We start from the raw sequence: 245,895 nt of genomic DNA, 5'->3' as shown, positions 1-245,895 counted from the left end.
AGCATGCGACTCGAGCTCCGCGAAGTGAGTTCAAGCCCCAGGCTGTGTGTAGAGATTACGCACATACATGACTAACTAACTAAATAGAATAAATAAATAACTTATTTAAAAAGTGTAAGGAGGGGCGCCTGGGTGGCTCAGTGGGTTAAAGCCTCTGCCTTTGGCTCAGGTCATGATCCCAGGATCCTAGGATCAAGCCCCACATCGGATTCTCTGCTCAGCGGGGTGCCTGCTTCCCTTCCTCTCTGCCTGCCTGTCTGCCTACTTGTGGTCTCTGTCAAATAAATATTTAAAAATAAATAAATAAATAATAAAAAATTAAAAAGTATAAGGAAAGTTTTGACGCTGCCGTCACATGAATCCTGACTGTATGGGACCTGTGACCCTGCGGCTTGGTGCTGGGAAGCTTGTGGAGGACAGGCTGAGTCGCAACCCTGCCCCCGCCGCGTGCCTGCGGCTGAGCACCCCGCTGGAGCCTCATTCGCTCCTCCCTTCTTCATAGCCCCGCCCCTCGGCCGAAGGAGCCAGGCCTCAGCGGAAGGAGACACTCTGCCCCAAAGGGCCTGAATCCTGCACTGTGAAAATGTCATGCACTAGTTAGGGGAACCCTGACCACGCAGCATTCTTGGAGAAATCAAGGGCAAGCGATCTCTGAAAGAGCCCAGCCAGTGCCGGCTCCAAGGAGTGAACTAAATTCTCAACCCACTTTCCTCCTCCCTCGACTGTGCAGGGAATGATGCTCAGCCTCTGCCCCCAGGAGCCAAAGGAAGCCAGACCTGGACTGAGCGGAGAAGAGCAGATGCCCTAGAATGCCTTCTAATTGAGAAGTAATTTATCACCATCTGCGCAGGAATGATATTTAATCAGTGTGTCCTCCTGGTTATTATTTTTTTAAGATTGTATTTATTTATTCGTCAGAGATCACAAGTAGGTAGAGAGGCAGGCAGAGGTGGGGGGGGGGAGCAGACTCCCTGCTGAGCAGAGAGCCGGATCGGGCTCCATCCCAAGACCCTGGGATCATGACCCGAGCCCAAGGCAGAGGGTTTAATCCACTGAGCCACCCACCCAGACGCCCCCCCTCGTGGGTTTTTTAAGCACAAAATCCAGCACTGTCTAAACCATTTGACGGTTGTTAGAGCTATTAAAAGCAGAAACACGCTGACCACCCAGCCAGGTTCCTCACTTGCCTGTAGAGCTGCGTCATCCCTCACAGTGAACCTGGTGCTTTTTCTAAATTTCAAAGTTAGTTTTAAGTGAGATATGCTTGACAATGAAAATAAGTATATTCATCTCTCTTCAGGCAAATGGACTCCAGAATAAAAATATGGGAGAAAAAAACATAGTATCTACTGAAAAAAAAAAAAATGGAGTGGATCCTGAGCTGGGGAGTGGGATATGTCTACTTGGGACGAATTGAGTGACTTGGCTGTCTGGGAGTCTCAGCATTCAAGCCCCAGTCTGAATAGCAGACCCTGTAGAGACCAGGAGGAAGGGGAGTGGAGGGGAAGGAGCCAGGGGTTCCGACTGACTGACTCAGCTTTGCTGGGGTCCTCCTCAGCCCTTCCTCTTCCCACCCCAAAACCTTCAGTCCCAGGGATATCTAGTGCTCCCAGCTGTGTCTTTCGGGGATTCTTCAGTGTAGATACAAGTTTGCCTCAGCTTTTCCCATTGCGTTTTTAGGATTGGGCTTTCTCTGGTCAGCAACATCAGTTACTAGCTCCCAAACAGGGCATCTCATCTCGTCTTCTCTTTCCCTGTGGGTCATGTATTAATTTTTTTTTCTTTTCCATAGATTTAGTGGGTTTTGAAGAAGGAGAGATGGCATATGTTCAACATGCCGTGTTTACTCTAGAATGTTAAACTGTATTATAAATGACATCTTTCTCCAAGTAGCTTCGGGCTTGATACATTTATGTGCTTTAACTAATCCTATCTCATATCTTTCTAAGTGGTAAAAAGGAGGCAGGATTGTAACCAGCATTTCATGACCCTTCAATCCTTTTTCATATTCATTAACAAATCTCATGTATGATAATAATAATTTTTAAATGTTTGTAGCAGCATTTTTAGCAATAGCCAAAAACTGGATACAACCCCAAATCCATGCACAGATGAACAAATAAACAAAGTGTGATCTATTCATACAATGGAATAGTGTTCAGCTATAAAAATGAATAAACTATAGATACATATAATATACACAAATACCAAAGTAATTTTGCTGAGTGAAATAAGCCAGAAAACCAGAGAATATACAGTATGAGTCCATTTATATAAATCTGGAAAATGCAAACTAATCCCTAATGACAGAAAGCAGATCAGTGGTTGCAGGGAGATGGGAAAATGGAGAGGAAAGCAGGGATGGACAGGGACGCTTCTGGGGAGTGAACAGATACGTTCACTATCTGTGCTGATGGTTTCATGGGAATATACATATGGAAAAACTGTTCAGTTAAAATATGTGCACTTTTTTCTTTGTCCTATGTCAGTTATACCTCAATAATGCTGTTTTTTTAAAAAAAAAAATGTTGTATAAAACATAAAATCTGATCTCCCGAGACTAATATTCAAAAGCCTTCACCTGACATGCGGGTCCTCTGCATTTTTTTTTCTTCAAAGAGAGAAAGCGAACACAAGTAAGGGGAAGAACAGAGGGAGCGTAGGCTCCCCACTGAGCAGGGAGCCAAATGCACGACTCAATGCCAGGGGATCCTGACCCCAGCAGAAGACAGATGCTCAACAGACTGAGCCACCCAGGCGCCCTCCTCTGCACTTTTGAAGCACTATGACTCCCAGAACAGAGTCCCACAACCACCGCTAACCCTCAAGAGAGATAGCTGGGCCTCTGTCCTGCAGCAAATAAATTAACATGGATTGACAGTATAAGGTAAAGCCAGTATGGTCTTAAACACGGTTAAATGGATATCTCATTTAACTCTTACATAACTCTTTTCTTTCTTTTTTTTTTTTTTAGATTTTTATTTATTTGAGATAAAGAGAGCATATGCATGGGGAAGCAGAGGCAGAGGAGAAACAGACTCACCGCTAAGGAGGGAGCCCAACACAGGGCTCAATCCCAGGATTCTAGGATCATGACCTGAGCCAAAGGCAGAAGCCTAACTGACCGAGCCATCCAGGCGCCCCTACAATAACTCTTTTTTTTTTTTTTTTTTTTTTTTTTTTTTGACAGACAGAGATCACAAGTAGGCAGAGAGGCAGGTGGTGGGGGGGAGGGGGAGGAAGCAGGCTTCCCACTGAGCAGAGAGCCCTATGCAGCACTGGATCCCAGGACCCTGAGACCACAACGTGAGCCAAAGGCAGAGGCTCAACCCACTGAGCCACCCAGGAAACCCCTACAATAACTCTTTAAGGCAAATATTATTAAGCCAATTTTCAAATAAGGAAACTGAGAGGTATGTACCTTGCCTAAGATTATACTAGGATCTCAATCTAGCCTGACCCTTATGGCTCCATGCTCTGTACATCTGGTGAATAAAGATGATGAGAAGTATGTGACTGGTATGCAGGTCCGAGTAAGCAGGTAAATCAGTGAAATAACTTCCCCAGCGAACACACTGGAAACAACCCCAGAGCCAAGGTCAGTACAGATGCTGAAAATCCCCAACAGCAAAGACTCTAGAAGCAGAGGAAAGAAAGAATGTATGTGGTTGAGGTAGGACTTTGATAGGAATGTAAGTCAAGTGGAACAGAACAGGACAGCAACCAGATCCTGCAAATGTTTCCTTCTTCGAAAACTGTCCTGGTAAGTGGGGACTGAAGCCAGGCAGCCCTGTGGTGTCCCCCTAGGCTTTACTTTGCCTTTGGGGCTCCTAGATGTAATTCTAACCACAGCATGCTTCCCCTGAAGGGTGTTGTTTGTCCCACAAAGCAAAATAAGGCCCTATCCCTCGATAGGTCTTCAATCAGGTGAAAAAACTCTAAGGCTTTCAACAAGACTTTACTGCATGCAGGACACATACAAAGGAGACATAAATGTAGATACAGAAACAATGTCTCTGACTCACACAACCTGGACTCGATCCAACCAGCCCTACTTAGAGAGGGCCATCCCTCCCTCGATTCTAGAACTCTTCTGGATGCTTAGAATCACAGAAGGGGGCCTCATGGCTTGGGTAGGGAGCTCTACAGGGACCCATAAATCACAAACACCAAATTAATCAAAGAATACATGAGGGTTCCTCTCATTCAAGATCCAAGGACATAGGGTGACCTTGAACAGCTGCCCTCTTGATTTAGGCTATTCGGACTCTAGAGAAAGGGCATCTCTACATATTACTTGTTAAATTTCCCTCTTGGCATGACTACAACAGATTCTTTCATATTTAAGTGACTTTTCTCAGTAGTGATGCTCATTCATTTACTATTTGTGTTCTATTTTTGGCTCTGGAGGTACTCCTGAAATAAATTTTATTTACCACTTATATGGACAGTGGCTGGAAAGCATTTCACAATTTTAAACAACTCAGACGTAACATTCAAATGAGAGTCTTCACATCAGCCATTAGATAACATCAAATGCTACAACGGTTGAATTTTGTTTGTATAAAAGATTGGATTAAATATTTTGGATATTTTTAAAGTTTAGCTTTCTTTATTTTTTGGAATAGATTTTATTTATTTGCCAGAGAGAGATTGAGAGAACAAGCTCAAGAGCAGGGAGAGCAGCAGGCAGAGGGAGAAGGAAAACCAGGCTCCATGGTGAGCAGGGAGCCTGACACGGGGCTTGATCCCAGGACCCTGAGATCATGACCTGAGCTTAAGGCAAATGCTTACCCAACTAAGTCACCTAGGTGTCCCAGGTCTAACTTTCTTTAACCAGCACTGATTTTAAGTTCTGATAGTCATTGATTATAGTTTGTATTTTGCTTTTAATTTTAGTAAGTTTAGATGTTTTAGAAGAAAAATAGAAAACTTGATACTTAACATTTACCTAAATTTACATCTTTGAAGAAAATACATTCAAACTTTATATACTTGGAATAAAATTTATATACTTGGAATAAAATTACATTATATATCTTTAATTCTTTAGTTTATTGATGTTAATAGAACCAGGAAAAAGAAGAGGCAAAGAATGGATTCTTTCTCCCCTTGACTTCACTCATTCATGTGAGTGAATACATTTCTGTTGTTTTAAGCCCCCCTGTTGGTGATAATTTGTTACCACAGCCCTAGGAACTAAGCACTAAAACATCATTAAGATTATGTAAAAATAAAGTCAACAATCCATGGAATAAATATATAATCTAATTATGTATCTTTATTTCATTACTTATGCAAACAATACTTGCCAATCAATAGACTACCTCAATATCCCCAATAATTTAATTATTTTAATTATTTTGATGACTAGCTCTTATTATAAGAAACATGGTTTAACACATTTTTGTGAAGGGAGGCACCAGGGTGGCTCGGTTGGTTGAGGATCCAATTCTTGATTTTGGTTCCGGTCATGATCTCAGAGTTGTGAGACGGAGCCCCACCACAGGTTCCACATTCACTGTAGAATCTGCTTAAGATGCTCTCTCCCAGGGTGCCTGGGTGGCTCAGTGGGTTGGGCCTCTGCCTTTGGCCTAAGTCATGATCTCAGGGTCTTGGGATCGAGCCCCACATCGGGCTCTCTGCTTGGCAGGGAGCCTGCTTCTCTCTCTCTCTCTCTCTCTCTCTCTGCCTACTTGTGATCTCTCTGTCAAATAAATAAATAAAATATTTTTTTAAAAAATTTTTTAAAAATTAAAAAAGATGCTCTCTCCTTCACCCTCTGCTCCTCCCCCAACTCTCACACTCACGCAGGCACTCTCCCTAAAATAAATAAATAAATCTTAAACAAACAAACAAACAAACAAAAAAGACCCTCATAAGCAACATCCCAGGGAACCTGCAGATTAACACTGGCACCTTGAGCTGAGACTCCCATTTGTCCTTCAGCTCTGCTGTCAGGTGAGTTAGTGTCAACAATAGTTACGTCGTGTTCCACCCTGAACTTATTCTTTTCTCCTACAGTTGAGTTTGTAATGAAGTAAGTTTTCATCTAATGTCATTAGGCCTAGTACTTTAAGAAATCAGACCTTTTGGTAAAGAGGTGTAGCCGATTTGGCAATCAGACCTATATCTTTCATAAGACCATTCTACTTTTTTTTTTTTATTTCTTTTTGGGAAGTAATTTTTTTTTAAGATTTTATTTATTTATTTGAGAGAGAGAGAGAGAGAGAGAGAGCATGAGAGGGAAGAAGGTCAAAGGGAAAAGCAGACTCCCCATGGAGCTGGGAGCCTGATACAGGACCCCATCCCAGGACTCCAGGATTATGACCCAAGCCGAAGGCAGTTGCTTAACCAACTGAGCCACCCAGGTGCCCAATCATTCCACTTTTTGATTGCAAGGTACATCATTTGACAAATACTTGTGCCATCCCTTGCTCGTATCAGTTGTCTATTGCTGTGTAAAAAAAAATCACTCCAGAACTCAGCAGTTTCAAACAACAAGCATTTATTATTTCACAACTTCTGAGCTTGGCTGTGCACCCCAGGCTCAGGGTCTCTAACAAAAAGGCTATCATAAACAAGGTTCAACTAGGAGGGGATCCTCTCCAAAGCTTATTGTGCAGCATGCCTTCCTTTCTCACTGGCTGTTGGCCAAAGACATCGGTTCCTTTCCACATGGCCTCCCTGTAGGGAAGTCCCCAATGTGGCAGGAGGCTTCTCTCAAAGGGAGATCCAGTTCAGGGCTACAGTCTTTTTGCAACCTCATCTCAGAAGTATCCCTTCACGAATCCGTCCAGCCCACATGCAAGGGGAAGGAGGCAGGGACCACGGGGGGCACCTTGGACGTGGCCTACCATGCTCCTTACCGTGCAGCTTGCTCCACTTTGGCTGATGTTGGTCTATAGGTACAAAGTCTTGCTGCGTGTGTTTTTCCTTTGTCCCAAATTGTCCTTCTCTGCGGGATGTCTAAGGGAGTATTCCATAGGGAATGTGTAGATACACATATCCAGTAAGTCTCCACTCCAATCCAAGCTGGCCATGAGGTTGTTGGCCTGATATTGTTGGCCAATGGATGACAGATCTGCAAAAAAACCGTGGATCAAACTTTGAGTGGATACCCTGTACAATATTCACAGAAGCACTCACTCCCTGCCTTATCAGTTTGTGAAAGAAGGTCATTTTGTTTAAGCTAAAGTCTAAGATCAATGATTATTGGGTCATCAGTCATACAGCCTAGAACTAGCAGGCTTCCACCCCACTCAAACTGGAAAATTTGAAATATGGTTACCAACCATACACTGTTAATCTCACTGACCCACTTCTTGGTGTGTTAAAGTTTGTATATCTCAAAGTCTAAACTGTTTCCTGGAAGAACTTCTGTCTCCTATATAAAACCATGCCACAATCTTAATTCTTGAATTTTCCCTGGACATTGGAAAAATTAAACAAACAAAAAATGAAAAAAAAAAAAGGAAAGAAAAGGGAAAAAAAACCTGCTTTACTTAGTTAGACTAACAATGATCACCGTGGGAAGCTTCTGACAGAAAAAAAATAGTGTATCTAAAAGGCATTCTAAAAAATAGGAGACAAAGCACCAAACAGTTTCTTTACTTGGAAAAATAAGCCTCACCCCCAAAAAATCTAACTCCAAGATAGTCTCAAAATCCCTGTACCTTTTGAATCCTGCTTCTCCATCTCCCACTCCCCCTGACCATGTTCCCTCCCTCGCTCTCTGTCAAATAAATAAATTTTTAATAAAGATATATTAAAGTAAGATATTTTCAAGTCAGTTAAGTCTATCCTGCCTTCCACTCAGACACACTTCTCCAGTCACATGGCATTAGAGGGCTGTGGTAACAGCAACTTAGGGGTAACATAGGGGGTCTGGGGAGTTGAGAATGTGTTCAGTTTTGGTTTGGTGAGATAGGTTTATGTAGTTTGCTATCGATTCTACAGATAATTAAGGGGCTCTAACCACTGCAGTGTAGACACAGCTTCTGATGATACACCTACAGCCAGCTCCCTGTGCTCACCAAATATGGATCAAAAATACAGGCTGAGGGTCCCTGGGTGAAGTAAAGAAGTCCTGTAGTGCTCTGCACCAGAGGGAGGTGGCAATGGATGAGACACAAGTCTTGAAATGTAAAGAGTCAGAAGATGCCTATGGAAAATTCTTCCAGTCATAAGATATCTGGAATTGTGAGATTCAATGCTCATTTTGGCCTCCTTTACCTGGCCGAAATGCCAATCTACTCCTGTCAGGGATCTATTTGACTTCCACGCACTGTTTCTGATGTGCCGCCCACAAAGGCAGGCTATGTCTTATTTTGGGTGAGAAACAGCTTCTCAGCGCAGTATTCGGTTTTTTGGTTTTTTTTTTTAAAGATTTTATTGATTTATTTGACAGAGATCACAAGTAGGCAGAGAAGCAGGCAGAGAGAGAGGAGGAAGCAGGCTCCCCTCTGAGCAGAGAGCCCGATGTGGGGCTCGATCCCAGGACCCTGGGATCATGACCTGATTCAAAGGCAGAGGCTTTATCCCACTGAGCCACCTAGGCGCCCTGCCAACACCATTTTTTAATGCAACCCCTTTAAAATGCAATATACACACTTAACGTATCAAATTCTTAAATTAAAACCTCTGTCAAGGCCCTCTGAATATTTTAATTATATTTACCCCTTTCCACATATAGCTTACTATGGTCAGGAATTTTATTTTCTTAATAAACCCCATTTTGGAATAATTGCAGATTTACAGAAAAGTTGCAGAGGGAGCCCAGTGAGTTCCCGTACACCCTTCACCCAGTTTCACCCAATGGTAACATCTTATAGAACTTTGGTACACGTGTCAAATCTATGGGACTAACACTGGCACGTTTACTTTTAACTGAGTGCCAAACTTCATTCCGATTTCACCAGGTTTTCCACGAAAGTCCTTTTCCTGTCCAGCATCCAACCTAGGGCCCACACTGGATGTAGTTGTCATGCTTCTTTAGTCACTTCTGGTTTGTGACAATTTCTCTGACCTTGACAGTTTATAGGAGTACTGGCAGGCAGGTTCTTACATTTGGGTTTCTCTGTTTTCTGGAGACTTAGACTGAGGTTATGTATTTTGGGGAAAATACCACAGAGGCGACATGACTTTCTCATTACATCATCTCAGGTAGTACCTGATAGCAGCTGGTGTTTTGAATCTTCATTACTTGGCCAAGGTAGTGAGTGCCTGCCAGGTTTCTCCCCAGTGAAGCTATCATTTTTCTCTTTCCATACTCTGTTCTTTGGAAGCGAGCCCCTATAGCCTACGTTGGAAGGAGAAAGGGGTTGTTAAGCTCCATCTCTTGCAGTGGGGTATATCTACCTATATTATTTGGAATTCTTGTGTAGGGAAGATTTGTTTCTTCCTCTAATTTATTTATTCAATTATTTTGTTATATCAGTATGAACTTATGCATACTTATTTTGAACTCTGTGTTATAGTCCAGTCCAATATTATTTCGTTTGTTGCTCAAATTGTTCCAACGTTGGCCACTGGGAGCTCCCTCAGGTGGATTCCTATGTCCTTTGATATGACCTGATTCTTTTGTTTTTATGGGCGCTTCTTTACTTTCTGGCATTACAAGGTGCTCCTGGCTCCCCTTTCTGTCTCTTCCTCCCATGACAGAGCACACCAGCTCCTAGTTTATAGGAAAACCCAAATCTTCTCTCCTCCAGGATGGAAGCATTTCACACCTCCTAGATTCAGTGCCTGGGATTTGACCCCCTCCCTGTCCAAACCATAGCTGAATTTGGATTGGATCTTAGACACTTTCCTGTGCTTTAGGGCCCATCACTGAAGTCATATCGAGGCCCCATGATCACCTACCTGGTCCCAGTGTCTTCTTTCAGCCTTACTGTTCCATGGGCCTGGCCCTAGCCTAATATTCAAGACCACCCACGTTATGAAAAGAATGACTGATTGAGAAGAGAGATCCTGGGCTCCAGTTTTTAATATATGAAGTTTGAAGCATATGCAATATCTAAATATCTCCCACCCTTCACCCCTTACTTTTGATTGAGCAAATGAATAGAGCAGGAAATTGTTTCCTTCATTTTCCACAATCCAGCCCAGTCTTCTGGGATAGAGCCTTTCACCGCTCCAGCAGAATTGCTGCCTTGTGTTGATAATAGATTACAGCTTTTTTAACCTCAGAAGTTTGCTTTATTCAAAGTAATAGTAAATCTTGTCACCCTACCATTTGTCTCTGCATAATTCTAAAAAAGTCTTTGAGCCTCTTTAGCTCTGCCTAGATGTCAGGTTCCATTGACGATGACCTGACTCTCTGATATTGGAACCACACATCAGTGCAAGTGTCCAAACATTCCCAGGTTTCCTCTGGATGTTCCCTCACCTCCTTTCTTTCTTTCTTTTTTCTTTTTAAGATTTTATTTATTTATTTGAGAGAGAAAATGAGAGAGAGCATGTGAGGGAATAGAGTCAGGGGGAGAAGCAGACTCCCCACTGAGCAAAGAGCTCAATGTGGGACTCAATCCTGGGACTCCAGGACCAAGTCCTGAGCTGAAGGCAGTCGCTTAACCAACTGAGCCACCCAGGCACTCTCCAACCTCCTCTCTCCCAAAATTTTCCTTGAATCTTGGCCTACCCCGTAATCTCTCCAAATAAACCTGCTTTTAAAAATCCATTTCAAATCTCTCTGTCTTGTATTGGAATTGTTCTTTTGTGCTTGTGAATTCCTGTTGGGGGGGATCAGACCTTAGCCATCTTTGTCTCCTCCAGCTGCTACTCCATCAAGTTCATTATACCTGAACATCACACACAACTGAACCAGACTTGAATTGACTTGATACTACTGCACCATCCAAGTACTTGGCAACAGAACACAACAAAACACCCTCTGGACTTCTAGAGTCCTCCTGCATTCAGCACTGGGGAAATCGGACCCTGAACCATATCCATCCCACATCTGGAAGCGAGGCTATGGCAGGCCGGCATCATCAACAGCATCAACGGGGTACTCTGCCCTTTCCCGTGCTAGAGAGCTGGGTACCTCTTCTGACGACCCTGCTCACGATGCCAAGAAGAAAGAGGAATCGACCCAATGAAAACAAGCAGGAGAGTTCTAGGTAAAGAGAAGCAGAAATCTTTTGCAGGACCCTTTACCCATCTTGAGCTATGGAGTTAGGAAGATGCAACTCCATCTGTGGAGGATGAAAACCAAAGGAATGAAACTGAAAAGTCAGGGGAGGGATGGTTGAAGAAAGTGACCCTGGTTAAGGATCTCAGGTCCAACATCAATACATCCGGACGTAAATGCTGCACCCCACTACTCCAATGTCTTCCACAGAGCCTCAGGTGCTCCCCCCCCTCACCTGGTAGGCCCCCCAGCTGCTGGTGACCTCACCCCTTGGACATTTTTCCAATAAACGTTCTTGGACAAACTGGAGATGACTGTATGGGATACTGTACGGTACGCTGAAGACACCTCCCCACTGTCTCTCCCCTGAACACAAGGGCCTCTCACACCACCACCAACTCGACAGGAGCACTCTCATTGTTTTAAGGTGTTTGTTTTGATTCTATAGCCTGGAATGGGGGGAGAGAGGACAGAAATGGGTGTAGAAAACTAGAGCCCTAGTTCCTTTTGTTTTGTTCAGTGAGAAGGGGGGAGAAGGAAAAGAAGGGGGGGTATATAAATTCTCCTGCATCCGTGGAAACGAACGTTATACTACATGAGAGGGGCTAGTAACCTTTTTAAATTCACTGCCCACATTGACACCCAAGCTTTTCACCATTGATTCCTCTGACTCCTCCATCAATCCCGTGTTAATTTCCAGAAAAGGACTTAATGGTGTTTTGGGACAAATGAAAGAGCAGCTCCACTAATGGATCCTTCAGTGCCACGTGCTCCTATCCTGTGCACTCCTGTACTTCTAGTCTTCCCCGCACTCACTTTTCCTTTTGTTTCATCTGCCTCTGTCTCTGTTGATTCGGTGAAAGTCAATAATAACTGTAAACTGTAAATGCGTTTATTATATTCACTCTCTGCCATTATATCCAGAGGAGGATTATGGAAATAAAACTGAGGGGTTGGAACTCCCCTGTCAAAAGACTTATACTTTGGGCTCTGGGGCTACTTCCTTCCTGTGAAAGTAGAGGCTTTCCTCTACTGTTTCCTAAATTCCAAGAGTGGGGGGATGGTGCCAGTGAGAGAAAAACTACTGTGGGGGGAAAGCTGCAGAACCCAGAATCTGGACATCATATGCTATACTCTCCGGAGAATTACAGGTCTTCTCAACTGCGGATCTTTCCAGAGGAGGTGTATGAACGCTCCTTTTCTGCATCTCAGTCTCTCTGGCATGTTCCAAGAATTTAGACCAGTAATTCTGAAAGGGACCCCAATCCAAACAGATCAAGAAGTCATTATCCTTTCTACTTCACCAAGCTCCAACCCCAGGTATCACAAGACTTAACTTCATCCATTCAGATCAGCACAGTTCTCATTTGCCCTCCGCCTTGAACCGCAAAAGCATCCAGATCTGGGCAGCAGTCTTTGATCCACTGCTACCCAGTTCTGCAGTAGTACCTCTCACTGGCCACTGGCACGGAAACACTCACATCTCGGACTCTGGACACCTCATCTCTTGGGATGGAAGTGGCACGGGGTATAGAAGCATGGCATAGATATAGGGAGCTAGAAGTTCAGAATATAAAGGCTGTTTTAATGCATCAGCTCTGGGTTGAATCCCAGTTACATCATTTACTGTTCGTTTGTCAAGGGACCCCTCTAATCCCGAGTCTCCTGGCATGTGAGATGGAACTAATAATGCCATCCCCTTCAAAAGCTGTCTTTGAGATTAAATGAGATAATGCATCTACAACCTTTGGCACAGTGCCTGGCAGACGCATCCTGAGTATTCAGTTAGCTATCATTATTAGCCTTGTGATACCCCGTGCAAATCATAGAGCTTATTTGGGTTCAATCCGGGCCGCTGCAAAACGTATGACGGCAACCGCTCTGCCTTACTCCAGGGTTGTAAGGATTAAAAGAAGTATTCAGCCACACTTTATTCACAATCCCAGCGGGAAGAAAACCTCCATTACGTAGGACCTCGAGTTTGCGGCGGGCTTGTGGGCGTGGCCTGAGCTTGAGTTTGCAACCAAAGGATTGGTTGAAGAGAGGATTCGAGTCCTCTCGGTCCCGCCCTAGACCTCACTGCACCTGCGCACGTTCTCTTTGCTTCACAGCGAAGTTACGTGGTGGCCTTGCGAAGTGTGTCGCGCTGTATTCGCGTCAGCGGCAGTCGCTGCGGCATCGTGGCGGGTTGTCCAGGTAACCACGGGAGTTGTCGCTGATTGGTGGCATCCGAGAGACAGGTGTTCGTCATGCAGTTGAAGCACCTGAGGACCCTGCTGAGCCCTGCTGAGTTGCGTGGCTCTTCCCTCCCCCGCCAGCCTTAACGTTCCCAGAGAAGTGGGGGGAACTGAAATCTCACGATGGTGAGCGCCTACTGTATGCGGAATCTCTGCTCGGTGGGTAGTGTGCAGTGCAGTAGCAGGACGGACCGCTAGCCGCGGTAGCTTTCGTCCGTTTCCTTTGACATCAGTTGTGTACGAGGCCCCGTGCTGGGCGCACATGGAAACAGCGAACCTATGTCTGCGCCCGGATAAACGAGCGCTTTAGGTAAAAGCCCCAGAGACGGAGTGCGGAAGACCTCACGTTCGTTCTGATGATGCAGATCTCAGATTCGGAAAAGGCTGGGCACCGGGAGAGGAACCATGCTGAAGAGAGGCTGGGTTTTGGAGCTAGGAGACCAGCACTCAAGCCCTAGTGCCAGCTGCACTTTCAATAAATGGTCCAATCCCGCTGACCTGAAGCCCTCGGCACACAGTCTCTGAGCGCCCACCCAGCGGCTTCATTTGGAAAATGGAGTAACAATAATAGCAACCTGAGGGAGTTTGGAGGAAGAGTTAAAGTCATGTGCGCAAAAGCCTTCGCGAACTAAAAAGCCCTGTAGAAACTGATAGACGAGAGAGAACATTCAAAATAAAAAGGATAGACTCATACAAAGCTAATGATAGTATCTGCCATAAGTGAATGTTTGCTATGTAGCAAGACAGCATAATTTCAGGAGTTAGGATGGTGGTTTGTGGAGTCAGACATACGGGGATTTAAATCTTGGTTCCACCCCCTTATAAACTGTGTATGTAAATTTGAGCAAATTACTTAACTTTTCTGAACCTCAGGTTCCCCATCTGTAAAATATGCATAATCATCTCTGTCTCAGCGTTATGAAGTAAAAGGACAATGCATATAGAGCATTTATCAAACTGCCTAGTTTATGGTAAGATTTAGTTAAAGGTTAGTTTTTATTATTCTACTCCCTGCCCCCATTGAATCCTCACGACGGTGCTGTGAGGAATGAGGAAGGCTTCACAGCGAATGTGGTATTAGGAGAATAGAGAGAAATTAGAACCAAAGAGAGAAGTGCTCATTGCTCAGGAAACTGCCCCCAAAATTGTAATTTAAAAATTCCTTTACCCTAATGGAATAATTGGAAGTGAAAAAAAATCCCCTTCAGTCTTTCAAAATAAGATGTCATGATGCAGGGTAGGGCAAAGGCCCAGGATTGGCAAAATGATGAAGGAAGATGATGAGCAAGGAAAACGAGGAACCCTCAGTTCTTCAAACCTAATTTAATCAAGTGGTGGAAGGGGGTAAAGGTGGAGGTGTGGTTATTTTCTGATCTGAGGATTTTGATGGAGGGGAGAAAAAAAAAAGGCATTTTAAACCTGGGACTTTGGAGGTAGGTGGGTTAGGAGTGACAAGTAACAAAGTTTCAAACCAGAGCTCTGGAGCCCAAGCAATTAATCACACAATTGGAACAGAAGCTAAATGTTTTATTTCAAGGAGGGAAGTCCTTAGTGCAGAACCATTGAGGACCAGGTGGTGGACAGATGTGGAAGAGAATAATCGACTGGGAGATGAACACTTCAAAGTTGGACCTCTGAGCAGTGCATAGTTTTTTTTGGGGGGGGGGGGTAAAAAAACAACAACAACAAAACAAAACACTAGCTGGTGGCATTTTCATCCTAAATCTCCACTCTGATTGTTTTACTCCCCATTTCAGAACGTTCACTGTCTTTTTCCTACCAAAGAAGCCCAAACTCCTTGGCCAAATTTTTGTTTTGTTTTGTTTTGTGCTGGCCTCACTGTTGCTCCTGCCTTACTTCGTCTGTTCTATTTTCAAGATAGTTTCAGCTAAATTAAATTACTGTCTTAATGAGATTTGCCTTTGCTCTTATCATTCCCTGTACTTCAGATAAAACTTGCCCCATTTAACTACATCCAATTCAAGTTGGTCATTTAAACATAAAACTATTTCAGGCTTCTCCAAACTGTCATGGTGCTTTCTACATGCCTCTCTAATGGGATTTTACCTGCTTTGCACCATGTTATTAGCCTGGGGGCAAGGACCGTATTTTGCTCTTTGTCTTCCTCTCAGCCCCTGGTTACATGCCTTTCTCAGTAAGGTATTCAAAAAATAGTGAATGAGGAGTGCCTGGGTGGCTAAGTCATGAAGTGTCTTCAGCGAGGTCATGGTCCAGGGTCATGGGATTGAGCCCCACATTGGGCTCCCTGCTCACTGGGAAGCCTGCTTCTCCCTCTCCCGCTCCCCCTGCTTGTGTTCCCTCTCTCGCTGTCTCTCTGTCAAATAAATAAAACCTTTAAAAAATAATATTGAATGAAAAAAATGTATATATTGAATGGCTGAAGACCAGAACCTGTTAAAAAAAAAAAAACAAAAAACAACTTATCAGACCAATTTATTTCAGTTGAGCTATGAAGGAGGAAGGCCATTGCAGGGGCACATTGGTAGAGTTGATTCTGCATGTCACCTCGAAGTGTATTTGCATTATGGGTTTCTAAAGCACCTTGTTGTCCTGGGCCAGGGTTTTATAGCCTTGGAGACCAGGATGCATCTTTGGTTTTAAGGACTGTGATGTGGAGAATTGACCATAGTCACACTAGAGCTAAAGGAACTAGAAATGCTTGTCACTCTAGACGAACAGCTGGACTTATTTTTGCCCCCTCTGCCTCTGCACGATGGAGCTGCAAAGGTGACCTGCATGGCTTGGTCCCAGAACAATGCCAAGTTTGCTGTCTGCACAGGGGACTGAGTGGTGTTGCTATACGATGAACATGGGGAGTGGAGAGATAAATTCTCCACCAAACCAGCTGTCATGAAGGTGAAGAGAGTACTCTGTGTGTCCTTAACCTGTTCATGGGGTCTTAGGAATCTGGAAAACTTCCTAACTAACTTCCCCAGCCATATGCCTAGGAAATGGCCTGCCCCATCTTTTCTCAGGGTAAATCCCTGACGCTCAATATAGTCACACAAACACCTTTTCTTCTCTTTTCTCTACCATGTGTACTCATGACTTTTTTTTTCTTTTCCTTTTTTAACTCTTAGTATGGCAGGAAGAGCTATATGGTGAAGGGCATGGCTTTTTCTCCTGATTCCACTAAAATTGCCATAGGACAGACCATCATCATCATCTGTGTGTACAAGATTGCGAAGATTGGTGAGGATAGAGACTGGTAAATCTTCTACCCCCTCTGACATGGCTGCTTGTCTCCCACTGTTGAGGCCTCAGTCCCGTGCTGAGCCTCCCGTGTCCTCTTCTGGGAGCAGGTTCGTCCATAACCAGGACTGGGAGGCAGCTCAGCGTGTGGCCGAGGCCCGCGATCCTGACAGTGTCGCCAAGGTGCTTGTGGGGCAGGCCCGGGAGCCCTTGGAGGAGAAGGACTTTCAGAAAGCAGAAGGGCTGCTGCTTCGGGCCCAGAGAAGGGCCTGGCCCTCAATTATTATAAGGTAGGGCACCGGATTCAGGGCCATGAGGAGGAGGGGGAGAGAGTGTAAGAACCCACAGAGCACTACACTAACCAATACTACTGGGAAAGATCCAGAGAGTTAGCACTGGAGAGGGGGAAGGAGACAAGGAGGAGAAGAGAGGTGCAAGGACCTAGGGATCCGTGGCCCATAGTATAGAGCACCTGTGTGGCAGTGGGAAGGTGTCATGCCGGCCTCTGCCTTCCTGATACCTGGAGATCTGAGCAGGAGGCTGGATTATGGAGCAACGCCCTGCAGATCTGCAAGGACTATGTGCCAGGCCAGCTGGAGGTTCTGCGGGAAGAGTATGAGCGGGAGGCTACCAAGGAAGGGGCCAGGTATGACGCCAGGAGGCAGCAAGTGTCGGCAGGGCTGGAGGGTGGGTCACAAGGTGTGCACGGGATAGGCCACGCTGCCCAGCCTGTCCTGGTCACGTGTACTCTCATCTCAGGGGCATGGAGGGGCTCGTGGACCAAGCTCGCCAGTGGGAGCAGGCTGGAGAGTATAGCCGTGCCGTCGACTGCTACCTCAAGGTGCGGGGCTCAGGCAGCAGCAGCCTGGAGGAAAAGTGCTGGATGAAGGTGAGGCGGGCTCCACCCTTCCTGGCCGCCCACTTCCCGGACCGCCCTCACAGCCAGCATTCTTCCTCAGACATTGCTTTTTCCTCCTGGGCCTCTCATTTTCGCTCAGGTGGCAGGTACCTGCTGAGTGCTTGCTAGATGCGATGCCAGAACTATGAAAACTATAAAAGGGGATCTGAGGTGGAACCCCTAACAGCCTGAAATTGGGGGAAGTTGGACACCACTGTCGCTCAACTAATTGAGTACCTCGGTGAAGACTAAAGGCTGTGATTTGAAGTGGAGTTCAGAGGCGGGTGAGGTCTCGACTGAGAGGGAGGGAGGCTTTGTGAGGGAGGGGGCAGACCTGGGGCCAGAGCTGGAAGGGCAAATCCAGAGGCCGGAGCTGGGGCCAGATGGATGCCCTCCTCTATGTAGAAGCTCCTAAAAAGAAGAATTTAGCCGGTTAAGCCAAGTCAGGAGGTTTCATCAATTCCTAAATATATATATATATAATCACATTTTATTATCTTAGAAATTGGGTTGCATGTGAAGTTTTTTTTTTTTTAAGATTTATTTATTTGACACAGAGAGAGAGATCAAAAGTAGGCAGAGAGGCAGGCAGAGAGGGAGGGGGAAGCAGGCTCCCCGCTGAGCAGAGAGCGCCATTCGGGACTTGATCCCAGGACCCTGAGATCATGACCCAAGCTGAAGGCAGAGGGTTAACCCGCTGAGCCATTCAGGCGCTCCTGCATGTGAAGTTTTAAAGGATGTATCTGGGGTACCTGGGTGACTTGGTGGGTAAAGCATCTGACTCTTAATTTTTGGCTCAGCACATCTTCTCAGGGTTGTGAAATCAAGTTCTGCATTGGACTCTGCACTGGGTGCGGAATCTGCCTTAGATTCGCTCTTCTTCTCCCTCTGCCCCTCCCCACTCATGCTGTCTAAAACAAAAAATAACAAAAAATAAATGATACATCTTTGATTCAGAGAAATATGGTATTAGGAGTTTGAGGGGGATGTGGAGTCAGTGCCTCAGATCCCAGGTCTGAACTTCTACTTCTGCCTGGCAGCTTCCGAGGGGGCTGGTGCCGGAGTGAGTCACATGACAGGACTCCCTCCTCTGAGACCCCGCCCCAGGAAGCTGTAGGTGGGGTTTGGAGCCCCAAACGTGGCTTCAGGGCCCTTTCCTCCTGTTCCGTTTGCGCAACATCCAATGTCCCTTCACCCTGCGTTCCCCCCTCCAGCACGACCAGTGGTCTTTCTAGGTGGAGATCAATTATCGCCCCTTTATTTATCTTAGAGAAATTACAGACCCATTCCCACCCTTCCTCCCCCCAGGTAGAGAGGCACAGAGGCTCTTGGATTGCTGAGGGTGCCGGTATCAAAGGCAGTGGCCAAGCAGGAAAGAAGCCACACAAGGGGCAGGTCGGTGAAGGCTTGAGCCAGTCAGTGAATAATGGGGACGAATCTCTTCTCATCTGTCAGCTTCAGGCCTCTAAACTTGGCCTGTTTTGGAGTATTTTGTGTGTGGTCCCTAGGAGACGTGTTTGAGTAGCCCTTGCAATCTTCAGACAGACCATGTCTGAGCCTCTCCCTAGGGCAGCTGTGTTTGAGTCTCTCCTTAGCGGGACTGTGATGGGTTCTTGCAGAGGGACTGAGATGGGTTTTCCCACACCATCTGTACTGGCCCCTTTCAAAGTGGCTCTGTTGGCTCTGCTCAGAATGACTGTGTCTGTTCCTCTCACACAGACTGTGTCCACTTCTTTCAGAGGGACTACAGTGAGTTCTCTCTGAAGAACTGCAACCACTCTTCTCAGAGGTCCTGTGCTGTCTTCTCTCAGAAGGGCTGTATCCTCTCACCTCTAAGGGACTGTGATGAGTTTTCTGAAAGAAACTGCGACATCTCCTCTCACAAGGACTGCGACATCTCCTCTCACAAGGACTCCGATGGCTCCTTTCAGAGGAACTGTGATGTCTTCTCCGAGGACGACTTCGATGGCGCCTCTCGGAGGGACTGCGATGGCTCCTTTCAGAGGAATTACTTGGGGTTCTCTCCCTTACAAAGCTATGGTGGTTTCGCTTCTTGGGTGTGAGTTTCTCTTTAAGGTGACTGTGTGAGGTTCTCTTAAGTGAACCATGTAGATCCCTCCCTCTGGCTTGAACTCTGGTTCCTATTTTGGAGCTTTTGGACTCCTGGCTAGAGATTTCACATCTGTAGGAGTTTTTCTTACCTTTGCTGCTCTTGTCGTTTTGAACAATGACCACAGCCTGTCCGACTGAAGTGGTTTTGAAAATAGCACTTCTTTGGGAAACTATGGGCTTGGGTCGTTGGGTATGTCTACGTTGGAAAGAGCTACTTCTTTTTGGTTGATGAGCTGATCTGAATTGCTGTATTTCTTCCCCTAACATGTCCTGCTTAGTGGTTATGTCTGTTGGCTTTAGCTTAATAACTGACCTCCTATCTCTTTTGATATCTCTTGAGGAGGAATCATCTCTGGCTTTTTGTTTTGGATGGTGGTTTTTGCTTGAACGCAAATGGTCTGGCCTTGACCTGTCCTCAGGCTTCTGTCCAGCAAAAGCCATTATTCTTCGTGCTCTCTGGAATGCTTGCTTTAGGCCTTGAAAAAGCTGTTGAATGAATTTTGGTTGGGATGATTTCTTAGATTCTCTTTTTGAAGAGGCAGTAGTTGTCTGAGATGCTCCATTCCTCTTCCTTCTTAAGTGGGCTGGTAAATCCCGAGAAGAACTCCGTATTGTGGTTCTACCATTTGTGTAGAACTTTGTGTTTTGTCTTCTGCTTCCCGTAGTGATCCTTTTCTTTGGGTATTTTGAACTACGGGTCTTTTTGGTTCTCCTTTTAGCCCATTTTTCATCCTGATTGCTTTCAGAGTCACTCTCTGGTAGAGAGTGACCTTGAGTAAACTCATAGTGCCCTAGCCCTCCAATTGTTGTCTTTCCTGCTAGGGCAGGGCTCCTATACTGTCTTTGTGTGATGTGGACTCGTACAGGAGCAGGAGACTGGGAAGATACAGACTGGAAATCGATTGTAGAAGTAGGACTCTTGGAAGCTCGAGAATAGACTTTAGCTTTCCTTAGTGATGGTGATATAGAACTCCTTGGTGTGATGGATCTGTCTCTTCTGTGGTACTTTGGGACTTCGGATCTTTTCTTAGTTCTCAACCTAAAGCCAAAACTCACCTTAATCTCTCCGTGGTTTTCTGGAGTGCTTACAAGGTGGAGCTGTGGGTATATAAAAAGGTAAGTTCCCTGTAATTTATGATGGCAATTAAGTCCTGCACATAGGCCACACTGTAGGCAGATAGGGTATTTTAAAACCAGACCTGAAGTTAGAGGTGGAGGTACATTGGGGGGTATTTGACTCCTTAACAGTTTTGCTGCCATTTTTAGCCGCAGATCTTGTAGCAACTGGAACTGTTCTGACAAGTCAGTCTTGGCCTGGGGAAGATAACTTGGCTTGAAACAGTGCTGGGACTCAAAAATCCTTGTCTGTGAACTCTGTGAGTTCTCACTCTCTTCCATTGGAACAGAATCTTTCCTAGTGAAAACTGTATTGAAGGAAGACTCTAAATTTACTGGGGCAGGAGGCTTGCCCTCTGTACATGAAACAGGCATGTGCTGAATGACTTCCTGGGATATATCACTAAGCTTCGAACTTTTCCTTATTTTTGCGCTAGCCCCAGAGTGTTGCTGTATTATGGAGGACATGGAGCTACGTGTCCACATCCTTAAGGCTATTCTTTGTTTGTGACCATGATAGGAAGTGTGTCTCTGAATGTAGTTTTTGGACACTGAAGTCTGAGAAATAATACTTCTACTCTTCTCTAGCAGACTCTTGGAAAGTTCCATCAGTTCTGCAGGAACCCCAAATAAATTCTGAATAGACTGACAAGTATCTGCAGTGGCTCTTTCCATTAAAGATGTTTGAGAACAAAGGTTCCTTTCCATAGTGGTTGCCAAGACATTCCCTAACACTAGCATCTTGGAGAGATATTTTCTGGGTAGTCGCTGTCTCCAGGAATGATTCTCCCAGACATTCTGTTGTCTGCTCAAGACAGACCAGTTCAGGCCTCTTTGAGTTCCTGATCCTGACTGGAAGGTCCTAGATGGTGATCTCCAGCTTTGCAGTGGATGTTGGGATAGGCGCTGGAGTGAATTCTCTAGCTTCTCCGCCTGCTTTTTATCAGTCCTCTTAGATATGACACCCACTCCTGGGATCTCAAAATGTGGGATTTCTACAATGTTAGCTATCTTATCCGAGGATTGATTGTGAAGGGACAAGGGAAGCGTTGAAGTTTGTATCATAGTAGGGTCTATAAAGTATTCTTCAGACTGCAAAATATCTGTCCCAAAGTCTTTTATATCCAAGGTCCTTGACACTTCTGGCATCTCCAGATCACAAAGGCTTCCTAATTCAGATGCTTCGACAGAGCTTGAGATGAGAGAGTTTGAAGAGTTCTGTAGAAATCTAGAGAAAGAATTCCCTATTTGTAACTCCTCTCTTGACATAAAATCCTCAGATTCCCTATTCTGATATATCTGTACTAGATTCAAATCCTCACATTCCATGATTTGAGGAGGCCCTGTTTTTATCCCCATTCCTTTCACAGCCTGAAGCCCTTGTTCATGAGTGAACACTGTCGATTCCTCCAAAGAAAATGGTGGCTGTGAGAGTGATTCTGAAGATTTCTCTTTGGTATTTGGCCTCAGAGTTAGTTCTACAGGTTCTACCATTTCTTGAAGATGTGGCCTTGGGAAGAAATCCAAACAATCCATTACTTCAGTAGCTGATTCTAAGGAGACTCCTATTCGTTCTACAATCTGAGGAATGGGTAGTGGTGCTAATTCCTCAGATTTTACAATTTGAAGTGGTGGCCCTGGGATTAACACAGTCTTTACAATTTGAAAGCCTGTCGACTTCCTTATATCCAAAATCTGGTGTGTTGGCTCTGTGGTTAATTCCTTTGATTTTATACTTTGCAACAATAGCCCTGAGGTAAACTCAGAAGGTCTCACATCTTTTGGAGTCAGTTCAACATAGTCTACCATTTGAGAGGTCCCCCCTGGTGTTAATGCTACAGACTTTACAACCTGAAGTGGTGGCCCAGGTGTCACTTTCACATATTCAACAACTTTTGGGGGGCCTGTTGAGGTTATTCCTATTGGTTGAGCAGCTTGAAGCTGTGTCTTTGTAGATCCTGTGACTTGATCTAGTGGCTTTGGACTAATCCTCATAAGCTCTGTAATTTGACCCGGTAGTCCTGGAGCTATCTGTGAATATTTCATACTTTGATTCTGTGACTGTGTCAGCCCCATAGGTCCATACCCTTGATGCTGTGTCTCAGATGTGAGCTCTTCTGCATGTCCTGTAGCTTGACCTGTTTGCCTTGGGGACAAATCTAAAGATTTCTCCCTTTGAAGCCATTGCTTAGAGGTTGAACCCACAGATTCAGGAACTGGATATCTTAGCCTTGGTGTCATCTCTGAAGATTTTGGGACATGATGTAATGACTCTGTAGTCAGTGCTTCTGATTCTCCCCTTTGCAGTCTTTTCTTGGAGATCGCCTCCGCAAATTCTAGTGCTTGAGGATAGGGCCTTGGAGCGCGCTCTGTATATCCAGTGGTTTTACTTATTGGCTTTGGGGTCATGCCAAGGAATTCCTTCTCTGTTGGCCTTGCTTTGGGGGTCAGCCCCATAGTTTCTGTAGTGTGATGCTTGGGCTCTGGTGTCATCTCTTCAGATCCTGTAACTTCCTGCACTGGCCTTGTATAGGATTCCCCCGAGTCCTTAACTTGAGGCCATGACTGAGGGAGCAACTCGAGAGTTTCTGGGATTTTCTTTAAGGTTAATTTTAAGGATTCAGAGCCTTGATCCCTTAGCACATGAGTCAGATCAACAGATTCTGGGACTTGAAGATCTAGCCTTAGAGGCACTCCTGAAGATTCCATGATTTTACTTGTTGACTTTGGGGTCAACCCCACAGATTTTTCTATAGTTTCATTGCCTTGATATGCCAACCTTTCTGTGGTATGATAAATTGGTACTGAAATCAAATTTACAGATTTGGAGCCTTGATGCTTTGGTGTTGGGATCACCAAATTCACAGATTTAGGGACTTGAGGCTTTGGTGTTGGGTTCATCTCTGCACCTTCTACAAATTGATGCCCTGGCCTAGGGATTATCTCAGAGGAGTCTGTGATTTGATAGCTCCTCGTTGGCATTAGTTTCTCAGATTTTGTTCTTGGAAGCAGTGACCCCGGTAGTAACTCTACAGATTTCATATCTTGTTGCAGAGATGCTGAAGACAATGTCACATGTTTTATACTTTGCAACTTTGCTTCTGGAGTAAACTCCAAAGGTTTCTCACCTTGTCGCTGTGATTCTGGAGACAAATTTGAAAATTTAACACTACGCAACATGGGTTCTGATATGAACTTCTTATTTGGCTCTGGTGCCAACACTGTTGATTTCATACCTTGCCATCCTGAAGTCAACTCTTGGCAATTCATACCTTGCTGTGGGGACCCTGGTGTCAACTCCACAGGTTTCACATCTTGAAAACATAGTTCCGGTGCAAAGACCTCAGAATTAACACTTGGTGACCTTAGGCATGATGGAAACCCTGAAGAATTAGCACTTGGAGGCTGTAGCTGTAGGTTTGACTTCAAAGATGTCACATCTTGAGAACATGGCTCTGATTCAAACACCATAGATTTCTGCCTGAGGCAAGAAATCAAATCCTTAGAATTCACATCTTGAGGTTGTGACCCTAGTTTCAAGGCCAGAGATTTCACATCTTGAAAACACAACTTTGATGCAAACACCACAGATCTCTCACTGTGCTGCCTGAGGTGTGAGGGCAACTCCCCAGAATTCATACCTTGAGGATGTGGCCCTGGATTTAACTCCACAGATTTCACTTTTGTAAAACATGGCTCTAGTGCAAACATCTCATATTTCAAGTCCTGCAGCTCAGAGCCTGAAGCCAGTTTCACAGAATTTCCACCACAAGACACTGGCTCTTTGTTAGTCTTCACAGACTTTACAACTTCAAGCAGTGGCTTTGGTAAAAATAACACAGATTTCATACCATTCAGCGAAGAGCCTAAAGTGAACACTGAGTGCACAGCTTGTTGCTGTGACCCACAGTGATTGTCCAAAAACTGGATTTCTGGAAACTTTGTTCCTGGAATTAACTCAGAAGATTTTACACCTTGCAAATGTGGTCCAGGGTTGAACAGAATAGATTTTGTACCTTGATATTGTGATGTAGGATTCAAGTCAGAGGGTTTAATGCCTTGCATCTGTGGGTCTGGATTAAACTTTATAGCATTTATGCATTGAAGTTCTGACCCAAAATTCAAATCAGAAGAATTCACACCTTGCAGCTGTGGGCCACAGTTTAATTCTTGTGATGTTATACCTTGAAATTTTGTCCCTGGACTCAATTCACGTTTCACATTTTGTAAATGTTGCACAGGGTCGAACATAAGAGATTTTATACCTAGAACTTCTGACCCCAGATTCAAATCAAAAAATCCCATACCTTGACATTTAATCCCTGAAGTCAACTCAAAAGATTGTATACCTTGTAAAGGTGGCCCAAGTTCATACCTCATAGAATTAGCACATTGTACTTTTGGGTCTGGATCCAACTCCAAAGAATTTACACACTTCGTCTGTGGCCCAGGGTTGCACTCCATAGGTGGTACAGCAAGAAACTTTGACCCTGGAATCAATTCGGATTTTAAATCTTGTAAATGTGCTTCAGCGCTGAACACCATATATGTCTCACTTTGATTCTTGAACCCCGGATTCACCTGAGATCCTGGATCTTGACATTTTGTCCCTGAAGTCAATTCAAAGGACTGTACACCTTGCAAAGGTGGCCCAGGTTTGCACCCCATAGAATTTGCACATTGTAATTTTGGCTCTGGATTCAACTTAGAAGAATTTACACACTTCATCTGTGGCTCAGGGCTGCATTCCATAGGTGCTACAGCAAGAAACTTTGACCCTGGAATCAATTCAGATTTCAAATCTTGAAGATGTGGATCAAGGTTGAACACCATAGTTGTCTCCCTGGGGATCTCTGAACTCAACTCAGAAGACTTTGTACCTTGAAGTTTTGAAACTGAAGTTAATTCAGAAGGGTTTATACCTTGCAAGGGTGGCTCAGATTTGCATCCAACAGAATTTATACACTGCAGTTTTGGTTTTGAAATAAATGCAGAAGAATTCACATCTTGCAAAGGTGGCCCAGGGCAGAACACCTGGGATTTTATACCTCGAGGCTCTAATCCAGAATTCAACTCAGATTTTACACCTTCCAGTTGTGGTCCAGTACTGAATGCCCTAACATTTATACACTGAAGATGTGGGGCTAGATTAAATTCAGAGGATTTCCCACCTTGTAATTTAGGCTGATGCTTTGTTTCCAGAAATGGCTCATATGGAAGCTTCCTGTCTGTGCACAACTCAGGTTTTATCTCTTGTGACTGTGGCCCAAGATTGAACTTGAAGGATGGCATATCTTGAAGCCTTGATCCATGGCATAACTCAGAGGATTTAACATCTTGCCACTGTTGCTCAGGATTGGATTCCTTAGATTTCACATCTTGGAGCTTTGTCTCTTTGCACAATTCTGAAGATTTTATATGTTGCAAATGTGGTCCAGGGTTGTATACCACAAATTTCACCCTTTGAAGCTCTGGCCATGGTTTCAACTTAAAAGACTTCTCTTCTTGCCACTGCTTCCCAGAATTGAACTCGGGAGATATCACATTGCAAATCTTTGATTCCAAGGCTAACTCAGAGGGTTTTGCGACCTGGAACTCTAGGTCCTGGTTGACGTCTGTAGTTTTCATTATTTGAAGCTTTACAGACTCAGGAGATTTTGCACCTTGCAATGTTGCCCCAGGGCTGAATTTCAGAGATTTCATGCCGTGAAGGTGTGATCCTGGTGTCAACATAGGCAATTTCCTATTTTGTAACTGTGGGACTGACTCAAACCCCAAAGATTTCACATCTTGGGTATTTGCAGCTAGAGTCAACTCAAGAGGTTTCATGTCTTGCCACGTGGGTCTGATAAGGAACTCCACAGATTCTCTACTTTGAAGCTTTGGTTTTGGTGTTAACTCAGAAGATGGTACATCTTGTAATTGCAGCACTGGTTTTAACTGAACAGATTTCAGATCTTGGAGCCCGTACTCTAGCTTCAAATCAGATCTCCCACCTTGTCTCTGTGGTCCGGGGTTGAACTCCACAGATTTCACACCTTGAAGCTTCCTCATCTGAATTAAATCAGATTTCCCACCTTGTAGCTTTGGACCATGGTTGAACTCAGAAGGTTTCACTTGTTGAAGTTTTGACCCTGGGATCACTTCAGAAGATCTCATACCTTGCAAGTGTGATCTAGAACCAAACCCTGCCGATTTTTTAGTTTGAAGTTTAATACCCATGATCAACTCAGAACATTTCACGTCTTGTAACTGTGGGCCTGCTTTCATATCTGAAAACTTCCTCTCCCGGGTCAGATCAGAAGATTTTTCACCTTGTAACTTTGGATTAGCTTTCAATTCTGCAGATTTCACACCTCGAAGCTTTTCCCTTGGGATCACTTGTGAAGATTTCCCATCCTTCAAGTGTGGTCCAGACTTGAAATTCATAGATTTTACATCTCGAAGCTTTATACCCATGATCAACCTAGAAGATGTCATATCTTCCAACTGGGGGCCTGACTTGAAATCCACGGACTTCACTTTTTGAAGCTTTGTCCCCTGTATCAATTCAGAAGATTTCACACCTCTCAGCTGTGGCCCAGATTTGACATTCACAGATTCCACATCTTGAAACTTTGTTTCTGAGATTAATTTAGAACATTTCACTCCTTGAAACTGTGGATCAGGGTTGGACACCAACTGCACATTTTGAAGCTTTGATCCAAGGGTCAGGTCAGAAGATTTCACAACTTGCACCTGGGGACTGGGAGAGCTTTCTTTATGTTTTACATTTTGAAGCTTTGTCTTTGAGGTCCTTTCAGCAGAATTCACATGTTGTAACAATGGCCCAAGGTTGAAATTTGTACATTTGGTACCTTGAATTTTTGTTCCAGTGATCAGTGTAGAAAATGTTATACCTTTCAACTGTGAACTTGGATTTAACTCAGTAAATGTCTTATCTTGGGACTTTATCTCAGGTGACAACTTAGAAGGTTTTAGATCATGCCACTGTGACCCAGAGTTGAAATTCTCAGATTTCACACCTTGAGGCTTTGTCTGAAGAGTCAATTCAGATGACTTCGTGCTTGTCAAGTGTAGTGGGGAGTTCACTTCTCTAGTTGTATTGCTTTGTAATTGTGACCCTTGGCTTAATACCTCAGATTTCACACCAAGAAGCTGTGGATCTTCCATAAGTACCAGAGACTTCACACCCTGAAGCTGTGCTCCTGGGGATGACTGTAAGGGTTTTACTTCTTGAAGCTTTGGTTTTGCAGTCAATTTAGTAGGTTTCCTATCATGCATGCAAAGCCTAGATTTCAATGGCATAAATTTTATATCACAGAGCTTTGACCTTGAAGTCAGCTCACATGATTTCACACTTCTAACCAGTAGACAAGGTTTCAAATCACAGTCTTGAAGCTTATGTTCCTGGAGTGATGCCGAAGATTGTGTATCTTGGAGCTTTGGCCTTGGAGTTAATGCAGATGACTTTCTATGTTTCAACCCTAGAGGCTTGACACCTTGAGACTGTATCCCTATAGACTTCACACCTTGGAAATCAGGTCCTGGTATCCACTGGATACACCTCATTCTTTCCAGCTGTGGCTCTTTTTTGAACTCAGTAGTTTTTACATCTTGAAGCTGTGGCTCTGTGGTTGATGCCAAAACCTTCCCTTTTAGCAGCTGTGTTCCTGGGAGCACCCCAGGGGTTTTCATGTTCTGCAACTGTGGCCCAAGGTCTGTATATATCGCACCTTGAGTTTTGGACCCAAGAGTCAATTCAAATGACTTCACATCTCTTAACTCTGTCGAAGATTTCAACCCTATAGATTTAATACCTTGAGACTGTGACCTGATATTGAACTCTACAGATTTCACAGCTTGGAACTTAGGTCCTGGTATCCACTCTATGTGTCTCATACTTTCAAGCAGTGGCTCTTGTTTCAACTCAACGGTTTTTACACAAAGCAGTGGCTCTGAAGCTAACTCTGAGCCTTTAATCTGGTGCAGTGGTGCCCCTGGGGTCAACTTAGGAGACTTTATGCTTTGCAACTGTGGTTCAAGTGGTTCAAGTTTGAATTCTTTAGGTTTTAAACCTTGAATATTTGATTCTGGAGTCAAGTCTGATTTCATACTTTCAAACTGTAACTCAAAATTGAGGTCTGCTAATTTTTTACCTTTCAATTTTAGCTCTGGAGTTAACTCCAAAGACAGCCCATCGTCCGACTTAGCCCCTCTCTTCAACTGCTCTGAATTTACACATTGCTGCTTTGGTGAGATTACAGATAGCTTGCCATCCTGTTCTGGCCCAAATGTTAAATTCATGAGTGCCGTCTCTTGAAACTGTTGCCTTGGGGCTAAATCCACAGTTTTTACTTCTTGAAACTTTGATCTTCTGGTCACTTTCACAGAATTTACTTCCTGCTTGTTTAGCCTTGGGGTCAACTTTACAGATTTTACACATTGCGGCTTTGGATCTGGAGTTTCCTCTATAGATTGTAAACTTTGATGCTTTAAACATGGGGTACTGTCGACAAATTTACTATCTTGGGTTTGTGGCTCTAAAGTCAGTTCCTTGGGTTTCACACCTTGCAGTTCAGACCCTTGGAGCAATGGCCCTGGTGCAAAAGGCACAGCTTTCTCACCTTCCATCTTGGGCTCAAATTTCAATTCCACAGTTTGCACATCTTGTTGTTGGGTTCTTTGGACCAACTCCACAGCTTTGGAGTCTTGAGTTCTTGCATGTAGAATCAAGTCAGAAGTTGTACCTTGAAGCTTGGTATCTTGGGTGCTTTTCACAGGTTTGACATTTTCTATCCGTGGCACTGTGGTTATCTCCATAGATTTCTCACCTTCCAGCTGTGGACTAGGGGTTAGCAAAGTAGATTCCGTACCTTTTAGACCCTGTCCTGTAGTTAAGACCACAGATTTCACATCTTTCAGCTCCGAGGTCAACAACTCAGATTTTACCCCTTGAAGTTTTGAGTCTGGGGTCAGCTTTATTGGTTTCATACCCCCCACACTTGGCCCTTGGATCAATTCAGAAGATTTTATACCTTGTAACTGTGTTCTTCTAGCCAACTCAGAATAGTTTACACTTGGCAACTGTGACTCAGGAGTCAACCCCATAGATTTTTCATCTGGTTTCTCTGGCTGGGAGACAATTCTATAAGAAATGTTACCTTCCAAGTTGGACATTTGATCCATCCCCAAATTTTTTACACCTTGAAACAGTGTCTCTGGTACTAGCCTATCAGGCTTGACCACGTGCTTTTGAGGTCCTGGGGACAGCCCCACAGATCTTACTCCCTGCATCTTTGGGTTTGGGGTCAACTCAAAAAATTTCACATATTGTAGTTGTGGCCCTGAGTTTAACTCTGAAGATTTCACACCTTGAGGTTGAGTTCCTGATGTCAGATCACCAAATTTGACATATTGTAACTGTGGCCCTGGCCCTGGGGTAAGCCCCACCTGTTTTATATCTTGAAGCCCTGAAAATGTCTTTGCTAATTTAGAATCTTGAAATGCTAATTCTGGAGTCATCTCTACAGAATTTCCACCATTAAACACTGATCCTGGAGTCTGCTCCCCAAATCTGACACCTTGAAGTTTTGGCCCTGAGGTCAATTCAGAAAATTTGACATCTTGCTGCCTTGGCCCTAGGTTCAGTTCCTGAGACTTCACACCTTGAAACTGTGGTTCTGAGGTCAATTTCATAGACTGCATGCTGTGAAACTGGGATCCTTCAATAGACGGAAGAGTTTTCATATTTTCACTCAAGAACCCTTGGATTGTACATCCTAAGGATTGTACATCTTGAACCTGTGTTCCCGGTATACATTGCACATGTTTCAAACCTTGATGCTTTGGTTCTAAGGTCAAATCAGAAAATCTGACATCTTGCAAGCGTGGTCCTGAGTTTTGTTCCACAGATTTCATGCATTGAGTTTCTGGTTCTGGAGACAGTTGTACGGACGTAACACTTTGATGCTTTGGCCCTGGGGTAAAATCTGACAATCTGATTTCTTGCACTGGGGAACCTGGGGTCAGTGCATCAGATTTCACACTATGACATGGGGACCCTGAGATGAAATCTACAGGTTTTTCTCCTTGAAGAAGTGGTCCTGGAGGTAAATTTGAAAATCGGACGCTTCGCAAATGTGGCCCTGGGATCAATTTCACACCCTGATGCTGTGCCCCCTTAGTCAATTCCTCTGATATATACATTGTAGTATTGGCTCTTTTACCAGCTTCTCAGATTCTATCATTCCAGTAGTAGCTGGCTGTTGGATTAAGTTAACATATTCCACATCTTGTAATCGTGGCTCTGGATGCAGTGGTATAGACTTTACTCCCTGGAACTGTGGCTCTGGGGTCAACTCCGGAACATGTCGTTTTGGTCCTGTGATAAATTGTTTAGGTCCCACCACTACTGGGGATGACTCAGGGGTTAACTTCACAGATTTCAAATTTTGCATTAGTGGCTCTGATTTCTCATATTGCATTCGTGGTCCTAAAGTCAATTCCAGGGATCCTTTTACTGAATATGGTGGTACTGGCATCATCTCCTGGATATGTTCAATTTGAGACAATGCCAACCCAAAAGGTTCTGTGTTTTCGTATTCTGACCTTAGGGGTATTTCTGAAGGCTCAGTAACTTGAAGGTGTGGCTTTAGAGTCATTTCTGTAGATTCTGTAACTCGACCTGTTGGTTTTGGTGTTAATGCCACTTGGAGCAAATCCCCAGAAAAGAGCCGTGCAGTTTCTGTGTCTTGATGGCCTGGCCCCGGAGTCATCTCTGAAAAATTCTGAAAATACGGCCTGGGGATCATCCCAGTAGTTCCCGACCCCATAGTTTCCATCATTTGATGGCTTTGCCTTGGACTCATCTCTGAAGATTCTAAGATCTGATGCCATGGGGTCAAACTTGGAGATTCCATGACTTGATGAGGTAGCCGTGGGGTTAATGCTCTAGTTTTTGTGCCTTGAACATATGGTTGTGGAGTCAACTCCACAGAGTCTTGCACTTGAATCCATGACCCAGGAGTCAACTCCAGAGGTTTCCTAACTTGAGATACTGGCCTTGAGGTCAAATCCCGAGTTTCCGCAACTTGTGATTGTGGTGTTATGATCATTCCCATGGATGACCCCATTGCTACTGGAGTTACCTTTAAAGAATGTATGGATTGATGTGATGGCATTGGAATCATCCCTACTGATTCTGTGACTTTAAGTGGTGGCTTTGGAGGTAAACCCACAGATCCTACAAATCCAGGTGGACCAATAGTAGGAGGAGAGCTAGAAGATGTCCAACCAACTCGTTGAGCTGCTCCTGGGGCAGACTGTGAATCCCCAGATTCTATAACATGTGGCAGTGCTGGTGGAATTATCCCTACGAAATCCCTAGCTTGTAATAATGCCACTGGAGTAACTTTCGTGTAATCAGGATCTTGATGCAATGGACTGGAGATCATTTCCAGTGATCTTGTATTTTGACATATTGTCCCTGGAGGAATCTTCAGTGGTCCTGTGATTTGACTTTGTGGCTTTGAGGTTATATTCACTGATTCAGTAACTTCAGGATGTGGCCCCAAAGTCGTTGCCACAGTTTCCACAACTGTGTATTGTGCCTTTGGATGCATCTTTCCTGATGGTATGACTTTATGGTCCAACGATGGTCCAACGATGGTCCCTGATTTCATGGCTTGAGATGGTGTTCTTGGGATTATTCCCACTGGTTTTACAATATGTAGATGTGACTCATTAATCATCCCCATAGAATCCATGACTTGAAGCAATGCTGTAGGAGTTACCATCACATTATCTGTGACTTGATTCAGGGGTCTGGAGGTCATGTTGGATTCCATAACTTGATGCTGAGCACTTGGTGTTACCTCCACTGGTTTAGTAACTTGATATGATGGTTTAGTGCTTACACTCACTTTTTTTGTGGTTTCCATTGGTTTCCCAACTTTGTCTTGTGGCTGTGGGAACAAACCCACAGATTCGATCACTTCTGAATGTGATTCTGGGATCATCCCCATTGAAGCCATGACTTGAAGTAATGCTAAAGGAGTTACCTTTATGCTCTCTGTAACTTGACATGGTAGCCTTGAGGTCAATTCCACATGAGTCATGTGGGACTTAGGCTGCTGAATCCTTTTTTCCAGAAGACCCATGACCCTCTGTTCTATATTAAGTTCTAGAACATGTTTTGGCTCCTTCTGCAGTCCAGTGGTTTTCTCTGGAATTATGTTAGCTCCTAAACTTTTGCGAAGCGGAGTGCCCAATGATGTAACTAAGGGCCTGGATTCAAGGATTTGCGGGCCATCCCCACGTTGTGACTGCTTACCTGGGATAAGTGACTGTGAAATTTCTGTTTCTGTTCGATTTAATCCAGATTCCACTCCAATATTCACATGGAGCTGGAATGATGGACAGTTTGGGAATTTATTGTAGAGACCTTGTTCAGTGCTTTGATGAATGGGCATAGATAGCTGGATTTGAGGTTTCTGTGGTTCAGGAACTCCTCCTTGCACCTCAATTAAATAATTAAGGATTGCCCATGACTCCCTTACAGGCAGAGGCACTGTTTGTTCCCTCAAAGTATAAACCTTCCAAGCCATATGTCCCTCTAACTCCCACCTAACCAAAGGAGAGAGCTGGATTGGAGCCCACCCTGAGAATCGTGGTCTTGCCTTGGTGAAAATAAAATCTGGCCCATGATCCATTGTCAAATGACTTTTGCTCTTTCCCCCACTCTTTGTTTTTTCTTGTTGGCAGAGACCTGGGGATTCAAACACAGAGCTGATAAAAGAGTTTTGGGATCTTAAGGGTGAATGAGCTGCCAAATTCTGTAAAAGTTTTGATTTCCCAAACTCTGAGAGCTGAAAAGGAGGCAGGGCTGTGCCTTGGTTCCTGAACATGGAAAACTGGTTTTTGGGTAAAATAGGTAAACTATGGCTCTGGAGTTGCCGGGTTGTTCCTTTAGAAAAGACGGGAAGATGGGACAGGCGGGAGTTGCTGCATAATGATCCAGAGGAGCTGCTGTCCTTAGTAGAATGTTTTGCCTTCTTACAGCCACAACGGGGTAGAACAGGCTCCTGAGCCACAAGCACAGAGGAGGTGGAAGAAGAAATCGAATCCTGTGATTCAGGCAAACAGAATTCTGTAAGAGTTGATCTAGGAAATAAAGAAAAGTTTCCATTTGCTTTGGGGCAGGAAAAAGTAGGAAAAGGGAAAGGTAATGGCTATTTCAAATGTGAAATATTTTGTCCTGAGGGAGAACAATAACAACAAAAGAGGTTGTATTCCCCAATCTCAATTACTTATGTAAAGAATTCCTCTACGAGGAGGAGAGGAAGGTATGGGTCTCCACTCCAATCAGAAATGATCCATGGACTAAACCTTTGGACCCAGAATTTATCCCCACCGCCCAAACTAAGTAAATAAGCAACCAACTAACAATCTCTCTTCTCACTCTCTTTTTCCCTCCCTCTTTCCCTCTTTCCCACCTCCCTTCTTTGGTCTCTTCTACCCTCCCTCTTAAAAGTTCTACCACCTTTGGGGCATCTGGCTAGCTTGGTTGGTAGAGCATGCAATTCTTGATCTCAAGAATTCAATTCAATTCAAGTAGAGTTTACTTAAGACAAAAACAAAAACTTCCACCACCCAACCTCCTCCCAGAAATGACCTTCCCTGACCTTGCACATTCCAGATGTTGGAATATCTGTTGAAGACTTCTGTCCATTGACCAGAGTACATACTCCTGGGCCCATCCCATAGGGAGACTTGAAAAGCTGGACACCAGAGTAGGTCAATGTCACTGAAGTGATATTAAAGTACTAGTAAGGAAACCAGTAAGAATAGTGACTTGACTTAGAAAAGGAAGAGCTATCATTGTGGGGGAAGTAAAACAGTACTAGGTACCTTTCTCCTAACTCCTACAGAGTTTATCAGTAGAGTAAGCTGAAGAGAGGAGGAATAGATAGTGAAGGTCAACATTACTCACTGTGTCTCATTAGCTTCGGAGCAGCTCATCCTAAGATTTTCTTCCCACTGGGAAGCTGGGAGCAGAGGTAAAGAAGCTTTTAGCACCCTAATTGTTGATACCACCTCTACCTTGTTCCACCCCCTTGTTTTACAGATAAGAAAACAAAGGTGAAATCATGCCTAGGATCATTAAGTTAATGAGTGGTAGAGCTCAGACTTAACCCAGGGCTCAAGTTTTTATATTTTGAACTCTACTATGCTGCCTTCACCATGGAGTAGATGAAGCTGTTGGAAAGAGCAGGAACAATCATGCGAGTAGGGAGTTGGGAGTAGGGGAACCAAAGTGCATAACACATATTTTTCCCCCCCAAAGGATTCTATCCAGTGCCTGTGACAGGGGAAAAAGTTATCGGAACTTCCTGCACCAAACATTAATCTCACCAAATTTCTTTCCTGATACTTTGGAGTTCTACACAAAAGGAAAATTAGGCAAGAAAGCATGGGGGAAAGGAAGCATAGGAAGAATTATCAATCTGTTTACAGCTCTTTGGAAGTTGCTCAAAAGAATCTAGCATCTTTGGAGATGCTAGAAAGAGTAAGCACATTTCTTTCATTTACATAATCTTTTTCAAATTCCCTCCCTCAACCTGTTATTAAAGTCTGGAGTTTTAAAGCAGACCCACAGTTGGTTTGTCATTAGCCTTGAGCTGAAGAATAAAGCATAGGATCTTTCTGACCTGTGAATTTCTGGATCTTTTTCAATGTATGCTGCTTTGAAGTCTAGAGAGGCACAAAGAGAAAAAAATAAAATCAGAAAATGTTCTAGGTTAGAGAATCAAGAGCACATTTCCTCTTTCAGACACAAATATTGATCCAGTTGGTGTCCATAACCACAGCACAACTGGCACCCCATTCATGTATTCATAAATCATTTAATGAGTGCTTACTAAGTTCTAGGCATTAGCTTGGGTGCTAGGACTACAAAGATAAATATGACCCCTGTATTCTGGGAATTCACATTAATGGGAACAACAGATGTCTAAACTGCTAAGTTATAATACAGTGTGGTAAATATAGAACACATAAATCCTATGTAAATATATATAGAACAGAAACATCTAAATATATTAATAAATAAATTAAAATTTATAGCTATATTAATAAATATATAACAGAAATATAAGTGTTAGAGAATAAAAGGACAGGGATTCACTGCCTAGGAGAGATGGGAAAAGTTACTCAAGAAGCGGCCATTTGTACTGGAGTCTGAAGAATCAGCAGAAAGTTTTTAGGTGAAAAAAGAGCATTTCAGGCAAGTCAAAAACAACATCACCAAGAAGATTGTAAAGTCATGAGTGTCAGGTGCACATTTGCTAAGAAAAAAGCTGAAAATAGAAGTGGAAGCCAGATTTTGCCAAATGATGGAATTTTTATTTTATCCTTTAGGTCAGAATTTCCCGATCAGTAACGTAAACTCCTGAGTTTTTTGCAAGCATGTTCCAGGTCACTTTAAAGGCAGAATTACCTTTGTTACCATTTCAAATAAAACAATTTTTATTTCTCCCCTTTGAATCATGACATCAGTCTCGGAGAGTGTATTATAAGAGCCTACATAATATTATTCATAGTATTGCCAAATGTTTTAGCTAAACAATGTTGAATTAAAGTGTTAAAAGCAAAAATTCTCCCAAGAATTGTGGTTCAACATAAGAAAGTCAATCAATGTGATACACCACATTAATAACACAAAGGGGAAAAAAGCTGGACAATTATCTCAACTGGTGGAGAAAAAGGATTGCCAAAATCCAACACCTATTTATGATTTAATAAAAAAATAAAAACACTCAACAAACTAGGGATATAAGGGAATTTCTTCAATATAGTAAGGGGTATTAATGAAAAACCAATAGCTAATATCATTCTAAATAGTGAAAGCCTGAGAGCTTTTCTTTTAGGGTAGTAAACAGACAAGGATGCTCAATTTCACTACTTTTCTTTAACATTGTGCTAGAAACTCCAACCAGAGGAATTAGGTAAGAAAAATAAAAGCCATCCTTTCCTTTGGAAAGGAGAAGTTAAACAATCTCTATCTCTATTCATAGACGCATAATCTTATTTACAGAAAATCATAAATAATACACACACACACACAAAACCCAATTAGAACTAATACATGAATTTAGCAAAGTTACAGAATGCAGTATCAACACACAAAAATCAGTTGTATTTTTTTTTAAGTTGGTTCCATACTGGGCCCAATGGAGAGCTTGACCTCATGACTCTAAGATCAAGATAAAGATCAATATCAAGACCTAAGCTGAGATCAAGAGTTGGATGCTTAGGGGTACCTAGGTGGTTCAGTCTTCAAGCATCTGCCTTCTGCCCAGGGTCCTGGGATCAAGCCCCACATCTGGCTCCCTGCTCAGCTGGAAGCCTGCTTCTCCCTCTCCCACTCCCCCTGCTTGTGCTCCCTCTTTCACTGTCTCTCTCTCTCTCTGTCAAATAAATAAATAAAATACTTTTAAAAATAAATAATAATTTAATTTAATTTTTTAAAAAATGATTGAAAATAGAAACCCTGCCTAAGTTTCCAGCCTGCCTCAAGAAGTTGGGATTTATCAGCCTCCACAAATATATTAATATCAGCCAATTTTTCAATCTCTCCCCCCCAACCCCATATGTGTGTGTGTGTGTGTGTGTGTGTGTGTGTGTCTGTGTGGAGTTATAATAAAGAACACATCTGGTGTTTGTCCCAGACTCCTGACTCAGAGCTTCAAAAACACTGGGAATTTCCTGAGTGATAGGAATGCCTTGGTTATGCTGATGAGGTAGAAAAGAAACATTATTTCTCCCTTTACTTTAGGAGGCTGAATTAACCTTGATTCTAGAATCTGATCAAGACATTATTAGAAAGGAAAACTCACAGGTCAGTCTCTTTCATGGAAACAGATGCAAAATTCCTAAACTTAATATCAGCAAACTTGATCCAACAATATATAAAAAGGATCATGGGTTTCACTTATTTGTGGAACATAACAAATAGCATGGAGGACAAGGGGAGTTAGAGAGGAGAAGGGAGTTGAGGGAAATTGGAAGGGGAGGTGAACCATGAGAGACTATGGACTCTGAAAAACAATCTGAGGGTTTTGAAGGGGTGGGGGGTGGGAGTTTGGGGGAACCAGGTGATGGGTATTGGAGAGGGCATGGATTGCATGGAGCCCTGGGTGTGGTGCAAAAACAATGAATGGTGAAAATAAATTTAAAAAATGAAAAAAAATAAATTAAAAAAAAGGATCATAAACAGTATCACAAACATGTTATATTTGTTTCAGGAATTCACAGTTGGTTTAATATTTTAAAAATTCATTGTAATTTAGCACTTTAATAGAATAAACAAGAAAAATCATATGAACATCTAAATAGAGGCAGAAAAAGTGCTTGATAAAATTCAACACCCATTCATGCTAAAATTCTTAGCAAAACAGAAGTAAAGGAGCTTTCTTCATCTGCTAAACAGTATTTACAAAACCCACATAGCACACATTACGCATAAATGGTGAATTAAAGAAAACCTTCCTCTACGTAAAAAAAGAAGATAAAAATCCCCACTATCTACTGAACACAGTACTGGGAATCCTATAAAGGATGCAATAAAGCAAGGAAAAGAAAGAGAAGTCATAGGATTAGAAAGGAAGAAATAAAGTTATCATATGCAGAGAATGTGACCGTGTAGGGAATCACAAAATGCTTTTGGAAAAGCATCTACTGATCCATTTTCAGGATTGAAAATTTCAGCAAGATTTTTAGATAAAAGGTCAATATAGAAAACCCATTTTTTGGAAAAGTCAATTTTATTTTGAGGTATTTATTATTAATTTTTAAAGATTTTATTATGAGTGCCTGGGTGGCTCAGTGGGTTAAGCCTCTGCCTTCAGCTCAGGTCATGATCTCAGGATCCTGGGATCGAGGCCCATATCGGGCTTTCTGCTTAGTGGGGAGCCTGTTTCTCCTCTTTCTCTCCCTCTACCTGCCTCTCTGCCTACTTGTAATCTCTGTCTGTCAAATAAATGAATTAAAAAAAATCTTTAAGGATTTTATTTATTTGAGATAGAGACAGTGAGAGAGAGCATGAGAGGGGAGAAGATCAGAGGGAGAAGCAGACTCCCTGTGGAGCTGGGAGCCTGATGTGGGACTCGATCCTGGAACTCCAGGATCATGACCTGAGCCAAACGCAATTGCTTAACCAACTGAGCCACCCAGGCACCCTATTTTGAAGTGTTGACATAATTTAGAAAATGACATTTTTTAAAAAGATTTTATTTTTAAATAATCTCTACACCCAGTATGGGGCTCAAACTTACTATCCCAAGATTAAGAGTCACATGCTCTACTGACTGAGCCAGGCAGGTGCCCCTAGAAAATGGCACTTAAAAGACCAGACATTGGGGCACCTGGGTGGCTCAGTGTGTTAAAGCCTCTGCACCTGGGTGGCTCAGTGGGTTAAAGCCTCTGCCTTCGGCTCAGGTCATGATCCTAGGGTCCTGGGATCGAGCCCCACATTGGGCTCTCTGCTCAGTGGGGAGCCTGCTTCCCCCTCTCTCTCCGTCTGCCTCTCTGCCTACTTGTGATCTCTGTCTGCCAAATAAATAAATAAAATCTTTAAAAATAATAATAATAAAAATAAAATAAAATACCAGACATTGTGTCCCTCCTAATAATCATCATGACCTTTGAAGTTGTCTCCCATCCCTCCAAAGAAGTAATTCTGATAAGTCTTAGATCCAACTTCCCCATTTAAGGAAATAGAGAAGAAAAATGGAACATATTAAATAACAACATGGGTATTTAATCAGTAAAATCTTGCCTGCAAAACTCTAGAGGACAAATGATCCATTTCTTTAACATATAAATGGAAAGAAAGAAAGATATGGAGGTAGGGAATCTACAAATTATAAGGAATTAAACACACCAATCAATCTCAATATGTGAACCTTATTTAGATCTTGAGTCAGACTGTAAAAAATTATTTTTATCATTTATGATACATTTGGTTTTTGAATACTAATGGCTATTTGATGGTACTCAAAGATTATTGTTAAATTTTTAGGCATATAATGATACTGTGATTAAGTATTTTCTCTTAAAAGAGTCTTGACCTTTTAGAAACACATATTTAATTATGAATGAAATTATGTTACCCAACATTTGCCTTGTCAAAACAATGTCAGAGTTGAAGCTGGGTTAGGGAATCATGAAGATTCATTATGCACTTTTAAGAAAAAGATTTATTTATTTATTTATTTGACAGACAGAGATCACAAGTAGGCAGAGAGACAGGCAGAGAGGGAGGAAGGGAAGCAGGCTCCCCGCTGAGCAGAGAGCCCAACTCAGGGCTGAGATCATGACCTGAGCAAAGGCAGAGGCTTTAACCCACTGAGCCACCCAAGTGCCCCTTATTATGCACTTCTATGTGCTTTTGATTTGTTTAAAATTTTCCTTAAAATGACAAAAAATTATTTACTATAGCTCCAAAAATCCCTCTTTATTGAAAGCTAAATATTATTAAAAGAAATTAAAAAGGCCTAAATAAATGGAAAGACAAACACATTCATGGATCAGAAGACTCATTATTTTTACTATATTATCTTTAAACTTTAAAATTTAGTGCAATTCCAATGAAAATCTTGAATATTTTTGTGTGACAACAGGAAAATTAAAAAATACAGAAATGCCAATGACCTGGGATGCCTGGGTGGCTCTGTCAGTTGAGTGTCCAACTCTTGGTTTTGGCTTGGGTTGTGATCCTGCATTGGGCATTGCACTTAGTAGGAAGTTGCTTGAGATTCTCTCTCTCCCTCCCCCTCTGCCCCTTCCCCAGCTCGCATGTGGGCACATGCTCTCTCTCTAAAATAAATAAAATAAATCTTTAAAAAAAAAAAGAGATGCCAATGACGTAGAATAACTAGGCAATTTTGAAGAAGATCAAAGTTGTAAGACACAACCAAACTTCAAGACTTACTACAAAGTCACATTAATAAAGACAGTGAAGTACAAGGACAGACAGACCAACGTAACAAAATAAAGAGCCCTGAAATTGACCCACACATGTGTACATTTATATGATTTATGACAGGGTCATCAATGCAATTGAAAGAGAAAAAGTGATGCTCTTTTCAATAAATGGTGCTGGGAGAAACGACTGGAGTTTAGAGTGTGATGGTGAGGTAGTCATCTAAGTGCAGGGTCAGATTTAAAATTTTGGTATTTTGGGCGCCTGGGTGGCTCAGTGGGTTAAGCCACTGCCTTCGGCTCAAGTCATGATCTCGGAGTCCTGGGATCGAGTCCCACATCGGGCTCTCTGCTCAGTGGGGAGCCTGCTTCCCCACCCCCCCACGCCTGCCTCTCCGTCTACTTGTGATGTCTCTCTGTCAAATAAATAAATGAAAGATTTAAAAAAAAATAAAATAAAATTTTGGTATTTTGTTCATCATAAATTTTCCACATTAATTTTTATTTTTAAATAATATTGTATTAAATATTGCCTTGTTTACTAAGCTTTTTGATGCCCCATAAATTTTGTGCCCAAGGAGAATGGCTCTCTAATTTCACCCAGTCCCTGCCTTCCTGGAGGGATTGGATAATTCTACGGGAGGAAAAAAGAACTTTGATCCCTACCTTATACCATACACAAAAAAGGAATTTGAGATGGATCATCAGCCTTAATGTAAATTAAAAAAAAGATGGGGGGAGGCTTCTAGAAGAAACATAGAAGACTATTATCACACTCTGGGGGCAGGCAAAAATTTCTTACATTGGAAACAACAAAAAAGCCCTGAGCATAAAAGCAAAAACCGATACATTGGATTTCATTAAAATTAAGAACTTCTGTTCATTAGCACACCACTGTGAGTGAAAAGATAAGCCACAGTGGGAAGATTTATTTTTAGTACCTATATCTGACACACAATTCATGTCTATAATATTTAGAGTTCCTACAAATTAGTAAGTAAAAGATTGACAATCCAATCATTAAAAATGGGCCCAAAAATTGAACAGGAAGGTCACAAAAGAGGATTTTCAAATGACCAACAAACATATGAAGTTTCTCAATATCATTAGTAAACATGGAAATGCACATCAAAAACCACAACGTAATGCCAAACACACTGCCTAGAGTAGCTAAACTTAAAAAGATTGTCAAGGTCAAGTGTTAACAAGAATGTGGAGAAACTAGAATTCTCATACTCTACTAATGGAAGTATGAATTAGTATAATTACTTTAGAGAACTGTTTGGTATCATCTACTAAAATTAAACATACATAGCACATGGCCAGGCATATTTCCAACAGAAACAGGGTTCCACATCAACAATGTATCATTTACAATTAACATCTTGAAACTTTATATTACATTTTATAGACACTTTATATACATTTTAAGTATAAAAAATAACTGACTTTTTGAAATGCAATATGCAAGAAGGAAATTATTGTTTTTATTTCTTAAGTTTTAACTCCTGCATAGTTTACAGTGTTATGTTCAGTTTCAGGTATATAATACAGTGACTCAACAGTTCTATACATTACTTGGAGCTCATCAAGATACTCTTATGGTGCCTGGCTGGTTCAGTCAGTAGAGTGTGCCACTCTTGATCTTGGGATTGTAGGTTTGACCCCCCGTGTTGGGTATAAAGATTACCTAAAAAAATAATCTTCAAAAGAATAAAGATAGTATACTCTTAATCTCCTTCACCTATTTCATTCTTCCTCCCACCCACCTTCCCTCTGGTAACCATCTGTTTTCTATAGCTAAGAGTCTGTATTTTGGTTTGTCTTTCTCATTTTTTTCTTTTGTTCCTTTGTTTTGTTTCTTAAATGGCACATATGAGTGAAATCGTATGGAATTTGTCGTTCTCTGACTGGCTTATTTTGCTTAGCATTATACTCTCCTGATCCACCTGTGCTGTTGCAAATGGCAAGATTTCAATCTTTTTTATGGCCGAATAATATTCCATTGGAGATGTATATCACATCATTTTTTTCCCCAATTCATCTCCCAATGGATGTATAATTCTATTTTTATAAGGTTCAAACGAGACAAAATTATTCCATGACTGTAGACATCAGAATAGAGATTGCCTCTGGGCGGGAGGAGAACAGACTGGAAAGGATCATGAAGGAACTCTCTAGGACTATGGCAGTATTATAAGCTTGACTGGGGGTGCTAGTTAATAGGTGTATAAATTTATCAAAACTCATCAAACTGTACATTTAAGATCTATGCATTTTGCTGTTTACAATTATGCCTGATGAAAAGTGTATTTGACAAAAAAAGGTTTTTTTACATATCTATGTACTAAGAAATTTTATTAATTATGTATCAAGGTGGCACTGAGGAATTTACACTATATATCCTTCCGGGAAAGCAACGAACGTTTGCCCTCCCCAAAGAAAGTAGCCAGGTCTTTGTTCTTAAGGACTTAGTTTTCCTAATCCACAGCAAGGAGTTAAGTTTCACCTGCTGAAAAAATTGGCAAGAGCCTAAAAGACACCCCTCGTATAAGACTAAACCTGTGGAGGATTTTAAGCTGAATGGTGCCAGAGGCTTAGTATTTGGTGTTTCCAGGGTTGAGAAGAATAGGAAACTGGTTTCCTGACATGGAAACAATGCTGCAGCTACAGTTACACTGGAATAATGAGGCCCTGAGCCTGGTGGGATTTAGGTCCTCCTGGTCCTAGGACCTCAGAGATAGTAGACTAGGAGTCTTGACAAAGGTCTCTGTGACCAAGCTTGGCACATTTTTAAGATCTTATTTATTCATTTAGATAGTAGACTGGGAGTCTTGACAAAGGTCTCTATGACCAAGCTTGGCACATTTTTAAGATCTTATTTATTTATTTCACAGACAGAGATCACAAATAGGCAGAGAGGCAGGCAGAGGTGGGGGGGAAGCAGGCTCCCTGCTGAACAGACAGCCCGGTGCGAGGCTCGATCCCAGGACCCTGAGATCATGACCTGAGCCGAAGGCAGAGGCTTTAACCCACTGAGCCACAGTTTTTTGCCTTTAGATGGCAAAGATGAAAAGCAACAGTTACTCCCATGGTTTAAGGACCTAACCCTCTGGGCACTTGGGTGGGTCAGTTGGTTGAGTGTCTCTTGATTTGGGCTCATGTCCTCATCTGAGAGTCATAGGATCAACCCCACATTGGGCTCCATGCTCAGTGGGAAACCGACTTGAGGTTTCTCTCTCTCCCCCTCACTGCCCCTCCCCCATGCTTGTGCACATGCTCTCTCTAAATAAATAAAAATAAAATCTGTTTTTTAAAAAAAGGACCTGAGCTTCCGCCATTTGGGATAAACTTCAAAAGCTCCAGAATTCCCATACAATACAAAGGTTGGGAGAGGAAAAACTGACCCTGGGCTTTTTAGACAACCTAAAGCAGATTATACCCGATGTAGACAAGAAACTATATTTGCCCTTTTAATACCTAAGTGTTCTGGAACAATTCACACCTGTTAAAGTCAATTAACTTTCATGCCTCACCTGTTACATGGGGAAAAGTGGACATTTGTCTTTTCCTCTTAAAGATGTTAAAATGAACTTTGCAACTTTAAAAAACATGCTGCTTTAAAATGAAAATATTATATACCTAATGTCACTTATCATGTATTATGAAAAAGAGATAAAGCGATGTATAAATTCCCAAAGGGTTGACAAATTTTGACAATGAAAGTTTTGAGGGTCCAAACAGGCTGGGAAAAAATGCTGCAGGTGGTGGGGTGCTGAGAGATTTTGTTTGTTGGTTCAGTCAGTTTTGGCAAGTGACACAGTCAGCCGTGGGAAGCTCTGTGTGTGTGGTTTCTCTTCCATAAAGCCAGGGCTATGTTCTATGCTCTAGGCTGGAAAAAGTTTGTAGGAGACCAGCCAGCATACCATAAATAGATGAAGTCCTAGTGAGGACAGTAATACTCAAGTGGGATTGCTGTGTTTGAGAGATGTTTCTGAGAAGAAAAAAAAAAAATTGAAAGGAACTTTGTGGCCAAATATATTGATAACTAGATCTACCTCCAAGATCTAGAATATAGGCTAAAGCTGTCCAATAGAATATTCTATGATGATGGAAATATCCAAGATCTGCTCTGTCCAAAGTGATAGTCTCTAGCCACATGTGATACTTGAAATGTCCACAATGTGAGTAAGGAACTGAATTTTAAATTTTATGTAATTTTGGTTAATTTAAATTTGAATGGCCCCACATAGCCAGTGGATACCGGACTGGGTAGCACAGGTCTAGACAATTAATTTGAGTGGCAAAGTGAACATGTCCACATAGATTTTACAAGCACTTCAAATGGCATAGTTAATATTCAGCCTCCTACCACACAACTTCTGCCTAATGTTTCCTATGTTGTTCAAAATGCCATCATCTTGTCAGTCGACCAGGGTTAAAATTGAAAAGTCATTTATTCATTTCACAAACACCCAGGGAGCACTTACTAAATGTCAGGCAGGATACTAGGCGTAGGGAATACAAAGATGAATATAGTCCTTGTAGGAAAACAGTGATAATATTTATAATTAACTCTTGTATAATATATATTTATAATTCTATAAATTTTATATTATTTATTATATAAATTATATAATTTAATAATATAATATATAAATATATATAAACATATAAATAATATATAATATATAATATATAAATAATATATAAATAATTTAATATATAAATCATATATTTATAACTAACTCTTGTCATCTCTCTTTCTGCTTTGCTTTTCACATCCAAACTTTTGTCTCAATAGCCCCCTGAGAGCAAAGACTTTCGTCCCTTCCATTTACCGCTGTATCCATAGAGCCTAAAGGAGTGCCTTGTACAGGGTGGTGGTGGCGGCTGGTCAACATCTGAGGACCGAATCCGTGCCTCTCCTACCATCCGGCTTTAATTCCCTTTCCCTCCTTCCCACTACCTCGTTAACAGTCTCCAACTGGCTTAGCTACCCTGACAACTGCCACAGACACTTACTGGCATTATTTTAAAGTTTCACTTTCAAACCATGGTCCTGGGTCAGTAAGGTAACAGTATATAAAATCAATATACAGAAATTTATTGCATTTCTATATACTAAAAATGAAGCCATAGAAAGAGAAATTAAGAAAACAATTCCATCTACAACTTCACCAAAAATAATAAAAGACCTAGAAATAAACTTAACCTAGAAGTAAACAAGGAGGTAGAAGGCCTGTACTCAGAAAACTAAAAAAGATTGATGAAAAAAACTGAAGATGGCACAAATGGAAAGAGAGCCCTTGCTCCTAGCTTGGAACAACAAATATTGTTAAAATACCCATGTTACCCAAAGCAATCTACAGATTTAATGTGATCCCTTTCAAAGAAAATCATCAGCATTTTTCACAGAAGTAGAACAATCATAAAATTTGTACAGAACCACAAAAGATCCCAAACTGCCAAAACAATCTTGGGGGAGGAAAAAAACACATCTGGAGGTGTCACAATCCCAGATTTCAAGGTATACTACTACAAAGCTATAACATTCAAAATAGTATGGTACTGGCCCCAAAACAGACACACAGATCAATGGAACAGAATAGGAAGTTCAGAGATAAACCCATGATGATATGGTCAATTAATCTTTGACAAAGGAGGAAAGAATATGTGATGGGAAAAAGTCTCTTCAACAAATGGTGTTGAGAAAACTGAATAGCTACATGCAAAAGGATGAGATTGGACCATTTTCTTACAACATACACAAAAATAAACTCAAAATGGGTAAAGGACCTCTATGTGAGACCTGAACCCATAAAAATCCTGGAAGAGAGCACAGGGAGTAAGATCTCTGACATTGGCCACAGCAACATTTTTCTAGGTATGTCTCCTGAGGCAAGGGAAAGCAAAGCAGAAATAAACTGTTAGGACTACACCAAAACAAAAAGCTTCTGCATAGCACAGGAAGCAACCAACAAAACTAAACAGCAACTTACTGAATGGGAGAAGATATTTGCAAATGACATATCCGATAAAGGGTTAGTATCCAAAATATAGAGAGAAATTACACAATTCAACACCCCAAAAACCAAATAATCCAATTAAAATGGGCCGAAGAGAGGTGCCTGGGTGGCTCAGTCAGCTAAGTGTCCAACATTTTATTTCAGCTCAGGTCGAGATCTCAGAGTCATGAGATCAAACCCCACATTGGGCTCTACACTCAGGGCTGAGTCTGCTTGAGATTCTCTCCCTCTCCTTCTGCCTCTCCCCCACACTCATGTTCTCTCTCTCTCTAAAATAAATAAGTAAAATCTTTTTAAAAATTTAAAATAGAATTATATTATTCAGTAATTGCATTATTGGGTATTTACCCAGAAACTTTGAAAACACTAATTCAAAAGGATATATGTACCACTATGTATATAGCATTATTTTTTTAAAAGATTTTATTTATTCATTTGAGAGAGAGAGCATGCATGGGTGAGGCAGAGGGACAGAGGGAGAGAGAGAAGCAGGCTCCCCCTAAGCAGGGAGCCTGCCATGGGGCTTGATCCAGGACCCCAGATTCATAACCTGAGCCGAAGGCGGACACTTAACCAACTAAGCCACCCAGGTGTCCCCAGAGTAGCATTATTTACAATAGCCAAATTATGGAAGCACTCCATTGATAGATGAATAAATAAAGGATATGTGATACACACACACACATACACACACACAATGGAATATTATTCAGTCATAAAAATGAATGAACTCTTGAAAAAAATGAATGAAACCTTGTCATTTGCAACAACGTGCATGGATCTAGAGAGTATAACGCAAGGTGAAATAAGCTGGTCAGAGAAAGACAGATTCCTCGTGATTTCACTCACATGTGGGACTTAAAAAACAAAACAAATGAACAAAAGAAAAATAGAGAAACCAAAAGACAGACTCTTAACTACAGAGAACAAACATGGTTACCAGAGGTGGGTGCTGGGGGATGGGTGAACTACGGGATTAAGAGTACACTTATCTTGATAAGCACTGAGTGATGTATAGAATTGTTGAATTACTATATTGTACACCTGCAACTAATATAACACTGTAAGTTAACTATACTACAATTAAAATTTTAAAATAATAAAATAATATAAAAATTTCCTTTCTTAAAAAAAATGTGACGGGGCACCTGGGTGGCTCAGTGGGTTAAAAGCCTCTGCCTTCAGCTCGGGTCATGATCCCAGGGTCCTGGGATCAAGCCCCGTATCAGGCTCTCTGCTCAGCAGGGAACCTGCCTCCCCCCGCCTCTCTTTGCCTGCCTCTTTGCCTGCTTGTGATCTCTGTCTGTCAAATAAATAAATAAAATCTTAAAAAGAAAAAAAAGACCTTGGACTTTTTTTTTTTTTTTTTAAGATTTACTTATTTATTTGAGAGAGAGAGAGAGAGAGTCGAGCAGGGGGAGGGGAGGGAGAAAGGAGGAAGGGAGAGAGCCAGACTCCCTGCTGAGCGCAAGGCATGATGCAGGGCTTGATCTCACAATCCTGAGATTATGACCTGAGCCTAAATGAAGTCACAGACCAGCTGAGGCACCCAGGCGCCCCTTGACATCTTTCCATTGCATATAGAATGGATATATATATATATATATATTCTTCAGCCTGGCATTGAAAGCCCTCTACAATGTCACCTCTGTCAATTTTCCAGATTTTTCTCTGACCTCCCTATACTTCCACATGCCAACCACATAGGTGTCCTCTCTTCAAATATATCCAACCCTCTTCAGTTTCCCCTACTTTTCCCCAATCCATTCCTTCCAACTGGAAAGTCTTCCCTACTTTCTTTCATCCACCCTATCCATCTTCAAAGCCCTTCCCTTCTTCTGAAGCACAGTTCAAACCTGAGCTCCCCCAGAGGCATTTTCTAGATCCCCCTGCTTCAAAAGACAGCCTCCAACCTCTTCAGCATTGTTTGTACTTCTATTAACTCTTATCATTTTCTCTTTCATTATGTATATATCCATCTGTCTCTCCATGTTCGCCTAGAGCTCCTAGAGGGTGGGGTTGGGGTTTTATTTTTCCTCAATGTCTAGTACACCACCATATATAATAGGAGCTCAAGGTTTGCTGAAATAAACTGAAAGGAACAGGACTTAGCATGATTGACACTTCTAGGAAGACATCCATAGGCACTGTCTCAACTCCCCTCTTCCCCCACCCAGTTCCTCCCCTGGCCCAAGAGGTAGGAGTTTCCAGAGCTTCAGAGGCAGGGACGGGGAGCAGTGGAATCCGGGGAAGGTTGCATCACATACCTCTGAGGCTCTCTTGGCTGCCACCTGCTCCCTGCTCTGTCTCGCAGAGAAGAGCAGCCAAAGCCCCCAAACAAGGAAACCAAATAGTAGTAGAAGGCTGACACATGACGGAGGCGGTATGGCCAGCTCCCAAGTCAGTGCCATTTCTCAACCCCTGCCCATCTCAGCCAAACAATATTACCCCTCAAGGCTGTGACTCCATATGACAGCACAATGGTCATTGCAATGTCAACCTGACAGGGCCCAGCCAATGTGCGAGCTGCTTGGGTCTCTTCTCTGAGATCTGTCCATCAGAGGCCCCTTCCTGCAGCTGCCCATGGGCTCTGCCTTGGCAGCCAATGCTCAGGGAAGACCTCCTTTAGCATTCTACTAGGATTGGGTTGGACAAGTTGGCATAGAGAGTATGGAGGCAAGATTTCAAAGGAGCAGCCCCTCCGAAGGGCTTGTCTTGTCCTATAAGCATCTTCTCTGGAACCATTCACTCCCTAGAGGTCCAGGTCTGCTGTCACATGTTACCAATCACGAATTAGAATACTGAGGCAAGTACATTTAGGAAAACTAGGCTATCTTAAGCACAGATACTCTCAGGAAATGTGATTATATATGGTTTCCTAACTCCAAAATTTGACACATTTCTTAGTTACTATAGCATTGAAACAGAGATGTCACTTAGGGAAATTAAATGTTCTTAGAGGATCACTCAACTTCAAAATCCATAGTTTCATTTTCTAGAAGATTTATTATGTCATTATACCCAGAGTTAACTGGATTCTCTATGGTTAACTCACTGTAAACAAAATTTACCAAGAATCAACTTATGCTATACTAAAGATGAAGAAAACTGGCCAGGGTATTTTTTTTTTCTTGTAGGAATGTTAATTTGGAAGATCAAATTCAATTAAATAACTATTGAATAGCAGGCATTGTTTTTGAAAAAGACAATGATGGTATCTCACCTTACAGAATTTTCAACCCACTGGGGCAGCCAAAGTAATATTCTCAGTAAGCCCATCATCAAGGAAGTGGTTAAAAAACACATGATATATCCATATTACGAAAGACTTTGCAGTCACTATAGAGATGATAAAGAATGATACTTGATAGGCTGAGCACACCTTCCGTGGCAGGTTACTAGTATATGCCAGCCTGGAGTTCTAAGGTTAGGGGTGGAGGTACAGTTTTGGTTCTAAGAACACGCGTGTGCAATTTGACAAACACGTTTAAAAAAGGATTTTATTTATTTATTTGAGAGAGAGTGAGAGAGAGAGGAGTCTCTAAGCAGGGGAAGGGGCAAAGGGAGAGGGAGAAGCAGGCTTCCCACTGAGCAGAGAGCCAGACACAGGGCTTAATCCCAGGATCCTAGGATGGTGACCTGAGCCAAAGTCAGACGCTTAAGCAACTGAGCCACCCAGGCGCCCCACTGTTTTCTCTATGTGTTTAAAAATGTATTCTTTGGGGGTATCTGGGTGGCTCAGTGGATTAAGCCTCTGCCTTCAGCTCAGCTCATGATCCCAGGGTCCTGGGATGGAGCCCCACATCTCTCTGCTCAGCAGGGAGCCTGCTTCCCCCCCTCTCTCTGCCTGCCTCTCTGCCTACTTGTGCTCTTTCTCTCTGTCAAATAAATAAATAAAAATCTTGAAAAACAAACAAACAAACAAACAAACAAAAACCTAACCTCTCTCAAACCTGTGGGAGGACTCGCTCAAAGGATTGGAGGCAGCCTCCATTAGAGGCTGACCAATGTATGATGCAAGACCCCCTCCACCCCCCACCCAACCACACACACACACACACACACACACACACACACACACACACACACACACACACACTCCTGCAGCCCCAGGGCAGTTGCCTTCTCTGAGCCTTCCCCCTTCTCCCGCCTTGAGAGTGTACCGTCCTCAATAAACTGGTTTGTGCTTGCTGCTTTCTTCTCTCCTTATTTAAACTCAAGTTGGTTAACATACACTGTATTATTAGTTTCAGCGTGGAGTTTAGTGATTCATCAGTCCCATATAACACCCGGCGCTCATTACATCACTGTCCTCCTTCATGCCCATCCCCCCCCCCCAGCTGTCTTTGTGAGAGCGCGGCTCCGCGCGGAAATCTTTCGTGGGGAATCCAGAGCCAAGACCTCCACTCACACAGCCAGACTGTCCCACCCCAAACGGCACGCCCTCCCTTTCCAGTTCCGTTACACATCCCAGTTACTAAATTTAATGCAGTTACTAAAACATTAGGATCAAAATTACCCTTTTACGAGGCACTTTCTATTTCATCCTGTTTTATATTTCTTTTTCTCTCATTTCTTGCCTTTTAGTTGGATAACAAAGTATTTTTAATTAATTACTCCATTTTTTCCTTTACTATGTGGAAGTTTGATCTGTTTTTGTTCTTTTGTAGAAGGGTTGACAAACTGTTCTGAGGTCAAGGCAAGCCTGATGCCTGTTTTTGTAAATAAAGATTTACTGAAACCCAGCCACTCTCGTTTTACTTATTGTCTCTGCTCTCGTGCTATAACAGCAAGCTGTTACAGTGACAACCATAGGGGGTTTGCAATGACTAAAATATTTACTATCTAGCCAACCCCATTATTAAAAAGATTTTATTTATTTATTTGACAGAGATCACAAGTAGGCAGAGAAGCAGGCAGAGAGAGAGGAGGAAGCAGGCTCCCCTCTGAGCAGAGAGCCCGATGTGGGGCTCGATCCCAGGACCCTGGGATCATGACCTGAGTCAAAGGCAGAGGCTTTAACCCACTGAGCCACCCAGGCACCCCGCCAACACCATTTTTTAATGCAACCCCTTTAAAATGCAATATACACACTTAACGTTTCAAATTCTTAAATTAAAACCTCTGTCAAGGCCCTCTGAATATTTTAATTATATTTACCCCTTTCCACATATAGGTTACTATGATCAGGAATTTTATTTTCTTAATAAACTCCATTTTGGAATAATTGCAGATTTACAGAAAAGTTGCAGAGGGAGCCCAGTGAGTTCCCATATGCCCTTCACCCAGTTTCACCCAATGGTAACATCTTACAGACTTTGGTACATGTGATTAACATTTACTTTTAACTGAGTGCCAAACTTCATTCCGATTTCACCAGGTTTTCCACAAAAGTCCTTTTCCTGTCCAGCATCCAACCTAGGGCCCACACTGGATGTAGTTGTCATGCTTCTTTAGTCTACCTCTGGTCTGTGACAGTTTCTCTGACCTTGAGAGTTTATAGGAGTACTGGCAGGCAGGTTCTTACATTTGGGTTTCTCTGTTTTCTGGAGACTTAGACTGAGGTTATGCACTTTGGGGAAAATACCACAGAGGCCACATGACCTTCTCATTACATCATCTCAGGTAGTACCTGATAGCAGCTGGTGTTTTGAATCTTCATTACTTGGCCAAGGTAGTGAGTGCCTGCCAGGTTTCTCCCCAGTGAAGCTATCATTTTTCTCTTTCCGTACTCTGTTCTTTGGAAGCGAGCCCCTATGTATAGCCTACATTGGAAGAAGAAAGGGGTTGTTAAGCTCCATCTCTTGCAGTGGGGTATATCTACCTATATTATTTGGAATTCTTGTGTAGGGTAGATTTGTTTCTTCCTCTAATTTACTTATTCAATTATTTTGTTATATCAGCATGAACTTATGCATACTTATTTTGAACTCTGTGTTATAGTCCAGTCCAACATTATTTCTTGTGTTGCTCAAATTGTTCCAACGTTGGACACTGGGAGCTCCCTCAGGTGGATTCCTATGTCCTTTGATATGACCTGATTCTTTTGTTTTTATGGGCGCTTCTTTACTTTCTGGCATTACAAGGTGCTCCTGGCTCCCCTTTCTGTCTCTTCCTCCCATGACAGAGCACACCAGCTTCTGGTTTATAGGTGAGCCCTAATCTTCTCTCCTCCAGGATGGAAGCATTTCACACCTCCTAGATTCAGTGCCTAGGATTTGACCCCCTCCCTGTCCAAACCATAGCTGAATTTGGATTGGATCTTAGACACTTTGCTGTGCTTTAGGGCCCGTCACTGGAGTCCTATCGAGGCCCCATGATCACCTACATGGTCCCAGTGTCTTCTTTCAGCCTTACTGTCCCATGTGCCTGGCCCTAACCTAATATTCAAGACCACCCACATTATGAAAAGAATGACTGATTGAGAGGAGAGATCCTGGACTCCAGTTTTTAATATATTAAGTTTGAAGTATATGCAATATTTAAATATCTCCCACCCTTCACCTCTTACTTTTGATTGAGCAAATGAATAGAGCAGGAAATTGTTTCCTTCATTTTCCACAATCCAACCCAGTCTTCTGGGATAGAGCCTTTCACCGCTCCAGCAGAATTACTGCCTTGTGTTGATAATAGATTACAGCTTTTTTAACCTCAGAAGTTTGCTTTATTCAAAGTAATGGTAAATCTTGTCACCCTACATTTGTCTCTGGATAATTCTAAAAAAGTCTTTGAGCCTCTTTAGCTCTGCCTAGAGGTCAGGTTCCATTGACGATGACCTGACTCTCTGATATTGGAACCACACATCAGTGCAAGTGTCCAAACATTCCCAGGTTTCCTCTGGATGTTCCCTCACCTCCTTTCTTTCTTTCTTTTTTCTTTTTAAGATTTTATTTATTTATTTGAGAGAGAAAATGAGAGAGAGCATGTGAGGGAATAGAGTCAGGGGGAGAAGCAGACTCCCCACTGAGCAAAGAGCTCAATGTGGGACTCAATCCTGGGACTCCAGGATCAAGTCCTGAGCTGAAGGCAGTCGCTTAACCAACTGAGCCACCCAGGCACTCTCCAACCTCCTCTCTCCCAAAATTTTCCTTGAATCTTGGCCTACCCCGTAATCTCTCCAAATAAACCTGCTTTTAAAAATCCATTTCAAATCTCTCTGTCTTGTATTGGAATTGTTCTTTTGTGCTTGTGAATTCCTGTTGGGGGGGATCAGACCTTAGCCATCTTTGTCTCCTCCAGCTGCTACTCCATCAAGTTCATTATACCTGAACATCACACACAACTGAACCAGACTTGAATTGACTTGATACTACTGCACCATCCAAGTACTTGGCAACAGAACACCACAAAACACCCTCTGGTGTTTTGAGAGTCCTCCTGCATCCAGCACTGGGGAAATCGGACCCTGAACCATATCCATCCACATCTGAGAGCAAGGCTACGGCAGGCTGGCATCATCAACAGCATCAACAGGGTACTCTGCCCTCTCCCGTGCTAGAGAGCTGGGTACCTCTTCTGACAACCCTGCTCACGATGCCAAGAAGAAAGAGGAATCGACCCAATGAAAACAAGCAGGAGAGTTCTAGGTAAAGAGAAGCAGAAATCTTTTGCAGGACCCTTTCCTCACTTTACCCATCTTGAGTTATGGAGTTCAGAATATGAATTTTTGGAGAATGAAAACCAAAGGGATGAAACTGAAAAGTCAGGGGAGTGGTGGTTGAAGAATGTGCCCCGGTTAAGGATCTCAGGTCCAATGTAAATGCCAATGTATGAAGCACCTGGGTGGCTCAGTGGGTTAAAGCCTCTGCCTTTAGCAGCTCAGGTCATGATCTCAGGGTCCTAGGATCAAGCCCCGTATTGGGCTCTCTGCTCATCAGGGAGCCTGCTTCTCCCTCTCATTCTCTGCCTGCCTCTCTGCCTACTGTGATCTCTGTCTGTCAAATAAATAAATAAAATCTTTTTTAAAAATGCCAATGTATGACTGGGAAAGAGTGCTCCAATAGAGGTTGGGGGCCCCCAGACATTTTAGGGGTGCTTACGGCTTCCTTTACAAGGCTGGTGTCTCTATCCTGATAAAACCAAAATTTCTTTGGCTCCTTAGCCGTCACCCTACAGCCTGAAGGTTCCAGGGCGCTCCAGAGCTTTTCCCTGTGTACTTCTCGGGCACAAGGGGGAGCCAGCGCTCTTTTATCAGAGTCCTGCGCCCTAGGCACTGAAGGTCTGGAATGGGTTTCCAATGGGCAAGGTTTGCCTTCCCCATGTCCACAAACAGTCGAAGAGGAGGTCTAAAATGGACGGACCCGGGTTCTAGTGTTCGTCGCACCCCACCACCAGAGGCTGTTCAACACCCCCAGAGTTCCGGATGTCCCCCTTACAAACTAGGGCAGGGGAAGCAGCTCTCACTTCAGGGTCTTCTCTGTGGATGCAGCTTTCAATTCTCGTGATGAGAAACCTGCTGTTCTGCCTAACTGGGATCCTTTCTCTGGGAGTCCTATGTTGGGGATACAACTTTTCGCTTCCTCTGGAATCACCTAGGTTCCCGCTTCTCCCTGCGTGTGTGAGTCCGTGCAGGAGCCAAAGGTATGCGCAGGTGCGCGCACACACAAATCCACATGTTGGAGATGAGGGATACAGAGGTGCTGGGATAAGGTCTGGATCAGTGGACAACGAGATGGGTTTGAGGGGCAGGGCGGATGTAAAGAAATAAACCGGTTGTTGGGACCAACCCTTGCCACCCGTCTTGTCCCACCTTTAATTTATTGACTCTGATCTACTGAGATGGGAAGGTTAACTTTCCAAAAAAAGGCATTTCGTTTTATTTCTGAAATCAGAATATGCCAGTGGGTCAAGGGCAAGAACCACCCCCCAACACACCACCAAAGTACAGAGCCTCTTTTCTCCCATCCTGGGCTGCGGGTGGCCCCGGGAACCGGGCCTCTCCTCCTACTCCTGTGTTGTGAGCCCACCATGCCTCCATGGGCTTCACGCGCCCAGAAATACCAGTTCACAGCGGGGTATTGTTTCACAGCGGGGTATTGTTCCACCGTTCTCAGGCCAGGCTGTTTGACTGAGACTCACTTCCCACCCTTTCCTCCAGGGCCATCCCACAGGGAGAGCACATGAGCCAGGCCTGGGCAGAGGGCGGCTTTCCCCTGGAGAACAGTGACCAGCTCAGGGATGGCATGTGACCCAAGACAAGCCACCTTCCTCCCAGGCATGCATGGGAATCATGGGCACAGATACACTCTCCGTCCATCCGGGCTGCTACATTGGTAGGATGCAGGGCCGGCACTGCTGGGGCCCCATTTGCCACCTGTTGGAGAAAAGCTGCCTGAGAAGGAGAGCATCCTAGAAGAAAGCTCAAGGCTGACATTCTCTGGAGTACATTGTTTAGAGTACTGGGATCTGGCTATCCTGGGACCCCAGTTACGTGAACCAGTCATGTGCCTTGTTTAGCTTACACAGAACTAGGTGTCTGACCTATACTTGTAACTGAAAGAATTGTTTGATAGTTATAATCGCACAGGCATGCCCCAAGCATGCACATGCGTTCCCTAGAGGAGAGGATAAGCCCAGTAAGACAACAGCAGGAGGAAAGTCAGACCTTAGCCCCACACACATCCATAGCCGGGGCAGGAGGCCAGGCCCCAGCCAGCCACGTCCCATCGCCGCCTACCTGCAGCATGGCCAGCGCCCTCCAGAAGAGCTTGGAGTTGCGAATGCACAGGTCTAACATGTGGTTTTGGAGGATCTTCCCAAGAAGCACGTGGGCCCCTGTACTCACGGTATTCAGCACCCACTTGGTGCTTAGCTCATGCTGGAACTTCTGAACAGGGTGCACACACGGGGGTCTGGGAAATGAGAGGCTGGGAGAGCAGCAGGGTGCAGAGGGCCCTATTGTCAGACAGGAACCCAGGGATCAAAAACCAGGGACCTCAATACAGATGGAATTTGTTTGACCAGCCCTGAGTTTAGATGTTAGGACGGTAGTTGTAAACCTGGACTGTCCCCGGCAAAACTGCTGCTGTCACACATTTGTGGCTTTGACCCCCCAGGACACACATCTCTTCTCTGAGTTCTTGCACAGAAGGGTTTTGCACTTATCAGAATGTTCCTTTTGCCCCCCAGGAGCCCAACAGGGGAGGAGTGAAGGTCCTGGGACTCATTCCACTCAACTAAAGGCTCCTGGAGCAGAGGTGGTGTCTTACTCTGCTCCAGAGCCCCAATCTTTCTGATAATGGCTGATACATGGTTATTGATCAATACACATTTGTTGAAAATTAGTTCAATTTAACTCCTATAACAACCCAATGAACTAGGCTTTTTTATCCCCGTTTCTACATCTGTGGAAACTAGAGGTCAAAAGTAAAGTACCTTGAGGGGCACCCAGGTGGATCAGTCGGTTAAGCCGATTCTTGAGTTTGGCTCAGGTCGTGATCTCAGGGTCAGGAGATAGAGCCCTGTGTCAGGATCCCACTGGAGATTCTTTCTCTCCTTCTCCCTCTGCCCCTCCCACCGCTTGTACTCTCTCTTTCTCTTTCAAATAAATAAGTAAATCTTAAAAAAATAAAAAGAATTAACTTGAGGGGCGCCTGGGTGGCTCATTCGTTAAACGTCTGCCTTCATTTCAACTCAGGTCATGATCCTTAGCCCTGCATCGGGCTCCCTGCTCCGCGGGAAGCCTGCTTCTCCTTCTCCCACTCCCCTGCTTGTGTTCCCTCTCTTGCTGTGTCTCTCTCTGTCAAACAAATAAATAAAATCTTAAAAAAAAAAAGCCACTTTAATAAGTTTATATGATAGTGATATGTAGAATCAGGACCTAAATCCAGGTCTTCTGATCTGTGATGAAGGCATTTCCTATTTGGCCACAGTCATCCCCTTGGGGGAATAAGATAATGTATATGAAAGCACACTGAATACTAAAACACTGTGCAAACACACGGTACTGTGAGTAAAAGCCCACCTGTCCTTGGCCCTCATCTCTTGCCCTTATATATTTGCATATATTCCTGTAAAAAGAGTCCAGAAAACGAATTGAGGGGATTCATTACTGGGTCCTTGCCAGGTTAGGGAACAAGCTACCACTATTTCTGCCTCCTTATTCTGGCATTCTAGAAGGAGCAGATCACACACACCCCTTGCAGAGGGTATACTGAAAATAAGAGCGATTGACAAGGACATGAGTACTGAATAGGAACATTTGCAAGGATGTGGATGCAGCTAGAGACTATGAGGATAAGTGAACTAAGTCAGTCTGAGGAAGATGCACACCGTAGGATTTCACTCATGTGTGGAATTTAAGAAACAAAACAAAGGGGAAAATGAAAGAGAGAGAGAGAGAGAGGCCAACCAGGGAACAGACTGTTAGCTACAGAGCAATGGTTACCAGAGGGGAGATTGGAGGGGGCGGGGGTGGGTGAAGCAGGCAATGGGGATTAAGAAGTGCCTTGTGATGGGCACCGGGTGTTGTATGGAAGCGTTCAATCATGATACTATACACCTGAAACTAACATTACACTGTATGTTAACTAACAGGAATTTAGATAAAAACAAGAAAAAGATATCGTGGCTCATTTGGCAAAAAAAAAAGAGTGCATGCAGAAATCTGACCAATCGGAATGAAGCTAGCTAGTATGCAGTACACAGACTGCCCTGTGGGAAAGGGATCTGTCAAATCTGGGTTATATCATTTATGTCACTGACCATCAAATAACCATTTGTACCATGAACTATCATTAACACAAAAATATTTTCAAGTGTACATAATTTGAATCCAGACACATTCATTTTAAAGTCCATATCGAAAAAAGGCAGCAACTGTACCTAGAAAAATCCTTAAAAAGAAGAGTGAGAGAAGCATTAACCTTTCAAATACTAAGCCCACAATAAGCCTCTGTATTTAAACTGAGTGGCATCATCACATCAATAGACAGACTGGTAGAACAGAACAGAAAGTCCAGAAATAAACCAGTGCACATGGGAACTAAGTATTTGATAGAGGTTGCACCTCAAATCACAAAGGAAAAGATAAATTTTAAAAATGTATTGAGGTGGGGCGTTTGGGGGCTCAGTTGGTTAACATCTGTCTTCAGCTCAGGTTGTGATCTTGGGGTCCAGGGATGGAGCTCCCCATGGGGCTCCCTGCTCAACGGGGAGCCTGCTTCTGCCCCTCCCCCAGCACCTTCTCTCTCGCTCGCTCTCTCTCTCTCAAATAAATATATATATATATATATATATATATATATATATATATATATGGAGAGAGACAATCAGATAGTCACATAGAAAAAAATTAAATTGGGTTCATTCCTTAACCCATAGAGAAGAATAAACTAATGAATTGCAGGTCTAAGTGTTTAAAAAAAGTAAAAGGAAAGGAAAAACGAAACCATTTTTACTAGAAGAAACATGTACTGGAAGAAAACACAGGTGGAATCCCTTTACAACCTGGGGGTAGCAGAGAGCTTTTTGTGCCTCATCATCCAGATTCAACAAAAAATGGATTAATAAGTTCTACCCCACTAGAATTAAAACAAAGACATTTTCATGGTTAAAACCTAAATGAAATATTTACAATGCATATCAGAAAGAAAGAACTAATGCCCCTGATTTATAAAGTACTAAAAATCAGGGGCTCAGTCAGTTAAGCCTCTGCCTTCAGCTCAGGTCATGATCAAGGCCAGCATGGAGGTCATTGCTTAGCGGGGAGCCTGCTTCTCTCTCTCTCCCTCTGCATGTCGCTCCCCCTGCTTGTGCTCTCTCACTCTCTCTCTTTCAAATAAATATATTTTTAAATAGAAATAAAGTACTAAAAATCAAGGGAGCATCCAGATCCCAATACCATTAGAAAATGAGTGTATTTCATGTATTTACATGAACACACAGTTCACCAAGGAAAAGATTTACTAAAGACCTTTAAGCATGCTCAACCAAACACATAATAAGTAAAATAGAAATGAAAACCACACATAAATAGAATATCTCATCTACCAGATTGGCAAAAATTCAAAAGCTTTTGAATGCTTTTAAAGAGGCGATGGGGAAGGGGTACCTCAGTGGCTCCGTTGGTGAAGCATCCAACTCTTGGTCTTGGCTCAGGTCCTGATCTCAGGGTCATGGGATTGAGCCCCATGCTGGGCTCCACACTCAGTGCGGAGTCTGCATAAGACTCTCTCCCTCTGCCCTCCTCTCCCTCCAATAAATAAATAAACATTTTTTTAAAAAAAGGAACTATAGGAAACAGACAATCTCCTGTGTTGCTGGTACAAGAAGCAAAATGGGACAATCCTTCTGAGGGGAAATGCTGCCGTATCTCATGGAATTACGTATGTATTTGTCCTTTCATCCAGCTCTCGTTCTTCTAGGAATTTACCCAAAGATACACTTCTACATGACAGAAACACATGCATGTTCATTGCATCATTATTGGTAACAGCAAAACGCTGGAGACAACCAAATGCCCTACATCAGAGACTGCCCCAATCATTCTTGCACATGTACAGTCTACACACAAATGTGAAAAATAATGAGGAAGGGTTTTATAAACCCAAGTGGAGTTATTTTCAGGATATCTCATTGAAGCACAAAAGGCTATACATAGCACAGTGTCTCTTGTAAAAGAAAAAATTGCAAAGTACATACAAATATGCTTTTTTTGCAAAAAGAAACATAGGAAGGCAAGTCAGTAACTAATGAAATTGTTTACCTGCTGGGATGAGTGGAAACAGGTGGAAGGAAGAGTGAAGGGGAGGGGACATCTCCTTATTATACAGTCTGACTTTAAACCATGTTGTGTTTTACATATTCAAAAGACAAAGTGATATCAAAAACAAAAACTCAGGGACACCCGGGTGGCTCAGTTGGTTAAGTGTCTGCCGTTGGCTCAGGTCATGATCCCAAGGTCCTGGGATCGAGTTCTGCAGTTGGGCTCCCGCTCAGCAGGGAGCCTGCTTCTCCCTCTGCCTGCCGCTCCCCCTGTTGTGCTCTCTCTCCCTGTCTCTCTCTCTGACAAATGAATGAATAAAATCCTAAAAAAAAAAACCCCAAACTCTCTAAAATTAAAAAAAAATAAAGGAAATGAAACTCACTATATATCATATTGATAACATAACTACAGAGAGGGGAAAAAATTTAATCCTAGTGACTTTTTTTAAAAAGATTTTATTTATTTATTTGACAGAGAAATCACAAGTAGGCAGAGAGGCAGGCAGAGAGAGAAAGGGGCAGCAGGCTCCCTGCTGAGCAGAGAACCCGGATATGGGGCTTGATCCCAGGACCCTAGAATCATGACCCAAGCCGAAGGCAGAGGCTTCAACCCATTAAGCCACCCAGGCACCCTAATCCTAGCAACTTTTGAACACTTTATGTGTCTTTTGTGGAATATGGTCAGGAGACAAAAAGAACTGCAAAGAAATCTTTACTGTTTCTTGGTAAGTTTGTTGATGGTAGTGGAATCAGGGTAGCAATTTCAAAGTGGGTATTTATTGTAGGACTAAGGAAATGGACAAATAAATTGACGATGTTGGGAATTTACGTTCTCATTAAGGGAAAACAGGTAGGAGAACATATATAAATTCATAAATATGTATGTATGTATATATACATATATATATATCTGCTTATGTGAAAAAAACATATACAGTTGACCCTTGGACAACAAAGATTTGAACTACACAGGTCCACTTATATGCATATTTTTTTCAAAAATACAGGGTGGTATACTATAAATGAATTTTTTGTATGGTTTTCTTTTCTTCTCTTTTTTAAAAGATTTTATTTATTTATTTGACAGACAGAGACACAGCAAGAGAGGGAATGCAAGAGAGGGAGTAGGAGAGGGAGAAGCAGGCTTCCCGCAGAGCAGGGAGCCAATGCGGGGCTTGATCCCAGAACCCCAGGATCATGACCTGAGCAGAAGACAGACGCTTGACGAATGAACCACCCAGGCACCCCTCTGTATTATTTTCTTAATGTTTTCTTTTCTCTAGGTTATTTTATTGTAAGGATACAGCATATAATACATATAACTTAAAAATATGTGTTAATTGAGTGTTTATGTTATTGGGAAGGCTTCTGGTCTAGAGTATGATATTAGTTAAGTCTAGGGGAGTCAAGCGTTATACGGGGATTTTCAACCGTGTGGGGTGCCAATGCGTCTAACCCCCATGTTGCTCAAGATCAACTGTATTTCCTTGTTCGTTGGTTCATTTTCTTTCTTTCTTTCCTTCTTTTTTGAGACAGAGGAGAGGGAGTGCACACGCGCACATGCAAGCAGGGAGAGGGACAGAGGGAGAGAGAGGATCTCAAGCAGACTCCACGCTGAGCTTGGAACCAGATGCGGAACTCAATCTCATGACCCTGAGGTCATAACCTGAACCAAAATCAAGAGTCCAACATTTAACTGACTATGCCACCCAGGTGTCCCTGTATTTCCTTGTTCTTTCTACCAAAGGATTTTGCTTAGAGGCAAAGTCAGCAGTAGCAGTGAGCGTACTTAGCACCTAGGTTTCTAAATACGGTAGCCCCCACTTACCTCAGGGGATAAGTTCCAGACCCCTGTAGATGTCTGCTACTGCGAACAGTACGGAACCATACACATACCATTTTTTCCTATTGTACATTCCAACAATAAAGATTAGTTCATGCATTAGGCACAGTAAGAGATGAACACCACCAATAATAAAATAGAGCAATTATAACAGCATACTTTGATAAAAGTTATGTGACTGGGGTCTCTCTCACAAAATATCTTATGTACTGTATTCAACCTTCGCCTTCTGGTGACGATATGAGATGACAAAATGGCTGCTCCATGACATGGAGGGACGGGAATGACATAGGCATCGTGACATAGGGTTAGACTACTACCGACCCTTTGGCAAACTGTAAGGGGGTCATCTGCTTCTGGACTACCAGTAGATTAGAGTAAATGAAGCTGTGGAAAACACAACTGTGAGAAGGCAGGACTGCTGTACCGATCCCCAAGGACAGCCGCCAGCGCTCCTTGAAAATTACGGATTCCAGCCAGGACTGGAGCTAGGAAAGTACAAGGTGAACCTGGGACAACATTTCTGTTCTCCTACATGGATGTCTGGGGACACTACAGTACAGACACACGTCTATATACACACACACAGGTAAGTAATAATTAACAGAGTTAGAAACTGAAGTGGAGTGGTTTCCAAGATACCTTGTTAAGAAAAAACGCAAGGTACAAAAGACTATCATACGCTACTCTTCTGCATTAGAGAAAAGGTGCCTTTTGTTCTTTTTCTAAAAAGAAACACAGCAAAGAGTGTTCCAACACTAATGTGACTATGTCACAACGACAAAGGGGCCAGCTTGAATAAGCTCTCATTTTGAGTATTAAAATCAGTAATAACAGGAATGGGTTAAAACACATTTAACAACAAAAAAATTCATGACTCCAAACTGAGTCTAAGTAAATGTAGATGGTGTGGGGAGAGAAGGGAGAGATTTCTTTACAGAAGAATCCCAACTAGTAAATGTAGACAGAAAGATAGAAAAATCACCATTTAAAAACCACCAGAGTAATAAATTCATTTGACCATCTGTGGATGCTAAAACCATTGGGTGAAAGATTACTAAAGAACAGGATGCGAAGAAATCTGACACCACCAGGGCACCTGGGTGGCTCAGTCGGTTAATCTTCTGCCTTCAGCTCAGGTCATGATCTTGGGCTCCTGCGATGGACTCCCTGCTCAGTGGGGAGTGTGCTTGCCCTCTCCCACTGCCCCTCCCCTGCCACTTGTATTCTCTCTCTGCCTCTCTCAAATAAATAAATAAAAGCTTAAAAAAGAAAAAGAAAAGAAATCTGACACTACTTTGAGTAAGTGATAAAACATAACATCACCAGTAAAGGAAGGAACTGACATCAGGCATCTCCCGATGTGATACCGTCGTCTATGAGCCTCATCTCTGCGGCACTCCTGCCAAAACGCTTCACCTGAATATAATGAAGAAATAATCGGGCCAATCCAAGGTGAAGCACATTCGGGAAAATAATTGGTCAGACTCCTGTACTATCAATGTCATAAAAGACACAGAAAACAGCTAAAGAATTCATCTAGATTAAAGAAAACTAAGGATACCTAATAACAAAGTGCAATGGTTTATCTCTGATTGGATCCTAGACCTGGAAATAAAAATAATGCAGAGATAATTGGGGAAATTTGAACACAGTCTGCATATTCAATAGTCGTACTCACGGTCCTTTTTCCTGAGTGTGAAAATTATATTGTGGTTATGCAGACAAATGTCCTTGTTCTTAGGGGACACAGTAATTTGTGTCAAATGTCATCTTATGTCCAATTATCTTTCAAATAATTCAGAGGAAAAGACAGATGAAGCAGATGTGGCAAAATGTTAAATATTGGTGAATTTAGGAGCGCCTGGGTGGCTCAGTCGGTTGGGCATCTGCCTTCAGCCCAGGTCTCAATCCCAGGATCCTGGGAGCAAGCCCCATGTCAGGTACGCTGCTCAGTGGGAAGCCTGCTTCTCCTTCTTCCTCTCCCTCTGCCTGCCACTACCCCTGCTTATGTGCTGTTTTTCTCTGTTAAATACATAAATAAAATCTTAAAAAAAAAAAAAAAAGATTGGTGAATCTAGGGAAAGTTGTATGGGTATTCACTGTTCTGGCAATTTTTCTGTGGGATGGAAAGTTTTTCAAAATAAAAGTGTGGGAGGAGTTTACATCAACGATATTTCTGCAACTAAAGATTTACTAATGGAAGCCTTTTTATTTCAAACAATCGCAATATATTTGGAAAGATACAAACCAGAAGCAAGCAAGAGACAGAAGCTATACACACCAAAAAATGACTGATTGATGTGACTATGTAAAAATGTAAAGAAAACATCTCTCCATCAACAATGGAAAGATAAAAAATAGTCATAAACTAGAGGAAAACATAGAACAGGAATTTAAAAAAGGCTACTGTCCTTGCTATATACACTCCCTCTTATAAATTAGTAAGAAAAAATTAAATATGCCCAAAAGAATGGGTGCATATGCCCAGAAGGCATGAAGAAGTAACACAATAAAGAAAAAAAGTAATAGCCAATATATATCTTCAAGCGGCCAATCTCCATAGTCCTCAAAAGAATTTCAATTAGGGACTCCCGGGGGCTCAGTTACCTTAGTGTCTGACTTAAGCTCAGGTCATGACTTCAGGGCCTGGGATCTAGCCCCTGCTTGGGCTCTGCCCTCAGCAGGGAGTCCGCTTCTCCCTCTGCCCCTCTTCCCCTCCCCCATTCATTCTCTCTCTCAAATACATAAATAAAAATCTTTTAAAAATGATATGGATATATTTGTACAGAAAGGTGTTCATAATTTTCAGTGAAGAGAAGCAAGTTAAAAACAGCATGGCAAAGATGGTCCTATTTTTGTATAAATACATATACATACTTACATATGCATAAAAAAGCCTAGAGGGACATTCTCCAAAATTTGTCTAAGTGGTTTTTTGCAAGAAGGTTGGTTTTTTTGTTGTTGTTGTTTTTAAACAGATTTTATTTACTTATTTGAGAGACAGATCACAAGTTGGCAGAGAGAGAGGCTTCCTGTGCAGCAGAGAGCCGGATGCCGGACTTAATCCCAGGACCCTGAGATTATGACCCGAGCCAAAGGCAGAGGCTTTAACCCACTGCGCCAGCCAGGCACCCCATTCTAAGGATATGTTTTAAAATGGGAAACTGGGTGTTTTGTTTTCATAACATTAAAAAAAAAAGCATTTGTATCTGAGATTTATTCTTTTCCTTGGCACAGTCAAGGTCGAATTTAAGGAATATAAGGGATCCCTTAGATCCTCTAGTCTCCTGAGAACACTGGGGCTCAGTGAGCCCACTGAGTCACCCAGGCGCCCCTGGAAGAAGGTTATTATGGATGCTTTTCTCCTTTTGATTTCTGTATTTTCCAAAGTATTTACAATAAAAATATTGCTACTATAATTATAATTTTCTTTAAAAACACAGATCTTTTTCCAAAGATCACAGGTTAATATTCCCTACTATATCCCCTATCCCTGGAATAGGACCTGGCATGTGATAGGTGCATAATGAGTAAATGAGTAAAAGAATCTGGCTCGGGGAGCCTGGGTGACTCAGTGGGTTAAAGCCTCTGCCTTCAGCTCAGGTCATGATCCCAGGGTCCTGGGATCGAGCCCCACATCGGGCTCTCTGCTCAGCGGGCAGCCTGCTTCCCCTCCTCCTCTCTCTGCCTGCCTCTCTGCCTGCTTGTGATCTCTGTCAAATAAACAAATAAAAATCTTTAAAAAAAAATAAAAGAATCTGGCTCAATTCATGGATATGGTTGAAATTTGTATTGTAAAGTGAAATAAACCACGGACTTAGAGTCACAAGGCCAGGGTTCGAGTCCTGGCTTCTGCTTTAGCCATGTGGCTGTGATTACAATGCTTTAATCTCTGAGTTTCAGCTTCCTTATCTGAGATGGGGGGAAAAACCTACATCCCTTAGGAATCCGTTATGAGAAATGATATTATAAATGAAATAGTTTGTAAAGTACAGAGTCCTACGTGTGTATTAGATATGATGACGGCACAGTGGAACCTGGAAGAGGCATCTCACATCAAGGAGGGTTCTAGACAATGTGGGTTTCATCGGAAAAGACTTCTTAGAAGATGTGAGATGTCAAAGGAGACAACGAATGTGGAAAGTATGCCACAAAAGTAGAGCTGTGACCAATGAACACCATTTGGAAGGGAAGACAAAGGTACGCAACAGAAAGAGCATGGACCCCCTGGCTCAGGGGGAAGGGCTTCCTTTGAGTTCTGAATGCAGGTAAGAAAGCATGGCAGCTGTTTGGTCAAGTCAGGAAGCTTTCTGGAAGAGGTGATCTGAATAATGGATGAGACCACATGTCTCCAGCGCAACCCTTCAGGGCCCTGGTTGTGCCCTGTGGATGGTGGGTAGGAGTTAGGTGAGAAAACCGAGGAACCACAGATGCAAAACTGCCTTCTTTCTTGGGCCACAAAGCACAGGTGAACTAACACTCAGATGTCCCAATGCCCTCTCCAGACCAAACTGCAAAGTGTACCCAAATTGATAATTATTTCTATGATTATTGTCAGTGCTTGTACTGATAATGTCTTGCTAAAGCATTATCAGTGCTTCAGTAATGAAATTATAGTTACAAATATTATAATAAATTATAATTAGTGAAAAGTAGTGAAATTATAATTTCATTATATTACAGACAATATCAGTAATTTTGTCTGCAGTGAATTCAGCATAGTGACCTTGCAAAGGATATACCTTAAAGACTTTTGTATGGTGAGGATGACTATAACATCAACAATGAACCTGAAACAAGGGACAAATGAGAATCTGTCAGGTGACTGGTGGCCTGGCCTATCTTTTTCACATATTCCTGGAGAGAAATGAGCCATTACCTTGGAAACACTGACCAGTGACCTGGTAACACAAGAACTTGCCCAGCTGGCTTTCTGAAAGTCCAGCAAAGCTTTCCACCCTCCAGCCTTGAGTTGCTTTTTATTTTTTTTTTTAAGATTTATTATTTATTTGACAAAGATCACAAGTAGGTAGAGAGAAAGAGGGGGAAGCAGGCTCCCTGCTGAGCAGAGAGCCCAATGGGATACTCAATCAATCCCAGGACCCTGAGATCATAACCTGAGCTGAAGGCAGAGGCTTAACCTGTGGAGACACCCAGGCGCCCCAGACTTGATTTTTCTAATTTCTGGAACCCTTCCCCCTCTGAGTCCCTCAGCACAGAGAACACCCTCTCATTCCCCATACCTGGATGAAGTTCCCTTCATATTCGAAGAAAAGCAGTGGCCACGTGATGCGGATGATGGAGGGGAAGAGCTTCTTCAGAGGGGTCTGGAGAAACAGAGAGAGAGAATGAGCCAGAGCAGCATCCCCCAGGAAGGCCGTTGCTGTAACTGCCACCCCAGGTTCCGTCCCCAAGGCTGGGCCCTCACCGGCAGGGTCTGCCCCACGGTGCTATGCGCCAGGGCCTGGATGTGGGCCGTCTTCTCCTTCACCTGCTCCACCAGCGCCTGCACCTCCGTGAGGTTGTCTAGGAGAGGGGAGGGCGCCAGAGATGAAAGCTGTTCTTCCTGTTCCCTGTGGTCCCGTCAGGACACGCGCCCCTCTCCCTCCCTCGGAGCAGGTGCTTTAAGCCCAGAAAAATGACAGCTCCCCGAGTCACTCCCCTGCCTCCCTCTGCTCACCCCACCGCTCCTACCTTCCCTCTCACCATCCAGGGTGAAAATGAAGACCACGATGTCGATTTCTGTGAGGGATGGCAAGATGCCCGTCAGGAGGTTCTCTTGGGAGAAGGAGAACTGGGAACCCTGGGCATGAGAAGATGGGGGGCCCCTCCCATGAAAAACTCCTGCACACAGACCTGGGGGCCACAGAGGGCCTCACAGGACCTCTCACACAGCGTGTTTGTACACAGATGGAAGAACCGAGGTTCAACGAGGTCAAGTGTTTTGCTCAAGATGATGCAGCAAGTTGAGGGAAGAGCCCTGGACTAGAGCCAGCTTTAGAGGGAGAATCCAGAGCCTTCCGCCCTCCCTGTGCTACCCCAAAGCCTCCCGACCTCTAACCCATATTCCCTTCCCTGGACTGTCTGCCTGCTCTCCTCCCCCACCTGTCCCCTGCTCCCCTCACCTCCCACTCCCTGCACACCTGTCACCTTCACAACCTGCCCCATGTCCCGTCATCCCCCCACCTGGTGGAGGAGCTCCGTCCTCTGGTTAAACATGTCACTGTGATCACCAGTGAGAAAGCCGCGGACATCTCGGTAGTCTAGAACGTTTAAGGACAGGGAGAAAGGAGTGATGGGCTTTATAGGAAAGATTGATTCTAGGCTTGGGGGAACGTTCATGGGTCTTGGAGGAAAGTGCCAAGGGGGGTGGAGCGTGAGGTGTCACACACATGGGAGGCCACAGCTAAGCGGGGCTGGGAGTTGAGGGACCAGGCCTGAGTAGGGGTTCACAGCAAGGAGCATTTGACTGAAATGCCTATTCAAATAGGAGTCTGGACATCGAATGAGGAACCCCATTGGGCTGGGGATGGGGGGAGGAAATCGGTTTGCATTCAGGAGGAGCCAGGAAGCAAGTCTGGACTGGGGTCCCACCGGCACCAAAGGTGTGGATACACTCCACTCCATCCATGATGGCCATGATGCCCAGGGTCTGCCAGCCAACCAGGTACATGTGACCTTTTTTCTCCAGGATGAGCACAGGCCAGAGGTCAGGACACGAGAGGAGATACGGCAGTGAGAAAAGATCAGGGATCAGAGAAAGATGCACACGGCCAAGCACAGGTGCAAACCAACAGAAAGGTTACCGCGCCTTCCACCATGCAGACCTGCTCCCCTCACCGTGTTAAGGAGTCCTGTAGAGTCTCCGCTGTTCTCAGGACAGTCCCCTATCCACGTGACCTCCCCACTCCTAACACGTTTCCACACACCTGGTGCTGGCTTGTTTCGTCAGGGCCGTGATCTTCGGGCTTTGACTCTAGGTCACCTGATGAGCCTGCTCTAATGTCCGCAGGATTTCCAGAAGGCACCTGGGAGAAAGGCCACCAGCTCCCGGGGTGGGCCCAGGGCCCCCTCTAGACAGCATGGGTACCCACCTCTGCCCAGGGGAAGGCACAATTCCCTGACAACTAAGTTCTGCTGGTCCCTAGCGGAGGTGCGGGGAGTCCTGTCAGAACGCAGGGCAGAGGACAGAAAGGACTTCCGTGAGCAGAACACAAAGACCCAACCAAGGCCGAAGGACATGAACAGAGCGGGGCGAGGAGGACGGGCTCGGAGCGGACAAGGAGGTCAGCGGGGATTCTGGGAGCCAGGCCAGAGACACAGGCCCCCGCAGAAGGAGTTCTTCCTGCACGACCTAGGCCCTCCCCAAGCCAAAGACTCTCTGAAACGAGGTGAACTTCTGGTGTCCCAGGTGGGCTCAGGGACTAGGTGTCCCAGGTGGGCACAGAGATCAGTGGGACCTGAGGAGCCCAGGGTCCGCTGGAAACAAGTGAGACTTTGTGTGCTAAGAAACCAAGGCCAGCTCTTTTCCCACAGCCCAGGGTGCGGTGGGGGCGGTGGTACTGGGCCTCCGTCTTGCTGCCATTAACCTGTCTGTCTCTGCGTCTGCACTTGCCATTCCCCAGCCCATACCCACCCTCTCCCTGCCTGACTCTGACTGTGCTCTCCTGCCTCTGAGAGGCTGCGATGCCTCGGTCCACAGTCTTATGGGCGGCCAGTAGCAAGGTTTCCAGCAGGATCTTGGTGGTGCTTCCCCCTTTCATCCGGGAGGAGCCACTGAGGCCCTCAGGCTAAGGAGGTGATGACACCGGGAGAGGCTGGGAGAGGAAGGAGGATCCTGTTCACGAATTAGTGGCTGCTGGGCATGCGCTCTGGCTAGAGGCCCCTGGCACAGAGTCTGGTTAGTGATTCCTGGGCATGCGCCCTGGCTAGAGGCCACTGGGTCTGCATTCAGCAGGACTGGGGGTGTCCAGTGAGCTATGAGGAGGGCTGGGTTGTGGGCTTCACTGAGATAAGCAGAAAGAGGGTAAGGGCCACCTCTGGTCATTTCCATGGCACATTCAGGACTCTAAGGAGAAGGCCACAGTGACTGAGTGTCCCGTTAGCAGGAAATAAGTGTTTTTTGGAGAGGGTTTTGTTTAGTTTTGTTTTTTCAAGAAGTTTCTTCCAACCCAACCCTCCAATTTTTTAATACCGGTTTGTCAATGCAAACATCACATTTCAGGTCCTTTGGACAGACCAATGAAGCAGCCATTATAATGGACAGGGATGTAACATGACACACCAAGCATAAAGAGATTATTGCAAAGAGAATGATCAAATTGGTGACTGAGAAAGGAGATTAAAAGTAAACAACTACAGATGGGAGAAGAGATGAGTGCCTCAGAGCTGAAAGACACAGACCTCACACGAGGTGGCTGCCTTCCCATCTCACAGAAAAGCAAGGAAAATGTCATCCCTGGCAGAGAGGCCCAGGGGCAGGGACTCCACTCAGGGCCTTGTCAAGTCAAAGTGAGGGTAAACCACAATCCAGAGAAAGAGATGCAGGGGCATGGAGGCTTGGAAGGTCCACCCAGTTTTTGGAGGGGATTAGGAAGGCAGAAGAATGAAACTGCATCCCATTGTTTTAAAGCCCACCTTTGAAACGAAAATGTAAAAGAATCAGAAAGCAATTCACCCTTCCATTCAATCCTCTCTACTCACAGATGCAAAAGAGGTTCTTCAAAGGGGAAACCTGCCCTAGATGGGTTAGCTGTTTAATGATGAGGGATTTAGCAGACAGGGTCAGGACGGAAATACAACATCTTAAGGTGAAGGAGGAAATGGGAAAATAGGATTTGCTTTACGACATTTTAGTTGACACAGTACGCCAGGAATTCAGACAAGACATAACAAGATCGGAGGCATCCAGGAGGCGGCAAGCATTCCCTAGGTGAGGGTGGGGAGGATCCTACCCCAACAGCAGGACTGAGCCCGAAAGCTTCCAGTTTCCCGGCAGCTTCTGCATGCGCTCTGCTATTTGTCGGAATGTGGAACTCCAGTCTTCTATGGGGTCATTTCCTGGGCCCACAGAGAGAGAGACGTGGGGAGATGGTGAGAATCTAAAGGAAGGGCCTCAGATGAGAGTCGGGATCAAAGACCACATTGGGATGGGGGTCTAACGTCAACATTCTCCTAGAGATGTGCTTTGGAGCTCAGAGGGGCACCGTGTCCCTGAACCCCAAGGAAAACGGTTAGTAAAATATTCAGCAATTTAATCCCAGAGTAAAGCGAACACTCAAGTTTAAAGCTCCAGCCTGACACCAGAACTTTCTTGTGCCCCCGTCCTTGCCCGTGTCCCACTGCCATGGCCACAAAACCCACAACTCTCTGTAGGCCCCTGGAGGAGTGCCTATCATCAGAATGTCAAAACTGCCACTTGATCTTCAGTCTTAAGGTCCATCAGAAGCCTTTCCCATTCCTGGAAATATATTCTGGCCATCTCCCCAGAGAGTGAACCCCTCACTACCTGAGGGAGGGACAACCGCTCCTGCCGAAGGAGCACAGCTACAAGGCATGACGCGTAGCATCCAACAGTTGGCAAACGTTTCTCGAATAAATTAACCACGAACAAAACAATGTGTTAAGGGGACGAGAGACTATCAGGCTTGTTACCTGCTTAGGTGCAACCATGGAATCTCAAAGAACGGAGATCTTGGGTAGTTGACCACTACTGGTGAACCCTGCTAGGGGATACCCGGCCACTGCCCCACTGTGGCAGGAGCTCAGACAGTTACGTCTGTATAAGGCCTCCCGAGCCTCCCTCATCATCCCATCCCTGCAAAATGCCCCTTCTCTAGCTATGTTTGTATTTTCTCATTTGTATTTCCTCGAGGGCAAGCAAATTTCACATATTGCACGCCCATTTTGTAAAAGTGTTTCCTGTCATTTGTCCTCCAACTACTTCGGAAAGTCCCTAGAGACCTAAGCAGAGCCCGGAGCCAGGGTTCATTGTGCGGTTTAACACGGAGATCCCCAAACTTGCTAGTCACCAGCATCACCTGGGGAGTTTGGGTTGGTGTTTGTCTGTTTGTTTGTTTGTTGTTTTTTTAAACTACCCATTTCTGGATACCGCGCCCAGCCTGAGAGTCAGTTTCACGAGTTCTGGAGTGGAGCCCCCAAATCTGTATTTTTCAAATGCTTCCCAGACGACTCTGAAGTTCGGCCAAGTTTGGGAGCCGCTGATTTAAGGAACAACTGCAAGATCTCCACACCCACATGGTTTGAAATCTGTCATTTCACTTAGTCCCAGGGCCTGAAATTAGCATCCACTGCAGTACATACATTTTTGATGAAGGAGACTCCTCCATTAAAAGGAGCAGGGTTAAAAGTATCTCAGAATCATTTATATCTTCACATGAATTACGCTACAAGCCTGGAATCTGGGAGTTGAGAAAAGGTCCTCAGAAAGCACCCAGCCGCCCCGCCCCCCAGGACCACCACTGCATGTGCAGAGCCGCTCTTGAGGAATCCACAAGCCTTCCCTGGAACATTCCAGCGACAGGAAGCCTTCAGCTTCATCAAGAGGCCCACGCCAATGGTGAAGTCAGCAGAGCTCCCCGCACCTGGCTGGGCACCAGAATCTCCAGGGATGGTCTCAAAAAATAAGGGATTTCAGGGCCTCACCCCAAAGTGACAACATCCGAGCTCTCTCACACAAGGGCCTACGAATCTACGTTCTTCTTGCTTTAACACTCCTGAGGCTGAACATCCAGGGAACCACACCTGAGCATTATCAGTTTCACATGCTGACCTCTGGGATCAAAGCGGCCATCTACATAGAGAATAAGGCGGAGGTGATTGGGTGGCACAGAGTCCTCAGGAAAGGGGGACACGATGGGGGTTTGAGTAGCCAGAGGGGGACCCAAGGGGAGCCTAGGATGACAAAGGAGAATGGTTGCTACAATAAGGGAGCTGGGCAAAGGGGAATCAGAGGCCACTCCACACCCACGGCTCCTTTGAACAGATGCTTCTCTTTGGGGTCCGCATCGTCCCGACCCTATTCTATCTCCTGGGCCTTGTTTTCCTTGTGTCTTCATTCCTGTTTTGAATGTCTGCTTTCTGGTATTTGATGTGGCCTCTGTAAGCTGCCTTCAGTCCTTCCCGAAACAAGAGACTACATCAACCAGTAGACAAAAAAAATGAAACAAAAACAGAAACAAAATAAAACAAAAACCCACCAAAAACAAAATCCTCCTAAGCTCAGGGACAGTCCGTATTTACTTTAATGTTCTGAGATGCGGTGAGTAAGACCATAGCCACCATGCCCTCCTCTTCGTGGCTGTAATGTAGATTTTGTTTTTGTTTGTTTGTTTTGTTTTGTTTTAAAGATTTTTACTTATTTATTTGACAGACAGAGATCACAAGCTGGCAGAGAGGCAGACAGAGAGAGAGGAGGAAGCAGGCTCCATGCTGAGTAGAGAGCCTGATGCGGGGCTTGATCCCAGGACCCTGGGATCATAACCTGAGCCAAAGGCAGAGGCTTTAACCCGCTGAGCCACCCTGGCACCCCTGTACTGTAGATTTTGACAGGTTTCCTCTCAGCCTCCCCCAGGGCCCTGGCCCGTCACTGCCTTTCATTACAGTGGGCTCACCTGACCATGTTCACAGGGCTGAAACCAACCAGGACTGGCAAGAAGGTGCCTGGGCTGTCCATGCCAGAGTCCATCTGGACTGCCACAAAGGGAGCCTGATGGCAGGGGGAGAAAAAGGGTATGATGAGAGCGCAGGGGTTACTCTAGTGTTTCCTGAGGCCCAGGAGCATCAGAATCCTCCTGAGTGCTTGTTAGAAATGCACAGTCCCAGGCCCGGGTAAGATCTACTGGATCTGTCTTGAAAGATCCTGTATTTTTAACAAGTTCCCCCAAGGAAATCCTCTGCATGGTGAAGTTTCAAAACTCCTGAACTAAATTGTATGCTCCTTAAGGTCGGTGTCCTGCCCTCCTTGTGTGCCTCCTTCCGCATCTAGCATTGCTCGACCTGTTTCTGCTTAGTGAATTGTTAAAATCGTATACTACAGTGGTGAGAGAAAATTGGGGTCACCAAATCCAGTGCTTGGAATCTTGTTAAAATGCAGATTCAGACTCAGTAGGTCTTGGTGGGGGGCAAGATTCTACATTACTAGCAAATCCTAGGAGATACTGATGTTGCTAAGCAAGGACCATGCTTAAATAGCAAAGGGCTGGTCCAGGGGTCAGCTTCTTCTGTAAAGAGCAAGACAGTAAATATTTTAGGTTTGGGGGCCCCTGTGAACTCTATGCAATACTCAACCCTATCGTTGTAGCATGAAGTGGCCATAGATCTTATGTAAACACAAATGGCTGTGTCTCAATAAAACTTTATTTACATAAACAGGCAGTGGCATGATTGGCCAGCGTGGTTTGCTGACTCTGGGACTAGTCCATCTACCTTGCTTGTTGAATGGACTGACACACAGGTATTCTGGAATCTGATACGTTCCCTGTCATTCCACATTCATGCAGCTGGGTCTAATTAGTGAGAGTGAAGTCAAAATACCTTGCGCGAACCCTTTCTGTTTTCTAGTACCCACTTCGTCAATGGTGGGGTGGAGGGGCTCTCAGGTTTCAAACACTATGGACCATTGGCATGGAGCTGGCATCTTTATTTTCAGTATCCAGGGGATGAGTCTGGGTTACCTAGTCTGTGGGCATGACTTGCCCCTCCTCCTGGAAGATCTCAGCATCACATTGTCCCAGCAATCGAACAGTTTGCTCGGCCTCTGCTCTGTCGAGGTCCTGGGTCAGTGGGTTTGACTTCTCTGTGATTGGCAGGGCTGCCTCATACCCAGACAACTAGAGGGAAGGGGCACAAGGACACAGACAGGAAGCCCAGGCCTCGCTCACGCCTCTGGAGCTGGAGGTGGGAGTGGCAGCAGGCACAAGGTTTGGGGACACACACACACACACACACACACACACACACAGCATCCAAGGATTTAGCCTGAACTTGGTACTCAGGCCTAATAGGGGAAGGTCAGGAAGGAAGATGGGAAGGAGGAGAGGGAAAACAGAAACCCAGGGTGGAGGGAAGTCCAGAAGAGAAATGATTCTAGGAATCAGTGCAGAAGACCAACATGGAGAAAGCGAGGGAAGGGGAGGTGCGGGGGTGGGTGTGTTCACCTCCCACTTGCCGGGCTCTGGGGTCTCAATCACATGTTGAAAGTGTTTTGTGCCCGACATGGTCGCACGCTGTGGACACCCTGTCGTGCCTGCGTCTTCAGCCACACAAACACTCTGTCACGCTAACTCTGCTTCTACCTGGCGGGGCCTTATCTGAGCCACAGTGATGATTAACCCAGGTACCCTGGCCTCTCTGAGCACCGCCCCCTCTGAGTATCTCTCCCCGCACCCTTTCCTGATCAGTTGGCCCCCAGCCCTCTGGGCACCCCAGAAATCTCCAGGGGTCCCTCTTTGCATGCATGCACACTGCCCAGCCTCTGCTTTGTCCCATGAAGGGGGAAACCTGAGGTTCATTACTCTTAACCTTTGGACACAATGACCTCTTCTCTGGAGGGCCTGGAGCTCAGAAGTGCAGGGTAATACCCAGTCCCAGGACAATGAGAATCCCTGAGCAGAGGATTCTTCTGGGACCAGGATGCAACAGGAGGCTAGAGATCAGGGTCTTCAAGGACAGCAGAGGCAGAGGACCTGAGCCGTGGCTTGATCACATGTCCAGAACACACAGTACTCCGGGCCCCTCTTGCTCCATTTCACTCTTTCATCTCAGAAGGAAGCTAACAGAAGCTTTGGAGCCCCAGGGGGACACACGCTGAACTGAATATTACAGGAAAAACGTGCCACAGAAATAGAAATGCTGCCATGAGAATTAGAAACCGAAGTATCTGCCCTAAATACAAAATGAGCCAACATTTATTTACACTGAACAATGCACTTTTCACATGCAGTATCTCACTGGGTGCATTCCCACTAAGGAGACGACACTGACACCCTCGTTTTGCAGAAGGTAAAGCAGAGGCTCAGAGAAGTTAGGTCATTGCTGAAGATCACACAGTTGACAGAAAGGGAACTCACACCCACGTTGTTACTTCAGATCTCATGAAATAGTTTAAGGATTTATGTTTGTTAAACGAATGAAGTAACTAACAGACTGGTGCAAATTCATGATAATCCCTCGCTCACACAGTGTCCTAAGATTTATAAAGACATTCCCCAACATTATCTCACTGGATCCTGCCAACAGCCCTATGAGGTTCTGGACGCTCTGGTTTTAGGAAACCTGACACTTAGACGACCAATTTCTGCACGCCAGGCCGGAAGAAGAGCTAAAAACCATAGGTTGCTACTTTTTAGACTTCTGCTGCTATAAACCCAGCCTGCTGTCTTAACCGCTGGACTCCAGCTCTTCCCATGCCCAGACACCTAGGTGACGCTCAATAAATATTTGTTTAATAAAGAATGAATGAGAGCGAAGAGAATCAATGTCAGATTATGAATGGGGAAGATATTTAAAAGATGATGCAGTCTACAAGTAGGTCTGGATGGCAGATACAGTAGAAGTCTCCTGGTTTCCATTCTGCCATCCCTTCCAACACGCATGCCTTCGTTTCCTACTACTTCCTTATGCTCGACATTCTTACAGTGGTTTGTGTTTCCAGTACTGCACAAGGAGAAGCCTCCTTGGAGATGGAGCCTACACTGAGAGAGTAGAGTTGATAAGTAAAGATTAAGAATCAGGTCCTTGGCTGAGCTCTGGATCAAGCCTCACCTGATCCAGACACATCCCAGACCAGTCCGCTGAAAGAAGGCCAGTGCAGTCAGCTAAGTGGCTGACTCTTGGTTTGGGCTTGGGTCATGATCTCAGGGTCGTGGGATTGAGCCCTGTGTCAGGCTTTGTGCTAAGTGGGGAGTCTGTTTAAGATTCCGTCTCCTTCTCTGGCCCCTCCTTCTGTGTGCGCTCTCGCTCTCTCTCTCTTTTTTAAAAAGATTTTATTTATTCACTTGACAGACAGAGATCACAAGCAGGCAGAGAGGCAGGCAGAGAGAGAAGGGAAGCAGGCTCCCCAATGAGCAGAGAGCCTGATGCCGGGGCTTGATCCCAGCACGGTGGGATCATGACCTGAGCCGAAGCCGAAGGCAGAGGCTTTAACCCACTGAGCCACCCAGGCGCCCCTACGCTCTCTCTCTCTTAAATAAATAAATCAATCTATTAAAAAAAATAAATGAGGGGAGTGCCTGGCTGACTCGGTTGGTTGGGTGTCTGACTCTTGGTTTCAGCTCAGGTCATGATCTCATGAGTCATGAGATCCCACGGTGAGGGCCTCCTTCAGTGTTAAGTCTGCTTGAGATTCTCTCTTTCCCTCTTCCTTCGCCCCTCTCCCCAAAATAAACAAATAAATCTTTTTTTTTTTTAAAGAAATTCATTTCTATTTAGACACTTAAGGACACAGTGTGGTTTTTACTCAACATTGCATTTCCAGTACAGGGCTGCACATAGTAGGCACTCAATAAGTATTTATTGAATAAATTAGTGATTGAAGTGACTTCTTTTTTTTTTTTTTTTTTTTTACCAAGATGTGGATTTTAGAATATTAGATCAGGTAGGATGCTTTTGATGTAGTAAACATAAAATCAAACACAAACTGGTTTACAGTAGAAAGCAGAGGAGAGGAGGATTCTTTTTTTTTTTTTTAAGACTTTTTAAATTTATTTGACAGAGAGAGAGAGTACAAGCAGGGGGAGCAGCTGGCAGAGGGAGAAGCAGCCTCCACCCTAAGCAGAGAGCCCGATGCAGGACTTGATCTCAGGATCCTGGGATTACTACCTGAGCTGAAGGCAGACGCTTAACCAACTGTGCCACCCAGGTGCCCTCATCACCTAAAAGAATTTTTAAGAATTTTTATCCAGCCTTTCTTGGTGTTCTGAAGGAAGGGTTTTCAGCTTATGTAATCCACCATACTTCCAGGAATAGTATAGGGCCTCCTGCAGGGACATGCACAGAGTAGATGAGCCATGCATTTTCCTTGAATTATATGAGGACAGGTTGAGTCACTTGACTTCAGTACCGAGTTAGAATTACATTTTCCTCAACAGTAAGTTTGAGATAGCCACCACAAGTGCTTTGATTCACAGTGAGAGACAGAGGAATTATTCTGAGAAGACAAAAAATTATGCTTCATTGGGAGGGCTGTCTCGTGTACACTCAAACACTGACTTAGGCATGTTACTGATAGTATCTGCTTATGCTCTTGGGTGAACCCACAGCATGAAAGAAGTGAAAATCCCCCATGAACAAGAGTGTCCCCTCTGGACAGCTAAATGGCCTTTTTCCTCCAAAAGTGAGCAAACAAGTCTGAGTTTAAAAACTTAAATGTTCTCAGTATTATTAATTTCATGCTATTTATATCTAAATGTTATTGAATAATCATTATTTGGTTATTTGATCAACCTATTTCATTATTTAAATTTAATTATTATTCAGGAAAATAAAATATCTACGCCTGCTACATTAACCAGAAATCAAGCTTGGCAATAGGATTCATACTTCAGCTTTGCTCCTAAGGAAGTGCCTGCTAAGCACTCTTTGAATTTTGCATCCATTTCCTGGTTCTGAGTTTCACTGAACAAATTCTTCCAGTCGCCAACTTCACCTGCAACACACAAAAAACAACAGATCCAGATATCTGTTAGAATATTTCTTCCTGGGGAGCCTGGGTGGCTCAGTGGGTTAAAGCCTCTGCATTTGGCTCTGCTCCGTTCATGATCCCAGAGTCCTGGGATAGAGCCCCGCATCTGGCTCCCTGCTCAGCCGGGAGCCTGTTTCCTCCTCTCTCTCTGCCTGCCCCTCTGCCCACTTGTGATCTCTGTCTGCCAAGTAAATAAATAAATCTTAAAAAAAAAAAAAATTCTTCCTGATTTTTTTTTAGCTACTTTCTTATTTTACTTTATTTTTATTTTTATTTAGGTATAGTGACACACAGTGTTGCATTAGTTTCAGGTATATCACACATTGGTTCAACAACTCTCTAAGTTATGCCCTGCTCACCACATGTATAGATCCCCTCCATCACCTATATACAACACCATTACAACACCACTGACTGCATTCCTAATGCTTTCTTTGCCTTTTATTCTTGTGGCTCATTCATCCCATAACAGGAGACATGTACCTCCCATGCTCCTTCACCCCTTTCGCCCATCCCCCACCCCTATTTCTTCTCAGTGCAGCATTTCACCCTGAAATGTGAAAATGGACACATGAAGAAAATTGGTCTTTTTTTTTTTTTTAAGATTTTTTTAAAGTTTTTGTTTTTGTTTTTCGTTTGTTTTTTTTGACAGAGATAGAGATCATAAGTAGGCAGAGAGGCAGGCAGAGAGAGAGGGGGAAGCAGGCTCCCCGCTGAGCAAAGAGCCCCATGCAGGGCTCCATCCCAGGACCCTGAGACCATGACCTGAGACCATGACCTGAGCTGAAGGCAGAGGCTTAACCCACTGAGCCTCCCAGGCACCCCAAGAAAATTAGTCTTAAGAATGAACATAGACTTTTGTAAAATTAACGGTATTCACTGGAGATTCCCCATCCGTGGCATGGGAGGTGATTTGCTCTTTACATCACTGAGGGAACGATAGGCTTTAGAGAGCTCCTATTCCCCCCTCCAACACCCCCCCCATCTCAAGCTTTGAGACCTAAATTTCCACTTTTTGAGAGTTATTTATTTTTCCTTTGTGAAGTCTTTTAAATACTTTAACCCCTGAGAAGTTATCAGTTTCTAGCAGGATTTTGTGAAAACCTCAGATTATTGAAAATTTTGCAGGAAGTTATTTTGCCTGAGATTAGGATATGTTTTCTTTTTGCTCTTAAAAGTGAAGGAAGTTACTTCTTTCTTTAGAATCTTTTGGTGATTTGGGTTGAGGGTGTAAGTTCCTTGTTGCATAGCCATTTGAAATGTATATTTATAAAGAGGATTTGATGACAGAAGGAAATGCTTAGATATATGAAGGGATTAACGTAAAACACAAAACTATTTACAAATGTCATCCACTACATAAAAGATCACAGAGTAAGGCCGGAAGAAATATGCTTAAAAAGTTAAACATGCCTCTGGTGGGAGAAATGTGGATAATTTTTAATGCTTTTTCAACTTTTCCTGTGTTTTTTGAATTTTCTACAAAGACTCTTATAAAATTTTTAAATTATTACTTTATTTTAGAATTTTTGTGTTCTGAATAGTGCTTGATTAACAATGTACAGAAACGTTCTATTTTTCCCCCTCCTTTATAGTTTATCAAACAAGGCATAAAAATCGAGAATAATGTCAGGAATCAAATGAAAGATTTATATTCAATGTTCCATTCACAGTGGGGATTTTAAATGGATCTTCATTCGATAAAGTATCGTAGAGTCAAGTAAACATACGTTCAAATCCTGATTCCTGATCATTAGCTTTGTGACAATGGACAAATTAATATCTCTGAGTTTTGATGCCCACATTTGTAAAATTAAGGAATTAATATCTTTTTTTTTGTTGTTGTTGTTGTAAAATTTATGCCCAGCAAAAGGTCTAACGGATGGTAGATGCTTGATAAATGACAGTTGTCATTGTGATATGTGTTGCCTCTAAGTCACCTTATACTTTCATTATATATGTAATAAAAGGACCTGGTAATCCCTTAGCTGTATTACCATTAATTTCCATAAGAAATTAGAATGCTTTAACAAAATTTAGTAAAATCTTCAATTGACAGAGATAGCTAGTTGCTTATACAATACTCATTATCTCCTCCTTTCTTATTAACAAAACCCTGATTTTAATTTGGCAATTATGTCCCCACCTAAAAAAAAAAAAATAAAAAAAATCACAGTTCCCAGCCAACAGTACTGCCAATGAGGTGTGCATGATTCTCTGTCTCTTGCTACTCCCTTTTTATTTTAATAAAACAATCCTTTAGTTTAATATAATGGCTTCTGTCTTGCCATCACAAAGTGACAAGCAGAAAGGCAGAAGGAACTGAGTACACTAAGAGATTTTAGATATTTTGGACGTGCCAGTCTATTTCTGAACTGACTGTGTCAAACTTCTTGTTGAGGGAGAGAAAAAGGGAATCCTGTCTTAATTTAAGGTCTAGTGATGTGGATTCCCTATAACATGCAGATTGACCCGTGTCCCAGAAATCAGTGTGGCTTTACCTTTGCGGAACAGAAACGGACCAACAGCACCATGCGTTTCCTGGGACTTGGCTCTCATTGCTTGGAAGGTACTTTGGGCTGAGATGGTTTGAATCTGCTCCCCCGTTAAAGAGAATCCAAAGAACTCAGCAATTTGTTTTATTCCAGCAGCCAGGTTCTGAAAACAAAATTTTCAGGGATAAATTTCCTTCTGTGGGAATTGTGCCATAGCAAAAACAGGCTTCTTAGCCAGAATAGATTAAGCTTAGCACTCTAACTCATCTTTTTATCTCAGGATCTTTAGACTTCTGATACTTCTGTATCAATATTCAAGATAGCCTTACATGATATTCTGTATCGATTTTCCTTTGTAGTTTTTTTTTTAAGATTTTATTTATTTATTTGACAGAGAGAGAGAGAGAGATCACAAGTAGGCAGAGAGGCAGGCAGAGGGGGTGGGGGAAGCAGAGAGCCCCATGTGGGACTAGATCCCAGGACCCTGAGATCATGACCTGAGCCGAAGGCAGAGGCTTAACCCACTGAGCCACCCAGGCTCCCCGTCCTTTACAGTTTCAATATATGACTTTTCCTGAACTCTTCAGGATATAAATAATGATAGTAAGCATTAAGTAGAAGGTAAGAATCCAGGTGATATTCACTTTAGTAAAAAGCACCTGTTTTGATGAGGTGAGGAAATTAATGTAATTGTACACGATCATTCCAATTCTTTTTTCTTTTGAATCCTGTGTTTAATTCCATCAGGAAAGTCTAATTTTTAGAATCATAAAAACTAGAGGGAGTCTTGAAATGTATCTTGTCTAAATACACTTGTAAATCATGAACCCCCTCAACAGTATTGCTGAACAATGAAGATTCATGAACAGTTTCTTTTTTTTTTTTTAAGATTTTTATTTATTTATTTGACAGACAGAGATCACAAGTAGGCAGAGAGGCAGGCAGAGAGAGAGAGAGAGAGAAGAGGAAGCAGGCTCTCTGTGGAGCAGATAGCCCGATGCGGGGCTCGATCCCAGGACCCCGGGATCATGACCCGAGCTGAAGGCAGAGGCTTTAACCCACTGAGCCACCCAGGCGCCCCTCATGAACAGTTTCTTAAGCTGTATTCTACAGAACACTAATTTACTTTGTAGTTATAGATGATTCATGGCAAAAAAAAAAAGGAGGTTGAAGAGTTGAGGTCCAATAAGTTTGGAATCCTTTTGGTTAAAAAAAGATAACCTTTTTGTTTGTTTGCTTTTCCTATAGGATCTCCCAATCTTTACTATGCCAGCTTGTAACATAAATATCCCAGAAGTCTATCAGTTTCCAAATCAGTTTGAACTCTAAGCAAGAATTATTAACATCTGGGGCGCCTGGGTGGCTCAGTGGGTTAAGCCGCTGCCTTCGGCTCAGGTCATGATCTCAGGGTCCTGGGATCGAGTCCCGCATCGGGCTCTCTGCTCAGCAGGGAGTCTGCTTCCTCCTCTCTCTCTCTCTGCCTGCCTCTCTGCCTACTTGTAATCTCTCTGTGTCAAATAAATAAATAAATCTTTAAAAAAAAAAAAGAATTATTAACATCTGGGCAACACTGACATTCCACAGAACACAAGTTTTAGAGACATTATTCTAGAAGGAGAACTAAATTGCTATGCTCTTTCACGTTCCATAGATGCACTCTATCAACCGAAGGGACCGGTTCAGTGACACTTTCCTTTTATAAGAATGTCAGGGGAGACTGGTGTTAAGAACTCACTTCCACTAGCAGGCATCTGACACACTCCCTTCTTTTTAACATACTTTCTTCACTGGACTTCCTGGACCTTGGCTTCCTCTCTGCCTCAGTAGCCCCTCCTCTTTCTCCTTTGCAGATTCTTCCTGTTTCCCAAGCTCTCTCTATGGGGAACTCCAGGGCTCAGTTCTTGGTCTTCTTCTCTTCTCCATCTGTATACATACATACATGGGTATGTAATCTCACGGCTTTAATACCATACATGTGCCAAATTTAGATGTACACCCCAGAACTCTCTTCATTCAAGACTTTTATACCCAATTGCCTACCTGACCTCTCCATTTGGATGACTGAGAAGCATCTCAGACTAAGCTAACACCAAAACCCTGATCTCTCCCACTATCCTGCTTTCACCTGCCGGCATCTCCTACTCAAATGATGACAACTCAATCCTTTCAGTTGGTCAAGCCAATAATATTGGAGTCCTATCTGATTTCTCTTTTTCTTTCCATTCTTTCTCCTGTGCAGTCCAGCAACAAATCCTATTAGCTCTTCTTCAACATATATTCAGAATTCAACCATTTATCACTGCCACTGCCCCTTCTGGCCTGAGCAACCATCTTCCTTTGCTTGGACTACTGCAGTACTCTCCTCATGGTTTCTCTACACTGTCTTTGCTTCTCTCTAGTATGTTCTCATGCAGCAATCAGAATGAACCTATTAAAAATACATCAACTCGGGCGCCTGGGTGGCTCAGTGGGTTAAGCCTCTGCCTTCGGCTCAGGTCATGATCTCAGGGTCCTGGGATCGAGTCCTTCATCTGGCTCTCTGCTCAGCAGGGAGTCTGCTTCCTCCTCTCTCTCTCTCTGCCTGCCTCTCTGCCTACTTGTGATTTCTCTCTGTCAAACAAATAAATAAAATCTAAAAAAAAAAAAAATGCGTAAACTCCTATCAGGCTTCTGCTGGATTTCTGCAGTGGCTTCCCCTTTCACTCAGAGTGAAAGCCAAAGGATTTCAATGGCCTGCCACATGATTCACTCTACCTCATTCCCTTGCCTCTGTTCTCATTGGTTAATCTCCTCAGGCTCACTCCTAAGGACCCAGCCACATTCACCTCCTTCATGTCACTTAATGATGCCCGGAATACTTCTACCTCAGGACCTTTACTCCAGTTGATTCTGTATGCCTGGAAAGCTCTTATTCCAGTTACCACTTGGCTCACTCCCTCTTTCTTCCTATTTATACTGGGATCCGTCCAACATCCCAATTCCCCACCCCTACCTAGCATTTCCAGTTTTCCTTAATCAGCTATGCCATTTCTTTTCTCCCACATATTATAAACATTAAAAAATATTATATTTATTATTTCTCTTTCGCTCTCCCTGCCTTCTTCAGTTAGAAGGTAAGCTTCTCCAGGGCAGTGAACTTACTGGTTTGCTTACTGACGTATCACAAAGACCTAGAACAATGCTAATCGCTCATTCACTAAATGTTCATGAGTAACAATTCATGCATAAGCAATTTTAAAAATAACATCATATGGAAAGATCCAATTCACAGCCAAATGCATGTTCAGTTAAATCTCAACTGAAACCTACCTATTATTTTTGCCATTCTTATTTTTTTTATAGATTTAATTAATTTATTTGACAGAGAGAGATTACAAGTAGGCAGAGAGGCAGGCAGAGAGAGAGGAAGGGAAGCAGGCCTCCCGCTGAGCAGAGAGCTCCATGCTGGACTTGATCCCAGGACCCTGAGATCATGACCCGAGCCGAATGCAGCGGCCCAACGCACTGAGCCACCCAGGTGCCCTGCCATTCTTATTCTTAAACCTACCTATTATTTCTGCCATTTCCTGCTATCACAGCAGGAAAATAAAGCAGCCACTCTTAGTAATAAGTTGCTAAGCATTACTTTGTTTCTGTTAAATAAAGAATCTAAGCCCCTACACATTTTTTTTCCCCTAGCACTGTCCCACATATCTAGAATATTCTTTTTTTTAATTGAATACAATATTCATACAACTGGACATTAAAAGTAAGTGCTCTATGTTTATTTTATAAAAAATTATTCTATAGAATGTCAATAATCATAATCTCACCTCTTTCAAGTCTTCGTATAATATGAACTTAACATTGTCATCATCAAGATGTTTGTTCCAATTAATGGCAAAATCAAAATAACTTCCCCAAGAAACTGAAAACACAGGAAAAAAATTCTTAAAGAATTTTAAATAGCTGAGGTTAAAATGAAAGATAGTTAATGTATGCTCAAAATATAAACTATACATATGTGTATATGCTCAAAAAAGATTTTTTAAAAGATTTTATTTATTTATTTGACAGAGAGAAATCACAAGTAGGCAGAGAGGCAGGCAGAGAGAGAAAGGGAAGCAGGCTCCCTGCTGAGCAGAGAACCCAATGAGGGACTGGATCCCAGGACCCTGAGATCATGACCTGAGCCTAAGGCAGCAGCTTAACCCACTGAGCCACCCAGGTGCCCCAAGATTTTTTTTTAAAGATTTATTTAGGCCCTGAGATAATGACCTGAGCCAAAATCAAGAGTCTGACATTTAACTGGCTGAGCCACCCAGGCACCACTCAAACATGAGGTTTGTTATTACGAATCCCTGCTCCAAAAGAATTGTATAAACCATTCCTATCTTGAGATTTCTAATCATTTTATTATTTTCATCAATAATAACACAACTAAGCAAGTTGCAAAAGTGATTTGATTAAAAACTGTCAGATATTCATGGTTAAGTGAATAAAATAATTCAGAAATAGTGAATGATACATGGAAACTGACAGATAGTGTCAGAAAGAAAGAAATAATTAGACAGATGTTGTCTAGATCAGCATTGCCCAATAGAAATTTAATGCAAACCACATCTGTAATTTTATTTTATTTCTGAAGATGTATTTATTAGAGAGAAGTGCACAAGTGGGACAGGCAGAGGGATAAGGAAAGAAATGTGAAGCAGACTCTGTGGGACTTATTATTATTTTTTTAAGTTTTTTTTAATTTTAATTTAAATTTTTTTGGTAATCTCTATCCCCAACATGGGGTTGAACTCACAATCCAAGATTAAGAGTCACATGCTCTATCCACCGAGCCAGCCAGGTGCTCCTGTCCCATGTCTGTTCTATGCCTACCCCCTACTCATAGTCAACATGTGAATTGCCCAAATTATTTTTAAAAACACTAATGTATTATTGTTTGATGCACAGAACTAGTGGTGCTATAAAACTTCATTTAAAACCAACTTTTTGGTTCCTGGATCCTCCATAATCTTTCTTCACTGTAAAACACATTTGATTTTTTTGTACTTAGTGGGGTCACCTGTTGAAGTGAGAATTCTTTTGCCAACAGCTATACCTTGTCCTTTCATGAACTGTCTGAAGAATTCATCCCAAGAGCCATAGCTTGGAATATCAGGGACATCATTGTGGAAATGGAAAAAAGATACTGCCGTATCTTTAGGGTTTCGAAATATCACCAATATCTAGGGAGAGAAAATTAAGTTAATTTATTCAGATCAATGTTTTGAACCTTGGAAAAGCGAAGGGGTGAGCAATATCATTATATATTTTTGTATACAACTTAATTTCGTTAACAAAAAGAGGAAGAATGACAGGAAGAAATTGAGGAAGAGGTGGTAGCAGGTGGGGAAATTTAGGGAAAGGGGAGAAAAAAGAAGAAAAAGCAGATCGATGCTGTAGTAGAGAACTTCTGCTAGTGAACTTTGTAAAAAGGCACATAGAGAAGACATCAAAAAGGAAAAAAGAGGAAGCCCATTAGAATAGTCACAGGACATGATCTGGAAAGTTAAATTGCAAAGTAAAAATTGCAAAATAATATTAAGGAAAATGAAAATAATGTTCAGAGTTTGGTGGGAGAAGATCCAATAGGGATACGAGTGACCAAAGCGTCTGCAGTTACATACACACGACATGAAGTTTGCTATTATATGTGAAAGTCAGAAATAAAATTATTTCAGACCTCAGGGAAATAATGCTCACCAGAAAGAATGGCAACAACAACAGCAAACCCTGCCGCTTGTTTTCCTAGATTGTACTCTCTTGTTAAACACTCTAAATATCTTAGTGGGATTCTGAAATCTAGTCACTATAGAACAGATTTAAAATATGTTCAATTCCAGGTATATGTTTTATATCCTAGCTGAAAATACCTTTGCTTTGCATGAAACTATAGCTAATATAACCTGAAGAAACAACAGAAGCAATATTAAATCTCACACTTCATTTCTTAAAATTCTGTAAGATAGGAACTTCATCACATAGCCCAGAAAGGCAGTATCTAGACGTTAAATACTTCAAACTGACATATGAGTAAGAATGACACTCACCTTGGCTTTATTCTTGACGATGGACCCAGGTAATTTGTCATAATGGAGGTGAGTTGCCAAAATCCTTGGCGATGGGAACTGTTTCATTCTCTTAAAAATATACACAATAAAGTGAAAGTGTGGGTGTGTCAACCACTCTTTTTTTTTTTTTTAAGATTTTATGTATTTATTTGACAGACAGAGATTATAAGTAGACAGAGAGAGGAAGGGAAGCAGGCTCCCTGCTAAACAGAGAGCCTGATGTGGGCCTCGATCCCAGGACCCTGGGATCATGACCTGAGCCAAAGGCAGAGGCTTTAACCCACTGAGCCACCCAGGCACCCCATGGTCAAGCACTCTTAACTGTAGTATTTGAATGGTAGTTTCAAGGACCACTATTGTGTCTTCTTCAGTTCCTCCTCAAAATTTTTTTGTTTTGTTTTGTTTTAGAGAGAGAGAAAGGAAGAATGTGCTTGTGCACAGGGTTGGGGGAAGGGCAGAGGGAGAGAGCATCTTAAGCAGCTTCACCTCCAGTTCGGAGCCCTGTGTGGGGGTGTGGGGGAGGATTGGATGGGGGTGGGCTTGGCTCAATCTCATAACCCCGAGATCATGACCCGAACTGAAATCAAGATTCAGATGCTTAACAGACTGAGCCACCCAGGTGCCCCTCTTCTCCCAGTTTTTATTTTTTTGTTTTCTTACTTTATGGAGGCAAGGAATGGAAAAAAACATAAACAAATAATTTAAATCATCCTTTTGGAAGTCCTTGTAGGATCTGGTTTATCTTTTATCTTTTTTTTTTTTTTGGTCATTTTTTGAAAAGTTTACCTTTTTTCACAATCACACCAAATTCTTTTTGTTCAAGAGAGCTCATAATCTCCGGTCTACTCTTTGAGTTAATATGGCTGTCTTCTATATTCAAGGTTTTTAACAGAAATATTCAAGTTTTCCCATAGCTCCTCCGAACCTATTTTTAATATCTAGATTTTTTTTTTTTAACCAAAAATATTCCAGGGGCACCTGGGTGGCTCAACCGGTTAAGCATTTGCCTTCAACTCAGGTCTTGATCCCTAGGTCCTGGGATCAAACCCCAACTTGGGCTTCCTCCTCAGCAGGGAGCCTGCTTTTCCCTCTTCCTCTTCCTCCATTCATGCTCTCCCTCTCTTTCAAATAAACAAATAAATGATTTTTTAAAATTTCCATTCAAATATCCCAAGAGAACCTGAAAATGCATAGTCACTTAACTATCTGAGAAATATTTTACAAGAGAAAATCTTGTCAGTGTGAGGACTCAATAACTGATTCTTTGTGTGTATGTATCTACTTCTACTGATAATTTAAGAAATGAACTGATCTGTTTAATCTGCCAGCAGTAAGGGTTTTGTCTTAAAATCAGGCCTTTATTATGTTATATAGGCTAAAGTTTCAAGTTTATTTCCATACTTGTACAGGTCACTCACTGTTTGGTCACATTATTTCAGTGATAAAGTGATATTTAGATATTTGTAGCCAATTGTTCTGTAAAAATTTAGTGGAGATCCCAACTCAAGCAAGGGCAAAACATAAAAAAAATGTTCTAAAAATAAAAAAGCCAATGTAAGTCAATGATATGGGCCCCAGTGGTGATTAATAGTCATAATACTTGATTTACATCATTAGTTTTGAATGTCACTTTTAGATTCATTCACAGCAATCCTCTCAGGTAGGTGTTATAACCCCCATTTTAGAGATTAACAATAGGCTTTGAGGTTTTAAGTGCTTTGTACAAAATCACACAGATGGTAATTTTCAGATTAAGTTATAGTATGCTGTTTCCACTACACTGCACGGCCAAAAATCACAAAAAGACATATGAGAAATGGTAAAGTTCCTAAAAGGATTAGAAAAATATCCACGGAGAAAGTGAGAAATAACTGTAACAAAACTGATATGCATATAATAAAACATTGATGAAAATGTGACATAGCCAAACTATAAGCAGTGTAAAGACTGTATGTTTATTTTATTTTATTTATTTTTTAAAGTAATCTCTATGCTGACCCACAACCCTGGTATCAAGAGTTGCATGCTCCACCGACTAAGATAGCCAGGTACAGGAAAATATATGTATTTTAGAAAAGTTTTCTGTAAAATGAATAGCTGTTAAGTAAAGCTTGTCTTCTTACTGATTTCCATTTTAAAATGGAGGTGCATGGCTGGCTCAGTCAGAGCAAGCAACTCTTGATCTCCAGGTCATGAGTTCAAGCCCCACTTTTGGTGTAGAGTTTACTTTTTTAAAAAAAAGTTGGAAAACTGGGGAAATGTTAGCATAAACTGTAAAGTTGATGCTAAACACCCTCTTTAGAAAAAATGTTATGCAACGGTCTGGACAGGAGAAACCAGTGGGGCTTTTCACTGGCCCATCGTTTCTTACCTAGGAAAAAATTTCTTAAGTTTCCTGTCCACACAACCTGAACCAGTCCTGACTGCCCACATCTGGGGGCGGTCAGCCACAAGCAGGATGGCTCACCTTACCAGGGGCAGGAGCACATTTACCTCCCACTCCAGCCCGCCTCCCCTAAGTCCTGACACATCTCATTTGCATATGATTTTCTGTGACTTTAGCCCGATCCATGGAAATGACTTTCTTCCACGTAAAATCCAACTTCTCAGCTTATATTTGTCATCATGCCAAGTGTTTCTGTCATTTTCCAGAAACCACTTTCTAAGTCCAAATCCAATAATTTATTTCTTAGTAACTGAGTTCTTCTGTCTGCTTGATAGTTGGGAGTCTTGGTAGTAAACATGTCTCAAAATTTTGCTGAGATTGTGGTTCCTCCTTGAATACAGCCATCCCGTCCCAAATGTATTCCTGGTGTATCTAGGTAGGGCTGGGGATGGTCTGACTCTCACCTGTCCTGTCCAAGCGCTGAAGTCTTGAGGCAGATCCTTCTTCCCACCCTTTTCTTGCCTTCCCTAGCAGGAACCAGAGTATCCTGTCTCACACCCAAGCCCCACTTAGTTTTACTGATAAAGTGAATGATAACATGTGGTAAGGTGAATTAGAACAGGCAGGATGACCTGTTAGAACGTTTACACACACCAGTGACTTACTCTCTCAGTTACTACTTGATCCTTTTCCATCTCCCCCCACACCCTCCACCAACACACACACACCAGAGTCATCATGGAGGCAGGAACATCAAAGGTAATGTCTTATTAGGAAAAGTCTGGGGACTGCTGACATAAACTGAAGGCAGGATGATCTGAGCCTTAGAAGAACCCTCCTATGGCATTCCACCTAAGTCTCCATCTTCAGACACAAAACTTTTTTAAATTTCAATTTCTTAAAAAAGATTTTTCTTTTATATTTATTTACTTAAGATTTTTTTAAAATGAAGATTTTACTTCTCTGATAAAACGCAAGAGTATGTGTGAGGCAGGGTGGGTGTCAGGGCAGGGAGAGAGACAAGCAGACTCGACGCTGAGTACCAAGACAGACCTGGGCTCAACCTCAAGACCCTGAGATCATGACCTGAGCCAAATCCAAGAGTTGGATGTTTAACCAACAGAGCCACCCAGGAGCTCCTACGATTTTATTTTTTAAATAATCTCTATACACAAATGGGGCTCAAACTTACAACTCTGAGATCAGAAGTCACATACTGTACTCAGTGAGCCAGGCAGGCAACCCTGGTTTTAATTTTTCTTCAGGTTTCTCGGCTTGCTTTCTCTTCTATTTTTTTCTTTTACAAGTAGGCTGTCTATATATATTCTTAACCTCTTGCAGAGGTTAAGAAGCACTAATTGGAAAACTTGGGTTCAAATCTTGGCCCTGCCATTTATTAGCCCCTTGACATTGGTTAAGTTTCTAACAGTTTTGCCTTTTGTCATTTGGTGATGAGGTTATTTTGCCATGAAATGAGATCATCCTTGAAAAATGCTGGGAGTATATGGTGAACACAAAATAAGTTGCCTAATTTTCTGAACTCAAAACTAAAACTCTACCCCAAATGGAAGAAATTTTCCGTGATAATTTACTATAAATTTAAAGGCTGTTTGTACTAACCTCATATTTTTTTGGGTCCCCACATTCAAGAATTGGGAATTCTGGATACTCATACTTTTTCTTAGATGCAGCAAATATCAGTTCATTAATGATGTGGAGAATCCAATTTGAACCTTAAAGAAAAATCCAAGAACCAAAGATCATTAAGGAGTCTTGATTTAGCAAAGGCATGTTACTTTCACATATATATCATAAAAATTGGAACCTACAGCCATCCTGTGGTATGAACAATCAGTTCTTCTGCATCTGAAATAAACTGCGCTGTGGGAAGAAACAGAGTTTTGTAGAAAACAGCACTTCTTACTTACATTAGTACAAAATTTGTTATCTTATTTTGCAGATTTTTCCTTTAACAAGTGACAATACTGCTTGAATCCATAACATGTTCCTTATAGAACACTGTTATGTTATAGAAATGATTGTTTATTGCCTATCATGTATTATTTCCTCTTACACTAATGAATATTTTCTATAGGAGTATAGATAATTTTGATTTTATAAAAACCCAGCATCGATTAACAGAAAAAATCAAATGAAGATGGCTTTGATAAGCACTTAGAGATGAAATAAGTTAAAAAAATCAAAATTAGATTGTGAGATTGTGTGAAATAGGAGAATTTAGATTCTTAATATCTCTTCCCCCATTAGTGAATCACCATGTAAGGCTGGTTTGCGAAACAAAAGGATGGATGAGGTTTGATCCTGAAAAATATTCTATTATGTGGAAATCGTCATAGGCATTAGAGACATGGGCGAGCTTTTGCCTTTAGTCAAAAATCAAGATGAAAATGATTATTGCTCTCAGTGCTTGATAACAAATGGACTTTCCTGCATTCATCTTTCTGGTAGCCAGCACCAGAAAGATGCTAGCACCACTATGCATGCTTTCTACATCCATCATTCATCAGACCTTCTCCTTCAGACACCAAGATTTCTAAGTCTAGCAGTTCTCGTTATTGATTCCACAAGTTATGCTCTTAACCATCTTGATCACCCCCCCCACACACACACACACACTGCTTTCTGGCTAGCTTCATGCAGAGATGAACTACCCTCCTCCCGACCTTTGCCTAGCACCCTGCCCAACCTACTCACTATGAAGAAGTGCCCTGGTAGAAAATGATTTGTCATTTACCACACTTTGGATAAGATGCGAGCACTATGTCATCACTTCTGGCTTCAAAGGTGTCCAAGGCCTGGAAAGTTTCTGAGGTGCACATGGTGATTGGGTATGGAATCCCCTGATGAATGAAAAACAAGTGAGAAAGTGCGGTTTCTTTTGATTTTTCCAAAGCTTCGTCAATATAGTCAATAAATTTGGACTTATTGGCCATGCTGGCTCCCTGCTGATGAACCTGTTCTGTAGTTGTCCAGGGGCAGCAATAGCTTTTATTGGAGTTTTTCAGGAGGTGGAATAAAGGGCTCCTCCCATTCCCATGAGAAATAAATTCTTTAATTCTCACCCCCTTCTCCTCACCTGCCTTTCCGCACGCCCACCTCTGACAAAAGGCAAACCGCAGGTGCAAAGCAACCTGAGGATCAGAGAATAATACCAAAGGGGCTGATCATGTTACCGTTACAGACAATCCCTTGGAGGAAAGTAAGAATAGAATCTCTAACCAGACGACAATAGATATTAACTATCTAACAAATAGTTATTTAACTGAATCAGACATGCAATTTTTCCATCACAGGAAAGCTGAGGAAATTTTGTATGTCAGCAGAACGTATCTTACTAAGGCAGGTAGTAGATGTAGGAGAGAAACTTTAATTTTTTAATTTTTTAAGACTTTATTTATTTTGAGAGAGAGAGAGAGAGTGCTTGACCAGGAAGGAGAGGGAGAAGCAGGTTCTCCCCTGAGCAGGGAGCCCAACAGGAGGCTCGATCCCAAGACTGTGAGATCATGACCTGAGCTGAAGGCAGACACCTAACTGACTGAGTCACCCAGGCACCTTGGAGAGCAACTTTTAATCTCCATTTTACAAAGGGGAAAGAACTGACCAGAGACAGTTCCTAGATAGATAGGTTTCTGGGTTTCATTATATTTGTAATAATATATTTTTAAAATGTTTATAAAAAGGTAAAAGGTAAAAGGAGTATTTGACTGTCTTACTATTTTTGGAAGGCAGCTATGCTCACCACTATACCACCAACGCTTGTCTTACTATTTTTGTATGTCCATACAGCACTTCCCTTGAAGGGGTTATTACTTACATAACAATGGGGTGCTATTCACTGTAGGTGGGAAGCTTGTATGTTTCAGACTCTCCCAAAAAAAGAAAATAAGTAGGACTGGACTCTCTGCCAAGCTGCTTAGTGGGATTGTCCCTTACATTATAGTCTTTGTTTTCCTGGGGAGGGTGGAATTTAAGGCATTAATTCAAATGCTGCTGTTGTCCTTTGCTTGCTTCTTAGTGAGTAAAATGATAAAAAAGACAATATGCCTGGATCCTGTTTTGACACTAATGCCTATAATTATAGGAGGATTTGGGAGGCTGTTTGGAATTGGTCATGTGAGCTTTGATTCTTCTTAGTCTCCCTGGGCTCAGGGCAAGCTGTCAGTCTTTCAGTTCTACCTACTTATTTTTTTCTTAAGATTTTATTTTTTAAAGTTTTTTATATATCCAAAGTAGCGCTCCAACTCACAACTTTGAGATCAAGAGTTGAGTACTCACCAACTGAACCAGTCAGGAGTCCCCTTCTTGACTCTTAATTGTCTATATGCGTGGTGGAGGGAAACAGCACGAATGATTGCATAATAACCTAGATTTATGATTATTTTTATTTATTTTTTTTAAGATTTTATTTATTTATCAGAGAGAGAGGGAGAGAGAGCGAGCATAGGCAGACAGAATGGCAGGCAGAGGCAGAGAGAGAAGCAGGCTCCCTGCTGAACAAGGAGGCCGATGTGGGACTCAATCCTAGGAGGCTGGGATCATGACCTGAGCCGAAGGCAGCTGCTTAACCAACTGAGCCACCCAGGAGTCCCTAGATTTATGATTATTTGTACTGCTGTGCTTTTGAGTGCAAGTGGGCCTCCAATTCTGTGCAATCCAAGCCCAAGATAAATGGTGGGGGACCGCTAGATTGCACCTGGCTTAGCTCATGCTCCTGGTGGCATCCACAAAGGAGGTTTCTTTAAAGCTCCTTTCCTTGAGATTAAAGACATTGTTCCCTCTTAATTTTTTTCTTTTCATTTTTTTCCTAGACTATGGACTTATATCAGAGAGAGAGGGGGGGAGAGAGAAATTGAGAAGGTGAGGGGGGGGGTGAGAAAAAAAGAAAACCAAAACAAAACTGGTGACCAAAAATGTCTAGGTTGATTGAACTGTAAAGTCTGATTAGTAAAGCAGGAAATCAAGGATCAAGAAGCATAAAGCTCTTGGAAAGAAACTGAGGATTCTTGGAGGGGAGGTGTGGGGAGATGGGATAAGTGGGTGATGGGCATTAAGGAGGGCACTTGATGGAATGAACACTGGGTGTGATATGTAGTCGATAATCACCGAAAATAAGAAAGAAGCATATGGCTCTTGTGTGCCAGTTGGCCCAAGGCTGATTTTTAGGGGAAGGCAATTCAGCTGCTCCTATGCCATCCCCTTCTTTATGTAGTACAGTGCCTCTTCAGGATTAAGTTGTGCTTCTCCCGTCTTCTTTAGCAAGAGAAGTGCTACTTCCTAGTGTAGTACAGGATTGAAATTTACTTTGGAATCCCACATATAGGGGGAGGGTGTAACCTCTTGGTATTTTGGGAGTTTTTAAAAACTGGCTTCCCCTTCAGAAGTTGAACACCAGCAAGACAGAGGTGGATGCTGGAAACGTTCAGGGTCCAGGGCAGTTTAACTGGTGACACTTTGTCATCCTAGACTGGGGGTGATGGAGAAGCACTCCACTCCAGCACTGGGCAGCTGGCAAGCAGGAATCTTGCCCTCACTTCCCCAGCCTCAGGAACAGTGCTGCTAGAGGCTGTAGGTCCCCACTGCTCTGTGTCCTCTGGCCATTAGAAGGGATGGCTGGGTAATCACCAACATCCTGGGCTTCTCTTCTGCAGTAGGTGTCCTCTGGCACTAGTAGCAATGGGTCATCCAATCCTTTTGTCAGGTGATTAAAAGAGCTTCATTCTGAGGATCCCAGACAGGTCACTCTTTCTCTTTCCGTGGGAGAATGGACAGCAGACTTCCTAGGTACTTATTAATGATGAGATCCCTGCTGCCCCTGCTCTTATGACCACAGCAGAGGACTGGAACTTTGGCTAACTTCTGTGCCTTGGACATGATGAAGCAAAGGAACTTCATTCGGGTCACTTGCATCCCTCTGCTAGAGTTAACAAATCAGGGTCACACTGGGAATGTACAGCCTCCCAAAAGAGACTTTGGGAGGGGTGGGTGCTGGAGACTTAGAGGAGAATGAACAGGACTTATGAACTGCGGAATTTGAGCATTTGCATTCCAGGGGTAGGGCTGCGGCAGGCTAGCTACGTCTGCCTACTGAAGTAGGTCTGCATTTCTAACAAGCTCCTAGATGATGACCATATTTCTGACTCTTGGAGACTATCACACTTTGGGTTGCAGAGTGTAGAAAAATAATTGAACACAGGTTTTTCGAGTCAATGTCTTATGTTCAAATCCAGTTTTGTCTCTTGTTAGCTCTGTGATTGTAGGCAGGGTAAAATTCTCTTTCTTTGTAAAATTAGACACTCATAGCACGTATTATGACATAGGGTTTTTGTGAGGATTAAATAAATTCACAGACAGCCCGCAGTCAGGATTTGCTCTCAGTAGGAAGAGATCGATAAAGGGTAATTACGGTATGGGGGCGGGGCCAACGCCGGGAAGGGCGGGGCTTTGCCAAACCTTGCGCACGCGCAGTCCTGTGTGCAAGCACCTCAGGTAAGAGAGGGGTGATGGCTCGAGTGAGGCGTCCTCACTTGGGCTCGACAGAGCACGAAGTGGGGCAGGAGTTTGGGGGGCCTCGCCAAAGTTCTGGGGTCATACGGAAGAAGGTTGGGTGTCACTATATCCATTCAGCGGGAAGGCGCGGGACAGGTCCGAGTGTTTCCGGGTCGCAAGGCGGGCGACCTTGTCGCCGCAGTCGGGCGGTGCGGCCTGCGCTGCCCACTCGAGTTGGCTGCGGACCGCGCGGGAGCGTCCGGGCAGGCGGGAGAGCGCTGGGGGCAGCCGGGGGCCCGCGGGGTGTGCACCGAAGACCCGGGGGACGGGGAGCCGCGAGGGCCTGAGGACCGCGGGTAGCCAGCCTGACGCGCTCTCGGAAGCCTCGCTGGTGCCTCGGTTCTGGATCGTGGGAACCTGCGAAAAGCGCTTTAGCTGATAAAACCCAGGGTTGCTGAGAGACCTTGCTCTCCAACATGTAGAGTGCGAGACACCTTGCCGTGTGATACATCATTTTGCCGGAGAGGCTGAGGCGCGTCGTTTTCCAGCTGTAGCGCGCAGACGAGGCGTTTTCCGACGTAGCATTGCAAGTTTAAGCTTGTGCACCTTGAGTCCGCTTCTCAGCCAGTGTGGTGCAAACCCCATGACACACAGCGCTGCTTTTCTTCGAGCCCACTGGAAGACGGCTTTATTTCGTTTATGTATCTACATATGTATGTAAAGTAGGCTCCACGCCCGATGCGGGGCTTGATCTTAGGACCCTGAGAAGAAATCCGTGGTTCCCCTGACTGGGCCACCCAGGTGCCTCGAGCACTGCCTTGTTTTAAATTTCACCTAAATTCCATCCTTCTCCAAAATCCGGTCTAATCTTATTCTTTCTCTGCCAGCTAGTAGCCCAACTCTGTCGTGGACAGGTATGCCTTTGGTGGTCTTTATCACCCAGGCTTTATCAGTCGTTAAAAACACCTTTCCTGAAGCTGAGGGACTTGTTATGTAAAATGTGTATACATGTATTTTTAAGAGGTAAATGCTGTAACAGTGTTATTTGTACTTTATTTTTTGAACCCTTAACCTCACCTCCCAACAAAACAAAACCACATTTTACTAGGATTCCTTATATTGAGGACATTGCTGCAGGCACGCTTTATTTTTAACTTAATTTTTTTTTTCACCTATTGCACGTTAAAAATTACCCCAAGAGAGGTCCTGTACTGATCATGACTTAGTCCCTGTCAGATACAGCATCGTAAATAGCAAAACAGTTCTCCCCACCCACTCACCTGCCTGTTGATTATATGTAAGTTCTTTTTTAACTTCCTTGGCTTCATTTTTTTTTTTTACGATAAAAATAATAAAGTTTTAATCTTTAAGTCCCCAGGATGATCACATTATCAAAATGAAGGAAGGGACACCTGGTAAAGCAATTAATAGGATAATCCTACAAAAATAGGGTATTTAATTACCCCACTCTCAGGCATTGTGAAAAGGAGTCAAGAGGAAATGGTGTGAGCATTTCATGGTGGTGAGCAGACAGCTGGGACTGTAGAGTATTAGAGATTTTACTGTCTCCGCACAGAGGGCAGAGAACAGTACGGCAAAGAGCATACATCAGACAGTATCAAAATCCCAAGATTAGAAACGACTGATTTCTCCTGTTGTTGGGATTATAGGGAGGCAGAGTAAGAACTTGCATTTACATTTCATAGATTCAGTAAGAGTCCTATGTTACTTTTTTTTTTTAAATATTTTATTTATTTATTTGACACAGAGAGATCACAGGTAGGTAGAGAGGCTGGCAGAGAGAGAGAGAGAGAGGGAAGCAGGCTCCCCGCGGAGCAGAGAGCCCGATGCAGGACTCCATCCCAGGAACCTGAGATCACGACCTGAGCAGCTTAACCCACTGAGCCACCCAGGCGCCCCCTTATGTTACTTTTTTAAAAGCTTACTATATAGCCCTTTCCCTTGTTCAGCTTTTACGTTGGAGAAGGAGAATGAAGACTCAAACCCTTTTTTGGATTAGCTTTTATTTTAGTGAAAGGAAGAGAGTCCAGATCTAAAGTCTAGTTTGCCACTTACTGGGTGATGGTGGCTGGTTTTCCTCCTGGTCTAAGGGCATCTTGTACAGAAGTCATTTGGAGTTGCTTGCAAATGCACACCTTACTGGGATGCTAACCGTGGACTTGCTGAATCACAGTTGAGGGACTGGGGAACTGCAGGTTTAGGCCCAGAAATGTACATTTTTAACAAGTCTTTTGGGTGATGTAGTTAGTTTGAAAATACTTTTAGAATAGCAGCTCCTCAGAACAAGTTGGTTTCTTTAACTTTATATAAAATACTTGGGCTGTGGCACATAGTTCAAAATATATTGTATAAATAAAACCTCCAGCTATGAAACATAAACAATCACTTATAGAATAACCTTACTTTTGTAGTGTACTTTCAAAGAGTTTTCACATATGGCACCTATTAGATCATATCTTAATTCCTAGCTTGGCTAAAAATAATGATTTACCTTATCAATATTCTATTCTTAGGCAATTAAAAATCTTAATTCCATCAATTGTTAGTTCTTTTTACAGTGCTTTTATCAGTTTCATCTCCTTTTTGTGCTTTTTCTAGTGGTGTCTTTGGTGCATTGTGTGGGGTAGAGAATGAAAACTAAGATTGTGGGACATACCAAATACAATAAGCATACAGTAACTTTAGGGTTTTAATCCCTAAATTATTCAGACTGTAGGAATGGAGTTGCTTTTGTGGAAAAGGTATTCACTTTGTGTATGCTCATTCAGGTTTACATGTATTTGTTATTGTTGAACTTAGGATGGCCCGCACTATGGAACCAGTGGCAAAGAAGATCTTTAAAGGAGTTTTAGTAGCTGAACTCTTGGGCGTTTTTGGAGCATATTTTTTATTTAATAAGATGAACGCAAGCCAAGGTAATCCTAATTCAGTAGTTCATGTTTTCTAGGGGGGGTGTGCAGTTTGCTAATACATTGAGGTACTAAACAGCATTTTTAGAGAAATTGCTTCTTCAGTATATTGGGCATTTTGGGTTGCTGGAGGGGAGGGGTAGGGAATGGGGGGCTAAATGATGGGCATTGGGGAGGGTATGTGTTGTGGTGAGTGCTGGGTGTTATGTAAGATTGATGAATCACAGACCTGTACTTCAAGTAATACATTATATTAACACTGAATGTTAACCTTTTTATGGACGTAAGAAATTTGGTGTTAATTATTGTGGACTTAATGACTCTTCTCCCTAAATGTTACTTGTAGACTAGGGAAAATGTTTCATACTTGGATTTTACTTGTCTGGGGCACAGAGCAAGTGTCTGGTCTGGCTTAGTTTGGGAACACAGGTGGAAGAAATTCAGCCTGCTGCTTATACCTCATTGTTTCGTAGACTGAGAAATAGTGGTGGAGCTGAGTTGTCAAGTAACCAGTTTCAAAAGCGATCAGAGTTCCTCCTCTGCTATCAATAACTGGGTACTTAAAACCTTTCCCATGCCACCAGCTGCCACTGAAAAGGTGCTGTAACACATTCTGGAGGGAAATTTTATATTAGAGCCCTCAACTTTTAAAATGAGGAAATGCTGCTTCTCTTTCCCTAGAGCAGGTAATAGTAGTCCTGGGGGTGGTGGCCATCTTTGAAACTTGTCATTTGTCCTCTTAAGGTACTTCACTGAACACTGTGCTCTAGGATGCTCAGCCACTTGTGAAGTATAAGTGTATAAAAGAAAACATTCGAACAGTATCTAAAAACAAATTCAAGTTTCTAATTCCACAGCAAGGTAAATGGAATCCAAGATGTATTCCAGTATTCCATTTTACCTTGCTATGGAATTAGAAACTAGACTCTATCCGATTTTTGAAGTTGATCTCAAACTTCATAGTTACTAAGAGTTACACAATAACATGGAAAAATTACTTTTCTAAATAAATATTTCTAAATAAAGTACATCATATATATAGGCCAAATTTGAAAAAGTCCAAAGTAACTATGGGGGGACAACATGCAAGGCAAGTGCAAATTACACCCAGTGCAGCAGAGAGTTCCTGATTACCAGGACCTTAACACACATTTCTTATCTATAGGATTCCTGTCTCATAGACCCTAGAGCTAACGCTAAATTATGGCTCCATGTTTTAGTATGATGAATTTCTAGTCATGTCTAATCTTAAGACCTTTCTTTCATCAGATTTCAGGCAAACGATGAGCAAGAAATTTCCCTTCATCTTGGAAGGTAGGTTTTTGCTTAAGAGTATAAAACAACTTTTTCAGGCACCCTTTAAGTTGAGGAATTTCTTTATGACCAATTAAAGGTTAAAAGGCTTTTTTTTTGGTGATGTCAGTTTCCAAGAAAAATTACCGTTTATCCCTATTTTAGCTCTTTCTGAGGACACATGGTGGCAGAAATTCTCTTTTGGAGATGAGTAGTTACCAGTGGTTGAAAACTTTGGAATGAAACATGTTTGAAGTGATGGTGACAAACCACAGCTTAAAACTTCAGTGTGACCTCTGATTTGCTAATTTCTTGAAGCAGTTTCTTTGTCCAATAGTGGTAATTGTCCACCTTATGAATAGTTGTAAGGGTTAAACAAGATGACATTATGTAATCACTTAGCACAATCATCTGGTATAAAGTAATGCTTAATAAATAGTGCTCATTATAAAACTTAGTATGGATGTTGGAGGGCTTTCGATGACATATGTATCCTATTATCTTTCTCATTTTACCATGTAGAAATAAGGAAAAGTGGTTTGATTTCTCTCAATATAGTTTAATTTTAACACCTTTACATGATTTTATAAATGACAGCTATATTTATTTATAGTTTATTACAAATCCATTGAAAAGTCCGGAATGTATGGAGTCAGAGAGCAAGATCAAGAAAAGTGGTTGAATAGCAAAAATTAGGAGTAAGTACAACTTAATTTATAATTAGAAAACTCATTTTCTTTGCTTTTTAATTTTTTGAGTGGTTTTCGGCCTCTTCTTTTTGAAATTTTTCTTCTTCTTGATGATACTTTTCACATCTCTGTTGTGCAGCCAGTCATCGCGTTCAGCCTCCCATCTAAGCTGTTTGTGACCTTTGTGGGGGAAAAGAAAGATGAGCACACCACATTGTGGACTCCTGGCCCCATAGAAGAAGACAGAAACTTCTGGTCTCCCATGGCTCACAGTCATTTCCCATCTATTTTGCAAATCCCTGCGTTTGTTTGTTGCTTTCCTTTGGCATTTATTGTTAAAGATTACTGTTTAACAAATAAAAGACTAGGAGAAGAAAGGAACAAAATGCTCTAAAGATTTTATTTCCCCTGAACACTTTCTTTGGGAAAAGAACAGAAGCCAGTAACTTATCAATATCAGAATAAAAATGTCTATAAAGTACTTACAAAGTTACTTGGCAAATTCCTATTATATAAAAACAACCTGTCTAGATAAAAAAACTAAAGTAACTGTTTAAAGTAATTACAGTCTTTATTGCTGTAGTCTAAATGCTTTTTAATCCTATATGGTCCCCAGACAGAAATGAAAAAGCCATTCCTTCCAGGTCATAAGGAACCATTTTATTCATCCTTCCTAAAACGATCCTCCAAAAAATACTTACATCTTCAGAAGTTCTGAGTTAAGGCCATTTAAAAACCTCCATAAAAAAATTCAAGTTACTTGGGGCACCTGGGTGGCTCAGTCGGTTAAGTGTCTGACTCTCGATTTCAGCTCAGATCATGACCTCAAGGTTGTGGGATGGAGCCCTGCACCTGGCTCTGGGCTCAGCAGGGAGTTTGCTGGAGATTCTCTGTCCCTCTGTGCAGCCATCCCCCCAATCAATCAATTATTCCAGTTACTTACTTGCATTATCTTTGTTGGCCATGGCATTCATGCCAATGTTATCAAACTTGGATCCCATATTTTCATCCAGTAGGTGGCCAAACTTAAATAGAGATACATTTATTAGAAAACTCAAAACAATATAGAATAGCTAACTTCTTAAAACAGTATATTAGTCTTACCTCCTCAGCAGATACAAACAGGTTGGGGTCATTGAAATTTCCTTTCCTCTTTTTCCTTGGTCCTAAAAAAAAGTGTAAGCCTAGATTATTGAACTGTAAATCCAATGATTTAAAAAAAAAATCGAAATATAGTTGACATACAGTGTTACATTAGTTTCAGGTGTACAACAGTGATTCAACAATCTTTTAACATGGTTCTGTTATAAAAAGGTTGCATTTAGGTTAAAATACAGAATTACAGTGATCTTATAGCACCATTAAGTAGCTGGCATTTATTTATTTATTTTTAAAAGATTATTTATTTATTTATTTATTTGAGAGAGAGAGAGTGAGAGAGAGAGAGCATGAGAGGGGAGAAGGTCAGAGGAAGAAGCAGACTCCCCATGGAGCTGGGAGCCCGATGTGGGACTCGATCCCGGGACTCCGGGATCATGACCTGAGCCACCCAGGCGCCCCAGTAGCTGGTATTTAAAGACAAATATAATGTATTTAAGAGTTAATAAAATTGTTGAGATGACAATAGTGTCTTCCTGCCTGCCTTTCAGATTTGGAAACACTGTTCCAGGTTTACCCTTTTTCACAGTATCTGCCAAGACTAATTACAAAGTTGACCATGGTTGAATTTTGGAATACTTAAGGCAAACTGTAAGATCTAGTTAAGTCAGAGTTTTTATTCTTTGGTCTAACTGTGAAGAAACTGATGGAGGGTACGTTTTTTATGTTATAAATGAAATTTTGTCTACACTTCTCAAAGTGGTTCTACGAAAGGAAAAACCACTTAACCTGTAATTCTGAACATACAAACTTCCAAAATAAACTAAAACACTTACTTTTAATATTTATTAAATTTTAATTCACACATTTAAAAATCACATTACCTAAAAATATATTTACTAAGAATACTGCTTTTATCCATTTTGACTTTTCTTGAAATAATATTGTTCAAATTTTTTGCATCTACTAGGGCCATTTTTAAAAGCAACTTTAGTAGGGAGTAAAATTCATCATAAAACTCAGCTGTTTTCATTTTCATGTGTATAATTCAGTATGTTTTAGTAAACTTATAGTTGTTCAACTATCATCACATTGCAATTTTAAAACATTTCCATTAACTCCAAAAGATCCATGGTGCCTATCTGCAGTCACACGCCCTCTCCCCAAGAGGGCTTTGTCTTTCTGGCTAGTTCACATAAGTGGGATCATATGATGTGAGTGTGGTCTTCTGTATCTGGCTTCTTTCACTTAGCATAACATTTCTTTTTTTTTTTTAATATTTTAATTTTTTTATAGGTTTTTTTTTTAATTTATTTGTCAGGGGGGGGGAGCGAGAGCGAGCACAGGCAGACAGAATGGCAGGCAGAAACAGAGGGAGAAGCAGGCTCCCTGCTGAGCAAGGAGCCCGATGTGGGACTCGATCCCAGGACACTGGGATCATGACCTGAGCCGAAGGCAACTGCTTAACCAACTGAGCTACCCAGGCGTCCCACTTAGCATAACATTTCTGAAGCTCACCCATACTACAGTCAGTATCTCATTCCATTTTTTTGCTGAATGATATTCCATTACCTATTCATCAGTGAACAGACACTGGGGTTGTTCCCACTTTTTGGCTATTAATAGTGCTGCTGCAAACATTCATGAAAGTCTTTGCATGGGTATCAAGCCACTTTTGATAAAACAGTTTCTACAGCCTTTCATATAAAATTTTGTGTATATTATTAAGGAATTGCATTTGATGCTATTATGGAATATCTTCTCTTGAGTTAATATTACCATTTGTAGAGTACCCACAAAGGTTTTTTGTTTGTTTTCGTTCATCTTATAGACATATAACTGTTAATATCAACTAGTAAGCACAGTGCCTTCTTAAAGTTGCCTTAAGGTTTGTTTATTCATAATGATATCCAACATTTGCAAATGTAGGGTGAACACTCTTGCGGCCCCTAATTTATCAGTGTTTGAAATTCCTTGGCCTCCTTTTGTTTTAACCAATTCTGTCAGGTATCCTTTAATCTGCATCTGAAACTACTGTCAGCTGAGATCTGACATCTTTCAGGCTATTGTCTTCTGAAATAGTGCTTTATTATTCAAATAAAGTCACTGAAACAGCATCTTTTAATATGACCATCTCAGGAGGACTTAAGAATAAGGCAGCATTTCTCTCTGGAGATGATTTTAGGGAAAACTTTGTCTTATACTTAAGCATATGCTACTATTAAAGTGTCACTGGACATTACTCAGTGGAAGACAAAATCTGAAAGATAATGTTATAATTTATATACCAGGTAAATCATCTAATTAAGAGGATTCACTGTTAGTATTTCAAAGAGCTGATAAGTTTTGCAAGTTTAAGTGTCTGACGTTTAAAGCATGAAGAAAAAGCAAGTCTGTGTATTTATCACAGATTTCAGGAATCAAATACTTAAAATGCTTTCTACATTTTTATCAAAAAGCTAAAACTGTCACCTGACATAGCACCTTTTCCCTTTATTAGCATCTTACAAGTGTTAACATTAAAAGGCATAATCTGTTATGATACTTTAAAGATGATCTAGAGATATTTAAATGAGAGGAAGGAAGTTACGAGGAAAAAATATGAAGGTATGATGTGTGAAACAACTTTCACATATTAAAAACAGAGGAAACCAATGTTATCCATCATAAAAGCAAAAACAAAATTATACTAACCAGTTTAGAAAATCTCCCAAAATGATAATGAGTAGTAACTTTCTCAGAGGCCCTACTTAGGTTTAAAAGAGATGTTTTCTTACCTTGAAATGATCCAGCAAAGTCAAAATCATTTGCCCCTTTTCTCTTGCCTCTCTTTGTCCTGGTTTTAGAGCTGACTTCATCATCAAGTTCTATTGCGCCCCCAAACAAAAACAAAACAAAAATAAAAACACTATTAAGCAATTTAAAAACAACAGAACTGCTATAAGGCAAAGATAAATAATGAATATTGTGATTAACTTGGAGAAGTAACTACTTTCTAACAATAAAAAAAGGGTAACTTAACAGCTCAACAGGTATTGTGCAGAAAGCCTATTAATTAAAATAAAAGCTCAAAACTCAACCTCTGTTGAATTCCAAATAAGAGGGGGAAAAGATCCTATTTAAATTTCTAGCCAACCTGATTATTAATTTGAATATAAAGTAATGTTTAAAAAAGGCTTCAACAGAAAAAACTAGCTTATACTGAGGAAAAAAGGAAAATACACTTTTTTGCCTTGTATTTTAAAAATGTTTACTTGGGGAAAAAAAGTGCTTACTTGGAATGCCCTCACTTTCATCGTCCAACACATCCATGAATGTTCCTCCATCTTCATCAATTTCAGTGAATTCTTCATTCATACTTCCTAAAGAAACTTCATCATCATCCAAGTTGTCAAGCTCATCATCACTGCCTTCTGAATCTTCATCTTCTGGGTCTTCCTTAGCACCTTTTCTTTTCTTTTTCATGTTGCTGAAGAAAAACATGTAGCAGAGAACATTGTTTTCTAATGTGTTTTTGGTGATTAGCAGGGTACTAGGCTATTAACAAAGTTAGACAGCCTAGAACCTCTATGCATTATTAAAGTCTACAATGAAAATACTACCTCCATTTCCCAAGCATATTTCAATAAATTTCTCCTACACATCACAGAGTCCTGTATTCTACTGTTCTGAGGAAAACAATTTAGGAAATGCTAAGAAAACAGTTTTTTAAAAAATAAGACTTAAGAAAAGTATTTTACCCGGCAAAATCAAGGTCATCCTTTCCGGAGGTGAAACAATTATCATCTTCAAATGTGTCTGTCAGAGAACAATATATAAACTGTCAGATAACAGCAAGGAATAACAAAGTTGACAAGTCCTCTATCTGAACCAATTAACACAGTCATTCTGCTATTTATGATACATAAACACCAAAATGATGTTTTATAAACCTGACTACTGCTTGTGTGTTTTATTAATCTACGTAAGCCTGTGAATATACTGACCTTAATTATTATTATTTTTTACGGACCTCAATTAAATTCCCAGACCAAAATGGATTCCAGTTAATTTCGGCTTTGTACAACTCTTTTAAGGAAAGAGGGTCAATATCAAAATGGTATTTAGCAATTGCAATTCGTTTAAGTGCTTATTTTTAGTAGATACAATGTGCAAAAAAACTCAATGTAAGTTTTTCTAATTTCTGGTTTTTTGTTTCAGTCTAAATAGAGATTAAAATTTTATAGCTCTATGGATCACAAAGATAAAAGAGATGAAAGAGCACACTACTGATACCAATAGTGCAAGGAAATTAGGAACAGTAAAAATGGTTTCTCTTCTATAAAAGATTAGGCCTTAAGAATGAATACACGCCGCATAAATAGAAATTTATTTTTCCCGTACTTCTGGAGCAAGTGTGGGTGAACTACCATATGCCACTGAAATATTTTTTAGTTCTTCATTATCATTTGCATGGTATTCTTAGCTAAAGGATTTTTTAAAACTAAGATATCCTTACCACTAACATTCTATGGTTCTATAAGTAGAAAGATTATTTTACAGATTAAAGTTAAAGTTAAAAACAAATTACCAATCATTTTTTCAAACTCATCATCATCCACATCTTCTATACTTTCTTCATCTGCATTCCGTTTCTGTTTCTCTTTAACAATAGCAACTTTTTTATAATACCTGAAAAAACATGCATGTTATGTATCTTATTTTTTAAGATTTTATTTATTTAGACAGACAGTGTTGTGCATGCGCACGAGGTGGAGGGGAGAGGGAGAGAGAATCTCCCGCGGACTCCCTGCTGAGCATGAAACCTGACACAGGGCTCAATCTCACAACTCAGAGATCATGACTTGAGCAGAAACCAAGAGTCAGACTAAGCCACCCAGGCTCCCTTATAATAATTGTATTAAATGGCCCATTTGGTATAATCAAAGCACCTATGACCAGTGACATAGACAAGTGTAAGAACTGTTAATTCAATTGGATATAAATGACTAAAATTTTTATTATAAACAAAAGTTCTGAATTAAAATAGCTAATTTCAAAGACTTAGGATTTAGTGCATAAAAACACTTCATCTTAATTGAATGACAATTTACATTAATTAAATTAAATGATAGGTTGTTTTAGTGTCAACACCAATGACCTAAGTGTTAGAAATAAGGCAAAAATGTGGCTCTAGATAACATCACAGTATTTTATCAGACCCATTCTAATATTGGGGTAGAATGAAACTTAGCATTCTGCAGATGAGATCATACTCTGAAAATTCTTCACACAAAATATTTTTAAAAAAGCAAATAAACAGAATTAACCAAACAGATAACAATAAGAATACTAGTAAGTTTAGGAGTTCTCTATGTAATAGCACAGTGAATTTTGCTAATTCTGCTTAGAGTTGTATTTTGGACAAATTATTCATGAGTTGCTTATCATAACGTTAGACGATAACAGATTTAAAGCCTATAAGATAATTACTATATTAAAAAAATAAGAAAAGATTAGGTTTTATGAAGTCAAGAGTCATAAAATTTAAGCTACATTATTAAAAACACCCACAAGTTTACTTGTTTAAGTTTCAGTTAGATATCTTAGGATTAGAAAGCTGAATGATTTATAAATTGCTTTTGCAAAAAAAAAAAATAGGCTGACACACTATTTTTAAAAAAGATTTTATTTAAGAGAGCAAGCAAGCACAAGCTTGGGGGTGGGGTGGAGGGGCAAAAGGAGGAGAAGCAGACTCCCTACTGAGTAGGGAGCCTGATGTGGGGTTCAATCCCAGGACTCTTAAGATTATGACCTAAGTCGAAGGTAGCCCCTTAACCAACTGAGCAAGCCACCCAGGTGCCCCAAATGACATACCGTTAGATCTTTTCAAGATTGACCTATATTACTGAAGCCATTTTATGGAATCTAAAAATTTAATCTTTTCGTCCTAAAAATTTAAATTTTAATAGTTCCCCAAGTGAAACTTCATTGAGTATATTACCTGTAGAAAAACAGTTCATCCACTGGTATTTGGCTTTCTTCTTTTGCAAGGAACTCCTTACTATTTACTAGAAAAACAAATTAAGAAAAATTTTTTATTAAAGTAATCCTTTTTATGTTATCCAAGCTCATAAGACTACATACAGCATACCTCCAATTATAAAGTCTCAAAATTTAAGGAAAGGGGACAGAAGGGATCTTCTCGTGCAAAGGACAGTCTCTGGAAAAGTCTAAGTGCAGAAGACCCAACATTTGAAACTGTTTGTTGGCTACAATGACATACATAGCCATCAGTGCATCACAGTGAATGAACATGGTTTTCACTGTCCTCCAACCACATCCAGGACCCCAGTTTTAAGAGAAATAAAATTAAAGAGTTCTCTTAATTATCACTTTAAACTTATTGTCTCAGAGAAAGAAAGACAGTAACACCTGCCATTCTGGAACAGGAAGTAAAAGTAAACATTTATCCACAATCTTACTTAATACTGATGAAAATCAGGGAACAAGAACATGGAACTACAAGAATATTTTCTCTCTTCACAAGGAACATTTCTAACTCATCTTGATTAAAACTGGACTTGGCTTCTAAATTCTAACTCTATTTAAACTTTGGCTAAGTCCATTACATCTCTGGATCTCTGTGAAATAAATCAGTTGGAAAGTAAATGATTAATAAAGCACCAATTAATCCTAGTCTCTGAATGAAAAGGAGCTGTGATTTATTATATAAAAAAACTAGTTGTGTGTGGGCTTTCTACTGAAACCTTAAGAGATAGCTTATGATGATCTTTAACTATAGGGCTACCTGGGTGGCTCAGCGGGTTGAGCATCATTGGTTGAACCTCAGCTCAGACTGTGATCTCAGGATTGCGGGATCAAGCCCTCTGTGAGGCTCAGTGCTCAGCAGGGAATCTGCTTGAGATCTCTCTCTTTCTCTCTGCCCCTCCCCCTGCTCACAACTCTCCCTCTCTCCAAAAAAAAAAAAAAAAAAAAAAAGAAAAAGAAAAAGATAGTTTTATATATATATATATGTATGGGATATATGGGGGGAGTCACTAATAAAGCTACAAATGGTATAAAAATTGCAAAATATTGCTAAATGGTGAAGCTGGGTGATAGTTACAGGGCATTCAATATAATCCTTGTGTATTTACTTTGGATGTTTGAAATTTTCTTTTTTTAAGAGGTTTCTTTTTGTTTTTTTTTTTTAAAAAGACTATTTATTTGACATAGATCACAAGTAGGCAGAGAGGCAGGCAGAGAGAGAGGGGGAAGCACACTCCCTGCTGAGCAGAGCCCAATGTGGGGCTTGATCCCAGGACCCAAGACCATGACTCAAGCTGAAGGCAGAGGCCTAACCCACTGAGCCACCCAGGCACCCCGGATGTTTGAAATTTTCTGTAATAAAGTTAAAAAAATAAAAGGCCCAGTCAGACATAATAAACTTAAGAATACATACAAAATTTTTGGGAATAAAAGATGGATACTTAGGTTTATCTGTAATATGGAGCAAAGAATAATACAATTTTTTATTGACTTGTACTAGTCTTGTCAGCTTTAACTGTCGAGGCTTTATACTTACCAGCAAGACTACGAATATCCTTCATAAAATGTTTTCTTTTGGGTTGCATCACAACACTATCTGTGTTTTCTGAAATGTAAAAATTAAGACAGTGTAATATAAAACCTAGTTTTATTGCTCATTTATTAAATATCAACAGTGAAAACCAAATAATTAAATAGAAGCATACCTTTGCCTTTATGCGGCTTTGGATTTCGGTAAACAAACCGATCTAAGAATCTCATTAATGTGAAGTCCTGCAGTGGGTCCCCTGAATACTGAATATAATTTCCCTGAAAGGTGGAGAGGGGAGGAGGACTAAGAACTTAACTCAAATTATATATATGCATCCAGATAAGAAAAAAAAAGGAAAAACATCATCTACAATGCATCAAATATGCCATAAATGACCCTTCAAATATCCATCTCATCCCTCTTACTTTTAAGAATTAAATACAATCATATATATACATACAGATTTTATGATAGACTGTTGATTTTATGAATAGGTAGACAATACTGTAAGTCATCTATTAACCAGAAACCAAACACTGAAGTGGACAACACAGCAAATGGGAAAAGGGAGGGCAGTCTTTCTTCAGGAGAAAAGCCAGAATGCAATAAATAACTGTTGCCATTTTCTAATAGCCTGTATTTCCATTCACCACACAGTGGGAAGAATTACCTACCCTACTGTATTAAAAAAGTCATTGGTCCTTTCCACCAGCAAAAAATGTTTATGATTCTATGTGGTGGATAGAAAACACTGTATGACCAACTACTAATTATCTAAAACTAGGTTATTTTTTTCTTATTTCTTGACTTTAGAATATTAGACTTACCTGAAGGATAGTTTTTGCAAAAAGGGCCACAGAGGGATGAAAATGCTCAGATAGCTAAAAAAAACAGAGGAAAGTCAACTCTTACTATAGTTATAAATACAAAGAATTAAAACTTAAGCCAATACATTAAAGAAGAGTGATTCTCAAAATGTTGGTCTCAGGAATGCTTCATACTTTTAAAAGTTAAGAATTTGGGGTGCCTGGGTGGCTCAGTCATTAAACGTCTGCCATCGGCTCAGGTCATGATTCCAGGGTTCTGGGATCCAGCCCCACATTAGGTGGGGGTGGCGGGGGGGGGGGTCCTTGCTCAGCAGGAGGGCTGCTTCTCCCTCTCCCATTCCCCCCGCTTGTGTTCCTTTTCTTATTGTGTCTTTGTCAAATAAATAAATAAAATCTTTAAAATAAAAATCAAGACTTTAAGAGCTTCCAAAGTTTAAGTGGGATATATCTATTGATATTTACCTTATTAGAAATTACAACAAAAATTTTCTCTTCAGGGACACCTGGGTGGCTCAGTTGGTTAAGCAGCTGCCTTCAGCTCAGGTCATGATCCCAGCGTCCTGGGATCGACATGATCGAGTCCCACATCGGGCTCCATGCTCAGCAGGGAGCCTGCTTCTCCCTCTGCCTCTGCCTGCCATTCTGTCTACCTGTGCTCGCTCTCTCCCCCTCTCTCTCTGATAAATAAATAAAATCTTAAAAAAAAAATTTTCTCTTCAGTTTTTATTTATCTAAGTAATCTCTATACCCACTGTGGGGCTTAAACTCATAATCCCCTGGGCAAGAGTCCCATGCTCTTCTGACTGAGCCAGCCAGGCACCCACAATAGGAAATTTAAGAGTAGGATAATTTCAGTTTTGTAAATTTATTTCATGTCTGGCTTAACAGAAGACAATGAATTCTCATACATGCTTCTGTATTCCCTGTTACTTTTTAGTTGGAAGTATAAAAAGACAATCTTGCCTCAAACAGATATATTGTTGGGAATAGGAGGGTTAACGGATAACCTTTCACATAATTGTGAAATTTCTTCTTTGATACTACACCCAAACTGAAGATTAGTTGCAATATGGAATCTGAAACCACATCAGCTTTTGGTACTTGCTACTCAAAATTAATTGGTCTACTATGAATAAATCTTTTACCATGACTTTGTAATACTGTGCATTTAGGCATTTGGAAAATACTGATTCAGTAAGTTATGGAGTTCTTCCACATGCTGGTTGCATTAGCACAAAAGTCATACTGTTAGTATCACCACTGATTTTATCAGAAAAATTTTTATAGGGCGCCTGGGTGGCTCAGTAGGTAAGGGGCTACCTTTGGCTCAGGACATGATCCCAGGGTCTTGGGATCCAGCCCCGCATTGGCTCCCTGCTTGGCGGAAAGCCTGCTTCTCCCTCTCCCTCTGCCTGCTGCTCCCCTACTTGTGTTCTCTAGCTCTCTGTCAAATAAATAAATAAAATCTTTTAAAAAACCAAAAAAACCATAAGTTTTATATATTGAGAAAGTGTCAAATTCAAGGTAGTGGTTACAAAATCTTGAAATGTTTACTTTGCTTAAAAGCTTGAATTTTATCATTGACAACAAATACTGTTTGCTCTTTTGCATCAAATTAAATATTCAGTTCATTCACTTTCAAGAAAATGTCTCCCAAATACCTAATCTGAACAACCAGTCTACCTATCAACAAGTCTTTATGAAAAAAAGCAACTGAGTTTACAACCAACTACACAGGTACTTTTCCCAAGACACAAGACAACCTCATACTTAGATATACAGCAGAAGTACGTTATGGATTTTTGCTGGATATGCACAAAGACTATGAAAAAGCCATGTACTTTAGAGTCAAGATAATTACTAATTTTTCCTATTTCATCATTTTTATAAGATACTGGCTCTTTTTTCCCTGAAGGTACATGGCAGTGAAAAATATAATGGCTACTGTCCTTATCTGTACTAAGACACTAGCAGTTTTAGATATCATTTCTTTTTATTTTTTTATTTTTTAAAGATTTTATTTATTTATTTAACAGAGATCACAAGTAGGCAGAGAGGCAGGTAGAGAGAGAGGAGGAAGCAGGCTCCCCACGGAGCAGAGAGCCCGATGCGGGGCTTGATCCCAGGATCCCGGGATCATGACCTGAGCCAAAGGCAGAGGCTTTAACCTACTGAGCCACCCAGGCATTCCTTAGCTATCATTTCTTGAATATCATCAGTTCCACTGTCAACAGAGTGACAAAGGCAAATAATTTGCCTTGATATCACAATGAAAGTAGCTGTGACCCTGCAGACTCATTGAAAAGGTATCAAAGACTCACGGGAGTCTGTGTGGTAAGACACTTACTTGCTTTTCCAAAGATAACACAGAAAGTTTATTGGAAATATGAGTTCCTCTAATGCATTTAAAAAGTAATTTTATATGCAAATAATTCTATCATCACAAAACTTCTCGGGGAGATCTAATGCATAAAGCAAAATTTATTTATAGCCATGTATAACATTCTTACTTTGCATCCACATTATTTAAGGTTTGCTACATGTGAATATGTATAAATGCGTAAATTTAATGTTTATCAAATGCTACAGAAATATGGGTTATAAAGCATTATAGTTGGGTGACATTCTTCAAATTGCTTCCTTCTGCCACTTAACTAATGTCTAAATATGGAAAAAATGGAAATTTCAAGCTGTTAAATCCATGAGGACAAATACAAAGCGCTAATGAATTAAAAGACAATTTAAAATTACCTTTAATTTTTAAAGCATTTTTTCATTTCATGAAAAATCACCATTTCAGATACCTTTAAAACATTACCTTTTTGAGTTCCCAAAGACTTGTATTTTCAGCTCCACAGAACAAAGGGTTTCTACTGAATGGATCGTATGTGCTTAACTGTTTGCCACCTGAGAACAAAGAAAAAATACCATTTCTTAAATGTTTTATTCCCAGCCCAAGAGTTCACTAAAACCACCACCATTAATGTTGTAACCAATAACTATAAAATTATATATATACATATATAGATATAAATATGTAACAGAATTATAATTTTGAACATTCTTAGCCAGGCATCCTACCTAAACATTCCAAGCCCCAACAAGAATTAGATATGGTACTGATGATAGTATTTGCTACTGAATAAACCAGGTAACAAAAGGTGCCCAAATCTGGGTCAATTAGGTTATAAGGGTTAAAATGGCAATGAGCCTGAAGATTAAATAGGTCTAAATTATTTTAGAACTTTAAATGCACTTAATATTTATTATTAAATTATGTCCAGGAATAATTCTCACTTGGAACAAGTTTTATGTTATCTTTGAAGAATTTTCAGAACACATTACAACAAACTGTCTACTTCACAATGCATGTGTTCATCATCCTTGTAAAGGACTATTCTCAGTTTAGTCTTCAGGGAAATTGATGGATTTTTCCTGGATGCTACCATACTTCTCTTTTATATTTCACAGGCAAACTGAAATTTTGGGAGATGAAGTAAGTTGACCAAGAGTTCCACAATAAGTTTGAAGAAATGGATCTGGCACATTTCTTGATCCCCAAGGTTTATTAGTGTGCTTTTTTTTACAGCTCAAATGAAGAGGCTGCATTTCCAAAAGGTATCTACTTTAATTTCTAAGATTAAAATTACTTTAAAACATGTAACGTTTTAGAAGTTTAATACATAATACGTTTAATAAGTAGACAAGTAATTCACTAAATTAAAAATTTACTTCTAAGTTCCTGAATACATCTGGTTATAAAAGCTCTACTTAAAAAAAAAAAAAACAAATATGGAGGACTTCTAAAATGGTATAATGTTAATTTCTATTGAGATCAAAGCGGGGGCCCTGGCTGGCAGCCATCAGTAGAGCATATAAACTTTGATCTTCAGGCTTGTGAGTTCAAGCCCCACACTAGGTACAGATTACTAAAAAAAACCTAAATCTTAAAAATAATAAAAGACCAAAGGAGAATCTAATTCCTGTTTAAAAGTTCGAAAGAACAACTGAAAGATTTAAGAAACTCACCTTTCAAATTATCAAAGTGCACCCAAGAAGCAGACTCTGATTTTTTTGTTTCCATAGCACTGTCTGACATAGTTCCTTCTGTCTCAGCTTTTTTTACTGGATCTGTTTCTTTATCTGCATCGGTGAATTTTTCTGTGTCTTCATCATCTTCTATGTCAATAAAATTCTCTTCATCAGACTCCTAAAACCATAGTTTAATAAATCTGCATTAGTCAACTGGAAGTCTGTATTCAGTTATATGAGGCAGTTTTGAAGACCGACTTGTTGCTATACTGGTGAAACACGAAAATTCCAGCAATCAAATTGATGATTGGTGACACACCACCTTCTTTTTTCTAAATTAAGAGAATTGAGTTTTGAGCCAAAATTCCCCCAAGACTTTGGCACTTTTTTACATGAAAACATTCAGCCCTCAAATTTCTGATGTATTATATAAATAAACCAATGAAGGAGGTGCTACTATGTCCATTTCACAACTGAGCAAACAGGTTTAAGAGATTCACTAGCTCTGTAACTATAACTACCTCATACAATTATAGTATAGTATAGTTTACTATGAGTAAAGGGGTCAAGTAACATGCCCACCTAGTAAAATTGTACACCTGGGACTAAAATTCAGGTCTGTCCAACTCCAGGACACACACATGTTCATGCTCCAGAGAACTAAGTAAGTTACTGTCATTGAAGCAAAGAAGAAAAATACCAATACATTTCAGAACCCACTCGATTTAAAAAGCAGTTGTAAGATATACCGGATGATCGTCTAGCTGACTTCTTAAACCTGGTTTTGCTTTAAGGATCTCAGACACAAGGTATAAAGCTCCACATATGAACGGTGGCATCTGTTCACAAGTAACTTGAAGTAACCTCTTTACAAAAGCCTTCACCCTGCGCAATACGATGTCAGCTTTCAGAGATTTGTAGACAAGATTAAGAAACATGGCTTGTTTAGAACACATCATCAATCCTGGATCCAACATCTTCCTGTAAAACAAAAATAAGATCAAAAGTTTATTCATAAAATATCTCTACAATCAGTAGTAAAGGCAACTGCTAACCTCATCTTAGGGATAATCTTCCTGTTTATTTTTAGATCAACAGACTTAAGATGTAAAATGGAAGTCAATGACCAAAACAGACAGAATGATGATCTTGGGGGAGAGTGGGAATATCACAGGAGAATGACCTTTTTTAGTAGTTTCTTTTCTTTTTCAGGGGTTTTCCATTCTCCAGCATAATTTTTATAAAGATCTAGAACCTCATATGAAAGGCTAATCCAAAACCAAATAATGAAAACTGACCTATGAAAGTAGTGGACTGGACCAGAGTTCTTACCCCATAGCTGGGGGACCAGAGGCTTCCACATAATTCTAATGAACACACATGTAGAGAATTGAACATAGTTTTAAAAATTTCTCTTTATCCTAGTCATTCCATCCTAGAGATGCTCCAACTGCTTTTGCCCTCTAGACATTAGGATATCCAAAATTAACACAAAATTCATGTGCAATACTACTTCTTATTCTAAGCACTTCTATTAACATTCTCCCATTAATACTAGAAACGGAAATATGTAACCCTGTGAAGCATTTCCATATGGAAATGGACCCACTCTCCTCCATTTGTTAGTTCCATAACTCTGGTGATACTGACATATCATCCTATATTATTCAATATTTGATATTCAATTTTCTGTCTTCACATTTAAAATATTCAACATTTTCATCCATTTTGCAACTCATTTTTAAAACATTTGAGAATTTAGATAGGTGTCCCCAACATTTGACAGAGAACACCTTCTTGAAATTTTTGATAAATCATATTTTTGTAAACCAAATCACATTTCCTTTATCTTTCAAATAATATTACAGAAAATTTTGTTTAAATGATTCTTAATAAAACCAAAAGAAATACTACAAGAAGGCTTAGATGCCATTTGAGGAAATCCATCTGTGAGAGTTCTTTGCAAGCAATAATTTAAAGAACTTAAGCATGTACTCCTCAGATAGACTGTTGTGTTAAAAACTGATTCCAAACATTGTCCAAAAAGTTCTTATGACCATCAAAAGTTATATTACAAAAACAAAACAAAACAAAACCCCAAAACTCTAAGATCCCCAAACCTCTAAATTTTCAGCTCTGGAACTCTTTCCAAACTAAAGTAGCCACTACTCAAGAAAACTGTACTCTAAAGAGTTATGGAAAGGACTCTTACGAAAACTTTCTTTTTGGTGTACCAGTGCAATCAGCAGCATGAGACATGAACTCCCAAAGCCCGCAGACCTGGATTTGCTGCCTAACTTGGCCTTGTCATGTCTGTCTGATTTTGTACAAATCACTGTACCTCACAGATCAGAGAAGTGTTAACAGGAATAGACTTAAGCTATTCATCTGAGTAATATTAATAACAGCAGCCAACAGCTGCAGAGCACTTACATGGGTTAACATACACATGAACTCAGTAATAAGTCCCAGTTTTGTCATTTTTTAGCTATGGAACCTTGGGAAGTTTTGTAATTTTAACAATAACCCTACAGGATAGGTGCATTCCCCTTCATTTTATAGACAAACCGGCCACAGTAAAATGGGATTAATCATATTTACCATTTTAAAGAGGATTAAATAATTTGTCCAAAGTTATAAAGCAAACTAATGGCTAGGACTCAAATCCAGGCACCATGGCTTAAGTTCAAGATATCAGTACATTATATTTGTCATAAGGTATGTTATGTAAAATCATTAAAATGAATAAGAAGGGAATATATAGTTTATTGGCATACTTAAATAGTTCCAAAGTGCTATTCAAAATATCACCCCTCAATAGGTTATGTATCAGGACAACTACAAAATTCAGTGAGCAAAATCTTAATCCCAATAATTTAAAAAACTCCAAAAATGCAACTCTAACCCTAAGAGATTTTCTTGTTTGCCATCTGTCCTCCTCAAAATGAATGTAAGCACCTCTAGGTGTGGGAATTTTGTTCAGTGCTATATGCAGATACCTAGAAGTGTCCAGCATATAGATGGCACCCAAAAAACTGCTGCTGAATGAATTACTAAATGGCTGTGTGAAGTTCAGGGGGAAGAAATATAGGACTGAGGATGTGAGTCAGAGGGAAGAGAGTGAAGGAAACTTCAATTTTATCTACAGTTCTAATTTTTTAATATTTGTAAGATTTAAAACATACAGCAGAATGCTGAATTTGAAATATTAGGTGGCAGGATACAGATACTTTTTTGGGGAAGGATATTTTTCTGTATTTTAACAAGTTCTCAAAACAACAACAAAAAAAATGTATGTATGCTAGGGCACCTGGATGGCTCAGTGGGTTAAAGCCTCTGCCTTTGGCTCAGGTCATGATGCCAAAGTCCTGGGATCGAGCCCCACATCGGGCTCTCTGCTCAGCAAGAAGCCTGCTTCCCCTTCTCTCTGCCTGCCTGTGATCTCTGTCTGTCAAATAAATAAATAAATAAATAAAATCTTTTTTAAAAAAATCATGTACATAAAACATGTAACATAGTTTTCCAACGGAAAACAAAGATTAATAACTTACTCAAAGTTGGTGATCCACTTTTCTAAATTTTTTGCCCCACAGAGGGGCACCATAGGTGTTGTGTATTAAATCACATTATTATTAAATCATGTTATTCCTCACAGTCACCTACTGAAGTGGTATGTACTTACCTATATAATGCTGCATAGTATCGATCTGATATTGTCTGCTGAGAATTCATTACTTGGAAAAGCAACATTAAAGCTTGTACACTGGTATTAAAATTCACAACATGCAGCACTTTAAAGAGTGTGTCGACCTGCTCCCTCACTTTGTCATCACCAGTCTGGGCATAAGGATATGCTCTATTTACTCCTGTTAAAAGGGCACTAAGCATTTTTGATTCAATATTTTTTTTCTTGATACAAGTCCGAAAAAAACAAAAATAGAGAGTAATTAACTTATTAGCTAATTCACTTTCTTCATGGGAAAGGACCATTTGATTTAAAAAGCAAATTGCATAATATTGTGCTTTGGAGCTGATATTTGAGCGAAAGAGCAGCCTTTCTACTTCGCCACATACAACTCCTTTCATATTGGGGTGCTTACAGAGCAATGTCTCTAACAGATGGGAGGCTTTCGTGGCTATTCTGTTCTGAGGATCTCCCAGTTTATTTACCACCTGCACAAGAAGAGCCTTTTCTTCCTCAGGTTTATTACAAAGAAGCTCATGAGCTACAATAAGAGCTCGAGTTTTAGTGGCTACTAATGAATCATGACTTAAAGTTTCTAAGACCTGCACGAATTCAGCCACCAGGTGTTTCAGCTGGTGTTCAAAATACCATAATATTAGCCTTCTATCTCTTGAGTCCCTGTTGCCACTGGCCAACTGTTCTAGTTTGTCGAAGGGATGTTGGCTGAAAATCCGTAGCTTCCGGCTGTCTGGCAAAAGGTCTGTAATGAGTAATTCTTTGAAAGTATCCAAAGCCATGAGGCATTGCTGTTTGCTACCCTTCTTTTTCACAAGGTTCACAAGAGTTTCTACAAATTGGAGTGTGTGAATAGCATCATCCTGAATAAGAAGAATCATGGCTGCCATCCTGTCCCCTAGTGTCCCCGATGACACAATTGTCTTCATCCAGGTAGAAGAAGCTCCCTTCTGGTTATTTGTCTTGTTTTTGAATAAGTTGATTTCATGCTCATACAGTTTCTGAGCCAAGGTTTTGTACTTAGACACAACATCCTGAGGCTGGGGTTCCAAAGAATATTCATTGCTGTACTCTAGATCATACCATTTGCCTCCAGGTTTGAGTAACAATGTTTGTCTCTCAAAAAATTCAAAGATATCCTGTTGTTTATCTTTCTTAACTTTTGGGGTGACACTGGTGTTCTCATCAGAATGTTGTTCTGGCTTCTTCTTATTTTTCACCTTACGGAGTGATGTCCTTTCACTTTGTGCTGCATTTTGCTTTTTATTATCTACTTGAGATACTCTTGCTTCTTTTTTGCTGGCATTTTCGTTTTTAGCTGGTTCATCTTCTTCAACTAAGAAAGCTTTTGCATACTTGGCCAAACTAAGATTTTGGATAAATGCTTTCAGTTCACCTTGCTGAAGGTCATCGATTGCTCCTTTTTTGCCTCCATCCACCACTTCCTCATTTTCATCCAAAGTAGCCAGCATAAGGTAATCTTGCTGCATTAAAACATAAGCAAGTTAAAAAATAAATTATAAATCCAAAGTTTAGAAAAACTTCAAAAGTTAATTTGAAATATCTATATCTTTATTTTTTTTTTTTAAAGACTTTATTTGACAGAGAGAGATCACAAGTAGGCAGAGAGGCAGGCAGAGAGACAGGGGAAGCAGGACCCCTGCTGAGCAGAGAGCCTTGGATGTGGATGCAGATGCAGGGCTCTATCTCAGGAACCTGAGATCATGACCTGAGCAGGAAGGCAGAGGCTTAACCCACTGAGCCACCCAGGCACCATGAAATCTGCATCTTTAAAATCAATTAAATTCAATGATATTGCCTGGGCTCCCACCCAACCACCATGTAAATTCTCCACCATTCACATGTGGAAAAAAAAGCTATAATAGGAGAATGTCCACCATAATTAAAATAATTTCAGAGTAAACAAAACCTTTCGGAAGGACATAAAATGCAGGACCTTAAAGGTAAAGATGGGTAAAACTATCATTCTCTCAGACGAAAAAACATACAAAAGTCAAGACAAATAGTAAATTGGAAAAAAAATACTGGCAGTTGTCTCTGATGTCGGTTGACATCAGAGTAATTGGGCTTAATATTTAATGTGAAAGTTCCTACATATCAGTTAAGGAAGTGATAACCCAAAGATCTGCAAAGTATATAAACAAAAGGTTCACAAGGGAAAAGTGATTTTTTAAAAATGTGAAAAGGTGCTCAACTTCATGGACATTAAGAAAAATCCAAATTAAAACCATGATGCATCCATTTTCTAATCTGTCAGATAAAAAAGATAAAACTGACAGGTGTTGTTGGGGAGATGGTGGGAGGAAGAGGCACTTTCTTACGTGGCTGATGGAAACGTAAACTAGCACCTCTATGGAGGGCAACTTGTTACCTTCAAATCAAAATACAAGACACACATCCTTTGATCCAGCAGTTCCATTTCTATCAATTTAGATTATATATATGTTCAGAAATATGGGAAAAGATCTATTTTCAAGGTCATTTACTGCAGCATTAAAATAGCAAAAGACTGACAACCTAAACATCCACAATAAATGGCTGACTAGATTAAAACAATGATTTATGCAGGCATAAAACCAATGACATAACTTTATATAATGTTATAGAAGAATCTTTAAGACAGCAAGAAAAAGTATACACAAAATATTATACAGTACAGTACCCTTTGTGTAAAAAATAACATAGGTGTATGTTTGTTTGGAAGATACAAAAGACACAAAAATACTTGCTTTGGCTAGTAATTGCATGGCTAGAGATAAAGTGGGAAAGAAGACTTTTCATCAAAAGTGAAAGAACTTTTTTTTTTTTTAAAGATTTTATTTATTCATTTTACAGAGAGAGATCACAAGTAGACTGAGAGGCAGGCAGAGGGAGAGAGGGAAGCAGGCTCCCTGCTAAGCAGAGAGCCCGATGCGGGGCTCGATCCCAGGACCCCGAGATCATGACCTGAGCCGAAGGCAGAGGCTTAACCCACTGAGCCACCCAGGCGCCCGTGAAAGAACTTTTTTGTAGTATGTGAAATATCGCCTATTCAAAAAGTAAATACAACACAAGTATAGTGCAAACTCTGATTCTGCCCCTGTAAACTGCATTTCTCTTGCCCCTACAGCTCTCCCCACCCACAGTCTCAAAACACGTGCTAAAAAAAAGTAAGCTAAATTCCAACACGTACTTGCTCCAGATCTTCTAAGGTTTTGCATCAAACTCAGAGGAAGGCCTATATTTTACCTCTGACGTCATTTATTACTCTCCCTTTACCTCATTCTGCCTCAGCTACACTGACATTTTTGTTGTTTACAGATGGCTCGCTTTCTTTCCTACAGTTTTGTTCCTAGACATCTCAATGATGATTTCCCCAATAACCTCATTTAAAACTGTTACGCCTTTCACACTGATTATCTTGTTTTCTTCTCCGTCGCACCGCTCAGCATCTGATACACAATATTCAGAAGTTTGATTACTGATTGTTCCCCTTACGTAGAACGTTCCACGAGAGCAGAGGGCTTCTAGAGCGTAAACATGTGCGTGTTCTGCGTGAGAACAGAAGTTAAGATTCCAACAACACTGGGGTTCGGAACTCGATGCCACGACGTCAGGACCCCGAAAGGTCAGTCTTCGCCGACCTCATGGAGTGCCAGTTATAAATAAGTGAAATGAGAGGGTCCTAACAAAGGCCACACCATAAAAACGTTCAATTCCAAAGGACTCTTCCCGTGTAAAAAGCTGTGGGAAAGAAGAGCGGGTAGCGCACAGCGCACACTTCGAAGCTGGGATCTGGGTGCAGGACGCTCTCCCACACTCCCGCTGCGGGGCCACTAGTGAAACCACCCCTCGCGCATCTGTCCCCTTGTCCGCGAGTCCGAGGCCATTACCTTGGTGCCTCCGAGCCGTAATACTTCCTCCAGAGAGAACCCATTCTCGGCTTCATCCTGATCCTCCTCGCTGTCCTCGTCCGGATCTTCTACCGCCTCCTCTCCCCGCCAGGGCCGCTTAGCGTGGAACTCCAAAGGTTTCTTGGAGGCCGCCATCACTAGCAAAGCACGCGCAGACGGCCCACAGGCTCCTTCCGCTTTGCGGGGTGACGTACTTCTGGCAGGGGCGTGTCCTCCCCCCGGAAATGGCTTCACCACCCCGCCCCGCCCCAGGCAGCGTAGTGTGGGGTGCGGCATGAGTCTCCTTGCTAGGAGCGGCGGCCTGGGGCCGCTGTGCGCGGCTACTCGCGCGGGTAAGCGTTCGCCACGCCGGAGCTCCGCCTGTGGGGGGAAGCGCCTGAGGCGCCTTCCTCAGTTGGGGGCCGCTTGAGGCGTTCGAGCGGCAGCCGAGTCCAGCCTCAGACCCAGAGCGCCTGTGTGGCCGTGGGCACTGCGCGTGCTTGCCGGCGCCTCATAGGCGTGCGGCGGTCGGGCCGGGAGTCGGCTTTCCGTGCTTCGGGCGAGCTTAAGAGTCCGCGCAGCAGCTTCGAAAGCGCTCGGGCTGCTTGCACTTGCGAATACTAAGATGTTTTCGTGGTCCCGTTTACTTGTTTTTCGTAGTTCTTCCCGGTCTCTGGAGAGGGAAATACTTCAGCTCCGGGGGAGAGCCGGCAGAAAACCAGGTGACACCAATGCTGCGGCACCTTATATACAAAATCAAGGCAACTGGTCCCATCACTGTAGCCGAGTACATGAAGGAGGTCTTGACCAACCCTGCCAAGGTACGGGTCGGGGAGCCCGAGGACCAGGCCGCTCCAGCGGCTTCGCCAGGTGTGAGCCAGCAGGGCTGTGCGCGGAGATGCCCGAGGGTCCTCCGCGCAAGCAGTAGCGGTGCCTTCTCCAGGGGAAGAGCCATCCCCCAAGAGTTGGAGATAGAGAAATTCATGTCAGCGGGTTGGTTAGGCATCGATCAGGTCAGGGGCAGTGCCGTGAAGAACGGAGAATAGATCCAGAGCTGTTCAGGAGGCAGTGTAACCGATTGAATTTAGGGACTGAGGGTCGGGATGTCTTTCCTATCGAGGCTGATGGTAGATGATAGTGTCATTTCTCTGGGAAGGGGAGTGCAGAAGGGGGAAGAGCAGCAGCTGCTTGAAGAGGGAGGGGGAGGACAGAATTCAGTCCCAAGTAGGAATCTGAAGTGCACATGGAACTCAGATGGAAATCTCCAGGAGGCATCTGGAAATAGGAGTTTAGTACCTGGCAGCTTGACTGGGTTGGGATCACATCAGCAGGCAATGGAAGCATGTTCTGGGTTTTCTTTTTGGGAATGGAAAGTCCAGGTCTCTAGTGTTTCAGGATTAAGCACTGCCCTTGTTCTGTGGCCTGCATTTCCTTGTCTGCTCAGCAACACCACTTGGTGAAAGTCTGTGGTCCTTTTATTTCCAAAATAAAACATTCTAAATATTTTATCTTTTGCTGGGTCAAAATAGGAAACTCATGGAATTCTGGGGTTTGTTTGGCCTGTTGCTGTTGGATGTGGTGTCCGGAGGTTTAATAAAGGGGGATCCTTTCATACCCCTATTCAGTGCTACCACATACCAAAAGTTCACCCAGGGAGAAACTTTAGAACAAACATCTCTGTGTTAGAGTGAAGGACCACTTATCGTTTATTCATTTATTGAGGCTCCGAAAGTGCCAGACACTATCTCAGGCACTGGGAATACTGCAGTGGACAGTGGAGCACGGCACTTATGCTCCAGCGAGGACATGAGCTACAAACAAGGAAACCGGCGTCTGGGTGGTTCTGTAGGTTGGGCATCTGCTTTTGGCCCCGGTCATGATCCCAGAGTCCTGGAATCAAGCTCGGCATCTGGCTTCTGGCTCAATGAAGAGCCTGCTTCTCCCTCTTCCTCTTCCCCTGCTTGTGCTCTCTCTCTAATAAGTAAATAAAAATCTTTAAAAACAGGAAACAAGATAATTATAGATTACTGTAAGTGCTTCTGAAGGAAAGGAAAAAAGGTTGATGGGATTGAAAGTAAGTAGTGCAATGGGAGTAGGAGTTGGAAAAGTTCTCTAGGTAGGTAAGTGGCCAGCAAAGACCAGATGGTTGAGCCAAGGTTTGAAGGATGGGGTCCAGCCAGCCTGGCAAAGAACTGGGAGTGAGTCCCCAGTAGCAGAAGGGGAAGTACAAAGTTTTTGAGCTGGGAAATGTGTTGGCCCATACAGAGAAGAGCAAGGCACCAGTTTGGCTGGCAGGTGGTCACTGGGGGTGGCAGGTTAATGGTGAGGAGAACAGTATGAGAAGAGTTCGGAGAGGAGCCGGTTCATTCAAGGCGTTCATGGAATTTTGCTTTTTGTGTTAGTATAAGTGGAAACAATCAGGGGGTGGGTGCATTTTATGGATCTTGGTGGTGACATCCAAGTGGAGACAGTAAGTGAGCATTTGGCTGCAAGAGTGGAGTTCTTGAGAAAGATTGGATATACATATATAAATTTTTTCATCATCTGTATATAGATGATGTTTAAATTCCAGGACTTAGGGAGAGTCTATTTAGAGAATAGGAGGTTACCCAGGTAACCTTGAATTTAGAGTAGAGGCTTTTTTCCTTTTCTTTTTTATTTTTAAAATCAGCTATAATTCCTATTTTGTTTAAAAATTTTTTGACCTTTTTTACTTAAAGATTCCATTTATTTGAAGAGCGAGAGTGAGCACAAGCAGGGAGAGCTGCAGGCAGAGGGAGAGGGAGAAACAGACTCCCTTCTGAGCAGAGAGCTGGATGTGGGCTTGATCTCAGGTCCCTGGGATCCAAAGGCAGACACTTAAACCAACTGAGCCACCCATGTGCCCCTTTTTAACCTATTTTTTTTTTTTAAGTTGAAGTATGGTTGATACAATGTCACAGTAGTTTCAGGTGTACAACATAGGGTTGTTTTTTTTTAAGATTTTATTTATATATTTGACAGAGAACATAAGTAGGCAGAGACACAGGCAGAGAGAGAGAGAGAGAGAGAGAGAGAAGCAGGCTCCCCACTGAGCAGAGAGCCCGATGTGGGGCTCGATCCTAGGATCTTGGGATCATGACCTGAGCCGAAGGCAGAGGCTTTAATCCACTGAGCCACCCAGGTGCCCCCATAGTGATTTTTGACAATTGTACCTTATGCTAAACTCATCACAACCGCAGCTGTAATTGGAGATTCTTAACCTAGGGATCCTTGAACAGAAATCGGGGGTCTGTGAATTTTTATAGGAATAAAAATTACTCCTTTATTGGCATTAACTTTTTTCCCACCATTTTTATTGAGAAAGAATTGACATGTATCACTATATAAGTTTAAGGGATATAGCATGATGGCTTGATTTGCATGTGACGAAGGTTGAGTTTTTTTTTTTTAACTTTTTTTTTTTTTTTAAGATTTTATTTATTTATTTGACAAGAAAAAGAGAGAAAGAAAGAGAGCAAGCAGGGGTAGCTGCTGCGGGAGAGGGAGAAGCAGGGAGCCTAACATGGGGCTTGATCCCAGGACTCTGGGATCATCACCTGAGCCTTACCTGAGCCAAAGACAGATTGTCTTAACCTAATAACCTGGTGAATACCACAGTGGGTCAGTTAACATCCATCTTTTCATATAGGCACAATAAAAAGAAAAAAAAGGGGGGGAGAATTTTCTTGTGATGAGAACTCCCAGGATTTACTTGAACTTTTCTGTGTATCATACAGCCATGTTAGCTGTAGTCATCATGTAACGCACATCTGTACTGGTTATTATCTAACTGGAAGTTTGTACCCTTTGCCGACTTCTTCCAATTTTTCCTCCCCCTACTCTGCCTTTGGTAATCAAAAGTCTGATCTCTTTTTCTATGAGTTTTGTTTTTTTAAAATTTTTTTAAATTTTATTTTTAAAAAGATTTTATTTATTCATTTGAGAGAGAGCATGAGAGCATGAGCAGTGGGAAGGGCAGAGGGAGAAGCAGACTCTTCCCGGAGCAGGAAGCTCAATGCAGGCAGGTTTCCAGGACCCTGGGATCATGATCTGTATTGAAGGCAGACGCTGAACCGATTGAGCCACCCAAGGACCTCAAGGTTTTTGTTTTTGTTTTTGTTTTTTTAAGATTCTATGTCTAGGCAAATCCTGTATTATTTGTCTTTCTCTGATTTTACTTAGCATAATGCCTTAAAGGTTCATCCATGTTATCACAAATGGCAGGTTTCCTTTTTTTAATGCCTGAATAACATTCGATTGTGTGTGTGTATATATATATACCACAGCTTTTTTTCTCATTTAAAAAAATTTTTGTAATGTAGTTGACCAACAATGTTTATTAGTTTCAGGTGTACAATATAGTGATTTGACAATTCTGTACATTACTCACTGCTCACCACAATAAGTGTAGTCGCCACCTGACACCATACAGTGTTGTTATAATATTGACTGTGTTTTCTGTGCTTTTTAATGTACTTTTCATCTCTGTGACTTATTTATTTTGTAATTGGAAGTTTCTTCTTAAAGTCCTTTCACCTATTTTGCCCATCCACCCACCCATCCACTTCCCTTTTGGCAGCTACGAGTTGTTCTCTGTGTTTGTTTGTTTGTTTGGTTTTTTCGGATACCACATGTAAGTGAAATCATATGGTATTTATTTTTTCCCATCTGACTTATTTCACTTAGCATAATACCTATTAGGTCCATCCATGTTGTCATAAATGGTAAGATTTTATGAGTAATATTCCACTGTGTATATATACCACACTCTTTTGTACCACATCTTTATTCATTTGTGTATCAGTGGACACTTGGGTTGCTTCCATATCTGGGCTATTGTAATTAATACTGCCGTAAACAACAAGGCAGAGGGAGAGGGAGAATCTTAAGTAGGCACCATGACCAGTGTGGAACCCAGTATGGGGCTCAGTCTCATAACCCTGAGATCCATGAGCTGAAATCAAGAGCTGAACACTTAACTGACTGAGCTACCCAGGTGCCCCACCTCTGCCCATTTATTTATTTATTTTTTAAAATTTTTAATTTAATATATTTGTTTCAGGGATATAGGTCTGTGAATCATCAGTCTTACACAATTTACAGCGCTCACCATAGCACGTACCCTCCCTAGTGTCCATCGCCCAGCCACCCCATTGCTCCTACTCCCCTCCCCTCCAGCAACCCTCAGTTTGTTTTCCGAGATTGAGTCTCTTATGCTTTGTCTCCCTCCCTGGTCCCATGTTGTTTTGTTTTTCCCTCCCTTCCACCCACAACCCCCCTCCCTGCCTCTCAAATTTCTCATATCAGAGAGATCATATGATAATTGTCATTCTCTGATTGACTTATTTTGCTTAGCATAATACCCTCTAGTTCCAACCACATCATTGCAAATGGCAAGATTTCTGGGATTTTTTGATGGCTGCATAGTATTCCATTGTATCTGTATACCACATCTTCTTTATCCATTCATTTGTTGATGGACATCTAGGCTCTTTCCATAGCTTGGCTATTGTGGACATTTCTACTATAAACATTGGGGTGCACATGCCCCTTTGGGTCACTACATTTGTATATTGGGGGTAAATACTCAGCCGTGTAATTGCTGGGTTGTAGGGTAGCTCTGTTTTCAACTTTTTGAGGAACCTCCATACTGTTTTCCATAGGGGCTGCACCAGCTTGGATTCCCACCAATAGTGTAGGAGAGTTCCCCTTTCTCCGCATCTTTGCCAGCATCTGTCATTTCCTGACTGGTTAATTTTAGCCATTCTGACTGGTGTGAGATGGTATCTCACTGTGGTTTTGATTTGTATTTCCCTGGTGCTAAGTGATGTTGAACACTTTTTCATGTGTCTGTTGCTCATTTGGATGTCTTCTTTGCAGAAATGTCTGTTCATGTCTTCTGCCCATTTCTTGATTGGGTTATTTGTTCTTTGGGTGTTGAGTTTGATAAGTTCTTTATAGATTTTGGATACTGTTTATCTGATACGTCATTTGCAAGTATCTTCTCCCCTTCTGTCGGTTGTCTTTCAGTTTTGTTGACTGTTTTCTTTGCTGTGCAAAAGCTTTTGGTCTTGATGAAGTCCCAATAGTTCATTTTTGCCCTTGCTTCTCTTGCCTTTGGCAGTGTTTCCAGGAAGAAGTTGCTGTGGCTGACCTCAAAGAGGTTGCTTCCTGTGTTCTCCTCAAGGATTTTAATGGATTCCTTTCTTACATTGAGGTCTTTCATCCATTTTGAGTCTATCTTTGTGTGTGGCGTAAGGAAATGGTTCAGTTTCATTCTTCTGCATATGGCTCTCCCAATTTTCCCAACATCATTTGTTGAAGAGACTGTTTTTTTTTTTTTCCATTGGACATTCTTTCCTGCTTTGTTGAAGATTAGTTGACCATAGAGTTGAGGGTCTATTTCTGGGCTCTCTGTTCTATTCCATGGTCTATGTGTCTGTTTTTGTGCCATCACTACACTGTCTTGAGGATTACAGCTTCATCATAGAGTTTGACTGGAATTGTGATGCCACCAACTTTGGTTTTCTTTTTCACCATTACTCTTCCTATTTGGGATCTGTTCTGGTTCCACATAAATTTTAGTACTATTTGCTCCATTTTTTTAAAAGATTTTATTTATTTATTTGACAGAGAGTTCGCAAGTAGGCAGGGAGGCAGGCTGGCAGAGGGGGAGGCAAGCTCCCCACTGAACAGAGAGCCCGATGTGGGGCTTGATCCCAGGACCCTGAGATCATGACCTGAGCTGAAGGCAGACACTTAACGACTGAGCCATCCAGGCGCCCCTATTTGTTCCATTTCTGTGAAAAAAAGTTGATGGTATTTTGATAGTGATTGCATTGAATGTGTAGATTGCTTTAGGTAGCATAGACATTTTCACAATATTTGTTCTTCCAGTCCATGAGCATGGAACATTTTTCCATTTCTTTGTGTGTCTTCCTCAATTTCTCTCATGAGTATTCTGTAGTTTTCTGAGAAAAAATCCTTTGCCCTCTTTGTTTAGATTTATTCTTAGGTATCTTGTGATTTTGGGTGCAATTGTAAATGGTATCAACTCCTTAATTTCTCTTTCTTCTATCTTGTTGGTGTATAGAAATGCAACTGATTTCTGTGATTGGTTTTGTATCCTGACACTTTACTGAAGTCTTGTTTGAGTTATAGCAGATTTGGAGTGGAATCTTTTGGGTTGTTCACATACAGTATCATATCATCTGCAAAGAATGAGAGTTTGACTTCTCCTTTGCTGATTTGGATGCCTTTAATTTCTTTTTGTTGTCTGATTGCTGAGGCTATGACTTCTAGTAGTATGTTAAATAGCAGTGGTGATAGTGGACAGCCCTCCTGACTTTAGGGGAAAAGCTTTCAGTTTTTCCCCATTGAGAATGATACTCGCTGTGATTTTTTCATAGATGACTTTTATGATATTGAGTTATGTACCCTCTATCCCTATACTGTGAAGAGTTTTAATCAAGAAAGACTGCTACACTTTGTCACATGCTTTTTCTGCATGTATTGAGAATATTATATGGTTCTTGCTTTCTTTTATTAATGCATTGTATCACATTGATTGATTTGCGGGTGTTGAACCAACCTTGTAGCCCAGGAATAAATCCCACTTGGTTGTGGTGAATAATCCTTTCAATATACTGTTGGATTCAATTGACTAGTATTTTGGTGAGAATTTTTGCATCCATGTTCATTAGGGATATTGGTCTGCAGTTCTTCTTTTTGATGGGGGAGATGGGTTTTGTCTGGTTTTGGGATCAAGGGAATGCTGGCTTCATAAAATGAGTTAGGAAGTTTTCTTTCCATTTCTGTTTTTTGGAACAGTTTCAGAAGAATAGATATTAATTCTTTAAATGTTTGATAATAGGGCTGCCTGGTTGGCTCATGGATTAAAACCTTTGCCTTCAGCTTAGGTCATGATCCTGGGGTCCTAGGATTGAGCCCTGCGTTAGGCTTTCTGCTCAGCAGGGAGCCTGCTTCCTCCTCTCTCTCTGCCTGTCTCTCTGCCTACTTGTGATCTCTGTCAAATAAATAAATAAAATCTTTGAAAAAATAAAAAAAACAGGGAAAATCTTCATAACATTGAATTTGGCAATGATTTTTAAGTATGATATCAAAACCATAAACAACAAAAGAAAATACATATAAATTGGACATAATCAAAATTTAAAATGTACATCAAAAGACACTATCAAAAGAGTTAAAAAAAATAAATGTTTGATAATATTCCAATGGGAAGCTGCCTGGCCCTGGGCTCTTGTTTGTTGGGAGATTTTTTTTTTTTAAGATTTTATTTATTCATTTGACAGAGAGAGAGATCACAAATAGGCAGAGAGACAGACAGAGAGAGAGATGAGGAGAAACAGGCTCCCAGCCGAGCAGAGAGCCCAATGCAGGACTTGATCCCAGGCCCCTGGGATCATGACCTGAGCCCAAGGCAGAGGCTCAACCCACTGAGCCACCCAGGCGCCCCTTGTTGGGAGATTTTTGATGACTGCTTCAATCTCCTTACTGGTTATGGATCTGTTCAGGTTTTCTATTTCTTCCTGGTTTAATTTTGTTAGCTTATAGTCTTTAGGAATGCATCCATTTCTTCCAGACTGTCAAATTTGCTGGTGTATAGTTGCTCATAATATGTTCTTATAACTGTTTGTATTTCTTTGGTATTGGTTTTGATCTCGCCTCTTTCATTCATGATTTTATTAATTTGGGTCCTTTCTCTTTTCTTTTTGATACATCTGGCCAGGGGTTTATCAATCTCATTAATTCTTTTGAAGAACCAGCTCCTAATTTCATTGATCTGTTCTACTGTTCTTTTGGTTTCTGTTTCATTGATTTCTGTTCTGAACTTTATTATTTCTCTCTTCCTCCTGCTGGTTTAGACTTTATTTGTAGTTCTTTCTCCAGCTCCTTTAGGTATAGGGTTAGGTTGTGTATTTGAGACCTTTGTTGTTTGTTGAGAAAGGCTTGTATTGCTATATACTTGCTCTTAGGACTGCCTTTGCTGTATCTCAAAGATTTTGCACAGTTGTGTTTTCATTTTCATTTGTTTCCATGAATTTTTTAAATTGCTCTTTCATTTCCTGGTTGACCCAGTTATTCTTCAATAGATTGCTCTTTAGCCTCCATATTTGAATTCTTTCCAACTCTCCTCTTGTGATTAAGTTCTAGTTTCAAAGCATTGTCCTCTGAAAATATGCAGAGAGTGATCCCAATCTTTTGATACCAGTTGAGACCTGATTTGTGACCCCAGATGTGATCTATTCTGGAGAATGTTCCATGTGCACTAGAGAAGAATGTGCATTCTGTAGCTTTGGGATAGAATATTCTGAATATATCTGTGATGTCCATCTGGTCCAGTGTGTCATTTAAAGCTCTTATTTCCTTGTTGATCTTTTGCTTAGATGATCTGTCCATTTCAGTGAGGATGGTATTAATGTCCCCTCTATTATTGTATTATTGTCAATGTGTTTCTTTGATTTTTGTTATTAATTGGCTTAGATAATTGGGTGCTTCCATGTTAGGAGCATAAATATTTACAATGTTAGATCTTCTTATTGGATAGACCCTTCAAGTATGATATAATGTCTTTCCTGATCTCTTATTATAGTCTTTGGTTTAAAATGTAATTTATCCAAAGGATTGCCACCCCAGCTATCTTTTGATGTCCATTAGCATGATAAATTGTTTTCCACCCCTTCACTTTAAATCTGGAGGTGTCTTTGGGTCTGCAATGAGTCTCTTGCAGACAGCACATCAAAAGGTCTTGCTTTTTTATTTAATCTGATGCCCTGAATGTTTTTATGTTTTAGCCAATTTACATTCAGGGTGACTATCAAAAGATATGAATTTAGTGCTATCATATTGCCTGTAAGGTGACTGTTGTTGTATATTGTCTCCGTTCCTTTCTTGTCTGTGTTACTTTTGGGCTCTCTCTTTGCTTAGAGGACCCCTTTCAATATTTCCTGTAGGGCTGGTTTGGTGATTGCAAATACTTTTAGTTTCTGTTTGTCCTGGACATATCTCATGGTTTTAATTTGCATTTCCTTCATTAGCTTCTAACTGAAATTTAGCCTTTCTTTTATTATCAACATAACCACTGGCATCAGTACCCCCATGATTGTAGCATCAGTGGAAATCAATAGTGATCATAGGTATCTCAGAATTCATTGTGCTCTTCCATACTTCAAAACTTTGTTACTTATTAGACCTCAGGCTTGGCTTTATTAATATATTCATAAGGATGCATATATGTTACTATATCACAAGTTTATTTTTTAAATATTGGCTGAATATTTTTCAGTTTTTGGAGGAGGTGTAATCCTGTGCGCTTAAGTCCTGAATTTAAAAACATTCTATGAAGGGATCTGTGGTCTTCATCAGGCTACTACAGTGGCTCATATTGTGCTACAAAAACACTGCTGAAATGCTCATTTATGAAGAGAAAGAGAAAAGCTTGAGAGGAGATGCTCTATGAAGTGAAGTAGTTTTGGTTTTTTTTGTTTGTTTGACTCAAGTATATTTCTGCTGCTGAGAGAGGGGAGTTAAAGCTCTTAGAGAAGGAGGTGATAACAAGATCCTGGCCCACGAGAGCTGTGTGAGGAGAGGTGGTGATCCAGAGCACAGGTGGTGGGATTAGGTTTGGATAAGAGTGGAAGGTAAAGGCATTTCATCTTGAGTTCTGAGGAATGGATGGGAGCAGGTGGAGGCCGGTCAGGAAGCTGAGTGAGTCCTATTTTATAACATTCTTAACTTCTTTTTTGGGCAGAAGTTCAGGTCACCTGCTGAGTAGGGTAGTGGAAGAAGGAGCTTGAGGAGCACAGGGAATTTTCTAACAAAGAATTCTTGAGTATGTCTTGAAGTTTAAACAATAAGCTTAAGCTTGGGATAGGAGAGTAAATAAGGTAGTCCTCTTCCCCAAGTAACTAAGCCTCTTGGTGAGGAATACAGACCTAGAAATAAATAAATACATAAAAGGAAGCACTGCTGTTAGTCTGAGGTTGGAGGGCTGGAAGAGGAGGTTAGGGAAGGTGGCATTTGAGCAGATTCAATTTTATTGAGTACAAGGTTGCCAGGGAGAAACGTGTAGGAAGAAAGGAGAGTATTTGCAAGGGCATGGATGTATGGGATGAGCAGGGCTAATTAAAAAAGAGATATAAATATAAATTTATATTGATATAATATTATAATATAGATATAAAGATTCATTTAGAAAAATGCATAAATCACAGGTGCATATAGCTTGATAAATTTTCACAAAGTGAGCGCTCCCACGTAACGAGCATGTAGGTCAAGCAACAACATCACCAACAGGCAGGGCTAATTTGAAACAGATAGTGAGAATTTGGGAAAGGAGGCTGGAGGGAGGGGCGGACAGGGTCTTACTGTGTTGGGTTGTGGGAGCAGGGAGGGGAGGGCAGGGGGATGATATGTGAGGATGGACATGGCCTGGCTTTTTCCTTTATGGTCAAGGAGGGATCATGTTTCCATCTGTTCTGGCACTTTGTAAAGTTAAGTAACTGTGTTCATCTTGTTTGTTTAGAAGAGATTGCTTTCTTACTGAATGATTATGTCATTGTATACATCATATAAGATTTTGGAGGGGTAGTTTAAAAAGTGTATTTGAAAGTTAATTTGTTTTCTCTACTTTCTCTTTTTACTCAGGGATATTATGTGTACCGTGACATGCTAGGAGAAAAAGGAGATTTCATTACTTCACCGGAAATAAGTCAGATCTTTGGGGAGGTAATATTCAATGTAAACTATAAGAGAAACTAATATCACAAATATTTGGAAGCAGATCACGTTGTATTCTTCTTTAATAAAGCATTGTACAGCTTTGTTTTTGTGATTCAGGTTTCCTTTTTTTTTTTTAAGTTTTCATTTTTAATCATATACATGCCGCAGGAATAGAGAACAGTAGAGGAAGGAGAGATTAGTGAAGAAAGAGAGAGAAGGTGCCAAACACTAAGGAGTTAGTGGGGAGAGGCTCTAAAGCCCCTGCCCAAGATTGCACCGTAGTCAGAGCAGAAGTCCCCCGTAACAAATTGTGAACTCTTTCTTCTTAGGGATTCTAGTTCATTGATTTCTGCATAAAAACCCCTTGTTAAATTTAGATATAGGAAATAGTACCTAAAATGAAGTAGAATCCAGGTATTAAAAAATGTTAATTATGCATAAAAAGCCACGTAATTACTGAAATCATATGAATATGAAGAAAGGCATAACCCTATTCCATATGTTTATTCGTTATCGAAGACTAGCACCTTCCTGTAAGTGATTCCTCTGATGTGTGTTACGAGATCTCTTACAGGGGGAAGTGCCTTTTAACTGTTTTCTCCTGTTACTAAGCTTTCTAAGTGGTGTCTTTTGTAATGTCTCCGTGAAGCTTCTGCATGTGCGTACATGCATGTACATATTGAATAACATACATACATAATTTATTTGCAAACATTTTGCCTTCTGGCATAAAGTATGTATTTATGTGGAATTTTATATTGTGCTATACTTTTATAATACTTCAGTTTTTTCCCTTGTCACAGCTGCTAGGTATATGGTTCATTAGTGAATGGATGGCCACTGGAAAAAATGCAGCTTTCCAGCTTGTGGAATTGGGCCCAGGAAGGGGTACCCTCACAGGAGATATTTTGAGGGTAGGTAATAAAAGAATGTCTTTAGATCCTCATGTACTCACCTGAATCTGTGCTTTTGACTTGTTGCAAACTCCATTGACTTCCTTGGCTTTCAGTCCTATCTCCTTAACCGCCTCTATTTCTCAGCTGAAGTACAACGTGAGAATAATACAATGAATCGTAACTTACTGTTGTCTGTTTGTAATTTTTAAAAAATGAGGGTGGGAGAGAATGTGAAAGGTAGAAGTCAAAACATTTAGAAGACATTGGAAGTGTGTATTTGTCTTCTAAGTAGGAAAAGAGTTTTTGAATTGTATAAAAAGCAGAAGCCATAAAGGAAAAGATAAATAGAAGGGTAATTTCAACTACATTAAAGAATTTTTTGTTTTGTTTTTTTGTTTTTTTTTTTAAAGATTTTATTTATTTGTCAGAGAGAGCACAAGCAGGGGGAGCAGCAGGCAGAGGGAGAAGCAGACTCCCCACTGACCACGGAGCCTGATGTGGGACTCGATCCCCAGGATCATGACCTGAGTCAAAGGCAGATGCTTAACCAACTGAGCCAGCCAGGCATCCCAAATTTTTTGTTCCTTAAAGAAATTAGGAACTTATGTTCTTCAGAGACACTGTAAAGAGAGGGATAAGCCAAGCCGCAGAGTGGGAGGAGTTATTTACAACACATAAACTACAAGGTAGTTAGAATATAGAAGGAATTCCTTTCAATAGTTAAAATGGTGACAGATAACTCAATAGAAAAGTCAGACGGAAGATGTGAACAGGCCCAGCATGAAAGAGGAAATCCACATTGCCAGGAAAAACAAAAAAATGCTCAGACTGGTTGGGGGTCAGGGAAATGAAAGTTAAAATCACAGTGACATAGTTAAAAATCACAGTTACACAGTTAAAATCACTGTGCCCTCCAATGAGAAGATTTGGCAGCACCAAGCATTGGCGAGGATGGGGAGATGTGGCACAGAGGGGACTCTCGGACTGTAAGACCATGATTTGGTGTAAGCACTTTGGAGTGCTTATTAGGCATCATCTGCTAACGTTTAGGTTCTTCTACTGTGCAACCCAGCGGTTTTCCTCCTGGATATATGCCCTCCAGAAATGAGGGCATATATGTACCAGGATGCATGTACAAGAAGACAGCATTGTTTAGAATAGCAGAAAAGCTGGAAACAACCCCAAAGACTATCAGTGGGAAAATAGATCAATAAATTGTGATATAGTCATACAGTGGAATGCCAAGGGTTGTGCCAATGTGTGAAATCACAGCAGAATGCACAATATTCAAATGAAACTCAGCATCTTGTTGAGTGAAGACACCAATTTATACGAGAATTCGTATCATATGATTGTATTACATAAAATCCTTAAATAGTCAGCATTAAACAATATGTGTTTGGTGATTCAAACGTGTTCAGTAACATTTATAAAGAAAAAGTGGGACATATAAACTCCAGATTGAGAGCGGTGGTTGAGCTCTGAGGGTGAGGGAGAACATGGGGGCTCCAACAGGAAGGGTCAGGTCACTAGGTCACTTCCCTTTAATCAGAGATAGCTGATATTTTTCCATGGATTGTTCTTTCTTCCATTCTACCTAATATTGTCTAAAAACATTAAAAAGGAGTTATTTAGGGTGCCTGGGTGGCTCAGTTGGTTAAGCGACTATTTTCAGCTCAGGTCATGATCCTGGAATCTTGGGATGAGTCCCACATTGGGCTCCCTGCTCAGTGGGGAGTCTGCTCCTTCTGACCCTCCTACTTCTCATGCTCTCTTTCTCCCTCATTCCCTCAAACAAAAAAGAAAAATTAAAAAAAGAAAATGTGGCACTAAATTTTTTTTAAAAAGGAGGAATTTGGTTTATAGTATATTATAAGTACTTGTATTTATTAAACTTTGATAGTTACACTGCTTTGGAATCAATTAGTCTTTTTTAGTTTATCTTCAGTGTATCTTGCAATTCATTGTAAAAAAAATTCAATCTACATTTAAATGTCTTGGTGCTGTATGATTTTTGCTTGAAATTAGGAATCAAAGGCTTTTAAAAGATTTATAACATCTGACAGATAATCCTATCTATTGTATTTGTGGGGCAATAGGAAAAAGCCACTGATTTATGTTTCTGGAGCTCTATATCTCTTTAAATTGGCAAAGTCATTTGAATATTTAATAAGTTTCTCAAATAATACTGTCTTGTTTCAAGTACTTTAAATACAATCCCATAGCTCTTAAAATGTATAAAGGATACTTTCTTCGAACAAGTGTTAAGAACCTTAAAAAGCCAAAGAATTTAAAGGAATGTTAAGAAAATAGACAAAGACAAATTTACAGACTTATTTTCATTTCTTGTTCATAATTTCTGAAGGATTTTTCTCTTGGGAAGTTTTTCTCTTTGTAGTTTCATTTCAAAACAGAATTCGGAAAAATCTTGTCCTTACTATCAGTCTCTACCTGCATATTTCAGATCTTAAAAGTAGGAGGCAAATTACCAATGAAAATTGAATTCAGATGAAAAATACTATTGATGTACTTTATGCTTTGACATTGAATTTTTAGCACTAAAATATTGATAAAGTATTAGTATATTCCTTTTTCCCCATGTTTACAGCAGTTATAAAAATGTGTGTAGCTAAGAAAAAATTAAAAATGTGAAAGAATTACGAAGTTAAACCCAAGTTTTTAGTGCCACTCAAATTTTTTTTCCTGAAGTTACAGTTTAAACATCTCAAAGATGAGATTATTTCATAGACATAGTGGCTTTATAAAATTAAGAGTATCTGTGCAATGTATTTTCTTGTTCTTTTTAGATCCCTTAATCTGCTTATTTATTGGATATTAAATCTATAATTTTCATTTATTCATCAGTCTAATTTTTATTTTAGGAAACAAATAGTGTACTGTTCATCTCTTCTGTGGACAGTGTGTAATAGTTTGGTTTTGATTCTCACAGACTTCTGGAGAGTGACTTGTGTGGAGAACAGATGCCTCCAAAACCAAATTTTATTCCTGTAACATGAGCAAATTATTGAGGTAAATGGTTAGAAAACCCCAAATCTGCCCAACCCATTGTATTTTGCCCTTTACCCCTTCTTTTGTCTTTAGGTGTTCAGTCAGCTTGGATCTGTGCTGAAAAACTGTGACATTTCAATACATCTGGTAGAGGTGAGCGAAAAATTGAGTGAGATTCAAGCATTAACACTGACGGAAGAGAAGATCCCGCTAGAGCGGAATGCTGGGTCCCCCGTATGTATGAGAGGTGTTACTAAATCTGGGATTCCAATCTCGTGGTACCGAGATCTGCAGGATGTTCCAAAAGGTAATTCTTTCCCACGACGTAATGAAATCATCTTGATCGCACCCCATCCCCGCAGTGATGGTGAGCAGAGCCACAGGGGGCACGCTAATAGACTGAGGTAGTGCTGCCAGGTCCCTGACTCATGGGGAAGAGCGAATCCTTTTCTCAAAAAGAGCACTATATTAGAAAATAACATGGTTCGCAGTAGTAGCAATGTCCTGTGGTTTTGCAAAAATGACAGTGTCATCTCTGTTGTACCTTTTAGTTTTTCCTGACCCATAAGATAGTACTGATGGGGGAGGGGATGCAGGGCCCTGAGGGACGCAGCGCTGGGTGGGTGTAGTTTAACTATCTTCATCTTTTGAACGTTCTTGCTGGCCTTTTCTTGGGGGAGGGAAAAATCCCTGCACCAGGCGGTTGAGGCCCTGCTCACTCCTGCAGGGGCACTCTGGTCTGGGGGAAGCCATCTCAGCAGGCCTCCAATCAGCTGTCTCCTCAGCTGTCTCCGATGATATTAGCAAGTTCAAAGCCTCTTTGAGCTAACAAGTTTGAGTCCTGATTTCTTTCATGCCTGGTGAGGGATAAAAGATGTAACTGATTATTGAGATATTCTGGCTGTCTGATCCTGCTGTGTGGAAAATGAGAACAGTAATGTTCTTCCATCTGTTCTGCAGAGTAGGTGAAGACGTGAGGGGATGATTCTCCGTAGACGTGGCTGTGGGAGCCCCCCTGGTTCCCACACAAAATACTAGCATTTTCTTTTTTTTTTTTTTAGTGTTCGAAAGAAAGATTTAAGTATTGCCTTAAAAATGCTGAAAGTTTTTTCCTTCTGTTTTTAAATAGGGTACAGCTTTTATCTGGCGCATGAATTTTTTGACGTTCTTCCTGTGCACAAGTTTCAGGTATTGATGGGATAAAGTCATTAATTGAATAACTAAAGGCTTTATGTTGAAGGAAAAACATTTATGGTATTTAATTATTGTTGAAGGTGACTATATTTGGAATTCTGATGAATAGAAATAATTGAAAAGCAAAAGTCAAGTATTAAGTAGAACCTTCATTCTCTTAGGATGACTAGTAAGAATGCTTATTTCTCCAGGAATAAAGATGTGCACGAATTTAAGATGGTAAATGGCTATAGTACAAGGGAGGGTTACATTTAGCAAATAGCTTTAATATCCAAAGACTAAAAATGTTTCCTCATTGAAGTTGAAGTGCAAGTTCAGATATGGCGGTACTATATGTGCACCGGTAGTTTCTGAGGCTGAGAGCGTGTACTGATTTGTTAGCAGAGGCTTCGGAGTCTGCTCTCTGCTGTTGGGGGTGCCTGCCCTGCTGCTCATTTTCTGTCTGTGACTCCACCTCTTACCTCACCAACACCAGTTCACGCCTTCCAGTCGACTCTTACTGTTCAAAGGAAATGAAGTATTGCCTTTAAAAAATTTTTTTTTTAATTTTTTATTAACATATGATATATTATTAGCTTTAGGGGTACAGGTCTGTGAATCAGCAGGTTTACACACTTCACAGCACTCACCATAGCACATACCCTCCCCAGTGTCCATAACCCCACCACCCTCTCCCTACCCCCTCCGCCCGGCAACCAAAGTTTGTTTTGTGAGATTAAGAGTTTCTTATGGTTTGTCTCCCTCCCGATCCCATCTTGTTTCATTTATTCTTTTCCTATCCTCAGGCCCCCCACATTGCATCTCTCCTTCCTCATATCAGGGAGATCATATGATAGTTGTCTTTCTCCGATTGACTAATTTCGCTAAGCATAATACCTACCCTCTAGTTGCGACAACCCACATCATCACAAATGGCAAGACTTCACTTCATTTGATGGCTGCATAGTATTCCATTGTGTGTGTGTGTGTGTGTGTGTGTGTATACCACATCTTTATCCGTTCATCTGTTGATGGACATCTAGGTTCTTTCCATAGTTTGGCTATTGTAGATATTGCTGCTATAAACATTCGGGTGCACATGCCCCTTTGGATCACTACATTTGTATCTTTAGGGTAAATAATCAGTAGTGCAATTGCTGGGTCGTGGGGTAGCTCTATTTTTAACTTTTTTGAGGAACCTCCATGCTTTTTCCAGAGTGGTTGTACCAGCTTGCATTCCCACCAACAGTGTAGGAGGGTTCCCCTTTCTCCACAGTATTACCTTTTTTTGAGTGGTAAAGTAAATGTCATCTGTTGTATATGGTAGGAGGAGAAAAATAAGTTACTTTTAGCAGAGGCATTTTGAGAAAAAACTGATAAAAATGTGTTTTTATGCAATGTTTTGTGTTCAGAAAACACCCCAAGGATGGCGAGAAGTACTCATTGATATCGACCCACAAGTTTCTGATAAGCTGCGGTTTGTTTTGGCGCCTGGTGTCACGCCAGCAGAAGTCTTCATACAAGTAGGAAGTTTTTTCTTCCTACTTTATTGCCAACCAAATCTTCATAGTCTCATTTTCTGAGCGTTCCTTTTTTTTTTTTTTTTAAGATTTTATTTATTTATTTGACAGAGATCACAAGTAGCCAGAGAGGCAGCCAGAGAGAGGCGGGAAGCAGGCTCCCTGCTGAGCAGAGAGCCCGACGTGGGGCTCGACCCCAGGACCCTGGGATCATGACCTGAGCCAGAGGCAGAGGGTTTAACCCACTGAGCCACCCAGGCGCCCCGTTTTAGCATTCCTAACTTGATGAGGCTAGGGGAGAGTTGCTCGTAAGACATGAGGTGATTTTTATTAATAGTGATCGAGTCAGGAGCCTGGGTCAGATCATCTCAGGAAGGCATGACCTGAACGCCCTGTGAGGAGGAAGGTAGTGCGTGCTTACTCAGCCATGTCCTGCCCCTTCCCTCTTTCCCTCAGTTCCCTGAGACATGGTCACAGTAGCATCTGCCTGTCCAGAGAGTTTGAGGTGTGTGAAAACAACTATTTATTGAGCGCTTTGTATATATTCCTCTTAATTTTCTCATTTAATGCTCAAAACTTTATTAGTTTAATTAAGTAAGTTTGATACTAGATGGCCAGAATGGTACATTTACTGCTGCTTTCTGTTGGCCTCAAGGAGTAATAGCAAGAGTCTTTCTAACTTGGGGTCATGTGTAGGGGTCCAAAAAACCCTATGCTTGTCAGGAATGTTTGGGCTTAGATTGCCTGTTTTATTTATTTTTTTAAATCAAGAATGGTGGTGATTTTTAATAGTTTACAGCTATAGTATCCAGTGTTATATGTATATAGTTACAGACAATAAATATCCATATGGCAAAATATTCACCTCTAGAGAGACAAAAAATATCTTTGCAACTGAATAAACAGCTTTAAGTAATAATGAATAAAAATAGAAGCTGAGGTAATTTTTCATCTAAAGTGATTATAGCCTATATTAGGGGCACTTGGGTGACTCAGTTGGTTAAGCATCTGCCTTTGGCTTAGGTCATGATCTGTGGGACCTAGGATTGAGCCCCCTGTTGGACTCCTTGCTCGGCAGGGAGTCTGTTTCTCCCTCTCCTCCCTGTTGATGTTCTCTTCTCTCCTTCAAATAAATAAAACCTTAAATAAAGTGACTATAGCCTATATTAAAACATTCTTATTTTCAGAGTTCAAATAATTATGAATGCCTTGTTTCATAACTAAAAATATAGCTAATACACATTTTCAAACTAAAAAAAAATATTTATCGATAGGTAAAATAGATTATTGCTGAAATTCATTCATGACATTTTATATATATATGTATATGTATGTATTTACTTATTTGGGGCAATTAATTTGGGGACTTTGTTGATAGTCTGACCTTTTAACAATAAAAAAGTGAAATTCATGAAAACTTTCTAAGAATCTACGTATTATTCTAATGCAAATTACATATATGTACATGGGGTTTTCATTCTGGATGAGCAGTCCATTCTCTTTCTTTAAAAACTATATCCCAACTATGTAAAACTGTTTAATTTCTCTTAAAAGATCACTTCCTATAAGACGTACACTGACTAGTATGAGAAGGGCATTTTGAAACTTCCTTAAATGGTGAAACGTGAAAGGTTGTGTGTGGACAACGTAATGCATACGGAGAAGGAATTTATTTTTATTGTAACTAAGAAATGCTGATTGTACAAAAACCCTAAGGAAACTGTTTTCAGTAATTCATTTGGATTTACCTGTTCCCTTATTAGCGTGATGAAATAAGGGATCACGTGGAAGTGTGTCCTGAGGCCGGTGTTATCATACAGGAGCTTTCTCAGCGCATCGCACTAACCGGAGGTGCGGCACTGATCGCCGATTATGGTCATGAGGGAACGAAGACAGACACCTTCAGAGTATGTATGACTCAGGAACATGACTTCCCATCAGTTCGTTGGTATCATCTCCAAAGTTAATGTTTGAAGCTCACTGAAGATCTTTACCTTTGCTTTCTATGGTGCCTCGCCTTGTAGTATTACAGTATATATAGTGAATATTAATACATATTATAATTGACCTTTTTTTTTTTAAAAAGATTTTATTTATTTATTTGACAGAGAGAGATCACAAGTAGGCAGAGAGGCAGGCAGAGAGAGAGAGGAGGAAGCAGGCTCCCTGCCGAGCAGAGAGCCCGATGCGGGACTCGATCCCAGGACCCTGAGATCATGACCTGAGCCGAAGGCAGCGGCTTAACCCACTGAGCCACCCAGGTGCCCTATAATTGCCCTTAACCATAGGATTTCACCTTCCACACTAGCCTTGGAACAGGGTCTGAATCGTCTACATTCTGCTTCAGCTGCAGAACCTAGGTCTGCATAGATCTTACTTAGCATCTGAATAATACAAATGGGAAGATTTTCTTAAAGTTAAGAATTTTCCCTCTCCATTTAAAAAAAATTTTTAGTACTTCTATGCAAATTTGATTTGGCTACTATGATCAGACTTTTCCTATATTTTCAATCTTTTTTCCTTTCTAGATGTATTCTTTTATTCTACCTGAGCATCCTTCCTTACGTTCTTTATCAGTTGTGTTGAATATCCTTTAATTGAAATACATTTGATTAATTGAATACTACTTTAATTGAATACTACTATTTAATTGAATACTACTAAAGTAATGCTACTTTAATTGAATACTACTATTAGTCATTTCTAGATCTGTGGTTCTCAAGTTCTAATTTTATTGTATCTTAAAACAAACAAAATACCCCTGGAGTTTTTTTTTTTTTAATGCTGATTCCCTACCCTTCCCTCCAGGATTCGGATTCAGTAGGTCTGGGCAGAGTGCAGTAACGTGGGCTTAGGCGATTCTGGTGCACGTAGTTGATGGATACACCTTGTCAAACACCATCCAGAGTCTGGTGAAAATTTAACTTGATTCTAGTAAGAAACAAGTTAACACACGTGCAGAACTGATGGGATCTCTACTCCATCACCACAAGCAGTAATGAAATGTGAAAGGCAGCATTTCCAGGCACCCAGTGTCACACTTTATATCAGATTTTGCACGTAGCATCTCATTTGAGGAAACGGTGCTACTATATTAAGAGTTTATAAACCACTGACTTAGGCTATGTTTTTCTTTCCAACAGTTAGGTAAAGTGTACGAAAATGATAGCATTTCTTGAATTTTGGTAATAATAACCATAAAGGAACAAAGACTCATCATTTTAAAAATTGTGTTCAAGGGGTTTTGTGGCCACAAGCTTCATGACGTCCTGACTGCCCCTGGAACGGCGGACCTCACAGCCGATGTGGACTTCAGTTATCTGCGCAGAATGGCAGGGGGACAAGTAGCTTCTCTTGGGCCAATAAAACAACAGATGTTTTTAAAAAATATGGGCATTGATGTCCGGCTGAAGGTAATGATTTATTTCAGGATCATTAAATATTTTTATTTTGTAGTATTTCATAAAAACGTTTCAGTGATAAGATCCCCCAGCCTCAGCGCTCTTCTCAGTCAGCAGGCCCTGGATACTGTGGTCTTTCTGGTAGTGTTGGGCCTGGTGCAGCTGGGCTGCCCAGGCAGGGGCCACTGTGCACGCCCCTGCAGCTCCACACAAGCTAGCATGAAGACTTTGAATAGTGTTCATGCCCAGTAGGAAAAGTTGATTGTGTTTATGGGGATAATTTTAGAAGGGTCCTGAAGACATCTTAACTCTTCAGTGAAAATCAAACCACCTGGTAATGTTTGTTAAACATACAAATCCACAGGTTTGGGTCTTAGCAACCTATGTTTTTAATAAGCACCCCATGATTCTAAGGCAGGTCATGAGAAATCCCACGTGAAGTCCTGCTTTACTCAGCAGCCAGTGGTCATTAGCATTGCTGCATGTAACCAGGAATCCTTCTAGTTATTTTTACTAAGAAGTTTTTTCTTTTCAGGTTCTTTTAGACAAATCAGATGAGCCAGCCAGGCAGCAGTTACTTCATGGGTATGATATGTTAATGAATACTCAGAAGATGGGAGAAAGATTTAATTTTTTTGCCTTGCTGCCTCATCAGAGACTTCACGGGAGAAGCCATCCGATGGATGCGTGCCAGTCGAAGCCCTCTGTGTCACCTGTAGCTGGGTTTGGTGAACTTACCTGGCGGTGATCTCAGTGTGGTCATTTTACCCCTAAGTCTGCCTAAGAAAGCAAAATAAAGGGACATGTTTCATATATCACAGGTAAAATAAGTATTACAATATTTTATGTCTTTATCACCAATAAAAGTGGACGGTCTTACATACAGTACAATTAAATATTGATCTTTTACGGCTGTGTCTGGCTTTTGGCACAATTGTGTGCTTTTGGCTTAATGAAACAAGTTACTGAGAGACTAAGTGTCCTTTATTAAGGCTAGTTGCTGTATTTTTATTTTAAAAAATAAACATGAACACTGACTGGTTTAGCAAAAACTGAAACCTAATTGGCCTTTCATAGGGAATGGATTAAATAGAACTATCCATATATTATTTTTTAAAAATGAGGTAGAGCAGTATGTTCTGACTCATCTCTAAGAATATGGGAAGTGAAAAAAAGTATAGTGGAGAATGTTTTATAGTTATGATTCCATTTTTGTTGGGGGAAAAGCTACATTTAAAGAAATGCTTGTAACTAATTTTATAAAAATTAATATATTAGTGCAGACTGGTTGTTTTCTGTGGTGGTTCTTGTATATAAAATGTAAGGAAAGGATGCCTAGTAATCACTATTAAATATCCCATTGTGGAAGTGGGTTTTCATGGCGGAAACTGTTCTCCTTTGTGGTAAATTTTCTACCCTCTACTTCTGTGAATTTTATAATTAAAAAACTTTAGGGGTGCCCAGGTGGTTCAGTCTGAGTGTCTGACTCTTGATTTCAACTTAGGTCATGGTCTCAGGGGTTGTGGGATCTCCAGTCCCACGTCAGGCTCCATATGCAGCGTGGAGTTTGCTTGGGAGTCTCCCTCTCCCTCTCTCAAAATAAGTAAGTAAAATCTTAAAAAAATATTTAGGTGCCAGTAAAACTAGCAAACCTAACATGTACCTGATATATGAGTTAGAGTAAATGCAGACTGTGTTAGCAGGAATCATTTTCTGATCTGAACTAATTCTCCCTCATTTTCAGATAAATGTCAAGTTTTCATTCTGTAAATTCTCATTTTTTGGTTCACAGAACGTTTATATTAATACCAGACATATACCTTCTGAAGAATTACTATATTGGCAATAGAAATTTACAGTGAGATTAAAGGAAAAGAGTATGAGATGTATGTTTTGAATTTATAGCTTAACTATATTGAAAGTTCACTGGCAGAGTGATCAGTTCTTGGCTTTCTGTTGCTCATTTGGCTTAACTCAGAACAGGACTAGTATTCTGTGTCTTACTCTCAAGTAGGAAGATAGAGACGGCTTGTTTTTCACATGCTGCCCCACCTTGCACCATTCATAACCACCTTTACTTTTTTCCAAAGACTTGGCTGTTGAATTTTTGGAAGGTGAAAATGCCCAACATTGGCCCCTCTCAGTTGTTTAATAGTTTTTGTAATTAATGGGGGGAATCAGACAATGCCTTGTGTCTTAAAACCTAGAAAATTTACTTGAATGGCATTTGGCTTATTTAAGTCTTATAGAAGTAACAATAGTTGAATATTTGATGGTAGCTCCTGACAACTTTGTAGTTATAATTATTCTAAACCTCCATGCCAAGAAAAAAGACCTCCAGATAATTACCTCAAATTTCATATAAAATTGAAATAATGAGTTATTTTTTATTTTAGGTAGTTAAAAAAAAATCAGTGTTTTAAATATAGCATTAGTTCCATTTACAAATACTATTTCCAAAATAATACTTTTACCAAGGCCGGGGAAAATAACACAACCAAGTAAAATTTTCTTTGGATACCTCTATTAGAGATAATGCTCAGGTTTTCACATGGAAAAGTATGGTGATATGGAAATACATTTTATTATCAAGCTTCTTTGAGGATATTTACAAAAAGTGGGATGTAACAAAAAATATAAAAATGTACGGAACAGTGTCATTATAGACTACTTTGTACATTATCAAATGTTTCTAACAATTCTTATACAAAAACAACTTCAAGACAAAAAAAGGTTATGCAGGTTATACAATATCTGGAGTAAATGACAACTCCAAATTATCTGACAGTGCCTTTACAAATTTTTTTAGAAAACTTCTTATGCATTCAACAACACAAACAAAAAGAGTGCAATTAATTTCATGGCTTGTAAAGTTTGATTATGTAAGTATAGCACACATCATTCCAGTTAATTTTCACCTTAGGCAGTAAAACCAAAACCACAATAGGGTGCCTCGGGACTCAGAATCACTCCATTTTAGTATGTTGGTATAAGCTTACTTTGGACAGATTTGGGGAAGTCATCCTTTAGTACAGAGAAAATACATTTCTAAAAGGTTTTGCAAAATTTGACTAAATTTTTTAACCTCCCATAGGAGATTGAATACTACGAGACATGGTGGAGAGTATGAGTAGGCAGTACAGCACAGTGGTTGGGGGGTGGGGAGGACAGAGGGACGGGAGCCACACTGCCAGGGTTCACGTCCACATACTGTGACCCTCCACAGCTGGTTACTTAATCTTCCTGTGCCTCAGTTTCCTGATCTGTGAGATGAAGTCCATAATGCACATACTTTGTGACTGTTGTGAGGGTAGTAAGTAAAATGTGTAAAGAGCTCAGAACACAGGAGACTGCACAGTGGCTCCTCTCTCAACGGTACACTCAGCCTAGATAATGGAGTAGCTTCAGGGCTCTCTCAAGGCCCTCTCTGACTCCAACTATTTGTATCCAGGGACATTCTTTTGCTACCTCATTCAGTGGGACAATGTTACCTAACACTTCTATAGTTCTTAGTTTATTGAGTAAGAATATTTTCATACATAGCCCAGCTTCACAACAGCATTGTGAGAGGCAAGAATTATGGTCTTCATTTTACAGATTGAGATTTTGAGGCTCAGACAGATTGGAGCCCAGACTTAAGACCAGATTTTCTGAATCCAAATCTTTTGCTCTTTTTTGGGGGTGGGGGGGTGGGAATAGTTTGCAGTGATTACTGTGGAATGAAGAAACAAAAAGCCACTAGTTTTTTTTTAAAATAAGGGGGTGATCCCAGATCTTAAACTTTTTGGGGAGAGAAAACTATTAGTAACTTTGTAAAAGCTATGAAAAAGTCTAACCTCTTAAACATTGTATCTGAGTAGAAAAACACTTCTTTAGTGGGCTGCTGGTGCTGAAATGTTAAAAAGAAATAGTAATAAGGGTAGGGCTACAGTATTAGCAGAGCAAATGAAAGAGTAAAATAAATGCTTCATGCTCTACCCACCCACTGCCTCAAACTGCTTAAAAGAACAGATTTAAAAACATTCCAGATATCTGTAAACCCTTCCAATAAACTAGGGGAAGAAAAAACGGATACACTCTTTGCTGTTCTTCTCTGTAGCATTAGCTGATCCTGCACTGGCCTTACTTTTAATAATTTTCTTCCTCAAATTATTCAACTCTGTGTAAAGATAAACTGTAAGAAAAGTTCAGCTCTTTCCTCACTGAATACTGGAAGCCAGCTGTGGCATTCCAGTGGTCCAGCAGGAACGTGAGTACAGAACACAGATGCTGATCGAGGAGCAGACAGACCAGCAGGCCCTCCTTCAGGTTCTGTGACACCAACTGTCCCAAATTATCTTAGAGGCTGTTCCAACATACAAAGGGGACTAACTTAATTTTTACGTTGTAGAAAGCATATTAAGAGTTCAGCTCCAAAGGTTAGGGATCATGGTTTTGACTCTTGACTCACCTAAAAAAAGAAAGAAAGAAAAAAAAAAGTAAAACAGCCTAGCGTCTAGGAAACATTTCTAGGCACCTAGGAAAAACCCCTCGTGTCTCTGGTTAAACAAATGCCTAGAGCCTGCAGAGGGAATCTCAGGCTGGTGGCCCCTCCTCAGTTAGCTTTTAAATGCAAACCTGCTTAGAACTCTTAAGTGATTTCATCAAGATATTCAATGGCTGGACTAAGCTTTCCTTTTTCTCCTTTTTAAAAAACAGTGTAAGAACATTTGGAAAGGGAAGATAAATTAAATGCCACTATAGTACTAAAGTGAAGGATTAGGAAAAAATACAAAAACCAATCATTACTATGCTATAAAAATTTAGGAAATGCTTCATCTTGGTTCCATTGTGTATTTTTATTACTCAGTTTCCCCTCTTGTATCTACTCATAATGAACTACAGTACTGGCGTCACTGATTGCTTATCCTGTTTCCCCATGTCTTTGCACCCTTGCAGATGACAACCTACAAACAACAGCTGTGCAGTAAAACATCAGTACATAAAATGAAATCCTTCCTTATTGAAGTTAGCTCATTGATAATTAAGGATCTTCTTCCATATCATCTGGATTGGGAGCCATAATGAAGTGCTTTGGGTATACAAGATTGTGGGTGTATGCATGTATTTCCCAGCGGGCATCGTCACTTTCATGTGTAATGTAACGTTCACCGATGCGAGTTTCAAATTCTCTAAGGTCAAGCCAAGTCTGATAGTCCTAGAAAAAAAAATGAGGTGATTATAAAGTATAAAAGTAACAAAATACTGTGAATTTTTTTTCTTAGCACCCTAGTCACAAAATTGACAACCTAAACCCAATACCAAAAGTACTTGCTATACTGTAAGTTCCATTTGTAATATTTAAATTAGCAATGTTAAATACTTTTTCAAATTTAGAATCTCTAATGAAGTAACCAGTTTCTACAACTAAAAAAAAAAATTTGCCTGAGGCTTCTGAGATGGCTAATAATAATCACTAAAACATCCTGTTCTATACTCTGACTGTACACCCACATGTTACTCCTCAAACCAGGGGAAAGTACTTAGAATCTCCTACCAGGGTAATTTAATAATCATGGAGACTGACTAAGACTGCATTTGTTTTGAAGTTAATGCTACTCCCTACTCTCTTTAAAACAGTTCTAAAGCTTCTCTTTACTCTGAAGTTTGGGGGTATCTTTTGACAGATCTATGCAACAGCTTTTGGGGGGACTTCAGCCAAATCGCATTAAATGGCATTTCTGATCTCATCAATGCAAATATGAATCTTTTAGTGGATAATTTTAAAGTAAAATATATTTGACAAAATAATATGCTTATCTTACAAAAAGGTGGTATGAAACATAAGGTTCTATAAAAAGGCTAAATCACTGCATTTCAGTTCATGGGAGTTTAACTGTCTAGAAGTTTTACATTTCAGTGGCTTACTGCAAAACCTCCAGAGATGCAGCCACAGGATAAATTAATCACTAAAGAACACTTAACAGTATTCTAAGACGAGGAGAATCTGTTGATCTTAGAGTGGTTTCAGTAGGGAAGACAAAGTACAATGAATGGCCTGAATGAGGATCACCAGAGAGACGAGGGTTTTTTTTTTTTTTGTCTTTTTACCTGCAGCCAGGGATGACTAAGAGATTTGTCCACACTGTAACGTTTTCTCATCTTCACTTGAAGTAGGTTGTTGATCAAATCAATTGCTAAGAGAAAAGACAAAATCAGACACGTAAATTTGGGTATATGGAGCAAACCAAACCTGTGAGTCTTAGAAGGCAGCAGTTCAAATCACAGAAATACAGGGTCGAGGGTTTTGCTTCTCAAGGCTGCAGTCTTAACAGCGACCCTGCGCAACTACCCTGTTAGGATCCATAAATGTTCACTGCACTTAGTACACGTTCACATGCACACTGAATGTGTGCAGAGTACACATTCAGTGTGGCAGAGGGTCGGTGAGTGCCTGCTGCCGTTACTCTGTTTTGTTGTCTACAAAATGAGGTTGTTGTAAAGATGAAATAACACATGTAAAGAGCTTAGAATTGTGCCTAGCACGTAAGTGCTAGTTATGGCTATTATTATTTCAAAATGAATTAAAAAAACTGATCAAAGACCAACTCGCTGTTTCCCCCAAATACCCCATTCCCTAGTACCTGGCTTGGTCTGCTAAGGAGCCAAAGCTGCTGGCTTCCTCTACAAATGGGGCCAGACTAACAGGGTAACTTATTACCACAAGTTCACACTCAAACAAGCGTGGTGTTTGGTGTGTATAATAACAGTAAGTATGCTGGCATACTTATTTTATCCAGTTATTTGAAGAAATGAAGCAACTGCAAAACCATAACCTCCGTGTGCCTGCGTCCTGACTACAGTGCAGTGTGACAGTACGTTTGAAATACAGACACAAAAGCCTGGACCCAGGGATGAGCCAAATGAAACGTTCACATCATACCCACTCTGTTTCTCTTCTGCATACCACAGGTATTTTAATTATGAACTCTCGGTTCCAAATACTTAAAACTTTTACCCGGTGTTGCTTAAGTGGATGTCCACCATGTGCAACAGAATCATTTGGGGTCTTTATTAAAATGCATTCCTAGTGTCACACCAGCTGGTGAGGTGGAAGCTCTGGGATATAGCCAGGGGGGTTGGGTTTAGTCCACTCACCCCCTGATGGTGCTGACAGAAGAGGTCTGCAGACCACACTGCCCGAGGAACTCTAAGAGAAACCTCATCTATACTTCAGTTAGCTGTTCATTACCAAGTAAGCCTGCTACTGTTCTTACAGGTTGTTCCTCAAACTTCCCCTGTTTAATGGGCTGTTAATCCCTATGATGAGGTCTGGTACTTCTGGAAAACAAAGAAAACCCTTGTTCCAAAGGTTGGCAAAATCCAGGTGGGGTATTTTCCCAGTAGGATTCCATTCAACATGCGGCTGCTAAATAACTTGTGTGCTCTGCCCGACAGTATCAAAAAGTAAAAGAGGGACAGCCGGGGCATTCTTCATGCGTACAGAACCCCAGCTTGCAAGCTCAAAAACCGGTAATGGGCAGGGAAAATAGATGTATCCTGCTTCCTAGGACTGGACCCTGGGAGGGCTACAAATAAACTGGAAAATGTCTATAAAGTTCATTCTAGATATAAAGAACCTGAAAGGTCTCCATTCAAGGAGCTTACAGTCTAGTTCTGAAAATAAGTAATTATGAAAAGAAAGAATAAGGAAAAATATCTCCGCCTAGTAGCCTGAGTTGATCTTACCAAGTTTAGAGGAGGGGCTCAGGGAAGATTTCATAGATGTGCCACAGTCCTGAAGGATTAAAAGGATTTCAGTAACAAGGAAGAGGGACTGTAGGCAGGGGAAAGGCCTAAGCAAAATGCAGAAAAGTAGGCGGGAAGAGAAAAGAACTAGGTTTTATGGAGGGGAGGACAGCAGGTAGACTCGGGCTGTCTCAGGGAGACCTACATACTTGCAATGTGGTTAAAAGGAGGCCAAGGTGTTTGGGGCAGATTGAGACAAAAGTAGGGCCGGGAAAGTGTCTAATGGATAGGGCTGTTAAGATATTTTAGTAGTTTCTAAAGGAGGAACCTGGGGCCTGGATTAGTGCTATAAGGAAATGAGAGAAGAGACAATGCAGAAGGAAGAGTGCTCAAAAACTGGTTGAATTTGAAAGATGAATATGAGAAATTTAAAAAGATGAGACAAAAGAGACAGGCTGATTTGAGATCACAAAGATTTTTAGACTAAAGGGCATAGAGCTGAAACTTTTTTTCCCTTACCTTCACCAGAAATTTCTCTCCAGGGATTTGGTGGGTACATAAATGCAGCATTTTGGATTTGGTCATTTATATCTTCATCTTCATTAAAAGGAAATGTGCCACTGAGGCTAACATAGACGATAACTCCCACTGACCACATATCTAGAGAACGGTTGTAACCTTTGCTCCTGAGAACTTCAGGGGCTAAGTACGCCGGAGTTCCTACCACAGATCTCCTGAATGACTTTTCACCAATGATGCGTGCAAAACCAAAGTCACACAGTTTCACCTGGAAATAAAAAGATGATGCTAATTTTGCATTTTCATCTGTCAGTCAATCTATACATACCTGTCCCTAAGTATGATACCGAGTCATTTCAACACACCTGCCAACATATGTACTGATTTACGAATGTCAAATGAATGCAGGTGGGGAAATTATAAAATACCCTTTTGCCAAAAGGCAGGTACATTTATAACCCTGTGATGTATTACTGACATAGTGTGAAGAGCTTTCCTAGTGCTTATTTCAAAAAACCAGTTTTTTGAAAGTTCTAGCTTTCAGAATGCCAGAAAAACCAGACTGGTGGTATAAGTGGTCAAAGTTTTATGATGAAATACGAAGGCACTGATTTTTTAGCATTTGGCTTTTAAGGAGCTACTTTTCTATCATCCGTGAGCAGAAATTATGTGTCTCATTTTTGAATCCTCAGTAAATAGTGCCTGGACACATAAAGGTACTCATAAATTTACACTGAATGAAAAATAAGTTGGTATTTAAAAACTGACCCTTTATTAAACTGACCCTTAATCCTAGAATCTGTATTCCTGAGGATTACTATCGGTTGGCAAGTAAACTGAGGTGTAGTAAAGAGAACTAGTACTGTAGCCCTCAGAAGAGCAAGGCTAGAGTCTGCATGAAAGAATCAACAAAATGATGACTAGTCAGACTTTGGATCTGGAAAAACGAGGTCTATTTGAAGGTAGCCACAGTCACTATAATATCCTTTTGGAAAGAGTGTTCTAGAAATGTGATGAGCTTGGCAGAGCTCAGAGCCCTTATCTTGCTGCCCATCTTCTAGAAGAAGTTTGGGTTTTAGGGAGTAATGATACATTCATGCTAAATAAGCAAATGCCAAGTATTTTCCAGAGGAAATTCCCTGACTTACAAAATGTCTTCACAAAAAGCATTATGATCAGTTGATGAAAAAAGGGATTTGGCTTCTACAACCAACGGTATAACAGTGCCTGGAAAGCAAAGATGAAGGTGTATTCAAATACTTCTTGTTATTACTAAGACATGGACCCTGGTGCATGTTTTATGATTATTCTGTGTCTTTACTGAATGTGGCTCCCTCTAAGTCCTAGAACAGGATTATTAACCATGCAGACATGTGAACTCTCTTTGCTGTTGTTGTTACATGCCATATTTCTAGTAACATCTTGATAAAGATGCCATGGCAGTCTGGCAACTGAATAAGAAAGTGTGGCCATAGCTAGTACTTGGGCAACAAGAAATGTCAAGGAAATGATGTTTTCCCTTTGTTCCTCTCAGAAGTCAGAAAGTTTTAGCCTCACTGTAGGGGTGTGCATCCTTCGCCCATACTATTCTGAAGATCAAATGAGATGATAACGTATGGAAACACTTTATTACAAACATCACACCAACTGCTAGGGAACCCTTTTCGACCTCACAATGATAGGGAATCCCTTTTAACAACACAGGCATTATAAAGCAATAGGATTACTTCCTTGTAAGAGTAATTTTTAAAAATAATCTTTTTGGGGTGCCTGGGTGGCTCAGTTGGTTAAGCAATTTCCTTGGGCTCAGGTCATGATCCTGGAGTCTTGGGATTGAGCCCCCACATCGTGCTCTCTGCTCAGTGGGAAGCCTGCTTCTCCCTCTGACCCTACCTCCTCTCCTGCTTTCTCTCACTCTCAAAGAAATAAAATCTTTAAAAAATATATATATTTTTCTTTGACAATTTGAGTTGTATTTAACACAGGTAAAATAAATCATTGTCCTTGGTCTAGCCATCTAACTATGCATTTTTCCAATAAATAAATAAATAAATAAAAGTTTGTCAACAGATATTCTAGCTGATTGGAAAATTCACCAGTGATAACCATGAAAAACATTTATGGGTACTCCCAACAATATATTATTCCTCAGGAAAACTTCCAAACTACGGGTTTATGAAGCATTTTCTTAGGTTATGAAATAATTTTGGAACAGGATCAACATTCTTTAGTGAAATGAAATTTAACCAAGTAAAAATATCAATGCATCCCACACAGGACACAGACATATAAACATACACGCGTGAGTGCACAAAGGGGATATATATGTGTGAGTGATGGCAGTAATGGGAAATGTAATTCTTCCACAGGTTTTGGTGAAATGTTTGAAATAAAGTGCTCTGAAGAGGAAGGAAAATTGGCTGCCTGCCTCAAAACCTAGTGTCTCCCCCCTCTAAATCTACTGTCCCCTACTGCAGGGTTACCCGTTTTTATGGGGAATTTGTCCCAAGCACCAGGCACCAGCCAAGATTGACTCTCCTCGCTTCATTCCCAAACCCCAGGAAGAAGTGAACTGCAGTCCATGTGCAAAAAGTTATTCCTTGAGGTCTGGTTAAGTCCAAAAAGTCTTAATGAAAATAATATAATAAGGTCGGAGTTCAAATTATGTCAAGTATTAATCCTCACTGGCAGTTATAGGCCAATTCCTTCTGTTAAGATGGCTATAAGTCTGAATTTACTGCTTTCCCTTTTATTACTTGGCTGCTCTGTAATACTGTCAGATACTTAAAAAGGTTCTAAAGAGTATCTCACCTGAGGAAATGGCTCCGCTGATGCGAGCAGCACATTTTCCGGCTTTAAATCACAGTGCACAATATTTTTAAAATGTAGATTCCTCAAGGCAACTAGGATCTGTTATTGAAGAAAACAGAATTTTTTCAGTGCTTTGAAAAAATCATAAACCCCCACCTGAGCTCTTGAATGGTATGATAATTTGAAAAGTCTACTACAGTTTGTCAAGTTTTAACTGAAGTGTTACTCTGTTCTTCAAAGTTAAAAATTCCCCAAATAACCCAAAATGTAAAAGCATGCCATTTCTCTGTTTTCAAGTACTGTTTAAAAAAAAAAAAAAAGTTAAAGTACCTGTGTGACCATGAATTTAGTAATTCGTTCTGGAAGTCGACTTTTCTCACTGGATAGAATCATTTCCAACATATCTCCGTGCAGTTTTTCCATTACTACAAACACTCGTTCTGGAGTTTCAAACATACATTCCAGGTTTACAATCCCAGGATGGTGCAAATTCTGGAGAGTTGCAGGATACGGATATGACCAACATAAGTAGAAAAATAATTTTACTATGCAAACATCTAACAATGTACTGCGACTGTCTGGAATACATGGCATAGAAAGAAAAACAAAAATAAGCTGTAAAAGCAAACAAATAGGATCATGGATCGGATTTTCCAAGATCTGTAGTGCAATGGATGCCCTGAGGGGAAAGGAGGTCTTTCCAGTTAATTACATAAGTGTCCTTGTCCATTACTACTACATTTTTCTTCCTCATCTTTTTAGTCTTCTGACGCTGTGGTAATTTTATGCTGTCCATGAACAGACACCAACTGCCAATCAAATTTTAGCTAACTACACAGAGCTTTAGCTCTTTGGGGCTGTATCTGTGGAGGTCTGTGCTCAAGAGATGGTTCTGTTTTTAGGGTAGTTATTTATCTAAGTCTGCATTCTCAATCATATCTGCATTTGGTTTTCCTGCTTTCAGGCTCAAGATCTCTACCTCCATCTTCACGCTTCTTAAGCACCACTATGTTACCAGGGTTGCAAAAATATAAACCTGAATGTGACACTGTTTCTGCTAATAAAAAAGCCATCTATCTTACTGATTAAAAAACAAAAACCTTCCTCAAAAGCAAATTATCTTAAGTCAGCTATGCTCAAAAATATTCCATGGTTTTCTAGTCCTGGATATAAATCTATTCCTCTGCTTAGACTTTCATATCTTCATTAAAGGTGATTAAACTTTTTATTATTAGAAGTATATTTTTGTTATGTTTTTATCTTTATTATAGGTACCTAATTATGCTAAAAGGAGAAACTTCTTTTTGGCTTATGTGAGGCTGAACACCATCTCTAAAATGTTTTTTGAATTTGCCATTATCTCTCAATTCCCATTGTGGTGGCTTTAATTCCAGCTCACATTACCTCTCTCTATGGCAATAGAGTTTTCACCTAACACTATATATACATGCAACAATGTTTATCCCACGGTACTGTGTCATGTGTACACATCTCACTCTGTATCCTAGTAAGTTCCCTGACAGCAGAGACTGTCTTAGTCATTTTAGCTCAATGTCTGAATCATGGTGTTTTTAAAAATGACTAGCAAGTGTAAAATACTGTTTACTAATCAACTTAAAATAATTTAATGAGATGGTATTCCAAGCAGCAAAATAAAAAAAAAAGAGAGAATTTTATATAGTAAAAAAAAGTGACATGGGTGTGATAATAGTAGTGAGCAGGGGAAGATTCAGAATATCACAAATTTGATCAACATAGAATTCTAAGTGTGGTTGGCTATCCCCATGCTGTAGTTGTCTTGAAAGTTCTTCCCCACCCCCAGTCCTGTAAACAGTACACAAACACAAAAACAGAAGTATGCTATAACATTATTGTCTCTTAACATCCTCTGTTTGTTTAAATGTCCTGTTTCCTCTGGAGTCTTTTGGTAAATTATACTTTCATAGAGAATCATTTTCTCGAGGTTTTCAAATTTATTTGATAGAACTGGGAAAGGCAGCATCTTAAAATGCCTTTAAATTTTTTTCACTATTTGTGGTCCTCTCCCCAAGATGTTCTTATTTCTCTTATTTTTGCTTTCCTTTATTATTCATTCTTTAACCTCTTGAGTTGGATTCTTAATTCACTTATTTTCATTCTTTCTTGTGTAAATATTTGAGGTTATAAATTTTCTGAGCAATAGTCTAAAAGCTGATACCCAATATTTTCACAATTATTTTCTAAATACTTTGAAATCTTGATTTTGCTCTTTAAAAATTAAGAGATTTAAAAAACTTTCGGGTGGTGGGAGATTTTGTTTTTCCACTTTGTAATTTATTTCTAGTATTACTGCATTAGGATCAAAGAATACCATTTATCCTGCTTTTTTATTTTTATTATTTTAATATAATTTTTTATTTTTTATATATCCTGCTTTTGTAAATGAATGAGTTCTTTGTTTTTAGGGTACAGACTCAGCATACAGTGGTTGATTACCTTACGCGGTTTAGGCCTTCCGCGTCGTTAGTTTGGCTACTTCATCTCGCAGGACTGCTGCTGCGCTGGTCAGTTTCTCCCCGCCTCCTCTCTAGCTCTCCTTTCTAAAGGCCACTGCTGCTATCTGGTGTGGTCTGCCCTCTTCCACTATTAAAGGGCGCTTCATCCCTTCACTTACTGTGTTCTCCCTTAAATTAAATTTCAGAAGATCGTGACCCCCTTCACTTTCTTCTGTTTGAGGAGGCACCTAGAGAGGATCTCACAATTATACAATTCAGAAGAGCCAGCAAAAACAGCCCTTACTGTGGCGCCTCTTCCTGCATGCACTCTTGGCTCCATCGCCAGTGTTTCTGGGAAAACTCCTCTATTTTATAGGTCCGCACTTTCTTCTATTTTTATTAGTTTTTTAAAAAATTTCTGTTTGTCATTTTTCTTATAGCTTTTAGGGGACTCTCAAAAAGAGAAAGGGAAAATGGCGAATATACCACAGTATTCAAACCAGAAATTTCTTTCTTAAGTTTCTGATGACATTTTCCCATTTATATAAGTAGCCATGAGAGCAACATCATTTTCTCCCATTACTATTCTACAGCCTATACTTCAGGCAACAGCAAAGGCCGTTTTATATTACCACATCCCTATGAAAAAGTAAAAAGCCTCCATTTCCTTCCTGCCCCACAGCACAGTCCCCAGCAGCCATGTTAACAGTTCAGGTAGGTATGGATCCTTTTCTTTACATAACTGTATGTACACATATGCAAGTACACCATTACCTTAAGAAATTATACAAATGGAACCATTCCACATTTCCATTTAAAAAATTTAACAACAGGTTATAGGTAATCCCCCATATAAACACATTTATTCAATAAATATTAAATGAATATTTGCTCTGTGCCTGTTACTATGTAGGTAGTCTGGATTCATGAGTGAACAAAACTGACAAATCTCATCTCATGGATAGCTTATTCTAGCAAGGTGGGGTAAACAACAGGTAATAAACTAGTAAACTACCCAGGATGAAGGTGCTGAGTGCTATGGAGCGAAGAAAAAGAGGGTAAGGGTGGATGGGAACAGAATGCAAACGCCTCATGAGGAAATGCCATTTGGGCAAAGTCTTGAAGGAGGTCAGAGGCTACGCCATGTAGATCTTGGGGGTGACAGCATTCCAGGCAGAGGTAACAGCTAAAGCAAAGTCCTTGAGACAGGACCACATCTGTCATATTTAAGGAACAGCAAGACAGTGTGGCCATCATTCAGAAAAGAGATTTTGGCTCAGCCTAACAGAATATTTGCAGATGTCCAAAAATGTCATGTCCTCCTTTCTATTAAACCGACAGAAATCCAGAGATCATCATCAAGCACTCAGGAGAGAGGCTGGATGTTCCTGAGTAAACTAGGTCACTGCTTAATCAATGATTCTAGAATTGTTCCTCCCTGCCACTGGAAAGGCCAAAACTGTAGTTTCAGTCAGATCTTCAGTCTTTACCTCCTGACCTTTCTTGAAAAAGGGGAAGACATGGGGAAGAAAAACCAAGGATGTCAGTGGGGCTGCAGAGAACAGAGAATACCAGAATCAATTGCCAGGCAGGGTTCAGCCAGCCTTTGAGGTTGTCTAATGAGGACTACATCCAAGAAGAATCATGGGCAAAGATGGGAAAGGATGACACAGCAGACGGGAGGTGGGGAGCCAAAGGGCAGAGTGAGGAGAGGGAGCGCAGTACATTCCTTTCAACCCATGTGCAAGAGTCTAGTTCAAATGCTCATCTGACTAAATCTTATGTAATGAATTTCAGCAAATGAGTATTTGAAGTTTCCGTTAAAAAATGTTTTTACCACATTCAGATTGTTCTGAGAATTGTAATTCAAGTACAAAGTAGGCTAAAGTTGATCTTTATATTTAGCTAACCACCTAATCAAATGTGGAGACATAGGTATCCAAGTATTTTGAGCTTCTGGAGTGACAGATTAGGTTTTTACTTTTGTTGTTGTTGTTGTTAAGACATTGCTGATGAAAATGTGTTCTAAACTACTATCTTAATGGCAGTTCTTGTAACTCCTAGATTACTCTAACTTAATTTTTCCTTTAAAAAAAAAAAAGACAAGGATTTAATGTAGATGCCCACCAGCCTCCTACTGAGCCCAAAGGTCACAATATGAAAACAGAAGAAAAAACAAACATTCTTATCAGCACACTCAACAGACTTGCATTTAAAAACTCACAAATCAAATATTAAAACCAATTCAAAGCAACTTGGGTTTTTTACCTGTAAAATAGCCACTTCATTACGGAGTTGACTTTCCTGTTTTGTGGGGAATCTCATCTTATCAATTACTTTAATAGCCACATCCCTTCCAGTCTTTCTGTGTTTTCCTATTAAAAAAAAAAAAGTATAGAAAAGAAAGAAAAAGCAAGTTGACAGTTCATATACAATATGAAAGCTTTATGAGGAAGTTGAACAAAGACTGAAACTAATATGTTTTTACTCTTGGATTTCTTTTCTTTGGCTGATTTTGTTCTTTCTCCTTCACTCACCTTTAACTTTCAGAAGTAAATTACATTTTTCCTTAGTAGTTGCCTCTCTTAAAGGCAGTTTCATTACTTGAAATGGCAGGAAATTTGAATGAACTTGTTTGCTGAACAATAATTTACCTTGTTAAATGCATTAACTACTCTGACTTAGTCTTCAGATACTGTCAAGATAGAAGCATTTTATCAATGAATTAATTTTATTCTAGGTTCACCGAGATAGCACAGTTATTTAACCACATATTAGGGCAAGCCTTAAGGCGGAAAGGCCATTAGAAAGCTACTTAAAGCGGGTTGGCAAAGGAGGAAAGGGATTTAACATTTCTTTTATACTGTAGATTATAGCTTATAAAGTACTTTTATGTACATTAGGCTTAATTAACACCCCTGGGAGCTATGCAGGTCAGATTTTGTTGGCCGCTTTAAACAGATGAAGATACTAATGCACAGTGAGCTTAAATGACTGCCAGTGTCAGGAGTCACAGTGCGATTTCGGGTCTTCGGACCTGGCACGACATTCCTGCCAACAGCAGACGAATGGGGCCACTTGTGCTGGAAATCCAGCAGAGCGTATCCTTGGATAAATGAGCCCACAAAGCGCAACAAAGGCTTCCAGCCATTTATTTTCCCCCACAAACATCCTTATGAGTGAGCTGTGAGGAGAGATAAAGTAAGTACTGTGAAACAATTTCCTGACGCTTTCTGTTACTCTGTAAAGCGAGCAGCTGCGATTAAAGAACACGCAGAGTGAATAGGGCAGAGCTAGAAGAAAGCATGTCAGCCCCGGGGGGAACCACTCGACAAACTGTGACAGGACATGACAGCTGGCCAGGGTCTTCCAGTTTCACAGCTTCCTGGCGTATGTATGAGACGCAGCGGGCTGTAGGTCGCTTACCTCCATAGACGATGCCAAACTGGCCTGAACCAAGCACCTCATCGGCAAAGATCTGGTAAACAGTGCTAATGTCCTGTTTGGGAAAGAGGAAGCGGCGTTATTTCTCTCTGTTCAATACTGGCAGTATCTCTGACTCTTTTCATTCTAATACTGAACACCTTTCTGTTTTTAGGAGAGAGGCAGCTAAGTTTCCTAACATATTTTATGAACACAAACTTTCCACGCCCTAGAAAACCCCAATTGTATTACTATGACTTTTAATATGCAAGTACAATGTATTCTGTAACAAGGCCTTTGGGGGAAAAGCGCTTTGAATAAAAGAAAGTCTTGTATTTAGTAAGTCATGATCTATAAAAAGTAAATTAACATAAAAAAATTAACAAAATTTTACCTATTACACCATTAAAGAGATTTGCTATCTTTGCTATCAGGCTGATCTGAAAGCCTGATGAAAGGGCACCTGTGAGAAAGTCTGCAGCTCAGATCCCTCCCCATCCTCATCCCCCTCTCCCGTCCTCCTAGGTGGTGGCTGTTGCTGTGGGAATATTCCTGGCTGGAGCTCTCCAGCCCCTCCCTAACGCAGTCTGGTGTTTGAAGTCAGGGGCTCCATCTCTGTCAGTGTTACACTCCCTGCCAGCGCCCGTGTCGTGGTAGCAACTCATACGGAATGGTACAGACCTCAATTTCTCGCTGGTAAAGGGGATACAGTAACATCTATTTCACTGTATTTTTAAGTAAGTTAAATGAGGATATATACCAAGTGTCAAGTCCGGGGCCTGGCATATAAAATCAGGAATTCCATAAGTCTGATGTCCTAATTTCTGTTGAAATTAGGTAATCTTTAAATTGTTGACTTCCCTGGGACTTGACTCTCTCACCTGTAACAAAGTATTGGTTTACACCTCTAGGTTCCTCCTAATTTAAAAACTGCCTACCATTTTATGATTGTCATCAACACTTATTGAGCCCTAACTGTATAGATGACTCTGTAAAAGGTAGCTAATTTGTAAAAACAGACCTAGTTAAGAGGCTTATGATGTATTAGGGAAACAAAAAAATCTATTAAAAAGATAAATAATTCAGGACATACCAGGGTCAGATAAATTCAACTTATTTGTAGAGGCTCTCCTAACACCTTTTCTTTACTAACTCCCCAGAATAACCTGTACTTCCCATTCTCTCTGAAAAGAAAATATTGACTGTATAAAATGCATGTGGCATCCCAACAAATAACTCTTAAAACTGAATTTGTTCCCAAACCCATTATACCAAATGTTATAGATTATATAGTTTAATTACAAAAAGTTAAATAAGTATACTATATAAGTCAATAAAACATTAGAAATTTCTATGAAAGCAAAGTAGTTTTAGAAACTCCATAAAGGGGGCACCTGGTGGTACTGTCAGTTAAGCATCCGACTCTTGGTTTTGGCTCATGTCATGATCTCAGGGTTGTGAGATCGAGCCCTGCACTGGGCTCCATGCTCAGTGTCAGATCTGCTTGAGATTATCTCTCCCTCTGTCCCTCCTCCTTGTGTTCTCTCTCTTAAATAAATAACTCTTTAAAAAAAAAAAACACACACACAAAACTCTATAAAGGTGAGACACCAAAATTACAGCTGTCAATTTATTTGTGAGCAAAATAAATACCAAAGATTGTGGGGTAAGGATTCTGTTCTCAGAATACTTCACAAGTATCCCTGGTTCTACTTTAAAGAAACAAAAATTAGAAATTTTAGAGAATCCATTAGGGGTGTTGTTGTATAATAAGAACTTGACTGGCCTTTGTCCCTAGTTCCAAAGAGAGAGATTCTAAATCCTTAGAATTTCTCAAGTCATAGGAGTATCTTATATATTATGGTATTCATGAGCCCCTTGGATCACACCAGAATTATGCTAACAAAATGATTCAGGATGGGGTAGAGTCACCAGAAAGACCAACCATATGATTACAGTGTTAGGGCTTTGAACCGGTCCAAACTCAGGGGAGGAGAAGGGGCAGTAAGAGATGGAGTTCAATCATGTGGCCAATGCTTCAGTCAATCATGCCTACTTAATGAGATTCCAATAAAAACTCTGTACACTAAGGCCCAGGTGACTTTGCAGGCTGGTGACAGATCACTGTGCAGTAGGGTTGCATGTCCTGATTTCAGGGAGAGAATGCAGAAGCTCTACATTCAGAACCCTCCCAGACTATACCCTATGTGTCTTTGGTTGGCTGATCCTGATTTTTATCTGTTACAATAAGGCTGTAAATCTAAATCCAGCACTTTCCTGAGTTCTGAGTCATTCTAGTGAGTTACTGAACCTCAGTGTGGGTTTGTGGGAATCCCGACTCTGTAGCCAGTTAGTCAGAAGTATGGATGAACTAGGGACCCCTGCTCTTGTGGCTGGTGTCTCAAGTGAGAGCAGCTTTGTTAGGAACTGTGCCCTTAACCTGTGGAGTCTGCATAAAATCAGGGCATGAGCATGGGAACTGCAGTACTATGTTAAAGGTGTGCCTGATGCAAGAAAGACGAGGTGGAACTCTACTTAACAGACCCATACTTAAAGAAGTCTCATCCCTGTGACAAAAGTAAATCAATATGTATATATATGTGTTTTAAGGTATAATGAAAATTTTAAGATTTATAAGAATCATTTTTACATGCTTCCCAACTTTAATCAATTTTTTGTTTAACCAAGGAAATTTTGATTCTAATCAAATTAGATGAGGGAACATCCACTAGTCAAATAATAACTGCTAGAAAAGGCTTTCACAAAGACCAATTCTGAAACTCTTCCCTTCTCAGCTATGAATGGATATGCCCCTCAAGTTCTCAGGGGATCCTTCAAAGTTAGTGACCTCATGTTTGTGTAATCCCCCTCTTCCTCCCCCAAAATCTGGTTACCTACCACTACAAGAGACACACAGATTACATCTCCTTGAAACCCTCTATTCCCTGTAACACTACTGGATAGCCAGTCTCTTCATGCAGTCTTAGAAAAGCCAACATGTATATGCTACAGGGGTATTACAGCCGGAGGCCCCAAGTGGAGGATGGCGAGATTTTTATCAAAGAAATTTTTAGACAGCCAATGAACTATTTTATGACTTCTTTTTCGAATCTTTTTTCTTATCCAGGGTTGGCAAATCAGTTACAGGCCAAATCCAGCCTGCTGTCTCTTTTGTATGGGCTCCTGATATACAAATCAACTTTACATTTTAAATGGTTAAAAGGGAAAATAATAAAAGCATTTTTTGACATGTGAAAATGATAAAAATTCAAATTCAAGTGTCTATAAATAGTTATATTGGGACACAGTTATGCTCATTCCTTTATGCACTGCCTATGGATGCTTTCTCATGACCATGGCAGAGTAAAGTAATAGGGTGTGGACCCCAAAGCCTAAAATATAGAAAGTATGCTGACCCCTGTCATAATCCCTAACATGTACCTACCTATGCAGCCAAACTTCTTCCATTCACTATTCTTTGAAAGTCTTGTATTAAAAGTCTTGTTTGTCCTGCTTCCCTCTATTTTCCATCCTGGTCCCTGTGCTTGCCCTAACTATTGTCTCCCCCTGACCCCCATCCTCTCCACACTTTAGCCAAAATGCCTTTCCATCCTTGTGGGCACAGCTCAGGCTTCACTTCCTTGAGGAAGCTTTCCCTCCTTCCTTACCAGCAAGAAGTAATCTCTCCCTTCTCTTTGAACTAGTCTATCACTATGTGATATTCTACTATCACTTGTGAAAAAATTATCTTTATTTTCACACTTTAAAAAAATCTGCTTTAGTTTCCTTCATAAAGCAGAACTCCTTAGAGTAGTTATCAGCCACAAAATCTAGCTGGTGCCTTTAGGCCAAGTGCTCAATACTCTGGCCCATGAACTTTTAAAAAATTCAAACATAATTAACATACAATGTTATACTAGTTTTGGATATACAATATAGTCATTTACAATTCTAAATGTTTCCAGCACTCATCAAGATGAATGTATTCTTAATTCCCTTTATCTACTTCACCATCCCCCCCACCCAACTCCCCTCGGGCAACTACATTTGTTCTCTGTATTTAAGAGTTTGGTTTTTGTCTCTTGAATTTATTTAATAAGATTTTCACATCTTATTTTACCTATTTTAATTACCCAATTTACTATTTTATTTTTTTTTTTTTTTTTTTTTTTTTTTTTTTTTTTTTTTTTTTTTAAAGATTTTATTTATTCATTTGACAGAGAGAGATCACAAGTAGGCAGAGAGGCAGGCAGAGAGAGAGGAGGAAGCAGGCTCCCTGCTGAGCAGAGAGCCCGATGCGGGACTCGATCCCAGCACCCTGAGATCATGACCCGAGCCGAAGGCAGCGGCTTAACCCACTGAGCCACCCAGGCGCCCCCCCAATTTACTATTTTAGCTGTAATTTTTACTTACCACATTTTCCTGGATCTGACAGTTAGATACAGAGATACTAGTAGACAAATCTTCTGTAAAACAGAAGGATGATGTATGAGAAAAGAAAAAAATTGTTGTATGACTTAATATTAACATTTGCTGATATGTGAATGCCCACACTACGTTAAATTTTTAAAAGTGGCTAACATACAGTTAATATAATTATGTTCTTTAAAAAAATTTATCCACACACATAATACTAACCCATCAATAAGAAACTAGTCAAATAAAACTTGACACATCCACACAAAGAAATATTATCTAAACACTCAATGGTGTAGAGCTATCCATACTGAGTTAGAAAGCTATCCATGGCATATTAAGTTAGAAAGGCAAGTTGTAAGGCAGCAGCATTTGAATTAAAAACAAAGAAAATATGATACTTCTGGTGAACAAGAGAGGAAGGGGTTGGGGAACAAAAACTTTAGTCTTTGTACATTTCCACACTGCCCGCATTTTCTAAAACATAAAAAGCAGGCATTATTTTAATAATAAAGAATTAGATAAATCAGATAAATCTATATACTGACACTGAAATATATCTGATCCCATATTAGTTTAATAGTGGATAAAAGCAAATCGCATTTTTTGTAAAAATAAAAATATAATAATACAGTACAGGCAGTACCAGCTTCCATTCTCCCCAAACCAAGAAATATACACCAAATTGTTAATAATGGTTTTCTCATGGGGGAGATATAGAAGCAGGAATAAGGGGATGTGTTACAAGTGTACAGGAAGGGCTGTCTCATTTTATATTCCTTATGACTGTGAAGTTTCTATGTCTATATTACTTTGATAAGCAAAGGAAGTAAGTGACAAGGGAAGAGGGCCACATGGAAAAAGTATGTAAGAGACTAGGTCTCAAACATATAAAATCTCAGAGAAAACTCAAAGAAATAAGATATGAAATTTCCTTTAAGATCCCAAATATAAAAATTTAAAACAAGAAAATGTAAGCATACTGTAAGTCAAAAATAAGTAATATGACTGTCAAAGACTGCATTTAAAAATGTTAATCCTAAAATATTTTAACTAATTCAAATATTAATGAACAAAAAAGGCAGAGCATCAATGATATTAAAGTGTCTAAAGCTTTGTTTTTCAATCATTCCATTTTCCTAGCACAAGTCAGTACTGATTTTATTTCAAATGCCTCCACTGTGTAACTCCACCTAGATTTATCTTCTATTGCTTCCTAGAACTCCACTCCAGAAAAACCAATAGCAGCAGCCAACAACCCAGGAATAGTATTACCAATGTGTCAGAACTGTGCTAAGTGCATTATATGCATTTATTATTATTCCCACTTCAGATTAGTGACTGCAGAGACCAAGATCACAGCCAGTAAGCAACGACTGTGCTTCCATTCTCTACCATCCTCACTCTTAACCCCTCGGTCATTCTGCTTTTAGAGACTCTTATCCCGAGGGAGGAGGTCCATGGATGGGCTGGAGAACAGAGAATATTCCTATATCCCATTATACATAACATTTGTGTTTATGTCCCTGTATCATTTTCTGGGGGAAAAGATCCATGGCTTCAATTAGGATATCAGACTTTTGCCTAAAATCACCCCGAACTTAAGCAGCACTGTAAATATCCATCTGATTCATCCTCTGAGAGTCAGTATTAAACACCAAACATGTTCACAGTCATTACTTTCATCCCTTTGATCACGCCCGTCTTCCTTAACTAGAGTAACACGATCCCCCTTCACCCTTCCCTTTTGATTTTTCCTATCCTTACCTACTTGAGATCCAAGGTCAAGGTTCAAATCAGATTGTTTCTATCATAAAGTCTCTGCTTACTCCTCCTTTGCATATCTGCATCCCCCAGATAATGCATTACTCATTTCTGCATTCTACTGCCTTATGCTACCACTTAACACTTATGTTGTATGCCCTTTCTCCCTTAATTTCTGTGTTTCTTTTGCATTCTAGCTCTGAGCCTAGTATAATGCCAAGAATAGATGCATGAAATAATAGAGCTGAACTAACACACATTTAAGGAACTGGCTGATACCTATTTCGATTTAAATATACTTGTCTAATGAATAATGTTTCCCCATAAATAACAACACCAGTAGCATAAAAGTGACATTATGTTATGGCTTTCACTTGACCCTTTATCAAATTTAGGTTTTATTTTATAAATTTTGTTGGTGCAAAGAACATATTTTAATAATTTTTTAGTATTTCTGAATGTTTTAATTCAGTTAAAAGAAAAATGGCATTTATGACTTCATAGATTTCACAAATATGATGTGAACCATAATACTCTATCACCTGTTTATATCCCACCATGAAGCAAAATGCTAGTAGTCTGCTTAAGCCAATGAGAGTTCATGGATACCAAACACTGGTTCTCCTTTCTTTAATGCTGAGAACCCTATAAAGTAGGTACTATTACAGAGAGGTAAGGTTTTGCCTAAGATCATATAACAGGTTGGCAGAACCAGGATTTGAATGTAGGGAAACTGACTCTGAAACCTAGCTCTAGGGGTTTATGTATACATTATAACATAACTATACAAAGGAATTAACTAACAATATTGGTTAGTACAGATGAAGCTTAAAGTAAGCATTAGAAATATATACAGAGGGGTGCCTCAGTGGCTCAGTTGGTTAAGCATCTGCCCTCGGCTAAGGTCATGATTCCAGAGTCCCGGGATCGGGATCGAGATTGAGCAGGGAGTCTGCTTCTCCCTCTGCCCCTCCACTCTGCTCATGCTCGCTCTCGCTCTCTCTCTCAAATAAATCTTAAAAAAAAAAAAGAAAAAAAAAAGAAAAGAAAGAAAGAAAGAAATACATGCAGAAACACAACCATACCCACAAAATGCGAGGGGGAGAAAAGCCATCATCAAGCTTATTGCTTACTGTGATCTCTCCCTTGCCCTGGAGAAGTGCAAACACTTGCTTGAGGGGTAACAGGCATGAGAGCTTGGCGAATTGCTTTTTCCCAGCTCTGTGCTACATCAACTCCAACTCCAGTGGCAGCAAGAACAGGATTGTGGGAGCTATCCCCATTGTTCTCCCCAACAAAGTATACCATAGTATCAGTGATGATTTCAAAACAGTGTGGGTTGCTGCCTTGTGAAATGTTTGTGAAATCTTGTGGCGAAGATATGCGGAGAATTTCTGAAAGTGGGATTTCCTGAAGTAAAAAATTAAGCATTAAAAGATATGAATACATCTTTGTTTTTATTTTCAAATACACTAACAGAGATATGCGTTTTTAATGAATGCATTAAGATGAACACAAGTATGTGGTACATGGAACACACAGTCAAGTCTTATGATAGTATCTGCCTGGAATGATCTGCACGCCCAACAATGCCGAAGGCAGAGCATGGAGTATGATCACTAAGCCAGTTATTCAGGCCTGCAGCAGGTCATTAGACTGTAAGGAAGGAGAGGATCCTGGAGGGTAAATGCCACTATATGCAACACTTGTCACTTTCCAATTGTCATTAAATCAACTCAACAATTACTTCTCTACCAGAGGCTGCTGCAAGATACAGCCCTCAGAGAAGAACAAAGCAAAAATAAGAGCAAACAAAAGTAGAATGTTAGTACAGGTTGTTCAAGCATTCCATCTGGTTCTGCCCATAAATGTAACAAGTATTTATAGGAAATCCATTCCCTAATGCAAAGAAAGTACTTAAAAGGACCCAACCAGATCAAAGCAAGTCTAGTTTCTATTCTCTTTCTTAAGGATACAATTGCTACACTCTGCTATTTTGTCTGGTGTCTCTGACACGCAAAGGGTGGAGCAAGCCAAGCAAAGAAGACTAGACAAGAGGTGAAGAAGCTGCTTCTGGGGATCAGGGCCTCACAGATAAAATGGAGCGTAGAGAACACCAAATCCCACAGTGGCCTCTTCTGGGCAGGTGATGATCATGGGACTTACTACACTGCCCAACCTAAATCACAGCATTCAAAAGGCAATCAATAGCAACCTGACAAGCAGGCCAAAACCAAAGGAACACACAACGAAAAACAACTTTGGGCAGCAGGGCTACTGTGAGGGGTGAAATGGAGGGGTGTGGGACAGTTATTTCAACACGGAACTTAACAGTGCCTTTTATACAGGACATTAGGCAGAGTCAAAATAGGTATATGCCAATATAATAATTAATGAATATTACTTGAATATTTGGAAAATATATAATGTTTCAATGTACATATTTTTCAAAATATGTATAATTTTTACCTTATAATACTTTGATCCAGATTCATTTTGAAACAAGGTTAGACATTTGCTGTCCAGTCTCCAGTAATGCCTCTTTCTCTATAAAATAAAGGACATAAAAGTCTGCGGTATAAAAATAATGGTTCCTCCAAAGTGCCTGTCCCTTTCCTTTCCCTTTCATTTCTACTCATAAGTTTGTATTTCTGTAGGTTTAAAATTCGTGAGGGTCAAAATTCTGCAAATACAAGAAGGATACAGAGTGACAAGTATACTCCCGCCACCATTCACATCTCACTCCAGGTAAGCAATGGTAGTAGGTTTCTAGGCATCCTTTTAGAGAATTTTATGCATGCATGCTCAAATATATACATGGTATACATGCGCAGGTAGGTAATTTACCTATAGGCTGCATTTCTAATCTGGCTCGCTGGATCAGAAAATATATACACATGTAATTTTGCTAGACAATGTCAATCACCCTTCATAAGATTTGACCCAATTTATAGTATCATCAGCAATATAAGTACCTATCTACTCAAACCTTCACTAATATAGTTATGTTACTTTGATCTTGGCAACACTGATAAATAAAAGCTGGTAATTCAGTGAAATTTTAAACTGTACTTTTTATTAAAAATGAACACTGGGTATGCTGCATAAATAATGAATTTTGGGGTGCCTGGGTGGCTCAGTGGGTTAAGCCGCTGCCTTCGGCTCAGGTCATGATCTCAGGGTCCTGGGATCGAGTCCCACATTGGGCTCTCTTCTCAGCGGGGAGCCTGCTTCCTCCTCTCTCTCTCTGCCTGCCTCTCTGCCTACTTGTGATCTCTCTCTGTCAAATAAATAAATAAAATCTTAAAAAAAAATAATGAATTTTGGAACACTGAAAAAATTAAATTAAATTAAATTTTAAAAATTGAGGTTGGGTGGGGGGAAAGAGGGTATAGGTGACTCAATGATCTGAAACCAAAATTCAAAAAAAGAATGAGATAAAGCTCTTATGTTCAAGAGTCATATGTATTTCCTTGATTATGAACTCTGCTAATATTCTTTGCCCATTCTTTGTGCTGTGTGGTCTTTTTCTGATCAATTTATTGTCATCCTTACATATAATGAAATTAATCCTTTTTAAAATGAAATGAATCCTTGTCTAAATTATGACTTCGGGATACTTTCAGTTTGTCATTTGTCTTTGCTTTTGTTTTTTGATATGTGTTTTTGTTTTTTTCTTAACATGCCCCTTTATTTTTAAAAATGAAGCCTTCAGCCATTTTTGGTCACAGTGTAATTAAACGGAAGGTACAGAGATTTCTCATGTACTCCCTTCGCCCCACACATGCAAAGCCTCCCCATTATCTACATTCTCGTTCAGAACTGTACACTTGTTACAACTAATGAACCTACACAGACACATCATAATCACAAAGTTCAGAGTTAACGTAATGATTCCCTCTAGTGTTGTACATTCTTAGGGTTTGGACAAATATATAATGACAGGTTACATCATTTTATTTTATCGAGTATTTTCCTTGCCTTAAAAATTCTGTGTTCTTTCTGCTGATCCATGCCTACCTGCCTGCTGCCCTTATTCTTCACTGTCTCCATAGTTTTGCTTTTTCCAGATGTCATAGCTGGAATTATAGAGTATACAGCCTTTTCACACTGGCTTCTTTTCCTTAGTAATATGCACTTAAGATTCCTTCCTATCTTTTCATAGCTCACTGCTGTTTAGTACTGAATAATATTCCGTCGTCTGGATGTATGTACTACGGTTTGTCAATTCACTTACTGAAGGACATCCTGTTGCTTCCAAGTTTTGGCAATTATGAATAAAGCTATCGTAATCATCCATATTCAGGTTTTTGTGAGGACCTAAGTTTTCATATCCTTTGGGTAAAGACCAAGGCATGCAACTGCCAGATCATATGGTGAAAGTATGTTGGGTTTTGTAAGAAGCCGTCAAACTGTCTTCCAACGCGTCCATAGCATTTTGCATTCCCACCAACAATGAATGAAAGTTTGCATTGCTCTATCTACATCCTTGCCAGCCTTTGGTGCTGTCAGTGTTCAGGTTCTGGCCATTCCAATCCGTATGTAGTGGCATTCCACTGCTCTTTTAATGTGCATTTCCCTGATGACGTAGGATATGGAACGCCTTTTCATGTGCTTATCTGCCATCTGTGTATCTTCTTTGGTGAGGTATGTGTTAAGGTTTTTGACTCATTTATTAATTGGGCTGTTTCCTTACTGTTGAATTTTAAGAGTTCTTTGTATATTTTGGAGAAGTCTTTCATCAGATATCTCTTTTACAAATATTTTCTCCTAGTCTGTGTTTGCCTCATTCTCTCAACACTGTCTTACAGAGCAAAAGCTTTTAACTGTAATGAAGTCTATCTTATCAATTATTTCTTTCACAGATTTTGTATTTGGTGATGTATCCCCAGATACTTTCTGAATCTCTATTGCTCTACTAGTTTGTAAAAATATTTCAAAGTTCTGCCTTTTGAAAACTCTTTACAAATGTAACTACAGTTCTAGTGTACAAAAATGCCTTAATATAGATCTCGTTCTTATTTCGATTTTAAAAATGCATAAAGTAAAGCACATAACAAAGTTTCACTACCGTATTACAATGTCTGTGATTACTGACCAGGGTGTCCCTGCTGCTGTAATGGACCATCCACCCTTCCTTCACCATCGTGCTGCTCTTCCTCTTTGTGTGCTTGATGGACTGTACAACCCTCATTAGCGGAATATTACTGCTTGTTGATGGACTAAAAAACATTTAGAGTTCATGATAAAATATTGATCATTTCAATTTTTTAAAAAATCACATAATACTTTAAACTCACCAGCCCTTTTTAGGATAGTTGAGCTTATAATTTTTCAAAATACCTTATAGAAATAGCTTAAGAGAATAATCCAATTATGATGACACACAGTTGATTTATAAAAGACTAAGATAATACTACAAGCCCTCATATTTTTTGATGGGTCATAACACAAAACAATGCACAGAGCAGAAAGAATTCTCCCTAACTGCAAGATATGAAGCCTGGGAGAGGGTCGGAGCCCTTAGATAAAGGCTTCAAACTTTTTACCACAATCTCATTTGGGATTGCTGTTGAGAAAGCTGCTTTTGCCCTAGGCAGCAAGGTTAATTAGTAAATTCATAATAAGGTTAAAAAGTAAGTATATCTACAACCAAATTTACATGGTTCAAAGGTCAAATTCCATTATTCATGTTGTTAGCAAAAAGTATTTCTAGCAGAAGACACTGAAAGTCAAATGTTTACAGATAACAATTAAGAAAATAAAAATAATAAATAATGCACCAGTCAAATCAGGTAATACTGAAACATGGGCCAGGAACAGCATAGCTAGAGGAAAAGAACAATTTGGGGCATAAGTGTGAAAACACATGGTTTTTCAATTTCAGTTAAATATTTTCTCTTAAATTATGAAGTATTCATGATTAGAAGCTATTTGAGTTCTCTGGATAGTCTCCAAACTCAGACATGTGAGATTGATAAATGATCCACTTTCTCTAGATACCTCCTGGTTGCCACTGAAAAACAAAACCTGCCAAAATATTAACATTTCATTACAAAGTAGTACATCCTATAAAGCTGTATACATAGAAAAACTAAATTTCTATAAACGTAAGGGGATATTTACAAGCTTAATAATCCAATAGCATTACAAAGTGCTAATAGCCTAATTAACCACTCCCAAATTCATCACCATCATCTTTGTGCAACATCTGTAGGTAAACATTCGTACTGGTATTTCGAACACTCAGCAATCTACCTCTACGAAGAAACTGGTTGCTTTAACTGTCAGTTAATTCTGACACCTTGTGGTGGCTGCTCCACCATGAGAGATCACATCTAGACTACATTTAAATAAAGTGTTTTTCTCTTCAGGAAAACAAAGATTCTCACACATTCCTATGTTGAGTGGATGGCAAGAGTGATATAATTTCTTTCAGAAATCCTGTGGTGCATGTAAAAGAATTACCAACAATTTAAATCGATTTTAAATTACACTTTAGGGTCCATTTAAAGAGATTCTTTCTCAAGGGAGCACCTGTACTGAGCCTGCATCAGGCGGCAGCTCCTGGCACACCCACGCACATGCATACCTGATTGTTTTCACAGCTTCCTCATCTCTTTCTACATCAAGGTCAGACGGATCCAAGAAGAACATTTTATCTTCTGGAGGAGATGGCTCTTCTGTGTCATCCAAGCCCCGGCTACCATCACTGTTCATGTCACTGCTATCGATATCCATTGGTATATCTGTATCTGCTCCCAGACTGGAAGGTTCTGGCAAAATTTTAAATGAATTCAGAGTTTTTTATTAATGGGAGAGCAATACGTCTGAAGAGAAAGAGTTTCTAAAATGTGAGAAAAAAAGCTTTAAAACGCTTAATGAAAATCTAGGAAAATATCTTTATGATTCAAGACAAAGTAGTACTTGAGAAAGACATAAAATTCACATACCATAAAACAGAAAATTAATTTAATTAATTAGAATTTAAACCTCTATATGTCAAAAGATACTAAAAGCAAAGTAAAAGATTAGCCAACACTACTGTATGTTGGGTTGAGTGGTTTTCCACAAATGTCCAAGGCAATTTGTTAGAGAAAGAATAAGCAGAATGTTCAAAAACTGGTGCTAGTACAACGGGGTAATTACATGCACAAAGGTGAAACTGGACGTCTTTTTTAAACCAAATATAAAAAGTGGATCACAGGTGTAAATGTAAGAACTAGCCCTATAAAATTCTTAGAAGAAAACACAAGAGTCAATCTTTGTGACCTTGGGTTATCCTAAGCCTTCTGATAGAACACCAAAAACCTAAATGATTAAAAAAAATAAGTTGGACTTGATTTTGTGCTGCAAATGATACCTCAAGAAAGTAAAAAGACAGCCCAGAGAAGAGGAAAAGTATTTACATATATCAGAGACCTCTATCTCAAATATTTAAAGAACACTTACAACTCAATAATAAACAAATGACCAGTTAAAAAGGCAAAAAACAGGAATAATAGATATTCTTCAAAGCAGATATAAAAATGGCCCACAGACATGTGAACTGATGTGTCTATCAATTAGCCATCAGCAAAATGCAAATCAAAACGACAATGAGCTATCACTTCACTCACTAGGACGGCAGCAGCCAAAATGATGGACAAGAACAAGTGGGGGTGAGCATATGGAGGAATCTGAATCCTCACACGCGCTGGCGAGACTGTAAAATATATAGCTGCTCGGGGAAACAGTCTGGCAGTCCTCCTCCAAATGTTAAACACAGAGTTATCATATGACTCAACAATTCCACAACCAGATATCTGCTCAAGTGAAATAAAAACATATGTCCACAGATACTCTACTCAAATGTTCTTAGCAGTATTCACCACAGCCCCAAAGTGGATACAACTCAAATGTCCATCAGCTGATAAATAAAATGTAGTATATTCATGCACAGGAATGTTACTCCTGACAAAGCAGAAGGTAGTATTGTTACAACATGGATGAACCCTGAAAACATGAAGCTATACGAGACAACACCAGACCCAAAAGACTACACGTGATATGATTTCATTTATATGAAATGTCTAGAACAGAAAGACCCACAGAGATACAAAGTTGATGGCAGCTGCCAAGAGCTGGTGGGGAAGAGTGAGGAGTGACTACTAGAGTGTATGCAGTTTCTTTTCAGGGTGATGAAAATGTCCCACCATTGGACTGTAATGACAGCTGCCTAACTTTGTGAATAAACTAAATGTGTGAAGTACAAAAATTACCTCAATAAAGCTACTTAAAAAAAAAAAAAAGAAAAGCCACAACTGAGAGAAGGTATTTGTGTCAATTATAACTGACAAAGAATTATTAGGTACAATTATCAACAACTCCCTGCAAATCAATAACAAATACAAAAATGGACAAAACATGTGAACAGGTTATTTACAGGGGAAAAACCCCTAAGTAACCAGTCAACATACGAAAGATGTGCAAACTCATTAGTATACAAATGTACTATAAAATCAATATGAATAATATTTGATACCCATTTGTCAAACAGTAGAAAAGTACAAAAAGATACAAACATAAATCTAGAGAAGACTTTGGTCCTATAGAAAAACTACACTTATTCATTTATTTCGCAAATGAGAAAACCAACCACGTTATCAATGGTGTTAAACAGCAACCATAAAAATCATGCCATTAAAGAAAAAGTTAAAGTCTTAAGAAATTTAATTTCTGTTCCTTATGCTTCTCCTCTTATAAAACTTGTATTTAATTTTTACCGGTCATGTAAATGTTAAAGAAAAATTATGCTTAGTATCATTTCTTCTTCCTTCCAAAAAGGTAATCACTACAATTAGTGTAATTTTAAAAAGAGAAAATCAAAACAAAACAAAACAACAGCAGGCAAGGGTGTCTAAGGAAAGACAGAGAGACAGAGAGAGAGAGAGTGAGGCAGTATAATGTGTTCTAATGACTGTGGACTCGGGGGCACCAGATCATGTGGGTTCGAATCCCAACTCTAAGTTTCTGGCTACATTTCTCCAGCAAGTTATTTAATGTCTTTGTGCCTAAGTTTACTTATCTGTAAGTACTTAACTCAAAGGGCTGTTCTTAGGTTTAAATGTCAATATATGTAAAGAGTGTGGAGCAGAGCCTGGTACACAGAGGCAGTCAGTAAGTACTAGAACTATGAAAACCTCTAGGGACAGCAGCAGGCTGTTAAAGTCTCTTTTGTCTAAGACGGAAGAGAACATGCAGCACAACTGGCAATATGAGACTACAAAGTGGTAGGTGGTTAAAGGAAAAATGGGAAGGCATAATGACTAATAAAAGTGTATCGTTATTAAATTAAAAAAAGTCAAAGTTAAGAAACAAAGTAAACAAAACAAAATATGCAAATATAACCTTATACAAAGATAATACACAAAAGAATTATGACCTTCTCTGATCTTTTATGGAAATTAAGAAAAAGAATTTTACCTCCATTGAAAGTAACCTCTCCAAGGCAGTCTCTTGGTACTTTTGATGCACAGCGTTTATGGCAGTTGAATTTACAATCTGAAATCAAGTTTTTGATTGATTAATTTATGTAATATGTCAGGCAGTATCAGATATGGTTAGACACTTTTTAAAGTTTTCCTTTACTAAGAACTCAGGTCTGGGAATAAAGGCCTGGTTTCAAATTCTGATGCCACCTCTTAACAGGTATTATAACTCCTCAGGGCTCAGTTTATTTTTTGTTTTAAATTTCAGCTAGTTAATACAGTGTAATAGGAGTTTCAAGTATGCAATATAGTGATTCAACAGTTCATACATCACAAATGCCCTCCTTAATCCCCATTACCTAGTTCACCCCCCACCACAACCCCCCACCACTCATAACCATCAGTTTGTTCTCTATAGTTAAGCGTCTGTTTCTTGGTTTGTTCCCTTTTCTCTGCTCATTTTTATTTCTTAAATTCTGCATGAGTGAAATCATATGTTATTTGTCTTTCTCTGACTGACCTATTCCACTTAGTATGAATTCTCTCTAGCTCCATCTAGCAAGTGGCCACATTTTTTATGGTTGATTAATATTCATTGTGTGTGTGTGTATAAGTACATACAAACTTGTATGTACTTTATCTTCTTTATCCATTCATCAATTGATGGACACTTGGGCTGTTTCCATAAATTGACTATTATAAATAATGCTTCTATAAACATCAGGGTGCACACAGCCCTTTGAATTAGTAGTTTTGTATTCCTTGGGTAAATACCTAGTAATGGAATTGCTGGATCACATTTTTAACTTTTACATTTTTAACTTTTAACTCTTTTAAATTTTTTGAGGAAACTCCATACAGTTTTCCAGAGTGGCTGTACCAGTTTGCATTCTCACCCCTCAAGGTGCAGAGTTTCCCTTTCACCACAACCTCGACAACACCTGTTGTTTCTTGTGTTGTTGATTTTAGCTATTCTGACAGGTGTGAGGTTATAACTCATTGTAGTTTTGATTTTCAGGTCTGTGATTAGTGATGTTGAGCATCTTCTCATGTTGTCTGTTAGCCATCTGTATGTCTTCTTTGAAAAAATATCTATTCGGGTCTCCTGCCCATTTTTAATTGCATTATTCATTTTTTGGGGTGTTGAATTGTATTAAGTTCTTATATACTTTGGGTACTAACTCCTTATGGCGTACAACATTTGTGAATATCTTCTCTCATTCCATAGGTTGCTGCCTTTTGGTTTTGCTGATTGTTTCCTTTGCTGTGCAGAGCTTTTTATTTGATGTAGTCTTAATAGTTTATTTTTGCTTTTGTTTCCTTTGCCTCAGGAGACACATCTAAAAAAAATTGCTACGGCTGATGTCAGACATTACTGCCTGACATCTATGGTTTCGGGTCTCACATTTAGGTCTTTAGTCCACTTTGAGTTTATTTTTTGTGTCTGGTGAAAGAGAATGGTCTAATTTTCCCAACACCATTTGTTAAAGAGACTTTTATCCATTGAATATTCTTTCCTGTTTTGTGATGATTAACTGACCATAGAGTTGTGGGCTCATTTCAGGGTTTTCTATTCTGTTCCACTGATCTATCACCATTGACTGGCAGGGAAGAGAAATCACACCAGTCAGCTCCTATGTTGCCAGAGAGGTCTCTCATAAATGCTGCCTCTCAGGGGCAGGCTCTGAGAACAAATAATCTCCTCACTGTGTGTCCCAGGCACTCTTCAGACCACTGTTTCCACACTGTGTGTCCCTGGGATTGTATGCCTGCTTCTCCAGGAGTAGCCCTGATGCCTCCAGATTCCCTGATGTCTCTAGACTCTCTTGGAGTCCAGTCCACTGACACTTAAAACTTCCGGCTTAAAGCCCCTCCGGCTGCAAGAACCCATCTTGCGTTCCAAGCCAATGGATGGGAAAACATTTTTGCTGTGTGTTCCTGAGTGCTCTTCTCTTGCCCCTGTGACCATGGGTCCCCTCTCTTCTGCAGCAACGGGCATGCATTTCTCTAAACCAGATCCTGCACTTCCTCCTTCCTACTGCAGCCTCTATTCTACATTCAGTTGTGGAGTTTGTTCTCCTATTCTTCAGGGAGATTTCTGGATTATTTAGGATGCTTTGATAGTTAGGTAGTTATATTCAAGGGATGAGTCGAGTTTAGGTTCCTCCTACTCTGCCACCATCTTCCCCACTTCTACCATGGCTCAGTTTATCTCTTTAATGAAGCTAACACTATTCATATGACACATTGCCCAAATGTTGCTGGCAGCACCAGGTTTCCTTCCCTTACCTCACATTCATCTTTCCATGTTCCCCTTAAAGAGTTTCTCAGGCTGACTACTTTTCTAATATATGTCAAGCACTTACTCTTGAGTTCCTTATTAGTGAGGGCTGGTGCATATGCAGAAAAGAGACTGAGATTCTACAAGCTTTTTTTAGGAATTAATAAGGGCTTTCCCATACAGCCTTATATGGAAGGACTGTGCTTCTCATGCACAGGATCACTCACCATTATGAATGGTTCTCTTCAGCCTGCAAGAACTTCAGAGTGGATAGCACTGCAGATGAGTGTCTGGTATAAGCTGTTCAATACTACCCTTAACTCAGTAGTTCTCAAACTGTGGTTCTCAGACCAGCAGCATCAGCATTATTAAGAACTTGTCAGAAATGCAAATTCTTGTGCCCCACTCCACACCTATTATATCAGCAGCTCTGGGAGTAGGGCTGAGAAATGTGTTTTAATAAGTATTTTTAAGGTGACACCAAAATTGAGACCAATGCTATAACTATTGTCTATTACCACCTTCCACCTTGGAAATACACCTACCAGCAAATTCTGGATAAAACTAATTCCAAGTCCTGACTCAGAATGATCTTTTAATCCTTGTGACTCAAGAAAATTCTGGGTATCCTACCAATGGCATAAGAAAAAGTCCCATGATTACTAATTTGGTGGATGACAAAACTTGTATTAAATAACACTGTCTTTTTAAATGAAATGCCCTAGAAAAATTGATGTATGATATTAATATATTCCATATATCTTAAATAACTGATGTGCTTTTTATCTCATGAGGTTTTACAAATTGTGACAATAACAAAACTTCTATTTTCCCTTTGAAAATGCAGAGTCAAATCTGTGTCCTATCTGAGCAAGTATGTACCTTCAAATGGCAGGCATTTTTATTTCTCTGTACTCCTACTCATCATGGTTTGTTTTTTTTTAGATTTTATTTAAATTTAAGTTAGTTAACATATAGGTGCTTCATCAGTTGCATATAACACCCAGTGCTCCTTACATCAAGTGCCCTCCTGCCTACTCATGTTTTTATTAACTTACGTTTTCTTGTATTAAGCTGACTTAAAGTTTTAATATAACAAAGAAGAAAACAAACAGGTGAATGAATGAATGAATACTGCTCTTGAAGCTCTGTTTTCTCAAATGATTCAGAGTAACTGTTTAAATTTTCTTTCTTAGCTTGACAAGGTGAATGAAAATGACTCTTTTACTTTTTTTTTTTTTTTAAGATTTTATTTATTTATTTGAGAGACAGCGTACAAGAGACGTAGAGGGGGAGACTCCCTGCTGAACAAGGCCCCTGATGCAGGGCTAGATCCCAGGACCCTGAGATCATGACCTGAGTCAAAAGGCAGACACTTAGCCAACTGAGCCACTGAAGCTTTTAAATATCTTAAAAGCTACTTTTTAAGTACTTTAATTTAAATTACAAAAATATAGAAATCACTGAAATAAGTGATTCTTTTGGATTGATAATTAAAATAGCTTAGCTATATAAAAATATATGTATTTCTGAACCAATATTAACACAAAACATTATTCTTTTAGAATTCCAAGAAATTAAACCAATAACCTGGTGCAGAGTTAACTGGTTTTATTTCAAAATTCATTAATCTACATATTTATTTTAGGTCCTCTATAAAATACTGTACTGCACTGCATATGGTTCTAGAATGTTTCTGTTCTGCTCAACAGAGCAACATTATTTACAACCTTTACTAAGATTATCTCTTGGCTAGAATTTGCACATCTGTTATTAATGTTCTTTCCCAAAACATTCCTTAGTGACTGCTTGCCAATACACTTTGGTGTTGATATTTTAAGGTATTAATTTATATATTAACTGATACTCAAAGTAAGCTGTTGAAATAAAATTTCAACATTTAATTATGCCTGCCTGATAGTTATTAAATACCTGGCAACAAAGACACAACATGTTCTCTATCTGATGTTCTCCTATGTTGCCAAGAGAAGTTTTCTTATATACTTGAGTTAAATTTATGTAATTACTCTATTCTGTGTTATAAATAGGTTGGTTTATTGCTACAAAGACCTCAACTCTAATGTTTTATTTAGATAAAACTATGTAATTCAACTCCACAACTACATCTATTATATAAAAAGTATGATACCAAGAACTGTTAAAATAATCACATAAAAAATAAGTACATAGGATGACAGGCTACTTATATTGCATACTGGCTCAATAATTAATAAGACATTTTAAACTCTACTTTGGCTTAAACTCTACTTTTGGTTTTCACTATATTGTATAGCACTGTTGTTAAGATATGAGACAAAAAGGTAAAATCATCTTTAAAAAGCATAAAATATTACACAACTACAAGAAAATATATTCCATTATTCTATTGAAAACCTGGTTCATTAAGAGATGTTTCTAGAGTACTTTGATAGTGTTCTGGGCTTTATTCCAAATATGGATAATCCCTTTCACAATTTCAGTGGCTTCTACTATAGTCTTCCTATTTCAGTGTGATAACAATTTGGAGTAACAGTTTTGGTACAGGTCTCCTAGCTACATAATTAAAACAAAAACAATAAAACTCTTGTAATAGGTTTGTTTGTGTGTATGAATATTTAAAGGAAAGAGGAAAGCATTATTTTATATTTTGGGTAGCATCTGGCTTTGAAATCAGAAAGACTTAAGCTCAAATATCTGCTTACCTTCTTACTAACTATCCTATATTGGCTCATGTTAAGCAACCATATCTTATAGATCCAAATTCTAGTTTTTCTATTTACATCCTAACTTTTCTACAGCATAATTCCTGGCACATAGTACATTTACTGCAGAGAGCAGTTGTTAATAAATAAATATGTATGTGTGGGCAGGCATGTATTATCTTTTTTTTTTTTTTTTGACAGAGACAGACATAGTGAGAGAGGGAACACAAGTAGGGGGAGTGGGAGAGGGAGAAGCAGGCTTCCCGCCTCGCAGAGCCTGATGCAGGGTTCGATCCCAGGACCCCGGGATCACGACCTGAGCCGAAGGCAGACGTTTAACAACTGAGCCACCCATGCGCCCCTGTATTGTCCTTTTCAAGTTAACAACTAGGAAACCAATTTCTTTGCCTAATGCTTCTGAAATAAATATTTTGAACCAAATTTGCTACTGAAAATATATAAATTGTACTTAAGAAAAACAACCAATCCTACCTTTACACTGCATTCCTTGGCGAAAGAGGCCTTTCAGTAACCGCTTGCAGTACTGACATATTGTGGGACGGGTGTAAGAGTGAACAGCAAATGTGTGTGGAACTTTGACTCTGCACATTACCATCTTTTCCATCCAGATTGGGCGACCACTCCAAGAAGGAATTCTCTTACTTGGTTCTTGGTGAACATGTGACTAAAACATGAGTAATTTTCATAAGTATAAGTCAAAATTAAAAACACAGTATTAAGAGCAGGATTTGACCACAAAAGTCATTTACATTGGACATTAAAGCCAAGAATCTAAAAATGCACATCTCAGCAGTTTCCTCTGGAAGCTTAACTTACCAACACTTGAATGTGAACACTGTGGATTTTTTGTTATTATTTATGTTAAAAAAAAAAGTTTTCCTCTTCACATATGTATATTCACTGTAAACTACTTTTGCTAGGCACATACCACATTTTACAGATAAAAAACAAAAGCCTTAGAACGAACTTATGACATATTTAAATCCCTTGAAAAACATTACCAAGAAATTAATCATAGGAAAACTAAATTCAGAAAGTGTTATTATTACTCATGTTGAATTACTGAACATGTCTGAAAATATTTTGAAACAAATCTTGGTTTTTCAAATTTATTTTTATAAATTCTAAAATATGTTTGTTAAAAACTTTAGTTTAATTAATGATGATTAAAAAAATGGCAGATACAAATTAGCCAAAACAACATTAGCCCCAGGACTTATGCTTTAGGAGGTTCCTTCATATTTAACTATTTTCTAGTTATTTGGGCCTTTTCCCCTAGATAAGCAAAAAGGAATATTAAAGGTGTTGATTAAAAATTTTTGTATAACTTGAGGGATAACTAGATATTTGTATCTATGGTACTTTCTATATATACAAAAGAAATAAATTAAATTACAGGCCAGTTCAATATGGCCCTTGCCATTCACTCAACCTTCACTGATTATTATATTATAGGCCCAACCTGACACTTTGTATCACAGAAGCAAAAATGAATTAAGTACAGTCCATGTTCTCAAGCACAAAATACCTAACAACCATCCAGATGCATTATACATTTTGCTGTAGCTGCTTGCACCTTCACTGCCAGAACTGAGGTCCTGAGATCTTTCTTATGCCTTCCATAACTAGTCGTGTCTGTAGCCCAGAGAAGTTGAATCAGTCTACGAAGGTATGTCCAACTAATAAAAGCAAAAGAAGCCAGAAGCAACTAAAAGACAAAAGTGTATGAAAGAAGTGAAGGGAAGACGGGGGAAATAAAGGCTTTTTGGAAGAAAGTAGGAAGGCAGAAAAGAAGAATAAAGGACATACGAATGGAGGAAAGCATTATAAAAAAGTACATAAATATAGTCTCTGGTGGATGGTTTTTCACTTATGTGTTGCCACAAAAGTTCTAAAACAAATTATGAAGCAGTTTAATATAAGAAAAGTAAAAAAAGAAGGTTAAAACCCAAGCCAAACTTGCTTGCCTGTTTCAGCTCCCCAAGGTCTCCTGCTCTGGTCTGGCTCACCCTTCTATCAGGCAGCCAGGTACAGAGCACCTTCAGCAAAATAAGCACCATAGTGATCCTGCAAAGCTAATCAAAAAGCCAGTAAGAACCAGAAACAGATGTTGTAGGCTTTTGTTCATCCCTGGGTCCTTATTCTCTCAACACTCTTTTCTTGCTCTTGCTTCTACCAGTTTTGGTTTGTCTCAAGTTTCAAACATACAAGACAGAATAAGATTGATTTTACCAGTCATCATCAAATACATAGGATACCCTGGCAAGGTAGAACTTTCCTAACAGATCCCTTCATATGCCAATGGCCAGCTGGTGACTCATTGCCTTTTGTCAGATCCTCCTGGGACTGGGTATTAGGGACATGGTACACACATGGGACTGTGGTTGTAGCAGCCACCTAATCTTTCATGTCTAGAAAAACAGTAGTTTAAATATGAAAAACGAGGCTCTAAGATTAATATTACTAAGTCCTAGTATCAAAATCAAGATCTAGCCCTCAATCTTCTACATAGAAGTCCAGTGATTCTTAATCTTTCCCCAACTCAACATACCTGGGCATATGCTACAATCTCATTAATGACTGTGGTTTACCACTCTGTGGAATGAGGAAGGCAGGAAAGGTATGGAAGACTGAACCAGAATTTGGAGGAAGGAGGCACTGGTAAAATTACCTGGAGTATTTGGTGAAAATGGGACCACTGAGATTAGAGTAACTAGAGTTGAGTGAAAGTTCTTCTCTTGCCTTGCTTTAATGGTCCCTCTTTACAGACTATTAAATTCTTCTTATTAATGTGTACCAAGAAATTCTCTAAAAGTGATCAAATTATTTCCACAGTGTGAGTTTCAACTAATATTTGCTGAAGTGAACATTTGCTCACAAAAACTTTGTAACAATGTTGCCAACTCTCAATTAGGTGCAATAATGAAGGCAATCAAAGCAAGTAACGGGGCAATTCCCTAATTATATATCTTTCATTTTGGAATATTATTCAATGAAAAAAATACCCCCACTTTTATGCATACAATTAGCCCCAACAGTTGCTTTCTACCTTGATTCTGTCCTGTCTTGGCCCCTTGGGCATTTGCCCAATGTGCTGCTAGGAATGTTCCCCTTTCATCTCCAAATAGCCATCATTCAATTCTTGTCTCTCCAACCACAGAGGTCCTGTTGGAACCAAAATCAGTGAAAAGCCTATCTTCTTGTGCTCCTCCCTCTCTTTACTTGCTTCCCTTTAGACTGATTGCAGATACTCTAACAGAAACTGCCTTCATACATGTAAATGAGGACAACCTCAGAGTCAGATTCAGAAGTTTTTATTCCCAACTGGCCTTTTCCAAGCTTATATCAGGGGTCAGTAAAGGTTAATATTGTGACCACTGAGAAACTTTCCCTCCTCATTCCTCATCTAAAAAATGAAGATAGGAGCTGCCTACCTTCTAGGACTGTCATGAAGATGACGTAAGAAAATACAAGTACAGCATCCAGCATGAAGCCTGCCACACAGAATTTAGGAGGCTCTCACCACGTGGCAATCTGGAGTTAGTTCTTCTCTCACTTTGGTTCAGATCAAGGTTGCACTCGTTTCCTCATTGCTATCTCCTCTACTCCTTTAGAGTGTCCTCTTTTTCTACTCTCCCTTCCCTCCAATTTTCTTCTGTGAGCTCTTCTTTTACTGTACCTTTTTCTTTTTTAAGACTGAATGCTTGGGACTGATAAAAGAAACTTTTGAGAAATGATTTCTACTCGTTATGAAATACTCTGCACAACCTAACCAACACAAACATATCACTCTATTTTCTTCTACTTCCCTAAGGAATTTTCATCTTCAGGATAAAATATAAACTAATGAATTAAAACTTAATAGGAGGCTTGTGACTAGGATATTATTCATTTGCTCTGTCCTGCTATTTCTTTTTTTTTTTTTTAAGATTTTACTTATTTATTTGACAGACAGAGATCACAAGTAGGCAGAGAAGCAGGCAGAGAGAGAGGGGGAAGAGGATCCCTGCTGAGCAGAGAGCCCGATGCGGGGGTTCGATCCCAGGACCCTGGGATCATGACCTGAGCCGAAGGCAGAGGCCCAACCCACTGAGCCACCCAGGCGCCCCTGTCCTGCTATTTCTTAATCTAGTATTACTCATCTGGGGTAGCTGGCATCTCAGCATCATTTGTGGGACTCTTAAAAAAAAATTCTCTATCCTACGGACCTCACTCCTAAGTTCCTATGCAGTTCATCTATAAAATGTACTAACTTTTCAATTACCAGACTTTCCCCAAACTCTTGCATATGTTTATAATAATACTTTGCTCTCAGTTCGTTGTACCATAGCATTCTTGTTTTCTAAGGTAAACACCTCACATCAGGGCTAAACAACATGGGAACATGGGATTTTTGTGAAAGAACTTCAGATGCTTTTATTCTGATGCCTCAGTATAGCAAAATCTTGTGACTAGGATACCAGGACAATAGCCCAAAGGCTTGATTTTGCCATTAATTTATGGAAGACCAAGGAGGTTACAGAAACAACTAAATTATAAGACTGCAACTTATATATTGCAACTAAATTATGATCTACGGATGGAGGTCACTTTAAGTACTAGCAAATGAATAAGCAAGTTATTTTTTCTTCCCTGATCTACTGTCTTACTCTTCAGAGGTATGATATATTAGGAAAAAAAATCAATAACCTAAAAATAATCTGATCTGGATTTAATTCTAATGTTGCTTACCAATTTGCTCTGTGACTTGAGTCAAGATACTACTTGACCATTATGAGTCTCAACTGTCTCATTATGTACACATCTACTAAGATATCTCACTGGAGTACTGTGTGGATTGGTATGTTCATTCATTCCTCACTGAATACTTACTAATTACAAAGTATTGTGCTGGGCATGGTAGGGCACACAAACACATGAGCACTATCTTTTCTAAACAGATCATAAATTCCTTGAGGACAATATGATATTAATTAGAATGTTATACATACCATTAGCAAGGTTTGAAAAGTGGTTTGGCATTCAGCAAATAAAATAACTTCTAGGTAAGGGAAAAAATCCAGGAAAGGCAGCTGTTAAGCTAGATCTGGAAAAAGCACGTAGGAGGGACACCAATAAAAGCAAAGGTAGAGGGAGCAATGGTGTGTTCAGGGAATGTTGAATAGAACAGCCTGCTGGGGTGGGGGGAAGAACAGAATGTTGGAAATAGAGGATGTATAAAGGCTTCCTAGTGGGGAGTGATATAATCAGAGTTGTATATGAAGCTGTAGTGAAATAAAATGATCAGGCTCTTGTATGTAAGATGAAGTGAAGTATGGGAACCAGAAGCTAGACACTGGTAAGGAGGCTAATGCAGTGGTCCAAGTGATAATGTAGTCCCAAAGTAGATAAAAGGCAATTCATTACTACTAGTAAACTCTGTCTCCAGTAAGATGTGTTAAGTTTTTCAAGTGCAGGAATGTGAGTAGTCTTTAGTACATAATTTATATTCTGGGATGATGTCATATATCCTTTAGAAACATAAGGAATAAGTAGTAAAATGCTCTTTTATTGCCTTAAAATACATACCTCTTCTGTGGGAAGGGCTACATATTCAGTCTGTATAAGTCTTGGAACTGAGAGGCCAGGTCCTGGCAGAGACACATTTGATAGACGTCTCTTTCTTACTCCACTGCAATTATTTGGAATCTTGAAGGCACATCGTTTATGATAATTTAATCCACAGCCTAAATATATTTTAAAGGTAAAAAAAATAATAGATCAAAGAAACTTTAGGGACGCCTGGGTGGCTCAGTCATTAAGTGCCTGCATTCAGCTCAAGTCATGACTGCAGGGTCGTGGGATCGAGCCCCACATCAGGCTCCATGCTTAGTGGGGATTTGCTTCTCCTTTTCCTGCTGCTCCCCAAGCTTGTACATGTACTCTCTCTGATGAATAAATAAAATCTTTAAAAAAAAAATTAATTTTAATATATACATATTTATATATTAAAGTTTTAATTATATAATTTTAATTATAATATATAATAGATTTATATACATGATTATAAAAGTATTTTTATAATATATAATTAAATATAACTTTAATTATAAAGATTTTATAATATATTTATATATAATTTATATATTATAAATTATAGTTTATGATGTATTTATATAATTATAAGAATTTTAAACAATTTTATAGTAATAATTTTAATAATTTTATGACTATAAATACATATTTATAGTACATAAAGTATGTTACATAAAAAATACATGCTTCTTTTATTTAATTTCTTTTCTTTGGCAGCAATAGTTATCCTAGATGACAAGCTAAGTGAAGCCAAAAAATTCAATATGAATTATTGGGCTCCACATGACTAACTGAATCAGAAATTCTGGGGATGGGTCCCAGCAAAGTATGCTTTAACAAGTCCTTGTGGTGATTCTGATACGTGGCCAAGTTTGAGAACAACTAACTTAAACACCAGCAAACTGTGGACTGTATACTAAACCCTCCCCATGACATGTGAAAGTTACAAGAAATCCAAATTTCAGTGTTCATAATTCATTTTATTGAAATGCAGCATACTCCTCTTTTCTTTACATCTTGTTTATAGATAGCTTTCAGGGCACACAAGCAGAGTTAAGTAGTTGTGGCAGAGACTCTTAGCCAACAAAACTTAAAATATTTAGTTTCTGGCCCTTTACAGGGAAACTTTAATGATTCTCCACCTTAAATACTTAAGAGGACTCAGAAATGTGCACCTGACTCTTGTGACAGTTTTAATTCAGAAAAACAGATCTGTCCAATTCTAAACCCTAGTTACCACCTAGTCACCAACAAGGATCTCTTTTTTTTTTAAGATTTTATTTATCAGAGAGAGAAAGCACGTGCATGTGCACACATGCACAAGGCTGGGGAGGGGCAAAGAAAGAGGGAGAAGCAAATTCCCTGTCAAACAGGGAGCCCAATGCAGGGTGGGATCCCAGGACCCCGAGTTAATGATCTGAGAGGAAGGCGGACACTTAACCGACTGAACCACCCAGGCACCCCAATCTTATTCTTTCATTAATGATTAGAAAATGCAGATACAAAATCCTATTTTAATGGTACAAAAACTTAGAACACATACCTTCACACTTCAGTCCTTGACGTACCAATCCCCAGAGCATCTCACCACAATAATCACAAAAAGTGGGAGCTTTATAAGAATGTACGTACAGAGTATGTGGACGAATCTGGAAGTCTTCTACTGTAGCCAAAGCTTTTTAAAAAGAAAAGTAGCCAAATAAGCCCTACATTTGTAATTGCAATGAGATTAAGAACACTGACCATATTCATTTATGTCAAAGTACACAGAATCTTTTTTCTCTGAAAGCTTCATTTATCATAAAAAATAATTTATCTTCAGCATTTAATATTGTGGTTTTCAAACTATTTTAGGAAGTTCATCAACTCCAAATAACTTGAGCTCTAAAACTAGGTCTGCAGATAGGTATTTCAACCTCCAAAAACATATTTAACATAGTGGCAAGATCACAAATAGTTGGTAGGTCTGTTTTTACAATTTAAAACTGTCTAATTTATAACACACTGGGAAACAGAACATTAAAGTAAAAAAAAGGGGGGGAGCAAAAAGTAAAAAACGTAAAACTCATGGAAACTATGGAACTTAATCTCAATGGTAAACACTCTGAGTTCCAACTTAGAATCTCAACATAAGTTTTCTGTCTTCTCAACAGTCCTAGAAGTTAAGAAAAAGAGACTCCCCTCCTCTCTGTGAGCAACTGAACAAGTAGCCACACCCGCCGGTAGCCATTCTCTCACCTCCACCTGTAAGTCATTAGTGGATATCCCTGTGTTCTGATGGGCCTGATGAAGGGTCCAGAGCAAAGAAGGAACAGATATGAGTATGACCTCTAGGGAGGAAGAGGAGTAAAGCCCTCCTGGAGTGGAGAGAAAGACAGGGATTGGGAAATTTACACATGATGGGGTGATGGTGCAGATGCATGATTAATGGAGGGGCCAGATGAATGCAAAGGATCAAGGACCAATAAGGAAAGGTGTTGGTAGGGAGGATCTCAAGAACAGGTGCAGAGATGAGTCTGAGAAGTGGAAAAAATGGCGTCAGGAGTCTGCACTCTTTCTGTCTTTTCTCTCTCCTTCTCTCCCTCCCTCCTTTCCTGTCAAACAAGAATTTCTGCAGGACTACTAGGTGCATTCGTTGTTCTTTTACATTCCCCGCCAACAGTCCGGCCCATCTGCTGATGGATGAGGTCAGAAATAGAAGGAGCTAAGGAACGACAAACGGCAAGAGTGGATGAAGGGGAAAGGAGGGAGGTAAGAAAATGCCCACTGAGGACACACAGGGAAGGAGCAATACTGAAATCATGGGAACAATCAGTATCACAGTTTCCTCTTCCACATCTTCATTATTTCTTCTTCTCCTTTCATTTCTGAACCCCAATTCTCTTCTTCTATGCTCTTCACAGAAATGGGGAAAATGAAATTGAATTTCAGTATAATTATTTTATTTCTTTGATTCAGAAGTATATTCCTCTTCCAGTTCCAATGATAATTCCCTTAGCTTAGGAACATTCAGAAAAACAATTCAGGGCTTATTTTCCTACTTTCTCATCTGTGACATAAACTTCCTGACGGGAAAACTCACATGGTCACCATTATTATAGATGAAAGAAGTAAAGTAACTGTAGCACAAAGACTAACTGAACATAGCATTTAGTAGAAAAAATAAGATTCATTCAAAAAAATAAAAAATAAAAGGAGTTATTTACTTACCTGAAAGAACAACTTCTACTAGGTCTCCTTCATGTATTTCATCTGCTGAGGTAATCAGCTGCAAAATATTTTCTGAGTTCATGTCATGGCGAAAGAGAAGAATTTTGTCATACATGCCAAAGAATCCACACTCTGGAAACTACAGGAGAAGAGTCCTATATCAGCATACCCATAGGTTTCCATTTTTATGAGTAAATGTCTCAATCTTATGAAAGAACCTTACATGTGGTTTTTAGCCTAACACTGCTAACAATTCTATTAATATCTAAAAGATCAACCATGGATTCAAGCATCCTTGGTTCATTTTCAAGTTCAAAAATATAACAGTAGGGGCTCCCGGGTGGCTCAGTGGGTTAAGTCTCTGCCTTGAACTCAGGTCATGGTCTCAGGGTCCTGGGATCAAGCCCCGCATTGGGCTCTCTGCTCAGCAGGGAGCCTGCTTCCCCCCACCCTCTGCCTGCCTACTTGTGATCTGTCAAATAAATAAACAAAATCTTAAAAAAAAAAAAACCCCAAAACAAAAATACAACAGTAAACTTAAATTCAATTATTTTTTTAAGCACATGTCTCTTAGAAACATAGAATTTCCTCTTTCAGTTATTGATGGAGACTATAATCTTGAATTTAACTGCTACTCTATCTTACATTGCCTGAGATATGCAGTCTTTCTTGTCCTCTAGAACTGAGCTTCCTCTACAGCTACTAGCCACATGCAGCTAAATTAAAATTAGTTAAAATTAAATAAAATGAAAAGTTCAGCTCCTCAGTCACTCTGACCACACTGCATGCACTTAATCACCACCCTAGCTACTGACTTGTCTATCATTTTGGACTATGCAGATATAGAACACTTTCATCATCACTTTAAACTCTACTGAACGAACCTAGTAGATTAATAATTCCCAAACTACCATCACAAAAGTATCAATTCCAAAATTTTTGACAAATACACCTATGGCCTCTAGCATCTAATACTTTCTTTACCACTGTAATTACAAGTACATGATTTTTATGGTAACTTTCTTTTTACTATTTTTTTAAAAAATATGTGTATTTAGTTGAGAGGGAAAGAGGGAGGAAGGGAGAGAGCACAGAAGTGGGAGGTACAGACAGTTAGGGAGAAAAATTAACAAGCCAATTCTGCACTGAGCATGGAGCCCGACACAGGGCTTGATCCCAGTACCCTGAGATCATGACCTGAGCCAAAATCAAGAGTTGAACGCTTAACTGACTGCAACACTCAGGTGCCCTGGTAACTTTTTAAAAAACCTTTGACCAGAACAGGAGACTTAGAGATCTGTTCACATGTCCTATGTATATTATTTCAAGGCTTCTACACTTTGTGACTACAGAGCTGACACTGTGGGTATTGGCATACCACTAAGATATGAAGGTATGAGCTCTAACAGTTTTTATAGTTAATAAAGTTATTTAAGAGAAAATTTTAAATACCTGCCTTACAAAATAACTTTAATTTCTAAATCAAGATCAAGATCATCTAAAACACCAGAGCCCTGAGAAATGCTGCTCCAGGTATTTCAATTTTCTTAAGTTTATCTCAGATTTGGATACCCTCCATTGACTTATTTGGCTCCTCAGAGAATATCCTTTAATGTACTATACAGTAAGTCACTAGCCTGCACTGAATGGCTTGATATGTATGTCACACTAAACCATAACTGCATTTATTGCAGGGATGTTGGCTGAGGATATGTTCACTTACTTCAAGAATGGTAGCCCTTCTCCGTGAGGATTCATAAAAGGAATTTCTCTGGTTGGTTCTATAATATAAACAATCTGATCATCCAATTAATCATGTTTTCTGTTTACTTCACTCACTGGGAAAAGCAAAAGCAAAGCTAAATTTGTGGCCCACTTCTAAGATGAGTTTAGGATCTTACAAGCATGTGTTTTAGGTGGAAATGTCTTCTTATCTTCTGAACTTCATTTTCCCATTAAAAATCCTTATATAGGTATATGTCTACAAGGTCTAAATTTTATTGGAAAATTATTAAAATAAAAAAATTAGAAACAATGATTTAATTCGAAATTTGAGTCGATTTGAATTTTTTTAAACCTGAGTAAATAATGAAAAAGCACAGAAATATTTGGAGTTTTTATAATATCCTACTTTCAACTGAGTTACCAATAATACGAACAAAACTTTATAATACGCTTTAAATATATATCTAACAGTGTAACAATTTTCAATTGAAAAGCTAGGGAGTAAAAATACAGAATCAAAAAAATATTTCTATTACATTTTAAGGTTTGAAATGAAAATTTTATAAAATTTTATTAAGTATTCTCAAATTAGAAAACATTTAATAGGAATAAAACATCTCCATAAATTAGTTGCAACAGTTCTTATGTATTAAGAACTTAAGTATTAATAAAGAAAAGTTTCCAGGGCGCCTGGGTGGCTCAGTCTGTCAAGCAGCTGCCTTCAGCCCAGGTCATGATCCCAGGGTCGTGGGATCAAGCCCAGTATCCCAGTATCGGGCTCACTGCTTGGCAGGTGCCTGCTTTTCTCTCTCCCTCTGCTTGCCACTCCCCATGCTTGTTCACTTTCACTCATCCATGAACAAAATCTTAAAAAAAAAAAAAAAAAAAAAATTCCACATTCCATCCTTATATAAAAATGCCTAACAAGGGATGCCTGGGTGGCACAGTTGGTTTAGTGTCTGTCTGTAGCTCAGGTCATGATCCCAGAGTCCTGGGATCAACCCTCTCCCCCTGCCCCTCCCCCTGCTCCTGTTCACACTCTCTCTCTCTCAAATAAATAAAATCTTAAAAAAAAATTTTTTTTTGTATGAATAAAACTAATTTTAAAAGTTCCCCTTTTTTTTTATGTCTTCTGAGTGCAAGGCATTGTTCCCATGGTATGTAAAGTTAAGGCAGACCTCCCCTCCCAGGAGTTTACAATCTAGTAGGAAGATGGTAATAAAACAAATCAATAACATCGTAAAGGAAATACCAAAAATGAAAAATAAATAAAATTCTAGAAGAAGGGAAAAAAACTTTAACCGGGAATGTGGAATGTCACTGAAACAGTGATAAAAAAGGGAAGCAAGTTTCCATGGGCAGAAAGTGAAAGTGGAAGTACAAAGGTCGTAGTTGAGAAAACACACAAATGGAAGAAAGTTAAGTGGACCCCTGTGACTGAAGAACGAGGCAAGGGCTGGGGTAGGAAGAGGACGAAAATGCACACAGGAGCACCATGGAAACTATACTTAAGAAAGAAACTTGGGAGTCATCAGAATGGGGCGCAGGCATTGCCACCTACTAACTACAGCACCTTAGATAAGCTGCTTAACCTCCCTATGCTGTTTCTTGTCTATAAATTTGTAGTAACAGCAGTACTGGCTTTATGTATTTAATGACATAAAGTAGTACCATGATCAGTAAATACGAGTGGTTCTTTTTATCTTACATCTGAAAGGGGAGAGACAAAAAATCCCAGAGCAAGGCAGTGACGTGATCAAACCTGTATCTTAAAAAGATAATGCTGACATGTAGTAGGGACTGAAACAGGAAGAGACTAGAGCAAGCTCCTAAAGAAGGCTGAAGCTATTGGTCAGTAAAGAGGTAGCAGGGTCTGGATTATTCAGTGAGGAGATGGAAAGGAAGACAAGAAGGAACACTTCTCTCTCAAATCTATCTTTGGTAAATTACATGGATCATTAGTATTGTTTTGACCAAGCCAGAAGTCCCAATAACTAAAGAGCTAAATAAACACATTAATGAAAGAAGAAAACATCAAAAAATGTGTGGCTTAGGAAAAAATACATATAAAATCATCTTCTTGATAAACACATGACCCAGTGAATTCATACTAGCATTATTAAGAAATTGAAGCACAAATAAAAATGACAGGGAGTGTATTAAGAATATTTACTTAAAATAAGCATTTGTGAACCAGGCTGGAAAGCCCTCAGTGATGATAAAAAATGAAGTAATTTTCTAGTCTAGCAAATGTTTACATAAACTATATTCATCTGTATTGTTGAGAAATTACAGAGTTCCAAGAGGGGAAAATGTACGAAATAGCTTGTAAAAAATAAATTTTTCCTATTCACAATTATGATTTTAAGTATGACTTGGTAGCATATTTAGGAATCATCTGAGGAGTCAGCACAAAATGAAGTAACAGAAAACAGTGCCTGAAAAAAAAGGCAAGAGACTATTAAACGTTGCCACTGAACATCAGAGAAAAACTGTAGCCAAGTTTTAAAGAACACTATGAAGTCTTGAGACATGGGTATGTTAAAAAGAAGAACAAGGAAACAAGGAAATAAACCATGAGCACACACTTTGAAAGATCTAAACAATTATTCAGAGAAAAACCCATACAAAAAACAAAAAAGCAAAACCCTGCTAATAATGATTTGAACTTACCACTATTGACACTTCATAACTTTTATAACAATTCAGAGAGGCACCTGGGTGCTCAGTCAGTTAAGCATCTGCCTTTAAATGAGGTCATGATCTCAGGGTCCTGGGATAGATTCCTGTGTCAGGCTCCCTGCCTAGTGGGAAGTCTGCTTCTCCTTTTCCTCTGCCCCTTCCCCACCATTTGGGCTCCCTCTCTCAAATGAATAAAATAAAATCTTTAAAAAAATTCAGAAATAAGATTTTTAAGCAGGAGTAAATTGTTAAGCCATGTCTCAATTCTGACCATACACTAGAATCACCTGTGGACCTTAAAAGATCTTCCCAGGTTTATGGTTAAGGTCTGTGGAATAAGACATGGACACCTAAATATCAAGTTTACTCTTCTATTATTCAATATACTTATTACATACACTCCTTAAAAAACAGACTTTTTTAAAAAACGCCTTATTTTTAAGAACAATTTTAGAGTTACAGAAAAATTGAGACAGTAGTACAAAGAAATCCCATATACCCCACAACTAGTTTCCCCTATTATGAACATCTTACATTAATATGGTACATTACAATTAATGAACTAAGACTGATACATTAACTAGAAAGTCCATTCTTCATTCAGATTTTCTTAGCTTTTACTCAATTTCCTTTTTCCATCCCAGGATCCCACACAGGATACCACATTACCTTTAGCTGTCATGTCTCCGTAGGCCTCTTTTGGCTTTGGCAGTGTTTTTTTAAGACTTTGCTGGGTTCTGAGGACTCTGACCAAAAATCAGGTATTGTGTAGGATGCCCCACCATTAAAATTTATCTAATGTTTTTCTCATGATTAGATTGGAGTTATGGGTTTTGGGGAAGACCACAGAGGTAAAGTGTCATTCTCATCACATATCAAGTGTACCTACTACCAACATGATTTACTGCTATTGATGTAGACCTTGATTATCTGGCTAAGGTAGTATTTGTCAGATTTCTTCACTTGGTGCAAAGTTATTTCCTCTGAACCCCTAATACTGTACCCGTTGGAAATCAGTCATCATGTGCAGCCCACTTTTTTTTTTTAAAGACTTTATTTATTTATTCAAGAGAGAGAGAACATTTGTGTGTACATGAGTGGGGGTTGGGGAGAAGAGAGCAGGGCAGAGGGAGAGAGAAACTCTCAAGCAGATTCCATGCTGAGCACAGACCCCACAACCCCATGATCATGACCCTAGCCAAAACCAAGAGTTGTATGCCTAACAAATTGAGCCACCCAGGCACCACTACACAGCCCACTCTTAAGGAATGGTGAGTTATGTCCTTCTCCTTGAAGGCAGAGTATCTATATAAGTTATTTGGAATTCTTCTGCATGTGAGATTTATCTATTCTCACCCACTGATTTATGTATTCATCCAATCATTTATATATACATGTATGCTCACAGGTATTTATTAATACTTTGGGATATAATATACACTTTTTTTTTAAAGATTTTTTCTTTATTTATCTGACAGAGATCACAAGTAGGCAGAGAGGCAGGCAGAGAGAGAGGAGGAAGCAGGCTCCCTGCAGCGCAGAGAGCCCGATGTGGGACCTGATCCCAGGACCATGGGATCATGACCTGAGCCGAAGACAGAGGCTTAACCCACTGAGCCACCCAGGTGCCCCTATAATATACACTTTTTTAAAAATATCATTTGTTTTTGAATAGCAATTTATTCACAAGGCTCAAAATTTTTAAAGTACAAAGGAGTATAGTTCAAAATCTATGCTGGAGTTGCCCAGCTAGCCCTGCTGGAGTCGACTATTGCCAGCTCTCCTTAGTATCCTTCTGAAGATATTTTATATCAAAAATGTTTGTTGTTGCTGTTGTTTTACACAATTGTATAGTTTTATTTTACTAGTACTATTTTATTTTACTGACAGGATATGAGTTGAGGAATAAAACTAAGGCCAAACTGCTTTGAGTTCAAATCCTGATCCATTTCACTTATTAACTATAACCGTGGCTAACTTAACCTCAATATTTCTATCTCCTACTTCATAAGGTAATTATGAGAATTAATAAGTGAGTACACACAAAAAGCTTAGAACTCCTGATCCATTTTGGGCACTACATAAACTTAGCTACTGTTTCAAATCTTTTGTTATTACAAACAACACCCAATGTATAATCTTAAACACACAACTTTTTCACTTTTTGAGTATATGAATAGGATTACTTCCCAGAAATAGATTTGCTACGTCAAAGAATATGCATATTTGACATTTAATTTTTTAAATTTTGTATTCATTCCTTTTTAGGGAGAGCAAGTACATATGGGTGGAGGAGTGATGGGGGGCGCAGAAGAGAGGGAGAGGGAGAAAAAGAATCTTAAGCAGGCTCCACACCCAGTGTGGAGTCCAATTCAAGGCTCGATCTCATGACCCTGAGATGATGACCTGAGCCAAAATCAAGAGTCATACATTTAAGTGCCTGAGCCATGTAGGCGCCCTTTGACTGTTCTTTATAGAGACCATACCAATTTACATTTCCATAAGTAATATACTGAGTGCTTATTTTTCCGCATCCTATTTTTTGTGCTGTATTAGTCAGCTTAGGTTGTATTAACAAAATATCATGGGTGGAACAGCTTAAACAACACAAATTTATTTTCTCAGAATTTTAGAGGCTAGACTCCTGAGATCAGGGTACTAGCATGTTCAAGTTCTTGAGAAGCTTCTTCCTTGCTTGCAGTCAGCAAGCTTGTCCTTAGTGCTCAGATGACCACTCTTCCAAAAATGCACATAGGGGGAGGAAGAGAGGGAGAAGGCAGGAAGAGAGAGAGACACCTCTTTCTTCCTCTTCTTATATAAACCTACCAATTCTATCAGACTAGAACCCTATGATTCACTGAACCTTAATTACTTCCTAAAAGTTTTATCTCCAAAGTCACACTGAGTGAGGCTTAAGGCTTCAACCTATGAATGTGAGGGGTGGGGAGGAGAGACAAAATTTAGTCCTTAGCAAATCTGTTAATGTTAGGTAAATGGAATTTTGGTACAGTTTTAATTATAAGAGGTTGAACATCTTTTACATGCTTAAGGACAACTGTATTTCCTTTGTATGCATTAGTTATTTGTATTCTTTGACCATTTTTAACAGATTAGCAGATCCTTAAAACTCCAAATACAAACATTCCTCAAAATGTTTTTCATTATGTAGGAAATCCTTAGTAAGTCCTGGACAACATATCAAAAAACATAAACAAAAACACTGTATACTTAATAGAATATATGTTGAATTTCCCAAAATGATCTGATGCCAACAAAATATTTTATACAGTAAGAGGCCTCTGTGCCAAAGTAACAGCTTATTTGCCTATATCAGACTCCAGTAGAAAAGAATAATAGAGACGTTTTTCCCTTTCAAAATTGTGTAAGAAGAAATATTCTAGCAAACTAATGAAAATCAATTCTTGATTACATTTATAAATCCACTACTTTCATTGGACTCCTTTCTCTTTACCATCCAGAATGCAAGTCTTAGCTAATAAAATGGTATAATGCTTTCTAAGCATTCTACTTTCATGGAGAAGAAAGCAATTTGCCATAGGGAACAAGATTAGAAGAACAGCAGAGGTGGTAACATGCTCAGTAACTGTCAGTTTTAATTGTCACTGGCTATTTATTTAGCTTATTCCTAAACTAGGGTTCTTAAGCAGGGCAATTTTGTCCCCCAGCAGGTATGTAAGGCACTGTGTGTAGTGGGTAGAGGCCAGGGATGCTGCTAAACATCCTATAATGCATGAGGCACTGCAGAGGACAAAAAATTATCCAGCCCCAAATACTGACAGTGCTGAGGTTGAGAAACTCTGCTTTGGGGAATAAGAGGGGTCAAGAATATAGAGAGACTGGAAAATGTGAAAGGAAGTTGACCAAGTTCCGATAATTACACATGCCCATATTTCCGTCCCTAGCCTACCTCAGCCTTGATTAAAAGAAGAAAAGAGGAAATGAAAGAAACAGTAAAAGAACTTGCAGGCTAGAAGCAAAATAGGCCTTTAATTTGGCCTCAGTCCAAACTACCCCAGGGTTTTCTGGACTTGCTTTCTACAGACTGTGCAAATACTCCTTTCTTGACTTCGCAAAATGAATTCTTTTCCCAGTCCGTATGGGAGAGGAATGGAATTTCATTCTAAGTTATCAAATGTGCACCCTTTATATACTGCTCTCTTTGCCCACTTCACATTCCATCTGTCTTTACTTTTGCAGTAAAGATGGCTTCAATAATAAAAAACAGAGCATCTTATCTTTCTAGAACCATCTTATGGAAATATCTTTTGTTGGTGTTAACACGTGTTTGTAATTAAAATGTGCTATTTAACATCATTTCTCAGGAAGTATGTAGTTGAAAAGAAGAATTTCAGTGACTATTTCTATATACAGATAGACAGCACCACAGTCTAGATGAGTCAATGAGAAAAGTATTCAGTGGGGACTCTGAATTTATTCTTAACTTTCATCATTAATCTTCAACCTAGATTTTCTGCATATGACACACTAAAGGAGCTGCTTCATTTAACACCATTTCTCTTTGACACAAACCAGAGCAATCTTTTTTCATTTCCTTTTTACTTGTTTTGGTATTAGTTCTGTTTATCTTTAATTCAAACTTTCTGGAACTTTCTATCCCAACCAACATATTTACCTGATTATCTAGCAGAATGGGGGGGGTGGATCTTTCTTCGGGTTTGATCTTCCAGATTAGTAATGGTTGCCTGGCATTATTCTGCCAAGACAAAAAATGTAGGGTAAAGAGCAGGATGTCACCTAGCCACTGTAACACAGCTGTAGGAGAAAGAATAGGGGAGGAAAAAGAAAAAAAAAACCTAACACAGAATGACAACTGGTTTCCAGAAAACAAAAGACACAGCTGGGGTTTTCGCTCTACTTTGGCAGAACCTGAAAATTATACCCAATCCATGTCTGCAGAAACAATGTATTCACTTGACAAGTAGATAAAAATCACTCCTAAACTAGGATATACAGGCAAAGACTCTTCAGGTCTAGTGTCATGTAAATGGTCAAACTAAAAACAAATGTTTTACAACCAGCTGCTGAAAGCAGAGTTTGCTTTAGTTAGTTAGATTCATTTCAATTTCAGTAAATACCATTACAGCTTAAAATGAACTGCTGTTGGCCAATTTTCTTTCTTATTACTCCAATTACATCTACTATGTTCATTCAACAAATTAACACAATACAGCAGTAGCACTGGCAATTTGAAATCAAGAATGTGAGGAACTAACATTCACTGAAGAGTAGTTACTATGCACCAGGCACTATGTAAAGCACTTGACATGGCTCTCTCATTTAACTCTCTCAAAACTCCTAAAACAAGTAATCCCAGTCCTCTAATTAACACTTGATCTCAATTTTTTATATTTTGTCATATGCTAAATACTAAAATCAAAAGGCATGAGTAAAGCAATGTCAGTGTGAAAGAATCCTATACCTGTTTTGGTATTTACTAAAATTTTAAGAACACTATAAGGATCGATGATCTTTCTAGATATGAGAGATTTTAAAATTATGAGTATTACTAATTTGAGGGCACTCATTATGTGGGACACTGCATTCAGAGCTTTACATTTTATCACAATTTTTTAATGAAGGTAGGAATCATGATCCCAGCTTTGCAGATGAAGATCTGAAGTAAGTGACCTGAAAAGGGTTTATAATCTCTAAACAATCTCTTAAAAAGTTTTTAAGAATCAAAGCTCCACCCCCAAGTCTGCCTCTTTGGCTTTAAAACACTGCTATCTCTTTCTTGGGTTAGTCTCTCTCTTTTTAAAACATACACCAATAACAAAAAATAATAATATAGGTTTAAACCCTAATATAATTTTGACACTGGGAATCTCTGCACAATCACTCTAAGATTGGGCAAAGCTTTTGATACCCCGGGTTTTGATTTGCTCACTGTAATGTGACTCTTTGGTAGTTCCTCCCAGCAGAGATCTAGTTTCCATTTGGTTCAAGCTCAATTCTACCTCTGCTCAGATCTGTCTGCCTTCTCAGTTCTCACAGTGAGTCCCACTAGTTTTTTGAGTTTCATTAGTTTCAGCATTCTCTTCAGCATATAACTCCTAGAAAGAAGAGATACTGCTTGTTGCTAAGTCTGCTTCTTTATAAACCAATATGTAGATAAAGGAATCTATGTATACATCTAAAAATTTACATTCATTCCTGAAACTAATATACATTGTATGTCAACTATACTTCGATAAAAATTAAAATTTACATTCTTTAACTATATCTATATTCACAAAAGAAACTGTACTACATACTTAAAACAAACATGTCCAAGCCAAACTGGCAACTAATCCTATTTGAAAGCTCTCGATTCACATGTAGAAGATTCACAAATGGAATTCTAAGCCAGGTAATTCTTTCTTAGAAGCCAATGGCACTCCCTCTCTCCCAGTAAAGACGACCAAACAAAAAATCTCCAGACACTGCTAAATGTTGCCAGGAATCAAAAATCATTCTGGTTGAAACCACTGGTTTAATTTAACCTCAAACACTAAATTGAGATATTGGAGCTATAATATCTGCCAATTTAGTGCTAATCTACATTCTTATAAGCAATATGGAAAAAGTTTACTGGTGTTCTCAGAGTGAATTAACTAAGAATTTCAAGTATTTCAAGAAGCTTGCCTTTTGCACAATCCCAGGAACAAAGAGTTTTTTAAAATAAGTATCTGAAAAATATAAAGTAGTTGGAGCAGGTTGGGCACAACTAAGGTACCAACACATGAAACAGAATGGGAAAGAACACTGGTGCTTATCTGCTTCTTTCTTTCTATAAATCACTTAATCAATAGAGGTTAATTATCACCATAGGTTATTTTCAGTATTGTTTTCAACAGTAAAAGCAGATAGAACATGTCTTTAACCAATGCCTACTGAGACTAAGGCAACTGGGGGAAAGATGAATAAGAGAGAACCAATTTCAATGTAACATAAATGTTGGAAACACTTCAAATCTTCAAGAAAAGGAAGCTAAATTTTTGGCTTATTGTTAAAGACAACAACAACAAAAGAAACACCACCCAATCCACCCTCGGGATGTGTAATGAAATTGGACTGAATTCAAAGAGTGACCACTTTTGGTCATATCCAAGTTTTTCAGCAAAACTCAACTACAAATGATGTTAGATATTTTCTTGGAAACAAACAAACAAAAATCACAATGTATATATTTTGTATTATCTGTATTAGAACTCAATCCCATATTTAACTTACTATAAGCCTGAAATCATTGATTATTCTCTATTTCTATGAAGCTTTATCATATCCTCATTTATACTGGAAATACCTATTTCATTTTCCCCCAATGGAACACCATACCTAATCTGTATTTATTACTGCTATTCTGAACATTTCCCCACATGCCTGTTTACTAATTTAACATTTTTGTGAAATGTATTTTTATATCATTTGACTAAATATTTAAAATAATATTTTTCTTACCAATACATGAGCTCTTTACAGAATAAAGACATTAATGATATTTAAAACTTGTGTAGTATTTCCCCAATCTTATCTTTGTTTTTATTTTTATTTTATGTAAATATTTTAATTTTCAATACTCAAATCTGTAAACTGTTTTTTCCGCTGTGCCTCCTTTACCTGATATGAAAGTGAGATATCCCATTCTCTGTAAGTTTGATAAATATTCAATTCCTTTTTTTCTCAAAATTCTCATATTTAAAACTTTTACTTTAATTGCTCTGAAGTTTATCCTGGTGTCAGGTATTAAGTGGAGGTCTATGTTAATGCTCCTCTCATTGCCTAACTTGCTTTCTAAACTCCATTTCTGAAAAATGATTCCCTTTTATTTCTCATGCCTCCTTAGCCATATACCTAAAATGTACTATCGATCTATTACTGTTCAAGTAATATATAGTTTCCATTATTGTAACTTTTTTTTCTCCCCTCTTTCCCTTATTTTTTAGACTTTATCTTAATACTTTTGGCTACTTTTTTAAACTTTAGAAAAATCAGGTAAAAAGAAATTCCAATAAAATCTTGAATAGAAAACATAATTTGGGAAAAATTATACACTGTCAGTCTTCTTTTTTCGGGAATACGATAATGGATTTTATTTCATAATGTCTTAAATACTTCATAAAAATTTTAAATTTTATTTATATCTGGATTCATCCATTTCTTAAGACAGTTATCAAAAATACCTTAATCATTTTTTCCTAATGGAAATATTAATGTATTCTTGGTTAGTTTTTATGTCCTCCTTTTGATATCAAAAGATCTTACATAGTTTTATTTAACTATCCCTAGGCCTCTGTAGTTGCTCTATAGGCTCCTTCTGGAAGTTTAGTCCTTTGGAATGTGTCTACTGTGTAGGAATAGACAAAAGCATGTTTACTCACTGCTCAATATTAGAAACTAGTTAAATCAGTTGAACTCAAAATTATGATTCTGAAGCCACATCTGTAATCACCATTAATCTAAAGAATCATATAACCACTTCATCCCCTAAGGAATATAATACACTATAATATTCTAAGACAAAAACCACAGGTTTTCAGGAGCTAAAGAATGCACATGAAATAGACACATATGGCCCAAGAACAATCAAATAAACCACAGAACTGATAGATCATTTACCTCCAATTTTCTGCACCAATAAAGAGAACATTTGTAGAGCTAGTAGAAAACTGTAAATAATTTACCTATACAGATTAAGGAACAACTGGGTTGTCTTCTACACAGCAGAAAATGGATTATGACATTTGTGTATATTCTGTCAAGTACAAAAGCGAAACATAAAGTGAGTAGCTTTCACTCACTTCTGGATCACCACTAATTTCCAATAAACTCCCAAAAGAAAAGGGTTCCCAAAGTAAGTGCGACTTAAGTTTTGCTTTTTAAGTTTATTTAAGTTTAGAAACCACTAAGATCAGATTAATGATAATATTACTAATAAACTAATATTGAGACATTGCTACATGTCAGGTGTTAGGCTAAGCAAAACATGTCATTTAATATACATATACACACACAACCATGAAATGAGTACTATTTTGGACCTCATTTTTTAGATAAGAAACCAAGGTTACGCAACTAGTAGGTGGCAGAGATAAACCCAAATTTGACCCAAATTTGGTTTTTGTTTTTGTTTTTAATTTGTTTTTTATTTTTTAAAAATACTTTATTTATTTGACAGAGAGAGAGAGCACAGCAGGAGGAGCAGCAGGGAGCGGGAAAAGCAGGCTCGCAGATCAGGGAGCCCCATGTGGGGCTCGATCCCAGGACTCTGGGATCATGACCTGAGCCAAAGGCAGATGCTTAATGACTGAACCACCTAGGCGCCTCCCCCCCCCCACAAATGCTTTTTAATAACCATACTATACTGTTTCATATGATTTTTAAAACTTATTCAACCAAAAAATACTTGTTGAACACCTACTGTGGACATGACTGACCTCACAGAGCTTACAGCTTTATGGTGGCTATACTAAGTAAAAGAATAATTACAATCAATATAATGGAAGTTTAAATACAAGTTGTCCAGGAATGAAGAGCACAGCACATGGTAATTAGATGGATATATATAAATGTTGTATTTTACTATTCCCATACTCTCCATAAAAGGCAACTTATGGTTTAACGTACTGGAAGAAAAACAACAGTGGGGATGGTAAATGGAATTACCACAAACAGAACAGAAATCACCACGAATTTCTAGCTCACATAAGTTTAGAACACTACTAGGAAGCAGAATCATACAGCTTTATTCATTTACCTGTGTGTGTGGGGGGAGTTAATATGTGCATAAATACACAGGTTTCTGATTATTGAGAATGTTAAAGGCATCTTGCTTTATCCATGCTGCAAGCTATCAAAGTAGTAGCAGGATACTTTACTAACCACTAAGGTTTATTTCCCCAGGTGAAGGACCATAGTTGGTGACAATAAAAGCAAAAAGTAGGGTTTACAGCAAGCTTCCATACCTCCTGAATGAGATGGTAGTTATTCCTTTGAGTCATTTATCATTTTGTACCTTCTTTTCAAGTCTTACCATGATCTACCTTATATTATGATAATTTTTATTCACTCATCTTCTTTTTTTTCCAGAGCACAAATCATTGGGGCAGAAAATTTATCTTTCATCTTGGTAACTCTACAGTATCTAGCATGGTGACTGAAGAGAATAAGTGCACCACAAATATTTGTTCAATTGCATGAAGCCATAACAGATAATGGTAACTGCTAAGGGGTCATTGTACCACACTATTTAGCTCTCTGCAAATTGCCAAGTAAAAGAAATGAAATCACTAGCACTTATTTTTCTATCTAAAACTTTCAACTATCATATTAACCTATAATCAGACTTCACTGAATTTTTTAATTTGTATACAAGATTTAAAATATACATAAATCTTATATGATGGCAAGCTCATATAACAAAATACACAATTTAAATATTTGGAACAAATATCTTCAGTTTATTACATATCTGCCCTTTTAAACTTACTGATTTCTGTAATACTTAGGTTCTCGATTCTGGCTTTCCTTAGAGCCAAAGGTAGAACTCTTAAACAGACTCTCTGCTCCCAGAAAGCCTTACTTAAATAGTCTGGGGAAGGGTCTGTTAAGCTTCCTGGTTGTTCTAAGGTGCAGCCAGGGTTGAAAACCACTGTTACAAAATAAATTGTATGTAACTTAACCGCATACATGGAGTTTGTAAACACATAAAAATCTTGATCCTCCATAACATCTGACCTGTGATAAAGATTTCTGAAAATTTAGCTGCTTTTGCATAACTACTATGAAACAAAATTTGAAGATTTTGCTCCTTATTTAAAAAAAAGAGCTGGTCTTTAGGAAATGTTCACTGACAGAGTAATCAAAAAGTTTTGTGGGATGTTTAAAAGTTATTGGATAAGCTTTTATAAGGAAAACAAATAGACATAAACACTGAAGTGCATTTGTTAAAATATATATATTAAAGATTGTTCATTTGATTGTCACCAATTTACGACCTTATCAAAAATTACTGAAACATGGAAAACTTTAACAAGGAGCTAGATTCACACTCCTTCAAGCTGTTTCTAACAGTAGGCTGAGACTAAAAAATAATTCACTCAGGTGAATCATACATTCACTCAGATGTGGTCATGGCATACCCCAGGGATGATTCAAATACAACTTTCCATTACACTATATATTTCACCTGAGGGTGCCTGGGTGGCTTAGTCGTTAAACATCTGCCTTCAGCTCAGGTCGTGATTCCAGGGTCCTGGGATCCAGCCCTGCATCGGGCTCCCTGCTCAGCAGGAAGCCTTCTCCCTCTCCCCCCACCCCACTTGTATTGCCTCTCTACCTGTCTTTCTCTCTCTCTCTCTCTCTCTCTGTCAAATAAATAAATAAATAAATATTTCAAGTGAAAGCCTAAATAGCAGATAGACAGATGAGGAGGAAAGCAAAAGAACATGTTCAGAAAAATTTTGTAAGGGTAGTAAAAATGGCACACAGGGAAAGACCAAAGGAAGCTTTAATGAATACAAAAAGTCTCCCAAGTTGAGGAAACTATAACCTCAAGACCAAGTTCAACAAAAACAGAAAGAAAACCACAATAAAGTGATCATATTCAAACTGCTGAAAACCAAGACGACAAAAATTGTAAATGAAGCCAGAGAAAAGAACATATTGCATACAGTTTGGGTCTAATACAACGTAATGAAAAATAATGAAAATGTTAAATATGGGAGTAAATATAAAAGGTAATTTTTCTTACTTTTACTTTCTTTAAAACATAATTTACTGCTAAAAAGCAAGAGTAACAATGTGTTGTGGCATCTATAGCAACAGCTGATCCTCATCATTCAGATTCCAGATCTGTGAACATGCCTACTTGCTAAAATTTATTTGGAACCAAAAATCAATACTTTCTGTGCCTTTGCAGTCATTCACAGACATGCACAGAAGAAAAAAAAAATTAAGTCACTCTTGTGCGCATTCCCAGTTGAAGTCAAACAAGGTGATGCTCTGACTTCTTGTTTCAACTTTCACAGTATAGAAACACATGTCTTTTTCATGGTCTATTTACTGTCATGTGTTCTGAACTTGGATTATTTTTTTACAGTGATTTTTCTGTTTAGAATGCCAGCCCCCCAAGCATCACGCTGAAGTGCTGTCAAGTGTCCCTAAGAGCAAGTAGCCTATAATATGCCTTATGGAGAGAATATGTGTGTTAGAGAAGATTCATTCATGAGATCAGTGTTAATGAATCAACTACATATATATTAAATAAGGCACCTTTAAACAGAAACACATATAAAACAGGCTTACGCATTTACTGCTTGACAAAAATTTTGTGACCAGATGCTTATAGTAACCTAACCCTATATTTCCCCTAAGAGCAACTGTTCAATATTCACCAATTCAAGGTTTGAGGTCACTTTACAGAATGTAACTATCACAAATAATGAGAATAAACTGTTTACAGGAATAAAATGTATGACAACAGTACAAGTGACAACAGAAAGAAAACAAAAATATACTATTCTAAGGTGTAGACTACATCATTCTTAGAATAGTATGATATTGTTTGAAGACATCTCTGATGAAATAAAGATGCATATTATACAAACTAGAGCAAGGTTGGCAAAAATTTTCCATAAAAGACCAGATACCAGTATTTTAGGATTGGTGTACCATATAGTCTCTGTCATAGCTACTTAACTCTGCTGTTGTAGCATAAAAGCAGCCACAGGAAAGATATCATGAATGAGCATGCCTATGTCCCAATAAAACTCTATTCACAAAAAGAGGTGGTGGGTCAGATTTGGCCCACAGATGTAGCCTACTGATCCTGGCACTAGAGAAACTGCAGAAAAAAAATTTTTAAACAGTATAATAAATCAACAATGAAGATAAAATGTACTTACAGAATATACTCAATTCAAGAAGAGAAAATGACCCAAGACCAGAAGAGACAAACAGAAATCAATATATTTAAATGCATCTATATTAAACATTGTATTAAATATAAATGGTCTATGCACTTAAAAAGCAGAAGTTGTCAGACTGAATTGACCCAAGGATATGTAATCAACAAAAAACCCCACTTCACCTAAGACAGAGAGATTATAAGCAAAAACATGTAAAAATATACCACAATGCAAATACTGATTTGGGGGGAAAAAAAGTAAGATTGGTTAGATCAATACTACACAAAGATGACTTCAGAACAAGGTACATTCCAGAGAGAAGGGAAAAAAACTTACACCGAAAAAGAAATCAATATATCAAATTTGTAAAAATCCTAAATGTGCCTGTAAATAATTTTTGCTTCATGTTTTTAAGGTCTATTAATTAAAACGAAAAGGACTAACAGAAAAATCTAAAATTATACCCAGAGATTTCAATACTCCTTTCTCAATAAAAGGTAGAATAAGAAAAGAAATCTATATAGATAAAGAAAACACTCAACCAACTTGATCTGATCTTCATAGAAAACTTCACTCAACAAGAACAGAAAATAAATTTTTTAAAAATTGCATATGTAACATTTAGAACGTAGTGTAAGACAAAAATCCTACACAATTAAAAAAAAACCGTTGAATTATACAGATTGAAATTAAGTATATTCTTGGGCAAAAATTAAAATTAGAAATCAATATAACAGAAAAGCATCTGAAAATTTTTCAAATCCTTCCAAATTAAGCAATCCATGGATCGCAGACGAAATCACAAGTGAAATTAGGAGATAATTCAAACAAAATGTAAATGAAGATAAAACATATCAAAGTTTTTGTGGCATGCAGCTAAAGTAATGACTAGAGGGAAACTTACAATGCTAGACATACATAAAAACGACAAGACTCAAATCAATGACCCAAGCTTCCACCTTAAGAAACTGAAAATAAAGTTAAACTCAAAGAAGGCAGAAAAAAGATAATTAAAAATAGAAAACAGACAATAGAAAAAATCACTTTAAAGGGTAATGAACACAAAGCACAACTTTCACCAATGAATCTGCCCACTTAGATAAATGAAAATTTTCCTTTAAAGTCACAAATTACCAAAGTGTACTCACAAAGTAATAGATAATCTTAAGCTCTATGCCCACTAAAGAAATAGAAATTGAGTTAAAAATCTCATAAAAAAAAAAATTCCAGGCACAGATGGCTTCATTGGTGAATTCTATCATATAGGTCAGGAAGAAATAATTTGCACAAGTTTACTCGGAAAACAGGAACGACATACTTTCAAACTCATTTTGTGAAGCCAACATTACCCTGATACCAAAACCACACAGATATAATAGAAGAAAGAAATTAGAGGCCAATACATCCATTATCTTAGAAAGAAAAATATTAAGAAAATATAGGTATACTGAATCAAGGAAAATATAAAAAGGATAACATATGATGACCAGGAGGATTTGTTGTAAGAAGGTAAGGTTGGTTTAACATTCAAAGGTACGACAACATACTTCAATCATATTAACAGACTAAAAAGATAAAAATACATAGATGCAGGAAAAGTATTTAACAAATTTACAGTCATTCAAGATAAAGAGTCTAAGCCAACTAAGAACAGACAGGAATTTTCTCAACTTGATGAAGGACGTCTAAAAAAGTTTACATGAAACATAATGGTGGAAGACCAAATGTTTTTCCTTTTAAGCCTGATAATAAAGCACAGATGTCAACTCTTACCACTTCTACACAATATAGTACTGGATGTTTAGCCTCCAGTATAAAACGAGGAAAAGAAATGAAGTTTTGGAAGGCAATGCATAAAACTATCTTTATTTACAAAAGACAAGATTATCTATATAGAGAATCCTAAAGAATTTCTTAAAATTACTAAAAGTGATAAGTGAGTTTAGCAAGGCTGCAGGACACAATATTAATGTACAAAAATCACAATATTTCTATACAATAAAATGAAAAATCTGAGATTTTTAAAAATCCCAATTATAACTGTATCAAAACCATGAGAGAGATAACAAATGATATACACAATTTCAATAGGGTGTTTTGTTTCTTGTAGAAATTGTCAAGCTGATTTTAATGGAAATGCAAAGAACACAGACTGGACAAAATAATCTTGGAAGAAAGAACAAAGTTGGAGGACCTAACTTTATGTCTATAAAATTGAAGAATTCAAGATAATGTGAAATTGGTTTAAGAACACACATATATAGATCAATAAAGCAAAACAATTGTTCAGAAATAGATAAAAAGATATGTGGTTAACTGATTTACAATAAAGGTCCTAAAGTAATTCAATGAGGGAAGAATAGTCTTTTCAACAAATGGTCCTAAAAAATCTGATGTCCAATGCAAAAAAATAAAGCTCAACCTTTATCTCACATAACACACAAAAATTATTTTGAAATGGATTGTTACGAGTTGAACTGTTTCCTCCAAAAGGTGTTAAAATCCTAACCCCCAGTACCTGTGAATGTGACCTTTGGAAATAAGGTTTTTTAGATAGATGATCCAGTTAGGATGAAGTCATTAAGAAGGGCCCTAATCCAATAGGACTGTGTCCTTACAAAAAGGGGAAATTTGGGCACCTGGGTGGCTCAGTTGGTTGAGCGACTGCCTTTGGCTCAGGTCATGATCCTGGACTTCCAGGATCATTCCTGCATCAGGCTCCCAACTCCTTGGGAAGTCTGCTTCACCCTCTGACCCTCTCCTCTCTCATGCTCTCTCTCACTCATTCTCTCTCAAATAAATAAATAAAATCTTTTAAAAAAAAGGCGGGGGGGGATTTGTCAACACAGTCATTCATAGAGGAAAGTCAATATGAAGACACAGGCAGAACACTACCTGTAAGCTAAGGAAAGCCTGAGGCCATTAGAAGCTGGGAGAAAGGCATGAAACAAATTCTCACTCATAGCCCTCAGAAGGAACAAACCCTACTGAGATCTCAATTACAGATAGCTAGCCTCAAAAACTGTCAGAATAATTTCTATTCTTTAAGCCAGCCAGCTGTAGTAGTCCCACAGAACTAACATATGGATTATAAAGGTAAAAGCTAAAATTATGAAACTTCCAGAAGAAAACAGGGGACAAAAATCTTTCATTCAGGCAAATATTTTTTAGATACAAAAGCACTATCCATAAAGGAAAAAATCAATTGTACTTCATTAAAATTAGAAATTTTGGCTCTCCGAATGATACTGTTAAGAATATAGTATATTATAATGAAAGGTATATAAACTAACTTAGATCAGACAAAATGGACTTTAAGCCAAAGACTGTAGTAAGAGACAAGGTCATTATATAATAGTAAAGGAATCAATTCAACAAGAGGATATAATATTTGTAAATCTTTATGCACTCAACATAGGGGCACCTAAATATATAAAGTATATAAAGCCAATATTAAAGGATTCGAAAGAAGAAACAGACAGCTACACAATAATAATAGGCAACTTTAGTAATGCACTTTCAACAATGGATAGATCATCCAGACAGAAAACACTGAAGTAAAACTATACATTAGACCAGACACTTAACAGAGATCTACTCCAAAAGCAGCAGAATACATATTCTTCTCAAGCAAACATGGAACATTCTCCAGGAAAGATCGTGTTAGGCCACAAAATAAATCTTAACTAATTTAAGAAGACTGAAATCATATTAAACATCTTTTCCCATGACAATGGTATGAAACTAGAAATCAACTACAAAACAAATCAAAAGAAACCTGGAAAATTCACATATATGTGGATGTGGACATTAAACAAAATGCAATTGTAAAACTAGCCAAGGTGAGATCAAAAGAGAATAAAAAAATACCTTGAGACAAATGAAAATGAAAATACATATATTAAAACTTATGGGATGCAGCAGAAGTTTTGAGAGAGAAGTTTATAGCAGTAAACACCTACATTACAAAAAAGAACTCAGGGGGACAGGTGGTTCAGTCATTAAGCATCTGCCTTCAGCTCAGGTCATGATCCCAGGGTCCTGGGATCAAGACCTACATTGGGCTCATCAGTGGGAAGTCTGCTTCTCCCTCTTTCACTTCCCCTGCTTGTGTTCCCTCTCTCACTGTTTCTGTCAAACAAATAAATAAAATCTTAAAAGAAAAGAAAAGAAAAAAGCTCTCAAACAACCTAACTTTACACCTCAAGGAACTACAAAAATAACAAACTAAGCCCAAAGTTAGCTTAATTAGGAAAGAAGTAACAAAGAAGTAACAAAGATCATAGTGAAAATAAATTAGAGACTAAGAAAACAACAGAAAAGTTCAATGAAACTAAGAGCTGTTTTTTTTTTTAAAGATAAGCAAAACAGACAAACCTTTAAAGAAAAAAAGAGAGGACTCAAAATTACAAATCAAAGAAGTGACACTGTGATACCACATAAATACAAAGGAACATGAAAGACTACTATAAACAATTATACACCAACAAACTGGACACTTGGAAAAAATGGATAAATTTCTAGAACAACCTACCAAGCCTGAATCATGAACAAGCAGAAAATATTAATAAATGAATTCATAGTAAAAACATTGAATTGGTAATCAAAATCCTCCCAACAAACAAAAAGACCCAGATGACTTCACTGGCAAATTCTACCAAACATTTAAAGAATCAATACCAATCGTTCTCAAACTCTTCCAAACCATATAAGAGGAAGGAACATTTCCAAGTTCATGAGGCCAGCATTACCCTGATACCAAAGACAGATAATGACACTATATGGAAAAAAAAATTATAGCTCAACATTCTTGATGAACTAGATGCAAATATTCTCAACAAATATTACTGAATATTCAAATATTGAATTCAACAACACTTTAAAGGCATCATACACCATGACCAAGTGGGATTTATTCCAGGGATGCGAGGATAATTCAACATCTGCGAATCAATAAATGTGATATAACGTATTAACAAAATAGAGGATAAAAAGTAAATGGTCATCTCAACAGATGCGTAACAGGCATTAAAAAGAAATCCTCAAACTCAACACACACAAAACAGATAATCACGTCAAAAAATGGGCAGAAGACATGAAAAGACACTTCTCCAAAGAAGACATACAAATGGCTAACAGACATATGAAAAAATGTTCATCATCATTAGCTATCGTGAAGATTCAAATCAAAACCACATTGAGATACCACCTTACACCAGTTAGAATGGCGAAAATCAACAAGCGAGTAAACAACAAGTGTTGGAAAGAAAGTGGAGAAAGGGAAACCCTCTTACACTGCTGGTGAGAATGCAAGTTGGTGCAGCCACTTTGGAAAACAGTGTGGAGATTCCCTAAGAAATTAAAAATAGAGCTACCCTATGACCCTCCAATTGCACTACTATTTACCGCAAAGATACAGATGTCGTGAAAAGAAGAGCCATCTGTACCCCAATATTCATAGCAGCAATGGCTACAGTCACCAAACTGTGGAAAGAACCAACATGCCCTTCAACAGACGAATGGATAAAGATACGGTCCATATATACAATGGAGTATTATGCCTCCATCAGAAAGGATGAATACCCAACTTTTGTATCAACATGGATGGGACTGGAAGAGATTATGCTGAGTGAAATAAGTCAAGCAGAGAGAGCCAATTATCATATGGTTTCACTTACTTGTGGAATGTAAGGAATAACACAGAGGACGTTGGGAGATGGAGAGAGAAAAATCAGAAGGGGAGACAAACCATAAGAGACTGTGGACTCTGAGAAACAAACTAAGGGTTTTGGAGGGAAGGGGGGATGGGGACTGGGTAAACCTGGTGGTGGGTAATAAGGAGGGCGAGTATTGCATGGAGCACTGGGTGTGGCACATATGAATTCTGGAACACTAAAAAAACAAAATTAAATTAAAATTTTTTAAAAAAGCATTTGACAAAATTCAACATCAATTCATGACAAAAACTCTAAATAAAGTGAAGTACAGAGGAAACATGCCTTAACATAACAGGGGCTGTATACGACAAGCCCACAGCTAACATCATACTCAGTGGAAAAACCTAAGATCAGGAATAAGACATTATTCCTTGCCATTCTTGCTACTTTTATTCAATATAGTACTGGAAGTCCTAGCCAGAACAATTAGGCAAGAAAAAGAAATAAAAGACATCTAAATCAGAAAGGAAGAAGTAAAACTGTCTATGTTTGTAGATGACATGAAACACTCCAACAAAAAATTTTGTTAGAATTAATGAACAGGGCGCCTGGGTGGCTCAGTGGGTTAAGCCGCTGCCTTCGGCTCAGGTCATAATCTCAGGGTCCTGGGATCAAGCCCTGCATCAGGCTCTCTGCTCAGCGGGGAGCCTGCTTCCTCCTCCTCTCTCTCTCTCTGTCTGCCTCTCTGCCTACTTGTGATCTCTGTCAAATGAATAAATAAAATCTTAAAAAGAATTAATGAACAAATTCAGTAAAGTTGCCAGATACAAAATCAATATACAATAATTAGTTCCCTTTTTATACACTACTAGGTTAATATCAGAAAGAGAAATTAACAATCCCATGTATAATTGCATCAAAAAGAAGAAAATACCTATAAATAAATTTAACCAAGAAGGTGAAAGATCTACACACTAAACATTATATCTGTAAAACCTTAATGAAAGAAACTGAAGAAGATGCAAATAAATGGAAAAATATTCTATGTTCATGGACTGGAAGGTTATTATTAAAATGTCCATACTACCCCAAATTTTCCAATGGCATTTTCCACAGAAATAGAAAAAAGAATCTTAAAAATTATACAAAACCACAAAAGATCCTGAATAGCCAAAGCAATCTTTGAGAAAGAAAAACAAAGCTGGAGGCATTTACGTTTCTTGATTTCAAACTATACTTTAGAGCTATAGTAATCAAAACAGTATGGTATTGGTATAAGAATAGACATATAAAATCAATGTTACAGAACAGAAAGCCTAGAAATAGACCTATGCATATATGGCCAATGAATTTATGATAAAGAAATCAAGAATATACAATGGAAAGAATAGTCTTTTCTGTAAATGGTGCTGGGAGAACTGGGACAGCCAAATGCAAAAGAATGTAACCGAACGCCTATTTTACACCGCACACAAAAATCAACTCAAAATGGACTTAACACTTGAATGTAGGACCTGAAGCCACAAAACTCTCAGAAAAAAAACATAAGGGATAAATTCCTTGACATCATTCTTGGCAATGAGTCTTTGCATTTGACACCAAAAGCAAAGGCAACAAAAGCAGAAATAAACAAGCAGGACTACATCAAACTATAAAGCTTCTCCTCAGCCAAGAAAACCATTGACAAAATGAAAAGGCAACTACAGAAGGGGTTAAAAGTATTTGCGAATCGTGTGTCTGATAAATACCCCAAATACCAAAAGAACTCCTATAACTCAATGGCAAAAACAACAAACAATCCCATTTAAAGATGGGCAGAAGAACTGAATAGACATTCCCCCAAAGAAGACATACAGGTAGCAAACAGGCACATAAAAGGTCCTCAACATCACTAATCATCAGGAAAATGCAAATTAAAATCACAGGGAGATATCACCTCCTGGCTGTCAGACTGGCATGAGATAAAAAGCGTTGGTGAGAATATGGAGGAAAGGGAACTCTTATGCGCTGCTGGTGAGAGTCTAAATTTGTGCAGCCACTATAGAACACAGTACGAACAACAACAAAAAAAGAATGTGGACATTCCTCAAAAAATTAAAAATAGAACTACCATATGATCCAGCAATGCCATTTCTGAAGAAAATGAAATCACAACCTCTAAGAGATATCTGCATTCCAGGTCAATGCATCATTATTTACTGTTGCCAAGACATGGAAAGAACCAAATGTCCACCCAAGGGTGAATGAATAAAGAAATTGTGATATATATATATATAATGGAGTATTATTCAGCCACAAAAAGAAGGAACTCCTACCATTTGCAGCAGCATGGATGGACCCTGAAAGCATTATGTTAAGTGAAGTAAGTCAAGCAGAGCAAGACAACTACTGTATGATCTTACTTATATGTGAAAACTCCTATAACTTAACTCACAAAGACAGAAAACTGACTGGTGGTTACCAGAGGCAAAGGGCAGGAAGGTAGTCAAAGGGTACCAACATCCAGTTATAAGATAAATAAATTCTGGCAACGTAATGTATGGCATGATGCCTATAGTTAACAATTCTTTACTGTATACTTGAAAGCTGCTAGTAGAACAGACCTTAGAAGTTCTCATCACGAGAAAAGAATTAACTGTGGGAGGTGATATAAGTTAACTACATTTACTGTAGTTATCATTCCGCAAAATATACACATATCAAATCATTATGTTGTATACCTTAAACTAATACAAATTTGTAAATGTTATATCTCCATAAAACTGGAAGAAAATTAAAAGCAACGTAAATGATCAAAATAAGAAACTGGTTATAAACTTTATGCATCAAGATGACTGAACAGTAGCCTTTAAAATGATTATTATTTAGATTAGTAAAAGAGAGTTCTCTTTTAAAAAGAGAGAACAGATGAAGAGAAACCACAGACTGGAAGAAAATATCTACATTTTATATCTGGTAAGAACCTGTATCTAAGATGTTAAAGAACTTGGCAAATAAGCTCATGGACAGATAACCAATCTCATTCATCATTAGGAAAATGCAAATTAAAACCACATGGAGCTATTACTACACACCAGCCAGGAACAGTTAAATTAAAAAGACTGGAAATACCAAGTGTTGTTAAGGATATGGCCATCTTATTTCTACATATGTACCCCAAGGAAATGAAAACATGTATCTATAATCGAGATCTGAATGAGAATGTTCAAAGCAATTCTATTTATAATGCTCCCAAATTAGAAAAAATTCTACTATCAATCAACTGATGATTGAATAAACAAAGTACAGTATATCCATACAATGGAAAGTACTCAGCAACAAAAGACTATATACTATGACTTCATTAATATGAAAATCTAAAAAAAAAAAAAAAAAAAAAGTGTAACTATAGTAACAGAATGCAGAGCAGCATTGGCCCAGGACCAGGATGAGGAAAGGAGACTTCTGTTTGAAGTCTTCTACATCCTTTATCAACCTGAGGAGCACTCTTTAACTCCACTTTCTACTTAACTGTCTTACTCTGATGAATAGGTTTCCTTTAGTAGACTGTGAGTTTTTTGAGGGAAGAGACAACTGTTTAACCTATTTCCTCAAATTTAACCAATACCCTATCTTTTAGAAGGTTCAGGTAGATGTAGTTACTAAGAATAGATATAAGAAAAGCAGGTGTGCCTGTAAGAGTTCTGACAGTAAACCTGGAGTTGTATAGGTGTAAAATGGAAGACTGGTGAGCAAGTGCCCAAAACAAGAGGGAAGGTGAAAAGCAAAAGCAAAAGAACTTCTGACTTGGTTTTTCCAACCACCAGATGAGTTAGCAATCCATGAAACATCTCTAGAAAATCTTAGGATCTGAGATGGTTCCCTTAAGAATTCTGATTTGGCCTGAAACAGGTCAACCCTTGAAACTTCTTTCTCCTTTATCTGTCTCTAGCAGTGAAGACCCAAATTCAGATTAAATGATTCAGAATCTCATTGCTGGAATTACAACCAGAAATCATCCCAACTCAATCATCTGACAGATTTGCAAACTATAATCTAAAGAAATCAAATCACTTGTGCAAAGTTATAATGTAAATAAATACAGCTGGCATAGTTTCAAGCTTAAAACTCTTTTATACTACACTTAAACAACAGTTAGGATCCCAGAAAACATCAAGAGGAATGTGTAATATGCTTCTGCCTATACAGACTATGTATTTTTGCCAAATACATCCCCATTTCACTCTAATGTTAACTCAAATTCAGTTTACTAGGATACCCATTTTATGCTGGCTAGCTCTATATTCAATAATTCTATTTTACATCTATATAAAGTTTACACTGATGGGTTTTTTTGGCTGTCTTATTTCCTTGGTACCACTGAATTTTTTCCGTATTTTTTCATGGATTACAATGTTTAATCCAGTCTCCTAAGAGTTTACCCATCTGACCCACATCTCACATCTACATTAAAGATGAACAAATTCTAAAATAATCCTGTAGAAATCAGTATGCCTCTGTATGAACATAAGAACGAAATGAAATTTTAGAAGACTAAAAACAATAATACAGATTCTACCAAAACATTAGTTATAAATTTCTGTGGGCTCAAATGAAAAGGAAACATTCAAGCTACAAACAGTAGTTAAGATAAATTCTTATCTTTAAATTAAATAGCTAGTTGCCAACGTATTTGTGAAAAGCCTCTGTAATGTTTAATGAAAGGGAAAATAAAAGCAAAAATACTTAAAGACACCCATATGGTTCTACAGATCTACAAAAGGAAACTGAATCTTTAAACCACATTTCAAGAGACAAGTTACTGTTACCACACACAAGGCATAGGCTGTTTTCTACAAACCGCACAGCATTTTTAGATCATTACTTATTTCTACATCAGAAGATAATAACAAATCATATAAAGCATAAGAAATTAAAACATAAACAGTACAATGAGAGAAGCCTGAATACAAATATATTAATCTCACCTGATATGATTTTTAAAATAAAAAGTACACTAATTTGTTCCAAACAAATTTGAAACATACGCTCAGTCCATTAAAAATAAAATGGAACTAATTCTTACTATGTAACCACATAGTTCTACGAAAAAATAGAGAACATACCCACTTATCCAGCAAATCAAAATTATTAAAGACATTTAGCTATTAAAGACATTTAAGGTTCCTTAAAAAATGATAAAGTATGGGGCAGGAGGTATGCAGAAGGGAAACAAAATAAAACCACCCTCAATTTCAAGTTTTTATGTATTGTCATATATTAAAAACTTGTTTACCTATTTTTTAAGCGAGAGAGAGAGTGGTATTCTCGTATTAAATGGTAGTATAGGTGAAATCAAAACCTAAAGGGAAGGAAGAAAGTACCAAAAAAAGGGTAGAATACAGGGCACCCAGGAAAAACAGGTGTGGACCTGGCACTCAGCCACAGCTGTGTTCCATCCTTTTGGTAAGCCACCTGGATGCCTTGCACCCTCTGCGTCCTATTTTCTCTAAAACCAAATGAGATTTCTGAAGTCCTCCTGATTTTATATGGATTTTCCTGCTTTTTTTTTTTTTTTTTTTTTTTTATTTTTTTCCTGCTCTTAAAAGAAAAACTGAATAGGCAGTATTTTAAAGTTAGGATAAACACTCCAGTTGTTAGAATCTGAAATTTCAGACTTCAGGCTTCTAGTCTATTAGCATTCTTCCAAAATGATCCAAATTAGAATATAAACAATTGATCCATATATGTTAACTCACTGTTGCATGTATAATTTATAGAAAAGCATTAGAGACAATATTAATTAGAAAAACTATTGACATAAATAGCATGCACATACCTTCTGATAAACAATGGAGCACACAAGATCCTTGACAGCAGATAAAGATAGTTCCTGGGCTTCGATGGTAACGCTCTCCCGTGTAAGGCCAATTTGCAGCAGAAATGAAATTGTATGCTCTGAGCCTCTGGAGTTGGTGAGTGATGGCGCACTGAAGCTTCCATTAGAGAGTCGGGCAGAGAGTCCTGTTTTTGGACTTGAACATGGAGAAGGAGCTGGAAGCACAGCAGGAAGTGTTGCAGGTAATACAGATTTCTGGGCTGAAGGAGGAGAATTGTTTGCAGACATCTGCCTTTCTTTAATCTTTTAAAATAGTCGTCAATTCTTTTTCAGTGGTTATGAAGAGGTTTTTAAAATCACAGCAGGAAAAAAATGACTGTACTTTTGGATTTAACTGAACACTTCTTTATTTCCTCTTTTAAGCCACTCATGCCAATGACTGTAACTTCTACAACTGTGAGTTGAATACACAAAAGGTATGACTTCCTTTAGTATTAGTCCCATCAAAAAAGAGTCTTGTCTTTAGGACCACAACTAGGGATTTGCAAAGGATTTAACATCACTGAATTATCTGCATAAGAAAAGTGTTGACATTGCTTCTTTACTAACCATCTTCATTTATTTTCTTTTAAGTCTACTCTTGTCTCTCTCTCTTAATTCCAGAAAATACATATTGAATAAAAGTTGTTTTTCTATTAAGATGAAATCCTCCTGATTTAAAAAATAAGTGGTTAGGCTTAATCTATTTAACCCTTATCTTGAGGTTTACTGATTTGATGGGACACTTTTCCAAATGTCCACACCTTAAATCACCTTCTCAAATGTCTTTACTTTCATTTTTGGAGGGGGAAACTTTTCCATGATGAAGCACAAAGTACAGTACAGGCATATTTCACTTGATGAATAGGTCCACTGAGAAAAGTTGATGCTTTCTGAAATGTAGTCAGCCTGGAAGGAATTTTAAAAACACTCTTAATATTTTATACTCATTTGACATTATTTTAAAAATGCAAGAATCCCTGTATTTTTTTTAAATGATAAGTTTTGGTTGTATGTTTGTAATACATCAAGACATCCTAATGAGTAGCCATTTTAGGGGGGCCTAGTTATCAGAGACATTTTTTGAGAGAGGTATAATTTTAGGGAGAGCCTCCTGCTCACCACCACCTCCTCCACCACCACCACCATCACCACCAAGTCCCTGGCACTCCTCCCTAATACCTGAAACCTGAAGGTCAAACACTTTTATCCCACAAATATACAACTGAGTTAGGACAAAAACAAAGAAAAATAGGAGGGACTAAAAGAAGGTTGAAATGGACACCATCATAAAAATAAAGCACACACCACTCAGCCATATGAAAGATGTATAATACTGTCCTAATAAAGACATGCCAAGAGTATTCTTTTTTTATATCAAAAAGTCTAATTCTGCCAAAATATGATTGACTTGCTTTGTTGACAGATTTCTTTCAGAAGCTAAGAAAGCAGAAGGAACATCCTATGCACCGTTATAATGTGAATGACGTATGACAGGATCACAGGAAAAAGTGATCATATTATAAAGGGTTTCTAAAAGTAAAAAAAGAGAGAGCACTAGGCTCAGTTACAAATGTATCACAGTTTACAACAGAACAGTTCAAAAACAAAAGGTATGACCCCAATGACCTAAGTGAAATGGCTCACAAGGGATCTAAATTTTACACAATTCCAATGATGAAAAAGAGGGAAGCACCCAATGTGGCTGCAGAACCTGTAAAGAAGAGCAAAAACATACAGATAGGGTAACAGGAATTTGAAAGCTCAGGAAAAAGTGAGGCTTAGAAAAAGCTGCTTAAGGTAACAAAAGCTTTTATAGCTACATTCAAATAAATATCATTCCACCTTATATGGCACAGCACTTAACATCTTATAAATATTTTACATACTTTACCTCATGCATATCTCTTTGGAGACAAATATGATTTCTGCAGATGAAAAAACAGAAGCACAAGCATATAAAGTAATGTGCCCAGCATCACATGGGTATTAAGAAGTGGAGTGGGGGGAGCACCTGGGTGGCTCAGTCGATTAAGTGTCTGCCTTTGGCTCAGGTCATGGTCCAAGGTCCTGGGATGGAGTTCCACATTGAGCTCTCTGCTCAACCTCTCCCCACTACCCCCCCCCACCCAACTCATGGGGTCTCTCTCTCTCTCACACAAAAATAAATAAAATTAAGAAAAAAAAAAAAAAGAAGAGGCAGAGTGGGAATTAGGACCCAAGTTTCATACTTTCTTACCAAGTGCTGTCTCCACAATAACATACTATTTGTCAAAGAGAACAAGGAACTGAGAGAATCACCGCTCAGAGAAGATGTTGTTAGGGTTGAGAGAGCACATAGAAAAGGCAGAATTGCTCAACTTGTATTTTGCTTATCTTCTCTCGTTTTAAACTAAAACTGTAGAAGAGCAATGAGAACTGAAACCCGAGCCTAGTGAATGAGAGACTAAAACAACTTTATATGAGTACAAGTCTTTGGTTCCAGATGCAATTCATTCTATGCTGCTAAAGCAATCAGCAAGTGTAATCACAAAGCCAACTCTCATAATCTTGAAGAAAGAGCTCAGAAAGAAATAATCTGGGCCTGGATATTGGTCAGATGTACTTCAAATTTTACGAGCTGCAGAAGTGGAGAAGTGGATTCCAGAAATCACGGACATATAAATTTAATATTAATCTTCAGTCAAATGTGAGAATAGATTATGAAAATGAGTGGTTTCTGAATACTTAGAAAATAAAGTAATCTCCAGATGACAGCATGAATTCAAACAGAATAAGGCCAAATCCACTGCATTTACATCTTGGAAAAGATTGATTACTAGACTTGTTAGATGCAGGAACGAAGAATAATAGTAACTTACAGTCACTGAGTTCCAACTATCTGTAAGGCACTGTTCTAAACATCCCATATGCAACAACCTATTTTATAGTTGAAAAAAACAGTCTTAGAAATTAAAGTACTTGCCCAAGATCACACAATTAGCAAAGCCGGGGGGGGGGGGGGGGAGTGTATTCTGGCCAGAACAGTATTCAAGATTTTTTTTATGCTATTTTTGCAAATACGTTGTTTGAGTGTGAGTTGGATATTAGTGTAGTTGATAAGTTTACTGGTCTATAACAACCTAAATGAAAGAAATCTTTAGGGGACGTGCCTTAGAATTCTGCTCTTGACCCTATATTGATTCTGACTGTTTTTAAGATAAAGACACAGAAGACATGCTTATAAAATCCCAAGAGTACACAATCTGGGAGAAACAAACCAAAGTTAAAGTGGAAAGTAATAAGAGTGAGTGTAAAGCTTTACAATGGAGAAGAAATGAAGTGCTCACTTAGAAGCTCTTTATAAGATTTTTTTTAAATATTTTTATTTATTTTATTTATTTGACAGAGAGAGATCACAAGCAGACAGAGAGGCAGGCAAAGAGAGAGAGAGAGAGAGAGAGAGAGAGAGAGAGGGAAGCAGGCTCCCCGCTGAGCAGAGAGCCCGATGCGGGACTCAGGATCCCAGGACCCTGAGATCATGACCCGAGCCGAAGGAAGCAGCTTAACCCACTGAGCCACCCAGGTGCCTAGAAGCTCTTTATAAATGGAGTTAGTCACCTGAGTTTAAGGAGAGCTAATTGGTGGCTAAAAGAACCAATGCAAAACTACCTACCAGGACACTGAGAATGTATTAATATCAATCTTTAAACTCTGTTGCTGGTCAGCCTACATCGCCACTGTATTCATTTCTACACTCCACATTTTTAAGAGCTATACTGATTAAAAAATAGTAATTAAAAGCATGCATCCAGTTAAAGGTTAAGACAATGTCATGTGAAAATATATGCTTAACAAAGCTAAACAGAATAACAGTCTTCAAACAATGGTCTTACAAATAATATTTGAAAAGGCGTTAAGAGAATAATTGGCTTTACTCAGTATTACTGCAGAGAAGTTTAAAATGAAGGTAGCAGCAGAACTTGCTCACCTCACAGGATGTGATGAGACACCTGAAGTACCTACAACAGTACCTGGCTTACAATTAAGTGCTCAGTAACTTGCAACAATTTTCGTAATAATTACATGAAGAAATTAATAATTAAGGTCCTACTTTATGCCAAAGGCTGCAATTAAGATACGATACTTCATTACATCCTTACAAGAACCCTAGGGGATTTAACTCTGTTTTACTGAAAAGAAGCCAGGGTTTCAGAGAAGTTGCTTGCTCACATCTAATATGGCATGGAACTCGATTCAAACAAAAGCTTCCCTGACTCCAAAGCCCACGTTCTTTCTACTCTTTCATTCCACCTCCAAAAGCCTAACAACAGAACAGGTCTTCTCCTAAGGTAATGAGCTACTTACCATAGACAAGCTGAGTCGTTTCAAAAGCTGAACTACTATCAGGGGCACCTGGGTGGCTCAGGCCTTAAGCTTCTGTCTTTGGTCCCCATAGGGCTCCCTGCTCAGTGGGAAGCCTGCTTCTCCCTCTCCCACTCTCCCTGCTTGTATTCCCTCTCTCGATGTCTCTGTCAAATCAATAAATAAAATCTAAAAAAAACTTAGCTATCATAAAAAAGGTAGTAAAATATCTAAGAATAATACTGTATTCAGGTTAAGTACCTCAAAATACAAGATGCTGCTGTGTTCAATAATAATTTATTTTCAATGGATGTCTTCCCACTAAATTTTCATTTTATTATACCTGTTACTGTTAGCCAAGTAACATAACTGTCTAATACAATCGGCCAACTTATCAGAACTACTTATAACTATTAATAAACTATATGTTATACTTTGTATAAAAAATTTTTTTCAAGTTTCAGCATGAAAACAAATAGAAGAAACTAAATGAGCTGTCATATTAGCTTCTGCCCACTCATCCCATCTGTGTTCTCCTTTTATTTTATGGAACCCTGATTTGCTCTGTAAGATGCAACAAGATGAAGGATGAAAAATATGAAGATGAGTATCAAAAAATTTAATAACTATTTTATTTTGTCTTTACATCTCAATTAGGAAACTGAGACAAGACAATTACTAATTTATAAACTGTATATTAATTAGATATGTTTGTTTCTAATAGCTGTAAGTTGGCAAGCATTTCTGATATGTTTATTTGGAACATCTCAAATATTCTTTGGGGGAGTTATCTGTCACATATCCAATTCAAATGAGCTTATATAATCCATCACCACTGCTGAATGGAATCAAAAGATGAAATATTAAAAGAATCTTGAGCCCACCCTGCCCTATGATTACAGACAAGGTAAAACAAAGGCCCATTACTTTATGGTAACATCACAAGTTGATCCACCTTTCCCTCCCATGCTCTCACCTCCTGCCTGCATGTATATATCTCATAATTTAGCAAAGCCTCTAATTAGAAGCTCAAATAGCAGCATTTTCATTCAACATTTACTGAGTGTCTAATATCTGCCACACTGTTACTAGAGACACTATGGTTATACAGCAGTAACCAAAACAGACATGGCTACTGGAGCTTACAGTGAGATGTGGGACACACACATTAACCAAATACCATTCACATAAATAGCAAAGTACCTACAAATTATGGAAAACGATATGATAAAGTATACTTAAAGGACCTAATTTCAACTGGGGCCTCACGCGAGGAGACCTTAAGGAAGTGGTGCTTAAGCAAAGGCCTAAAGGATAAGTAGGAGTCAGGGAAGGAGAGAGAAGAGGGAAGAGGACTCCAGAAGACAAAACAAATCCAGTTCTTAAATACTTCATAAGGAAGTTCATTATTTAGTACAGCCAGTGTCCTTTCTGGTAATCAGTAAATCAGTAAAGGTTAAAGTGAAGAGTTAAAATGTTTTTCTTGGGACGCCTGGGTGGCTCAGTTGGTTAAGCAGCTGCCTTCGCTCAGGTCATGATCCCAGCATCCTGGGATTGAGTCCCACACCAGGCTCCTTGCTCAGCAGGAAGCCTACTTCTCCCTCTGCCTCTGCCCGCCACTCTGTCTGCCTCTGCTCACTCTCTCTGACAAAAAAAAAAAAAAAAAAAAAAGTTTTTCTTGTTCTGAGTAGCATAATATTTACCATGACTTCCTCTAGTAATGGGTTGTCCTGGTTCAATTTAGTTTTGTGTGTCAGGAATGCTAATGAATGGAGGGCCTTCCCACCCATCCCCCCCATCCTTGATACCTACACGTATTCTTTTAGCATGTAAAAAAGCACATGGCCTTTTTCAGTGCAATCCTGACTACTGTCCAGAAGTCAATGTCTGTGTTTTGCCTTGATACAGGCTTAAGCTGGCTTAATAATCCTAGTGTTGTGTTTATATTGTATATTGTATATTTATATTGTGTATTGTATTAACAATTCAAATAACTTGGTAGAGTTTTTTAAATCCTAGTCTGTTGCATTCCTGGCACCTATTTATAGATTTTCAAAATTATAACTATTCCTTAGATTAATATAATACTTTTCCTAAGAGCTCAGCATTCAACTAAATTGTTTACTGCTAAAATTCTGCTCATCTGGACCAGTGATATTTGAATCTCGGTCCTTCCACTCTCAGAGAGAGTACAGAGAGCACACCATGTCTGCTCAGCTGCTCAGGCACTGAAAAGTTTATCCCATAATAAGATTACAGTCTGCCAATCTGGCCAATGCTGTATGAATCTATGCTAGGCTTGATGGACCTTCATCGCCTCTCTCTGCCCCAGTGGTATCTGAGAAATCTGACTGGCTAACAGCCAATAAGCAATTTCTCACACAATGTCACTGTAAACTAACCATACAAGTGGAGAAAACTTTTCTTCTGCACTAAAATTAAAGTTAAAACGTCTCCAAAGTGTATCATCTCAAATTTTTCCACTGCTCCAAAGAGGCACACATACAAGTTCAATTTAAATTACATAATCGGAGACTCAAAGTAGTACCAGCACAGATGATTGTAAACCATAAAATTATTAAACCAAATTAAAATGTGTACTGGCAAATAATTTCCCCATGTAGCCAGTTCTGCAAAAGTAGTTTCTTTTAAAAATGAACAATTAATTTCAATACGGTAGTACTTTCATCAATTTTAGAAAGTCTTTTTTAAAATGAGAAAATGTCCCTTAAAAGTGCATGTAAAGATTTTTTTCTTTTAAAATCTTTTTTTTTTTTTTTAAACATTTTACTTATTTGACAGAGAGCTGGAGAGCACACACTGGGAGAGTGGCAGGAGAGGGAAAAGCAGGGTCCCCGCTGAGCAGGGAGCCCAATGGGACTTGATCCCAGGACCCTGGGCTCATGACCTGAGCTGAAAGCAGTTGTTTAACCGACTGAGCCACCCAGGTGCCCTGGTTTTTTCAATTCTAATGTAATTTAAAAATTTTCATGCCCCAGAGCTTGATTTATTAAAGCCCCCCCCTTTTTTTTCCATATGCCAGTGTTAAATGAAAAACAACCCACTGAGAGAAATTTCTCTTTTAAAGATGTCATCTATTGAAACTGAAAGCTCATAAAATTTGTGTATCTTAAAGACTCACTACTGAAATGCTTTTAAAAAATCAGTCTCTAGATATGAAACAGACAACATTTTGAATGTGAGTCATCCTAAAAAGTGAAATGCTATCCACCAAATTATAGAACTTAGTATGGAAACTGGTCTGTCAAACACTCCAAGCTTATCTGATCACATCTACCACATCTATATTACCTGCTGAAGCAAAACCTAACAAGGCTTCATGACATGTTTAAAATATTTTTACTAAAACTTCTAACTTCCTGGCTGAATTTTCATGCCTGCTCTCAATACAGATCCTAACGGGAGGAAGAAAAGGTTCTTTCGATAAAACGCAGAAGTCTACAGCTTAGGTCAGGGACCTTTATGGATGTCCTCATACCCATACCCATTAGAGGACGCATTAGAAGTTGGTAAGTAAACGATCTCAGCGAAATCACTGTCGCTAAAAATGCAGGAAGAACTGCTACATCAAGTACAAAGTAGAAGCAGTTGTAAGTTAACACAATATAGCATTTTCTAGGGTACAGATCAAGGCATTTAAAAAGTTTTTGTTTCACTTGCGGCTACAGCTCATTAAAGCTGTGTAGTACCAACTAGTAGTTCTGGGTGTAACTTATCCTTCCTAATCAAAGATGACACCGATATCTTATTTCCTGTGGGGATGGGTGTGGTTGAAAAGACAGTTAAGTCCAAGCCATCAATCTGTGTATGGAGAAGTCTGCGGGTCTCACACACGCTTGTCGCCTGATTTTATATTCGTGCCTGCAGTCGGTAAGGCCTATGCTGCGATGATTTCAAATAAAATATCCAACAGGCAATCGAGTAGTCTGTGGTTATTGTTACTGCTCAGAGAAAACAGTCGCACTCCTCAGCGTTTCATCGCAAGAAAAACCTCCCGGGGGTGAGAACAACTCAGAGCAAGGCTGCAACTTGCACAACTAAGCACGGTCAGGAAACTGGGGTGGGGGCTCACACGGTCTCTAAGCACCATTTACTCACTCCTTTGAGGCGGCTACAACACGAAGTGATGAATAGGAGAGGGGAAAAAAAAAAAAGGATCATCCCCAATTCGGCAGCTTGACTGTCGCTGGGCTGGCGTCGGGACCGGCCGGAGGAACCCCGAAACAGCCTGCTCCCGCAGCCGTCGCGCGCGGTGGTCGCCGGCGGAGCGCGGACCCAAGTTGGCCTCCGCGCCCACGCCGGAACTTGGCCCCGTCTGGCGGCCGCGCCGGCGCTCCCCGCTCGCCGCGGCGCCCCCCGCCCGCTCCGCCCGTCGCGGGCTCCGCCAACTTCCCGCCCAGCCCCGGAGGTCGCCGCCCAGCCCCGCGCGGGGCCCCGAGTCCCGCCGCCGCCGCCGCCGCCGCTGCCGCGTGCGGGCGGGGGGGTGGGGGAGGGGCCGCCGCCGCCTCACCCGACGGGCCGCGAGAACAAAGCGGCGGCCGCGGCGGCGCTAACTTTTTCGGTGTCTGATCCGCGCTCCCTGAGGCGACTACTTACGGAGGCGGGCTCCGCCGGTCGTGAGAAACTCCGCGGCCGCCAGCGTCTGGATCCCAGACGAGGCGCCAGCAAGGCTTCACGCGCCTCGCAGGATCCCGCCCGCCGCTGGCGCCCCTTCCTCCCTCCCTCCTCCCCGTCCCGTCCCGAGGCCCGGGGGCGGGGGGCCGGGGCGTGCGGGGCGGGGGCGCGCGGCCGGCGCGGGGCCTGCCGGGAGCTGTAGTTTCCGGGCGGGCCCGAGCGGGTGGTAGCCGCGCGGGGATGCTACTGTGCCTTTGCACTGTGCAGGCAGCGAGGGCTCTGCGTCCTCGGACGTCCCCGTGTCTCCGGGGGCGCGGCGGAGCGGAGCGCGACCGTGTATTTCAACCAGTTACAGACCGTACTCGAACCCACCATTGCCTTTTTCTCTTTTATCGTCCGCTCTGACGGAGGCCACGGTGGCAAGGAACCAAGAGGTGACAACTTGAATGGGGGACTCGGAAGGGGTCCACAGCAGAGAGCAGTTTCCACCCTGATTGCTCTTCTCCCTGCTCCCCACGTTCTCCTCCCTCGGGCCTGCCTCCCGGGCGGCCGCCTGGCGCCGCAGCCCCAGGCATTCTGCCCCCGACGCCGAGACATCCAGAGCCCTTCATCTAAGCAGAGTACACCGAAGCGGTAACTTTGGTTTCCTATTTGTCCACCACTCGGCTCGCGGGTGTCCCCTGCCATCAAAGTGAAGTGCAGTCAAGAATCATGAACCTAGGCTGCCACGTCCAGGGAAACGGGGTAACAATGCCCGGGGAACGGGGAGGGGTGGGTGTCAGGATGAGGATCTAGAGGGAAAAGACATTACGTGGTAAATTATAACTTTAATGTGAGAAGAAAACCTGACCAGCTGACCGTGGCTGTCCCAGGAAGGACCTAGTTCTCTTCTGTCAAGGTTTTATCTCAAAAATACTTAAGTAAAACATATTGAGACAAGCTGGATGGGCTGGTTATCAACCATCCATCCATCCCCACGCAGGGGGTCTAAGGCAGCTTCTGAGAACAGAAAAGAGAAGAAAGTTAAGTGACTCCCTCTGGTTTATACTAAGTCATCAATCTTCACGGATGTTCTTCTATTTAAACTTAAGAAATGAGAATTTTTAAATAGCTTATATTAAAGATGGGGCAAGTAAAATTGTGTGTAACTCGGATCTACTCTGAAACTATTGTTTAGAAAAGACATTTCTGAAATACTTTCAGGAATTGGAAGCTGCCAAATGTCCCATATCCCGAAGCTACCAAATATACCCATATCCTGTCGATCTAATATTTTATATTTAGGCTTATTCTGCTATTGTTTTATTTTAAAATTGAAAATAAATCTACTCAAGTTTATATTATTTTTAAAGAACCCTCTTACCTAACTTTGCCTTTTTCTTCCTTCCACTTTCCAACAGACGTTTTACTACAGCCCCAAATATTCTCTCTTAACAAGATTCCCAGGACCTCATTGGAGCAATTTACAGCCAGTCCCATCTCTCTAGTAACTTCCATTTTCTCTCATGGTCCTTAAAGAGACAGAAGTTACTCTTCCTAGAAGTAACTATTCTAAACAAATCAAGCTCATTATTTAGAGATTTAAGGATTTGTGTGTGTGAGAGGGAAATATATATATATATATCTATATATATATATATATCCATTCCATTTCTGCTGCTCTGCTTCTCTTTTTAAAAATAAAATTGTTTCCTCCACTTTAAATGAATTTTTCAACAATACATTTTAGCATAAGACTATATTTGTACTGTAATCTTTTGCTGGACATGAACTACAATTTCCTCAAGACATTTTATTCCTATTCCAGAAGCACTGCAGTGATTAAGATTTGGTTTGATAAGTAAACATATTCCCATGTGAGATTTTTAAGCTTTGAAAGAAAATATAATCAGAGTAACCATGATGGAAAAGATTTTATTTCTTGGTTGTGGCTTATGAAAAATGGAAGCTTACAGTCTTCCTCTCGTGGGACTACAGTTGCAAGTCTTGTCCCACATTTACTGGCCTCCCTTGTACTCAATGACATGCAACTCAATCTTTCAGACATGTACCTGCTATAAGCAAAAGGAGTCAACATTTGTGATTTAAGAGAGCAGAGTTACCTGATTCAGAATCCTAAATGGAAAAAAAGATGATTCGCTAGGGTCCCTACTAGAGGAAATGCTCATTATTCTAAAACTTTGGCTGGGTTTAATTTATAGAATGTGATTCCTGAAAAAAATTATTAGGTTTTTGTGGGGGGTTTTCCATGAGGTTGAAACATAAGTGAAAAATGCACCACAAAAAAACTCTCTTTTGAAATACTATAGACTGGTTATAATGTATTTTGGAAAGCCAACTGAGAAAGAAAACAAAGGTGCTGTGGACCTAGATAGGGAACCAGTATTAAAATTAGTTCTCATGCCAACACTGGCCAGAGCAAAGGAGTTAGGCAAGTGGGCTCCCTCACTCATAGTCTGGAAATTGCAGCTGCCCAGAAGGGCCAGTTCGAAGCAAAGGGTTAGTTAGGATGGGACTTGGAAGGCAGAATCCAATCTAGTCTCTGCCACGTCACAGGTGCATGCTGCTCAGTCTCAACTAAGAATTGATGTTCTTGTCCATGAAATGCAGAAAGATGATTCCGTACCCCCACAGGATTGTTGTGAGAAGGAAGAGATGCCCTGAGTGGACCACACATGCAGTGGGCATTGGAGGTAGCCCCACCCCCTCCCCCTGGGCGTATCGTGGTTCTGCCACTGAACAGTTGTGTGGCCACAGGCATGGCAACCTCAGTCAGCTTCTGTCTCAGCATCAGTTACATCCAAGGTCACCAGTATTATCCTTGGATGATAGCACCCCTTAACCCGGGGAGTTGTGCAAGAACAAAATGACATAACACGTGGATGACAGCTTAAAAAAAAAAATTCACAAGTAAATGCTCAGCAAATATTAGCTATTATTCGGGTTAAAGAGCTTTTTTGGGTGCCACATCTCCTGGCAACACAGAGAAAGAAAAATTAACAAACTTGAGTCTGTGAAGGGAAATGTAAGATAATAGTGAAGAGTTTAAATAACCCAGGAATCTCTATGGTTGTAGGATGAATTCTTTTTTACGTCCTCAAAGGAAGGTCTGACTGCACAGGTACTCAGCTGACCAGAAGCCATCACTGTGACACCTTCTACACTGATAGCTCAGGTGTTCCTGTGCCAGATAAAAATCACTATATGGTCTTGTATTTGTTGTTCGAGAGATAAGTGACACCATACGATGAAACAACATTAGAATAATTGGGATTCCAGAAGAAGAAGAAAGAGAGAGGGGAGCAGAAGGTATATTGGAGAGAATTTCCCCAATATGGCAAAAGGAACAAGCATCAAAATCCAGGAGGTGCAGAGAATCCTTCTCAAAATCAATAAGAATAGGTCCACACCCCGTCACCTAATGTTGGTTTCATTTTTAATGAAGTAATCAGACTATACTGAACATTATTCTAATTAATACTCTGATCATACATCCCAAATTTCCAAATCTCCAGAAAGAATTCTGACATAACCCTAGACTTCAAACTCTTTCCTAGTTCGTTATATGATGATGGAACATGTGGCTGAAAGCTAATTGAGGTTAATTTGGCTTGCTTGCCTTTTTCCCTAGATTCTCCTTAAAGTCCTTGGTGTACAGACTCAATAAACTTTTTTCTTTTTTGAAGATCTTACTTGTTTGAGAGACAGAGATCTCAAGCAGGGAGAGAAGTAGGCAGAGAGAAGAGGAAGCAGGCTCTCCACTAAGCAGAGAGCCCAATTCGGGGCTCGATCCCAGGACCCTGGGATCATGACCTGAGCCGAAAGCAGAGGCTTTAACCCACTGAGCCACCCAGGTGCCCCTCAATAAACATTTTTGAGAGGCTACTATGTGCAGGGCATTTGATAGGATCTATAGGTGAAGCAATTGCTGTTCTTGGGGACTACTATTTATTAAACAAGGTACGTAAAGATCTGTCATATGGAGAAAAGAGTAAGAAAGTAAGTAGGAGGCAAAATAAAAGGTTAAAAGATGGCAGAGAAGTACAAGACCTACCCCATTCTGGAGAAGGCTAAATACATGGACAAAGAGGATTTTATCTGAGCTTTGAAGAATGAGTAGGATTGGAAATATGGGGGAGAAGAATGGGAGAAAGGGGGGAAAAAAGGGAAAGTCCAGGTGAGCATAAGCACATACATATAAAAACATGGGGGCATCTGGACCACAGTTTGGGTAGGCTGAGCCATAGAATTTTTTTCCTCACAATTTTTAACAATTGAGGTGTAATTCACAAACTATAAATTTCACCTTTTTAAAGTGTACCCTTTACTGGTTTTGAATATATTCACAAATTATGCAACATTATGACTACCTAATTTCAGAGTATTTTCATTACTCCCAAAAGAAACTCCATGTCCATTAGCAATCACTCCCTGTGACCCTTGGAGGTGGCCAGCCCACCCAGTGGGATTCCAGTGGACTCACCGTTGCTTGGATTTGGAACACTTGGGTGGGCAGGTGGGGGGAATGGTGTGGATGAGCTGCTGGTAGGACACATGCTGTACTTGCTACACTTGGCTCTATACACCGACTTAACAAATCACTACCTCTAGCTTGATCCCTTTCTATAAACATTTGAATGTTCCACAGAAAGATCACAAATTCAAAGTGTCCCTAACTGAACTCATCTTTGCCTTGAAAACCTGTGGTTCTTCCTATATTTCTAAGCAGATTGAGAATAACCATGACTTTCCTTGTGCTCCAGACAGGTTGTTTCCATAGCACACATAACGCTTTACTACACAGCTCTCTCTCTTACTAAACTGTAAGCTCCTGGAAAATAGGGGCCATATAGAGCTCATCCCTATCTTCTTTGCAGAGTGCTTTACCCAGTCTTAGTGCTCAGTGCTCCGCTGAGATTTGGGAGTCCTTGCATAGGATGGAGACTGAAACAATGCAAAGGGATGAAATTATCTTCAGGAAGACCAGGAATAGAAATTGCATTTATTGAGGTCCTACTCTTGAAAAGGAAGGGGGAGTCTAACACATGCTATGACATGGATGAACCTTGAGGACAGCATGCTAAATGAAATAAGTCAGTCACAAAAATATAAAAACTAGTGATTCCACTTATGTGAGGTCCTTAGAGAGTCATGTTCATGGAGACCAAAAGTAGAATGGTGGCTGCCCAGGGTTAGAAGGAGGAGAGAATGGAGAGTTAGTATTTAATGGACTCAGAGTGTCAGTTCTGCCAGAGGACAAGAGTTCTGGAGATAGATGGTGAGGACAGTTGCCCAATGGTGTGAGTGTATTAATGCCACTGAACTGTACTCTTAAAACTGGCTAAGAGGACAAATTTTATGTCCCATAGATTTTACCACAATGAAAAAAAACAACAACAAAGAAACACTAGCCCAGGAACTTAAACCAACTATTACATTAACTAAAAAATATGTAATATTAAACATGAAGGAAGGATATAAAAATAAATATCAAATACAATTACCTTGTTGACAAAACAGAGTTTTCTTAATTTTCTCATTTTGTAACAGACTGACTACGGATAGCCCTGGACAAGTGTTAATATGGAACTAGCCTTTGGGAACTAATGGTGTTAATTATGTTAAAAAGAGAAGCTGAGGGAAGAAAGGCAATAATTAAAGAAGGTAGCAGTGCCAAAGCAAGATCATTGTCTGCCTGTTGTTATTGATTTGGCCCTGCTATTATGCACTATGACAAGTCAAATATTTCCTCAGATTTTTGGCAGGTGCTACTCTGAATAATCATAAGGTATTTGTTTTCAGATGTTCAATATTTTATTGGGAATTTCATATGCTTCCAGGTCCCTGCTTTTGTAAGGATTATGTTATCCAAAAGTTTGACACATGTAGAGTATATGCTAAGGATGCGTGTGTATTATAAAATAATAGTAGTATATAACTTGCAACAGAATATAATAAAGATAAACATGGGAAATACTGGCACAGAGATGTTGTGTAAGAAGGCTCTTCTGTAGCCATCATTCCAGTTTCCTTCATATTTTCAGCCTGTAAAAATCCTGAATAATAATTTTTCCTGTATCCTTGTTTAGGGCATGGTCCTGAATGTCACGTATTTCCTGTCTGAGCCATGAGCTTGTTTTCTGATCGGTGTTTATTTTCTCTAATCTAAGAGTAGAGTTGAAAGAAGGGGACCATTTTGCCTCAGACTGCAATGAAGATGCACATTTCTTCTTTGGTCACTTCCTCTGCTTGCAAAATTTCCTCCCCGTCTGCTTCCTAAAATTACAACTTTGTTTCTTCCTAATTTGTAATACAGGTTTAACCCTAGACTGTTGGAAAGATTTTCTTGGAACACTAAACAAACATAGTATGAAAGACGATTATTCAATCTCTTTCACTTTCTTATGGATCTCTAAATTCAAACTTTAGTGTTGCCCATAATAGGCATGTGACTCAAAGCAGTGAGAATCAGAAAAAAAAAAAAAAAAATCAAAGTTTGTCCAGGGACAGAAGGGGATTAGTCTTACTAAAATTGTATCCTGAGTAATTTAAGCTTCTTTTAAAGGGAAATTCAGGTATACTCTCGGCCTGGAGCTAATGACAGCTCTGCTGAAATGCTTTTTCAAACATTAAAATTGAAGGTGGATTAGCTCATCTAATTTATTACGGTCTGGACAACCTTGTATGTATAAACCGTAGGGTTGGAAAGGATTTTTTATGACCTCAATCTGGGCTGTTTTAGAACTACTAAAACACTTGAAATACTTTGCTAATGTTTTCAGATATATAAATAAAACAAACATCATAAATCCATCCCAAGTTTAAACCTAAATTTAAGCAAAACTAAAGGTATATATAGCAACATATGTGGTTTAAGGCAGAATATAGGTTATGGTATCATGTTGCAACTTTCTGTCATTATTATTAATAGCTATGGTAGCATAGTCAACTTTTTTTTTAAATGAGTATTGCTATTTTCTGTATATTTGTGTCATATTTATTTACTTTCTTAACATTTTATTTTGGAATTTATTTATTTATTTTAGAGCCTTCCTTCCTCTCTCATTTGAGATTGCTGGGCCTAACCTGAATCTTAAAATAAGTTTTTGTTTGTTTGTTTATGAGTTGAAAATTACTCTTGGAATTATGTCCTTTCATGAAAAGTCAGAAAGTGTCAAATTAACAATTGCAATTAATACTGCTTCAAGATCACAAAACTGAGAGAAGGGGAGCTTTTACAGTTAACTCTGATTACAGACTGTGTAGCATGATCAGTAGAATAGCCTCACAATTTCATATCATTAGAACTAAGATAAATAGAACAGAATACCTTGGAAAATCTGTAAGCGACCCCAAAGCGAAAGACAACCAAATGCCTTAGCCTTGACTTTAGATTATATTAGTTTACATTGTGGTATTTCTTTCTTTCTTTCTTTTTTTTTTTTTTTAAGAAAAACATATTTCCCCTTCTAATAAGTATGGTGTTAGACATCTGATGAAAAGAGAGAAAAAACACAAAATGAGTATTCTGCTTAACACTTGGAAATAAAATAATTTCATGTCAGGTTTTACATTCAGGAAAAGCCTACCTCAATATATTAAAAATTAGATTTTATAACTACTTAAATTTTCTCCTTGGAAACTGGCAAAACCTGTAGGTTTCAGTAAACATGCGCCGCCTGCCATTGAGTTGGCTTTGTGTGTGCCCAGGCAGGTTATTCCACATCCCTGTGCTTTTGTGTTCTTACCACTAACAATGAGGATAATAGTAATATCTTTCATCATACTAATATATAGAATTAGAGGATCTTTAGAAACATATCATTGACATACCCACCATCTTTGATCATATTTTTACCTTGAATCAGAAAATTTAATTAGTAACTTTGAATGGAAACAAGTTCTTGTGTTAACAGCTTTTTCTTTCACATACTATCATTGAAAATTGCCAGAAGTTGTTGCATTGTCACCTACTTCATCCTTAAAATGCAAAAAAAAAAAAAAGGAGACAGAATCTTTCAAGTAAAAAATCAAAATGAATCTACAAATACACAAACTGTGCACTATATGTATACATACTCTTTGTAACAATTGGTTTTTTGAAACTATACAGTCAATTTTGGTATCATACAGATCAGAGCTGCCTGTTCTGTGAACAGTAAAGAGATGAACTTTCTTGGGGGGAGGGTGTTCTTCATCTTTTGATTCTCTCTATCCTCATCTCCTTGAGTAGTTTAAAATTCCTTACTGGAAGTGGGGTTTTTTGGGGAGTGGGGCGTGGATCTTGAAAGCTTTTGGTTTTTAGACCCTGCAGAGAAAAACTGACTTAAAAGCAGGTTAAATTTTTGAAGGAGTAAGAGGAATTTTGCTTGGGGACAAGATGAGTGTCGGTGACAGGAATCAGGGTTTATGGGTATGTTCCCCTCCCTTTCTCTTAGAGGAGAGTGAACTGTTATTCTAAAGGGCTGGGAAGGGAGAGGGCCAGAAAACCGGAGGAAAGGAGATTTTTTTCCTAACTTTTATTGCCACCTTGACTTGACCTCTGATGAGGTGAAAGGAGCCGGGAAGATTTACAGGAAATCTGGATTCCTGAGATTTCTGAGGAACAGCAAAGGTCTGACTCTGTTCTGCGGAAGCAAACATTTTAATTTTTCATTCCATTATTGAAAACTGCGGTGGACAGATTTGGGCAGGGATATAATGTGGGCGTCTTCATAGTCTCTGTGGCAACTCAAGGAACAAAGGGCAAGGTGTTTTAGGGTGAGGCTTGTACACTGACAAAAAGTAAGGAGAAGGCTGAGAGTTTGGGATCTAATCTTACCTACTTCATAATTTGTCTAGGACTGGCCCATTTTAGTAATCCTTTTTTCTTTCTTTTTTTTTTCACCATTATCCTCAGGGATTTCACAAAGTGATTTTTAATGTTATCATTAATCTGATTATATGGTTTTTGCTTGTGTGTTTCTCAGAGTGTGGGATTAATATAATGGTTCTTAGCCCTACTAGAATCACCCGGCAAGTTTTTTTTTTTTTTAAGATTTTATTTATTTATTTGACAGAGAGAGAGATCTCAAGTAGGCAGAGAGGCAGGCAGAGAGAGAGAAAGGGAAGCAGACTCCCTGCCAAGCAGAGAGCCGGGGCTCGATCCCAGGACCTTGGGATCATGACCTGAGCCAAGGCAGAGGCTTTAACCCACTGAGCCACCCAGGAGCCCCTCACCTGGCAAGTTTTAAAGACATCTGATGTTCTGGCCACACACCAGACTAATCATATCAAAATCTTTCACTATGTAGTTAAAACTGTAGGATAATGTATTATTTTTCCTAGGTAAAATAATTTAACCACAGCCGTTCTCAAATGCTTTGGTCTCAGGACTCCTTTACCTTACTAATCTTTTCTCTGTGATTTCGGCACTGAGCATTTGGAAAATATTGGTTCACTGAGTTACACAGATACTCCAAATGTTGAACACTTTATTATATATCATTAAAAAATTGCATTTGTTAAAATAACTGAGGAACACAAATAGCTTTTGTTTGTGTGAAGTATGTCTATCAATGTCTATTGTATTGAAAATTAAAACAGGCATTTTATAAATGTTTAATATGGCTTATTTAAAAATAACAGAAGCATTACATGTTAAATAACACATTTTTATATAAAATGTCTGTTTCTAAAAACAAAAATAATTTTGTGAAAGGGCTGACATTTTTGAATATTTAAAAATTTTCTTTAATCTCTGACTTATTAGAAAATAACTGGATTTGTTTATGTAATCAACCTGCTGAGGTATGTTATTTTGGTTGAAGTATATGAAGAAAATTTGGCCTCATGCTGACATGTAGTAGGAAGAGAAAGAAGTATTTTAATACCCTTAAGATAATTGTGGATAATTTTCTTTGTTATTCAATCAAAACATGATAGATGATAATGTCATAAAAGTTAGTTGCAATGCAGAATCTGACACCATATAAATAAAATTTTTTACTTCCATTACATTAAACTCCATTGGTCTCCCTTACACTTTGAATGGATCTTATTTCTGTGATTCGGGCACTGAACATTTGGAAAATATCGGTTCACTGAGTTACACGGATACTCCAAGTGTTGAATATTTTATTATATATTATTTAAAAATTGCATTTGTTAAAATAACTGACTTTGTCAGCAAAGTTGTTACATGTAAGGAAATTGTCAGGCTTATGGTAGCTTATACAAGTTTCCCAACATTCTAATTTTTACCTGAAAGATCTAGTTTTATCATTGGTGATAAATACTGCCAGTTAGTTTCCTTGAAGGCATAGGCATACTTTATGCATTTTCTAACAAATGTCTGCCAAATATCCAACTCTGAATAATCATACATTATCAGCTACTTATTATTCTATCAGTAAATTAGAATCTTATGAAAAAAAGCAGATTGTTCACTATATATCTCAAACAATTGTCCAAGCACTTCTCCTTGAGACAACTGTCCTTCAGTATGAAGCACGAGTACTTTATGTGTACCTCCCATTTTTTTTTAAAGATTTTATTTATTTATTTGACAGAGATCACAAGTAGGCAGAGAGGCAGGTTGGGGGGTAGATGTGGGGAAGCAGGTTCCCCACTGAGCAGAGAGTCTGATGCAGGGCTCAATCCCAGGACCCTGAGATCATGACCTGATTCAAAAGCAGAGGCATAACCCACTGAGCCACCCAAGCACCCATACCTCTCATTTTTTAAAAAAGACTTTATTTAATTGAGAGAGAGCAAGAATGAGAGAGAGAGTGCAGGAGCAGTGGGATGGGGCTGAGGGGGAGGGAGAAGCAGACTCCACCCTGAGCAGGGAGCCCAGTGTGGGACTCTATCTCAGGATCCTGGGATCATGACCTGAGCTCAAGGCAGACACCTGTCCGTCCAACTAACTGAGCCACCCAGATGCCCATGTACCTCCAGTTTTGTCATGCAGAATATAAAAAAATTCATGCTGTTAACTTCTGCTTCTAGTCAAGATGTAGTAAGAGTCTATATTTATCATCCCATCTTGAAAAAAAATCAAACATCTATGTTCAAATATTGGGAAACAAGTATCACAAAAGAGGGTTGGCAAAAAGGAAGTAAGTGACATGAGCTAGACACTTCCCCACTTGCCAACTTGAGGAGTTTCCATGATGCAGCGGACATAGAAGAATCCCAGCAAAGTCAGGTGGTCTCTGGGAAATGAAAGAACAGAGTTGAGAACATGGGAGGGTGGTTAGAATTTGCAGGACAGAGTGGAGGAAAGAGAAATCACTTAAGATTTCTTAAGATGAAGACTTTCATCTGAATATGTAAGAAAATGTGCAAGTGAGAAAATTCACCAAGGTGGAAGAAAAAGCTAAGGAGCAGGCATAACATGCCCCAGGGGACAGATAGGGTCAGGAATCTTTTGTGTTTCTACTAGTCAAAGTGGAGGGGTACCTGGGTGGCTCAGTCAGTTAAGAGTTTGCCTTCAGCTCAGGTCATGATCCTGGGGTCCAGGCTCCCTGCTTAGTGGGAAGTCTGCTTCTCCTTCTCATTCTCCCTCTGTACTCACTCTCTATCTCTCCCTCTCTCAAATAAATAAATAAAATCTAAAAAAAAAAAAAAAAAAAAAGAAGAAGAAAAAGGAAAAAAAAGGAAAAATCTCAATATACAAGAAGCAAAGGGCAAAAATAAATGCCCAAAAGTATTGCTTCAGCTGGGTCAAATTATACCTGGATTATAAACTGCTCTGTTGCAGCCTAACAAAATTAAAAGCAAGCCTCCAAGGGATCAAACTATTTTCACCTCAACTGTGTTTCAAAGATTAAGAATCTTTAAATGAAAACAAATATGCCCAGTACCCAAAAAAGTAAAATTTGCGACATCTGATATCTAATAAAAAATTACCAGGGTAGCAAAGAAGTAATAATATGCAAGCATAATGAAGTGGAAAAAATCAATTAATAGAAATGACACAGATGATAAATTAGCAGATAGAGATATTAAAAACAGTTGTCATAACTATATTCTGTATAGAATTCAAAGAAGGTAAAGGAAAGATTGAACATATTAAGGATAGTATAAAGAAAATCTAAATTAAACCTTTAGAGAAGGAAAACAGCAATGTCTGGGATTAAAAGTACCTGGATGGAATCAATAACAGATTAGGCACCATAAGAAAAAGTAGTGAACTTGAAGACATAGAAATGGAAACTATAGATACAATAAAATAGACAAATAAAAAAAAAGGAAAAAATGTCAGAGCACTGGTGAACTGTGGGAAAAACCTCTAGCAACTTAATATGTGTGTAAGTGGACCCCCAATGGGGGAGGGCAGATAAAAATACTTGAAGACATAATAGCTAAATATTTTCCAAATTTGATGAAAACTTAAAACCCATTGGTCCAAGACACTCTGTGAACCCCAAGCATGAGAACATAAAATTCCACCAAGGCATTTCACAATCAAATTGCTTGAGAATTGTGATAAAGAGAAAATCTGAAGACAGACTGAATCGCATTACATGCAGAGAGAAAAAAAATTAGGATGACAGTTGATTTCTCACCAGAAACAAAGCAAGCAAGAAGACATTGGAGAAATATCTTTAAAGCACTGAATGAGGCGCACCTGGGTGACTCCATCGGCTTGAGCCTGGAGTCAACAGGGGGCCTGCTTCACTCTGTCCTTCTGCCCCCCGACCCACCCTGCACATGCTCACTCACATTTCCTCTCTCTCTCTCTCAAATAAATAAATAAATAAATACTGAAAGGAAAAAGCTGTCAACATAGAATTCTATACTCAGTGAAAATATCTTTCAAAAAAATGAAGGGAAAATACATGTTTTTTAGCATACAAAAATTGCTACCATACCTGTGCTATAAGAAATGTTAAAAGATGTCTTCTGGCCAGAAGGAGAATGATACCAGATGGACATATGTATCTATACAAAGGAAGGAAGACTATCAGAAATGGTAAATATATGGGTAAATGAAAAAGACTTTTAAAAACCTTATTTTAACAATTTCTATGAAAAGTAATTAATGTGAACATAATAGCAAGTGAAAGATATATAAAAATATATAAGTAAAATATCACAAAGACCAAAAAGGAAAATAGAAGTATGCTATTGTAAGATTCTTTTTTTTTTTTTTTTTAAAGATTTTACTTATTTATGTTGGGGTGGGGAGAAGGAGAGTGAGAGAAGCAAACCCTGCTGAGTAAGGATCCCAACACAGGGCTCAATCCCACAACTCTGAGATAATCACCTGAGCCAAAATCAAGAGTCAGACGCTTAACTGACTGACCTACTCAGGTGCCCCATAAGATTCATGTACTATACAATAAGTGACATAATAATTCTTAATGGTAGAAAGAAACATATTAAAGCTATATAAGTCCTAAAGCAGCTACTAAAAATAAAACAGTATACCTGACAAGCTAACAAAGGAGATAAAATAAAATAATAAAAATAATAGGCTAATTCAAGATGAATCAGAAGAAGTAGTAAAAAATGACCAAAGAAGAAGAGATGGAACAAATAGAAAAAAAATAGAGTGGTACATTTAAATTTGACCATGTTGATAATCACATTAAATATAAATAATCTAAACACTCCATTTAAAAGCCAGAGATTGCCTTATTGGATTTAAAAAAAAAAAAAAAAAACCTCACTATATGCTGCTTACAAGAAACCCACTTTATATGTAAATAAGAAAATAGTTCAAAAGTAAAAGGAATGGGAAAGATATGCCATGCTAACAGTAATCAAAAGAAAGTTGGAGTGGTTACATTAATATTAGAAAAAAGTAAATTTCAGAGCAAAGAATATTATCAAGTATAAAAAGGGTTGTTTTGTAATGATAAAAGGGTCAATTTGTCAAAAGGATTTTGCAGTCCTAAATATTTATGCCCTCAATAAAAAAGCTTTGAAATAAATGACATAAAAATTAATAGAACTATAAGAATTAAGCATATAACTTTTATAATTAAGTGTATAACTTTTTATAATTAAGCATATAACTATTAAGAATGAGGCAAATCCACAATTATAGTCAGAGATTTCAGCCTCACTCCCTCAGTAATCAATAGATTGTATAGACAGAAAACCAGTTATTAACTGGAAGATTTGGAGAACATTATCAACTACCTCACCTAGTTGATGTTTATAGAGCATTCTACCCAATAACAGCAAAATACATTTTTTTTTAATGTGCAGAAGGAACATTTACTAAGATAGATGATATTTTGGGCTATAAATAAATTCTCAAAAAATTTTAAAGGATTCATCCATGCCAAATCTCTTCCTTGATGATAGAATTAAATATGAAATCAATAACAAAAAGAAACAGAGAAATCCTCAGCTATTTGGAAACAAAATAACATAATTTAAATAACCCATGGGTAAAATATGGACATGTTCATTTTCTTGATGGCGGTGATCATTTCAGAGGTGTAAACATATGTTAAAACTCATCATGTTATGTACTTTAAATTTGTACGGTTTAATGTATTTTAATTATATCTCAATAAAGCTGTTAAAAACGAGACGCGTACTAGAGCAAGGGTTGAGATTGAATAATAACCACAATTTGTTTGCTTCATTGTGATATTCTTAAGTGAGATTGGCTCTTTTGTTTTATTTGTCTGTTCTTTTCCCTTTCCTTTTTTTTTTTTTTTTACTGTGTATCAGTGAATAATACAATGACTTCTAAGTAAACAGTTTTTTTTAATAGTACAGTTTTATGTCCTGTCTTAGTAAGTGCTAAGGTACCAGCAGTTTTGTATCATCAGTGTAAAGTTAATGCAGCAAAATAAGCTAATTTTGCTTTAGTATCATTATAAATATTGATTCAACCTTGCAGACATTCAAAAGAGTCTTAGAGAAATCCCAGGGAATCCATGGGTCACATTTTGAGAACTACTGTTTTTTGTTTTTTAGTTTTTCAAGATTTTGTTTATCTATTTGAGAGACAGAAAGAGAGAGAGCACAAGCAGGGGAGAGGGACAGAGGAGAGGGAGAAGTAGGCTCCCCACTGAGCAGGGAACCCAACACAGGGCTCTAATCTAGGACCCTGGGATCATGACCTGAGCAGAAGGCAGACTCTTAACTGACTGAGCCACCCAGGAGAACTACTGTTTTAACAAAACTTTCTGGTTATGACTGCATTAGTCTAACGGTGGGACTAGCTGTGTGAAACTCCATCCATGGCAACTACACGGAGATGATCTTTTATAGCCGTTGGGTCCTTAATATGTATCACAGTATAGAATCTATACAATCACCACTCCTCTTGTGATTAGTGCTGTCACTGCATACACAACTGATTTTTTTTTCCATGATGAGAAATGGGCCTGTAATTCTTTAGTTAGATCTAATAGTCAGGGCTTATCTTCCATGGGCAGAGTATGAAGAAGGGACAAGTTGCAGCAGGAGGAAAAAATAGCAGATCTAAGGGATTTCTGACAATTTCCAGAACTAAAGAAGGGAGAAAAGTGGAATGAGTAAAGGAAACGGGAAGAAGGATATTTATTTAGATTTATTTAGTGTATCAGGCGCAAGAAGAGATCTGAATAAAGAAGTAGTAGGGATACATAGAGGCGTGTGTCGGATTTGTAATTTTATGGAGAGTTGTCAAAAGAGCTCACGTGTAAAAACCAGTTTACTCACTAAAATCAGTTTCACTTACATGCATGCATCTGTGGTGGGTGCAGAGAGGCACCTCTCAGATGTCCCTTCAGGGAAGGACTCTGCTCCTGCTGGGGGAGTGCTTTCGGCAGGCGGGCAGACAGCCTCTAGCTGTCAGCTCCTTTGGCAACAGAGAGCTGTTTGCAGGAAGTCAGCCCACTGAGGTGGGGCTAGAAAGCCCTAGACATTTTGGCTCACCATGTGACAGCTCCCGACAGGGCTTTCAGCTCCAGGGCGCCCCACAGGATTGGGTGAGGCTGTGGAGGGGAACCCACTTCCCCGCCAACTTTCCCCTCTGCCCAGTCCCTTTCCTCCCTCTCCCCGCCTCAGGGGTTTGTCCCAAGGGCACTCCTAAGACACACCCTGAATGCTAAACTCTTGTTTCAGAATCTGCTTCCTGTAGCTTCCAAACTACCAGCATCTGTTCACTAAACTGTAACTGAAATTGAAGAAAACTGGAGAATGCGAAGTGATGAAAAAGCATCATAAAATTACATGTTAACACTTTAACTCGAGTGTTTCTTTGTTATTTCGATTTGCTGGTACTTAGTGTGATATTACCGTGAACATTTTGTTTCATATCGGTTTGGTTTGCTATTCCTACCTTCCCTTTCTTACAGGAATCCTATTGTGGAAAGATAAAAAGGTAACAGGGTAAGAAAAACAATTAGGTGGTTTCTACCCCCCCCACTCAGGAAATCCACTATTTCAAGGTTGGCTTAAGTAGCAAGAGAGGAAACATACTGGGAGATGTGGCAGTGGTTTTGTTCTAAGTATATTAATAGAAAGTTCTGAAGTGGTCTAATTATTAGAATAACTGTCCCTGAAGGGAATAAAGAATTTAATTTTAAGCCTGAAGATTTAAATTGTCACTCAGAATTCTCAGACATAAAAAGCATTAGTAATTTTGAACATAAACAGGAAAGTAGGTACTTCCATCCTGTCTTTCCCTTTGGCTCCAGAGGAGGGCAGAACAGTGGATTCCCAGGCCTGCCCCTTGTTTGAAACTCACTCTTAAGAGTTTGGGAGACACAGTGGGAGTGTCTTCTGGCCAACTCCATTACCTTCAGACCTTGGATCTCTGGAAAATAGGTCTGTTGGAGCGTCCTTGCTCTGATTTTTCTGGGATCCATGTGTTACTAGGAGATGACTCTGGCAGACCACACCCTGATCTTTACTGTCTGGAAGAAAAAGAGGTAATTGTCCTGATGACTTAGATCATATACCTACAGACGAAATTGAGATATTGTTTTTTTTTTCCTTCTAAGATTATTTTGATAACAGCGATCTTTGATGTTACTAAGTAAATACAATTGTGTTTAGGTTTTCTTTTTGGAAAGGAAAGGAAAGTGCATTGGAGAAAAGAACTACCGAAAGAGCCACTGTGAACATTTTCCATCTCGTTTATTTCAGATAATCACTTCGACCATCCCTCTCTGTTGGGAAGTGTGATGATCTGTTGCCTACAAGACAAAGCAACCATTTGTGAGAAAAAGACAAGATATGATGGGCTGTTACAAAGGAAATACTTTGAGGTTTTCTAGTTCAGGCTTTGTGCAGGGGAAGTCTCAGTTTCCTCATCTGTCAAGTGGGGTTAATTCCTATCTCCCTTGGTTGCAAAGATTACAGAAAGGACATCGGAAGAGCCAGGCCACTAGGACAGTGCCTGGTATAGAAGTATTCAGTAAATGTCGATTCCCTGTCTATCCCTCCCTGAAGAGCTGTGGGAAAACACTTCTTAACCACACGG

At 39.6% G+C, this 245,895-nt stretch overlaps 7 protein-coding genes across 17 annotated transcripts; 2 read left to right on the top strand and 5 right to left on the bottom strand.

Moving 5' to 3' along the window:
* Window positions 1-18,654: 18,654 nt before the first annotated feature.
* LOC101670772 lies at window positions 18,655-49,167 on the bottom strand. Its single transcript, XM_004765483.3, is given in 5 exon segments — window positions 18,655-30,912; window positions 30,915-33,874; window positions 34,704-34,758; window positions 35,422-35,464; window positions 48,990-49,167. Coding segments are annotated over 5 exon segments (15,216 nt in total). The 5' UTR covers window positions 49,134-49,167; the 3' UTR covers window positions 18,655-18,898.
* Window positions 49,168-56,298: 7,131 nt separating this feature from the next.
* LOC101670478 (glucokinase regulatory protein) lies at window positions 56,299-75,510 on the bottom strand. The gene is given in 13 exon segments (XM_045079331.1): window positions 56,299-56,548; window positions 67,516-67,599; window positions 67,701-67,798; window positions 67,979-68,075; window positions 68,459-68,535; window positions 68,867-68,964; window positions 69,202-69,300; window positions 69,944-70,062; window positions 71,227-71,264; window positions 71,267-71,332; window positions 73,895-74,000; window positions 74,986-75,123; window positions 75,451-75,510. Coding segments are annotated over 13 exon segments (1,308 nt in total). The 3' UTR covers window positions 56,299-56,320.
* Window positions 75,511-78,807: 3,297 nt separating this feature from the next.
* Window positions 78,808-92,910, bottom strand: SULT6B1 (sulfotransferase family 6B member 1). The gene is made up of 7 exons (XM_004765538.1): window positions 92,712-92,910; window positions 91,577-91,689; window positions 87,550-87,639; window positions 86,559-86,685; window positions 85,282-85,376; window positions 81,476-81,632; window positions 78,808-78,938 (listed from the first exon to the last, which is right to left on the bottom strand). The coding sequence occupies exons 1-7, from the start codon at window positions 92,908-92,910 to the stop codon at window positions 78,808-78,810; spliced, it is 912 nt and encodes a 303-aa protein (XP_004765595.1).
* A 3,482-nt stretch (window positions 92,911-96,392) lies between these two features.
* Window positions 96,393-119,550, top strand: CEBPZOS (CEBPZ opposite strand). 5 transcript variants are annotated; one of them, XR_006606487.1, is made up of 6 exons: window positions 99,284-99,399; window positions 100,663-100,707; window positions 101,300-101,384; window positions 114,333-114,357; window positions 114,451-114,479; window positions 119,412-119,550. XR_006606487.1 is itself a non-coding variant. In XM_013062957.2 (5 exons), exons 2-4 carry the CDS (start codon window positions 99,285-99,287, stop codon window positions 101,380-101,382), a joined length of 243 nt encoding a protein of 80 aa, XP_012918411.1. In that variant the 5' UTR covers window positions 96,393-96,463; window position 99,284; the 3' UTR covers window positions 101,383-101,384; window positions 101,515-101,752. The 5 variants fall into 5 exon arrangements, 3 of the variants coding, with proteins under 3 accessions (XP_012918411.1, XP_044935173.1, XP_044935174.1); XR_006606488.1 differs by having other exon boundaries at window positions 114,434-114,479; XM_013062957.2 differs by lacking the exons at window positions 114,333-114,357; window positions 114,451-114,479; window positions 119,412-119,550 and adding exons at window positions 96,393-96,463; window positions 101,515-101,752.
* Window positions 101,225-122,696, bottom strand: CEBPZ (CCAAT enhancer binding protein zeta). Its single transcript, XM_004765488.3, has 16 exons — window positions 122,487-122,696; window positions 118,576-120,077; window positions 115,643-115,874; window positions 114,891-115,071; window positions 113,680-113,768; window positions 110,862-110,915; window positions 110,210-110,312; window positions 110,041-110,109; window positions 108,457-108,523; window positions 107,044-107,144; window positions 106,214-106,271; window positions 105,749-105,942; window positions 105,251-105,340; window positions 102,480-102,541; window positions 102,319-102,400; window positions 101,225-101,555 (listed from the first exon to the last, which is right to left on the bottom strand). The coding sequence occupies exons 1-16, from the start codon at window positions 122,640-122,642 to the stop codon at window positions 101,416-101,418; spliced, it is 3,180 nt and encodes a 1,059-aa protein (XP_004765545.2). The 5' UTR covers window positions 122,643-122,696; the 3' UTR covers window positions 101,225-101,415.
* Window positions 114,352-156,549, top strand: NDUFAF7 (NADH:ubiquinone oxidoreductase complex assembly factor 7). 5 transcript variants are annotated; one of them, XM_045079236.1, is made up of 13 exons: window positions 114,352-114,479; window positions 122,096-122,221; window positions 123,147-123,307; window positions 134,178-134,258; window positions 135,056-135,166; window positions 138,251-138,464; window positions 139,287-139,345; window positions 140,743-140,853; window positions 142,614-142,757; window positions 144,090-144,263; window positions 144,907-145,072; window positions 145,756-145,854; window positions 149,190-152,798. In XM_045079236.1, the coding sequence occupies exons 2-11, from the start codon at window positions 122,134-122,136 to the stop codon at window positions 144,997-144,999; spliced, it is 1,236 nt and encodes a 411-aa protein (XP_044935171.1). In that variant the 5' UTR covers window positions 114,352-114,479; window positions 122,096-122,133; the 3' UTR covers window positions 145,000-145,072; window positions 145,756-145,854; window positions 149,190-152,798. The 5 variants fall into 5 exon arrangements, with proteins under 5 accessions (XP_044935171.1, XP_044935169.1, XP_044935168.1 ...); XM_045079234.1 differs by lacking the exon at window positions 114,352-114,479 and adding an exon at window positions 154,868-156,549 and having other exon boundaries at window positions 144,787-145,072; window positions 149,190-151,202; XM_045079237.1 differs by lacking the exons at window positions 114,352-114,479; window positions 122,096-122,221 and adding an exon at window positions 122,715-122,839.
* PRKD3 (protein kinase D3) lies at window positions 146,619-228,595 on the bottom strand. 3 transcript variants are annotated; one of them, XM_045079231.1, is made up of 20 exons: window positions 228,456-228,595; window positions 219,456-220,403; window positions 199,706-199,786; window positions 190,645-190,783; window positions 188,978-189,109; window positions 187,429-187,586; window positions 182,332-182,524; window positions 176,852-176,929; window positions 173,979-174,162; window positions 172,485-172,608; window positions 169,856-169,933; window positions 168,520-168,796; window positions 165,620-165,672; window positions 161,210-161,282; window positions 160,052-160,158; window positions 155,640-155,801; window positions 155,310-155,408; window positions 152,499-152,766; window positions 150,342-150,427; window positions 146,619-149,448 (listed from the first exon to the last, which is right to left on the bottom strand). In XM_045079231.1, exons 2-20 carry the CDS (start codon window positions 219,741-219,743, stop codon window positions 149,275-149,277), a joined length of 2,754 nt encoding a protein of 917 aa, XP_044935166.1. In that variant the 5' UTR covers window positions 219,744-220,403; window positions 228,456-228,595; the 3' UTR covers window positions 146,619-149,274. The 3 variants fall into 3 exon arrangements, with proteins under 3 accessions (XP_044935166.1, XP_012918405.1, XP_044935167.1); XM_013062951.2 differs by lacking the exon at window positions 228,456-228,595 and adding an exon at window positions 227,958-228,205; XM_045079232.1 differs by lacking the exon at window positions 199,706-199,786.
* Window positions 228,596-245,895: the final 17,300 nt, after the last annotated feature.

The sequence above is a fragment of the Mustela putorius genome, unplaced genomic scaffold, assembly GCF_011764305.1.
Source record: "Mustela putorius furo isolate JIRA1106 unplaced genomic scaffold, ASM1176430v1.1 tig00000281_pilon_pilon_pilon, whole genome shotgun sequence".
In the NCBI taxonomy this organism is placed as follows: domain Eukaryota; kingdom Metazoa; phylum Chordata; class Mammalia; order Carnivora; family Mustelidae; genus Mustela; species Mustela putorius.
The sequence above is the reverse complement of the archived record's forward strand: the minus strand, read 5'-3'. Positions and strand labels throughout refer to the sequence as shown.

Excerpts from the sequence above, each read along its gene's own strand:
- PRKD3 (XM_045079231.1), bottom strand. The coding sequence starts at position 219,743 with ATGTCTGCAAACAATTCTCCTCCTTCAGCCCAGAAATCTGTATTACCT. Across the intron at positions 182,525-187,428 it reads TAGCCCTTCCCACAGAAGAG|TCACATGTTCACCAAGAACC; the intron begins GTATGTATTTTA and ends CTCATGTTTTAG. Across the intron at positions 174,163-176,851 it reads AGAGGTTACTTTCAATGGAG|AACCTTCCAGTCTGGGAGCA; the intron begins GTAAAATTCTTT and ends AAATTTTGCCAG.
- CEBPZ (XM_004765488.3), bottom strand. The coding sequence starts at position 122,642 with ATGGCGGCCTCCAAGAAACCTTTGGAGTTCCACGCTAAGCGGCCCTGG. Across the intron at positions 115,875-118,575 it reads TACTATGCAGCATTATATAG|GAAGATGTTGGATCCAGGAT; the intron begins GTAAGTACATAC and ends TTTGTTTTACAG. Across the intron at positions 110,916-113,679 it reads GTCTTTGGGAACTCAAAAAG|CTATCTGAGCATTTTCATCC; the intron begins GTAATGTTTTAA and ends TGTTTTTTTTAG.
- CEBPZOS (XM_013062957.2), top strand. The coding sequence starts at position 99,285 with ATGGCCCGCACTATGGAACCAGTGGCAAAGAAGATCTTTAAAGGAGTT. Across the intron at positions 99,400-100,662 it reads TAAGATGAACGCAAGCCAAG|ATTTCAGGCAAACGATGAGC; the intron begins GTAATCCTAATT and ends TTCTTTCATCAG. Across the intron at positions 100,708-101,299 it reads ATTTCCCTTCATCTTGGAAG|TTTATTACAAATCCATTGAA; the intron begins GTAGGTTTTTGC and ends ATTTATTTATAG.
- SULT6B1 (XM_004765538.1), bottom strand. The coding sequence starts at position 92,910 with ATGGCCAATAAGTCCAAATTTATTGACTATATTGACGAAGCTTTGGAA. Across the intron at positions 87,640-91,576 it reads GGGACCCAAAAAAATATGAG|AGAATGAAACAGTTCCCATC; the intron begins GTTAGTACAAAC and ends TATATTTTTAAG. Across the intron at positions 81,633-85,281 it reads TATACGAAGACTTGAAAGAG|AACCTGGCTGCTGGAATAAA; the intron begins GTGAGATTATGA and ends TTTTGTTTTCAG.
- NDUFAF7 (XM_045079234.1), top strand. The coding sequence starts at position 122,134 with ATGTGCGTGTTCTGCGTGAGAACAGAAGTTAAGATTCCAACAACACTG. Across the intron at positions 134,259-135,055 it reads TAAGTCAGATCTTTGGGGAG|CTGCTAGGTATATGGTTCAT; the intron begins GTAATATTCAAT and ends CCCTTGTCACAG. Across the intron at positions 144,264-144,786 it reads GCATTGATGTCCGGCTGAAG|GTTCTTTTAGACAAATCAGA; the intron begins GTAATGATTTAT and ends TTTTCTTTTCAG.